The sequence below is a fragment of the Nelumbo nucifera genome, chromosome 8, assembly GCF_055504915.1.
Source record: "Nelumbo nucifera cultivar China Antique chromosome 8, China Antique-T2T, whole genome shotgun sequence".
Classification (NCBI taxonomy): Eukaryota; Viridiplantae; Streptophyta; class Magnoliopsida; order Proteales; family Nelumbonaceae; genus Nelumbo; species Nelumbo nucifera.
The window spans coordinates 18,141,605-18,385,927 of NC_142656.1; the positions used below are offsets into that span (position 1 = coordinate 18,141,605).

A 244,323-nucleotide genomic window follows, 5' to 3' on the forward strand; every position below is an offset into this window, starting at 1 on the left:
ATTATATTTTAAGGAAAAAGGTTCATCAATAAGGAGCTTTCTTACATGAATTAATTTATTTTTGTTATATCGAGGCGTCATGTGTCTGATCTAAACCATCCATCATATAGGAACCCACTAGATCGGCAACATGTTCAATCCCTCTAAACATCTGTTTTGAACGCGTAATAATCAGTTTTGGGTTGAATTTTTTTTTTCCCATGAATGGAAAGTGGTAAGAGGAACTCCTGACCTCCAAACTTCAACCAAAATAAATTCTAACACTGCAGACTAGTTTGTCACATGTAAGAAGATTCTTTGTCATTAGCTGACCAAACAACCCCACTACCAAATTGTCAAATCCAAGCCCTTCTTTACATAGAATTAATTATTTAAGAACAAATATTTAACAAGTAAAAGTAGGTAAAAGAATCCAACCAGGTTCGACCCAAACTTAGAAATTTGTCCAGTTACAGACTTACAGCTCTTCCTTTCAAAACTTTGGATGCCCATATTAGAGTGCCGACAACCATTCGGCCTACCCATTAATCAACTTAAAAGCGTAGACAGTAGAAAGTGGGGAAGTTGTAATTAGAGATTAACGGAAATAATTAGACAAAGATGAAGAACTAACGAGTAAATTGTGAGAGACATGGAGCGGTAAAAGTTGGTTGTTTTAACATTGAACAAAGACGTTCTTATAGCCAGTGTTACCGACATTTTAAAAAGATCTCAAATAACCCCACCAGCTGATTCAGACCACGCTCTCTTAGAAAAATCTAGACTTTAGCCTCTCTGTCTTTCTGCTTAAAAACTAGTTTCTATCCTCAATTTCCCTTCTCACCTCGTAAGACTGCCCAGATATTCTTAGAATCTTCTTTCTTCAAATTATTTCTGATTCCTCTCTCTCTCTCTCTCTGTAAACCTCTGGGCTCTGAGCCCCCCAGAAAGAATGTGTTTGCAGGACGCAGAACAAGTAGGGGAGACTATGGAAAATTTTGGTCTTTGTGAACAAGAGAAGTCATGGCCTGTGCATTCAGGATTCTTAAACACCCATGTTGAGAATTGGGAAGAAAAGTCACCAAAAAGTACTCCTGATCGGATTTCTTTAGAAACCGCCAATTCCACTCCTGTAAGGATTTTTGTTTCTTCTTATCTTCACCTCAGAGCAATGATTTTTTTTTTCTCTCTGATTTCGAGGTTAATCATTTCTTCTTAATTTTCTTCTAAGAGATTTTATTAAAATACCCATTTGGTTTCTGGGTTTTAGCTTATTAAGCTTTTTCATTTTAATTTCACAGTAGCTTTTTTCTGTTGATTTCCTCTATTATGAAATTCTTTCTAAAGAGGGCATCTGTTTTATTTTTTATATGAATGGAACATCAGTTTTCAATGTCAATGCAATATGCTTCTTCCTCTGTGACTTTATTTTTCTGAATGGTGCTAGTCCATGTTATCTTTATCTGTTTTATGGGCTGTTTGTTTATGTTTATTTCCACATGATCACTTTTCTTTCAGCCTCTTTTTGCGCATGCACTTTTCCTCCTGATTGGGTTTTGTTTCTTCTTTCAATTCGGCATGTCTAGTTGATGATTGAAGCTCTCTTTTGCAGAACCTAACGATGGATAATATGCTTTGAACTTCTCAGAAATTGAGTTTTATGTATTTCTTCCTGTTGATTTCATCTGCCCATGAATCCATGATTTCCTTCTTCTCATTTTCATTTTATTAAAAAAATATTTTATGAGTACTTTTGTCTTCGCAAATATGTGGATTTTCGTTTTACTTGCTCACTTCCTTCTCTCTATCTTTGCATTCTCGTCTGTCTCTCTAACACTGATAAGATGACTGGAATAGCTGATAGTTTTCTTAATTGATTTTTATGACTACATTTTGTTCCATATCTTAATTTTTCATTGGGTTATTTGTTTCAAGTTCCTATAAGTGGTTCTATCTTCTTTTTTCTCAGTGGAGTTTTCCTCCATATGGTGATTCAGTTTTTGGAATGAAATGAAACACTTTCAATGGATTTCTGTTTTTTTTTTTCATTTGTAAGAATGAGACAGTGATCTTTGATTTCCTTTTTGATTCAATCCAAATTATGTTTTGCTCAAAAAATATTTCTCTTACTCAACAATACCTTAATCCTTTCTGGGGTTTCCCCATTTCTTATCTATTGGTCATTCTTCTGTGTTTTTTATCTAATTTTAGTAGAAAAACCTTCATATCAGTCTGTCAGTCTGTTGAAGTGATGTTGTGACTCTGGGTGTAACATGCTTTACTCAACAATACCTTTTCTGGGATTTTCCCATTTCTTATCTATTGGTCATTCTTCTGTTTTTTTTTTTTTATTTTAATTTTGGTAGAACCTTCCTATCAGTCTGTCAATCTGATGAATTGATGTTGTGACATTGTGGCCCTTGTGGGTATAGCATGCTTTAATCAAAAAACATTTCTCTTACTCAAAAATACCTTAATCCTTTCTGGGGTTTCCCCATAAAGGATACCCATATATGATGAAGTGATGCTGTGACATTGTGGGTGTAGCAGCTGGAAAGCATTTGTGAGAACACAGTGGTCGTCGCAGACAGTAAACAAAACCACTTTGTCCCCACTATTCGTTCAGGAGACTGGTCTGATATCGGTGGTCGTGAGTACATGGAGGATACCCATATATGCATTTCTGACCTGGCTAAGAAGTTCGGTTACAATGTACTTGATGGAGGGGCTATTTCCTTCTTTGGTGTAAGTTTTTTTTTCCTACTCAATTGAATGAGTTGCATTCTCCAACTCTCCATGTAAGTTTCTTTTTCTGGACCCTTATTAAAACACAAGCAATGGTCCATTATTTAGATGAACTACTTCAAAGAGAAAAAAATTGTTAACAATAATTTGCACAAAGAAAATAGGAAGCGAAAAATACAGTGGAGAGCAGAAAATAGAATGCACTGTTCATCCATTGAGGTCAATAATATGAGAGTTAATAGTGCTCTGGTGAAATGCCCAGTACTCAAGATGTGTGGGCACATGTGGAGGGAGGGAGAATATGTGATTCCTAATTTGGCTACATTGCTTACCAATCCCTATTCTCATTCTATGGGTGTTTTAAGGTAACTATGTTCATGTCAGAAATGAGTTATGATTATCGATTGTTTGAACTTGCTTATAGATGGTTTTCATCTCTCTTCAAATTCTTACCAAAAGAAGATGTGGTTATCGGATAACCGGTTAATGAACTTTTTTGACTTCCTTCTATTCATCTTTTTGATAAAAATGAAATAAAAAAAAAAAAAATTCTTATGATCCTTGCATGAAATACAGGACCTGGATACACATCCATGTAGTTTTGAATCAACCTAAACATTTGCAGTTTCTTTGCTCATTCGAATAAAACAGAAATCTGAAGGAATCAAAGTGTCAAAATCAAATTTTAGTAAGCATATGACACTTACAGAAGCTCATACCAGAGTGAAATATCTAAGAACACTCATATTCTCACAGGTTTTTGATGGACATGGAGGAAAGGGTGCTGCACATTTTGTCCGTGATAATTTGCCAAGAGTCATTGTTGAAGATGCTGATTTCCCCTTGGAGCTTGAGAAAGTGGTCACAAGGTCATATATGGAGACAGATGTTGCATTTGCAAGGAAGTGCTCTGTTCAGTCTACCCTGGCTTCCGGCACAACTGCACTCACTGCTATGATATTTGGGAGGTAGGTCTCCCATAAATCACTACTAGTTGGACATTTCTTTTATGCTCTCTGTATGTATTAAATTTGATAGCATTGGTATAGAGACTAAATAATTTCAATTTACTATTCTGATATTGTCTGGACAGATCTCTGCTAGTAGCAAATGCTGGGGATTGCCGTGCTGTGCTGTCTCGGCGTGGAGTGGCAATAGAAATGTCAAAGGACCATAGACCTTGCTGTACAAAGGAAAGAATGCGCATCGAAGCCCTAGGTGGATACATAGATGATGGTTATTTGAATGGCCAACTGGGTGTAACTCGAGCTCTTGGTAACTGGCATATCGAAGGTATGAAGGAAATAGGCGAACAAGGTGGGCCTTTGAGTGCTGAACCAGAATTGAAATTGATAACACTCACTAGAGAGGATGAATTTTTGATCATTGGAAGCGATGGAATTTGGGATGTATTTTCAAATCAAAATGCTGTAGACTTCGCAAGGAGGAGACTCCAGGAGCACAATGATGTGAAGCTGTGCTGCAAGGAAATGGTTGAAGAGGCAATCACCCGCGGGGCAGATGACAATCTGACAATTGTAATGGTGTGCTTTCACTCAAATCCTCCTCCCCAAGTTGTGGTGCAAAAGGCTAAAGTTAGAAGGAGCATATCAGCAGAGGGGCTGCAAAGTATTAGATGCCACCTTTTACAGGGAGATAGCTAGGTAATGGGTAGCAGCTAATTAATTGGTTAGGGTTGGTTTGTGCATAATTCTTACAGAAGTAAGATCTTCTACTTATCATTCCTGTTCTGGGTCTGGGGGAGAATTGCAGCCTATTCACAGGTGACTTTTGATTCACAAGGAGGATTGATACTGCAATCCTTAATTTGTAAATACTGTCTGTACAAATAAGATATTATATTTTTCCCTCCACAAAGAGAAGATTTTGTTCTTCTCAAACAATTTTTGCTGTAATAATGACTGGCTTGATGTTTTCGTTAGACAAGTTTTGCATCAAGTCATAATGCAATCCTTTGTGAAAAGCCTGTTATTCTCATGGAAGAAGCAAACCAGAAAATTCTGCCTACTGGACATTGCCCATTTAGCACTAACCCATTTTCTGAAACCCCTTTTAGAAATTATGTGAAATGTGAATATCCATAGTCTTTCTGAGGATGCTGGCCCCACTGGGTCTCAGTTGATACCAACATAACGAGACAAAGCAAATGTATGTCATAGTCACTGAATTGAAGTGCAGGTTGAGACGGACAATAGATCATCTGATTGTGCTTTTGGAAACTTGAACGGATTTAGACAGTTTCAATCATGTGTTTTGCTCTTTTAGGCAAGCAATAATTATTACTTGTTGAGCTTATATAAGGTAACGTGAGAGAGAATCTTGCAGGCCAATGCCAAGCTTCAGAGCTCACAAGGGGTGATGGGGCTTTTTTTGTAAGCGACCTCAGCACCGCATGAGGTCTACAAAGTTCAAACACCACCTGGGCAATGGTGACTGAACAGCCAGATACAGTTTTGGCAGGCTATCAATGAGAAAAAAAATCAAAGAATCATGATCAAGCCCATGTGAGCTGCTGAGCTTATTATCATTCAAATCTTGTCTATAAGCCAGATCACCCCTTTTCATGATTTTACAAGGCAAAATCTTCTAATAAGATCAAAGTGTTTTTCCTTGTGGTTTTTGTATTACCAGCTTGCTTCAAGTTTTCAGCCATGAACGAACTTATGATGATGATCATAGGGTATAAATAAAGGCATGTCCTATCTGAGACTAGTCGCATGGTCTCCCCCGTTAATTCGAACCCTGGAGAGAGAGAGAGAGAGAGAGAGAGAGAGAGGTTCAGATAATGGTCTCTGCCATTGCTGTGTGTAGTCATTCGATCCTTCACTGACAAGGGGAAGTGATGCAACAAGTTTGATGCATTTCAGCAGTGAGCTCGAAATTGTCATTGACAAAATTTGCTGGAGATAACTTGCAACAAAGAAGCCTTAAAACAAAAACTAAGTATATGCCCATGTGGTTTTTGTATTTTGAAACTCAGTCTACATGGATCAAGTAGGATTTTAACAGAATTAAGCAGGGATTTTTTCTTTTCTTTTTTTTTTTAAAGGTGGTAATCATTTTCATTAGATATTGAGTAGAAAAAAGCTGTAAATGGAGAGAGATTTCCGTTACAGCCGACTACAAAGAAACATAAAGACACAATACAAAGAAAAGCATCAACCAGCAAAGGTATCATCCCACAAAAGAGAACCCTAGTGATCAGTGAATTGCTGGTAGAGGCCCACTTTACAACAGTTCTCTCGACCTAGCCACAAAACTTCTAACTGGGCAGGAAACATCTTCAAAAATTTGGCTGTTCCCTTCCCTCCAGATGCACCAACAGATTGCAAAAGGAACTATATTTCAGAGCTCTCCTTCAAATGAAAGCTTGTATTCTCCAAGTAGAAAACAGGAGCTCAACATCAGGAAGGTTGACCCACGACACCCCAAAGAAACTCAGAGCAAGAAACCACATAGCCTGTGAATTAGTGCAATTCATTAGGAGATGCAGGACATTTTCTTCATCTGTGCCACACAAACAGCATCTATTGACAAGGGGCAAGCCTTTCCTTCTTAAAGCATCAATGGTGGGTGCTTTTCTTTTGATTGCTGTCCAAATAAAAAAATATCACTTGGAGGGAATCTTTTGCTTCCAAATCTAAATCCAAGGCGGAGGCTCAGAATCTACTGTCAATAGGATATGAAGCATCGAATTGACTGAAAATTCTAGATTTAGCATGCCGCCACCAAATCTGATCTTCTACCCTCTCAAGGAAGTCAGTATAGAATTTCATCAATCCTAGAATAACGCCCAAATGATAGATGTGTATTCAGCTAATCCGAATTGAAGTAGAATGAGACTAAAAGTGGAAGATAGCTAAAAGTGAAAATTAAACACAAACAAATCATTAAGTATTCTGAACAACTCAAGTAACTAAGGTCTGTGTTTCATGCACTATCTCAGGAAATTGATCAAGTTTGCAAATACTATCAAAGTCAAGGTCTTTAGGCATAATCTGACTTAGGAAACTAACGTCCTTGGAGACAGACTGAAATCTAATCTACTGGCCACGAAGTCAAGTACCAGTGTTTTGCATTCACGCAAATATGTTTATGTTATAATTGCCAGCAGTGTGTTGGTATTCAACTTGATATCAATCCATCCATTAAACCATCCATAACCAATAACAACCCATGCCAAACACAAGGGAAATCAACCCATGATGTCAAGTGGCAAACTTATTTGTTTCATGGATCATACATGAAGATGTAAAATGTACATATGCCTGTGCTTTTACATATGAAGAGTGAATTAATCTTTCGTTCACCGAAATATCAATGCGTTGTTGTACAATTTTGAAACTGTAACCTTGCCATGTATTGGTTCTCAAATATCATGTAGCCAGAGGATATCATTTATCTAGCATTCCAAATGTCATCAGTTCATGATAAGCACTTTTATGTTTCAATTTCCGAGATTGGCTGCAAATTGAGGAAGAGACAGTAGTAGCCATGTATTAGAATGATCTTAATGCAGAACAAAATCTGAAACCATTAAATCTAAGTTACTTGCAAATTCATGCTAAGCCCCCTACATATATATACTGGTAATCTTTTTTTCTTTTTTTGGATAGGTAACTGCTAATCTTGTGTTGAGGGAGAAAAAACATCCCCAATTTTATACTAACAGCCTTTAGAATACCCAATATTAACAAGGTACGAGAGCAAACCAGAATGGAAGAACTGAAAACAAAAACAGGAAGCATACACAAATCACAGCACATCAAGGGAAAGTGAGATGAGAGGAAGAAGAAGAAGAGGAAGATCAGATGCTCTGGACTGCTCTATTTGCACAAAGACAATTCTCTGGTTCTATAACCAGTCACTATAGCTATTGGTTTAAAAGAGGGATTGGGGGAAGGAATGGTGGCTAAAAGCCCAAAGACAGCAGTAGCTGAGTAGCCTCCAAGTCTCGCTCTGGTCATGCGAAAAGAAAAGCAACATAGAGGGAGGGAGGGGAAGGAGACATACCCCCCCCCCACCCCACACACACACACACACCAAACACTTCAAGCTTCCCTGTAATCACAGCAAATAGAAAAGAAGCAAAGGTGGAGAGAGTTTCCACTTGCAGAATAAAAGCCAAAATGAGAACATTCGAACACTAAGCAATGACCCTATGGATATACCCTCAACCAAACCCACCCTAACCCATTTCATTTGACCCACATGTCAAATGGTTGGCTTTGGACGGGTTGTAGGTGGATGGGTTGGGTGGGCCAAACGGGTTGATCAGAGATTGCGACCCCAATAATTTTGCATATATGCCTTTTCTCAGTACTCCGCATAGGGTGTGATCTTTGAATGGATACATGCTGGAATTTAAGTTAGTTGGAGAAGCATAATGTGACTCATGAGCAACTGAGTCCCATTTTAGACAGCTTTATTATAAATACAACTTACCAAAACAAATGTATAAATTGAACTATGAGTAGCAAAGGATTGATTTGTTTCGAAATGGCTTCTTTTGGTTGGTTACTGATAGATGAGCCTTGACAAATGATAGTATCATAGTGCAAATGTATCCAAGATTAGTTATTTGATTTTGAGTAGTAGCTTCTTGAACAATTAAACCCTTGCAACCTACCTTCTTTCAAAAGATAAGCCCCTTCAATGCTCTTTACAATAGTTTCTGCAAAGTATATATGTAGCACATGAAGCATCACAGAGAGAATCTAAATTATCAAGATCACATTGATATTTATTATTCAATACAATGAAGAATTTTGTACCGCGGGGTGAACATATCTTTTGATTCAGAGACAATCATGGAAAAACTAACTGCCATTGCAATATTAATTTAAAGGCCAACCCAGTGCACGAGGCTCCCGCCATTGCCAAGTTAATTTGCAAAACCAATATTGAGCATGCTTGAAGACAGAAGAAAGGGTCTAAGCCTGATGATCCAGTAAGTGTTCAAAGATTGTCAAATATAGAAACAACTTTTTGAATCCACCTTCACAAAGAAGGAATCCATGGTTCAAACAAATTTAATACCTATGGCCCAGATATTCACAAACATCAGGAACAACAGAAAGTAAACAAACATTTTTTTTTTTCTGAATAAAATGAACAAAATTTTGCTCCCAATAGCATATTGCACTCACACTGATGAAGCTCTATAATACAGAAAACCATCCTCCATTCTCCATTCCTTCTTCAACCATATCTTTCTTAGTAAACAACCTTATGAATGGATTCAATCAATTACTTACTGATGGAGTGAGATCTAAAACAAACAGAAAATGCCAAAAATGTTGAAAGCGCCAACATGAATGAATGAGCAAAACAGGCATTGATCATTTTAGAAGATTGAAATGCAAAAGAAGACAAATAAATAAACATTACTTCCAGAAGATGATGTTAGAAACACGCACAGAGTAACCATCTTCATCTCAGATTTTTCATAAACAAGGATCTTCCACCAAGAGAGACTGCACAAAGCAGAAAAGGAAGAGGAAATAATGGCTGTACCTTTGAGGGCTGAAATAATAGCTGTCATGGAAGGATTTCAAAAAGCTAAGAAGTTGCACATCCACAAATTGATAATTGAAGGGGATCCAAAGCTAGTCATAAATTGGCTGCAAAAAGGAAGAGGATGTTGGTTGGTGGAGCTACGTTAATGAAATAAGGAGAATCAAGTGGCTGTCCCAAGGAATGGAGGTTAATCTGCAATTGGTGAAAAGAGATGCTTTTGCTGATGCATTGGCTAAACAAGGGGTGGGAAGGAACCAATCATTTTGGGCTATGTTGTAAACCTTGTTTTATTGAGGGAGATCTAAGAGAGTTTATCTCTCCCTTCTTTCCTATTGTATTTCTTTGTTTAAAATTTAAAGAATCCATTTCAGCTATTTCTAAAAAAAAGGTAAAAGTCATCAAAGAATTATGAATGGTAAAAGTAAGTGTACCCAAAAAACCAAAGAACCTTATACCATTGGCATGACTATTAGAACAATATGTTAGGCAGAACTCCTATGGAGCTACCTTCATAGCATATGAGAACTTCTCAATTTCTCCAAATGCTGCACAAACTTTGCTACTGGAGATGCAAATGGAGTTGAAGAGAAGGGGAAGCTCCATCAATGACTTGGTGCTGCATCAAGAAAACTTGAATAAACTGATCCCATCTGCAGGATCTAACAGAACATTTCTGGTCTATGCCTAAGATATATTCAGGGTCATGAAAAATTAAATATTAGCATATTAATTTCTGGAATTTTGATTGTTAAAAGCATTCACAGTTGGAAAGCATCTGCCCATATCTGCTTCAACCTAGAATTCAGTTAAATATAGTCTTCATTGACTCAACTTAACTGAGTCTTCAGATCTTTTCTCATTGCTTCAACCTACACCCTTTCCACTTTTCTCCCTATCCCTTTCAGAACTCTAATACTATCAGACCATTAGAACACACACTGTTGAACAGGAAGAAGAGATGAAGGGAGAGACGAGAGGACTGAGAGCCCAAAAAGATACTGCAGGTGGCGCAGTATGTTATATTTATACTAGGGCGACAACAACTAAACATAAAGAGAAGTAAAAGTACAATAGTACCCCTGCGGTACTATACATATAAAAAATAACATCTGTTAACACTCCCCCTCAAGTTGGAGCATAGATATCAATCATGCCCAACTTGTCACATAAATCATGATGTCTTGAGTGGTGTAGTCCTTTTGTAAAGATGTCTGCAAGTTGGTCCTCAGAGCTGACATAGGGAGTACACACTTCGCCTGTGATGCCTTTCTCTCTAATAAAATGCTTGTCGACTTCGATGTGTTTTGTTCTATCATGTAGCACTGGGTTAGCAGCAATGTTTATGGCTGCTTTGTTATCACAGAATAGGGTCATAGGCCTGTCCACTGGAAAACCCAACTCACTCAACAGATTCTTTATCCACATACTTTCAGCCACTCCATGAGCCATTGCTCGATATTCAGCTTCAGCACTGGATCTAACCACCACACTTTGCTTTTTACTTCTCCAGGTAACTAGGTTTCCTCCTATAAAGGTGCAGTAGCCACTAGTAGACTTTCTATCATTTACAGATCCAACCCAATCTGCATCAGTATACACTTCAACTTTCAAATGCCTGTGTCTTTGAAACAACAAGCCAGCACTTGGAAACGTTTTAAGATATCGAAGGATTCTTTCTGCTGCTTCAAGATGAGTGGACATAGGTGCATGCATAAACTGGCTAAGGACACCAACAACATAAGCAATGTCTGGGCGGGTCATAGAAAGATATAACAATCTCCCTACAAGTCTCTAAAACTGTTTCACATCCTTGACAGGTTCACCTTGGCTGTCACCTAATTTATGGTTAGGATCAATGGGAGAGTCAATTGGCTTCATTCCCATTTTTCCAGTATCCTGGAGTAAATCTAGGATATACTTCCTTTGAGAAATGAAGATACCCCTTTTTGAGCGGGCAACTTCAATTCCAAGGAAGTATCTTGGAGGCTTACTTCAAACTGTGTGGCAAGAAAACTCTTCAACCTCTGGATTTCATCCTTCCAGTCACCAATGACAATTATATCATCAACATATACTATCAAAGCAACAATTTTACCTTCTCCTCTTTTCACAAACAGTGTGTGATCAGATTGGCATTGCTTGTATCATTTCTGCTAAACCGCAACATGGAATCTACTGAACCAAGCTCTTGGTGATTGTTTCAACCCGTATAAAGACTTCTTCAACTTGCACACCTTCTGTTCATTGCCTTGAGCCTGAAAACCAGGGGGTTGTATCATGTAAACTTCCTCTTCAAGGTCACCATTCAATAATGCATTCTTGATATCAAGCTGATGTAGATCCCAGTCAAGGTTAGCAGCAAGAGAGAATAGAACTCTAATGGAGTTCATCTTGGCAACAGGAGCAAAAGTCTTTGCATAATCAACTCCGTACACTTGTGTAAACCCCTTTGCCACTAAACGAGCTTTATACCTCTCCACCGTGCCATCAGCCCTATGTTTGACGGTGAACACCCATTTACATCCAACTAGATCCTTTCCCTTAGAAAGATCTACAAGTTCCCATGTGCCATTTTTATGAAGGGCATTAATTTCTTCCTTCATGGCATCTGTCCATTCAGGTACTGAAAGAGCTTCTGCCGCATTCTTAGGGATAAGGACACTATCAATGGAAGAAAGAAATGCACGAAAAGAGGGTGAAATGTTTTCATAGGAAACAAAGTTGGAAATGGGGTGTTTAGTGGTGCACGATCTAACACCTTTCCTGTGAGCAATAGGAAGGTCAAGGTCATTAGCAATAGAGGTATCAATTGCAATGGGGTCAGGGACATCATTGGGAACCAAGGTACCTGAGTGAGTATGATCCGCCCCTGAGGAGTTTGATGGCATTGGAGGTACAGCTTCTAGATTCTCCACAGCTCTTGAATTTGGTTGGCCTTTGTGACGACGGAAGAAGACACGAAAAGGCAGAGGATCAAGAAGAGGAGGGAGCTGAACCAGTTTCTCCTCATTCCTACACTCCCCCTGAGGAGAAACAGGGAAAAAAGGCTCATTCTCAAAGAAAGAGACATCCATGGAAACATAGAATTTCTGAGAAACAGGATCAAAACAACGGTATCCCTTCTGAGTGAAGGAGTACCCCAGGAATATGCAAGGAATAGCACGAGAATCCAATTTCCCACGAGTGGAAGACAGATTTTGGACAAAGCACTGACAACCAAATACGCGAGGAGGAATGGGAAGAAGGGGGGCCTTAGGGAAGAGAAGCTGATGTAGGGCTTTGCACTCTAACCAACGAGAAGGCATACGGTTATGAGGTAGGTAGAACAAAGGACAGCCTCAAGCCAAATACGTTTGGGGACATTCATATGGAGTAGTAAACCCCGGGCCACTTCAAGGAGATGTCGGTTCTTTCGTTCAACAACACCATTTTGTTGTGGTGTTCGGGCACAAGAGTTACGGTGAAGTGAACCACGCGAAGCAAAGAATTCCGTGAAATCACTATGAAAATACTCTTTCGCATTATCTGATTGAAAATTTTGGATTTCAGTTTGAAATTGAGTGAAGACCAACCGCTGAAAATCTTGGATAATTTTTGGTACTTCCTCCCTGGTTCACATGGGATATACCCAAGTATATCTAGAATAATCATCAATGATGGTAATAAAATACTTGTAACCACTCTCAGATGGTAAAGTAACAGGGCCCCACACATCAGAATAAACAATGTGAAAAGGAAATTCAGATTTACTATTTTTTGGAAGAAAATGAGTTCTACAATGTTTACTCAATTGACACGTTTGACAAGAGAAATCCGAAACGGACACTGACTTAAACAGATCTACAAACACCACTTTCAAAGACTCAAAAGATAAATGACCAAGGCGACAATGCCATAAATAAACTTGACTCTTACAGGACTGACTCTTAGACTCTGTAACATGAAGACCAGCCTTATTCTCCAACATGTAAAGTCCATCAACCATACGTCCTCTATCAGTCGTCCTCCCCGAGGCCAGATCCTGGATCACACAATAAGAAGGGAAAAAGGTCACTGAGCAGTTTAAGGAATTAGTAACACTACTAACAGAGAACAAATTAATGGGAAATTTTGGAACATGTAAAACATCAGAGAGGGTAAGACCGAGGGGAAGAGAGACGGTTCCTTGACCAGCTATGGAAGCATATGATCCATCAGCTAGTCTCACCTTGTCTCTTCCAAAAAGAATGTGATAGGTTTGAAAGTAAGAGGACGTACCAGTCATGTGTTTTGACGCTCCAGAATCAATGATCCATGGAGAGTCAAGGGTGTGAGAAGCAACATGGAAAGTTGTGGCAGAGTTACCTGATGTAGACGCGAATGAGGTTGAGGGAGGAGCATCCATCTGACGAATTGCTCTACCATAGAGCTCTAAATGATCACGGAAGGAATTCATAATATCCTCCCTTGGGTCAGATCCAGATGAATGTGTCTGAGTCACAGTATGGATGGGGGGTTGATTCTCTCGAGTAGCCATGTTGGCCATAGTGTGTTTTTTTGTACCTTGATGTTCTGACTTTTTATTCATATCTGAACTTTGCTTCTTATTCAGATCTTGAGCCCATTTCGGCTTTCCATGAAGATCCCAACATGAATCTCGGGTGTGTCGGGGCTTCTAGCAATGAGTACACCACAATTTATCTTTGTCATCCATTTTTTTCTGAATATCTCCTTTCCTGGAAGAATTTCCCCCACTAGTAGTAACACTCCCTTTTGCTGCCAACACAACTGCATCTCCACCAGAATTGTTCATCAAATTCTTTCTGCTTTCTTCAGATTGTACAAGAGCATAAACTTCCTGAACTGATGGAAGATCCTTAGAACCGAGGATCTAGACTCTGATAGATTCATATGTAGGGTTCAAACCATGTAAAAAAGCAAACACTCTCTGCTGGGAGACGAGTTTTTTGTACAGTTTTGCATCTTCATCACACTTCCATTCCACACTCTGATAATGATCAAACTCCTTCCAAACAAAAGTCAAGTCAGAGTAATATATAGATAGACACCTCTTCCCGTGTTTACAAGTAGACGATTCTGCCTATAGTTGGTAGATTTTTGCATAGTGTTGCAGTTCCGAATATGTTGATTTTGCTTGTTCCCAGATCTCATTTGCCGTTTCAGCCCACATGAAATTCCTCCTTATTTGAGGTTGCATAGAGACTAAAAGCCAAGACATAACCATGATGTTTTCCTGATTCCATCTATCATATTCAGCATTCCCAGAATGTGGTTCTTTTATTCTTCCATTAATATAACATATCTTCCCCCTTGCAGTGATGTACAACTTGATCCCTCTTGACCACTCTAAATAATTTAAACCATCAAGAGGGACAACAGCCATGGAAAAGGATATGTCCACACCCCCACTCATTCCATTCAGCGTTGAAGAAACACCGGATGTAGCAGAATCTTCACCACTCATGATTTCAGATTTGTTAGAATGCTCGAGTCAGGGGTATTTTGGTCATTCTGGTGTATCTTCTTGAATGTGAAAGGTCTATTATATCTGAGTTTAAGTTATGTGTCCCATCTTCTATGAGGGACAAGATTGTCTTTCTTGTAACTCTAAGTTTTATGAATAAAATTCAAGTGGGTCGGCTAGGAGAGTGATTTTTCACATTCTCTCTAGTCTGGCCGAACACACTTCTTCTTCTCTCCTTCTTCTTCTTCTTTCTCTTTTCTTTCTTCTTTCTTCTTCTCTACTTTGACCTAGAATCAACTAGAGTTTATTCACATGGTATCAGAGCTGTAAGGTCGTATCCTCACTTCTTTCTTGCTGTTGTTCTCTTTCTGGGTTCGCCGCCAACCTTCACAGTCATCTTCTTCTTTTCCAACTGACCTGAGTGAAGGTTCGATAAGGGGCTGAAAAGGAGTTGTCATTTTGTGGGCCTGGAGGTGAGAATGCCTCCGGTCATTGCTGTGGTGGTCGTTGGAGTGGTATATTAAACCCTCTATTCAGTATCGAAGAGGGCTGAATGTGGACAGGTATGAACACTACTGTTGCTGGACCAAGTAAGGGACTGTGAATGTTTTCTTTTTGCTTCAAAAGTTGGTTGTGGTGATGCTCGGTGTGACTGATATGCATTTCAGTCGTGCTCCTCTGCATTTCCCTTCATATGTATGCTGAAAGAAGAGTTGTCGACTGCTGAAGTTCACAACAGCAGTAGATTGGTGGTGGTTGTGTCGTGGTGATTGGTGTATCTATGTTTCTAAATATTTAAAAGTCGATCTCCTGGACCTTGTGTGTAATCAGTTCTGCAGTGTGCAGCCCAAGTGTTTGATGTGAAGACTGAGTGATTTCAGCCTTAGTGTGTTGATGGTGAATGGTTCTGCAGTATGCAGCCCAGGTGTTTGATGTGAAGACTGAGTGATTTCAGCCTTAGTGTGTGGTGTGTAATGTGTATTTAAAGAAGCTGGAGTTAGTGGTGTTATAAGTGAGATAAGCCTTGTGAAAGAGTGTGAGGTTGTGTTGTGTATTTGAAGGTGAAATAATTAAGATGGCTTCATTTGAAAATGGGAATGATAACAAAACAGGTGTCATGCTTTCTCTAGACTATCTGTGTTCAAATGACATCCATCAAGTTGAATGGTGAGAATTATGTACCATGGGCAAAATCTGTGGAGGTGTTCTTGAAGGCCAAGAGGAAGGTAGAACATGTAAGAGAGGAGAAACCTTCCTCTGATTCCCCTGGGTTCAGTGACTGGGAACAAGAAGATGCACAAATAATGACATGGCTCTGGAACAGCATGGAACCAAAGATTAGTGTGAACTTCATGTTCCTAGATACAGCTAAGGAAATCTGGGATCATGCTAAGAAGTTGTACTCTGGACAAGACAATACAACTAGGGTGTATCAATTATACCAAGAGTACTTCAATTTGAAGCAAGGGAGTCAAAGCTTGGAAGAGTACTATGCAAGTTTGAGGAACATTCGTAATGAGCTCAATGTGTATCACCCTCTAACATCAGATGTCCAGATCCAACAACAACAATGTGAACAACTTGATGTGACTAGGTTTCTTGTGGGCTTGAAGGCCGAGTATGAGTCTGTCAGAGCACAGATATTGAGGGGATCAGCTCTCCCCTCACTTGAAGAAGTTTTTGCCCGTCTTAAGAGGACATCCATTGAGTCGGTGGAACATTCTTCCTTCTCTGATAGATCTGGTTTGGTAGTGACTAAAGGGAGTGGCCATGGAAGTAGAAGTGGTGGTGGCAGCAGTGGCCCTCCAAGCAACTGTGGTGGACACATGTTTAACCGGGCTAGTGGCCGGACTGGAGGCCGAGAGTCAGGGGGAGGCCGTGGAAAAGGAAGGAGTAATGCTCAGAGAAAATGTACACATTGTGGCTTAGAGAGGCACACAGTTAATTTTTGTTATGATTTGCGTGGTCCACCCAACACATGGGCTAACCATGCTACATCTAAGAGTAGTAGCACAATTACTGAAAGCCAGCAAACTGCCCCAACCCCCTCCACACCCGCTTGTGCTTCCGGCAGGAAATGGTGAGTGTACCACGGGCAGTATATGAGCAGTTCCTTCAAACATCTCAGTAGAACACAACTACACTTGCCCATTCAGGTATGACTTGCTTAGCTTCCAAAGCCTCACCCTGGATCATTGATTCTGGAGCCTCAGACCATATGTCTGGGACTCTTGATGTATTTTCTTCCCTTTCTCGCTCCTCCACATCTCAGACACTTGCTAATGGTTCTACATCTCCTATTTGTGGTGTTGGTGATGTTGATCTCTCCTCCTTGTCTTTAGCATCTGTTTTATATGTTCCTAAGTTCCCTTTTAACCTTATGTCTATTAGCAGATTAACCAAGTCCCTTAATTGTTTTGTAACATTCTATCCTTCTTCTTGTGTGTTTCAGGATCTCAAGATGGGGAGGAAGATTGGTGGAGGGCATGAAGCAGGTGGTTTGTATTACCTTGATGGTGGTGGCCCCCCAGTGGCTTTTCAGTCGTCTCTTACTCCTCTCCAATGGCACTGCAGACTTGGTCATCCCTCTCTCAAGGCTTTGAAGCTACTAGTTCCTTCCTTGAGTCATCTTTATCATTAGATTGTGAGTCATGTCAGTTGGGAAAACATCATCGAGTCTCATTTAGTCCAAGAATTGATAGTCGTGTCTCAATTCCTTTTGCTTTAGTTCATTCTGATGTATGGGGTCCAGTTAAAGTGGTGTCATACAATGGGTTTAAGTATTTTGTAATCTTTGTTGATGACTTTTCAAGGATGACATGGATCTATCTTATGAAAGACTGTAGAATTGTTCTCTATTTTTCAGAAATTTCATGCTGAAATACGCACTCAATTTGGTATTCATATGAAAATACTTCGCTCCGATAATGCCAAAGAATACATCTCCTCACCATTTCAGCAATACCTAGAACATCATGGAATAATTCATCAAACTTCTTGTGCCTACACCCCGCAACAAAACGGTGTAGCTGAATGGAAAAATAGACATCTTCTTGAAATTGCTCGGTCCTTGATGATCAATATGCATGTCCCAAAGCATTTTTGGAGTGATGTTGTTCTTACATCTTGTTTTTTGATAAATCGGATGCCCATGTCAATCCTTGGAAGTCAATCCCCTTTCTCCGTGTTGTTTCCCACTTTGTCTCCATTTCCTCTCACCCCAAGAGTCTTTGGTTGTGTTTGTTTTGTTCAACACTTGGGGCCTGGAGTAAACAAGCTAGATGCTCGAGCTACGAAGTGTATTTTTCTTGGCTACTTGAGGACTCAGAAAGGGTATAAGTGTTATAACCCAAAATTTCATAAATCGTTTGTGTGCTCTGATGTCACCTTCTTTGAATCAGTTCCATTTTTCTCAGATGTCGGGGTCTCTTCTTCTCCCTCTATGGTTCCTCTTCCTGTACCGGTTGTGGACCCTCTTCCCGTAGCTCTCATTCCTACTGCAGATGCACATCCTATGCTTGTTACTACAGAGAGGCCGCCAATTACTCAAGTGTATACCCGCAGAAGTGCTTTGGCTCCTCCTCCACTTCAGCATCTGTCGACAGATCCTGCTATTGCTCCTTCTCCCTCAGATCTTGATCTCCCTATTGCTTTGCGGAAAGGTAAACGTACTTGTACTTCTCATCCCATTTCGGACTATGTTTCCACTGCTCACCTTTCTGCTTCTCATTGCAAGTTTATATCATTACTCTCATCGGTTCCCATTCCCAAGACTGTACAGGAAGCCCTTACCTCCCCAGGGTGGCGGCAAGCCATGGAAGAAGAACTCTCTGCTCTACAACATAATCACACGTGGTAACTCACCACCCTTCCTCCTAGTAAGCACACTATTGGGTGTAAATGGGTCTATACAGTGAAGCATCTTCCTGATGGCAGTGTGGAACGATTGAAGGCACGGTTAGTGGCCAAGGGCTATTCTCAGTTATATGGTGTGGACTATATGGAGACATTCTCTCCTGTGGCTAAAATTGGTTCAATTCGGGTGTTGATCTCATTAGCTGCTATGTACGATTGGCCTCTCGTACAACTTGACATAAAAAATGCCTTCCTACATGGTGATCTTGTTGAGGAGGTGTATATGGAGTAACCACCAGGGTTTGTTGCTCAGGGGGAGGCTGGTAAGGTGTGCAGGCTCAAAAAGGCAATCTATGGACTGAAACAATCTCCACGTGCATGGTTTGGCAGGTTCAGTGAAGTTGTGAAGGCCTTTGGGATGAAACAGTGTCAGGTTGATCATTCTGTGTTCAGCTATAACTCAAAGGATGGGAAAATCTTGCTAGTCGTGTATGTGGATGATATTGTCATAACTGGAAGTGACAGCAATGGAATTGACAAGCTGAAAAAAATCTTACAGGACCACTTCAATACGAAAGATCTAGAGAAGCTAAAGTATTTCCTAGGAATAGAGGTTGCAAGGTCAAAACAGGGGATCAACCTATGTCAGAGAAAATATGTTCTTGATCTACTTGAAGAAACGAGGTTGTTAGGTGCTAAACCAGCAGAGACTCCTATGGAACTCAATGCCAAGTTAAGTGTGGATGCAGGTGAAGAGTTTGATGATCCTAAAAGATACAGAAGGTTGGTGGGAAAGTTGAACTACCTGACCATTACCCGACCAGATATATCATTTGTTGTGAGTGTGGTGAGTCAGTTTATGCAACATCCCCGGGTTCCTCACTGGGAAGCTGTTCTGAGAATTGTTAGGTACCTAAAGGGTGCTCCAGGTCATGGTTTGTTATACCAAAAGGGAGGAACTCTTGAGATGGTAGGGTACACAGATGCTGACTGGGCTGGCTCTATATCAGACAGGAGGTCAACCACAGGGTATTGTACCTTCCTAGGTGGAAATCTTGTAATTTGGAAGAGCAAGAAGCAAACAATGGTGGCAAGAAGTAGTGCAGAAACAGAGTACAGGGCTATGGCCCACACCACATGTGAACTAGTATGGCTGAAGAACTTACTACAGGAGATGGGTTTCTCAATTGACAAACCCATGAAACTATACTGTGATAACCAAGCTGCTGTTCACATCTCATCCAATCCCGTCTTCCATGAAAGAACTAAACATATTGAGGTGGATTGTCACTTTGTGAGAGAGAAAGTGATAAGTGGGGTAATAACTACATCTCATGTGAGCTCAGGAAATCAGTGGGCAGATCTCTTCACAAAAGGATTGTCTCGGGGAAGAATAGATTACATTTGTAACAAGCTGGGACTATATGATATATACTCTCCAGCTTGAGGGGGAGTGTTAGAATGCTCGAGTCAGGGGTATTTTGGTCATTCTGGTGTATCTTCTTGAATGTGAAAGGTCTATTGTATCTGAGTTTAAGTTATGTGCCCCATCTTCTATGAGGGACAAGATTGTCTTTCTTGTAACTCTAAGTTTTATGAATAAAATTCAAGTGGGTCGGCTAGGAGAGTGATTTTTCACATTCTCTCTAGTCTGGCCGAACACTCTTCTTCTCTCCTTCATTCTCTTTTCTTTCTTCTTTCTTCTTCTCTACTTTGACCTAGAATCAACTAGGGTTTATTCACAAGATTCAAAAAAACAACACACGAAAGAGGAACACAGCCTTAAAAAGTTGTTACAGAAGGTACCGACCACTTCTAGACCTTCAGTCCACCATAAAAGCTGTTGTTGCAGCACATAAACAAGGTCCTTACAACCTACAGTTTCACAGGAATCAAACGACCCCACAAAAAAAGGAAAGAAAGAGGTGCATCTCACCTCACATCCAATCGACAGACCTAGTATAGGTCCAACGCAGGCACACGACCAGAAAAGAGAAGAGAGAAAAAAAGTTACTTCAGTCGAACATCAGGACAGCCGAACACTAGATGATAACAAAGTAAGTCACCCTCGAAACAAAGTCTTCTACATGCTGGGAATCTGGTGCGAAGAAGAGGAAAAGACAGATTGCTCGACTTCTCCCTTCAGACCTAGTTGTCCTGCTCTGATACCATGTTGAACAGGAAGAAGAGAGGAAGGGAGAGAGGAGAGGAGAGAGGAGAGGACTAAGAGCCCAAAAAGATACTGCAGGCGGTGAAGTATGTTATATTTATACTTGAGCGACAACAACTAAACATAAAGAGGAGTAAAAGTACAATAGTACCCCTGTGGTACTATACATATAAAAAATAACATCTATTAACACTGATGTGGACGCGTTTATTGGGAAGAAGTATAGCCGTTGGCAACAGCAGTAATTGGGTGTTCTCAACTCTCATCTTATCTAATTCCAGCTAGATACAATTCTATCTTATCTATTCAGCATTCTTATGTTATCTTATCAGTTCAATCTTATCTTATCTTATCAGTTCAGTAGGATAGATTAAGGGAGTCTTATCTTATCTTATCAGTTCAGTAGGATAGATTAAGAGAGTCTTATCTTATCTTATCAGTTCAGTAGGATAGATTAAGGGGGTTTTATCTTATCTTATCAGTTCAGTAGGATAGATTAGTAGGGAGTCTTCCTAAAAGTAAGACTCTTATCTCTTGTAATCTCCTATTTAAGGAGCTGATATTATTCAATAAAGGCATCGAAAATTTCAGTCAAGAAAGAGAGCAAAGGAGAGTTGGTGACCTCTTGAACAAATCACCTTTTAGGGCGGCAAGATAGGTTCTTCAAGAAAAGGGAGGAACAAGGGAAAACAGGAGGTTTTTCCCGTGGACCAACCCGTGACGAGATCCTATTCTCAGGTCCATAACAATTTGGTATCAGAGCAAGGCGTCTTGAGTGACCTTGAGCAGTTGACGACTAGGGTTCATGAACTGGAGCTCAAGATCGTGGAAAACAACACGGAGGTGCGCGAGATCAAGGACGACGTCCGAGAATTAAGGCACTTGATGGAGTTGTACTTTTCCAGCAAGGAAAGGAACCCAAAAGGGGCTGCAACCACAATCGGCCGCCGACCAGACATGGCAGAATCGTCTGGTGAGCAGTAGGTCGTTGCCCTAGCGCAGGGCAAATGTTCTCTTGAATGGGCCTGATACGGATGCCGATCAACACTGTCAAGGGGCTCCAGCATCCCGTGAGGAAAAAGTTAGCAGCCTTAAAACTGGTTTGGTTCATGTTGCAAGGAAGATGCCCATGCACATTTTATACTTGGCCTAATGCACCAGAGGTTGGGTCAGCCATAGAAGGCAGTGCCAGCATATGAAAAGGCAGCAAAAATATTACTTCGAAGTGAGGAAGAGATTGACAGGCCTGAGTTACTTTCTTTAGTTCAAATTCATCATGCACAGTGCCTCCTGCTAGGAAGTACAATTGATCATTGTGTCGATAAAGAACTCACGCATGAAGAACTTGGAGAAATTATTTCTAAGTTGAAGGAGTCAGTGCAGTCAGATATTAGACAAGCATCTGTCTGGAATACACTTGGTTTATTACTTATTAGAACCGGCCGTCTACAGAGTGCTATATCGGTTTTATCCTCTTTGTTGTCTATTGCTCCTGACCACTTGGACTCCCTTGCAAATCTTGGGATTGCTTATCTTCAAAGTGGTAGCTTGGAGTTGTCAATGAAATGTTTCCAAGATTTGATTCTAAAAGATCAAAACCATCCTGCGGCCCTAATCAATTACGCATCTCTTCTTTTGTGTAAATATGGTTCAGTTGTTGCAGGTGCGGGGGCAAGTGCTGGTGAAGGAGCTTGTATGCCTCATGTTGCGGCTGCAAATGTTGCAAAAGAGTGTTTGTTAGCTGCAGTCAGATCAGATCCTAGGGCTGCACATATCTGGGTGAATCTTGCTAATGCATACTATTTGGCTGGTGATCATAAAAGTGCTAGAAAGTGCCTGGAGAAGGCAGCAAACCTGGAGCCTAATTGCATGTCAACTCGATATGTTGTTGCGCTTCATCGTATCAAGGATGCAGAAAGGTCTCAAGATCCCACTAAACAACTTTCATGGGCTGCGAATGAAATGGCTTCAATACTCAGAGAAGGGGACTCTGCAACAATTGAGCTTCGGATAGCATGGGCAGGACTTGCCATGGTTCACAAGGCTCAGCATGAAATTGCAGCAACGTTTGAAACTGGACATAATGATTTGACGGAAGTGGAAGAGCAACCTCTGTACACACTAAAGCAGACAATAGAAGAGGATCCAGATGATGCGGTTCAGTGGCACCAGCTTGGCCTTCACAATCTTTATACTCTACGGTTCAAGACATCTCAGAAGTACCTTAAGGCTGCAGTTGCCCGCGACAAAGAATGCAGCTACGCATGGTCAAATCTTGGTATCTCACTGCAGCTGTCTGAGGATGAACCCTCTTCATTGGAACCCGATCCAGGGGGGAGCAAAATCATTCCACCTATCCTGGATTCCTTTGATTGAGTTTTAAGACACATATCCTAATTTCGAGCTTGAGGACAAGCTCTTAGTCCAGGAGGGGAGTAATGATGTGGACACGTTTATTGGGAAGAAGTATAGCCGCCGGCAGCAGCAGTAATTGGGTGTTTTCAGTTCTCATCTTATCTAATTCCAGCTAGATACAGTTCTATCTTATCTATTCAGCATTCTTATCTTATCTTATCAGTTCAGTATGATAGATTAAGGGAGTCTTATCTTATCTTATCAGTTCAGTCGGATAGATTAAGGGAGTCTTATCTTATCTTATCAGTTCAGTAGGATAGATTAGTAGGGAGTCTTCCTAATTAGCAAGGAGTCTTCCTAAAAGTAGGACTCGTACCTCTTGTAATCTCCTATTTAAGGAGCTGATATTATTCAATAAAGGCATCGAAAATTTCAGTCAAGAAAGAGAGCAAAGGAGAATTGGTGATCTCTTGAACAAATCACCTTTTAGGGTGACAAGATAGGTTCTTCAAGAAAAGGGAGGAACAAGGGAAAACCTGTTTTTCCCGTGGACCGACCCGTGACGAGATCCTATTCTCAGGCCCATAACAAACACACACAAATAGGTGGTTCATGTACAGCAATTGTTTTCTTCCTCTTGAAGAACTCAAACATCCGTTAACTGAAGGCTGAACCAGGTAATAACATAATCAAAGGTATGATCACCTTTAGTGCATTAAGCTGATGCAAAAACATTCAATATTCTACGAAGTAAGCATATTATCAAGGCTGCTTCTTCAACAAAAAAGGTTAAGGCTATAAGAGTATGGAAACCCCTGGAGAAGGGATTTTGGAAGCTGAATGTATAATTGGTGAAGAAGGGATTTTGGAAGTGTAAGAGCAATATATTTGGGGTCAATTAGTGAAGGAATGTATAATTTCTGTTTATATTGTTGTTGATTAAAGAAACATAAACACATTATTGAGAGAGAAGAAACAAGTTTTTCCAATTGAACAGAGGATAATTTGATATTGTATTCCTGGCCAGATAGTAGACATGGAAGTATTGCATTGTTAGAAGAAACCCAAAAAACAATATGATGTCAATATCCCAGATCTCTTCTAATAAAATGGAGAAAAGGGAGAATTTCATTCGTGTGTGGTTCTATTTTACATGCATTTACTAAAGACCAAAAATGAACAAGTATAAAGAATGACTAAATGAGCAGCACAGAACAAAAAATAGAATAATAAAATGGCTGAGCAATAGAGGTTTCTGTCACTACACTCTCTTCTTGTAACAAAGCTATCTTCCTTCACTCATCTTGCTTCTAATCTCTGTGTGCGCAAGGTGAATCAAGAACAGAGCCGCAAAAAGAATAGCAAGAATAAGCATCACAAAAACACTATTCCATCCTCTGGTCGAAATATATCCTGTCAGCAGTGGGCCCAAAGCTGCACCAACAGAACCAGTACCATCTATGATAGCTGTGACAGTAGCTAAAGCTCGGGAATTCCCATTGATCGAGCTCTGTGTACCCAGATCAGCTGCAACAGCTGTGGTAATAAGTGCATACGGGCCATTCACAAGCAATCCAGAAAGGCACATCAACACAATGTTGGTGGACATAGAGAAGCTTCCATAAATACGATAAAGAATAAGAGAAGGAATTGAGAAAATCAAGAATAGAATTGATGTAAGAGCACGGGCCTCAGTCATATCAGAAATGTATCCCGCCATAATGCCACCAAATACTCCTCCTATATCGAATATCGTTGACAGCATTCCCGCAGTTTTGTTTGATAAATGCTTCCCAGCAACAGCTTCAGTGCAAATATGAATTTAAAGTAAATACTAACCCAATCCAGAATTTCATTACTGAAGTAGAGCTTGGAGCTAAAATTTTAGCAATCACATACATACCTGTGTGCCTTATATAGAAAGGCAACCAGTACAGGAAGGTGTAAGCCACGAGTTTTGAGAAGAAAAGGCAAAAAGCATATGGTGCTACACCCGGTAACCTCCAAGCCTCTAAGAATCCAATTGCAGCTGTTGAATCTGGATGTTCGGAGTGAAGGAGACCCTCTTCTTCCCCGTTGATCTCTTCCAAATTCTTCATGGATTCAACTTCAGAACTCATCTCTATCTCTTTCCCAGGAGAAACAAACCCTGCATCTTCAGGATTCACGACAAGGAACAGGAAAACCAAAATGCCAACCAAAATAATGAAAATGCCCGGCAACACAAACGACCAGCCCCAACCAAAATCTAACACAGACGAAGAAACAACCGAACCAACGATATTGCCAACCGAAGTATGAGAATTCCAGATCCCCATTATCAGTCCCCTCTTCGCTTTCCCGAACCAATTCCCAACAACCGCAACAACACAAGGCCATCCGGTCGACTGAAACAACCCGCTCACAATCTGAACCACCAAGAAAAACCCTAAAGAATGTATCTTCCACCAATATCCCAACCCAAAAACAATTGTAGAAACCCCACTCGCAACCATCCCAAATGTCAGAAAGAGCCGAAGATCAATTCGATCACCAATATGCCCAGCAAAATACATCCCTAAAGAATACGCAGACAGGAAAGCCAGATCGAGTTCTCCCAGCCTATGAGGTCCACGTTCTCCATCAAACGGAGCCCAACCGGTATCAGTTGAGCTCGAATTGCGCCCAGTTTCGGAAATTGCAGCTTCATTAGATTGTACTTCGGGGCCTAGGACGCTCTTTACAATGCTTGGGGGCTTTCGAGAAGCGTGGAACGAAGCGTAAGCTAAAAAAGTAATCAGGAAGACGCAGATCTGGAAGAAAACAATGTTCTTTTGAGCGATTTTGGTTGCAGAGAAGAGACTGTAACCGGGAGATAGTTTTAGGGTTCTGGTTTCCATCTTTTTATCCGTGGAAATAAAGAGAAAGAATGCTAGTCAAAGAAATGGAAAAGACGATTAGACGAAGGAGAAGAACAGAGCTGGGATTCTTCGGACAAGAGATCTTCGCCCATTCCGGTAATAACTGTGTAGGCTTCATCTGTTGGAAACATTTCTAAGCTCTGTCCACGGTAGTCGTAAGTTGACCAAATTTCCCTGGTGCTCAGTTGAACCGCCCGGTTTTTCTGTTTTTTGGTCGGATCGAGTTGATCCTAGTAAGCTACTGCAAACTAGTAAGGGTTCGCCCAAGGTTCAGCAAACCACTAAAATATGGGATGCTGTGCGCAGAGGTTTTGCACTTTTGCTTGAAGGAGATCCGGCTCCTGCACCCGTCAGGCCGCCACCCAGCGTTCAACAATCAAAGAAATAAAACTTATAGTTCCGGTTGAACCAGTTGCGTATCCGGTTGAGTTCTCCGGTTCTTGCCCGGCGGGAAACTATAAATAATTCAATGGATTGAATTCGAAACCATCGAAAGTTCGAAACTATTCATTTGTTACTATTCATTATTCAAGATTCAACCATGTCAACCACCTCTACCAGCGACAGCGCTGCCACCGGCTCGACGCCTGAAGATGTACTCCGTCCATCAACCGCAGTTGATCCCGGCGATATGAGCGAGCCTTCTGGCTCTGACGTCACTCAGTCGCTGGCCTTCTCGTCCGGAAACCCTGGAATCCTAGAAACCAGGGGGGTTATGATTCTTTATCGTGATGATATATTTTCCTCAACTTCTCAACTTCCGGTAAGTGTGGACTTGTCCTTCTTTTCCGTCTAAGTTCACCTTTCTTGCCTTCATTCTTCCGGTTCCAGTTCGTCTTGGACTTAGAGTTCTTTAGAAATTGGAAATAGGCGAGAAAGAAGATCAAATAAGAAATCAAGAATTAGTATTATGTCCTTTTTGCTTGAAAATCTTCAAGCATTCTTTATATGATAAAATTTCCGTGCCTGGTGTGGTCCTTCTTGGCTTTTATCAGGTCGACAGGAAACCATATCTTTGCGTGCTAGCAGTACCGAATCACTTGAAACCACAGAACTTCTGCCAGTTCTGCGATTCGTTCATTCAGCACATATTGGAGATGCGACTCGTCAGGTTTTATTTAAATGAAACTTGCAAACCATTTAGATCATTGCCCCATTCCATTTTCCTTTTCTTTTAATTCTTTTCATGATTGATTGTTATTCCGATGGGAATTCAGGAATGATGGAATGGGGGACCAGTATAGTGTTCTTATAAGGCTTGATAATCAGAATTCTGCTGATGATTTTTACAAGCATTTCAACGGAAGGCGTTTCTCGTCTCAGGAGGTCTGTCTTGATTAATTATCTCTTGTGTATTTTGAGCATTCTGTTACACTGTCATACCTTTCGTTACAGAACTTACTGATTTATTCTTTTGTGGATTGGATGCAGGAAGAAGTTTGTCGTGTCCTTTTTATAGTAGATGTACAGTACGCTGCATTGATCGAACATGCACAGTTCTCGTCTGCAAGCTCAATGGAGGAGCCCTATTGTCCCGTATGCCTTGGTAAGATTTTCCATACAGTCTGTCAGAAAAACTGATGAAATTCCGTAAAATGGCATGTCCTGGATCAAAATAATTAACCAATGCCTGTCAGAAATGAAAATGACAAGGTTTCCCTGGTTGATTCATATACTCCTCTCTCCTTGTTGAAATACAATAAACTGTCTTTGTCTCTTTATGAGCATGTCCCATAAAGGCATTTTGTTTTACTTGAACAGAAGACCAGAAAGTATGATCCATTTATCAAATTTTGACAATTGCTTTGCTTGCTAACTACCTTGAGTTCTGCCTTATTGATTTAATTGATTTATTTTTGTAGTTTGTTTTGCAGAAGAGGCCTGTAAATTGGCTTTTCAGGGGTTTTCTATTCACTCTCTCCTTGTTTATTTTGTTCTCTTGGCAGGCTCCTTTTGCTTTTGTCTTACTATCTGCCCATTGTATACTTTTTATCTTAATTGATAGTGCTCTTGTTGTATACAAGTCTCAATTTCATAGACTTGGAAATTAATAGTGTTTTCTTCCAAGTCATTAGAGTGTACATATTAATCCTTGTTTATATACCCTGTGTCTCTCATTCTACCCTATTAATTTATGTCGGATCAAAATTCTTTTGCCATTATCTGGTAAATTTCAATTATTTGGATGAGTTGCTTGATTTGTTCCTTTCATTAGACAATAATATTTGAAGCTGCTAATTTTTTCTCAAATTTTTAATTATTTACCTTCACATATTTCCCTCCATTCTTGGAGTAAATTTGCATATTTTCATTTTCTTTATAACCTTTTAATGCAAATTTCACCGTCATTCTACTGATCACTGAGTCACTTGGGACTGCAAGTATATTGTCTTGTTCTTGCTTATATTGCGATGTAGCCCTTCCAGATTAGTTCTGGTACTCCCCCCTGGTCATTTCTTTGTCCTTATTTTGTCTTCCTTCTCACTGTCTAATAAACTGGTTTCCTTACTGTTGTTAATTTCTCAATTTTTACAGAGAGGTTAGACCAAGACATGAGTGGAATCCTCACAACTATCTGCAATCATTCTTTCCATTGTTCTTGTATTTCAAAATGGACAGACTCTTCTTGTCCGGTGAGCAATTAAGGAAATAGTTTGGTATTTTATGTCAAAATTTTTAACTGCCCCTGTTTCCCTGTTTTCTCCAATTTCTGTAATTGCTTTATTTGTTCTTATGTGCTAGTAGTTTCTTTCCCAAAAATTTCCTTGTTTTTTCCTTAGTTTCTCTCTTTTTTCTCACGAGTCTTGACCCAAAGTAGTTTGGAACTGAGATAAGATTCAGAAGTTGAACTACTTCTTAGGCACTAAAGCTTATACCCAAAGTTTTTTGGTGTAAGACATCTCGTAGTTCTACAGAGATTTCTTTTACCAAGTTTGGCATGAGTAACTTGTGGCCTAGACCATATTTGTTCTTTCAAAAGAAACAATTGCCTATACCATTTAAAGCTTTAGCATTTCAAAGTGACAATACAAGGAGTGATGTTCATGTGAACAGTAGTTTGGACAATCTGGATGAAAAGTTTCAGGGGCAAACCTTATAGTTCTTATTTTGATTCAAGATCTCTTTTTGTATCTATGAATATAAGATAGAAATGCACAGAAAGGATATAGGCCCTTCACAGTTTCTTTCTGTGTAGGATGTTGTAATCTTTTTGCTATATTTTAATACAATACTTTACCTTCTCTCAAAAAAGTGATGTTCATGTGAACAAGATGTCTATTTGTTTAAGGCACATGACTATTAATATACAATGTATTTAGTTTTCTAGTAGACAGTGTCCCCTCATGCAAAACTTCTTGCAATAAACACATTGGACCGTTTATTTTGGCAGTTGTTTTCCTATTCTTGTTGAAATTCTGTGGGAAAGTAGAGATATTGATGGTTTGTAATGATTCAATTCAGGTTTGATGGCTAGCTGTTGGGAAACTCAACATGACCATTACATTTCATCTCAGGTCTGCCGATATTGCCAGCAACAGCCTGAGAAGTCAAATTGTTCTGTTTGTGGAACTTCTGAGAACCTTTGGATTTGTGTTATCTGTGGTTTTGTTGGGTGTGGGAGGTAGTTAACTTTACAAAATAAGAATTATTTCCTTTATGATTAAAATAGTCCTTATAGTTATAACCAAAAATTTGCTTGTTGCTTTTTCTGTTAGCTTTCTTATCTGAAAATTTTGGTTCAGGTATAAAGAAGGTCATGCCATTCGGCATTGGAAAGAAACACAACACCGCTATTCTGTTGGATTGGAAACCCAGTATTTTTGGGACAATGATGGAGACAATTAAGGACCAAAAAACGGTAAGTAGTTGTCCCATTTCCAGCCAAAATGTCTGGAAGGACCTTATTTCATCCTATGTTATTGTGAGCATAATGTTCAATTTGACATAGAAAACTTCATACCATGAAGATTGAAATTAATACTACCTAGAATGAATCATTCTTTTCTCTTTTTTTTTTTTAATACCAGACTACCAGAAAAGAGATTATTGAATATGAAAAAGAGAACAAGCAAAAGAAAAACACACCTGAACAAGACTTAGATGAGGGGACCATTGTGCACTGCACCGTAAATCCATAAACAATATAATTTGATATATACTCAATGCCCAAGTGTCCCCAATACAAACTTTCCCTTCCCACTCCTCTAGCTATCAGCCAGCTGTTGACAGACCTTGGAAGTTGGAACACTAAAGCAGTTCATTCATTCTACATGCCACTTGACTTGCATAATATGATGTCAATGTATATATGATCTTTTGTTAATGGAAGTCTTTTTTTCCTACTGCCACCTGAGTCACCTTCAACTATTAGCTGATCCAGGTCCAGGAAGAAGGTCAATTTTTAGTCTCATGCAATAAATCTAAGGCCTTAGCAAAGTTCCCCTCTTCAATCAGGCGTCAATATCTATATAACTTCCTGTTACCCCTCTTTAAGATCCCTGTACACCCCATGATTTTTTGGTTGCATAGAGATGTGATTCAGACCAATAAAAAAATAGTAAAATATTTCAGATTATAGCAGAAGAGGAAGAGAAGAAGAAGAAGAAGAAGAAGACAGCAAGATGAAGAAGGAAGAATGGCAAAGAAGGGAGAAAGAAGGAGGAATTCGATAATTACCCCTTTCTCCACTCTAATCTTTTATTAATATTACTAAGATTACATAAATTATAAGTCTGCCCTTAAGTGGGCGTCCACCTCATTAGCATACTTAGAAAACATAAAAAGAATTGAAGGCCCATTAAGAACAAAATAACATGAAAGAACTAATCAATAAGATAATGGGCTAGGGCCCATTCGGCCCAATCTCTCTACACTCCACCTCAAGATGAGCATAGATACCAATCATGCCTAGCTTTCTTATATAGTGAACCAACTTTCCTTTAGGAACACCTTTTGTCAAAACACCAACCAAGTGTTCTTCAGAAGCAATAAATGGTAGACAGACTTCTCCTGGTGGTTGTCACAATATAACATCATTGGCTTTTCACAGTCTATACCCAATTCTTCTAAAAGTAATCTCAACCACAAAAGTTCTGAAACTCCATGTGCCATTGCCCTGTACTCTGCTTCAACTGAGGATCCAGCCACTACAGACTGCTTCTTACTCCTTCATGACACAATGTGCCCTACCACCATAGCACAGTAACCTGAAGTGGACCTCCTATCATCGATGCATCTAGCCTAGTCAACATCAGTGTATGCTTCCAACTTCATGTGTTCATGCTTAGAAAACAAGGTACCTTTCCCTAAAATCCCTTTTAGATAGCACAGAACCCTCTCACCAGCTGCTAAATGTGTATCTCTGGGAGAATGCATGAACTAATTAGTTACACTAACTACATAGGAAATATCTGGTCGAATCATGCAAAGATATAATAACTTCCCAACCAGTCTCTGGAACACTTCCCTATCAGTCAACAGTTCACCATCAATAGCTGACAGCTTATGATTTAGGTCTATAGGAGTGGAATCTGGTCGAGCACCCAGTTTGCCAATCTCTGCAAGATGCCATGTTGAGTATCATTACCATCTCTGCAATATGTCGTTGAGAAATGAAAATGCCATCCTTAGACCTGGAAACTTCAATTCCCAAGAAATATCTGAGTTCACCCAAGTCTTTAATCTCAAACTCAATGTTAAGAAATCTTTTAAGATGAGTAACTTCCTAAGTATCATTACCAATAACCACAATATCATCAACATAGACAATCAAAAGGGTCACTAAGGAATCTCTCCTCTTAACAAATAGGGTATGATCTGAATGAGTCTGTGTGTACCCAAAAGTAACAAGGGCATCCTGAAATCTGTCAAATCAGGCTCTAGGAGATTGCTAAAGGCCATAAAGGGACTTCTTCAGTTTATAGACCTTCCCTTGCATCTCCTTCCCATACATCCCTGGAGGTAAAGACATATAGACCTCTTCATGTAGGTCCACATTCAAGAAAGCATTTTTAATGTCGAATTGATGAAGTGGCCAATCAAAAATAGTAGCTAAAGATAACAAAACTTGAACTGAAGTCATTTTGGCCACTAGGGCAAAAGCCTCCAGGTAATCAATTCTATACATCTGAGTGTATCCTTTAGCAACCAAACGGGCCTTAAATCAATCAATAGTACCATTTGAATGATACTTGATAGTGAACGCCCACTTACAGCCAACCGGTTCCTTTCCCTCTGAAAGTCCACAATTTCCCAGGTATTGTTCTTATGCAAAAATCTAATTCAGTCGTCATAGCATCCCTCCATTCTAGTTTGGACAAGGCATCTAGGATAGGCCAAGGATTTACATGTGTGGAAACAAAGGCAATGAAGGAATAGTAGGAAGGGGAAAGGAGGCTATAGGACAAGTGTTTGGAAATGCAATGAGTTTTACATTTCCATTTGCTTTTGCGAAGAGCAATAGGGAGATCAAGGTCAAGGAAGGTATCAAAAGTGGTAGAAGAGGGCTGACCTATTACCTCAATAGTGATGGGAGGTGCAAGAGGCTCATCTAAAGGTGTGGAAACAACTTGCACATCCCTGAGTCTTTGTCTCCAGTACTACCTTCGGACAATAGGATGGGAAGAAAATGTGGGAGGATGAGCAGGAGGAGGAGGGGGAGCAGGAACATGAGAAGAAGACCCACTAGAAGACTCGATGAAAGGAGACTCAATGGGGATTGGAAGTGAGACAAATGGTGACACCACAAACAACTCCTCTGAATGCTCCCCCTCAGGAGAAGTACCAAAGAAAGGAACAGACTCAACAAATGTGACATTTCTGGAAACAAAGCGAGTGCCACGAACCGGATCAAAACAACAATACCCCTTTTGTGTGGAGGCATATCTCAAGAAGACACACTTGTGTGCTTTAGGCTCAAACTTATGTCTCCAATGACTGTGAACATGAAAACAAGTGCACTCTAACACTCGGAGAGGAAGAGAGAAGTGATCATCATTTAGAAATAGGAGGCTAAAGGGGGTTTTAAAACCCAAAACTCGGGAAGGCATCCGGTTTATCAAGTATGTAGCTGTCAGGACAGCATCCCCCCAAAACTTAATAGGAACATAAGAAGAAAAAAGGAGGCTCCTTGCAACGTCAACCACATACTTAAAGCTTCTAATACACAAATAAACATCAAGGGAGATAGGGGGTCACCTTGTCTTAGGCCCCAAACTCTGAAATCTGACTGCTGAAACACCGCTTACCAAGATAGAGAAGCTAGCTGTTGTTATGCACACCTTTATCCAATTCCTCCACCTCCTCCCAAAGTTGAACCTTTTAAGCATGTAATCCAAAAACTCTCAATTTACATGGTCGTACGCCTTTTCCAAGTCCACTTTGAGCAATACCCCCTCCTCCCCACTTCTTCTTTTGGAGTCAATGAATTCATTTGCCACTAGAATGCCATCGATAATTTGCCTCCCATCTACGAAAGCTCCCTGAGACTCTGATATTAGTTTTCCCATTACCCCTCTCATTCTTTTAGCTAACACCTTTGCCACCACCTTATAGATGCCGTTAACAAGGCTTATTGGTCTAAAAAATATAATCGATATTTGACCAATGTTGTTAATGTTTTGGCTCAGTTATTTAATAAAGTTCCATGTAGATTGAAACTTGGGTGACAAAATTCCAAATATCAACTATTCTTTGTGGAGGCTGCTTCCTAATCTATTATGAGTTTCCCCTTTTGTTATTCCAATAAAATTACTTGTCCAAAAAATGCAGGAGAGTAAACCTGATATAGAAAATAAACCCCAGTTGAATTTTAGAGATTCAAAAAGAGACTCAAGAAAATAGACAGGATGAAACAGCTATTTTAGGTTGGTTGTCAAATTGGAGATCTCAGACTCGAGCCAGATAGAGTACCAAGGGCAGCAAATTAAGTATCTGATCTGTAGTGTGACCATTGTCTGTCTTTATATATTATTGTTTGCAGCTCATGGTTATGTTTGTTAAGTTTGGTTATTACAGGGAGCAAACGGCTGTAAATTCGGTGAGTGAAAAAATGAGGAACCTGGAGGAACAGGTAAACCACATTGATCCATCTGTCAAACTTTACATTTCATATTGGCAAAAAATCATCATGAACTTAAATTACATATGGCTCTCTGGTCATTGCCGTTTTCTGATTTCCCTGACAGATTAGAAGTGCGAACTTGATTATTGAAGAAATGAAGACAAGGGAGAAAAGTCTAGGACAGTCTTGTTTAGTACCGCCAATGGAATCAATCGTCAAGAAATAGTGGGAAGCATGCAAACAAGGATTAGTAACAGAAGAAGAATCTATTAGTGCATGGTTGATTCATCATAGAAGCCATCTGCTGATTGTGGAGTAAATATGTTTCTGTGTAAGTAGCTTGTTTTCTGAAAGTCTAACCTCATTACATGATTGATAAAGAGTCAATCAAATAGTGTGATTTGGACCACGCCCCGAGATTGAACTGATAAAATAAGTTCTGTTCATCCAATCAAATAGTGTGTAATCGAACAATAAGTTCTGTTTTTTTTTATTTTTTTTGCAAGTAGTAAGTAGACTAGAATTATGAGACTGGATATCCTATTTGAGTCTTAAAATGTTTAAATTGGTGGTAGCCCATGGTTTCACGGTTGAACAGTAAACTTACTAAAGAAGCATTTCTTGTTTGGATCTCCCAACTTGTGCGGTCATCCATTACTACGATCCTCTTTTACTTGGAGGAGAACTTAACCCAATTAGGTTTGCTGCTATTTTAATTGCCTTTTGGATTTAATAGAAATCCTAAATGGGCTCTGAAAGTTGACTAATTTTATTCACATTAGAAAATTGTCTACGGGAATTTCAACGCAAACTCTTACTGGAAACATATCCGATGATTCTGATCTCTTTCTCCCATTAAATAATGGAAGAATGACGGTTCAGCCTATGGTTAGAATTTGAATTTGTTGGTTCAAAGTATATTTGGGGTAAGTGTCAGTCGGAATTGATGTCAATTCATAAGTGGATATAGATGCATGGAGTGAATTTTTGACCTTTTGAATGTTTATAACTCTACAATAGAAATTAGTAATCTGCATTGGACCTGTTCTTACTTCTCCGTTAAATAATTCTGAAGTTCGTTTAATCCTCTCACAAGTCACAATATTATATTGTAATCCTCAACCCAATTGATTGTGTCGTTTGTGTCCATTGAATATTTAATAAATTCTCAACCAACCCAACCCAAGTTTCATCTTTCGATCCAAAGTCCAAACTTTCTTGGGTCATATTCCCCTAGTTACTTGTTACCCGCTCATTGTCTCTAGCTATACACATTACACACCCAATTGCTGTGTTGCTATTTGGAATTTCGATGCATGAAGTTTATACACATCAAACTCATTAACCAAAGAAAATAGTCTCATGTAGTTCTAAAACTTAGGGATCCTAAGTTTATATTTGGATCAACCAGTCATGGAGGACGAAAGCATATGCATCTTATGGGCCAAGATCGTCTAGAGATGAATACTGATTCTCCCTATCCATCCTTTACTGAGGGTCATTAACTAAATTGCTTTTCAAGGTCAAGTAATTCAATCCTTTTTTTTTTCCAAATAAACACTCCATCTAACACCTTACCTAATTCTTAAATCACCAAGCAAATTTCTCTTTTCTTGCTTCATGAGATTACACAACGGGGCAGCCCATACTCATACCCATAAGGCCATGACCCCAACCCTGACAGCAGAATTTGATCCCAAGTCTCCCCTACAACCCGAGGGAATTTACCAATTGAAACATCATCATTTTGCAGTTGGTTCCAAGCAAATTCCTGGAGTTTTCTCTTTCTCTCTCTTATTGCTGACTATCTGAAAATTAATAATATTAAAGCATTTCTGAGAAGCGCCAGCCGAAGTCCCTTGTAAAACTAACACAATTCAACTCCGTATCTGCTACAAATAAGGCGTGACAGATAATCCATGAAACAGAACGAAAATATGAAATACGAAGGAACACATGACCGGTTGGAATAAAAATGATCTTTTAAATCTATTTCAGTTCTTGTTTCATTTGGGTTCCTGCCACCGGAAGAAAGAGTCAAGTATCGTATCCGTGTTGATACACCTGGATACACATGGATTTACACATGCTTGGGGTTTTTATACACATGAATATACTGATGTATACATGATTGAGAGGCTTTAAAACTTTAGGATGATAAAATACATTTGATGCTTAGGCTCAGTTTGAAAGGAATACAAATACGAAGTGTAAAACCTTGTATTTTGTATTATTTTATATATATTTGTATTTATATTCTTTTCAAACTGTCTTATAGAAAAAGAATATATATCGGTTATATCGATTATGCATCAATACAGCATTGCGTGTATCAATATTTTGACCATTGACCTAGAGATATAAATTTCATATTCAAAGTCTTCCCACCAGGGAACTTCCTGTTCATGACATATTATAAGGGTGTGGGGTAAACGATTATTTGCAATTATAAATATGTTCAGTTGAAAATCTTGTATATGCATGATCCATATCTGTATTTCTGACCTAACAGAGTAACAGAGTGGGATAATATGTCATACTATTATCTGTATTTCTGACCTAACAGAGTAACAAACAGCCAAAGTTTTTCCCAGTCCGACTACCTTAGTATTACAAAAGGCCAAAGAGGATGATATTAAAAGAAAATATATTTAATCATATAAAAACAAATATTTTCAGGAATTGTTGGGTTATCAAAGTGTAAGTGAAAGGATAAAATTATTCAAAAAAAAACAAAAGGGCAGTTTTAAAATTTAAAGAATCTTTAAACAGTCAAATGAAAATCTTTTATGAAATTTGCTGATGAAGGGGAGTGTTTGTCACAATATAAAAGTTAAGGGGGGTATTTGTTACAAATGAAAGTAGAGAGGGGTATTTGTCAATGGTGTTTATAACTTATAAATAAGCTTCCTCTGAAATTCCCCTCCAGCCGCAACACAAGAAATATAAACAATCTCTAAATTTGTCAAATGTTAACACAAATTTGACTAGAACCAAAGTACAGATAATCGCTAATTTTTTTTTCTTTTCGTAAGTGATAATCTCTAAATCTGTCAACTATAAATTCGTCCCTCCTCTTCTAACAAATTGTATGTAAGTCCCACCACCACCACCCTTTTCTCTCTCTCTCTCTCTTACTACACAGACACATACAGCCATGTATAGGGTGGCAAGTGCGTCGCAGTACCTAGCGATCACCGGCGTCGGCATAGACGACATAAAGCTAGAAAAGAAGGCATGGATCCTTCCCGGCCAGTCCTACACCGTCTTCGACATCTCCCCTGTAAACTATACCTTCGAAGTCCAGGCCATGAGTGCCGAGAAGCTCCCCTTCATCCTCCCTGCCGTTTTCACCATTGGTCCCCGAGCCGACGACGAGACCAGCCTCCTCAAATACGCCAAGCTCATGTCCGCCCACGACAAGCTCTCTGCCCACGTTAAAGAGCTCGTTAAAGGAGTAATCGAGGGTGAAACTCGTGTACTCGCAGCATCAATGACCATGGAAGAGATCTTCAAAGGCACCAAAGAATTCAAACAAGAAGTCTTCGAGAAGGTCCAGCTTGAGCTTAACCAGTTCGGCCTTTTGATCTATAATGCTAATGTGAAGCAGCTGGTGGACGTGCCTGGCCATGAGTACTTCTCCTACCTCGGCCAGAAGATCCAGATGGAGGCCGCCAATCAGGCCAAAGTTGACGTGGCGGAAGCAAAGATGAAAGGTGAGATTGGATCCAAGGCTCGTGAAGGGAAGACACTGCAGAACGAAGCTAGGATCGATGCAGAGACAAAGATTATAGCAACGCAGAGGCAGGGAGATGGGAAGAAAGAAGAGATTAGAGTGAAAACCGAGGTGAAGATATTCGAGAACCAGAGAGAGGCTGACGTTGCCGAGGCGAACGCGGAGCTGGCGATGAAGAAAGCTGGGTGGGCTCGGCAGTCTCAGCTGGCGGAGGTGGAAGCAGCCAAGGCGGTGGCCATTCGGGAAGCGGAGTTGCAGAAGGAGGTGGAGAGGATGAACGCGTTGACACGAACAGAGAAACTCAGGGCCGAACTACTGAGCAAGGCCAGTGTCGAGTACGAGACCAGGGTATGCACCATCTACTGAACAATTTGAACATAATAGTTAATACAGGCTTAGGGTAGATTCGGATTTTTGGGCCCAAGCCCAACCCAACTTCCTACAAGTAAAACTAGTCAAGCCAAGCCTGGTTATTATGATTGAACAAGCCCAAGCCCAATAATTTTTTTTTTTTTCATAAAAGAAGAGGTTATCAATACTTATCATAGACTCCCCTTCATTTTTATCCATTTGTCTTAGGCCCTGTTCGTTGACCAATATATCTACATTCATTTAGGCTGTGTTTGGTTTGAAGGAAAAAGTGGGGAAAGGTAGGAAAACCTATACAAGATTTATAAATGTTTTCCTACCTTTCCTTTCCTTTCTTTACTTTTTCCTTCAAATCAAACATAGCCTTAACGTTAATAACGGGTCCTATGGAAAATGAAGATTGATGCCCAAGTAACTAATACCCTCCCTCGACTTGGGTAAGTATGTTATCCTGCATGCTTAACCACGTGTTATTTAGGAAACATTTATCCGAGTAAGCACATTAATGAGGCCTTAAACTTACTTTAACTTTTCAAAATCTCCAAAGACCCGTCTGTATTAGAGATTTTTTGTTATATAAATTAAACTTACCTTCTACCAGGTCACCATTAGTGACCTAGCAGAAGTTGTCCATGCATGGCAGGGCTGCTTAAGGACTTATCTCTTTTTTTCTGTTAAAAAATCACTGTTCATAGGGCATTTTAACTGCATAAAGGAAATAAGTCCTTAAAATAAGGAATGCTAAATGCAGCCTAATTATTTTAGTGACCAAGCCCATTTGGATGAAGCAATGTTTTAATAATCGCCTAGAAATGAAACCGCTTTGGCCACTGATTTTCAGGTTGAGTAGTTTGACAGTGCAGTCTGAACGGCCAACCTGTGATGTTTTTAAAATTTAAAAGAAATAAAAAATGGACCAAGTCGAACGATTTACCAATTTAACTGTCCAAGTCAACAGTTCGCTGACCAATTCAACGTTTTTTAGGAAAACCCAAGTAAATAAAAAAGCAAAGCCAGACATGTGATTGGTTCCCGGGCAAGTTTTAGATTTAACCCTAAAAAATCTAAAATTCAAGCAACTAAGAGTCCAATATATTACATGCTTAATTTCACAAGGTACAAGAAGCAAACTGGGAGCTATATAAGAAACAAAAGGCAGCAGAAGCAGTGCTATATGAGAAGGAAAAGGAAGCTGAGGCACAGAAAGCAATTGCAGAGGCAGCTTTCTTTGCTCGTCAACAAGTTGCAGATGGAGAGCTCTATGCAAAGAAGAAAGAGGCCGAAGGAATAATGGTGCTCGCCCAAGCTCAAGGTGTTTACCTACGCACCCTCCTAGAAGCCCTAGGAGGCAATTACAATGCATTAAGAGACTACATGATGATCAACAATGGCATGTTTCAAGAGATTGCTAAGATCAATGCTGAGGCTGTGAAAGGATTGCAGCCAAAGATCAGCATTTGGAGCAATGGAAGCGGCCGGGAGGCGGCCGATGGATCAGGGAGCAGCAACGCCATGGCAGAAGTTGCCGGAGTGTACCGGATGTTGCCACCATTGTTTAAGACAGTCCATGAGCAAACAGGAATGCTACCTCCAGCATGGATGGGATCATTAACTGATGGAAGTGCCAATTGAGGATTTAGATTCAGCTACATATGTGATTGTTTGTGCCTATATGGAATAAATATGAATGTGTTATATGTAAATGCATAAGAAGTTACTGTTACTTCAAAGCTGTTGATTTCTTGATTTCTTGTAATAAGTTTGTAATGTATGTAAAAACAAAAATGTAATTTTATTTGTATTAGTACAAATGCATGAGAACGCAAATAAAAAGAATACAAATTCTGGTTTAATTTTATTTTAGGTTTTACTTTGTTCTGCTCCAGATCTTATTTTATTTTATTTGTATACAACCAAACAAAATAAGTATAAAATTTCCAACAAAACATTAATCAGAATTTGCACCCAATTCATATTTACTATCATAGTTTTGTATCAATGCAAATAAATTTTCACCGCAACCAAACTCAGCCTGTATTTTCCTTTCTGACTAAAATATAAATGGAAGATAGTTTGTGAGAAGATATAAATGGAAGGAACACAGTCAGAGAATGATCCACAAAAAAAAGAAAAACCAAAACTCTTTTAAGAGTTAATATCTAGCCAATAAAAACCCATTCAGGAACCTCATTTAATAAATAGCTAATTTTTTAGATTGAACCGTTTCTTGAGATGATATCAGAAGAGTCTATTTAACCAAATGGTCTAGTTTTCAATTCCTGTCGCCTCATTATAATTAATTAAATTTTAGTACAAGGTATGAATGGGCCAGTGTTTATTCACACTTCAAACCAATCTGACCCTTTTATACAGGGTTTGGGTAATTGGGTCTTCATTTAACTCCTGGTATTAATGAATCAAGTATAGGTGTGCATTTTAAGTCCAAATTATAATAGGATCAGGACCGGTTTTACCTATTATAACCCAATCAAACCTGAATCAATCATGCAAATATATATTAGCACTTGACAAGGTTACCTTTCAATATTTATCATATGTCTTGCATTTGTTATCTCTGTATGGGTGGATTCGAGTTGAACCAAGTTGAATACCTGGTTATTTAAGCCCGTCTCACCAAAACAATATTAGGTTTGAGCTCAAATTTCGCTCGGCTCAAAAGCTCCCAAGTTCATGCTTGATTCAACTTGAGTTCGATTATAAGCCAAGCTTCCTATAAAAAATAAAAGTTATTTTTTGTTTTGCATAAAAAATTAATAATTATAAAAATTATTTATTATGTATGTATGTATGTATGTATGTATATAATAAAAATTGTATATATAGATAGATAGATAGATAGATAGGCGAAAGATATAGATAATAGCTCCATTAGGCTTGCGAGCTTCACTCAAGCTTGGCTTGATTAATAAATGAGCCTATATATCGAATTCAAACTCAGCTTGAAGCTCGGTTATAAGTATAACTGAACTTAATTGAACTTTTCATAAACTGATCTCAAATAACTCATAAAAAGCTTGATTCATTTCTACCCCTAATTACCTAATGATTTTACATGAAATATAACAATTTTATTGGAAATGTTGAAAAGGGAGCAAGAGAAAATAGCAATAAAAAAACCTTATTATTTATAATCGGCTCTATTGGGTCAGATCTAATAAGCTCAATTAGCCTCAATCATTGACAGCTCTATGCCGAATTCCAAGGGCAAAAAGTCTATGCTGAATTGCTGATATTAATGCCAACTAATGGTGGCTCAGTTGGTATGTTCTCTGACTCGTCCGAATAGAGACCTATGATCAAATCTCGCTGCCACCAGGGGTGGGGGGGTTAAGGGAAAGGGGATGGGCTACCCCTGTTGTGTTCCCATGAAGCGAAAAAAAAAAAAATTTGCTGATATTAATGAAGTCTTTATCAGTTGTTACAACTATCAACCTTCCCCTCTCTCTCTCTCAACTTTTAATTCCGCATTAAAGTAATTAACTGAAGAGACTTCCTAAACCAACTCATATTCAAAATATATTAAACCAAGATTTTTAAAACCGACCCAGAGAACAAATCAATCAGGGGTCCGGTTTCCAGGTTGAACGGTCGGCCCATACTGATAAAAAAATATAAAAAATTAAAAAAAACTAAAAAATAAAAAAGGTCAAAACCGTTAAATGGTTCAACCACCCAAATCAGTGATTTACTGACTAAAGCAACATTTTTTGCAAATATCCAGTTTTGGAGAAAAACAGAACCGATTACTTGAATGCTTCCCAATTTTTCCGGTCCGGTCATCCATTCCGGTCCAATTTTGAAAATCGTGTGTTAAACCAACCAAAGATATAAACTTTATAAAGGGAAAGGTTTTAGAAAATCTAATTTTAGAGACCAAAACAAGGACTTCGTTCTCAAAAACTGCAAATAAAATCTTCGGGCTTGTCTGTTAGTATGTAGTACTTGCTGAGACGATTGTTTTCACATATTATATATCGAATACAAACGGCTAGATCAAAAGTTACAGTTGCGATTCAGATATGCAACAAAGAGAAGACCAGAAGAACTAGGATTCTGGCAACCTACGATCATAGAAAATATTAAAGTTCCTAGAGTTCTCCCCTGGGTGGAGTCTCCGATACGCAGATTAGATAAAAGGGCATAAAGAGAATGAGAGGCTGAGCTCACAACAAAAAGCAAATACAATATTACGTGATGTAATATGATGTGTTCTCATCTGTCGTGCCGGACTAAAGGAGGGGCCTTGGCGAGGGTGTAAGGGTGTTGGTCAGTTCAGATCTCCTAATATATATGTATGTATGTATGTATGTATGTATGTATGTATGTATGTATATATATATAAATATATATGTTATGGTATCACGATTCAATCTTTAATTTGACCTTGATTGATTCTTTGAACTATGAACATCTTCCATCTCCGATTTTTTGCCCAATTCAATTCTCTGAACATTATTTCTCACTTCCTGCTCTTCATAAATTTGGATTTACTCCTCACATCAATCTCAAAACACTTGGAGTTGCGCATGCATATCCACTTTCATACATACAACGGTTTTCGCCATTGGATCATATGACTTAGAATGGCCCAACAATACTATTACTATTGGACCCGCTTAAATAAAAGTACCGAAAATAACGTTTAATAAATTGCTGCCACTGTTGATTTGATTCTCCCCTTACCGATGGCATTGCCACCAAAACATCCACATGCATAAACCTACGCTGAAAGCTTGATAGCAACAAGGGTTTGCATATTAATGCAACAAGTTTTAATGATTTTTTTTTTTTATAATGCTGTAGAACCGTTTTCAGCATTGGTCTATATTATCTAACATCCAAGATGATATCATATTGATGCTATATCATTGCATCGCTGGCAGTAAAGGAATGTTTTTTGAGAAAATATAGTGTTTATTCAAATCACACTTTACCAATTTTCAAGATATGGTCTGGAATAATTTTTTTCTAGAAAAACGGTATCAAATAAATTGTTTTCTGAAATACCATTTTCTTTGATGTAGCATCTACGTGACACCGTTTTCTCAACGGCATCGGTGCCAAAAATCAAGCTTGATTATAGAGTAAAGATGAAGCATAGATTTTGCTCACTATCTATGTTGAAAAATCAAAAGTTGAAAAAACAATATCAGATAGGAACCTACAAAAATCAACAAAATATATAGCACTGTTGAATAGAGAAAATGAAATATGGCATTGTTGAGTAGAGAGAGAAAGGGAGGGCGGGGAAGGCAGAGTGATCTTGAGAACACCCACCAAGGGCGGGGAAGGCAAGGAAGGCAGAGTGATCTTAAGGCCCCATTGCTTTTTGGTAAGTTATTTACTTGGGTAAGTTTTATTACCGGGGTAAGTTTTTCTTGGGAAACATTTACCCAAGCAAGTGCATGTACCCATGTTCCTTTATTTCTTAGGTAAATAAGGTAATGACCATTTTAGCCATAAAAGTCTATTATTAAAAAAGGCATTTTTGTCCCATTCAAGTGTTAACAACTTTCCCCCTAGGTGGGAAAGTTATTTACCCACCTAGGAGATGGGTATCACTTATTCGGGTAAGTGATACCCAGGAAAATAAGCTTTCCCTAATCTCCACATAAATCTAAAAAATGAACATGGGATTCTTGGTCAATGGGAACCAAAATCCCATTGACCAACTTTCCCCCCTCTCAAAATCCAAAATCAAAATGCCCCTTAGAAGAATTCAACAAATTTAACAAAAAAATATATATATGAAGTCGGTAGAAGTCAACACTGTGTAAAAAGATAAGAGAGAGAGAGAGAGAGAATAGAGGAGGGAAGCATCTCGAGGTTTAAAATTTCGATACTATATTGTATCTTTGAAAAACATATACGGGATACGCATGGAAATCAGATGTCTTGTCTTTTTTTCATGCATACCGGACCCGTATCGGGGTGTATTGTATCGGTAGCGTATCGATGAAAAAGATATGGCCAAAAATTGGAAAAAAAATAAAGAGGAAAAGCAAGCTTTTTTCCTTGAAATAAGCCTTCTTTCACCCCCCAAATGACTCTAAAACTCCAAACCTCATTCTTAGAGTGCCAGATTTGAAAAAAAAAAATTGCAAGAAACAAGTGTGAATTGTTAATTTTTTTTGAAAATTTTTCAAATTTTGAAAAAATATAGCAAAATAGGTAAATTTTTTTAAATTTTTATAATATCTTGTTATTTCTTTTTTATCGAATGTTTAAATTTATGTTGATCTACATTTCTTACATTCAAAATCATAATTTTTTTGTGTTATTAATAAATTTATGGAAATTTTATGAAGATATTTGGGGAAATATAAATTAATAAAAAATTTGAAAAATGTAATTTTTCTCTGCCTATAAAGACTAAATTTGTTTTAGATCTATGGATTTATCTATCATATCCAAAGAACAATTGAAATTTCTTCTTTAGTATTTGTTTGATTTTTTATATTTTTAGAATTAAAAATAAATAAATAATAATTAATTATATTTTATCATGTGATCACAACAATTGAATATATTATAATTCTATGGATGATCTTTCATATCCACGGACCAATAGAAGTTTCTTATTTAATAATATTTTTTTTATATTTTTAGAATTATAAAATAATTAATTAATTAATTATATTTTATCATTTGATCACAATGATTGAATATATTATAATTCTATGGATGATCTATCATATCCACAAAGCAATTGAAATTTCTTCTTTAATAACTATTTTTTGAATATATTATATAATATTTATTTATTTTTTATAATTTTTGAAAATAAAAATAAATAATTATTGATTATATTTTCACTTAGAAGTTGTGCCAATGCATGTATGGTTGGATAGGAGAATTGAGTTTTTCCCATCCCATAAAGCATTAAAACTTAAGAATTATAATTTATAAATTATAGTTAAGCATATGATTTTTAATAAAATTATAATTACCTACAATATATTTCTTCATAAAACCATTAAAATATATTAATTTAATGTATATACACCTCATTGAGGTCTTATATTTAGTGTTATTGATATATTTTTATGATTTATTAAAGTATTTATAGTGTTTTCAAATGTATCTATGCGTATCTTAGTTTTTCTCCAATACGCGTGCGTATCCAAGGCATATCCCGATACGTCTCTTAAAATTGCCTTTCCGATACACTTGGTGTTACCAATACCTTGAACCTTGAAGCATCTATAATCGTTCACTGTATGAACGACTTTCGGGGTTTTTTTTTCTTTTTTTGGGCATCGACGGTAGACCTGTTCATGGGCCGGCTCGGGCCGAGCTTTTACTCATCATTAATGGAAATACGCTAGGCCCAAGCCCGAGCCTGGCCCTGATAAAAAGCCCGAAGCCCGAGCCCGAGCCTGAAGCCCAACCTAATAAAAAAATTACAATTTTCCCTATTCAAATTAGAATTAAAAATTCAGATTGTTTTTTTTTCCTATTTAAATGGACATATAATCACATAACTCATTTTAAGTCTAATTTTAGGTCAAACCGAACCGGGCTATTTTGGCAAAACCCGAGCCTAGCTCAAATTTATTACGAACTAGACTTTTTATCCCGAATTTAAGCCCGAAGGCGTATAAACATGTTCAAGCCCGTCCGGGGGCCGGATCGGGGGCCACCCGACCCATGAACAGGTCTAATCGACGGCCTTCATTAATCAATGACTTGAAATATAAAAAAGCAATGTAAGAAGTGGGCCCCGCATTATAATGTGTGTTAGACTGTAGAGAAAGAAGACAGGGGAAAGACACGGGGGAGAGGAGATATTTCGGTGCTTGAGTGGTGGACTTTTTTGGATCGTAATACTAATAATCATCGGTGGCATCATGCGCCCAAACCCCCTGTAAGCGGTGCCATCTGTGTCGCTGGTGGAACCGGCCCAGCCAAACCAGTTGGCAGGCAGTCATCGGCAAAGGTAAACAGATGGATTGAGATGAAGCAGAGACAGTGCTGTTGCAATTTCCGGCTGAAACCAGTCATCGAAAAACGGTAGTAAGCTCCGAGAGAGGAGAAATTGGAAACGGTAGCCAATGGTTTCATGCAGCAAAATTTCCAAACGTCTTTCACAGTGCTGCTGCAACTTCCGGCAGAAACCAGTCATCGGAAACGGTAGCAAGCTTTGCCGAGAGGGGAAATCGCAAACGGTAGCCAATGGTTTCATTTCCAACCAGCAAAGGGAGCAGCAAAAATTCCAAACGTCTCTCATGATGTTGCTGCAACTTCCGGCTGAAACCAGTCATCGGAAACAGTAGCAAGCTTTGCCGAGAGAGGGGAAATCGAAAACAGTAGCCAACGGTTTCATTTCCAACCGGCGAAGAGAGCAGCAAAAATTCCAAATGTCTCTCACGGTGCTGCTGCAACTTCCGGCTGAAACCAGTCATCAGAAACGGTAGCAAGCTTTGCCGAGAGAGGGGAAATCGGAAACGGTAGCCAATGGTTTCATTTCCAACCGGCGGAGAGAGCAGCAAAAATTCCAAACATCTCTCACGGTGCTGCTGCAACTTCCAGCTGAAACCAATCATTGAAAGCGGTAGCAAGCTTTGCCGAGAGAGGGAAAATTGGAAACGGTAGCCAATGGTTTCGTTTCCAACCGGTAAAAAGAGCAGCAAAATTTCCAAACGTCTTTCACAGTGCTGCTGCAACTTCCGGCAGAAACCAGTCATCGGAAACGGTAGCAAGCTTTGCCGAGAGGGGAAATCGCAAACGGTAGCCAATGGTTTCATTTCCAACCGGCAAAGAGAGCAGCAAAAATTCCAAACGTCTCTCATGATGTTGCTGCAACTTCCGGCTGAAACCAGTCATCGGAAACGGTAGCAAGCTTTGCCGAGAGAGGGGAAATCGAAAACAGTAGCCAATGGTTTCATTTCCAACCGGCGAAGAGAGCAGCAAAAATTCCAAATGTCTCTCACGGTGCTGCTGCAACTTCCGGCTGAAACCAGTCATCAGAAACGGTAGCAAGCTTTGCCGAGAGAGGGGAAATCGGAAACGGTAGCCAATGGTTTCATTTCCAACCGGCGAAGAGAGCAGCAAAAATTCCAAACGTCACCTGAGAGATCCGAACTCTCACAGGGAAACCCCAGGTACTTAGTAGGCACACGCCTTAACCAGTCGGCCAAAGCGACGATCGATTTCAAAGCTAGTATCAATCCAACAAGAATAAAAAACAAAACAAAATAGTATCGCCTTTTCTGGCTATCTTTCTGACCATTTCAGTTTCCGCCGAACAGAGGATTCACTTTCAACAATTATTTTTCAGTGCCCCCAATTTATTTACCAATAAAAATTTCTTACAATTTATATGTTCAGGAAGCAAATACTGTTTCTGTTCTAACGTTCAAACTAAATGAGAAAGATAAGTGAAAAAACCACTATTCGTTTTACACAATTGTGCTCCCTGACTTGTGATTGCTGTCCCCATTCCCTCTTAAGCTAAAACAATAGGTAATAGGTTTTAAAAAGGGCAAAAAAAAACAAAATAGAAAAAGTTTAGTGGGGTATTTTTGTAATTTAATGTATTCTGTTATCTGACTTAACGGTCAAGGGGGGTATTTGTCTCATGGTCATAGTAACGGGGGGTTTTGTAATTTACCCTATTTTTTTTAATGTGGGAAAGTGGAAAAATTCTCATATTTCTTAGTCTAAAATATTTTAATCATAAATTTATTTTTAATAATACCATTATAATTAAATTTAAATCTTTTGAACAAACAAACTAAATGAAAAATAGACCCAGACTAATACAACTCGAGTTGGTGGATTTTCAGTAATGGTCAATCGATTTTGGGTGATAAACTCTCGACTTAACCAGGTCGATTTGGTTGGAAAAACAGCCTACAACATAACTAAACCAATCCTTGAACACTCCTCGTTTCAGCTAAATTAATAGTCTAATCTATAATAAATAATAATAATTTAATTTTCAATAATATTAAAAATTTATAGTAAAATACACAATTATTGAAAATAAATTTATAATGAAAATACAATAAATACCGGAAATATATTAAATTAGTCAAGAAATAGTGTAGTCTCAAATAACAGTTTAATCCCTAATAAACATTAATCAATCAAATATAAAAATACATAATTATTAAAAATAAATTTATAAAAAATACAATTAATATGATAAATTAAATTACAAATTTTAAATAATAGTTGTTTAATCTCCAATAAATATTGACAATTTTCTGTTAAATAAAAAAAAACAAAAATAGATCTATAAATAATTATTGAAAACATATTTATCAAAATATACAATTACTAAATGTAAAATAAATACTAATTTTAGTGTGTATATATATATAATGAGTGCACTATTATTGTAAGATTATTACTAAAACATATTCTTTTTGAAAATTTATTTTTTATAGTTATTAATTGATATAAGTGAAATTAGTTATTTACAATATTATTTAGTTATTTAAAATTTTAAAATAATTATTTATTAAATTTAATTATCTATAAAATTATAATTAGTACTATTATTACACAATTCGTTATTAATTTTGTAAAATATTAATTTTATTATTAATACGAATATAATGAAATTTGTTATAATTATTTTTCTGATTTTAAGATTTTTTTTAAATTTATTACATAATTTCGTTGTTTTAACTATTTAAAATTTAGTCATGTTAAATATTTTGTTATTTAAATATTTAAACAATATGTAAAATATTATAAATGTTCATTATTTGAATTTTATTTATTTTAATGTTATTATGTAATATTAAATATTCTGTTATATAATTATTTAGGTATTTTTAATCTTTTTTTATTTGAAATACTTAGTTATTTAAATAATATTTTATTTTTAATTTTAAATTTTTATTATTTGAATAACATTTTAAATTAAATAACTCGTAAAATTATAATTTATATTGTTACTACATAATTTCATGATGAATTTTGTAAAAATATAGAATTATTAATGATATGAATATTATTAAATCTATTATAATTTATTTTTGTGTTTTGAATAAAAATTTTAAAAGTCAATATATAATTTTGTTATAATATTTAAATAATTCTGAAATTTTTTAATTGAAACTTTCTTTATATAGATGTAGAAAAAAAGTGGCGGAGAGGATAAAATGGATTTAGAGATAGTTTAAGAGGAAATCTCTCTATTAATTTAGAGATAACTTAAGAGAAATAGGAGTTAGGGATAATTTAGGAGATAAATAGGAATTAGAGACAATTCCACAGAAAGTGGGGAAAAATGGTGCCACTTGGCTAGATATTATAAAAGCAAATCCCTTCTTCTTTATGTTTTAAAAATAATTAAGCCCGTGTTATTTCCTTATTGCTTTAATGGGCAATAATGTGGAATTAAAAAAAATTCAAAAAAAAGAGAAAAATAAATAGAGGGTTTAGAGCGCGTGTGTGTATGTGGATTGCTTATAATCTCTCTCAATCCACACAAATCATGATATGGAAGGAAAACTTGCCTAAAACCCAAGTACATGAATGTGGACGAAAAGGAAACTCTCCCTATAATCTCTCTTTCTAGATATCTAAATTCTATTAAATATTAATAATTTAGATATATAAACTATTAGTTAATCTTTGATTTACTTAAATTACAAAGGCCAAGTTTTACTAATTGTAATTAGTAAATTTCTTAATTACTCAGGTTGAGCCATTAAAGTTAACGTACTGGACATAAATTTGTTCAACTTAAGTGAACGAATAAAGTTTAAATTAGAACATTACTTAAATTACTGAATCAAAAATTAGTGAGCTTCTTAAAATTATAGAACATTAATAAATCAACAAAGTTATTATTAAATTAGAAAATTAGTAAACTAATAATGTTATCATAAATTACTTAAATTAATTACTAGAATAGAAATAGAAAGTCGGTCAAATTATTTAATAATTTACTAATAAAATTACTATCTTAAGTAAATAAGTAAAATCAGTAAATTAGAAAAATTAGAAAATTGGTTATTCCAATTCAAATAAACCTCACTATCGCTTAGGCTCACTATCGCTTAGGCTGTGATTGGTTTGAAGGAAACAGTAGGGAAAGGAAGGAAAATGTAGGTTTGTAAAGATTTTCCTACATTTTCCTTTCTTTCCCTATTTTTTCCTTCAAATCAAATACAGCGTTAACAAAAACCCGTTCCGTACACGGGTCCCTACTCCCCACTGGTTACAAATATACAAATTTGGCCCCTTTTGCATCCAATCTCTCTCTCTCTCTCTCTCTCTCTCTCTCTTGCGTCTCTTACATTACTCGCCCACAGCCATGTATAAAGTGGCAAGCCCGTCGGAGTACTTAGTGATCACCGGCGTCGGGATACAAGACATCAAGCTCGCCAAGAAGGCATGGATCCTTCCGGGGCAATCCTGCACTGTCTTCGACATCTCTCCGGTAAACTACACGTTCGAAGTACAGGCTATGAGCGCAGAAAAGCTCCCCTTCGTTCTCCCGGCGGTGTTCACTATCGGCGCCCGAGCCGACGATGAAGCCAGCCTCCTCAAATATGCCAAGCTCATCACCCCACATGACAAGCTCTCTAGCCACGTTAAGGAGCTTGTTCAAGGGATCATCGAGGGTGAGACACGAGTTCTGGCAGCGTCGATGACCATGGAGGAAATCTTCAGAGGAACCAAGGAGTTCAAGCAAAAAGTGTTCGAGAAGGTTCAACTGGAACTCAACCAGTTCGGCCTTCTGATCTACAACGCCAACGTTAAGCAGCTGGTCGACGTGCCTGGTCATGAGTACTTCTCGTACCTTGGCCAGAAGACCCAGATGGAGGCTGCCAACCAGGCTAAGATCGATGTGGCTGAGGCCAAGATGAAAGGTGAGATCGGAGCAAAACTTCGTGAAGGGCAGACGCTGCAGAATGCGGCAAAGATCGACGCGGAGACGAGGATCATATCAACCCAAAGGCAAGGAGAAGGAAAGAAGGAAGAGATTAAGGTGAAGACAGATTTGAGGATATATGAGAACCAGAAGGAGGCCGATGTTGCAGAGGCCAACGCGGAGTTGGCGGCAAAGAAAGCGGGGTGGACTCAGCAGGCTCAGATGGCGGAAGTGGAGTCAGCAAAGGCGGTGGCCGTCCGAGAGGCTGAGTTGCAGAGAGAAGTTGAGAGGATGAACGCATTGACCCGCACAGAGAAGCTCAGGGCCGAACTACTGAGTAAGGCCAGTGTGGAGTATGAAACCCGGGTAAGGAGCACTGCCGATCGATCCGGTCATGCTCTTTTTTTCTTTTTTTTTCTAAATAAATCCAACTGTTCTTGATGAAATTTCTACGATTTCTGAGGAATTAACGTCCAAAGTGCATATCTGTTTGTAACACAAGGTTCAAGAAGCGAACTGGGAGCTTTATAAGAAACAGAAGGCAGCAGAAGCAGTACTGTATGAGAAGGAGAAAGAGGCCGAGGCACAGAAAGCAATTGCAGAGGCATCTTTATACGCTCGCCAACAAGTTGCAGACGCAGAATTGTATGCAAAGAAGAAAGAGGCCGAGGGAATAATGGTGCTTGCACAGGCGCAGGCCGTTTATCTGCGGACTCTGCTGGAAGCATTGGGAGGCAATTACAGTGCACTGAGAGACTATATGATGATCAATGGCGGAATGTTCCAACAGCTTGCTAAGATCAATGCAGAGGGCTTGCAGGGACTACAACCGAAAATCAGTGTTTGGACTGGAGGAAGCGTCGGGGAGGCTGATGGAGACGGAAATGGCTGTTCCGCCATGAAGGAGGTGGCCGGGGTGTACCGAATGCTGCCTCCATTGCTTGCAACAGTGCATGAACAAACAGGGATGCTTCCTCCGCCGTGGATGGGCACATTAATTAGCAAACCGGAAAAGTGATTAAGAACAGAGATTTTTTTTATAGCAATTAAGAACAGAGATTTGTGTGTGGGAGTGTGGTATCTTTTGCTTTAATCTATTCAATTAGGTTATGTGGAATCAAAGTTGTATAACGATATGCTCTTAATTAGTTCCTATTATTTTCTGTGTGCCTGTTAAAACCACAACTATCATAGTAGATTTAAGACAATCACAGGGCTAATGTTTGAGATTCTATGGGATCTGAGAAATTGTCAAACTGATTAAACTCGAGTTCTCTGGTTAGGAGCTAGATATCACCAAAAAAACAAGAGAAACACAGGCAGCCCAGCTGCCTCTTTTAATTAACTATTGAGTGGAATTGGAAAAGAAAGAAGTTCTTCATAATATTGAAAAACTGAAACCCACTTGATTTTATCACAGACAGCCTTGTTATTTCAGACCCTACATAACAATAACAATTCTGTGTCTGAAAAATCTTGGTGGCATCGACTGTTGTTGATTTGGTAAAAATTAAGAGAGAAACAGAAGGTTGAGAATTCGTTAAGAACATCTCCCATAACTTTTTTCCGTTTCTCTAATTTTTCTAACCAAAGGATTTCAGTTGGTTTAATTGATCTATGCCCAATCACGGGGCTATTCTAGGAGGGATCAATTGGAAGATATTTCAAGAATCCAGTCTTCCTCAATTTTATCACTTCAAGCAACTGAATCTTATGTATGGCAGACGGCTATTAGCATGGCGAATGGCAAGGGTGCTGCTTGATCAAATATTCTAGATTTCTAGTGGAAGCAGATAATTATTCCCTCCAACTAGAGGAAAAAGAAGCGATAATTATTCGGTTTGGAGTAGGCATATACCCATTATCAGAAAACCATGGTTCTCCACTTCTGACTGGCATCATCTTTGCCTTGGTACTTCCACCATCATTCCTTGTCTTTTTTAAGAAGAAGATATTTATTTGTTTGCATCACCAGATCTGATTTCATATCAACTGCAAAGTGGGCTCTTGAGGTTGTTTTGGGCCAACAGGGCTGTCTTGAGATTAACCTAACCCTCTTATGGCGAGACCATTATGCTGATAATGGTGAATTGGTGATCCGCTCTTTCTTCTATAACAATCTTGATTTTTTTATTTCGAAAATTAACAATCTTGATGGGGCACTGACGCACTGCTATATTTTGAAGCAACTACACGCAGGTCCCACCTATCAGACTGACATGGCTTCATGATTGGCTATAATCAACCAATAAGAAATTGTGATTGTGCAGTAGTAGCCCATAAGAAATTTTATTGTCTTCAGATGTTGATTTCTGTTCCAAGGGTTCCATGATCAATGAGTGAATCTTATACTATTTCATGGGTTGATTCATATTTAGATTTAAGAGCCATGTGCTGATACAAGTATTTACTTAAAACAAGTATGTAAGTTGAAACAGGGGAGTGCTGAGTGCATCCTTCCAACCAGGCGCAGATTTGCGTGATCTTCTGATGTGGTTTAGCACCTGGCCGGTTAGCTTCACCACCATGGCTTCCACTTAGAAGGTATTCATGTTCGCATCTTGTTGCCTACATTAAATCATTTGCTGATGAAGGTCAGCTGCCTGTTGAGCAAGCTCTTGCATCATGGCTTCATCGAAGAATTTGTTGATGCTCACGTCCTCACTCATGCCCTGTGAAGAATATGTCATTTAATGAAGATCACTTGGGGAGTTTGGGGTGATCACTATCCACTACTAGATTCAAGAGACAGCAGAGAAAAGGAACCATATTGTTTTACTATAAAACACTTTACCTTCCGACGCCTTGTCTTCACCATGAACTCACGAGCAAGGTGCTGAATAGGTGCAGGTTCAAGAGGCCGCAACACTATGCTCTTGTCAAGGGGGTCTCCAGGAACTATGGCCCAATGATCAAATACGGAAAGGCAGAACGCTTGCCCTTGAGTATGGTACCTCAAGTCTGTCTCGAAGCCAAATGATTCTATAACTGGTAGAAATGCCTGGAATACAGATATACAGAAACACCATACTGTAACTGTACCAAACTTACTGATCAAAAAAAAAAATTGTACCAAACTTGCAAAAAGAAAGAAAATGGGAAAAAAATCAATCATGGCAGTTGAGTGCACTAGCCCTACACTATATCAACATTTTTGTAGACAAATAACTCCTATTGTTTAATAACATGTGGAAAACCAACACGGTTTCATGGTTCAGAACTAAGCACAACAAAACCAAGCATTACACATTCAAAAAGAGATCAAAAGCTTCCATGTGGCTTAAGTTGGCAGAATCACATATATAAACTACATTAGGAGTGTACCATCTTATTTGGGTACTTTAAATTGTAATTTATGTAGTTTAATAGGCCAACATACTTTCCAAAATCCATCCTTCTTTAGAATAGTATTTTGTTTCATTACCAAACTTTTATTAGTTAGTAGTTAAGAGTATAAAAATGTTAAATATAGTAAAAGCATATATGCTTAATAGGGCTAGCAATGCTATCTACTCAACATGGTATTTGTACATGCTGATACTAGTTGATTGCCCCCCAATAGGGATTTTCCCTACTAACACCTAGTCTGCCTAGTGAATCAGCCAAAGCATTTGCAAATCTACAAATCCATTTCCATTCCACTACCAAATTCCTAAAGGATTTTGGACTTGGTGCTGCCATTTACCAAGGCTGTCATTATTTAACCATCCCACAACTGTCTTTGAGTAATCCCTAGAGTTTTGAAATCAAGCATCATACTAAAAATACTTCAAACTAGCATTTACTAATAAATAACAATCTTAAGATAATGGAAGTACATTTATATAACCATACCTTCACAATATAAGCTGGGGTGCCTGGCTGAGGAACATCAGCTGTAACATGCCCACGCCGACGAGACAGCACAGTGTAGATTGCAGAGACACAGTCTATTGGAGTTTGTATCTGATAGAAAATGCATATAATCTCACGTAAGTCATCAATGACAAAGGATAACTCAATTAATTTTACATTTGGTAATTTTCTAGTGAATGTTGATGGGATGACATGGCTGTTTGCCCATAAGCATAAAATAAGCAAATAATCTGACCACACAGGAGAGAGAAACCAAAGAACTTGGACTGCATGCTTCTCATAAAAAGCTTCTTCATCAACACTTGCTTCCTTGATGTTTCGTAGACCTTGATTTCAGGTCAGCATTGTAGCAGCTTCCACAAGACCTTGATTTCAGGCAGTATGAAGAACTGCCTAAGGTAACCATTACGTATTGTTTCGTTGGTTTTCAAATCAAAATGCAATTTTTCATGCATATGCTCATAAGCTGAAACCAACATTCTACATAAGCCAACAATTTGGAAGACATGACATTTGAGTGAAGCAACACAATTTTCATGACTTAAACTTGATTTTAGTGCCAGATCATGATGGGCTGGTTATGTGCAGGATCATCAACAGCACCAGAGAGAAGTGATCTTTACAAGTTGAAGGGTATAGAAGTGCTTTAGGCAGACCAAAAAAAGCATGAACTGTTGTAAGAATATGTTGAAGGTCCATAAATTAACAAGGAATTTGGCACTGAACAGAGCAGAATAAAAGAACAGGGTTCATGTAGCCAACCTCATATAGTTGGGACTTGGGACAAGGCTAGTTCAGTTGAGCTGAGCTGAGCTTGACTATAGAGGCTCAAGGTGTTTGAAGCACTAAATGCCAGCATGGAAGATTGAATAAGATGTTTTCTTCACATATTGGCAACCAATCCCTAAGGAAATTAGATATAGGAAGCTGATATAATCATATCTTAACCCAGATCAGAGCACGTCATATTGGGGGAAACTAATATAATCCACTCCTCCTGCATATTTTAGGGGATTTGGGAAGAGGAATGGAAAGATCATTAATAGCAAGGAAAGATACCACCCCAAAGAAGCAAAATGTACTTCAAAGGTCATGTGGCACCCAATCCTAGAGAGGAGGAATGCGAAGTTAGCTACTTGGAAAACAAGGTACCTCTCCAAAGGAGGAAAAGTCGCACTCATCAGGAGTGTGTTGGCAAGCCTCCCAGCCTACTACATGTCCAAGTATCCAATTCCTTCGGAGGTAGCAGAAAAAAATGGAAAAGAAGATGAGAGATTTTCTGTGGTCTGGTTGGAAAGATTCTTCCAAATAGCATCTGGTGAACTGGGACCAGATCCAGATCTGCGAGCCAATCGCCTACGAGGGAATGAGAATTAGGAAGGTAAAAAAACTTCAAGACAGCACTACTGAGCAGATAGTTTTGAAGGTTCTCTAAAGAGCCCAATGAACTATGAAGGAAAACAATAGCTGGGAATTGAGAAATATGGGATCAGAAGCAATAGATGGAAAGCAGAGAACCAATGCCTTATGGATGTGGTGTGTTGAAGAGAATATCCAAAGATTTTCTACGTTTCAGCAAAGGTCTAACGGTTCAAGATTGGAGATGATAGGAGATTGAGATTCTGGTTTGACCCTGAGTGCAGGAACAGAGCACTAAAGGACGCATTCCCATCCCTATTCAATATAGCAGAAAACAAAATGGCCTTGGTTTCGGAAACATATATACAAGAGATGGCAAAAGAAATGTTTGGACCCCCTCTTTCAGAAGGAGTTTTAATAACTGGGAGCTTGAAAGGGTGGTTGGTCTCCTGCCCACACTTCAGAACCAGCAGCTAAACTTGCAATCTCAAGATCAAAGATGATGGAAGTGGACTCACTTTGGTGACCTTACTGTCAAATCCTTTTAAAAGAGCTTAGTTTGTGCCCAGGGAGCAATTCCAAGTAAGGCTATAAGGGGATCCGCAGTTCCCATCAAAAGTAAAGTTCTTTGCTTGGGTGATAACATGGGAGAAGTGCCTTACCAAAGAAATGTTACTGAAGAAGGGATTCAATGTATCAGATTTAATATGCCCCCCCCCCTTTTTTGAGAAAGGTTACGGCCCCTTTGCAATCTGGATGTCAAGACTTCAAGTCATTTGTTTTTACAGTGCAACTTCAGCGCAGCTGTTTGGAACCAGTTATCAGGGCATTAAACTTAAGTCAGTGCTTCCCGAATACTTTGAAAGCACTTTTTGAAGAATGACAGATTCTAGGAACATCCAAGAAAGGGGAAGTGTGCCAGTCAACCATCCTTGTGGCAATTCTGTGGGCTATATGGTTTGAGAGAAATAGCAAAATCTTTGCGCACAAAACATCTTCTAAAGCAGAGGTGGTCAATTTGGTAGTTAAGGAACTTGGAAATCAGTTGTCTATATTAATGTTGGCACTTTTTCTGCTTTTTTGAGAGTGAACCTTTTTTTTATCAATAACAGAATGTTTTATTAGATTATTAAAATTGTGAAACTTTGAGTACAAGAGAGGGGAGGTAAAATATCTTAACTCCCCCACAACAGAGAACAAGAATGAAAGCTAAAAAGTGGCCCAAAACAAAGAATCCTTAAGCACCCCTTGCTTAGCTAACCCATCAGCCATGGAATTAGCACTTCTCCTCACCCAACTGTACTTCACCTCAATATCACTACTCAGCCATTTAAATTTTTTCTTTTCATTTCTGTAGCTCGACAAACCATTGCTGTCTTCCTTCAACCACCTAATTACCACCTCCGAGTCCCCTTCAATGATCAAGCACTGAATGTTTATGCATGTATAGCATAAACTATTTTTATTTCTTTTGAGAGTGAACCTTTTCTGAGGTCCTAAAAGGGTTTATGCGTGTACAGCATCTCATTGTACAGAGGACCATACACTATTTTTATTTTTAATACAACATACTTTAACTTTCTTCAAAAAAAAATAATAGCAAGGAAAGGAAGTTTTGGAGGCAAGAGCAGATATGGGTTTTTGTTTCCCTGATTCTGAAATTCAAGGACAGAAATGTTGTTGGAAAGGATTCTTTGAATTCCATGGAATTTAACAAAAGATGTTATATAGAACCTTTCTATATGTTATCTGTTCTTTTGGGTATTTGCTCCATGCCATGTTCTCCAACTTCAATCTTTTTATTCTCTGTTTTTCTTTTAAAAAAGTTATCTATTTGTAAAAAGAGCAAAAGATGGGGAAATAGAGCAAATGGAGATTGGAGAAACTCATTCCAAATGAAAGAGCAAGGGGGGAAGGGGGGATAACTTAAAGAGTTTAGTTAGCACCCTTCTCCGACACCAATGACCACCTCTTTTTCTGAAAAAGTGAAGGCAAATTTTATTGCCGAGTCAACTAATGGACATAGTACAACAGCGCCCCATTACAGCCAAGCACTGCACAGAGATGGAGGACAGCATTCTTAAAACCAAATTATAGATACAACTTACAAGCATACCATACTTTAGGTACAGTGCCAAACTGCCAATGACCTGTCAGCATGTCCATTTTTCAATACAGTGATAGACAAAGCCCTAAAGGTTTTCATGATGGATAATTAACAAAATAGAAGTTTCTTTTTCGCAATGCAATTTTCTTTTTGGATTGGACTAACTTATTAAGCCAGTAGTTAATACATCTTTTTTTAGATGAGTAACCATCAATTTTATTAATTAAAAATAGCATAAATACACATATTATACATCCATTTGTACCAATTGTAGTTAATACATCCATTTCCTACAAGGCATGTTGTCATTCCTTGGTAAGACAGTACTATCACCCCATCATTTTCCATTTTATATATATGGTTTCTCTTTGTTGTTGCACCACTGAACAATATTTACCTCTACATAGTATACAGGTTCCATAAGCCGTGGTGTTGCCATGAGAAAAGCTGAGTAGGCCACCCGTCGGGCTGTAGGAATGATCTGACCAGTGCCACGATGCAAAGGCTCTGGAGCAACCCTTGCATCAACAATTTTGAATTTTACATTTCTGATTGGCTCATCACAGAGGGGTCCTTCTCGGGCACCCCATTGGAACCTGTTCAGGATTAAGTGATTAACATGAATGCATATGAGAAACTAAACATCATACCATGATAGAGGAAAGAAGGACCAGTATATTTTACCCCTGAACAATAGAATCCTTTACAGCATTCAGCAAATTCTTGTCAACTTCACTAGGGAGGGTATCATCTAATAGGATGTTAGGTCCCTGCATACACATTATTATCAATCAAATAAGTATTATGTATACAACATTGACCAAATGAGAGAGAGAGAGAGAGAAATTTGAGTTTTGATCAGTAAAAAAGGCTGATCTTATTCATACAAAATTGCACATATGATTTAATCAAATGTATGAAATCTGCAGATCTAACAGAGGCTTAGTTATGTATCGCCCTGGCATTATTAGCTGTAATAGCCTTTCCTGTTATACAAGGAACCTCAAAACTAACATCCAACAATGTTAACAATTGGCAGTCCTAGATAAGGTGCCATGAAAAATAGCACATCCATTAAGATACTAAATGCCAAGTTGCCAACAATTTGCTTCTTCCAAGTATCTTGGGAATTTTCTCATATAGCATGCTAATGATGCTCCGAAAAAATTAGAAATTGCCACTCTTAGGCTCCATTTGGTTGCAGTGCAAATGGGCTGACTGGAAATTCCAGCCTATTTTTGTGTCAGGTTTTACTCTGTTTTGCTTATTTGCAAGGAGTAAAACTAGAGTAAAAGATGTGATTCCCCCAATTTATATCAGAAGGTAGGAGGAAGGATGTGTAAATTTTGCATTGATTTTGGGGACGGAAAATTTGCACTGCCAATGAAGCAAATCATAGTTATAATCAAATGCATGCAAATCTAAAACTGGTATGTATTTGTACTGCAAACAGAGACTTAGATAAGGTGTCATGAGAACAGAATATCCTTATTTTACAAATTTTTTATTCATTTTCTTACTTTTATGACATCCCTAAAAATTAAATTAGTTATGAGATTTAGTATTCATGCATAACCATGATGTCCCCATGCTATGATTTTTATACTCAACCCTTGGCATCCTTCCATGTACCAAAGTATAAGTAGAACTGGTTTTTTTTCTGTACAATTTAGGTGGACAGGAGAACCCATGCCTCTTTTATTTTAAAATACCATAAAACCATCCCAACAAAAAAAAAGCAATAAGTATATGCCTTCCTTCATAACTAGATAGTTGTCAGCTACCATAAATAGGATTTATATTACCTGTTTATCAGGCCCAAATGCCCAGATAGACCGTGCTGCAAGCAAATCCCAATCATATTTTGTCTGGAAGAAATCACCAAGTCTCTTTCGAGGCCAATCAATGCTTACAACACCATTCTCAATATCTTCTGCAAGTCCTTTCTCCAAAGGTTCTGCAATCTAAAACACAAAAGCAACAAGTTAACCAAATAATGCCCAATAACCGTGTGCAACTACCACTCGCCACTGGGTCAAAAAAGAAAGCAATAGGCACTTCATTACCATGGTTATTTTATTCTTCTTGTTGGGTGTTTCAGCAAAACATTTCATTGATGACGACTCCACGACTGTTTCGCAAAATGAAACAACAGGATCTGCCACCTACATCAACAGATATATGTCAAGCATCTTGAAACGTACAGCAGAAGACAAGCATAAGCTTAATAAAATATGATAGAAGAATTATAATTATTAAAATAGAAAAGGGAAGGAAATGTGAGCAAGCAGACCTTGACTTCCACTTCAGAATAGAGCTCCCTAAGGTCCTTCATTATAGAATCCAAGTATAACTCCCCAGTACCTAAAATAGTATGTTCACCTGACTCCTCAACTTTGGTAATTGCTAGAGGGTAGCTCTTACTGATCTTTCGGAGACCTTCCACCATCTTGGGTAACTCACTTGGATTCAAAGGCTCAGTTGCTGTCTTGACAACAGGGAGGGTATTGAAACGAAGAGGTCGAAAAATATACACATCTTCATCATAATCCACATTGCAAAGTGTAGCAGTCTTCATAATCGAAGCATCAACACCCTCTATTAGTACCCAAGACCCAGGAGGAGCTTTGCTTATGGGTATGCGATAACGAGATTGATAAACCCACAACTTTGTCACTTCTTTTATGGTCATATCCTCCTCATCATCAGGTGAATAACCTTCTCCCAGTACACGTATGGTCTGGCCGGTCTGAATCTCACCGCTGTAAACTCTACCAAAAGCATCAAATACACTACAATCCGACTTTGGGTAAAGTTTTGTCACATTAATCATCAGTGGACCTGAAGGGTCACAATCTTCCATAGCCTGGTATATTGAAGAATCTCGAGGACCTGTATATATGTGCTCTACCTTCCTCGCTGCAGCACCCTTGGCTGAAGGAATGTGGTTAACCAGCATGTCAGTGAAGCCTGTGGCAGACCCAAAAACTGAACTACAAGCCAACCATAGCAAAGGCCTAACATTTAATCGGTATGCTGCATTGCTAAGAGTTACACCAAGTTCTGAAAGAGTTGCCTCCACACTCTTCCTGTGTTCTCCTATCACCTGACTATAGATTTTGTAGAGAGGCTCAAGGATAAACTGCACAAATGATCTTTCTCCTCCATTTACAGGGGGTTTCCTCTTGAAGACCCTTTCATCAGGATGATAGTACATATCACCCCAAAGACGGGTTGCAAACTTATTAGCATCAAATGGAATTCCATGGAGCTTAACATAAAGCTTGGCAAATGATTGCAAAGTGAAGGACCAACCAGCACTTGAACTTGCAAAACAAACATTTCCAGCAGCAGGATCAACGGTTTGAACACCTCCTGCAGTTGATGAGGCAGCAGATATGTGGTTATTGATTACTTCTATTGTATGCCTTAATTTATGGTATGCATCCTTTGGTGGTAATTTAAGTTCTGTTATCAGCCGGTCAACCTGTAAATAGGCAAACCAGAATACCAGATAACTACATAAGTACATATGGAAGAATACTGCTTTGAGGAAAATGTCAAAGCTGTATAAAGTTGAAAGATTTGCATGTAAAAAGATTGAAAAGAAAAAAAAAATACCTTATTGATTACAACAACTATAGGAAGCCGTTCTTGGATTGCATGACGTATTGCCCTTTCTGTGTTTACCTGCATCAAATAAGCAAAATATATCATACAGATTATCATATTCATGGAATCATGCAAGCAACCGAACTTGATTACAATACAGGAATTATGCAAGGTAAATAAATCAATTGGCAAGAGATCTAACTTCTAAATTTTGCTGGGTAAAATCAGCCAATTGTACTGATGATTTGTTAGCTGAATAAGGTGTCAGGTGGGAGAGAATGCATTGGGCACAGCTTTAGTATATTGAAGTACAAGGACTAGGTGGCCTGTCACCCATGACCCAACTCTGGTTTGACTAATAGTATTGTACACTTAATTTTTTCGTATTTAATCAATAAAGTTACTGTTATCCATCAAAATAATAAGAAAACTATATCATATTGCTTATAATATGCATAGACAGTCTGTAGTAAAAGACCATTACCAAATGATGATCCCAGCTACCTGTGGTCATGGGAGGGGTAGTCTGGTTATATTCTCAAAATCGTAATAATCATATCATAAATTGTAAACATGTTAAATGACTTAAATCAAATTAAATTACGATTATTATCATAAATCATAAGATTATTTCCATTTCTCTAAGTTTGCCAAAAATTGAAAATAGATGTGCTAAAAACTTAAATATATAGAGAGGTGATTTTACCCCATTTTAAATCTCTATAAAACATATATGTACTTAATACAATAGAGTTTACCATTCGCTAAAAGCATAAGATGACACAATCAATTTTTACTTGAAAAGTCAACTAAACTACTGGGGATGAAAGCTGGGTACTGAATTTGAAGAATTTATGCTGCATCGGGCCCACGTTTCTGGGTCAAACCCATTCAAATTTTAACAAACCTCACCCTAAACCCACTCCAACTGCACCCCTTTAATTTACATAAAATGGCTATTTAAGATACAGATGATGGAATTGCTGATAAAAAGAAAAAAGAAAAAAGAAAACATACAGATGGTCAAAAACAAACTCAATAAGGTTTCTAAATAGATCATAAAAACCTAAATAAATCATATTCTAGTAGTACTTTTTAAACAAAGGCCCCTTGAAGAAAATAAAAGAAGCAAAATAAAATGCATAACTAGGTCTCAATTAAATTAATTTGATTTCCATGAATCACATAAAATGTAAGATTCACAAATTGAATCATATGATTCAAAGAGTAATCATAGATATAAGCAGAAAATGATTCAAACGTAAGATTTGAATTGAAACCCTAGGGACTCGCAATTTGAATCGTGAACCATATTATAAACCTACGATTTTGACAACTCCTTAAGCAGTTAATCATGTGAAAACCAGCCATTCTTTTACAAATAAAAGTGGTCCAATTCTCCTATTAACTAACATTTTTTCTGCTTCATGTTTTGATTGTTGAGTCAGTTATTGTGCTGATGTACTTAGCCAACATATGACGGGCAGTAAAACCTGCAATGCATACTTTCTCATGACAACAAACTCAATGTAATATATATGGAATTAGCATGTTATATGAAGGTCAGTAAATCTGCATCTCGATTTTGACTTTTTCCCCATCTTTTTCTATCATTTCAAGATCAAAATGCATTAATTGGAAAAAAGTTGAGCAAGGTGCCAACCAGCTGGTTGGTAAGGTCTCCTGCTGGTGGTAGCGGAGACTAGGGATCAAGTCCCACCTGCACCTGGGTTGGGGGATAGGCTACCCCCCCCCCCGGCGGTTGTGTAGCCCTTCAAAAGATATCAAAAATTGGCAAAAGTTGATGAAAGATAGAAATACCTCCTCCCATGAGCTTATGGTAAGGAAATTCAACATCTACAGTAGCAGGTTACATTCCTCAATATATGAGGAATACCACTAGGAATTAAAGTATAGAGGCATGCAAAGGCATCAATTCCATTTTCCCTGCATGTGACATCCCTACATAGATATTAATGATATTAATGAAAATAATAAAGTTTATAATGGTAAATAAATAAGATGTTATCAAAAGCTTTAAGTTCCAACCCTCCAAATACCACTTTACTCATTTGCCCATCTTAAGAGTTTATTGGAATTTAATTGTGCTTAACGAAAAAGAAAATTCACTCAAACATATTTCAAATAAAGATCCTTCAGGAAGGTCCCACTTCTAATTAGACCTTCTTTATTTACTCTCAGTCTCTCCCCTCTCATGAGATTCCTATTCACATTATTTTTCATCATCCATGTCTTACCCCTACCATATGGGGATTCACATTACTTTTCATTACAAACACATTTTTTCTTTTCAATATAAAGAGAACTCTTTATGTTACTAGTTAACATGGGTATTAATTATATTTTTTTAATAAGTATTTTTGTCACAGTCAATGAATCTCCTATTTAAGGTTTCCAAATAATATCCTACTTACTTATTTTAGAAAAGCCATCTCTTTTCCAAAATGTGTAGGATTCTTAGGCCAAGTACTTCAGTATGTAGAAATTTTTTTCCTACTTCAAGACATTACAATCTAGAAGAATTCTTCCTCCTTTATCCATCACACCCCCCAATCTTGAACCAAAAAACATGAAGGGTCTTCATACTATTCCCAATGCCTAGAGATGTAACATATTAATCTTTTCTTGTTACAGTATTAGCTGCAACATGTGTTTACATTGTAGCCTGTCCGTGCCATTGGAGGACACCACTAGTAACTAGCCTTGGAAAGTATTGCTTATTACATATTTGTAAGTGTCCTAAAAGTTGTGAAAGCTCAATCAGACGGAATGGCACAATTGTTAAAATTACAAGGGCTTACAAGAAATAAGATCTTAGATTCTGGTGATGGTTGTAACAGTCATAACAAGGATCAAGTTGTATATAATAGTGTTTTGATTCCTAAGAAAGATGATCATAGCATAGAAAGTACAAAACCCATCCATCTGTAGAGATAAAGGCATCAGTAGTCAGAAGTTGAAGCACTAGGAGAAGTTTTTATTGTAAACAAGACCGACCCTGCCTTCATGAAGGCCCCAACCTCCTAGGATTAAGAGCATATAACATCTTAAAATCATACTGGCTACTTAAAGTAAAGAAACTAAGAGACTGACAAACACATTGAGAGTTTGACATGCTTAAATTGTTGAGTGCTTGAAGCACTTTGGTACAACCCACATCCATTTTCTTTCACTTTCACTTTGAATTTGTTTTAGATGCCATGCTTACATATTTGATTTGAGCTAACAAGCTTTTTAAAACATTTAACTTTTTATTTTTGGAAACCCATGCTTTCATATTTTTTATGTATTGACTAAAACTTGGATCTAAGTAAACTGCAATTGGGCTCAGTAGTATACTGCATTCTTCAAATTCTTATGCTGCATTCTTGTAGGTGGTTAAGGATGTTTTGAATCTGGTTGGAGTGGAGTGGTGAGAACGAGGATGTGGGAAAAGGGAAGAGTAGAAAGAAGATGGGGGTGGAAGCACGGTATAACCTAGCTCGTGTAGGCGGAGGAGTTAGGAGTAGGAAGAAGATGGGGGGTGGAAGCATGGCCAAGTTTTGGGGAAACTTCCTTAAAAAGTTCGGGAGCTAGATCATTCCTGGAAACAGCAATTGAAGGTGTACAGGCGAGAAAGCTCTTCTTGCAAAGGTGCCTGGTGGAATGTTTGGACTGGAATATCCCAGTAGAAGAGTTTGAAGTGTGGGCGACAGGAAGTTGGAGAGCGGTGGGATGGTTGAGAGTCAAGAAATTAATCGAGGACTGCTACCTTTTCATCTTCCCTTCGGAGGACGAGGCAGAGTGGGTCCTCTTGAATGGACCTTAGTATATCAGCCGGAACATACTGGCCCTGGATTAGTAGATGGAAACGGCGGCGAGTCTGCTACCGGAAAAGCTAAACAGCTCAAACAACCCAAAGGAGATCTGGTCAAGAGTCTTTGGGCTCCCACTCCCTCTATGGTGCCCGAGCATGATTTAAGGGATTGGCAATTTGTGTGGGGGTTTTCTGGGAACAGGCGATTCTGTGGAAGAGCTGAAGACGTGTAACGGGTGAGAATGAAAGTCAAGGCTGGAGGGGTGATTACGGAGAGGTTAGAAAGAGTTGCAGGTGATTTTTCTTGCTAGGTGTGGCTTTGACAGGAGAAGAGACAGAAGGTGAGCCTAAAAGAAAAGAGGGAGAGGGAGGAAAGAGAAAGGTTTTTAGGGGGCAATTCAGTTATGGGAGAGACAGTGGTTTTGATCCAAGATGAGATGGACAGCTCTGGGGGAAGACCGATGCTAGAGATTGGAGAGGAAGGTGCTTTTATTGGTGAGGCTGGAGCTGGAAGACAACCCGTGTTCAGGGCTTGTGACAGGGAAGTTGCCTCGTTTGTCATGTGGGGTGAGATGAAGAATACTCTGGAGAACCGTCCGATCTTGGAGTGTGACAGAGTGGGTTCTTTGAAGGTGTCCCCTCTTTCAAATTTCAAATTGGGGAAAGAAGATCCCTCTAAAGAATGGTTAAAGAAAACTTTATTAGAATGCCTTAAGGACCTTCAGCTGCTACCAGTTGGAGCTATAAGTGGGGGGTGGGGTGGAATAAGAGAAAAATTAAACAATGAAGGGGTGAGACTAAAAGAAGTTGGAGATTTTGGGGAAAGGATAGCCTTGGAAAAGGATGGTTCGAACACACTTAACTCGGTCCCAGAGAACCGAGACCATCCGAATCGGAACCGGTTGTAGGGTAACCCGAATCCGACCTATCTTAACCAAAGAGAAGACCGACCCTGTCTGACGGAAGGCCCAAACTAGCTCTTGGCTCCTCCCCAACCAATCAACAATGATAAGAGAACCCATGGTCAGGCCTCGAAAAAAAGAGATAGCCAGAACAGATTGTGACCGAAACCTATCCAGACTCCGCCAAGAGCACAGCAATCGAAATTTTCCTCCCCGATGTCGACAGGCTCAGGTAACTCATCAACTGTTGTTCCTACCCCTCATGATGTGGGAGAAAACAGGATCCTAACCCTCTCTCTGTTCCAAAATCCTGAGGTAGAGGTGACAAAGGCTACCCCTTGGCTATTCTAGAATAGACCTGTTCATGGGTCGGGTAGCCCGATGGCCCGGCCCGGCCCAGCCTACACCCCAGTCGGGCTTGGTCATGTAATTAGGCCTACGGGCCTGGCCTCGGGCCTAACACAGTAAGCCCGACTGTGTTTCGGGCCGGGCTCGGGATTTGTCAAAAAAGCCTGGCCCGACTCAGCATTATATATTTTATAAAATATATAGTATGTATTTTATATATTATATAAATAATATAATATTTATTGAAATATATATTCATAATTTAATATACATTTTTTATTCTTTTCTTTATAATCTCTCTCTCTATTCAGTCGCTTCAGCAGTAGTAACAGTATGGGCTAAATTTCGGGCTCGGGCCCAGGCCCGAGCTTCGGGCTTTTAATGAGGGTCGGGGTCGGAACCAAGTTGTAGGCCCGATGGTCGAGCCGAGCTCGGGCTCGGGCCTTAGAAAAATCTGTTAATATAGAGTGAAAGCCCAACCCGGCCCATGAACAGGTCTATTCTAGAAGTTGGGGTCCCTCTAACCCAAGGGCTGGAAGATGTTGAGGCTCACGCAATTTCTCGGGCGTATGGGTAACGAAGGGAAGAGGGAAGGAACTGTGATCAAGATGCTCTTTCAAAAGCAAAGGAAAAAGGGGAAGGGGATGGGAGAAGAGAAGATAAAGGTAACAAGGTGGCGGAAACCTCAAACTAGGTTATGTCAAAACTGTTGGGAACTTGGGATTGGGAAAATTCCTGGGGGTTTCAATAGAGGGTTTGGAGGAAGAGACAATAAGATACCTGGAAAGCATTGAAAAAAGATGTCTGGAAGAGAGGAAAATTACTTGCAAAAAATGGGAATTCGGGGGTAAGGAAAAACAGGGAAATGATGAGGCTGTCTTGGGGTCTAAATGACAATGTGGGAAAAGGGGAGGGTGTGTCAAAAGGGGGAGGGGGAAGAAGAAGGTCTAGGGGGTTTTGGAGAGCTCTCTGTCTTATGGATCTGAAAATTATTTCTTGGAATGTGAGGGGGTTGGGTTCAGGAAGGAGGAGGATGGTGGTGTGTGGCTTCCTGAGTAGGTTGAAGTCAGATGTAATCTTCTTCCAAGAGACAAAGCTGGAATATGTGGAGGCAGGGGTGGTAAGAAGCATATGGGGGCAAGGTCAAGTAAGATGAGTGAGCAAGCTGACCAGAGGTTCAGCTGGTGGTTTACTAATTTTATGGGACAGGCAAAAATGTAAGTTAATTTCTTCTCAAGTAGGGGAATATTCAATATCTATAATTTTGGAGTTTGAAGAAGGCACTCAAAGGCAATTCACCAAAGTGTATGGTCTGATAGTCAGCTCAGATAGGGAGAGACTTTGGGAGGATTTAACAAATGCTAGAAGGGGGCTCAGCATTTCATTGTGTCTTGGCTTGGGAGGTGACTTTAATGTTGTCAGGTTCATGGGGGACAGAAAGGGAGAAACTCGGACAACTAGGGATATGAGAAGGTTTGCGGACTTTATTAACCAGTTTGACTTAATTGATCTGCCTCTCTTAGGAGGGCAATACACCTGGACAAACAATCAAGAGAACCCAGCTCTGGTTAAACTTGACAGATTTTTAATCTTGCCGGATTGGGAGGATACCTATCAGCAAGTGAAGCAAGTGGCCCTTCCGAGGCTTGTTTCTGATCATACTCCAATTCAGCTGAGTTGTGGAGGTCAGGGTTCCAAAAAATGTCCTTTCAAGATGGAGAATGCTTGGTTCGAAGAAGAGAACTTAGTGCCTCTACTTTCTTCAAAGCGGACAGAATTAAACTATGAGGGTTCTAGCTCTTATATCTTGGCAAAGAAGTTAAGTTCAATTAAAGATTTTCTTAAATCTTGGAAGCAGGAATTTAAGAGATCAGTCTGAATCTGAAAAGAAAAAGTGCCTTGACCTAATCAAAGAAATAGACTTGGCCGAGGAGAATGATCCATTACTTGAAGAAGATAGGAAGAAAAGGTCTAAAGCAAAGCTGGTACTTGATAAGGAAAAGAATCAATCATATTGAAAAATTGGAGTTTGAAGGCCATGTGGGTGAATCTTGGACTGAATTAAAAAACATAGCAACCCGCTACTTCTCAAATCTGTTCAAGGAGAGATGGAAAAGGAGACCTCTCCCACTAGATCTGCCTTTTAATAAATTATCAGCAGCACAACAAAGAGAGTTAGAAGCTCCATTTTTAGAGGAAGAAGTGTGGCAAGTGATTAAAAAAACTGGAAGTGGATAAGTCACCAGGGACGGATGGTCTCACAAACATTTTTTATAAGAAGTGTTGGGAGGTAATTAAAGTGGACCTTCTTAAAGTGTTTCACGAGTTCCATTCTAATGTTGCCCTTGAGAGAAGTTTGAATGCTACTTTCATATCTCTGATTCCAAAGGTGGAAGGAGCTACAAATATGAGGTATTTCAGACCTATAAGCTTATTGAACAGCTTCTATAAAATCCTGGCCAAAGTTCTGGCTGAAAGAATGAAGAAGGTCCTAAACTCGGCGATAACCAAGAATCAATTTGCTTTTGTGCCAGAAAGACAAATGCTGGACAGTGTTCTAGTGGCAAATGAACTAATTGATTCAAGGAAAAGAAAAGGAAAACCTGGGCTGCTATGCAACTTAGACTTGAAAAAGGCCTATGATCACTTGAATTGGAGATGCTTGGATTTTGTACTGTAAAGAATGAATTTTGGGTAAAAGTGGAGTACTTGGATTGAAGCATGCACCCCTTCTCCAAAACTTTCAGTCTTGGTTGATGGTTAGTTGGCTGGCTTCTTCAAGAGTTCTAGAGGTCTTCAGCAAGGAGACCCTCTCTCTCCTCTTCTATTCATTTGTGTGACGGAGGTTCTTTCTGCCTTTGTGAGTAGGGTGGGAGAGGAGGACCTTTGGCAAGGTTTTGAAGCGACTCCGAGTGGATAAAAGGTGTAGTTGCTTCAATTTGCTGATGATACCCTATGCTTCATTGATGCTAACTTGGAGCAATTGGGTGTGCTTCTTGGGGTGTTGTGCTGGTTTGAAGTAGTCTCAAGCTTGAAAGTCAACTGGGTCAAGAACAGGTTAATTCCAGTGGGATTGGTGGAAAATATAGAAAACTTGGCAGAGGCGCTTGCCTGCCAAGTTGGTTTCCTTCCAACTACTTATCTTGGTCTCCCTCTAGGAGAGTATTTTAAAAGTCGCACCTCAGGCGCACCTAGGCGCAGAGGCAAGGTGCATTCCAGGCCTTGCGCCTCGCCCAGGCTAAGGCGCATGCACCTCACGCAAGCGCTCACCATAGTGCCTAGGCGTGCGCCTTAGGTCAGGCGCCAGGCGGCCCAGGCGAGCGCCTTGTCACAGTTTTCAAATGTTTGTATAGTTTTGTTTAATAGATTATCATTAGCATCTATAAAAAGTGTTGTTCTTTTATTTTTTTAAACCTATTGTATATCATATAGTAAAAATAATAAAAAATAGAGGGGAAAGTATCAAAAAAACTTCCTAAAACAAGAAAAAAAGGAGGGATACGAACCGTTTTCTTCAAAAGGCTGGAAGAGGAAGGAACTCAGGAAGAACAGCAATTGCATGGTCGAACTCCAGGAGGAACAGCAGCATACTATTGCCATATTCAATCGAAAATAGATATTCTCCTCCTCCTCCTCCTCCTCTTCTTCTTCTTCCAGAACTGTTTTGGATTGTGAAACAGGGGCTCCGCCCTAGCCTTCTTCTTCTTCCAGTTCGTTTGTGTTTTTCCAGTTCGTTTTCTTCATTGTGTATTTACTTTTTTTTTCTTTTTTGCTCTCTGGTTTGCGCCAAAAACAGGGGCTCCGCCCCTCCTCCTCTTTCTTCCATAATCATCATTGATTCATTTCATTGTTTTTTTTTCATTGCTGTTCTAAACCGAAAACAGTGGCTCCGCCCTTTCGTCTTCTTCGTTGCTTATTTACTTTTTTTTTTGTTTTTTGCTCTCTGGTTTGCGCCAAAAAACAGGGGCTCCACCCCTCCTCCTCTTTCTTCCTTATTCTTTGTTTTATTTTTTTTTTTCATTGCTGTTTTAAACCGAAAAACAGGGAAGGAGCCCCTTCTTTTTCACTGTGTTTGCACCAAAAACAGGGGCTCCGCCCCTCTATCTCTTTCTTCCTTATTCATTTTTTTATTTTTTTTCCATTGCTGTTTTAAACCGAGAACAGGGGCTCCGCCCCTTCTTCTTCTTCACTGTGTTTGTACCAAAAAACAGGGGTGGAGTCCCTTCTTCTTTTTCACTGTGTTTGCACCAAAAACAGGGGCTACGCCCCTTCATCTTCTTCACTGTAACATTGAATTTTTCTAAAAAAGAATAAACAGCATACAGCCTTTTCATATAACTTTTTATCAGTATTATTCATCAAAAGCAGCACAGTTGGAGTATTTGATTTCCTATTTCACAAAGAACTGTGGGCTTCACAAGAACTTGATTCTGTGTTTTTTTTCTTTCACAATTCCACACTTCCACTTTATTTTTATTTCTTCCACAGTTGCTGTTTGCACTGAAAATAGCCTCCTTCTTCTTCTTCTTCCTCCCTGCTGTATTTCTTTCTTTCTTTTTTTTTTTTTTAATTTCCACTGGTTTCCTATTTCCATTAATTTCATCATTTTACACATTATTTATTTATTTCTTCTACTGATTTATTTTAATTTTATCATCAGTGTTTTGTAGTTCCGTGCAAGAATATTTCATAAGAAATGGCTGATGTGAGTGCCAGTCAGGAGGAAAGCCAAGGAACTCAAGGAAGTAGAAGGGATCCAGCTTGGAAATATTGTCACTTGCAAGATCCCAAGAATACCAATGCAGTGACATGTAATTTTTGTGGAAAAATTACTAATGGGGGAATTTATAGAGCCAAGGAACACATCATTGGTGGCAGGAAGAATACAAAAGCTTGCACTAAATGTCCTAAAGATGTTAGAGAAGAGATCTTGGCTTATATGAACAAAAAAAAAATATCTGTGAAAGAAAGTATGAGTGGGGAAAAAGAGGGCACTCGCATTTTAGATTTTGATGACTTTGAGAATATGATTGGAGATGAAGATGATTTGGGAGATGATGTTCACATACTTGGAGCTAGTGGCCAAGGGAGATCTGGTAGTGGTGTAAATGCAACTTCAAAGACTAGGCCTTTGGGGTCTATGACTGAGGAATCAACTTCTAAACCCAATAGGCCACCACCTATAAAACGACAAAGGGGCCCCATGGATAGATTTATTTCTACACCTAGCCCAGAACAAGTTGTGGAAATGAGAAAAGAGCAGAAGAGATTAAAGCAAACAACCATTAGTGATGCATATAACAAAGAGGCAAGAGAACAAGTTTCTATACGCGTTGCTAGATGGTTCTATCAAGCAGGTATTCCCTTAAATACCATTCGTTTAAAATGTTTTGAGGCAATGTTGGAGGCAGTTGAACAATATGGGCTGGGATACAAACCCCCAAGTTATTATGAGATGCAAGTTCCTCTTTTGAAAAAAGAAGTGAAACACACAAAGACATTATTGCAACACCACAAGGAGATGTGGGAAAAGTGGGGCTGTTCTTTAATGTCTGATGGGTGGACGAACAGAAAAGATAGGACCCTCATAAACTTTTTGGTCCATAGTCGTGCTGGGACCATGTTTAAAGATTGATGCTTCAAATGAGGTGAAAACAACTGACAAGTTGTTTTTATTATTTGACAAGATGGTGGAGAAAATAGGGGCAAAAAATGTTCTTCAAGTGATCACAGACAATGCTTCAAACTATGTTTTAGCTGGTAAGTTTTTTTACTTTTATAATTTCTTTATTGTTATTTGTTATTATTTTTTGTAGTCTTTAACTTTTCAATTTACACGTGTTTGATTATTTTATTGTGTTATTGCCTTTAGGGAAATATTTGATGGCAAAACACCCTCATTTAACTTGGACCCCGTGTGTACTCACTGTCTGGATTTGATTTTGGAAGATATTGAAAGTTGCCAGTTATAAGTAAAACAATTGAAAGGGCTATTGCACTTGCAGGATATATTTATAATCATCCGGGGTTGTTAAATTTAATGAGGAAGTACACAAACCAGAGAGAGTGAATCCGGCCAGCAAAGACCCACTTTGCCACTTCCTTTCTCACTCTGCAGAGCATTTATAAACAACAGAAGAACTTGAGAGATCTTTTTAATTCAAAGGATTGGAATGAAAGCAAGTGGGTGAAGGAAATAAAGGGGAAAAGGGTAGCGGAGACGGTGATGATGCCCACTTTTTGGAACAACGTCGTCTTCACACTTAAGGTGTGTAGTCCACTTGTGCGGGTCTTGAGATTGGTGGACCGTGGGAACAAGCCTTCAATGGGTTACATTTATGAAGCCATGGATAGGGCAAAGGAAGCCATTACAAGTGCATTTGGTGGACATGAGGAAAAATATAAAACACATTTTTGAAATCATTGAAAAGAGGTGAGAGGGTCAACTCCACTAACCATTGCATGCAGCAGGCTTTTATTTAAATCCAAAGTTTTACTATGATGATGCTGAAGGGATTGATTCAGATGAAGAAATCATCACCGGGCTTTATAAAGTAATTGAATTGTTTGAAAAGGACAGAAACAAGATCAATGCAATCATTGATGAGATAAACAAATATAAAAATGCAGAGGGTGTTTTTGGTCTTGATATGGCTATTTGGCAAAGAAAGGTGAAAGCACCGGGTAAGTAACATTGACTTAATAGTTTGTTTATTTAATTATTTAGTATTTTTTATGTATTTAAATAAAAATTTAATTAATATTTTGTTATTATTTAATTTTTTACAGCTGATTGGTGGGTTTCATATGGTGTTTTGGCTACAAAAGATTACAATCAAAGTTCTTAGTTTGACATGCAGTGCATCTGGATGTGAGAGAAATTGGAGTGTATTTGAGCATGTAATTAAAACTTCACTTATGTTGATACTTTTAGTTTTTAAACTTATCTTTATTAATCAATCTTATGTTTTATGAATTTATGCAGATCCATACCAAAAAAAGGAATCAGTTGGATCAAAAGCGCTTGAATGACTTAGTCTTCATTAAGTTCAATCAATTGCTTAAAGAGAACTTTGATTCACGTAGTGTCACTGACCCTATATCTTTGAAAGATATAGATGAAAGTAACGAATGGTTATTAGGGGAGATGGCACGTGAAGATGGTGGAGCTGAAAATGATTTGGTATTTGACGATGATTCTTTAACATGGGGAGATGTGGCTCTTGCTTCGAGAGTCGAAGAGCCAATAAGGACCACAAGAAATAGAGGTTCAAGTGTAGCTTCAACCTCTCATGCAAGAGCAACAACATCAGCCAATGCAAGAAGGTCTATAGGGGGTTCAAGTTCTCAACTTCGTTTGGAAGATGAAGAATTTGAGGAAGAAGAATCGGAAGAGGAGTTGGGAGACTATAATTCTAATGAAGAGGATGATGAAGTTGAACTTCCAAATGAAGAAGATGATGAGGAAGAAGATTATGGAAATGAAGAGTGAATAGGTGACTTGTGTTTTTTTTTAAAGGCTTGAAGAATGAAGATCTACTCTTTTTTTGTTTGTTTTGTTTAAGGTTGAGTCTGACGTGTTTTTTTATCCATATTCCATACTTGTTTTTTGTTAATATTGACTATTGATCTTGAATCTTGATCAACCATCAAGAGACGTGAATGTGAATTTGTCTCATGTGTGAATTTACTGATTTTACTTACTAGATATTAGATTAGATGTAGTGATTTCAGATTTAGTGACTGTGATAAGTAGCTAAGTCATAAGTGGTATTGAGTATTGACTATTGACTACTGAGATTTGAGGCTTAATTGTTTAACTTTAACACCATGGAGAGTGGGGACTTGGACTTGGACACTTAGAGAGGTAAGTGTCTTTTTAACTTCTTTTATATTTGTATTTTTGTATCTTATCTTATCCATGAATCATGATATTTAAATTATTTGTATTATAAAAGCACATTGGTGACAGTGACATTGCTTTAACATCTTTTAATATTTGAATAATATGATTATTTTTATTTCATTATTTGAACCATTGATAGTTTGATTGTTTGAATTTGATAATTGATACTATGTTAGACACTTAGACTAACTCTTAGTTATTAGTAACTAACTTAGTATGTTATTGTAAGTATTTAATTGTTTAGAACTTTATAGTTTTTTTATCAGTATTTAGAACTTTATAGTTTATACTTTAGAGCTTAGACTTTAGACTTTAGAATAGAAATTAGAACTTTAGATTGCATTGTCATACTCATATCTTAACTCTCAACTCGTGGAAATTTAGATTGTATTGTTTTTGTATTTTTTCTGATTTTTTTTAATTTTTATGTATTTTTTCATTTTTTTTTTTTACATTTCCTGAAAATTCTATGCGGCTTTTTCACGCCTCGCCTTGCGCCTTACGCCTCGGGCACAAATTGGCCCCTGTGCCTTTTTTGCGCCTTGCGCTTTTAAAACACTTTAATGTACCTCATCTCTGATTTGGGAGCCGGTGGTGGATAGGTTAGAAAGGAAACCGGCATGTTGGAAGGCCAAATATCTTACTTTGGGGGGAAGAATTACTCTACTCAAGAGTGCATTATCAAATCTTCCTTCCTATCTTCTGTCTCTTTTCCCAATGCCAAGAAAAGTAGCCCAAGGAGTGGAAAGATTGCAGAGGGATTTTTTATGGAAATGGTGGGAAGAAGACAAGAAAATTCACTTGGTTAGCTAGGATCGAGTTTGTGCTCCAAAAGACAAAGGTGGACTAGGGATTAGAAAAATAAAGGTCTTCAATAAGGCTCTTTTGGGGAAATGGATTTGGAGATTTGGCAGAGAAAGAGGAAGCTGGTGGAGGAGATTAATTGCAGCCAAGTACAATCCAGACAATGGGGACTGGATTACTACCAATTCCTTGATCTCTCTTGGGTGCTCGAGTTGGAAGAAAATCATGGAAGTCTTCCCTTTATTGACTAATGGTCTTTTGGTAAAGTTGGGGAATGACCGGAGGATTAGGTTCTAGAAGGATGTGTGGTGCACTAATAGACCCCTTGTCGGGGTGTTCCCTCAGCTGTTCCAAATGGCAGAAAACCAATAAGCCATGGTTGCTGACTGCTAAGAGATTAGAGACAACACTTGTCTTTGGGGCCCCTCTCTCAGAAGGCATTTCCAAGACTGGGAACTAGATCAAGTCTCAGGGCTGTCAGAGATGTTATCTACTCAGTCTCTGGATTTATCACAAGAAGATTCTTGGATTTGATCTTGGAGCAAAGATGACCTGTTTTTTGTTACTTCATTTGCCAGGATCCTTTCAACTGATCAAGGTGCTGATTTCCCTGCTGATAAAGTCTGGAACCAGACTGTCCCTTCAAAGCTTAATGCTTTGATCTGGGCTGTGGCTCGGGATAAGTGCCTTATCGAGAAGAATCTGGAGAGGAGAGGTATGCAGCTGCAGGATTATTCTTGTCTGCCAGTAACCAAGGGGAGGAAGACAGCAACCACCTATTTCTGCATTGTCCCATCTCCAGTAAAATCTGGAACCACTTCTCCTCTAGGCAGCTATCTTGAACCATGCCTGCAACTGTTCTCAATTCCTGCGACTGTAATTAGCACCATTTGGGCTGGAAGAAACAAAAGAATTTTCCAGGATAAACACAACACTGTGGATCAACTGTTGTCCTGTACTGTTGGAAAACTAATCTCTTGGAATGCTGTTGCTTTAGGGGTTTCAACGGTTCAACCAAGGGTTTTGGGAGCCCAGCTGATTGCAGGCAGTTTCTAACTGTATTATTTTCTGGCTTCTTGGTCCCCGGTTTTATGGTTTTAGGGCCTCTTGTATTCTGTAATCTGGTTCTGTTCTAATAAAATTTGCTTTGCCTTCTTCAAAAAAAATATATTTTATATGTATTGACGTTTAAAAAAGTGTTTGTAATACCTCTCCTTGCACCTTGCACCTTAGGCACTAGAAGCCCCTTGTGTTTTATTACACCTCTCTGCTCTCGCTTTTGAAACATTGCATAGGTCAACTACTTGAGCTTAAAGCTGAAAGTTGACAAAACAGTCTTGTTTTATCACGTGGACAAAAGTTAGGGTGTCAAATCTTGACCTCCTTTCTTGTTCAATATAAAGATGCTCTATTGGCTTGACAATGGTGTCGTTGAACAAGTTATTTGACAACCTATCCAACAGACCCAAGATCGCCCAATTCAGACATGAACTTAGAAAGTTATTACCAATTTACAGAAAACCAAACCAATGAGTATGTAACAAGATTATTCTATTTTTTTGGTTATTTGAATTTTGAATTGTAGCTTTATTAGTTTTGGGTAATGGTAGGTACTATTTTAGAAGATGATTTCTTACTAGAAATTCATATCAAGCTTGTAATGAGCCTATTTTGGGAAGTTTCTTAATATCCCATTCTAGTGGATACTTAGGTCTACCAGTGCTATAGTTGATAACTTAGAGTCGGTCAAAACAGGGTTGCTACTTCTAATTGTAAGATGGTTGTGTGTGTTGTTGCAGACCCTTCAAAATGGGTTCCGTGCCCATGTCAAACACTTCAGTTTTTAGTATAAATTCCATGACAGACGCCTTGCCCAAGCATTGGAAAGGGAGATTCTTGTTTTTTTTACCTCATTGCGTTTGATGCATTTGTTCTTGTTTTTACTTGCCAAACATAATTTAGACGTAAATAATATTGCTCTCCAGTGAACAAATCATCAAATTCAAAGCTAGAGAGCAAACAAAACCAGGGTTTGGGGCCCAGTAAAGATAATACGAAGCAACCAGAAAAAGAAAAAAAGTTATAAGTCGAAAAAAAAGGCATTTTCACGCACCTTGAAGATTGAAAACGGTCTAAAAGTAGAAAATGATAAGGAACTTACCATTACTCCCTCAGCAGCATCAACAATCAACACAGCACCATCAGCAAGTCTGAGTGCGGCAGTCATCTCATCAGAGAAATTGACATGGCCAGGGGTATCCATAATATTACATAGATAGGATTTAGAATTACTATCTTCAAGAACAAGCGACATAGGCACCGCCTTGATGGAAATCTTCCTCTCTTGCTCATCAATTCTTGTGTCCGTGTACCTCATGTGCTTCTCACTGTTCGGATCAAAAGTAGAAATGTGATGAGTCTGCTCAATCAACATGTCCATGAAAAGAGTCTTCCCATGCTGCAAATGCCCCACGAGTGCAACATTCCTAACCAGCGCCGGATTCGACATGAGACCCAAAAGGAACTGCGTCGACACATAAGTCGACGAATCCTTCACACCCAACTCAAACTTAATATTCCTAACAGGCTTAATTATAGACTGTTCCAATGGCTGTTCATCTTCATCCATAACCAGAGTCTCGACATCCTCACCGTACACCTCCTCGGCAGTAGGGTAATACTTCTTGTCCTCGGCAAGTACAATTTGGTTATCCATGTCGACATCATTAGACGCAGTTATCCACCCGGAGATACCAGCTGCGGTGGCGTCATCCTCATCGGAGGCGTCCCTTTCTTCCCCGGGTTTGTCCGGGAGGTCTTCGTCTTCATCCTCCCCTTCGCTCTCTTGGTCGGACACGATGTCGGGTCCTATGTAGTTGCCAAACTCGTCATACAAGCTATCGTCCATGGCGAATCTGAAACTGCAAAGGATGAATATTAAGAAATGCGAAGTTAGGGTTCTGATTTAGTTGTTTCAGAATTCTCTGTTCATTTGTGTTTGGAGCTGGAGATGAAAAAAAAAATGGAAATTGCAGAAAAAGGAAAGGAAGAGAAGCGGAGCGCACCTGGATAGTGGAGACGGGAGATTGGGAGCTGGGAGAGCGAAGATGTCAAAGAGGACAAGAGCGGGAGTGGAGCTGCGTCTGGGTTTAGAGAGGGCTTTTTGGTTAACTTTCAGACCGACCTAAAATTCGGCTCATGAAGTCATGATGTATAAACCGGAATACATCGAATCGACCTGCATTGATATCGACCGTTTGATCAGTATCACTTTTGCCACCTTGAGATGGGCATCACAGAGCGCAGCGAAAAAACTTGGTGGCGATTGATATAGACCGTTAGATCAGTATCTCTTTTGCCCTCCTTCGGACTCCAAGGTCGCGATTGAAGGATGCATGGGAATTTTTTTTATTTTTATTAGGATATCAGATTGACGCCCCACAGGCACATTGAGAATATCTCGTATATTTTAGTCAAAGAAATGTCCCCAATACACGGATGGGATGGACTGTTGGGCGTGCGGAGAGTTCGGCTTCAGTACCGTTGGAATAATCTTTTATATCGGAAATATCTTTCCATTACACAAGTACTAGATATTCTCAATATAGGTTGTTCGAATGAACTTTGCACTGACTGATCCGACTATTTATGTTTGATCCAAAGATCTGATAGGGGTGATCCCAATTCAATCAAATATAATCGGATCTCAGATCCATTTGCACCCGTAATGCGACTTGTTATATTGGCTATTACACACTATCTTGAATCTTCTGAGTATTGAAAAAAAAAAATCTTCTGGGTGTATTGGGAGGTTTAACTATGATACTAGAAAGACATATATCGAAAGAGTAAAAATTAGATAAGCTAAGATGGCTGTCCACGGTTTTGTCTAAAAAAGTAAAATACTTTAGCCTTTAGGCCTTTTTTAGGGTCCACTCCATCTCAGAAGTGGAAAATTATTTTCCCAATGTATTTATTCCTAGTTCTCATATAAACAGCATCCCTCTTGAATTTGGAATATTTCCCCTCACCCATTAACATTGATCCGAACTATATGATCGAATTATCAATTTCGAGGTGGAGTAGACGGTAAAATCATAATCTTTTATTGATGATATAATTTAGTAGTCGATTGCACCTCTTTGGTTGTACACTTGTACTAGTTTATTTGTAATATCTTTTGCACTACCTTAAAAAAAAAAAATCTAGGGTGTGTTTGGATTGTTTGAATGGGAAGTCTTTCTCATCAATTTGATTCGATGAGGAATTAGGATATTCAAATTTTTTTATTTGATTTCACGTGGAACTATATCAACATATTTGATTTCGTTTTTTTTTTTTTTTTTTTTGATAAAACGAGATAATAACAGAATGGCCACACAACTCTAGGGGTGGCACGTCTCCAAAAATCTACGCAAAAAAATAACGTTAAAGGTATAGGAATCAGTCCAATCAAAACATAAACTCTATGAGCTTTGTTAGCTACCCAATCTGCAGCTATATTTGACATTCCTTGTTGACATATTTGATTTCGTTTGGATGAGATAATCGAACATTCAAATTAAATCCAATTCAAATCAATAATTTATTTTTTTGTTGGGAATTTATGGTTTGCTCCCCCTTAGAACATCATATGGGCAACTATAGTACAAATGCAAATATGTACAATGCAAATGCATACAAAATAATACAAAAAATAAGGTTTTGTACTCTACATATTTGCATCTGTACTCCTTCCAAATTGAGTCTTAGGATCAACGGCAAAACAAGATGGTGACCAATCAAAGCTATATTGATTTGTCAAAACAATGAGATAATCGTTGTACCTTTGCAATCTAAGGTGAGTCCAACATTGCGGCACTATATTGACTTGTTGAAGGTTCGACAATGACATTAAAGAGCATCAACACTTTCGCTTCGATATCATCTTGCTCGATCCTATCCTTCTTACTTGTGATATTGATTTCTATCTCGTCCTTCTAACTTACTAACCCTAGCGTCTTTTGTTCCTATAGAGCATCACAAAGTTCCTTTTTGTGTGAATTCGCATTCATTTCGTCAGGTATTATGAAATAGGGTTTGGTATTCGGATCCCCAAGTTTTGCACCAAACTTGCACCTGTACCTAATAACTCTACATTTTGATGCCTTAAGGGCATCATTTTCAAGGGTATTTTCAGTCTTAGAATAGTCAAAATATGTCATTTTCCTAGTTAAACTCAATGTTGTGACCTCTGAGGGTCTCTGTACAAATTCTGTGCAAAATTTGGAAGGTTTCATGACTGAATTGTAGGTTTTGGGAAGCTCGCGTGAAGTCCAGCTGAGAGAGGGGGTGTTTTTGTAAAACCCTAAGAACAGGAGGGTGCCTCATATCTGCTAAACCCATAATGGCGCCCCGCTTACTGTATTAGCATGCTCCCCTCTCCTTAGCAAACCATAGGGCGTCTTCTAGCTCATTCTTTTCATCCTAAGCAAACCCTATCCACCCCTAGCTGCTTAATCTCCACCTTTCATCTCTTATAATCACCACCATTCATTTTAGGGCACTCTCTTTTTTAGTTTTTTTTAACCCTAGGGCGCCACCTAACTTATAATCCTCACCATTCAACCCCTAGTCATTAGATCTTAGCTCTCCATTCCATTTTCTATCTCAGCCATCCACTCTAGGGCGCCACCCACTCCTTTTAATCTCCACCTTTCAACCCTAGGCGCCTTAATCTCCACCCTCAATTTTCTGGGTGCCCAAATTTCAGCCCTACATAATATTGGGTGCCCTCTTATTTTCCTCTCATCCATAGGATCATCCTATAACCATCCTAACCCTTCATTAGAAACCCTAGGGCGCCCATAACTTTGCTAAAACCTAATTGTCGCCTCCTTCTTTCTCTCTAATCCCAATTGTGTCCACCCTTCTCTATAAAAATGACCCATGGGCTCCTGAGAAGGGGTTGGATTCTGCCCCCAGGTAAGACGGAAGGTTGATCTTAAGAAGTTTAAGGGTAGAGGAAGAGGATGACGCCTAGGCAAGAGGAGGGGTTCCTACTTGCAGTTCGCCAATACCACTACTACCACCTCTCGAATCGGATCCCAACCACTTTTACTTTGTTTTAGCTTTAATTTTTGTTATTTCAATTCTAATTTCGTTATTTAATTTATGCAATCTATTTTCATTCTATTTGGTCATCGTTTTCTTTTTTGCAAATTTACAATTTGGCCAGGTAGGACAGAAGGCCTAGCTCGATAGGTTCAAGGGTCAAAAGAGATATCTGGAGACTGCTACCTCTGATCGGATTACATATTTTTATTTTGTTTCTTTCGTTTATTTATTTCTATATTTATTTATGTTTCTGCACATTTAACTTTCGGTACTATTTGAATTCTATATTTTCCTCAATTTAATTAATTAATTTTTATATTTTTGCACTTTCCTCTTGTGTTCTCTTGTCAAAAATTGAATATGTATTAATTTTTCCCTCACTTCCTTGTGGATACGACCTGTTGTCATCATTTCACTGCATTAGTAGTTGCTTGAGAATCAGAAAAATTTTATAAATACAAAACTAGTGTTCCAAAATACTTAACGACACGCTTCCGGACACACCAATACCCACATCATCTTCTTTTTTCTTCTACTTGCATTGTTATTTTCCTCGAGCCACCCAATTGCGTGAAAATGGATGAGTAGTCTCCTTTTCTTTCCTCAATTTGAACACCACTACCCATTAGACATCCTTCAAAGAGGTAAGAATTCAGAGACCCTTGTACCTTATTTTCCCACTTATGAAATTATATGCAAGAAAGGTAAAATATTCATGCATCATTCTAATACCCTATGGGGACCGCTGGTTACTGGTGATTGTTGCCAACAAAAAAAAAAGGTTAAAATACAAAAACTTCCCTACAGTTTCTAATAATCATAAAACCCTCCCCTATAGTTTCACATTAGCAAAAAACTCCCCTATATTTTTCAAAAAGTCGAGAAATACCTCCCTTCCATCAATGAATATGTTTATGGTTACATTTTTACCCTTAGACGTCATCTGATCAATATAAAGCCAACTTAGGAATGGCAACGGGGCAAGGCAAGGCCGGGTTTTGCCTACCTCGTACCCAACCCTGAATTGAAATTCTCCACCCCATCCCCGCCCCAAACCCTAGCAAGGCAAAAAATCTTAACCCCATCCCCGTCCCCGCGAGAAACGGGGATCCCCAACTTTGCCCCGCCCCACCCCAGTCATTCTTACTTATATATATATATATATCCAATAATATAATATACATTAGCATATATTAACAATATTATATGTATTATGTTATATAACATAGTCGGGGCAGGGGAGGGGTCGGGGTCAGGGCAAAGAGGACAAATATCGTCCCCGACCCCTAGAATTTCGGGTTTTCCTCAAACATCGACCAGTGGTCAAAAAACCAGCCCTGACCGGGGCCCCATAGGGACAGGTCAAATTGCCATCTCTAAGCTAACAATGTATGTTTATAACAATTTATAGAAGGTATACAAAGTGATACTCCAATTCACTACAGGAATTTACCACTAATATTTACACACTAGTTTTCATTGTTTCCATTGAACTTATGGTTCACTTCAATATGAGAACATTAACTCATTAGAACTTCATGCGAACATGAAGTTTTTTGTTAATTTAGTAAGGTAACCTACTAACCATTGATTTCCATCTTTGTACCAGTCACAGAAGGATGAGCTTCCCTTTCCTTAAAGATCATGTTCGGGTTTAACTATGTTTTCCCACATAGACAATCTAGTTTATGTTTCTAACATTCATGAAATGATCTGAAACCGAAACCGTTGTGGCCATCAATTTTTGGGTCAATGGTTAGACCGTCTGGTTCGAATAGACGACCTGTTCTAACAAAAAAAGTTAAAAAATAATAATTAAAATAAAAAATGACAAAAAATTGTTGAATGGGTCAACGGTTCGACCGCTTGGTTTTTGGACAGGGACTAGTTTTGGGGTAAAATGAAACCATTTGTTTAGACAATTCCTGGGCTAAAAGGTCCGGCTGTCCGGGTCAATAATGGTTCGAAAACCATGAGAGTAACAGTACCTAGTGAAGAGGTATTGGTAGTGGTGAACGATGGAGGTTAAAATGGGAGGTGAGACACATAAGAGGTAAGAGAAACAATATATATCTATGACTTATGTCATGTTGGTGGCTGTAACGCCAGTGGTGGTCGATAAAAGTTATGGGAGTGCGAGCTAAGATGGGTGGGGTGAAAGAGATAATAAAGAAATAAAAAATAGAGGGGACGTGAATGGTGAAAACAAAAAGATAAAAAATATGTTTTTATTGTAAAATGCATTCAAATTTTTTTTAACAAATTTGTTAATGATAGTTGAAATAAATATCTGTCACTCCTAAGAGTGCAACGACAGTGATGATCGATTAGACTTATGGGAGTGCAACTAAGAAGGGTTGGGTGAAAGAGATAATAGAGAAAGAAAAATAGAGGGGATACGCATGGTGAAAACAAAATACAAAAATTAAGTTTTTATTGTAAAATGAATTCAATTTTTGTTAACAATTTTGTTAATGTTAGCAAAAACAAATAAATTCAAGTAAATGAATATTAATGGTTATATATAGTCACCCTTCAACATGAAACATGGTGTGGCACTATTCATTATAGGCAGAAAATTTGTGGCGATATTGAATGGTAAAACTTTCATCGTTCATAGAAATTTGTTTTATTTTTACCATTTTATATATTTTCTCTTTCTTATGTTAAATAAAAATATAAGAAGATAAAAAAAGCATAATAATAATAAATTTCATATCCATACCAAGTTACCAACTAGAAACGGATTAATAAAAGTTAAAAAATAAAACAACTAAGCCTATAAACAACAATGCATCAGTATATGAATAAAATATCAATAGTCAATCATATCACATCTAAGAAATAACTTTATCAACAAGCAACCGAAAACTCCCCACCACGGTCCATATTTAAAAATTAATACTTCCTTTATATTAAAATCCTTAAGAGAATGTCGGCCTTTAGGCATCAACCGTCAACCATGTCCTCCCTTCATACAATGCCAATGTTCTAATCAAAACATATTATTTCGAAACACGAAACATAAAAATATTGATTAAAATATATAAAACCCAATTGTTTATTAAATATTTGACCTACATTTGATATCAACAACTATTTCATGAGTTGCATTTGTCATTATTTTCTAGACTAAATAATACTCATTTTCAACCTTCTTAGAAAATTGTTCATTTCTCATGTGAACATTTTCTTTTTTTTCATTTTTTTTTAAATTTCATTTTTTTTGCAACACATCTATCATATATAGATGAAGGAAGTGAATATTTTTATATTTTACTAGTAAGTATGTATATTCCTTACATGTGGTCATTTTTTATGATGATGATTATGATAGTAAACAATATGTTTTCAAAATGTTTTACACTTTTTTTATATTTATAAAAATCATTCTTATTTAGCACACTTGTTTTTGTTTAATAAGATTATATATGAATATACAATTTTAGAGATGTACTAAAATGGTTTTTGTAAATTTTTTTATAATTTATAATTTTGCCTATTTTTATATTCTATATACTTTTAAAATTCGAAAAAGTATCTATCTTATGTTTAATATGAATAGAGCATTAATTTTCAATGTGAATGGAATATTGTTTCTTCTTGCAGTAGCGTTACCAATACATTTCATTAGACATTACAACACAAGCAATGGATACACAATGCTAGAAAACAAATACATAGGGAAGCGAAGTGATGTTGATAAGTTGAAAAGAGGGATGGGAGATTGCTGTCAATACCCGATTTTTTGCTTGGTCCACTGCTTGATCCCCCAAATTGCCCCTAAGCATCTGATCAAGCCCGTTCGGTCCCTTCAAAACGAAGAAGAAGAAGTTGAATCGTGCTCTGTGAACCCTCAAATCCACCATTAAACCTGCCTGATACTAATCCGATGGCCCTGATCAACCCCCATCTACACTTTGAGCCTCAAGTCAAACACCACCATCAGATTCAAGACCTCCTGAAATACTTGCCCAACAAATGTCAACTCAAAATTCCTCAATTTACCCTCTCATTAAGTGAATATCTCATTTTGAACCTTTGGCCTACACACCCACAACACAGATCCCCTTGATCCAAACACATCTAAGCCATCTAGACCACACAATTGAGCCCTAGACACACCAAAACACCTACCCATAAAGTTTTAACCAAAGTTTCCCTCACCAAACTAAGATTTTGTTCTAAATCCTCTGGTTGATCCAAATTCCTACGAATTTGACCCTTCAAAACCAATCAGATATCACCACTAGATTCTAGATACTCTAAAATATCCATATGTAAAATTTCAACCCTATATACCTTTTTTCTGCCCCTTTGTCGCACCAAATTCAATTTCAAAGGCGTACCCTTCTAGATCAGCCTGATCTAGGATCGGGTTAAGTGTTTAGCCCTAATCACCAACCGATCGAAATTAGAGATTTATACAATTCATCGTCTTCCTTATTCGACGAGAACATAGAAGCGGCAAATCTTGCTCCGACATCCTCTTCCTCAATCGACCTCCCTATTTATCTTTCTCTTCCTCCCTTGATCTTTATTATCTCATTCTCTCTCTCTCCCTCTATCTCCTAATGCTCTCAGCCTAGTCAACAACCTCCCTGTTCGTTGTCCTTGAAAAATCAATGCCATTAGAATTCCACTCCCTTCTATTTTTATTTACCAACTCCCAACCACTCATCGTCTCCCCACTGTACCTCTATTCCCATTGTCTTATTTGACCTTTCCAGCTTCCAACCTCCACCTACCCATCTCTTACTTCACCATCACTAAATTTATTGTCCATCATCTTCTTAGTTTGTTGCAAGAACAAAGCGTCACATTTTCTTCTTCAGGAAATCGTTACAATGACGACATTCTCTACACCCCAACATCCATATTCACAATCGAACACGATGACCACTACCTGAAAACCACATTTTCTTGCATTATTTTCAATGGGAGCTCACATCTGCAAAGGTCATCTTCCTCTGTAGATCTCTCGTTCACACTGTTGACACTCATTGCCATTTGAGAATTAATTGAAGTTCCCTTTGTTTCATCAATCTAGTATGGACCAAAATCCTATAAGGAAAGTGCTATTTATACTGTATTCCTCATATGAGTTATTTTTCTCCTTCTTTTTCCCTTTTCATTTTCTCCAGCTATTTTGACGTTGGGACAGTTAACGAAGCTGGTAAGGAGGTTTCCCTTGAACTAGTTCCGATAAGCTCTCGAGACAAACTCGGCCCAATGAGAATAATCTTTCCATGCTAGGCTAGACTTGTGTTTGTTAATTATATGTTTAACCATTTTGAGAGAAAATCAATGGGTTATTTGTAATTTCGGGTGTTGGCATTATTTTCCAATTATTATTGTTGATAACGCTACCATTATCTCCATCTTATTCTCATTTTCCTTTCGCTCTCAAGACCTGATTTAGTTGTGATGAAAATTTGACATTTCAAATCTAAATGCATTAGTTATTTTCTCTTAAATTGTTTTATCAATTTGTTGCTTGCTCAGCTTCCCATAATGAGGTATGATGTCAATTATATTAATTTTACTGGGATAATTCTCTAGTTTTGCATCTCTAAACGGAGACAAGAGGCATAAATTTTCTTTGATTATTTGGCAACATTGACGCCATAACCAAAGAAAAGATTTCAATCTAACTAATCCATCTGTTCCATATGAAAATAAGGAGATAATTTAGGTAAATGAACAAGGATGATACCGGTTAAAAGGCAAACAAATGAATGAAATAGGAAGTAACAATTAATTCATTCAAAAGAATATAAAAATAAAAAACAAAATACATAAAAACATGAAAAATATAAAAAAAAGAAGAATAAGTAATACAATAAAAAAAATTGGGCAAAGGTGAAATTAGAAGGCTAATTCAAGAGACATTGACATACTTAGGTGAGGGGGGGGGGGAATAAGCTAATAAAAAGGGGGAAACAATAATAGAAAATGAAGTAAAAAAACATAAAATATAAAAATAATTCATAAAATAACTATACAAATGGAGTTCCAAAAGAAAATAACACAAATAATTGATAAAATAAAATAAATAAATAAAAATTAGGGAAATACTCTTGTGATGTTTGGTTGTTTATTTATTTTTTGCGTGGTTGTAATTATGCTTGTTTGGACTTCCATGTGGGCCTCACCTATTGGAGCCGAGAGATGTGCGCCTAACCCCTTCCCACTCCCATTCGAGTATTACCCGAATCGGTTAAACCACTGTCTAGGGCTTTAGAGTCACTACAAATGTAAAATGGTTTTTGATGTACTTCTCGGAGGTCCCATCACCTCAATTTCATTAATTGATGTGAAATGATTCCAATTTAGCCTAAGTGAGTCGTTTCCCAACACTCACAATAGGGTAAGGAGGAACGTAGTTTTAGATGAATCATGTACATTAACAAGTTATATATATTTTTTTCAATTGATGACATATGAGAACCATAAAGATAAAGAATATTGGAAAATAGCACAAGGTTGTAAAACAAAATACAAAACAATCGAACACTACAAAAAAACAACAGAATAAAAATAGTAGAAAAAAAAAGCACCTAAGCACATTATGATCCATATAGTTTCATAAACAACAACCAAACTCCTCACCCCAGTTCATTCTTATCAAATAGGCAACAAACTCATCGAGATAATAGCAACATTTTGTACTTATTCTTTCAATTGTTTCCAAATTACAATTTTCATAATTCCAACAATGACATATACGACTGAATTATAATGATACTCACGTTCTATCATTTGAAAAATCGACAACAACTCACATTCAAGTTTATTAGAATTTTTTTCAATTATTACCAGATATTATTGTGATAAATTATTCTTAATTTTGATCACATTTTGAATTTGTTGAACACAAAAATTACAAAAAGAAAATGTTAATGAAACATGCTTATCATTTATAGATGAGGAAAGTGAATATTTTTATATTTTACTAGTAAATGTGTACATTCATTTTTTATAATGATTATGATAGTAACTAATATATTTTCTAAATGTTTTATATTTTATATTTTTTATATTTATTAAAATCATTATTATTTGTCACACTTATTTTTGTTTAATACGATGATTGGTGAATATATAATATTAGAAACGTGCTCAAATTGTTACCGTAAATTTTTTTATATATTTTATACATTCATGTATTCTTAACATTTTTTTTTACATTTTATACTTAGTAGATTCTTAAATGTATCTATTTTGTTTTTTATTTAAATACAACATTAGTTTTAATTTGAATGTAATATTTCTCCTTTTTATACCATTGTTATCGAAACATTTCCTTAAGTAGTATAACTGTTTCCAAATTTGGCACTTCAATCCATATTTTTCAATTATACACCAAACTCGTTAAGATAATGGAGACTTTTGGTGCATCTGCCTTCAACTGCTTCTAAATTACAATTTTTGTGGATTTAATCAGGACATATACGATTGAAATGAAAGATAAAATAATTATAAAAAAATTAAAACTTTATTGAATATTTAATAATAATTTTTTTTTCACATCAATAACTAATTTGTGATGTATTATTCCCATGTTTTGAAACATCGGCAAGTAATTCTATTGGATTACTATGATAAATTATTCTCTGATTTTGACTACATTTTTGTCTTCACTGATGTTGAAAGCAAGACATGTTAAAGAAGAAACAAAAATAACAATTAGCAAAAGAAAGGTTAAGACAACACACTTATCATTTAAATATGAGGAAGGGGCATTTTTTGTCAATATGACTACATTCTGTATCGATTTTAGCACAAGTAGGATACTCTACCGATCTCAGGGGTATTGTGCCAATTTCAACCACATGGATACTCTACCAATCTCAATCAGAGTATCGGATCTCAATGTCCTTGACCCTCTTGTATAACAAAAAAGTAAATTGTTATACTGGTGAGCCTTGAGTGAGACGTTTAAGGGTATTGTGTCAATTGTCTGTCGTGGCCTTCATTTCCACTTGCCAACGTTTAAGGGTATTGGCCACGTATTTAGTATTTGACCTCTTGGTTTGCTTTTGAATAAACAATCTTTAAATACTCAATTAGACCAAATTATGTATTGAATGGGAATAGCATACATGGCCCTTAACGACGTGGACGGGACAATATGATTTAATTCAATGGTTGTGGGCATTTTTTAATGGGACCTAGTTACATTACATAATTGTTATTTTATTAATTAAATGGAAATTTTGTTGAAAAAAACAAAAAAAAAATGAATGATCACTTAAATGAGAAAAATTTAATGGTTATACATGATGTTACAGATAATTATTGTAGTTGTGGGAACTCAATCCCTGGTTACATAATTTAATTAATAAAAATTGGTGATTTTCTATTAGCTATCATGTAGATGTAGGTCAATATTAACTAAAGTTGTGGAAAGCTTTTAAAAAAAACAACACTGGAATTTTCATCTTTATCACCAAGTCTTTTAATTTAAAAAATATCTTTGACTTTTTTGTGAAAAACTCACTAGCATACAATGTGTATTGATCATGCTGAATCAACATGACAAATAGATGTTATTACATTTATCTTGGGAATAATCATATTTTTTAATAGTCAAAGAAAAAAAAATTGTTAAATACTCAATAAGCCAAGTAGTAAACTATTATACCATTGCAGATTTGTTGTTATAACCTTTAAGCTATTATAGTTTTGATCATTATTTTATGAATTTGGTTTTTTTATTGTTGTATAATTGTATTAAGGCAATATGTTACCGTCAACTTGACATTTCATGTTTATATAAATCACGACGAAATTGATGTTTAATTTATTTTCATATTGTTGTTAATACTTTTGAATTATTGGAGATCTTTATTTTATAATTTTGGATTTGTAGTATTATTCTAATTTTCATGCTTTGGTGTAATGGTATTTTTTTTATTTTGTTTGAGATCATGTTAGCAAATAATTGTTTAATGTTTGATTTAGTTTGGATGGGTTAACATTATAACTAAGCCATTTGGTGTTATATGTGTCAATACACTTCATATCAAGTTAGTTATGGCATCTCGAAAGATTGTTAAGAATAATAATTTTATATTATCATAATCACTCATTAATAAGATAAATAACCTAGTTACTTATAATAATTATTACATAACTTATATTTGTTATTTTAAGTTTGTTTTATATTTCGAGTATTACATTCACCAATATATAAATGAATAATATATATATATATATATAGTAGCAACAACAACAACAACGTGTACGTACAGTACCTCCGTTCATCAAATGGAATAATCTTTGCTTTCAACAAAAGCAATCTACATAAGCAACTTAAAGAGTGAGCATGCGAAGTATTAAACATGCAAGGGCCAACTGCTAGAAGTTGAACTATCCTATGTTTAGGGTAGCTGCGTTATTAGCCAATGGATGTTCGAGGTAATTAGGATTAGCTCCTTACAAAATGTGCCTCACACCGACCTCAAAGCCACATTCCACCCTGTATTAGGAACATATCACCATGAATAACAAATTCAAGTACGAGAAATGTTCTACATGTGCGCTAGTACATGTTAGTACATGTTGTGATGTTGGTGTGAGACACGCTTTGTGAGGAGCGTGCTATTAGGAGCAAATACAGGCTTCGCTAGAGGACAAGTTTTAAACATGCGATGGGCAGCTGGGAGAAGCCACTACGAAAAGCCAACTCGAGCTTTGAAGGACCTTATGTTTATGGTAGCTGAGTTGTCAGCCACCGGACGCTTGAAGGACTAACATTTGTGATGATGCTCTGGTCAGATAGGAGTAATGTCAGTCACCTCTCCTGTTTCCTCTCTAGAACTTTGCTTCCTTTTTGTGATATCTCTATATTCTATGAAACTCTCTCTCGTCTCTTCAACCTTTACTTCTTCTCTCTTTCTCCTGACTTCCTTTATCTTTTATGTTCTTTCCCTCCCACCTGCTTATCTTTGGAAGTGCTTGGGTTTCGAGTCCATTACTAGGGCATTGAGGGTGGAAAGGATTGTATGGTTCACTTCGCACTATCTCGATTGGATGCATCTGTGAGGGGTTTCAGTTTGAAGGAGAAGTTTACTCATCTACGTAACATGGTACTAAAGCGAAGGAGTTGGAAGCTGCTGATAACAACTAATTGAGCCACCATGATTCACATTTGTTTTTGTTTTATTTGGGTATAACCGTTTAATCTTGAGGATTTTGCTTAATTAGGATTTTTTGTGTTTACTTACCCCTACTTATGTATTTGCCATGTTTTTATTTTACTAATTTTTCCATTTTCTTGGCTTTTTATATGGGTACTTTCCTCATTCAAAAAACAGAATATACTTGTGCGAGTTGATTAAGGGTCTCACGTGCAAGCATTTTATATGTGTAAAATAGAGTAGAGCATCAATTTCACTTTTGCCCTCCAATGACCTTCTTCCTCGATTTCACTTTTGAGCATCACCAGACTCTCTTTCAGGGCAAAGGTTGCTAGAGAACGACAACCTTCGAGTTTCCTTGTCGTTTCTGGCAACCTTTGAGGATTTTCCCTCTCTATTTTGCCCTCCAATGATCCTTGCATGGGAGAATGAACGACGAAGGAAAGCTAACTTGCATGCTTTGGAGAATGAACGAATGACGAACGACAACCCTGGCCATTTTTGGCGACCTAGGATTTGCCCCCCAACGATCCTGGCATTGTTTTTCATTTGACGGTCCTTGCATGGGAGAACGAACAACGAAGGAAAGCTACCTTGCATGTTCTAGAGAACGAACGAATGATGAACGACGACCCTGGCCAATGTAATACATGCCGACTCTTTAATCTGATAACCTACCGTCACCGCTCGACTGGAATTTATTTGTCACTTGCATGCTTGAGGATTAATCTGTCTCTTCATCAGTGTTTGATTAATCTAATAGTACTCGACTGTGATTAATTTGATAGCCCATCACTTGTAGGATTAATTTGATAGGTCGTCACTTGCATGCTCAGTGTTTGATTGCCTGGGTAAATAGATATAATAATAATTTTTAGCCATAATCATTTCTTCTCCTTGGCAGATGTATTTGCATGTTGATCTCTATATATACTCTTCTTAAATGAACTTCTCCTTCTATTTTCTTTTGGTTTTCATTATTGTCTCTTAGGGGTTCTTCTCGTATTGTCGTTTGGGTTCTTGCCTAGTGTTCTTCTGGTGTTTGTATGTTTCTACTTTATTTACTTCAAACCAAGTTTTTTCTGTATTGATATTGAACTATGTGTTGACTTTTTTTTGTGCTAGGTTCTTCTGGTTGTTGCCTCGGTTTTTCTACTACTGCCATTTGCATTCTTGCCTCGGTTCTCCTAGTGTTTGTATGTCTATAAATTCGTTATTTTTTCCCATCTCATTTTTTATCTCAAGCATGTCTTTGCATTTCTGACTTATATTATATGGATAGGATGTGTTTCTGTGTTGGGTTTTTGGAATTAGGTTTTAGTAATGCTGGATACAGAACGCTTGTGATGAGGGCGGATTTGGCCCTCTAGTAAAATTATGACACCTGGCACCTCATGCCAACTAAGTGCAGCCTCTTGACAATTAGACAGCTCGAGCTAGCTACAGGCAGCTCACCACTTACAGGCAGCCTGGCACCTTACGAACAACTCGCCTCCTAGTAGGCCACCTCGAAGACTTGCCTTGGGTAGAAGCACCTCGGCACATTACCAGCAGCTCGGTGAAAAGCAGCTCGGTGCAAGGTAGCTCGTTGCAAAGCAGCTTGGCGTTTCATAGGAAGATTTCCTACCTGACAACATTTCCTGCCAAATCTGGAGACCTGCGCCCACGTCTCTCGCCAGGCGGCGTCGTGCCTGCCAGCCCTGAGAGGTGTCCCTTGTTTATCAGGGTCGTACTTTGCAACGGTTACCTGCGCCCACCAGCTTAGCCCTGGCAAGTAACGGCTGCGGCAGAGAATCAGAGGCGGTTACACCAGATTTGTCAGGACACCACTATATAAGAGCTCTGACCCCCCAGAGGGGAGGGGGGATGAAAAGGGAGGTAACCCCTGTTCTCTAGCTCTCTCATTTCTCTAATATCCTCTTCAAGCTCTCTACTATCAGAGTGCTAACTTAACCATCGGAGTGGCCCCACCGGGTAAACACCCCTGGGTCTTCTGATTCAGTTCTCGCAGGTTCCTCGGCTCCCGTCGTCTACAAAGAAGAGTAGATCACCTCATGCAAAGGGCAGTCGGGTTGCACTTCACTAGGGAGCTCGCCTCCAAGGCAGCACACCCAGAAGCTCATTAAGGTAGCTTACCACCAAGTAGCTCACCACCAGGGAGCTCGCCACCAAGTAGCTCACCACCAGGCAGTTCGCCACCAAGGAGCTCCATCATCTCTGAGTCACAAGCCACTTGGGAGCAGGTCAAATTATGAGGTACTTAGCCAAAAAATTGATACATCACGAAAAAATTGGTATGTGACCAGAACCGGTTACATCAGCCTACATATGAATGCTTTTGGAATTAATGATCAATTAAATTGGTTGGACGACTATAACTGGAATTGGATTACTGATTAATCAACTAACTTGAAGAGTGGAAGCACATGTGTGTAATTGGAGTGGTCTGATTATAACCCATTAGACACCTGGAACTGCTAGGTGATGTCTCTCTGTGTTATTAGTAGATTTCCCTGAGAAAAGTATTGGGTTTCTGAATAACTTTTTGTGCTCTTTCTTTCTTTTCTTTTTTTTTTCTTTTTTTTTACCTTTGGTGTAGCTAATAATACAATTAATGGTTTTATTAGAGCTCTAATTTCTTATGCCTTGTTGAAGGAAAGCAATTGTGAAGAAATAAAAGGTCTATTGATGTATGAACAATACCATACGAGAAAAAAAGTATAACAAGAAGAGAACAAGATTTAGTTCTTTTGTTAGAAATCAACCAAAACTTAACATAAGGACTAATAGTTGGTAAAGAGAACCATACAAAAGAAAAAAAAAAGCACAAACATATACTAATTCTATAATGTGGACCATCATACCCAAAAGCATTATTACATAGCAAGACAAGTAAGAGAAGGATAAAGAGGGAGAGGTTGGGCAATGCTGCATGCTTAGTGCTTCTTCCTGTGAAGTAATTCTTTGGATCAGTAGGCAGACATCTTTGGGTACCTCTTAAGGGTTTTTGAAGTCGATATAGACTATGCCAAACCTTGCTGTGTACCCTGATCTCCATTCAAAAGAGTCTATAAGTGACCATGCAAAGTAGCCAACCACACTGACCCCATCATCTATTGCCTTTTTTGAATTGAGTCAAAATAACCTGTATACAAATTAATTCTCCTAGTGTCATGCAACCCCTTGGGTAATGTCACATTAGCTGGTTCATCCATGCCTGCCATCCAATGTGCTTAAAATAAAATTCCGGGCAAGTCTTAAAGTTTCAAAACATTAGTCCATTAGATAATTATTTTAACGGAGAAAACATGTGCAGTGGCACCAATGGACAGAATTAGAGTGTCTTCTAAGATCCAAATTGTACTTTGTTCCATAAGTAATCCATATTTGCTAAACAATTTAAAAGAAACTATGGATCACAGTTGTCCTTCAAGTGATATTATGTTTTACAAACTGTCCATCTTTATTTGGTATAAGAAACTATTGAGTTATCGGGACCAAGTGAGCAGATTAATTTATTTCTAATTGGAAAGCTATAATGTGAAGATTTAAAATTCAAGTCTTGTACACCATACCGTTTTCTATTATTATCACAGTTGGATTCCCATAGTACTCCTTAATGTAGGTCAGGACCTTGTATAAACTCCATGGAACATCATAAAACCAAGCAGAATTTGCCTAAAAATATTCAAATTATCAAGTTAGTAAAGATGTTTCCTTTAAGTAAGCCATAGCTCAATTAATTAGAATTAAAGATCCTAATTAGATTATAACTACAATTTATAAAATTAATAGATCTAGAGACCAACATAAAAGATAAGGTGTAGTTATTTTAATTACCCTTGGTCCAATTGGCACTCCACTTTTGGCAACTGCAATGTTCACAAACAACCTTGGATCAGTAACAGAAGTAATTCTCACAGGACATAAGTTTTAACAAGAGAGGGTTGTGAGGGAAGAAGATAATACAAGCAAAGCCAACATTCAAGTCCTTCTCATAGCCTAGGGCATGTTTCTTAGTTTGATGCTGAGCATATGCATAGTGTGGAGTGTATTAGTTGAAACCCAAAAAATCTATTGAACCCTTCACCATTTTAATATCTTCTTCTGTGAATTTGGGAGGCCTCTTTCCAATAGTGTTCTTTATTGTCTTTAGATACTCACCATATACTATGGGATGGAGAAACTTGCAAAACCAATAATAACAAACAGTCAATGAAAAGTTCATAAACAGTACTATTCAACAGATGATCATTGAGTTAAGGCTATTTTATTTCAATGGAGTTATGTTGTCACCATCCAAGATAGAAGTTTGTTGCTCTTTGGTCTACATATACTCTTCTAGTAAGCGGTTCATACCAAATAAAATCCAAGACAATACCAATCATTCATTTTTGGTGTGCCTAGAAATTATGCAATTAGATACAGAAGCTCGCAAATCGTGGTTTTGAATGATTTCACCTAGAAAAACCAAATTAACACATTCTTGAGTTCTGGCTTGAAACTGCATGGCATAAAATCATATTATGGGCTGCAATGTAAGGCTCTGTTGCAGAATTACCAGCTATACAGTTTCCATATCCTTTGGAACACCTTCCAGAAGCACTGCCCCCATTACCATAGCCAAAGGTAGAGACCACTGTTGGTTCATTCAGTGTCATCCAATTCTTCACCCTATCACCAAATGTCTTAAAACAAGATTCCACGAACCTGGCATAGTCCTTCCTGTATTGTTTTGTATTAGTTGTTGAGATTTCTTATCAACTAAAAATTTCAAGGCCAAGGGCATGTTCATTTCTTCTTAACTCTTATCTCTTAAAAGGAATCTTTTAACTTTAAGAGAAAAATGATTGTCATTTTCCTCTTATCTCTTAAAGTGCAATCATACAACTTTTTGTTTTCCAATGATACCCCCAAAAAGACAAACAAAAATTCTAACATATGGGGTCAAAATAGATATTTGATAATTTTTAGAATTCAGAATTCGGAGTCCATAACAACATTCTTTGCATTTAGAGTTCAGAGGAAATAAAAGTTCACCAAAACCATTATACTTCTTATGATATTATTGCACTTTCAGATGTCAGACTTTAGAGCAAATGAACATGCCCTAAGTATAAAGGATTTTGTTCAAGTATTTTAACAAGCAGTTAAGCTGCTTTAAATAAACTAAAAGATTATGTTTAAGTTCCGGTGACTGATATACAACTTTTCGGCTTAATAATCCTTTGTACTTCTACTCAATAGCTAAGGGAAGATCATAGTGATATATAGTTGCATATGGGGTGATACCTACAAGTCAAACAAATTATTACTTAGATTTATGTTCGTTTTCCCCTTGCTCAGTTGATCAGAGGTATCAAAGTTAGAAATGGTGGAATGCCACCAGTTACCATTGCTTATAGGTCTAATATTTAAAACCAATTCAGCTAGTACAAATGCAAAATGTTATTAGACTAGTACTAAGGAGGATCAGAGTCGGCGTTTCAAGTACTAGATTGAACCAGGGAATTAAATGGTTGAACAATGAAGTTGGATCATTTGAATTCATAACTGAATAACTAGTCAGAAGAAACATGGCTCAATATGGTTTCGGTGTTCTAAATTAGTAACCAAAATATTGTCCGTCTCCTTTTGAATTTCTTAAAGATAACTAAACTTATTCAATGGATATTGTATCCAAATATATTACAATAGGGGATTTTGGGTTGATCATATGGCTATATTTGAAATGATACATTTTGAAATGGATTGATGTGTTGTGCTTAAACTAGGTTTTATATTTGTTTTTAGTAAAAAAAACAAAAAAAATAACAATAGTAGTGGTTGTGAACCTGTGATGTCTTGATTATAAGAGGTTATCAATTTGCCTAGGCCTTAGCAAGATAATAGCTTGGAGAGTTGTCCTTTTGGCTTTAATTTTAGTCGTTTTGTTTGTAAAGCATTATGGACTATTTGTAAAAGTATTGTTTTCCTGACGTTTTTATGTCTATGATTTATTTTTTATCATCTCTCCTATAAATGCTTTGTTTTTCCCATTTCATTTATTATGTTTGTACATATGTGATTTATTTACTTCAAACATTTTTTTTGTGCACATTGAATATCACATTGCATCAAGTAAGTTTAGTATCCCAATTTGTATAATTTGTTATTGATATGCTTTAATAAAATTTCTTCTTTACTTACCAAAAGAATAAGTCGACTAAGGCTACAAGTTACTAATGTATGAACAATGCCATATGAGAAAAAAAAAGTATAACAGAAAGAGAACATGATTTAGTTATTTTGTTATAAATCAACTAAAACCTTCACATGAGGACCAATAGTTGATAAAGAAAACCATACAAAAGAAAAAAAAAGAACATAGACATGTACTAATTCTATAATGCAGACCATCATATCCTAAAAGCATTATTACACAGCAAGACAGGTGAGAAAAGGATAAAGAGTGAAAGGTTGGCCAGTGTTATATGCTTAGCGCTTCTTTTTGTGAAGTAGTTCTCTGAACCAGTAGGCAGCCATCTTTGGGTACCTTTTAAGGGTTCTGAAGTTGATATAGACTATGCCAAACCTTGTTGTGTACCATAATCTCCATTCAAAAGAGTATATGAGTGACAATGTAAAGTAGCCAACCACATTGACCCCATCATCTATTGCCTTTTTTCTAGTAAGTGGTTCATACCAAATAAAATCCAAGACAATACCAATCATTCATTTTTGGCGTGCCTATAAATCATGCAATCAGATACAGAAGCTCGACAATCATGGCTTTGAATGATTTCACATAGAAAAAACAAATTAACACATGATTGAGTTTTGACTTGATACTTTTCACTATATATCTGAATTGCAGCTGCATGATACAAAATCATATTACGGGCCACAATGGAAGGCTCTGTTGCAAAATTACTAGCTATACAGTTCCCATATGCTTTTAAACACCTTCTGGAAGCACTACCCCCATTACCATAGCCATAAGTAGAGACCGCTGCTGGTTCATTCAGTGTTATCCAATTCATCACCCTGTCACCAAATGTCTTAAAACAAAATTTTGTGAACTTGGCATAGTCCTTCTTGTATTGTTTTGCATTAGTTGTTGAGATTTCTTATCAACTAAAAATTTAAAGGCTAAGTATAAAGGATTTGGTTCAAGTATTTTAATAAATAGTTTAAGTTCTAGTGTGAAATATGAACACAAACTAATTGAATAAGATTGTTACATAATAGTGCAAGATCTTCTCTTTTAGCATTCCTCCTATGCTTTACAGGTGTGGTGACACTTTTTTCATTGGTTGAAAGAGAATTGGTAATACTTCTTGAAGTAGCTGATTTGTTCAAAACAAATATCATGGATTTTGTGGGATAGTATACACAACAATTTTGTGGAGTTTAGGGTCTGATACAAATGCGGGAAATTTTCTAGCATATTTTTTAATGAAGATAAATACATGTTGAATAGTTAATTAAACTCATAACTTGAAGAGCTCTACATTGGACCATCATCTATAAAGAATTTTGTCTTATCTCTTAATGATTAATTGAGATGATGGGATACCTTTTTGGAAGGCTCTATTATGATTTTGTATCACTCTTTATAATGCATATGTGGTTGACAATATGACTTCACAAAACCAATTAATTCGATATATGTACCCTTGCAAATATATATAGACGCCCAACACTAAAGTGAAAATAACTTTACTATTTTATAATTTTATTGAAACTATTATTTTTTCCCACCCTCATTTACACATGTTTTTTTAGAAACTTTTTTTTTACCTCCCACTTGCCTTGCAACGCCGGGGCCTCTCCATTAGTTTAAATGATTGTGGGAAAACAAATTGAATTATGTAGGTTGAATGGTTTCTCCTATGTGTTCAATAGGGTTCAATTGACTTGATGATGAGCGTATACAAGAAAGAGTTCAATAACCTAGGGGGCTATCTTGTTGATATGAGCAGAGTAATTCTTTAGTTGTTACTTTATGGGAGATGTTCCCAATGCACGGTGGAATGTGCCTATGAGATTGTTGTAAGGCGCCTTGTGTGAGGAGCATATCCCACTTCACTTATTTCCGTGCTAACCTATCTTGGCTCACTACATCATTTTGAAAATACCTATACTACCCTTATTTAAAATTTGTGAGTTTCACCAAAGGCTCACAATTGCTTATTAGAATAAGCACTTCCTTTTTAATAGCCTATTTTCGATGCTTTAGGGCATGTTTGGGAGGGCTATAGTTTCAATTTAGGGGTGGATTTGAGCCAAGTCAAGCCGAATACTATCAGGCTCGAGCTCGGCTTGAGATTGTTCTACAAGGCTAAAGCTCGAGCTCAAGCTCGACTTGAGTAAAAAATTCATAAGCTTGAGCTCGATTTTGGAACAAATATTTTATAAAAATAAAAAATTATATATAAAAATATTTTTTATTTGATATTTAAAAGATTAAGAATTATAATAATTAGTGATTATAATAATTTTATTATATATATTATTTTCTATAATTTTATTATATATATATATTCGAGCCAACTCACGAGTCGAGCTCGGCTCGTTTAATAATCAAGCCAATGATTGGGCTCGAGCTCGAATATCTCGTGAAAAAGCTTGGCTCGTTGCCACCCATAAGTTTCATTGTGCTTCAACCCTTCAGCTGCTTTGAAAAAGCTTCACTAGAAAGCTTTTTTTTTTGGTTGAACGACAACATAGTTGGGCTTTCTGAAATAGGTTGTTCATATGGGACCATGTTGAAAGGGCATGTCTATGTGAAAGCCCAAATGGGCACTTAATGTGGCTGAAACCTGTTCACGGGCCCGGCTTCGAGCATGACTTACACTGTGTCGTGCTCAGGCTTTGGACTGGGCCCCATTCAAATTTTGGCAAAAGCCAAGCCCGAGCCCGGCCCATGAAAAGGTAGCGGTCAATAGATCAATAGTGATGCATGATAAAAAAAAGCAAAACAGTACAAAAAGCAACAACCCATCAAATGGGTTAACCATTCAACCATCCGGGTTGATGGATTATTCGATGGGTCACCCAGGTTGACCTGAACCAAAATTGTGATCAGGTGGTGGGCCAACCAGGTCCGACTGGTCCAAAACAGTACCCATTTCAACATTCATCAAATCCCACATAAATAAATCGGGTTGGGGTGGGGGGATCGGAGAAGAGAATTGTCTGATACTCATGTGAGCATTCCACAATCAATCTACTTGGTACCTTACTACTACCTCATGAGTCATGACATGGACTGATGTTTCTGAGAAAGTCATTCATTCAACCAGACAAAACAAAAAGACACTAGAAAAAGCAAATCCATCCCAGAACCAGATGTGTGGCTGGGATTGAACCAAACCCCATCTGGACCATCTCCATGATAGAGCATCCTTTTAGTGACAAAGCACTTGTGACAACAATACACTGAGCAAAGCTCCCACCTCTACTGTCAAAGAAGCCAAAAAGCTGACCGGTTCCATTCATTCAGGCCAATCCATTCTCTGTGGGTCTTCCACATGGATAAGCCCAACTGCCAAAGCCCAAAAAAGTGGCCGAGGATGTGGACGTTAGTAGACCACTATTCCAGTCAGCAGTCCGTAGACGCACGCCCTGTCTGGAGTCCTTCGGTCCTTTCCTTCCCCCTTTTGCCTCCCATCAGTGTCTCTTGTGAAGCCACAGTAAGAGGGAAACCAGCTGCGATCACAATCGACGGCCAGGATGGCTTGACCAATCGCCCCCTTCGATCACGCATCGAACGGTCGCAATCTCTTCAACCTGATACACGTGGCCGTCGTTCAGTACCTGCTCAGCTCAGGCTCAGCCCGCCTCGAAGAACTACAACTATGCACTTTCATCATTCATTTCTCTCCCCGCCTCTCTCTGCTTCTCCAACGCATGTATTTTCTCTGCTGCAGACGATACCGCAGCAGAGGAGAGAGCATCTAGGCGGAGGTACCCGGATTCCATTCGGTGCAATTCATACTCTATTCGGTGTTCTGTGCTGTTTCCCTCCGGTCTCGATATCTGTCAATCTCTATAGTGATTTCTGCAGAGCATTTCCGCTTAGCGGCTGAGAAATCGCCGGAGTTTGTCGCTGGTTGCGGGTGCTGACATGGAGGAAGGGTAGGGCTTCCGGGGTTTTTGGAGATGGATAACTCGTGGCAGAGCAAATGCAGTTCGAGTTGGCAGCAGTCGGCGGCGCCGGCGCTGCCTTCGCCGTCACAGTTATTACCGCAAGGATCTCGGAACCAGGTATAGAGCAATAATCTGGGGTTTTGATAATCTATTTTTTTTTTGATTTTTGTAGTATTTGCATGCATGATTGATGGCTTTGGTGGTAGTTCTAAGCGGTTTTAAGTACAGTAGAATAAGGAATGGTGTTGCTGATGTTGGGCGAAATGGTGGATGGGTGTTAGTGTGATTGGATAAATGGTGCCTTTTGTAATGTAGTATGATTTGCTCGATCAGTGATTGATTGGGTAGCACCTGTAGACTGGGTGGTCTCGGTGAACACAGTCTTGATGCTTGTAGCGAATGGGTTGCGGGGGAAGTCTACTTAGGTGTGTACTACCATCTCCTAGCGCTACTGGGCATCGATATTTCTTGAGCATTTTCACTGGGATAGTTACTGTGATACTTGCAATGATATTGTGCTATCTTGAAGTACTGAAGAATGAAAGGGACCTCTCTCTCTCTCTCTCTCTCTCTCTCTCTCTCTCGCTCTCTCCCTCTCTCGCTCTCGGTCAGATAAGTTGTGGTGGTGCGAGCTTCAGCATATAGGTGGATTTTTTTTTATTATAATATTGTCAATGGCAATCATACCGGTTACCTTTTCTAATATTAATGATTTTGTCTCTAGATGGAGATAAACGCAGGTCACCCTTTTCAATCCTATTCTGTGCAAGAGTTGAACTTCACAAACCGTGAAGTCATGCAAGAACCTTTGGTATTCAGCACACTGAATTTAGGTTCGTCCACTTCTAGCAAGCCTGAGCTGGCAAATTCTTTCCTAGCTCTCCTATCTGGTTCATCATCGCAGTTGCAATCCGAATTCCAGCAGCTGTCAAATTCAAAATCAACCATGATTGCTAGTAAGCTTCCAATTCATGATATCAGTGTTATGGTCAACCGTGCTGGCTGTGGAGGTCCAATTACTCCCAGTGTGCAGTTCTCTCAGCCTCAGGGAAATGAAAACATGAGAAACGATGCAGATGTTTGTCCAATTGCTCCATCCAAGATCATTTCAACTGCTAGCTGTGGTCGTGTTTCTGTTTTGCATGATAACCTTCAAATGGCAAGTCTAAATTGTCAGAATGTAGGTTCTCCCAAGACATCCATCCATCACACCGTTCAAGGCAATGAGAGGGGAGTCAATCCTAGGTGGGGTTGGTTTTCAAGTACAAACCCCAGTGCTCAGCTACATACAAAAAATATTCAGGCTTCAATTAATATTCCATCAGAGACAAAAGCTGCTGGACTTGATCATTCTTCTACTACAAGACGACATCCACGTGTATTTTGCTTGGGTACAAGTGAGTGCCTTTGACACATTATTTCTCATTTCTCATTTGTTTTTTTTTTTTTTTTGTGAGAACATTTCTTCTCATTTAACTTGAAATATTGTTAACATTTCTAAAAATTTTTCTATATGAATTTTGGAAGGTGGAGATCTATTACTCAGCAACACAGGGCTAATTGGAGTTGTATGTTTATGTCATAATTTGCATATGTCTATCTCGAAATTTTGTGAGGTAAATGATAGAGATTAAGCTTATTACATAATAGATGAATGTCTACTACCGGCACTGAGTTGTGTGCATTCATGAATCACGATATAAGAAAAATACTCTTACAACAGTTATTTTACAGCATTCAGGATTGTGTGCTGTTAACCCTGGAGATGCTGTTCGTCTGGAGAGTGGGGAGACCATTTCTCAGTGGCGTAGGCTTTACTTCCACAAGTTTGGGGTAAGATAGGCATGTGCTGTCTGGTATTTTACATCTTATGAACATTGAGCTCCCTTCTCTGGTATACCTGGTCATAAGATAGGTGTGCCTATTGTAAGATAGTGGATTTATACAAGTACATTAACCCGGTTGACTTGGCATAAAATCCAGGTTAGACCAGATTGGATCAAACCGATTGTCCACCAACTATTTACAAGCAACTCAAGAGCTAGAATCTTCTACCCATATGGGGACCCATTAACATCATATTGATTAAAACAATTAAGGGGAGGATAGGCCTGTGTTCTCTCTCTCTCTCTCTCTCTTCCTTGAACCACCGACCTCTGCAACCACCCCCATCTTCCTTGGGGTTTTTGGAGTTGGACTATCCTCATCCCCTGATCAGGTTTACACCTATTTGAAAATTTTAAGATTCCATGAGTGTCAATTAACCTTTTTGAATATTATATTATTTAATATCAAGATTCAAAATATGGCAATGATTGGGGCATATTTGTATGGTTCCAGCAGTGCCCTGGTATGCTAAATAATATGCATTTTACTGTGTGACCACATTCAGGGGGTAGCCAGGCCAAAGACCGACCCCCTGTACAATTTTGGAAAAAAAGAGGAGTGTGCATTTGAAACACCAGATACACAAGTTCGTGCTTATCGGGTATCGACCCCCTGTACAATTTTGGAAAAAAAGAGGAGTGTGCATTTGAAACACCGGATACACAAGTTCGTGCGTATTGGGTATCTCAATATTTTGAACCTTGTTTAATATGCCATAAATTGAACATTGGATATCTCTATCTCATTATCGCATTGAACATTTTTTTATCATCTTTTAATGAATAAGAATGCCTTCTCCCTGCCTATCTGTCAACAGCAATAGGGTTAGTCTCCACTTTGTCCAGCTAACCTGTAAGCCATGAGAAAAATGGACCCCCTCAATCATTTAGGTTAACCATAAATGATATGGGATTCTGTAGCTGCTGCCATGGTTTCTTTCTTTATACCACTGTTCATAACTTCATATTTGTTTCCCCCCTATGGCAATGGTGCAATGCTTATATTGTGGGATGCAAGGAACTTCTGTTCTTCCTCTGCAGCCTGGGCAGGCCTGATATTTGTACTTAGCATCTTCTGTATATAATTGAATGCATTGCAGGTGCAGTTACCTTTCACATTTATGCATATTTTTTTAGATAAATTATTTGTTAGGTGAATAGTACTTTTTTCATGTGCTTCTATTTACTTGAGACTTTCCAGGGATTTGCGGTATTTAGCTACGAACTGTATTTTGCTTAAAATATTTACCTCCTGATTCTCACAATTATTGCCACTTAACTGAGTCTGAATTTATTATTTGTACGACCGTGGCTTATACGCGGATTATCTATCTTCTGAAAATTAAAGTTCTACTTGTTAGTGGTATATTTTATTTGTAGCACATAAAAATCAGGTGGTGATGTTTTTCTGATGCTTTAGATTAGGGTTCCTGATGACCATAGTGGATGGGACTGGCCTGAAGAATTTTTAGCAACCAGTGGTCTGGTGAAATACCAGACAACTGTGCCAGACATGCACAAGAACTCCGAAATGTTTCAACCAGTTGATTCACTTGGAGAACTAGCAAGACCTGGAAAATATTGGAATAATATTTTGTCTTCTAGGAACCAGCATACACAACAAAGTGCTGTACAAAAGCCAGCCAACAACATCATGCACTATGCCCAACAGAGGAATAGTCAGGAGGAAAATAATCTTCTTGTCAAGAATTCGATTGGAACTTCGCATAACGTCTTGCCTGCCATGGTGGATAAGCAGATAATTGAGGAAAATCCCATATCCAGGGGTTTGACAATGCCAACTTCAGCTCACAACAAAAGGCGGCAAGACAATGGATACCAGTCCATTTCTGATTATATTGACTTCATTACAAAAGGTGGCAATCTATTTGTTTCAAACCCAAGTTTGGGGTGTTTAAAATCTCCTGGGACTAATTCTGATACCAACAGATGCAACAGTTCAAGGGAGGCATTTATTATGGATAGAGATGGAATGCCTTCAAATATTGAATTGAGGCTTGGTCAACCGTCCCAGCAGAGTTGTACAATGTGCACTTCAGTTCTGCCAGCTGCAGGGCCTCAACCACTTGACACACTTGGTAACTCCCAGAAGTCTCAATTCCAAGGACATTTGATCCATAGTAGTGAGTTTGAAGATGCTATTTTCTTAGTTTGTTTTCTGTAATCTATTTTTGTTGTCCTCTATCTTTGTTTATTGCTAGCTGTACTCCATTGTTCAGGTGAATAGTTGTGGGTTATGTGATGCAGTGTTTAATCCCAGGGTAACAGAGGAATCCCGGCAAAATGTTCGTTGCAATCCTTCAGATGCAACAATGTCCTATGGAAGAGAGACAGAATGCCAAGTGAACCCCATGCACCATGCTCTTGGAAGTAGCAACACTATATATCCTGCTAAAGTTGAACAGTTTAAGACTGACGCTACTAAGAACTCACTTATTTCAATGTTTCTTTCACACTTAAATGCTGCTTCTGGAGGGGACATCCAGCCCCAAGCTGCTTGTAATATTGTTAGTAGCAATGAGCAGTTTATGCCTGGGGTACCGTGCAATGAATCTCATATATCCAAATGTGATCCAGCTGCTCTCCAATGGAACAGAAGCGAAGGAACAGAAAGGCAGTCCGGCAAACAAGGGCCGGGCCTTCACAATCAGATGGATAAAGGGAAAGGGGTTAGAGTTTCTGATAATTGCTATTTTGTTCCACCTAGAATAAGCTCTGTGTTTCACAGTAAGCAGGTGCCAAATTCAGGCCCCTCTACTGGAGTTATTGGTGGGTATTGCCTTCCCGGTAGTTCAACAGTGTATGAACGACAATCATCTGTTGTAGGCCAACCATCTGCCATGTTATTAGATGCCAACAGGCAATCCAATCAATTTGGAAAGGTGTCTTGCACTGGAAGCAGTGGTCACCTAGATCATGCTTTTCTCAGATCAATCCATTCTTCTCTTGCAACTGCTGGATCAGATATGCCTGTGTCAGTCATTTCAGTAGGCTCCTCTTCCGCAACTTCAATGTCTAGACCCAATCTGATGCCAGCCTTTTCAAACAAGGAGGGTATGAATGTAAATCCACATTTACTGGATGAGAATTTGAGATTGCTTGTATTGAAGCATATAGCTGAGTTGTCTAAGCGAGAGAATGCTATTGCTTCCCATGATATGAACCCAGAACAAGTGAGATTACATAGCTTTTCTAGTACTGAATTGCAGAGGAAGGGAATTATGGAAGATCCATTTGCAGCTGAAGAATCAAGGGAAGGACCTTATCCCAAGAGTAAACAGGATACTTCCAAAGTTTCGAAACCACTACAATCTTGCTCTAATTGCTACACAAGTGGTGGTGTGGGGAAGTTGGCTGATGTTGGAGGTTACTTCTCTTAACACAAACTGCTTTTTTTTTTCACATTTGTTGATTTTATAGGATGTCTGCACTGCAGTTCAGGAGTTTCTGCTTTGATGAATTAGTGAACGGCATCTTATCCTTTTATATATTGGTCTATTATAATTATTACCATGTCACGTTGATGCAGATCTAAATAACTGGTGCAATTCTTCAGCAATATCTGCACAGGGAGTTGCAACACATTGTAAAGAACCTGACATTCAGTTCCTATCTTCTCATGATGCTCTTACATATGAGCAACCTTTGCTTAGGTGATTTCCATTTCTGCAATTCATTATTTTCTAATAATGCCAGTTCAATACAAAAAACTTAATTTGAGAAATCTTAATGGAATTACACTGACAAAATTTATTATCTGCTAGATTATATTAAGGAAATATTCCAAAGTTTTCTTTCATGCAACCTCATATTTTCAATAAAGGGGAATGCTTATGCTAGATTACATTAGGAGAGGTATCTTCTATCCCTTACCAACAAAATTAGAGTAAATCCAACATCCCGATGGAGTATTTCACTTCAAGGAATACTGCTTTGGGCCACTAAAAGGATTAGGACCTATAAAGATAACTGACAAGAAAGAAGCTTCCTTTTAATATTATTTGACTCTGTGTATTGAGAACCATGTTGAAGCTAGGCATTAAAATAGATTTTAGGGCAGGCAGCATATTTGAGTCATTTCAAAGATGGATTCATATGCAAGAAACCAATAAGAGATTTGTTTCTTTTGTAAATTGTCTTTTTAAGTAAAAGCCAGGCATCTCTTAATCACATATTTATCCATGCTGTGTGGAATCTGTTTGCATTTTATCTAGGTTAATGTTTAATTTGCAAGAAAGATCCTTGTTAGCATTTACTTTTCCGTGTTTACTTACCATGTTACTTCATTTGCATTTGTTGTGTCTGTCATGTTAATTATCAAAAAAAAGTATATGTCATGATCTTTTCATTTTTATTTCAGACTTGGGAGGATGGGAAACACTGCCACTGCATCTGTTGAGCATGGGAAACATTGTCATAAAGAACCAAATTCATCCTTTCCAGGTAAATGCAGCTGTGCAGTTCACTCGGTGTGTTTAGCAGGAAATTGTATCCTCAGATGTGAAGGTTCTCATGATACATATAAAGAACATGTTGGGACTGTTGGTGGAAAATCTTCAATGTTGGTTCCTTCCCTATTTGATAATGGTCATGCAATCCCTGAGGAAAAAGCAAATGCAGTAGGCCAAAATGAAAACTTGAAAAGTCAACTTGAACTCCCCATGAATGACTATCATGCTACTCAGTGGAGAGATGTCCCAGGCAAGGTGATGGGGGTTTGTAATTCTGCTCATGTCAAAAAGGTCACTGAGGATGTGGTACTTGATGACAGAGGAAATGTTGAGGATCAATTTGCAGATACTGCTGCTATAGGCTTAAAAAGAAGCCTTCAAGAGGCTGAGTCTTTGAAAGAGCAACAGATGTCTAATGTCTGTTCAGGATGTTCTGCACCTGCTGTCACTGAGGTATCAGTTGAGGTTAACAATATGGACTCTTATACTGTAGTGGCTGGGGATGCTAGATATATGAATGATCTTGTAGTTGATGAAGGGTCAGGAATTGAAAAGTGCTGGTCTTCAGATGATTCACTTGACAGTGAAAGTGGTGAAACCCTTCGTGTTACCGGTAAGATTGAGAAAATAAAAGGACTATCCTCAGCTTTACCAAATCAATCATTACGAGGTCTTAATGAGGTTAAGGTTAAAAGCTTGTATAATTCAAAAAAGGTTCGGAATCGACTTCATGCTGGGTTTACTTTTAATGACAACATCAATCATGCACAACAATTACAGAGGGAGCTGAAGCATGGAAAGAAAAAGAAGGCAATGAAATGGAAGAGGCTGGATGCAACATGTCCTGACTCTGGTCTTTCTTCAGTACATTATGATTATCCAAAACTTACTGGGTATACTGAGCTAAACTTATGTTCATCCAAGGAGATGCAAATGCCTTATCGATCTGATCATGGAATGCCTAAAACACGTATTTATTCTAATGGGCCTTCAAGTCTAAAACGAAAACGCTCTGCTCTATCTTCTGCCAAAACACTGTCTCAGAAGAGAGATCTGTATGGACTTGATGGCCACCAAAGAGAGTGGGAAAATGATCATCAAACACAGGCAAATGATGATTTGAGCTTTCTTAGGGAACCGAGGCTTTCGGGTGGAAAGAATTTGAAACAGGATTGGACAATGGATATGAATAAGAAGTTAAAAAAGCTGGATATGAATTGTGTAATCACCGAAAAAGCTTCCAAGTACAATTCATTAACCTGTATAAAAAACACAGCCAATAGTCAGGTGGACACTTGTGATAAGACAGCAAGGCCTGTGGTATGTGGAAATTCTGGAATTATTTCCAATGGAAAACTGGCTGAAGGAATAGCAAAGCCACCCAAAATTCTCTCTCTCAGCACAATTCTTAAGAAGACTAGAAAATGTAGCATCACTGAAGATGAACCTAGTCTGGCTACCATGTTAGATATAAAGAAGACAAACTCAAAAAGAAGAAAAGTTTGCCATGATGACCAATCCATGTTGAAGAAAGAAGGAGAAAATAAAGCTTCCAAAACTGCAGTACAAAATGGATTGGAACCTGGGACTTCTATAAAAGAAGCAAAGGATGGATGCTATGGTAGAACCGAGGTACATGCTTCTGAAATATCCATATTGAGGAAGGAGCACAATGATGGCAGTAACAAAAAACATGGTGCATTGCACAATTTATCTAGTGTTCGGTTGAAGCCAAAGTTTAAGGAAATGCGCAAGCGTAGCCTCTATGAGCTAACAACAAAAGGTATATTATGAAAAAATAGTTTGCTTACTTCTTATCTATCAAATGATGTATGTTCTAATCATTGGAAGCAGGGTGGCACCTGATATTTCTTCTCTCTGTGTTCTAGTTGATGCTGTAGCTTGTGATTTGTGCTACAAAGTTTACTGCTTCATCAAAAAGCTTCAATTTTGAATGATATACAAAGATTCACACCATAGTTGTAACTTGTGCTTGGATCTGTTATTCTGTTTTTACATGCCTTTACTACTGGCTTTTCTGTTGCATCATTGACCATTCAGCCTGTTATGCATACAGGAAAAATTCCTAGTTCTGTAAAACTTTCTCTTACAAATATATCAAAATGCAAGCTGGAAAGCAAATGTATATCTAGTGGCTTGTCTTCTTTAAAGGATGCTGAAGATAGTCAAGATCAAACAGATGAAATGTATCAAGAATATTCCAAGTAAGCATTTCAATTGATACTTACATATAACTTAGAATATTCCAAGCAGTAAGTGTTTCAATTGATACTTGCATATTATTAACTTAGAATATTTCAGGAATAATCCAAGAAGTAAGCATTTCAATTTAAAATCAATTGAGCTTAAGTGAAATTTGAATTAGCTGACCTTTATATTTTATGGTTCAGATCCATTAAGGAGCGCACCTACCAGGCTTTTATTTTGGATTCAGATGCATTCTGCTGTGTGTGTGGGAGCTCAAACAAAGATGAAACTAATTGCTTATTAGAGTGCAGCCACTGCTTAATCAAAGTATGCTGTTATGAAACTTTATGTTTAATTTTAGTGCCTTAACAGTCAGATATGCGATAATAATGGCGTTAATTGAATTGGTATCCTTGTATGCAGGTGCACCAGGCTTGCTATGGTGTTTCAAAAGTACCTAAAGGTCGTTGGTGCTGCAGGCCGTGCAAGACAAATTCAAAAAATATTGTAAGATACTTTAACATTTTTTGATACTTTATGCTGCACCTGTTGCCTGTTGGGGCAGGCCAGGTCTCTTTTATGATCATGAATACAAATTACTATGAATTTGATTGGAAAAATTATGTATGTTAAGTATTAAATCCCACCTTGATTAATAATAGTTTACTTCCATTAAGTTCTTTCTATTTCTTTATGTTATTAATTTTGGGATGATTGAGTCATATTGTTGAGGGACAAATCAAGGGGATTGCTGAAGCATGCAAATTTATAATGATTTGGAAACTGAACTCTTGATTAATGTTGGCCTTAGTTTGGGAAAAGAAAATTTAAATAATCAGAAAATTAAGGAAGAACCATTAGGATAGTGCTTGGAAGAATTTCTGGACCTACAAATACCTAGGTAATATAATATTATTCGAATTAATGTAGGTCTTGATTATGAACCATTAGGATAGTTCTCGGAAAATTAAGGAAGAACCATTAGGATAGTGCTTGGAAGAATTCTTTTTTTTTTTTTTTGAAAGGTAAAGTATGGTTTTATTAAATCAGATAGTACAAGTTACAACAAAAAAGCTAGCCACTAAAGGACTAGACAGAGCACTAAGCCAAGTTACAGACTCCAAATGGACTTGGATCTAGACAAATCAGGTACATTCAGGTTCTTAAAGTCAGGAGTAACAGATACCCAAGAAATCAGCTTGCTGATCGCCTGCTGCACTACCTCATCAGTGCTCTTAGTCTTGTTACAAAAGAATCTCTTGTTTCTCTCTGACTAGATTACCAAAAGAACAGCCTCAGGAATTATCTTCCATATTAATTTTCCTTGTTTCTCCAGGCCTGTAATCTCCAAGCTAAACAGAAGGTCGTTGGCTGAACTTGGCATGGCCCAGCAAAGTCCAACAGCCCTGAGGAAGTGATCCCACACTCTAGAGGAGATAGGACAGTGGATGCACAGATGGTCTGTGGATTCAGGCAATAGACCACAGAGACCACATAGCAGAGAAGAGAGATGAAGACCCCTCCTATCCAAATTGATTTTAGAGAGGCATTTGTTCAGCACCATTGTCCACACAAGGAAGTTAGATTTAGAGGGAGAACTAGGATTCCAAACTTGCTTACAGGGAAAGTTAATACTACCAGTGCTACTGAGTTTAGAGGTCAGGGATTTTACTGAGAAGCAGCCATCCCTACTCCAGATCCAGGTCCATTCATCCTCACTGTTGATATCTATAATCTGACCCTGTAACAGGTCCAACAGCTCCAAGACCCCATTTACTTCCCAATCAAACACGCTTCTTCTGAACTGAGGGTTCCAGACCACTGTGTTATTGGAGAGAGAATAAGCCATTGATACTTCTTGATTTGCTGCACATTGAAAAAGAAGGGGAAATGCCTCAGCTAAAGGTCTATCCAAACACCAAGGATCTTTCCAAAACTTCAGCTTGTTCCCTCTATCCACATTAATTCATACATCAAAGGTAGACTTTTGAGAATACCTTTCCAAGAGCAACCCCAATTTGGGAATGGATCTTGTGAATTCCGGTTTCCCCAATCCACCCCATACTTAGAGGCAATTAAATTCCTCCACCAGGAATTTCTTTCAGAAGCAAACCTCCAGCACCACTTACTCAGAAGAGCAGAATTTACCACCTTCAACTTTCTTAGGCCTAGACTCCCTTCCTCCCTAGGCAAACAAGCTTGATCCCATTTCACAAGATGAATTTTTCTCTCTTCTTCCCATCCCCTCCAGAGGAAATTCCTCTGTAGATTTTCAAGCTTCTTAGCTACTTTGGCTGGAATGGGAAAGAGGGACAGGAAGTAGGTGGGAAGATTGCCCAGGGTACTTTTGATAAGAGTCACTCTACCTCCAATGGACAGGTACTTAGCCTTCCAAGAGGCTTGTTTTTTCTCCACTCTCAATAACTGGATCCCAAATAGCAGAGGAGAAATACTTAGCCCCAAGGGGAAGGCCTAGGTACTTCACAGGAAGGAAGTCCACTTGGCAGGCCATCAAGCTAGCACAATCTTCCAAGTTTGGAATAGGACCCACCGGAATGATTTTGCTTTTGTGGAGGTTAACTTTAAGACCTGAAACCACTTCAAACCAGCACAGTACTCCAAATAAGAGCTCCAACTGATCAGTTGAGGCATCTAGGAAACATAGGGTATCGTCTGCAAACTGCAAAATATTGACCTTTTCTTTTTTTGATCAATAAACATGTATTTTATTAAAATTCAGATTGTAAGCAGTTTATACAACTTGGTGATGGGACTGTTGATCCCCTTTAATCACTCTATTCTATCCCTCATTACAATGCAGCCCAAAATAATTGCTGTCTCAATGCCCCCTGTTTTGCTAAGCCATCAGCTAGCCCATTTACACTTCTTCGGACCCGTTTAAATTCAGCCTCAACCTCCTTTGCAATCTTCTCTATTTCCCTAATCACATGTTTAAACGTCCATGGGGTATGGATTCTGTTTGCTACCCATGAAATTTCTACTTTTGAGTTCCCTTCCACTTTAACATGTCTGTATCCTAGCTGTTTGGCTAGCTTTAACAAATATTGACCTTTTCTGCTTCCGGGGTAGTAGCAAAACCTTCCCAAAGCCCGTTAGCCGCAGCCTTGAGGGAGAATTGGGACAGAATTTCCATTAGGCAAGTGAAGAACAAGGGTGATATAGGGTCACCTTGTCTAAAGCCCCTAGAACTTTCAAAAAACCCTGCAGACTGGCCATTTATCAAGACAGATAATTAGGGAGAGGAAACACAAATTTGATCCAATTCCTCCACTTCTGACCAAATTTCATTTTCTCTAACACACGATCCAGACAGCTCCAATTAACATGATCTTGGGCTTTTTCTTTGTCCAGCTTAACTCTAAGGCCCGAAGTTCCCTCCATTAATAATCTTGAGTCAATGATTTGCTATAAGGACAGAGTCAAGCATTTGCCTCCTGAACAAAATCAAACTGGTTATTTGAAATTATACTGCTCAACCCTTGTTTCATTCTTTCTTCCAACACTTTTGCTAGAATTTTATAGAAGCTGTTCAATAGGCTAATGGGTCTGAAATCCCTGAGGTAAAGCCCCTTCCAGTTTTGGGATCAAAGTTATAAAATACTTCTTTGCAGAGAAGCCCTATCATGAAAATCCTGAAAAACCTTAAGTAAATCAACTTGACAAAATCCCAACATTTGATGAAAAATAAGTTAGATAATCCATCTGGCCCAGGGGATTTGTCACCATCCAAACTAAAAATTGCTGCCTTGATTTCTTCTTTCAGAAAAGGGCCTCTCCAGAAGCTGTTTCTGTTCTGCACTTAGCTGTTCAAAAGCTAAATCCAAAGGGAAAGGCTTTCTGTCCCAAGTTTCCTTGTAAAGATTCTTATAGAAAGAAGTGGCTACCATTTTGATTTCAGTAGCTGAATCCCCAGCTCTTCAGTCTTCCTTCCCATTCCAATTTACTGATTGAAGAGGCTCTGACTCGAGCAATGAGAAGAAAAAATTTAATTGGCCGTGTAAGGACTTAGAGGTGCAATACAGCTGGGTGAAGAGAAGTGCTAACTCAATGGCTGATGGGTTAGCTAAGCAAGGGGTGGCTAAGGATTCTTTGTTTTGGGCACATTTTTAGTATTTTGTTATCATTTTGATGTTGGGGAGTTAAGATAGTTTACCTCCCCTTTTTCTGTAATTATTTTTCACAAGTATTATTCATTAATAAAGATTTCTGTTATGATAAAAAAAAAGAGAGGCTCCGGCTCGAGCATTGGCCATTTTGTGAAAGAAATGCGGAAGTGCATAAGAGCAGCTTTGTTGTGGATAGTTTGGGAAGAAAGGAACACCAGAATCTCTTGTGAAAAAGAAAGGAGCTTCTCGGAAGTTAAAGAATGTATTCTGGCAAGGGCAATTCAGTGGCTGAAAACACTAAAGCTCTTTGATGCATACTCCTTTGATGACCTATGGAGAAGCTGGTTAGCAGTGGCAAATACTTCTACCAGGAAGGACAGACATGGGGTTGAATGGATGCCACCAGGGGAGGAGTTTAACAAGCTGAACTTTGATGGAAGTAGCCGAGCAAATCTAGGACCTTCAGGCATAGGAAGAGTGATGAGAAACAAAAATAGTAGCATTATATCTTTGTACTCAGGTCCTGCGGGTGTGGGAGACTTTTTTTTTTGATGAATGAAGAAATTTATTAAATCAGAAGAAACACTACTGAAGAGGCACGAGCTGTTACCTCTTCAGAAAAGTATTACATCAAAATAAAACAGAATTAACCATAAATAAAATTACAAAGCAGCCCAAAATAGCTGCTCCCTTGTAGCCCCTTGCTTAGCTAACCCATCCGCTAAGGTGTTTGCTGATCTTCCCACCCATAGAGAGGTAACAGTCATATTTCTTGTAAGCCAGTTTACTCTCCTTAATAAATCTCTGTGTTGCCACATGGCTGAAGCTGGGTCTTTCAACCATCCCACCACAATTTGAGAGTCTCCTTCAACTACCAAGTGCTGAACTCCTAATTGTTCTGCAATCTGAATACCTTGTACTGCCGCTGAAATCTCAGCTCTATTAGAGTCTCCTATTCCCACGGGGCCTGAGAACAAGGCTAATATGTTGCTCTCCATGTCTCTCAGCATCCCTCCTATCCCCGATGGGCCTGGGTTTCCTTGGCTGCTGCCATCAAAGTTCAACTTTACCCATCCTTTAGGTGGAGGGGTCCACACTACAGATTCCCTGTCCTTCCTTGTATGGCTGTTAGCCACCACTACCCAGTTTCTCCAAATATCATCAAAGGAAAAGGTATGAAAGAAGTCCAAAGTTCTCAACCAGTGAATGACCCTAGTCAATATACAATCCTCAACGGCCTGAATGCTTCTTTCTTTTTCTTTGAAAATCCTTGCGTTCCTTTCTTCCCAAATTGTCCACAATGCAGCTGCTCTAATACATCTCCACATCAATTTTCCTTTTTTTGTAGGCCACACAAAAAAGGAGGGATCGAACAGTTGACTTAAGTCTGTGGACAGATTCCACCTACACCCAAATAAAGAGAAAATCCAACTCCAAATAGCTCTAGAAAAGGAACAAGATACAAGTAGGTGGAAGCAATCCTCACCACTAGCCCTGCAAAGTACACACCAGTTAGGGGATAAATACATGAAAGGCCTTTTCCTCTGCAAGAAATCCAAGGTATTAATCTTTCTATAAAACACCTCCCAGCAGAAAATAACAACTTTAGGTGGAACAGGTCTAGATCAAATCTCCTTAGTTGGAAAACCCCATTGACTCAAGGAAGAGCAAAGAGCCTTGAAAAAGGAAGCACAAGAAAAGTAACCTTTTGGATGAGGGGACCATAATCTCACATCCACACTAAGAGGGTCCAAAAAGACATTGCCAAGCAGAGACAACAGGTCTGAAACATTGTTAAGTTCATCGTCTCTCAACCCTCTCCGAAAGCCAAGGTCCCAACTTAAGGAAGAGGGTGAAAAAGGAGAAGGGAGAAAATGAGAGACAACTTTTTCCTTGTAAAGGGAAATACATTGCCAAGCAGAGACAACAGGTCTGAAACATTGTTAAGTTCATCGTCCCTCAACCCTCTCCGAAAGCCAAGGTCCCAACTTAAGGACGAGGGTGAAAAAGGAGAAGGGAGAAAATGAGAGACAACTTTTTCCTTGTAAAGGGAAATAGAATAAAGGGACGGGAATTGGTCCTTTAAAGCAACAGAACCCACCCAAAGTGTCTTCCCAGAATAAAACAAGTTACCAGAGTTGACATCATACCTGACAAGGTTGAGAAATTGAGGGAGGATACTCTGGATTGCTTTCCAAGGAGATGCTAACGTTGCTTGCCGTGATACACCCGCATCCCATCCATTTTCCAGTCTGCCATGTATACTCGCTATCACTTCATGCCACAACCTCTCCCTTTCTCTAGGCCATCTCCACAACCATTTTCCTAAGAGGGCTTTATTCTTGAGAGTTAACCTTCCTAACCCCAGTCCACCTTCCTCTTTGCTCCTACATACTATTTCCCAACTAATTAAATGATATTTTTTTTCCTCCCCTGCCTCCCAAAGAAAATTTCTCATTAATCTCTCCAACTTCTTAGCCTCCCTATTAGGAATCCTAAAAACAGATAAGAAATATATCGGTAGGTTCGCTAGGGTGGCTCTCAATAAAGTCACTCTCCCCCCTATAGGGATATAATTCCTTTTCCAAGCAACTAATCTTTTCTCAAACTTTTCCAAAACTGGGTTCCAAAAACTACTCTCTTTTGGGTTAGCCCCTAGAGGGAGACCTAGGTACTGCAAGGGCCACGAAGAGACAGGACAACCTAGACAATCTGGCACAGACAGAATACTCTCCTCATCCATATTGACTCCTGCCACACAACTCTTATCCATGTTTATCTTCAAATTGGAAGCCTTCTCAAACTGTTGTAACAATGCTCTAAGGTTCCTCACTTTTTGCCTGTCACCCCCTTCACAAAATATTATGATATCAGCAAACTGTAGATGGGTTACCCGGACATTGTTCCTTCCTATCCTCCAACCACTCACCTCCTCTTTCCTATCTGCCTTAGAGATTAATCTACTGAAAGCATCTGCCACTAAGGTGAAAAGAAACAGGGATAGTGGGCCACCTTGTCTAAGGCCTCTACAGGCTGGGAAAAAATCTCTGACCATCCCATTGACCAAGACTGAATAATGGCAGGAACTAATACATCCCTTTACCCAGTTGCACCATCTATCTCCAAAGCCACAACAGCCAAGCATCTGCCACTAATACATCCCTTTACCCAGTGTGGGAGACTCTTTAAGGGCCGAATTACTTGCTGCTGTACAAGGAATCCAGCTTGCAAATCAGATAGGCATAGAGCATCTGATTATTGAAGGGGATTCCCAGGTGGTAGTGGGTTGGCTGAAGGATCCAGACACTGTGATTTGGGGTTTTAGAGATCTTTTCAAAAAGGTTAAATGGTTAACAAGGAATGTGACAATCAGAGTTCAGTGGATATGCAGATCAGCAAACTCAATGGCTGATTCACTTGCAAAACAAGGGGTTCTTCGGGATACTTTGTTTTGGGCTTCTGTGTAATTTCTTTTGTACTTATAATTCTGTAACTAGTTTTAAAGGAAAGGTCGCATTTTGTGCCTTTCCATGGGTTGCATGTAACTCTTATTTGCTGGTTAATAAAATCTTATTCATTTATAAAAAAAAAAAAATTCCAATATGATCCTGTCCACTATGAGTCCATTACATATGGACGTGGTGCAATCCAATCTGGTGAATACTTTGGACCATTCTGCACTGGTCCAATTCATTGTATGGACTGTCCAAACTGTTCAGATTGGTTTTAATTTAGATTGGGTCCAACCCAAACCTAGTCCATTGACACCCATACTCTTATCTTTTGTCAATGGACCAGATATTGGTTAAATCCGACCTGGTCCAGTATAAATCCATTACAAATGGAGCAGGTCTGATCGAATCCAATAAATACTTTGGACCATTAACTTTGAACTTGTCCATTTCAATGTCTTATTGGTCTGTCCAATCCGTTCAAATTGATTTTGATTTGGATAGGGTCCAACCCAAACCCAGTCCATTGACATCCCTAAGCACAAAGAAGTATAAGTGTTCTATAGATGTTTTACGTGTTTTTGTTATGGTCTTATGTGGTTGGGTTCATATATGGTGCGATATGATTAGTTTTTGGGGTCTGGGGTTCATATATGCTGTGATAGTTTTATGTGCCCCCCAGCGGGGTGTGGGGGCTTCAATTCTTTCAATGACATTCTGATAATACTATAATAAACAAATTTGGAGCCGCCCTCTGGATTATGTTAATATAATGGTCACCCCACTTTTATCTATAGCATTTTATTATAAAAAGTGGCTAAATACAAAAGCATAAGAGGCGTAAGACTCTTGTATGAAGTGTAATGGAAGCATATGCCTCATACACCTCTAGGCCAGAAGTTTATGCCTGCTTCAAGTGTCTGTACGCTTCTAGGTTGCACATCTAGGCATTTTCTCAGCACCTCGCTTGGAGGCATGCCTCCGGGCGAACATCTCCAGTGCTTTTTAAAACACTGATTGGTTCTTTATGATTTATGATATGGACAGAATATTATTTCCAGCTTGACTTCAGAGTGGTTTCTGATCAAAGGAAGAGAAAGAAAACATGATCAATTACTTGTTAGTAATGCTATCATGGCATCCAGATGATGTCACATCTATATAGTTGTCAACCCTAGGCGTGGGGGTTAGTGAGGTTGAAATTTGGGTGGTTAGGTGGTTTGTCGAGTGATCTCAGGGTGAAAGTTTAGATTCTGGTGTTCTGAACTGTTGGTTTTCTAGGCCTGGTAGGTGTGCTAAGTCTTTCTCTTGGTTTGGTGATTTTGTGTTTTGAAGGGTTTTATTTGGGTTGAGATGTGGAGTGATGGAGTTGGTTTTGCTTGGGTGAAGAGTCATTTTTTTCTTCTCTTGGGTTACCTCTTGTCATCTTTCTCGTAATCTTCTTTTTTCTTTTAATAACAATATTTGTTTTGCTACAAAAAGGATCTTTTTAGGGTTTCAAGTAATAATTTTTTTTTTCTGATTTGCTTATCAAAAAATGTTTTTTCTTGAAAAATTGATTAAAAATCAGTTAATTGACATTTGTAGTTAGTTGTTTAGTATGCAGAAGGGCATTATGGTAATTTCCCAGCTAGTCTGCATTTTTCCTTCGATCCTTTTTCTTTTCTCTTGTGGTTGATTAAGGCTCTTAATCTTCTGGGCTTGGTTCCAAGCAGGTTTGTGTTCTCTGTGGATATGAAGGAGGGGCCATGACTCGAGCACTTAGAAGCTGCAATATTGTGAAAAGTCTTCTGAAAGCTTGGAACATCATAAGGGACTCCAAGACTAAGGGATCTATGCCCCTGTCCAGAATGTTGCCAGATGAGTCTAATGCATCAGGTGCTTCAGATTCTGGACGTGAAACTGATTCAATTCCTGTTACGAGGCCTGTAGAGAACAAACAACTTCCAGCAGCTGTTTTGAAAAGGGATCTAAAGAATCATGCAAATGTTGGGGTTTCAAGTGGTTCCCCAAATAATTTCCAAGTACAAAACACCATAACTGCAGGAGTATATGATCTGAGTGTTACACAGTGGGTACATATGGTTTGCGGACTCTGGACCCCAGGAACACGATGCCCAAATGTTGACACCATGAGTGCCTTTGATGTATCTGGTGCCTCACGCCCTGGGAAAAATGTGGTAAATGCCAAAAACTTCCTATTTGCAATTAGAAAGCAAAAGTAAAAAAAGAAAAAGGAAAAAGGAAGGCTTGCATGGTAAAATATATTGAGCAGACATTTATTTTCTGGTAGTTATCTTGTTTGGTAATTCAGATCCTTGTGTTACTTAACAGAATAACTTAACATAGTTTTCTCTTTTTCTCTACATGAAGTTAGCTATGCTGCATTTTCTGCATGGTATGTAGCTGGTTAAAATCAGAGTTTCATGATTTAACCAGCTAATGCTCTGTCTTAGCTATGGTATCAGTTTTGGTAGGACCTTAGCTATGGTATATTATAGTCAATGAAAAGTCTTCTTTTGTACTCTGCCTTAGCATTGGTATTGTAATCATGATATACCTAATGCTCTTGAACTGTTCTTAATTCTTTCCCAGGTTTGTTCAATGTGTAAGCGGCCAGGAGGTTCATGTATTAATTGCAGGGTTGTGAATTGTTCTGTCCAATTTCATCCCTGGTGTGCACATCAGAAGGTTTTACTACTTCCTAATCTCATGTTTTGTGTCCTATAATAAAGTCACTTGAGATGCACAGATAAAAGCCATTTTTTGTTAAGCTTAGTGGTAGTCTAGTTTAATTCAATATAGTGCTTATTTTGTAATCCTGCTGGAAATTAAACATGAGATGGGGGAAAAACTGTCCACTGTACTCACTTTGTAGATATACAATTAATCTTAATGAAACTTTGAACAGTCATAGGAGCTTTATTTGGTTAGTTTTCTTTTTGATTTCTTTTGTACATTACAAGTTGTTTCTATTGGGTAGGATGGCCCTCCCAATGTTTTTATATGGATTTGCAACAATTGTTTTTTATATGCATTTTTTGTTTTTTAATATGCACTCTTTAGAATATTGGATTTTATTTAGGAGCATGGGCAATATAAGAATTAGATAAGGTGAATATCCAAAAGGAAGTTTTTGCTTGATCAAGGCCAAACTGAATTGGTTCACCATCATGGAATTACATATAGATGAATGTGAGTTCAATAAAATCCACTATCAGAAGCAAAGGCATAAGAGAATCTTTATTCACAAAGATCATTCCAAAACACTGTTTTCATATTTGATTCGGATGACCATAAAAGGAGTAAGACTATAAGAGTCCAATGATGGTTGTTTTGTTCTGATGAAATAGACATCTCTATAAAATTTTGGGGTGGGGTAGGGGGAGTCTTGTATAGAGTTCACAAGCTCATTCTTCCAACAAGTAGGTATCATTCCCACCCCCTACTGAGATGAATTCAGCTACGAGTGTTTGCTCATATTACCAATGAGATGATCCCACATCAAAGGGTGGTCCATGTCATATTAGAAGGAAACTTAACTGTGAACAAGAAACAGAGACCTTTGTCAAGGTTACTCAGTTTTTTGTTCATAGTTAAGTTTCCCTCTTGATCTGATGTGGACTACCTTTTAATGTGGGGATTATCTTATTGTCCAGTATGGAGAAACACTTGGACAGACGTATGAGTGAAAGTCATACAAGACACACACATGCAAAATTCCTGTACTTGAACAATATGGAAACTTCCATTTTTCAACTGTTTGGTTAAAGAGCTAAGGACTTACCCCAATAATATCAAGCTGCATTCAGTATGAGGACTACATTTTACTTAATCATTTGGCAAAGAGCATTATTTTTGAAGTGTGTAGAACTGATTAGTCTGGCTAGCAGAAGTGCTGCCTAACCCCTCTTCTGTTTGGAAATAGACCAATAATTACATTTTTGTCCCCTAATACAAGTTGTCCCTATTCACTCTCTGCCTTGCAAGTGAATCAGCCATAGTGTGTGGTTCTCTATGTTTCCACGGCCTTGGCACCCTCAATTCTGTGGCCAGTTGTTTAGCTTGTCTTAGAGTGTGCCTGTGCTGCCATGTTCCCTTGGAGTTTGTTTTTTGTCATCCTATAACAGTCTTGGCTTCTCCTTCCACGTTTATATTGACAGTCTGCATTTCAGCTCTAGTGGGATCTCCCTCTCCAAATAGGCCTGACTTTAGTGCTAAGCAGGAACCTAAGTGTCTTTGATGGCTCCCTCAACACCCAAGGGTCCCAGGGTTCCAAAGCTGCACCCATCAAAATCAAGTTTGATTGGGTTTATAGGTGGTGGCTTCCAATCCGTTAATTCTTGTGGCCTGGAAAATGAGGAGCGTGCCACACATTTCCATCCTCTCAAGATAGTCTTTGGAGAACGGTTAAAAAATCTCCAATGTCTTAACTCAATTTACTTCCTGACTCAAGATAGTCTCAATGATCTCCTTTTTTCATTGAAAGTTCTATTACCTTTTTCCTTCCATAAGTGACCAAAGTGTGGCTGTAGTACATCTTCAAAGAAAATTTCCCGCCTTTTCCTTGGATTGAAAAACATTGTTTTGAATGTCACCAGGAAGAGGTAATCCCAAATACTGGAAGGAAATGCGTAGGAGATTAGTAGATACAATGTTGTTTTTACCAAGGTGGGTTTTTTCCCACCTTAGTAGAAAATGTGTAACAAGGGGTGAATAGGGTTTCTTTTTTCTGGGCTCAATTGTAATTGTGATTGTTTTTTCTCACCTGTTGGGTGGACTTATTGGATGGGAGAGTTAAGAAAGTCTATCTCCCCTTTCATGTATTAAATCCTTAATTCTGTTAACGAAAAGCCTTTTGTTATTGATCCAGTGATTGGCTGATTGGCTTACTAAATCACTATAATTTTTTTTTTCAACTTTATATATATCATTCAAGTGTACAAAGGGCATTCAGTGATTGGATGATTGGCTTACTATTTTGATATAATTCATTTACTAAATCACTATAATTCAAAAGGAAAAGAAAGAAGTACAACTGCAAAGGAAAGATATCTATTCAAGTCTCTTAATCTTCTATTATTTGATTTATATAGTTGTTTGCTATGGTTTTTTGAGCCTTAAATTTGCAACTATAACAATTCATTGAAAGTTTATTAACTAGTTCCACGTTTTTAGAAAATTATCCTGATTTCCCAAATATCCTGATTCCTTGCAAACTGCAAATGGGTGATCACCACATTTTCTCTGCCCACTCTCCACTCCTTACCCAGTCTAGCTGTTAGTCCCAGTAAGGGGTGTACTAGAAACCTCAGCCACTAGAGTGGAAACAAAAGGAATTAAGAGATTTCTTTCTTTAATACCCCTTTTTGATGGGAAGAGATCCTTCACAACTCAATTGGCTAAGAATAATGACCGTTTCTTTTTTTGATGAATGAATAAGTAGTTTTGTTAAAGAGAACAAAATTGAATACAAAGAAGTCCGATGACCAAATTAAATACATTCAAGAATCCATTGTTTCCATCCAATCCCAAAAGAACACCTATCCATTGTTTCTTCACTAGAAAGGACCAGTCCACAAAATTATAGGTTTCTTCTAGGTCTAGATTTTAAATCCATCCTAACTTCCCTACCCTTTTTAATTCATAAGCTTTTCTGGCTGGATTTTAGCATGTTTTTTTTTTAAACAGAAAAACTTACCATTGATCTTCATTTTCTTTCCTTTTTAAAGATAATTAGTATTTTGGTAAATGAGTAAAAAAGATGATCACTGTGCTATAGAAATAAATAACATAATGCTTTCTATCCTCAACAGAAAGAGAAAAAACAGAGAGAAAAAAGGCATAGATCTATTGCTACACAAAAATACCCATCCCACACTTGATCTGTCATAGTCAACTGAAACTGAGTTCTGCATGGGAATCTAATGAATTGGCAAGTAAATTACAAAGTGGTCTTTGATCTTATTGGGATAGTTTACAGTGCTCCATGGCCCACTACCGATTCTTCTACTCCGTCTGAAGATATTTGCTGAGTCTCCCAAAATGACCAAGGAAGGGGGATGTGGCTGTTTCCAATGAAGTCCTACTTTTGAGAAGAATCACTACTTTGAGCCCAGGTCTCCCGAAAGCAAGAATTATGCTAACACCCTAAGAGCACAGCATCTGGCTGCACATTGGATCTTCCGTATTTTTATGTGTAACTCATTGGAATATGTCCCTGATGTGTCTGGATGCCGTGCTCTTGGCGTATTCACACGATTTTTTCTTTCAGGAGATCTTGTCTCTTCCAAATGATCACCTCTAGTATCGAGACAGCATGCTTCTCTGAAGAAGTTCTTACTTGAACAGCAGCCATTGAGTTCAGGTCGGCGACTACATGGAGAAGAAGGCTGGAGGTTGAAGCTAAAAAGTACATGTTTGAAGCTTGCAGAAACAAGGGACAGGAGTGCTTGAAGATCAGAGAAGAGAAGAAGACCATCATTTTTCTTTGCAGGGATGCAGTGTTTTGGCTGAAAGGTTTCGTGGATGCAGTTACGTATAGCATGAAACAAGTCGGATGGAAAGGGCTGATGAATAGGGGAAGAAAAAACTATGTAGCGGAGCTGAGAAACAATAAAAAGGGGTGGTTCGTAGAGTTTTGGGAAAAGTAACATGAAGTACATGTGTATTCCGGAAGGAAATAGGAAGACAGGGTGGAAGGGTTTTGCAGATAAGTTGCAGGAATATCTGGTAGTGATGGAGAGGGATGAGAAGGTTCAACAAAAATCCTTAACTAAGAAAGCAGAGGTGGGGGTGGGAGAGAGAGTTCAGATTGAAAAGGGAGAGCAGAAAACTCAGAAGGTAGTGGAGGAATACTTTGCGTGCTCTGTTAAATCGAGCAAAATGGAGTTCGAAGTGGACAGGCAGGATTGGAGGAAAAAATTCGTGTTGATAGCTGGGAGGAAGGTCGCGGATTGGCAGCTAGTTGCAGAGGAGATAAGGAATAAATTTAGCATCAGAGATCCCGTTCTTGTGATACCTTTTTTGTGAAAACAGAGCCATTCTCGACACAGGGGGGGCGAAGATAGAACTCTCTGCTGTTGAAACGAAGGAAGGTCTGATAGTTGTTGAAGAATGGTGTATGTCTTGTAATGAGCGAGACATTACTGTTGCTTGTTTTGGTATCAAGCTCCTTGGTGTGCCATTCAACCTCTGGAACAAATCTTTCGTTGGAAAATTAGTCCACACGATGGGTGGTGCAATGGTGGACTATACTCTCAGGGACCTGATGGAGATCAAGGTGAAAATCCGAGGGCTGAAGCCGGAGGAGGTTCCACAGGTGGTCACTTGCTTCTCGGAGGGTCTCTAGAGGAAGATCTGGGTCTTGACAGAAGCGCTGTGGAGAGAATGTTTGAAGGAGGAAGAAGAAGGTGACATGGATGAAGGTTGCTTACATGGCAAAGCCTTAGTGGGAGGGGACAAGAAAGAACAAGGGGAACACTTTAGGGAAGGGGAAGAGTCGGATCTGGAAGGGGTTTTGGGAGATAGGCCTTCGTCCCAAAAGAAGGCCGAGCTGTTTAAGGAAAATAATTCAAAAATTTTGAACTAAATAAGTTTATTTAGTGGGTGTGAATATGGAGGAGGGAGAGATTAGGGAGAATGCAGATGTGCTTGGGTGTGAAGTTTCAGGTTGGCCTTTGAGTTATTTAGGTTTGCCCCTAGGTGGTAATCCCGAGAGAGGGAGTTTTTGGAACCTAGTGGTGGAGAGATTTGAAAAAAGACTTGTTCCTTGGAAAAAGAATTACCTCTCCCTTGGTGGAAGGACTACACTGATTAAGGCCACGCTAGCAAACTTACCCATTATTTCCTTTCAGTGTTCAAAATTCCAGTGAAGGTTTCTAGTAGGTTGGAGAGATTAATGACAGATTTCCTTTGGGAGGTTGGACCCAAGGTTTCCAGTAGCTGAATCCCTCAAATCCCTTCTTAGACCCAGGGTTTCTAGGGGGCTCATTAGAGGCTGGAGGGTTGGGAGGATGGAAACCCCCCTCACACATTTACAGTTTGCTGATGACACGATTCTGTTTTGTGAAGGTGGTAATGTGAGGTGTATCAGGAATTTAAAGTCGGTGATACAACTGTTTGAGCAACTGTCCAATTTGAAGGTTAACCTTGGGAAAAGCTGTGTAGTGGGGGTGAATTTGGAGGAGGGAGAGATCAGGGAGAGTGCTGAAGTTCTGGGGTGTGAAGTCACGGGGTGGCCTCTGAACTATTTAGGATTACCATTAGGTGATAATCCCAAGAGAGAGAGCTTCTGGAATCCGGTGATGGAAAGGTTTGAAAAAAGATTGGTATCCTGGAAAAAGAATTACCTCTCTCTTGGCGGGATAATTACATTAATTAAGGCCACGCTTGCTAACTTACCCATCTTCTTCATGTCGGTGTTTAAAATCCCAGTGAAGATTGCTAACAGATTAGAGAAGTTAATGAGAGATTTCCTGTGGGAGCCGGGAGAAGAGAAGAGGGATCATAGAGTTAGCTGGGAAATAGTGTGCAGGAGTAAGTCGTGTGGTGGTTTGGGGCTGGGGAGTATTAGGAGAAGGAATATGACTCTGCTGGGGAAGTGGTTGTGGAGGTTTCCTATGGAGAAGGAGAAGCTATGGGCTAGAATAGTGGCAAGTATTCATGGGCTGGAGCACAACGGATGGGACGCTGGAATCAGAGCTAGGATCACAAGCAATTCTCCTTGGAAAGCCATTCATGACCTGCTACCAGTTTTCATTCCTAATATCAGGTATGACTTGAATTCCGGTAACTCCATAAAATTTTGGGAACAAACCTGGGTGGGGAGCGCTCCTCTAAAGGATCGGTTTCCGTCTTTGTACGCTCTTTCTGATTTGAAAAATTAGCTGATCTCGTCTTTCACCACCCCGTCCTCTTCCACTTTTGGGATTGGGTGGAACTTGGGTCTAAGAAGGGATTTGAGGGATTCAGACTTCGACTGTATTTCGAGCCTTCTTGCACTTCTTGATAATGTTGTCTTAGACCCCACTAGGGCGGATTCTAGAATTTGGACACCTAACCCCAATGGCATTTTCTCTTGTGCTTCGTTCTTCAAAGTCTTAAGTCAGTCCACCAGTCCTACCCAGTTCCCTTTTCCTATTGGTGAGGTTTGGTGCAGAGCTATACCTCCTAGGGTTGGTAGTTTTTGTTGGGAAGCCTATCTGGAAAGAATCAACACTGGTGATCTACTCCAAAAGAAGAGACCCAATACTTGCTTGTCACCTCAGTGGTGTGTTCTGTGTAAAGTAGATGGGGAGACTGGTTTTCACCTAATGGTGTCGTGCCACTTCGCGAGGTCATTGTGGGATTGGGCTTTCTCCTTATTTGAATGCAGCTGGAATCCCCCATCAGACATGCAGGGCCTTTTCGCCCCCTCCTTTAGGTGGCGGTTAAAAAGGGGAAGGACAATGTGGAGAGGACTAAGGGCTGCAGTATGTTGGACACTGTGGGAAGAAAGGAACTTCAAGATATTCTCAGAAACGCAGAGAGGGACAACATATTTGAGGGCTATCATACAGTTTAGGGCGGTACAGTGGTTGAAATCTCTGGAAATATTCACAGATTACACTGTGGATGACATGTTGAGGAAGTGGGGTGAAATTGCAAGTTGCACGCAGACCAAGTCAGTAATGAGTGTGGCTTGGACCCCCCCGCCCCCCCACCTAGTGGATTCTTGAAATTAAACTTTGATGGATGCAGTAGGGGAAACCCGGGACAATCAGGGATCGGGGGTGTTTTTAGAGATGAAAATGGAGTCATCTCTGCTATGTTCTCAGGCCCAATTGGAGTGGGTGACTCCCTTAAAGCTGAGATATGTGCAGTTATGGAAGGAGCCCGGAAAGCGAAGGAATTGAACATCAAGAAACTTATAATTGAAGGGGATTCAGAGGTGGTGATAGGGTGGCTGACCAAAGAACAAAATGATCTTTGGAAGTATAACAATGAGAAGCGGAAATTCAAATGGCTGGTGCGGGAAATGGAAGTTAAGACATGTTGGATTAAGAGATCAGCTAATTCCCTAGCTGACGGTTTAGCAAAACAAGGGGCAGAAAGGGATTCCTTGTTTTGGGCTAAGTTGTAATGTTAGTGTCCTTGTATCTTTGTATTTTCTTCTTTCCTTTCTTGAAGTTCTTTGTGACTCTTGGAAGATAAGTGTGTTTGTCTTCCACTTGTAAATTTTCTTGATGAATTAATGAAAGTGTTATTGATCAAAAAAAAAAAAAAGGAGTAAAGCTTGTGGAGGTTTGGGGCTTGGGAACGTTGGGAAAAGGAACTCGACCCTTTTGGGAAAGTGGTTGTGGAGGTTTCCTTTGGAGCAGGAGAAGCTATGGGCTAGAATAGTGGTAAGCATACATGGGATGGAGCAGAATGGATGGGATGCTAGAATCAGAGCAAGGTCCACAAGCAATTCACCTTGGAAAGCCATTCATGATTTGCTTCCAGTCTTCTCCCCACTTGTCAGGTATGATTTGAATTCTAGCAATTGCATAAAATTTTGGGAACAAACTTGGGTGGGGAATGTTCCACTTAAGGACCAGTTTCCTTCTTTGTATGCTCACTTTGACTTTAAAAATAAGCCAATTTCTTTTTCATCACCCCTTCCTCCTCTAGTCTTGGGTTTGGGTGGAACCTGGGTTTGAGGAGGGCTGTGAGGGACTCTGACTTCCACAGTGTTTTGAGCCTCTTTGACCCCTCTAAGGTGGACTCTAGAACTTGGACCTCGACCCCCACGGGCTCTTTTTCCTATGCTTCCTTCTTCAAAGTCTTATATCAATCCACCAGTCCTGCAACCTCCCCTTTCCTGGTTAATGAGGTTTGGTGCAGACCAATTCCTCCTAGGGTTGGCAGTTTTGTTGGGAAGCCTATCTGGAAAGATTCAATACTGGTGATTTGCTTAAAAAGAAGAGACCCAATACATGCTTGTCACCTCATTGGTGTGTTCTCTGCAAAGTGGATGGGGAGACTGGTCTTCACTTATTGGTGTCGTGCCAATTTGCAAAGTCAATTTGAGAATGGGCTTTTTCTCTTTTTGGGCGCAGGTGGAACCCTCCATCAGATTTGCAGAACCTATTTTCCCCTTCTTTTTTCAGGTGGTGCATGAAAAAGGGAAGGACTATGTGGAGAGGACTGAGGGCTGCAGTATGCTGGCCTTTATGGGAAGAATGAAATCTTAGAATCTTCTCGGAAGAAGAGAGAGGGGCTGAAGAATTGAGGGCTGTGATCCATGTCAGGGCTGTACAGTGGCTGAAATCTTTAGAGCTATTCACAAACTACACGGTGGATGACATGTTGAGGAAGTGGGGTGAGATTGCAAACTGCATGAAGTCCAAATCAGTTGTGAAGATGTCTTGGACACCCCCCCCCCCCCCCCCCCCCCCCACCACCACACACACACCCTCACACACCCACACCCACCTGCTGGATTCCTAAAATTGAACTTTGATGGGAACTGTAGGGGGAATCCTGGACAATCAGGGATTGGGGGTGTTTTAAGAGATGAGAACGGGGTCATTTCTGCCATGTTCTCAGGTCCAATTGGAGTGGGGGATTCTCTTAAGAGCTGAGATCTTGGCAGTTATTGGAAGGAGTTCAGAAAGCTAAGGAGATGGATGCCAGAAAACTCATAATTGAAGGGGATTCGGAGGTGGTGGTAGGGTGGCTGAGGAAAGACAACTGTGGATTGTGGAAATACAGCAATGAGAGGAGAAAATTCAAGTGACTGGTGTGGGAAATGGAAATCAGGATGAGTTGGGTTAAAAGAACCGCTAACTCTATAGCTGATGGGCTAGCTAAACAGGGGATAAAAAGGGATGTAATGTTTTGGGCTAAGTTGTAACTAAATTGCTTCTTCTTTTCCTTTTCTTTCTTTGAGGACTAAAGTTGTTTTTGGAAGATAAGAGTGTTTGTCTTCCTTGCTGTAACTATTCTTGTGATATTTTAATAAAATTGCTGAAGTTGTTATTGATAAAAAAAAAAGATCTTGTCTGTTCCACTTCTATGTTGATTTCTGTATTCCCAATGGGTCCAATGAAAGCCCATATGGTGCTTTTGCCCTGATTGATAAAAATACCACTAGTGCCAGTAAGACCAGGATTGCTAAGGTTGAATGCCATATCGCCATCAAATTATAGTTTACTCTCCCTGGTTGCACTTCGATGCACCAAGCTCAATGAAATTAACCATTGACCATTATTGCTGAAAGTTGATGCATATCCAAACCATTTTATTTTCCCAAGTTGGGGTCCTGATGGGGAGGATAATTGAAGGGATCAAGTTTAGCATGGAAAGGCAAAATATCTCTTTTCTTCATTGTGTAGAGGTGTATTCTGATTTGCTTTGGAGCTACATTGTGTTCGAAGATTAATCTAGACAAAAGTGAGCTGCTGAACTTAGGTGACTTGGAAACAATCCTTGAGTTCTCTTTCTTCAAAGTTCTTGGGCTTCCTTGGTAAAAAGTACAGGTCTTAGGTGATATGAGGTTCAGTTGTGGAGCAGTCTGAGTGAAAAATTGGTATGTTGGAAGATAGTATACTTGCCAAAAGGTGGTAAGTTAACAGTTGTCAAAAGTACCTTGTCTGACTTTCTTTTTTACTGCCTGTCCTTTTTCTCAATTCTGACATCAGTGGTATACATTCTAGAGAACATAATGTGGGGCATTTTACATGATGGTCGAAAGAATTAGAGTATCACATAGCAGCATGGTGCCATGGACCCTAAATGTGCATGGAAAAAATTATGGTGCAGTGGGCCTTATGAACTTAATTATAATGATAAATGAAGCATTACTTTGGTAATTTGTCATGGTACAGGCAAAAAGAGGAAAATCATGGAGAACATAACTGGCTGATAATATGGAAGTAAAGTAATTTGCAATAAATGTGGAATAGCGGTTCTTGATTGGTATGCAGCTAGTTTGGATTTGGAGTCCCTAGTGTTGACGTGTGTGGAAGGACATCATGAAGATATGTAATGATTTCAGCAAGTTCATAGCCTATAAATCAGGTATAGGTATACATTCTGTTTTGCACTGATTGTGCAGGGACATGCCACTGTGGGATGATTTCTCTATCCTTTATGGGTCAAATAGTGTTGCACATTGAGTTTTGTGAGCTGGTCTAAGTATAGGTGGTATGGAACCTTTGTTGTCTTCAGCCATAAATTTGGGAGGCTGACTTACTGGTTCATTTTTTATTTAGCTTGGCTTTACAGTACCCCTACAAAAGGTAGGTCATATGTTTGGTGAGGACACAAAGATATGGAAATTAGATTCTTGTAGTATCTTGTGGATGTCATCTTTCTGTGACTTCGTTAGAAGCTTTGAGTTTACTTTCCTTTGGAAATAGATTTAGAAGGCTCATGCCCATCCAAAAATTTTTCTTCTTCCTTCATATCTTCAATAATATCTTGGTGATAAGCTACCTGATATATGGAGCAAAGGAGTAATTATGTGCTGTGGAGAGTCTTGGAGGAATATGTCCCCTTTTTATTGCTGTTTATGACTTTATCAATTACCTTATCAAGTTTTTTCTCAAGCAGTTCTCTTACCATGTTTGGTCTGACTTCCTACTTTACTCATCCAGATTGAGTACTCCCTAAGTGTCCAGTGATGCCGATGTACTCGTGGCCAAGGCCAATCAGGGTTTAGTCACCATGGTATCATTCTGTGGAACTTTCTCCCATTTTCATTTATGGTTTAAAATGTAGTGAAATTTCGGAAATGTTGCTTGACATATATCGGTGTTGAGACCCATCGACACAAACTTTCACTTGAATTAGAAAATATAATATATTGGTCAATATTTCGCCATTTCAGTAAATGTCAATCATATTGTTTCAAAAAAAAAAAAAGATCTCTTTAAATATGTTCCAATGGAAGTTTTCCTAAGTAACTGGAAGGAAATTGCTTCCTCAGCTCCGACTAAAGAGGCCTTAATTCAGGATTGGTGCCCCCCAACTAATGTGTTTATAAAATTGAATTTTGATGGGAGTAGTGTTGGAAACCCAGGGCAGTCAGGAATTGGTGGAGTTTTTAGGGATGGGGAAGGAAATATAATCGCTCTGTTCTCAGGTCCAATTGGGGTGGGCAATTCATTGAGAACCGAGATTTTGGCGGCTGTGGAAGGGGCTAAGAGGGCAAAGGAACTGAACATTAGAAAATTGATTATTGAGGGAGACTCAAAGCTGGTGGTGGACTGGATAAATATGAATAGCAATGGCTTCTGGAATTACAGCAACGAAAGGAAGCAGTTCAAATGACTAACAGAAGACATTGAAGTCAAGGCATCTTGGGTCAGAAGAAGTGCCAAACTTCTTCGCTGATGGGCTAGCAAAGCAAGGGGTGAATAGAGCCTGTTTTTTCTGGACTCAATTGTATTCTTTTATTTTCGTTTTTCTGGCTTTGGTTAGTTCCCTGAGGGTGGGATAAGAAAGTTTGTCCCCCCTCTGCATTGTACTTGTCTCTTCTAATAAAGTTAACTCGTTATTGATAAAAAAATAATATTTCAAAATATTTCCAAACATATGTCAACAACTTGGCATATATTCAAAGTACAGACATTTAATGTCAAACAAAAAGAGAACAAGAGAGATGTTAAAGGAGAAAAAGAAGAGGTTTTTAGCTTGTGTACCTGGAGCTGGAGGCACTACAACTTCAGGATCTAACCAAGCACAAGAGTGGTCTCTACCCTTGGTCATGCGCTGAAATACCTTTTTCTTGGAAGCAGGATGTTGGACTTCTGAAACTTTGAATAAATTGCTAGAATTTTAATCTAATCTCGACTCAGGTATGCAATACTGACCCTATTTCCCTCTCACGGTGAATAACCATGAAAATACAAGGGGAATGCACTTCGTCTTTGTCTTCTTCTAATTTTTTCTTGAAGGACTTCATTGAGTGCTGGCTTGCTGATCACTTCTTGGACAGGCGCACTCTGTGTCTCTTTGAGATTGTGGGAGGCTAGAGGGTTCAATGCTTCGAATGAATATTGAATCCTTAAGCCTTAGCTCTTAAGTTTGTTTAAACTTTAAAGACTTGCTGCAGTCCATGATAGTCTATGGAAGTCTTTCCATCACCATACTGAGCTCTGAAATGTAATCTTTAAAACACCTTTATAAACATGTTACAATGCAAGAGGGTCTATTGTAATATTATAGACCTCATAATTGAAAGCTTATAAATAGAATCTTTGTTTCACTCTTATTACATTACATGAAGGTCTATGGTAATATTGTAGACCCTAATTATAAAAGCCAGTAAAAATGAATAAATAATAAGAAAGTTATATCTGAAATAAAATATAAAATATTCATTAGAAAACAAAAATAAAAACAAATGATTAAATTAATTACCTATTAGAATAAAATAAAATGCATAAATAAAGTATTTTTATAATAATAAAAACACTAAATGGTTTGTATGGTAATATTGTAGATTCTCATTATAAAAGCCAATAAAAATGGATAAATAATCAGAAAGTTTATATTAGAGATAAAATATTCACAAAAAATGATTAAACTAATTAATTATTAGAAGAAAAATAAAATGCATAAATGAAAACGTATTATAATAATACAATATTAAACGGTTTATATTATTCTATTCTAATTATTTATTAGAACCAAAAGAGATGCATACATGTAATATTATTTCCTACTAATAAAATGTTAACATATTAAATGGTTGAAGTCTATAGGACAACTTCGTTGTTTATCATTTTGTTCTTAATCTTAGTTTCTTGGCTTTGTGTGATGGCTCGTCTACAAAGGTGTATGTATTTATGTTTCTTTTGTCATTTCACAAAATAGTAATGCCTATTTCCTTTATTTGGGTAACTGCATACTCAGAAAGAAACTTTTCCTTTGGAGTCAGTAATTGGGAAGATAAGTGACTGATGTGGTGCTCCTGGACTTTGGTGGGTTGAAATATGATCATTTTAAATGCTATTGTGAACATATTACCTTTGATTCTTCTTATAATGATAAGCCAGCATAAACATGTGTTAGGTTACATGGTTTTCCCCTTTTGCTCAGTAATCATGCAAATTTTTTTGCCTCTCATAACTCTGTTTATCAAATAAATAATACCAACAAACCTCTTGGTGCTAGTGTTGAGACCCTTAGCAATAGTATGGAGGAGAAGGTAGAGGTTCACCATCATGAACCAATGAGATGCTGGAGCTGATAAGTGACAAGATGAGGAAAATTGTCTTAGATAATGTGTGCTGGAGTATGTGGAATATGTTTAAACCTTTTTCTGGACCAGTGGGTGTTGGTGATTCTACAAGGACTGAGTTACTAGCAGCAGTACAAGGCACACAACTGGCCAGTCAACTTTGAGTGGAAAACTTGATAGTTGAGGGGGACTCCAAGGTAGTAGTGGGCTGGCGGACAAATCCAGAAACAGTTTTTTGGGATTACAGGGATCTGTTAAAGAAGGTTAACTGGCTGACAAGAAATATGAGAGTTAGGGTTCAGTGGGTTAGTAGATTGGCAAATGCAATGGCTGATTCTTTGGCTAAACAAAGGGTATCAAGGGGAGACCTGTTTTGGGCTACCTTGTAATTGTAATTCAGGCTTGTGTGTGTTTATTTGCATATGGTTCAGTCCTAGGGGGAAGTAACACTTCGTGCCTCCTCCTAGGCTGACTGTACACTCTTTCTTTGATTAATAAAATTGCATTCATTTATCCAAAAAAAAAGGAAAAGAAAAGAATTGGAGGTTGCTGATTAATGGAGCGGGATTGACAGTATCACAGAGCCCAGGTTGTTGGGATAAAGCATAATTTGGTTGAGCTGAGAATTGGAGACACGAACCCTTGCATATGGTGATTGGATAAGACTTGTGTGGCTAGTGAACATAATTGTTCGACATTGAATTTCTTTGATCACTAATTTTGTTATCAGTTTTATAATTTCTTGTTACCATAGATGCTATCAAGAAAGGAAAAAGATCGTTTTCTATGGTGTTGCAAATAGAATGATGGGGACTATTCTGCATGCTACATGCATAACATTAGTTGGTTTTGTTGCAGGGTTTATTGCAAAGCGAGGTTGAAGGTGCTGATAATGAAAAAGTTGGCTTTTATGGCAGATGTATGATTCATGCAGCACAGCATCTCTGTGATTCTGACATTCATCTTGCTGACACTAAAACTGATAGTGCAGAAAAGAATGAAGCAACCTGTGCACGCACAGAGGTACTTTTTTTCCTTGATGTTGATGTGGTCTTTCTTAGTACCTCCGCATACTAGCTAATTAGATATTCTCTTCTTCTGTTATCTGATTATGTAACTTTTCAACTAGGGTTACAAGGGTCGCAAAAGGGATGGCTTCAGACATAATCTTCCTGGGCAATCCAATAAAAATGGTGGATGCCTTGTTCCCCAAGAACAGATAAATGCATGGCTTCACATCAATGGGCAGAAGTCATGTACACGAGGATTTCTAAAGCCACTGCCTTCTGATGTTGAATATGATTGTCGGGTATTGTGAAATTGCTCAGTAGTTATTATTTTTAATTGAGTTATTTGTGAAAAGTTTCTTGCATAGATATTCAAAGTTAGCAGTTGGTATTTATGTTTGAACACTGATATGATGATCATTTGAATTGAGTCCATAGTGAATATTATGGTCATATATGTCAATTTAGATAACAAATATGCAACAAAGGAGTGACACAGGACATTTGGCTTCAGTCTTTGTCTGTAATATAAAAAGGAAGCTTGGATATGCTAGGATAGGGAATTACTACCTCTGTTTTTCAAATAAAGAGTGCATCTTTGGCTATTTGGTGTACCCTTTTTTGTGCAGCTCCACATCTGTACACCATTGATTGAGAAAAAAAATCTTTTAAAGAAATCCTCCACTGTCTTATTTTATTTCTATTTTGTTTTCCGTTACCCAATCATGTGCCATCACGAATGCTTAAAGCAAGTAATGTACATATAACAAAATAAAAGAACTGATGATATTATTATTAAAAAATCAGACATAAGAAGCAAAGAAGTAAAGCTTCAAAATAACTTTGTGGTTGACTGGGTCTACTAGTTGTTAGTTGGCTAGTCTACCTGGTTGATGCTTAGTTATTCCTAGTGACTTCATCATGAGTATCAGCTAACTAAGTAGGTGTTTGGCATCGGTGCTGGGAACATCGCACCGTTTTCTGAGAAAAACGGTGCTGGGCATGTGGAGTTGTAAGCACTGTTTTCTTTTGGAACCAGTGCTGCCGCATAGGCATTTTTTGAGAAAACAGCACTGGCTTTGTTTGGTACCAGTGCTGCCAGCAACGTTTTCAACATTGATCTATATTATCCAACGTCCAAGATGATGCCACATTGATGCCATGTCATTGCATCATTGGCAGCAATGCACCGTTTTCCCAAAAAACATTGAATTTGGTTTGCTCCATACTACACCTTCCCGATTTCCAAGGCATGGTCTGGAGCAACATTTTTTTTTGGAAAAACGGTACCAAACAACAAAAGGGTGTTGTTTGAAGCACCGTTTTCTCTGATGTGGTGCCTATGTGGCGCTATTTTCTCAGAAAACGACATTGATGCCAAACATTGCCTAAGTAGTCATGCAGTTGTCTGGTCCTCAACTGGCTAGATGGTTAAGTAAACTAAAATGTTGTCTTGAGTCTAGGCCGCTATGACCTGCAAGAGGGATATCTGCATGTATATCATGTATAGAGGTTTTGGAGCCACATGAATGGGTCCCACCCTATGGGATTCCCTAGGCCAAAATGAACATAGGCTGATGATTTTTATCCATCTGAGATGCATTTCACTTTTGTGTTTCATAGAATATTTTTTCAATGCCCAAATGGCTATGTTTGGCTACATGAACCTTCTATTATTACCAGATGGTCATATTTATAACTGGTGTAGTGATTGATGTCTTGGATAGAGCTATCAGATGTTGGGCCCTATCTCTTTATGCCAACACATTATATGATAAAGCAAGGATTAGAAGAAAATCCATTCATTCATAAGAACCGTTCCTATTACATAAAACATAGTGGTTGGTTTGCTTTTTTGTTGATCAATAACTGTCAATTCATAAGAACTGTTCCTATGCATCTTCATTTTTCTTAATACAAAAGATTTTTATTAAAAATAAAGAAAATTGAGATTTTTCTTCCTCTTCTTCCTCCTCACCCCCCCTCCTCTTAAGGAGGCTTACACATCTTACGTTTTGAACTACGCCTCACACCTCTAGGTAGTGGAATGCCTTGCGTCATGCCTTTGCGTTTTAAAACATTACTTCTTACTTCTACACCCACCTCCCACCCACCCTATGATCCCTATTCTCATCCCTTGGATCCCAAAGAAAGTCTCTCATTAGTTTTTCCAATTTGCAAGCCACCTCTGTTAGGATCTTGAAAACCGACAAGTAATAAATATGCAAGTTAGCTAAAGTAGACCTAATTTGGGTTATTCTTCCTCCAAGAGATAAGTAGGTTTTCTTCCATGAAGCAAGTTTCTTTTCAAATCTCTCCACAATTGGAATCCAAAAACTACCTCTCTGTGGATTGTCTCCTAGTGGCAGACCTAAGTAGTTTAGCAGCCAATTAGATACTGAACATTCCAAAATATCTACAACTTCTAATATTTCCCCTTCCTCCATATTGGCTCCCACAATACAACTTTTCTCAAAAATCTCTTTTAGGTTTGGCATTAGTTCAAAAAGTTGTATTGCAAGTTTCAAATTCTTGATCCAGTTCAAATCCTCTCTTTCATAGGAAAGGATCGTATCTTCTGCAAACTGCAAGTGAGTGAGTGGAATGTTCTCCTCCCTACCTATTCTCTAACCCCTTACTAAGCTTCTAGAATATGCTCTAGAGATCAAATTCCCCTGAACTTTTGCAACTAGGGTAAACAAGAAAGGAGATGGGGGTCACCTTGTCTTATTTCCCTTAATGCCAGGAAGAAATCCACCATTGTCCCATTTACCAAGATAGAGTAATGGCAAGTCCTAACACACCCCAACACTCAATTGCATCATCTATCTCCAAAACAAGGAGGACAAATCTACCATATCATAAGCTTTTTCTAGATCCAATTTGCACACCACTCTCTTTTTCCTTGATGTCTTCAAATCCTCCACATTCTCATTTGCTATTAGGATTTGATCTGCTATCTACCTTCCCCTCACGAAAGCTCCTTGGTTATGAGCTATAAGGTTGGGGCAATAACTTATATAACTAGGCAGGGTAAAAATATTGTGAAATGTGAAGTCTACCAATTAATAGTTGTGATGATAGTAGGTGCAATAACTTATTTATCAAAAAAAAAAGGTCATAAATTGCTTAACAACCTGTTGAAGCCTTTGAATATTTTGTTGACCTAATGAAGGTTCTAAATATTGATACAGACTGATACGCTGGATGAGGTGTTGGTCTGTATTGTTGAGCGCTATATTTTTTATTTTTTCGTTTTTGATCCTTGGACCTAATTGTGTAAAGGGAAAAAAAAAAAGAAACAATGCCAAGCCATTGGTACATAATGCAACATGCCTTCTTAAGCCTGCTAGGATACCTTGACTTCTAACGGCAATGCCTCTGTAGTCTTTTTAGCAAGCAAAAATATATAGAGGATCTCTAGGAGAGTCCCTTGTACTAGATTCTCAGTTGTCATTATCTACACATCTCCTTTTACTCTAAATATCATGGTGCATGCCCAACATTTGTTTTCATGATAATCAGATCAATTGTATTTGTTAAAAATGAAATAGAAAGATGATAATGACTACATATTTCCAAGCTGATTCAGTATCCTTGATAGAGTGGCTGGATTGATAAACTGTCTAGGAGCAATTTTTTTTCTGAAGGATGAAAACAAATTTCATTAAACTGAAAAAAGGGAGTACATCTCAAAACCAATGGTTGTCAAGTTGACAAACAGATACACACTAGAAATCAAACTTAAAATGAATCATTATTACAGGGCTGTAAATCAAGGGTGCTCCAAAATCTCTCCAACAAATTGGCTTTGGATACTTGATCAAAGTCTTGAAATCTAAGAACCCAGTCTGAAATCAGGTTGCTCACTGCTGCTACCAAATGTTCAATACTTTTTGACTTATTCTCAAAAACCCTTCTGTTACTCTTTCCATATAGACCAGCATACTGCAAATGGAACACAGCTCCAAATAATTCTAGCTTTCTTGCTTCCTCTGAGTTTTGGCCATTTGGAGAAGATTTCTGCAGGAAACATTGGTTGGAAGACACTCTCTCCAAACAAAAAGGAGAAGAACATCCAATTGAAGTTTGCTACACTGCATGAGATGAGAAGAACAAGTGAAGTACTGTTTCTTCCTCCTGTTTACACCGTCTAGGAGCATACCCATTTTAGCTTTTACCAAAATTTCCATTTAGTGTGGTGATAAAATCTATCAGCCTAAAGAAAGAAAGCATGGCAATCTTATATCCATAAACCCAGTTGTTACCATATAAGAGTTCTCTTTTATTGCATGAAATTCTGTTTATTGAGTGACAGTCAAAATATAACCAGTAATCTGGGTAAAAGATACTCATGAGCACTGCTATTCTATTATTTTTGAACTTTCTGATTTTGGTTACCAAGTTAGACTGCATTTCAAAATTTTATCGTTGCTATTTGGTAGCCAGTTGGTGTTGTCATTGTAAGTTTGTAACAATATTATTTTCATATTTTACTTTATTAAGCAGAAAGAATATGCTCGCTACAAACAGGCAAAGGGATGGAAGCATTTGGTAGTATACAAATCTGGGATACATGCTCTTGGTCTTTACACATCTAGGTTCATTGCCCGTGGTGCAATGGTAATTACTCTCCACAGTATATATATATATATTTTTGATAAATACCACAGTATATATTTTTCATGAACACTTCCCTCTGTCTTTAAAGAAATTGTAACTTATTGTTGTTAGGATTTGGAACATGTAATTTATTTATGTTCTTTTTAGGTTGTTGAGTATGTTGGTGAGATTGTTGGGCTTCGTGTGGCTGATAAAAGAGAAGTTGAGTATCAGTCAGGGAGGAGACTTCAGTACAAGAGTGCTTGCTATTTCTTTAGGATTGATAAAGAGCATATTATTGATGCCACCCGGAAAGGAGGGATTGCTCGATTTGTCAACCACTCATGCCTTGTAATCCTCTTTACTCTGGTGCACTTGTTTCTGTTTGTAAATCTCTAAGAATATATTAATTTACCAGATTATTGACTTGTTTGAGCACCAAAGGATCTCTTGAACAATCCTCTTGACACATGTTTATTGAAGCTTAATTTTGAAGTAAAAAAAAGAACCCCCTCAAAGTGTTTAGAATACTTTTTACATGGGTTCTTCGAAACCCTGAATAAATTGCAGACAGGCATGTGCAAATATGGATCCTTGCATTGTACTTTGTTTTTTGTTTTTTGAAGAGGTAAGGTACTTTATTGTTATATAAAATAAAATGGTTACATGAACACCCGTGTACATGTTAGTGACAAATAAATTTCAGAATAGAAAAAATGAAAAGTGATCATAGGAAACTGCCGTGATGTATTAGTTGTAAAGGTGCTAAGTCAAGGCCCGCCTAGGCAATGGTTTTTGATACTAAAAATCTGTTTCATTTTAGCTTGGTTCCCTTATTTTAATAAATTATCTTGTATGTTACAAGGTAAAATTCATTGAAATTGATCTAACATGAAAGAATCAAACGTTACAAATAGAATTGAAAAAACATTACATAGCCTATAAAAAACTAGGGGATAGATCTCTATTTTATTAATGCAGGTGGAAATACAAAAAGAATGTGCTTGTGTCCTAAATCAAAGGATAGAAGAAGGCGGCAAAGTGCCAACCAACTGGTTGGTAAGGTCTCCTGCTGGTCGTAGTGGAGACTTGGGATGGAATCTCACCTGCACCTGGGTTGGTGGGGGTTGTGGGTTGGGGGGATGGGCTACCCCCCATTGTGTATCTCTTCATAAGATATCAAAAAGGATAGAAGAAAACAAACACATGAAAGGACAGGAATTGTGTGGACCGTTTGGGATGTTGAACAGAAAATATGTGGACCATTTGGGATGGGCTACCCCCCTTGTTATTTTTGAATGCAACCGAGATGTTGAACAGAAAATATGAGAAAGAAAGAAGAGTGGCCACAGAGGATTTAAAAAAAGAACAAAAGAAGTTCAGCAATTGTGTGGACCGTTTGGGAGGAAAGGAACTATCTTTGAGGATAAAGAAAGAAACAAGGAAGCATTCTTGAAAACTGTTACAGTTAGAGTTGCTCATTGGGTGAAGACTTTGAAGCTATTCTCAGATTTCTCAGTGGAAGACTTTTTTTGAAGCTGGGGTTTGGTTGTCCTTTCTTCATCTAGGAATCAAAAGGTCCTATTGGTTTGGTCTCCCCCAAGTGGGGGATGGGTGAAACATTACTTCAATGGAAGTAGTTTTGGCAATCCAGGTCCCTATAAAATTGGAGGAGTGATTAGAGATGGGAATGGGAGCATTTGTGGCTTGTTTTCAGGGCCTATTGAGTAGGGTGATTCTGTGAGATCTGAATCCATGGCGTCTATTGTTGGGCTGCAAAAAGCCAAGGAAATGGGAATCACAAGGCTGATAGTAGAAGGGGACTCAAAAGTAGTCATTGTCTGGCTGAAAAAAGAAGGGGTATTATGGCACTTCAGAAATGAATTCAGGTGGTTCAAGATGCGATCAAGACTTATGCAAATAAAGTTAAGATGGTGGAATTAGCCTAACAAGGTTTGGCGGATGAATTAGCCTAACAAGGACTGAAAAGATATCATTTGTTTTGGGCTCAATGTTAATTAGGTGGTGGAACTCTTTGTTGTAATGGGTGTTATTTCTAACAACTTGTTGTACTCGTCTCATTTTAAGTTCTAATAAGATTCTTTGAGTTACTGATAAAAGAACAAAAGAAGAGGCCAGACCATCTTATGGCTCTCTAGGCTGAATTTGAGGATTATGATGGTCTTCTGCACCCCTTTATTTTATATAATATGATGCAGTTTAGTTGCACTGCACCTACAATTATTACACCTCTCATATGGAAACACCAAGGCAAAGCACTATCCACTTGGCAATCTCAAAAAACGCCCTATCGCCTAGGTACCTACCTAGGCATTGCTTTGAAAATGCATGATATGTGACTGTAAAATCTTGAGAATGGATAATAGATTTATAACACCTGATGAATTTAGTATAATTATTTTTGATTGGCAACCATAAAGGGTATGTGAAAATAGACAAAAAAAAATATGGGGAAAAGAATGAAGAAAAACAACATAAATAAGATGAGAGGGAACCGGCCTGGGAAAACACACATAATTGATGATACTTCTGATTGCTTGTAGAAAGATAGGAAACCATCCATGGAAATTCTACAGCCACAAAAAGTATCCTCATTAAAACACAAATGACCAAGAAAAAATGTGACACACAATGCACCCACAACCAATAAGAAAAGGGAACTGATTCTCACTATAAAGCCTTGACAACGCCTATCTAGAAAAAAAAAAGAAGAAATTCTATCCCTTGGGAGCAACAAACTATATGGTGCAATCAAGGAGTTGCTTTAACACCCACTCTGCTACCCATTCCTGGGATATTTTCCACTTTTCCCTCCCTTCTCCCTATTGAGCTATGCGTTTTCTCTTTTCTTTCTAGATCTCTCTCTCTCTCTCATTCTAATGCCCGCAGAATATCCCATCCAATTGTATTTATTTAATTTAATATAATGGATTTGATCTATATCATTACATTTATTTTGTTCTCCATTCTGTGAATTATTGCATTGTTTAAATACAATGATGTGATGTTAAGAAGTAACTATTTATTAATGCACTAGTAATTTCATTGAATCTTTTTTTTTTTTTTTCTTTTGGTTGCCAATTCTGACAACTGATACCCCCATCCAGTTAATTTTTTTTACTCCTCTATCCATGTAACATATTTACTACTACACAAATGCATGTTTTGAATGCTTGAACAGATCTTAAATTGGTTGGATGTTCCAGAGTTTCACTTTTTTATTTGACTTTTTTTTTATCAATACTTATTTATGTGACTGTTATGCACTTTATTCTAACCGTTTCCTTGCCTATTTGTTATGACCAGCCAAATTGCGTTGCCAAGGTAATTTCGGTGCGCAATGAAAAGAAGGTAACTTATTGAATTCATGCAATGTTTTTTTTTTTTTTTTTTTATTGACAAAGTTATTTTTGGCGAATTACATTATTTTATTTTGATTGTGTTGAAGATGGTAGGCTGGCAAAAGTACTGTTTCTTGTTTTCAGGGTTATATATGCTAACCTTACCAGTAAGTGGATTGGCTTTCAATGGACATTTTCTCAACCCAAACCAGTACCAGTTTGTAAGCTGCCCCCAGCATTTTCTGGCATTTGGCCAATGCCACTCCTTTCATAAATGGGCCAGGTTGCTTCTCCACTGGTTCAAAATTGACCTTAACCAACGCCTAATTTCCCTGTTATTTCTACAAGCGCTGTTTAGTAGTGACAAATTTGCTTAGATCAAAACCTGCAACCTTGGCTTTACTCGGTGTGATACCCCACCTAACCTGTCTGGTCCAAGTGTGAGATTTCCAGATGAGAGATGACGTGATGCCCTGCCTCTAGTATTTTTTAAAACCATCATTTTCTTATGTTGCCTCTGTTTCTTGCCTTGAGAGCTAAATTGTTGGAATTTGCCTTGGGGGATCTGGTGAAGACAATGAAGGTGGTTTGCAAATTGAGGTTTTTTCTGTCACAGGGTTCCAAATGTTGGAAAACCTTTGTGAGTGCATGTCCAGTCCTGTCTCTAATTAAACAATTGAATGATTTCAAGTTTTGTAAAGAACGAACCATTGAAATTGCGTCATCTTAAATAGGTTCCTTACCCGACAGAAGTCCATCATAATTGCAGTGAAGATCTTTTTATTGAAGGTTGGTCAAATAACTGCAAGCATCGCATTAGAGCATTTACACATTTTGTGGATTCCCACTTGATTTAATTGGTCCCACAGAAGAGACATAGGTTAAAATCGCTGTTATGTTTTATTCTTGAGCTCATCTGATGTACTGTCTCAGGGTACAGGGGGCTTGTGATCTAGCGTCTAAATGATGAATCTAGATATTCTTTACTGTGTGCTGGACAAGATTTTAAATTATAGTAAAAGTGGAAGCTTAGTTCTCTCTCTGTGTGATTTTGCAGGTGGTTTTCTTTGCAGAACGGGATATAAACCCAGGAGAAGAGATAACATATGATTACCATTTCAACCATGAGGATGAAGGAAAGAAAATTCCATGCTTTTGCAATTCGAAAAATTGTAGGCGTTATTTGAACTAGTGGAATTGCTGCGGGTTGAAAAAACTCTCTTCGTGTAGTTGATTCAATTTTGTAGCCCTTTTGCTGACTTTGGAACAAACATCATTATCGATCAGTCTCTGGGTTGTCAATTTTTTTTGGCATTCATGAGCATATGTTTTCATTTAAATTACCAAGCCATTACCCTTTTTGATTGTTGATGTACAAAGTGGTGGGCTTTCAAGCTAGAACCATAAGCATGGTAGTGAAATTAACGAATACTCGTTCGAGTGATTATGAATGGTCGACATCAACTCGTCATTTTTCTTCTCTTCCTGCTAAGGAGATTCCTAGAGGGACCTATAGCTTACTTTGTTTTTAGCTATTGCAGCATGATGGGGACACTATTCTTTTAGTCAAGTAAAATCAAGGTTCACAAAAATCAAAAGGTTGCAGAACAAACGCCAAAAGACATTTATGGTATCAGATGTTCAAAAGGAAAACATACAAAGAAAAACATCAAGATTAGACATAGATTTGCTTATGGTATCAGATGTTCAAAATTTTCTGACTTCCTGCTCATCACCTGGATGTGGGTGGCAGTTCAAATGCCAAAAGACATTTATATACTTTACAAAGGTATGCTTCATATCAGCATGAATGTGGTTTGCATACACTTTTGCCATCAACCAGGGCAACTCTATATCCAGTAGGTTCACAAACTTTTCTTCTTACCTATGCTCCCCAGTTAGGAATGTTTTCCGTTGCTTCATTAATCATTTTCACCAAAGTTACCTGTCACAGAATTAGTGCTGCTTAAGATTGGTGCCGATAATTTATACAGTAAACTAAAGTGACTGTTAGGTATAAGCAAAGGGGGATTGACTGGAAATATAGCAATTTGCAAACTGCAAGGGATCAGACAGCATTGACAGGGTCCAAACTAGCTGCCTATGCAAATAGTGATCCTATCAATCATAATTATCACTTCCCTGAATCTTTCTATTCCTTGACTGTTCAAAATAGTAGTGTTAAATGACTGATCAACTAGAAAGGGTAATGAAACTCTTTGGTGGGTTCTGTCCTGTCATATTTTGGGTTCCACCATCACATATATGGTAACTCAGAGCTAAATTTGTTTTATTGATCCTGGAAGTCCTGGACCAAATTTAGACAATTGAGCTGTCTATAAATGACACAAAGTGTTTGCAGCTTCACAAAGCAGGGGGCAGGGATGTCATATGCAATAAGGAAACTTTTACTATCTATATTATTTTCTTGGCCTACTCCAGATATACAGAAAAACTAAAACTAAGGTAAGTAAATAAATAAATAAATGAAGGCAAACATACCACACTCTCTGGGACACCAGCAGGAGGCAAAGGAAGGTTTCTTGGAGGCCAGGTGTGGTCATATGATCTTTTGTCAAACCTCCATTCTCCAAACTTTCCATACATGAGTTTACCCTGCAAAAAACAAAACAGAAGCATGTGGTGTCATCATGCTAATGGTTTTTTCTCTAGATCTAAATATATATCATGGGAACTTTGTGACTAGAAAGTATAAGAATTTGGTGGTAGTAAGGTACCTTCAAATCATAGTCACATCCATAAGTATAATGGATTATGAACTTCTTGCCTATTTCTGTGTCCCAGGGAGGCTTTTATACCACCCAAAAATGATAAAAAGAAAAGAGAGAAATACTGGTCAGTTATAAAGCTGGATACCAGAAAGCAGACAGAAAGATTGTACAAGTATGTTCTATGTAAAACTAACTAGGCTTCAAATCTTGATAGTGCCTTGATAGCTGCCTTTAGAATTGATGTCTAAGGGCAGCCACAAGTATATAAACTAACTAGGCTTCAAGTATCTAAACTTCCTTTCCTACGTAAAACTAACTAGGCTTCAAATATCTAAACTTACTTTTTTATGTAAAACTAACTGGGCTTCAAGTATCTAAACTTTCTTTTCTCATTGATATAGCCCCACCATCCCCACTCTTTCCCACCCCTATTGTGGCTGCCTTTAGACATAAATTGTTCCCTAGAACTTCAATCTAAAGCATAAAAGGGTTTTTATCTGGAGCAGATTCAGATCTAGATATGACATGTAGTTACCAGGTCTGGACCTAGATCCAACTTGGATCCTACGCAGAAGATCCATAGATGGCCTACTTCAAGTTGTGGAATATATCTAGAACAGCTCCTAAAGGGATTTCTGTATGTGGCTGATCCAATATCTAATCCAGATTAAATTTTGATCCATGTGAAAAATCAGATTCACCATTCAAATATGGGCAGTTTAACCGATAAAATATGGGACATTTAAAGGGGTCCAGAGGATTTGGTCTTGAGCACTCCATTAGCCCATACAGAGCAAGTCCAAGGATGGAATATGACATCAAATATGTTTAAAGAAGTAAGAATATATTAACTTCTCATATGCTGGCATGAACAACTCCCATTAAAAATCATTGTCATCATCAATCAGCAATTATACCAGAGTGAGAAAAATGAAGGAGAAATAGAAAAATCAGCAGAAAAAAAGCTCATAATACCTGAATCATGAAGTCCTTGTACAAGATGTTACCCACACCATGCAAAGCTGATGCAACAGCATAAGCATACCTGAATATTGATAATATGAAAATGTGGAGATAAATCAAGTCAAGAAGGTAAAGAACACAAAATTAGGTATGATTTCTGTGAGTTCATTACATCTCAAGCACCCAACCAAATGCTTTATCTGCTTCAGGGTCCTTCTTCATTGCCAAGGAAACATTCATCCAGGTTGGAGCAATCTTCATAAGAGATGCCTAACAGCATGGGATACAAAGATCAATTAAAGTTAAAGCAACATAACTTGTTTTGTAGATGGGAACTTTACCAAAAAAAAGTCTTGAAAATGAGACATGTAGAAGAATTACATACCTTACCAACAATGACTGGAGAATTCCCTATTGGGTCGATGTTGGTGATTGGCCCCTTGTTTACAGGGAAAAACTTGCGAAGAACTGTCTCATACTTTTTGGGCTCAATATAGAAGAAAGGAAATGCAGCTCCAAGACCATCCCTTGATAGGTTAGGTATGGGTTTGACAATAATATGGTCTGGTTCTGCCATCAGTATATAACTGCATTAACACAAGAAAAGATATCCATAATTTTTACAACTCACCATTTAACAAGAAATACAAAATGGTTAGGTACATGTCTTCCACAGTTCCACTAAGAAAAAGAGGGATCAATGTTTCATACTCTTCTTTTATGTTTGCTTGCTGAAGCCACTGTACGAATGCCCAAGGTCTATTTAGAACAATGTATCCCTGAAAGTGCCAATAATATGATGAAATACATGACTCATGAAGAGTCTTTTATATTCTTAGTATACACTAAAAAGCATACCAATATTACATAAATAGTAAAACTAACACCAATAAAAGTGATCAACAAAAAAACAAAAGGCTACCCTGAATAATAGGTTCTGCCAGTGGGGTTAATAAGATAGGAATTGCTGATTTGTTCTTTATGCACATCAACTGAAAGTTAAATCTTCTCTCCAAGTTATCTGGCTACTATATGGTTGAACTCATTTTGAAAGTACTAGAGAGTTCAATGAAAGGGTTATGATCTCATAATGGAACTATGTTTCTAATACATACGGAGAAAGTGTACCTCTTCATCATCCAAGCCTTATCCCAACTATATGGAGGTACAATGGAAGTTTACCTCTTGCTGATGATAAATAGTTGGCATAGGCAGAGGTTTTCTAAATCTTTAACTTGTTTTGTGTTTGAAAAGCCATATTGAATTCTTATTTAACTTTTAAATTTTTTATTGTTCCTGGGATCGATTCCCTGTGGTCTGCAGGAAATGTTTTACAAGTCCTTAAGACTCACATTTTGTATTCCATGTATAGACTAAAACAATACAGGCATCAATGTCCTGATTCACAATAATACAAGAACATAGTAAGTGATGGGGGGAGACAACTATGATATAACTAACTGCAACACATAGCAATTTACTAATTGCTTCCAAATAAGAAATTTGTAATTCTAAACACAGGAAGAAGACATGAACAGGAAAAGCGATTACAGAAACTTCAAACATCCTTCAGAAAAGAGAGAAGTCCAACACCGCCAAATTGCACAAGAAGGGAATGAAAAGGGGATATCAGAAGTTTAGAAATACCCATAATTCCCAATAGAAATAAAACCCAGAACCTGAAATTCTCAATAATTCCTACTTTATTCCATGAAGCCATTAGTACCAGCAGAAAAAAGAAAAACAAGTAAATCTTTAAAAGCTACACCATAATACTCAAAATTCAGTAATTAACACAAAGCTTCAAGGAATTCATATGAACCCGATGGTTACCTGATCCATTCCAGCTGGAAGGGGCTGAGCAATAAAAGTGGGAATCTCATCCATGAACTTATCAGGCTTCCCAGAATGCAAAATCCTGGTAAACCCACCCATTTCAGAATTGGGTCCGTTCTTGAACTTCTTGAACCAGTAGTACATAATCCTACACTGCCATGTGTTGTACACCGAATCCGAGGCCGTGACCGCCGTGTGAAACAGCCTCTTCTTCGAATGGGTCTGTGATCGATCCGCGGGCATCTTGATGATGGGATCCACTGAGAAGAGACGAGGAGACCCTGACGAGAATGCGCCTCCAGGGCCCGGGAAGTCCTGCTTGAGAGGAGCATTTGCAGAGATGATAACGTTGTATGTAATCAGAGCTACTGAGAAGGTTATGATGAGGGTGTAGAAGAAATTCTCACAACCCATCTCTCTCTTCCTTTTTACTTCAACCAGAGAAGAAAGGTTGTAGTAGAGAGAGAGAGATTACAGAGAAAAGAAAAATTTTATTTTTCTTCTCCTTGAGTTCTCTCTTCTCTTTATTGCTCTGGACTTTGTCAGCTTGGGGGAGTAGTTAAAATGGAAACCAGTAAAGTAAGGAGATTCTTTGCAAAAGAGGCGTATGATAGCAATAATTTAGGAAGTAGGGCTAGAATGAGCTGATATGCTGGTCAACGGTTTATTTCATTGATGAAAATCGCAGTACTTGACTGGGGGCGTCCGGGCCAGAGTCCATGAATTCAGGTTGGCCGGATGGAGCTAACGTGTGCCGGATGGGTTTATTTATGTTTTTATCTTAAAAGTCAAAGGACAACTATTGAAGCTGGCTGCTCAAAAGTTTATCCAGCATAAATAATTCAGTCGTGCTGGATCGTGATGGACTACAACTGTAGCTTTGGGCCTTGGATTGGCCTGGTCCAATTCAGGGCCCAGTAGTATTCAGGCCCAAGATTCCTGTGCCCACCAACACCAGGTACATGAAAGCAAGTTCTGTAAAGCGGACCCAACCCGTACCTGGTGTTTTTAATAGGGTCCTGGTCCGGGTACATGTGGACCTGTCCAGGTCCGACTAGTTGATGCATGATTGCACAACCATGTTAACAAAGAGGAAGACATAGCCAGCCGGTCAGTGACCCGGTGAGCTTTTCGGGTCCTGGTTGGTTGACAGTCTTACGGCCTTACGGGTTAAATGACCTAACTCTGAATCCGGTTCGAATCTGACAACCTTGAATTAGGATCCAGAGTTTGTTATCCGAGTAATTGATGCATTCTCCAGTTTGCAGGCTTCAGGAACAATCAATAAGTGCTAAGCTAGGGCCGTCAACGGGTTTCGAATTAAAAGCTCTATATCCGATTATATTATATATATTACATGTATAAATTAAAAGGAATTATTTTTTCTTGATTTTTTTTTTTAATTTTTGGTAATTTTAACTTTAATAAGATGGATATAGATGTAGCTGGATTCGATCTGAATTTGATCCGATTATAGGCCTAGTGTTAAGAATAGGCCCAGAAGACAAAAAAAAAAGAAAGACAATTCTATATATTTTAGAGATTTTTAGCCTGCACCCGCTTATGAATTGGCATCAATTCCGATCTGACACTTACCCCCAACTGTACGGTGGAGCTAGGATTTCAGAGATGGACTGAATGGTAAAAATCCCTATATTATGGCTTTAAGAAAAGATAGTCATTTGGGTTGGGAATTAGTTAAATTTTCAATAGGCCCACACTTAGTTCACATTGACACCCCACAGGCGCCCCACATGCACATCTCAGCGTGAATTGGGAACATTTCCTATACTAGTCATTGGGAGATGTTCTCAATACACAATTGGGATGCGTTATGGGGCGCCAATATGAATTTGCCAGTACCCCAATCCAAGTGCAACAAAGTTTAAATTCTTCAAATTAGGCAGCCCAACTCACAGGTCCTTACATACTACCTTATCAAATAAAAAGAGACTATTCTTTACCCTTTTCCCTTTTTACAAAATGTGCCTGGGCTTATTTCCTATTGCAGACATAGAGCTGTCAATGAGTTGGGTCTTGTAGTCCTGAGCCAATTATTAATCAGTTTTATATGATAGATCCAAAACTATCCCGATTATTAATCACGGCGATTAGTCCTGATCCAGTTAGACCCAATTATGCTAGAGATCTATAATAATTACCTATGATAATAACAGCTTAAAGCTTTATTTTTGATAATATAACGAAGTATTTCTAATCAATATTATCTTAAATTTATCCTTTTGGATTCCAAAAATATAACAAAAATTAATACAAGAACCAGGAGGCCTTTATATATTATTCACTATATGATCAATTCGGAACAGCAGGAAGCAATCCTGACCAATCGGAGCAAAATCATAAAACCAGAACCGACATAATCAGTTTGGTCGATTCAGTTATATCGGATAGAATCAACCCTCTGACAGCCCTATGCAACAATAGCTTTTGATATAGAGCTTACAGAAGACAAGGAAAGAGAAGCTCCACAGTGGTTTCCTTAGAAAGAGGTATCTTATGGATTAATGGTATGCATTGAACTAGGATTATAATCCTGTGAATTGGGAAAAATTTTTATTTCTATCAAAATGATTTAATCAATACTAAGTGATTTTGATGGGTTTGAGGAATTACTAATCATCTTCATCTAAGCCCTGTCCCAAGTCCCAACTATGTGGGTTGGCTAATGAATCTTGTTTAACCATTCCATTCTGCCCCTAATTCATCTCGCTTCTTCAATTTGTAAAAGACAGTTGCTGTAGATGGTCTTTTATCCATGTGAATAAACCATTCAACCTCTCAACCTATCTTTTTTCATTTTACCACCTATTGAATGAATTTAGATTAGCTGAATGCAATAGATGTTCAGCAGGCTGTGAAACTAATGATAATATTCCACACCAGTAATAAAATACATAGGATCCACACATTTCACAGTGGTTGGTTGTGTGATTCATTTCTGTCTCTCTCTCTCCTTTTAAGTTTTACCGTTTTACCACTCACCCGCTAATCTTTTCAAGAAAATGTGTTTGGTTGAACTAATCTTGACAGGGCATAGAAATATCAAAATTCAATTCAAAATCCCTAATTCCTGAAGCTTTCTCTATTGATTCTTACCAAATGAGAATGCTTCACATGATTTGATGAGCCAACTGTGACATTTAAAAATCTGAATCGGCATATCAATTCTCCAACCAAACATCCCTCTAATATTCCATCTGCTAGATAAAGAAGTATTTGGAGGAAAAAAAAGAGTTGATGTAGGGCTCTTAAACCTGACATATAGAGTAGTATTATTAACCCTATTTATATAGCTGGTCAAATCAATCACCTGGACAGCAGATGTAAATTGGACATCCAAATTGAAGAATTTACATTGCATCAGGCCCAAATCCTTAGGGTTTTGCCAGTAATTACTGAGATCGGATCTGCTCCTCACACATGGCACCTAACTCGCTCCTCACACGCACATCTTATCATGCATTGGGAACATCTCCCGTACTTATGAATTATTATTCACGGGAGATGATGATGCGCAATCCGGCCGGTCCTAGTTGTCAACGACCTTGCCTCTGATTGGAGCAACAGGGGGCCTGAAATGGAGAAGAAAGTGGGGAATTTCCGGGGAGGAACCCGATGAGATTGCTTCGAAGCTCAAGGTAGTATTCTCTCAAAGGCAAGATAAAACCAGATGGCGCAAAGTTCACATACCTTGTTCTTGGGGGGTAGGGGGCCTTTTATAACCACTTCGCGCACTCACTTCTAAGCTTCTGTCAGGTCGGGTATGATTATCTTTGCGCTCCTGCCAGTTTGGGTGTCATCACCTCTGCTGGGGCAGAACCGCCACTGCTCTCTTTGTTGGAGCCGTCTCTGTAACTGGAGATGGCGGTGGCAGGTGGCCGTTGAAGTGCGACTGTTAAGCGTCAGATCCCAAGTCAGTCAGGTGCGCCGCCCCTAGATACGGACTCCTTCGGTGTCAGGCACGGTACGGTTGTTCTGTTCGTCGTCCTGGAGGCGAAGTGCTGGAGTGGTGAGCGAGGTGGTCTTGAGTTCGGCTAGAGGTGTGTCCCGAACTGCCATGGGGCAGGCCAGTTCGGGTTGTTGCCCTTTGTGTTCGTAAGGCTCGGGGTCTAAGGGAGAGCTCGGGCTCCTTACGGGGAGTTCGAGCTCCTTGTAGGTAGTTCGGGCCGCTGGTTCCTCCTTTCGGAGCTCGCGCCTTGGGCGCGCTGTTGCCTTTGCCACATGTTGAGTGATTACGAGGTCGGGCCAAATCTTCCTTCATCAATTGCCCCCCACTCCTCGTGCTAAGGGACTTGCCCTGGCATGAGGAGTTCGCGAGGTGGCGGGTGGATTTGTCCCGTACTTCGAACTGGTTATGACTGGTAGCGCGAAGTGCGCGTTCGTCAGGATTTTTCCGGGTTTCTTGAGCACCAAAAAGATGGGAAACGTGCCAATCTGTCTATAAATGCTGACAGATGTGACGGCGCGCGCTTATTTCAAAATTCAAAAAGCGCGCCGCTGGAAGACGTGACAGCGGGCGTCTTTTCAAATTTGAAAAAAAAAACGTGTCGCTGCCGCCTTTAATGCGAGGAGACATGCGCTAGCGTTCTTTCAGTTTTAGAAAGATGTGTGGCCAATCACGTCTCGGTCTCAGGAGACGTGCGGTCAGCGCGACTGCGGGCCGTTGGATTGTCTTTGATCTGAGCCGTTGATTCTTGGTTACTGGTATAAATAGTGGGGGACCCCAGTCGCTGTCGTTATCCTGCGTTTTGCTTCTTGAGCTCGCGTCCAAGCCTCTAGCTCGCGTTCACGTTCCCGTAGTCCGTTTGCTTTTTTCTGGGTGAGTACTTTCCTGTAATCCTTATTCTCCTTCCAATGTCTAGATCGGATAGCTTAGACAGTTCTTCAAGGGGGTCGGATGCAGGTTCTACGAACCGAATTGCATCCCCTGACAGTCCTAGTGAACCTGAGGTAGAACTCGAGGAAGAGTTCGAACCCGTAGGCCGAGTCGCCTCGGGTAGTTTGGCGTCCTCCTCTCGTCAAGGTTGGACGTTGGACAAGTTTGGGCCTTCGACCATGACGCTTGAGGGGCTTCATTCCCTTATTATCCAGTTCAACTTGCATAGGGAGTACACCTACTTCATACCCTCGGGTAGTTTCCCTTGGGAACACGGTCCTGATGAGATCGTGATATTCCGGGAGCAGCTCGTTGCCGAGTTGCGCCTTCCTTTCCACCCCCTCATTGTCGAGGTAATGAACCACTTTAGTGTTACAGTCGACCAGCTTCACCCGAACTCTATTCGTAATTTGGTGGGGACAATCTCCCTATTTTGCGAACAGGTCTTGCCTTTAGACCTAGAGATCTTCTCCTCCATTTTAATGCTTAAGAAGCAAGCGGGTTTCCTTCCCGGGCGTAGGCGGGCGTATTACCTGTCTCCTCGCCCAGGTTTTAAGCTTTTACACGAACTTTCCAACAAGGTCCCGGCGTGGAAATGAGACTACTTCGGGGTGCAAAGTGCATTGGGGTGGCCGTTCCAAACCGGGTGGGGGATGGCTGCCCCTGACGCCGGTGTTACGCTTGATAAGGAGACGGTGAAGGGCCTCCGGCAATGGGCACGGCTTGGGCTAAAATGCCATCATTATCTGACGGAGGCCAAGCTCATTGAGGCCGGTCTGAGTTCGGGTAGGTTCCTTACTCAGAGGTTTGTCTTTTGTTTTGCTCCATTCTTTCGTTTTTTCTGATGCCGAGTTCTTTTTGCAGGTGTGATGGACTCAGAGAAGACTCGTGGTGGGCACCTGTTTCACGGCATGAAGAGGAGGAAGCAAGTCGCCAAACGAACTCGTGCTGAGCTGCCCCGAGATGCGGAGCCCGAGGTACCAGACTACCCGTTAGTGGATCCGCCCAGGGAGCTCGAGATGGCCCCTCCAGTACATGAAGCGGCAGGGGCCCCTTATGCCGAGGCTACTTACACGGGGGCTCCCGCCTACTCTGAGTCTGCTTATACGCGAGCTGGGCCCTTAGGCTCGGGAGCCCAAGGCGAGTTCAGGAGCGTGTTGTCGCCGAACCACGCTCTTCAGAAGAGTAGGGAGGCCATCTATCCTGAGGAGGTCGCGGCATGGACCGAGCTTCCTTTGAACCATGTAGCTTGTCGTGCTGCCACTCATGCCATGGTGGTAAGTCAGATTTCTTGTCGGGCTCTTTGCTTTTATCTTTCTTGCTGTCGTTCTTTTGATAATTTGTTCTTTCCTTTTGGTAGGTGAATTCTTCTATCCATGCCTTGGCGGCCCAAGTGGAAAGGAGCTCGAGGCAGGCGCGAGCTGCCGAGGCGGCTTCCCGAGCTACTGAGGCGACTGCTCGCGCTGCACAGTTCAGGCAGGCGAGGTCTCACAGAGATGCCAAGGCCATGGGAGTTGTGGTGAAGCATATGGCGCACCTGAGGCTGGATTTGCAGCATCAGGTTGAATACCTTCAAGAGGATATTAGGGAGAGGACATAGATCTTTTCTCAAGGCATTGAGGATGTCAAGAAGAAGGCCGTCGATGAATACATTGCCTCGTTGCGCTTTGATGACTTGATGGTGGACTCGTACAGAAGGGGCTTTCAACTAAGCTGGTGGATGATCCGGAATACGTACCCCGAGCTCGATATTAGTGCCATATCCACTTCGCGCATTACTCAGGAGATGGCCGATGCCGGTGACGGTGAGCTGGATTCTGAGGGCGAGGCAGGACCTTCGGGTATCGTTGAAGTGCCTTCTGATGGTGAAGAAGTACCTCTGGGCCTGTGATTTTCTTTTGATTAAGTGTACACAGTATTATATATATATATATATATATATATATATATATATATATGAAATGTACGCAAAGTATTTTGCAATGGAATGATTTTCTTTTGATTAAGTGTTGGTCGCTCTTTCCTCCGAACTGGTCGTATTGCCAAACTGACCATATGTCGATGCCCCTATTAGTTCGTTGTTGGCACTTTGCCTGAGCTTTTAGTTTGCATCTTTTGCCTTTGCTTGTCCATACCGAGGTCCCTGTTAGTTCGGCATCCTAGCCTTTTGGCTCTGGTAGTGACTTAGTCCACTTCGCTTGGTGATCTATAGGTAGTATCGTCTCAAGTTAACGACGTTCCAAGCTCGGGGTACTTGTTTGCCCTCTAAAGTTTCGAGCTCGTATGCCCCCTCGAGCGCTCTCTTTACTCGGTAGGGCCCTTCCCAATTCGGTCCAAGTTTGCCCACACTGGGCTCGGGTGCCATGATCTTACGGAGAACCAGGTCGCCAACGCGGAAGTTTCGCTTTTTTACTCTGGCGTTGTAGTACTGAGCTACCTTTTGCTGGTAAGCTGCGGTCCGGATGTACGCAAGGTCTCTTACCTCGTCCAGTAGGTCGAGGTTGGTACATAACTCATCGCTGTTTGTTTGATTGTTGTATGCTTCTAGTCGCAGTGTAGGTATTTCGATCTCTGCCGGGATTACCGCTTTAGTGCCGTAGGTGAGGTTAAAGGGGGTTTCTCCTGTGGCGGTTTTTTCCGTGGTTCGTTGAGCCCATAGAACACTTGGTAGCTCATCCGCCCACAACCCTTTAGCTTGGTCTAGTCGTGCTTTCAGTCCGTGGAGGATAGCTTTGTTCATTACTTCTGTCTGACCGTTTGCCTGCGGGTGTGCGACCGATGTGAAGTTCTGCCGAATTCCCATATCTTGGCACCATTCCTGAAACTTGATATCCTCGAACCGCTTGCCATTGTCGGAGATCAGTACCCGAGGTAACCCGAAGCGACATACTATGCTCTTCTAAAAGAAGTTATGTACGTTTCGGGCTGTAACTGTTGCCAAAGGTTCAGTTTCTATCCACTATGTGAAATAATCTACCGCCACCACTAGGAACTTCCTCCCACCTGTCGTTGGTGGGAATGGCCCCAGGAGGTCGATGCTCCATTGCGCAAAGGGCCATGGACTGGTGAGGTACTTGAGGTCGGTGGCAGGCTGATGGTGGATATTGGCATGCTTCTGACACTTGTCGCATTTTTTGACGAGCTCGACGGCCTCTGCCTTCATCGTTGGCCAGTAGTATCCTTGTCGAAGTGCCTTTTGGGCGAGGGCTCTGCCCCCCAAGTGTCCGCTGCACAGACCTTCATGAATGTCGCGGAGTACGAGCTCGGCTTCGGCAGATCGCAAGCAACGCAGGTAGGGGAGCGTGTAGGACCGTCGATACAGCCGTTCGTCTATTATGACGTATTTGGCTGCCTGGCGCTGCACCCTCCTGGCTGCATTGCGGTCCGCAGGGAGGGTTCCATCTAGCAAGAAGCTCGCGAGTGGGTCGATCCAGCTCAGCTCTGCTTCAAGGATGGGAGCGACCTCCTCTGCCCTACCAAGAATGCTAGGCCGAGGTAAGTCCTCTATGTACACGGTTCTCATGGTGTTGTGACTCGTGCTGGCTAACCGGGACAGGGCGTCAGCCTCAGTGTTCTCTGACCTCGGGATTTGCCTGATGAAGTGTGACTGGAAGTTGAGCAGAGCCTCCTTTACCTTTGCCAAGTAGGCGATCATAGTCAGCTCGCGTGCTTCGTATTCGCCCGTAACCTGGTTGACCACAAGCTGGGAATCGCTATAAATAACTATGTTTTTGCTCTTACCTTTTGCGCTAGGTTCATCCCGGCTATCAATGCCTCGTACTCCGCCTCGTTGTTGGATGCCGCAAACTCAAAGCGTAGTGCGTATTTCAATTTCGTGCCACCCGGGCCGCGTAGCACTATTCCAGCCCCGCTACCCTATTGGTTCGAGGAGCCATCTACGTGAAGGATCCAGGGCTCCTCATCCCAGTTCGCGTTTGGCCTAACTAGGAGAGATGCCACACTAGCTGCTACTTCATGGGGTTCAGACACTATTGGCTTGGGAGCTTCGGTCTCACCCGAACTGGGGATCTCGGGCTCAATCGGTCTAGGGACTTCGAGGCTGAACGTGCACTCGGCGATAAAATCTGCTAAGGCTTGGACCTTAATAGTAGTTCGTGGCTTATACTGGAGGTCGTACTCGCTGAGCTTGATGGCCCACTTCGTCAGCCGACCAGAAACCTCGGGCTTAAGTAAGACTTGCCTCAGAGGTTTGTCAGTCAAGACGATGACAGTGTGGGCGTGGAAATATGGGCGGAGTTTCCGAGCTGCAATTACCAGTGCGTATGCTAGCTTTTCTATCTGCGGGTATCTCGTCTCTGCTCCCTGCAGAATTTTACTAACATAATAGATGGGCCGATGGACCCGATCTACTTCTTTTATTAGTACCGAACTGACCACCTCGTCGCTTGCCGAGAAGTACAGTTCTAAGACCTCGCCCTCTTCGGGCCTGGCTAAGATTGGCACACTAGCGAGGTAGCTTTTTAGCTCGTCGAACGCGAGTTGGCAGTCTCGGGTCCATTCGAACCCTTTGCCTTTGATTGCCTTAAAGAAAGGCAAACAACGATCTACCGATTTGGACATGAAGCGGCTATGCGGCCGTTTAGCCTCTGAACCTCTTTTACTTTTCGGGGTGGTCTCATATCTAGGATGGCCTTTATCTTGTCCGGGTTGGTCTCATTACCGCGCCGGTTGACAATGTACCCTAGGAACTTACCCGAGGTGACACCGAAGACACATTTGTTTGGGTTCAGTTTCATGCTAAATTGGCGTAGAATTTGGAAGACAGAATCTAAGTCTTGTATTAATTCCTGTGAAAACTGTGTCTTAACGACCATGTCGTCTACATAACATTCTATTTTCGTGCCAATTAAGGGCCAAAACAGCTTATTCACAAGTCTTTGGAAGGTCGCCCCAGCATTCTTCAGTCCGAAGGGCATGACCTTGTAGCAGTACAGGCCGAACTCGGTTATGAAGCTGGTTTTTTCCTCGTCAGACTGGTCCATCCTGATTTGGTTGTAGCCCGAGTAGGCGTCCAAGAAGCTTAGCAACTCATGTCCCAAGGTCGCGTCCACTAGGCGGTCAATTATGGGGAGGGGGAAGCAGTCTTTTGGGCAAGCTCGGTTCAGGTCGGTGTAGTCGACGCACATGCGCCACTTGCCGTTTGCCTTTTTCACCAGCATTGGGTTGGCTACCCAACTCGGGTAATGAACTTCCCTTATGAAGTCTGCTGCGAGAAGCTTTTCGACCTCCTCGTCGACCGCCCTCCAGCGCTCTGGGGCTAAGTTGCGTTTCTTCTGTCTAATGGGTCTGATTACCGGGTCAGTATTAAGTTTGTGAGTTATAAGGCTAGGGTCAATACCGGGCATATCGGCCGCGGACCATGCAAAAATATCTAAATTTTGAAGTAAGAAACTCACCAGTTCGGTTCGTAGAGGCTCCTTGACGGAAGCACCGATCTGTAGCGTTCGAGTCGGGTCCGTAGCCGAAGTCGGGATTGCGACCGTTTCCTCCGTGGGCGAAGCTCGTTCCTCGCCCTGCTCCGTAGGCTGCTCTAGCTCGAGGTCGTCGGCCGCCTTGGTTTTTCCCTTCAGGGCGGCAACATAACACTTGCGGGACTTAAGCTGGTCGCCCCGCGCTACCCCCACACCGAAGTCTGTAGGGAACTTCATTGCCTAATAGTAGGTGGAGACCACTGCCCATAGGACATGCGTAATTGGCCGCCCTATTATGGCATTGTATGGGGAGGGGGTCGCGACCACCAGGAAATCGTGGTTGAGTCTCACCGCACAAGGCCATGTGCCGACTTCCACAGGTACTGTTATTTTCCCAAGGGGCCTGACTTCCTCTCCGCTGAAACCCACCAGAGGAGTGTTCGCGGGCTTCAACTCGCTTCTCTGCAACTGAAGCTGGTCAAATGCCGACTTGAAGAGGATGTCTGCCGAGCTACCTGAATCCACAAGTACGCGCCTGACTTCGAAGTCGCTAATCCTTAGTTTTATGACAAGCGTGTCATCGTGGGGGTAGTGGACACCTCGCGCATCGTCTTCCCGTGAAGAAGATTGGTTCTTCCGTCTTCGGCCTCTTTGGAGGGTTCTGTTCTTCTCGGGCCGCTTCGCGAACTGACGTCCGGGCTGCTGCCAAAGTACAACCTGCTACCACCGATCCTCCCACTATCACATGGATGGTTCCCCGAACTGGCCTCTCTTCCGGAGGCTGTCTTTGTGATGGTTCCGCTGGCCTGCTGCTGGATTCAGGGGCATCTCTTCCGTGCTCCCCTTGCCGACCTTCCTTATTATTATTATTATTATGTTGTACAAAATTTCTCAAGTACCCACGACGGATGAGTCCCTCTATCTCATCCCGGAGATTACTACATTGTTCGGTACTATGACCGTGATCTCTATGGAAACTACAGTACAAGTTTTTATTTCTCTCGTTTGGGTTCCCTTTTAGGCGAGGTGGCCATTTTACGTATGGGGCGTCTTTGATCGTCATCAAGATCTCAGTCCGCCTCGTGTTTAAGGGTGTGTAGTCTGTCCGAGTTGCTAAGGGAGCTCGGAACGGCTGGCTCGACTTCGCCTCCCGGGCCGGGTTTTTTATTCTGTCAACTGGGTTGGAGGGCTCGCCTTCCCTCTTCCTTTTCTCAATCCCGCTTTCGGTCCTTTGGTTGATCTCTTCCTCTGTTCTCATGAACTTATCCGCGAGCTTGAGGAATTCGGCCACGGTCGCGGGCTGGTTAGCTACCATGTGCCATTTGAACTCTTTGTGTGTTACCCCTCTCTTGGCCGCCGCGAGCTGCACCGCGGGGTCCAGTCGCGGTATCTGCAAGCACGCGTCATTGAACCGCTTGATGTTGCCCCGGATGGACTCTCCTTCCCTCTGGACTACTCCGAAGATGCTTTCCTCGGTTCTAGGGCATCGCTTGCTAGTAACGAAGTGTGCGGTGAAGACCTGCACGAACTTGGTCCAGCTTCTTATTGACCCGGGGGTCAGGTTCCTGTACCAAGTGCGGTCCACCCCCTTGAAGGTGGTGGTGAAGGCCACACACATGCACGATTCACTGGCCCTGGCAAGGTGCATTTGGGATTGGAAGGCGTCGACGTGGTCGTTGGGGTCGAAGGACCCATCATACTTGTCCAAAGGGGGGAGCTTGAAGTCTCTGGGCATGGGGACTGCAAGGAGTTCTGATGAGAGGGGGGAAGGAACTGAGAGAATAGGGGCAGCTTTTACCTCGTCCGAGCTTGTCTCTTCTTTACCTCTGAGCTCGGGCAGGACACGGGTGGCAGTTCAGCGACTTCGCCGACGCCTTCGTTGCTAAGTGGGCCTGGTACTGGCGCTGTTGGCCTTTGTGTTGCCGACCTCGATGGGCCCGGACTGTTGGTAGTCTGCCGCTAGGACGCTGAATCGATTCTCTGTTAGCGGGAGCTCAGACTTGGAGTGTCAAGATACTGACTTGGCGGGCGAGGTCCCCGACCCGTCGGCGAGCTGCGAGGTGGGGGTGATTTTTCTTTCCCCTCGGCCCGGGGATGAGGCCTGGCTCTTGTGGGGGTTCTGAAGCTGGGAGGCTTCTCCTCGGTGATGGCGTCCACCCTGAGGGGAGGGCTTAACCGGCTTTGGAGCAGGGTGCCGAGGTGGAAGCAGCGGTTGGTTTAGAGGCAGTTGGGGGAACTGCTGCTGATAGTGGTACTGGGAGATGTGGTGCAGTACTTGGTGCTGCTGGAGCTGATGCTGCTGGAATTGTTGCATTTGGGCTTGCATTGCCCGCATGCATTGCATCAGGTCGTCAAACTGGTTCTGGCTGGTCGCCAGGGGGACAACAGTTGGTTCAGTAAAGGTTGTTTCGATAGGGAGTGGAAAGGGGACATTCATGTCGGGAAGGTTTACGGGCGCCACTGTTCACGACGCATTTAGGCTGGGGATCCCATCCACCGGAAGGGGGATGGTGAACTGTCCGATGCACACCACGGGGACTTGAAGTTGTTCCCCGGTGGTGTTCATCTCCGTGCCATGTCCGGCGTTGCTGGAAGAAGCCATTAGTGTTGGGGTTTTTTTTTGGAAAAAAGAGGTTATGAGAGTTTTAGAGGGAGGCTTTTAGAAGCGTTCCCACAGACGGCACCAATTGATGATGCGCAATCCGGCCAGCCCTAGCTGTCAACGACCTTGCCTCTGACTGGAGCAACAGGGGGCCTGAAATGGAGAAGAAAGTGGGGAATCTCCGGGGAGGAACCCGGTGAGATTGCTCCGAAGCTCAAGTTAGTATTCTCAAAGGCAAGATAAAACTAGATGGCGCAAAGTTCACATACCTTGTTCTTGGGGGGTAGGGGGCCTTTTATAACCACTTTGCGCACTCACTCCTAAGCTTCTGTCAGGTCGGGTATGATTATCTCTGCGCTCCTGCCAGTTTAGGTGTCATCACCTCTGCTGGGGCAGAACCGCCACTGCTCTCTTTGTCGGAGCCGTCTCTGTAACTGGAGATGGCGGTGGCAGGTGGCCGTTGAAGTGCGGCTGTCAAGCGTTAGATCCCAAGTCAGTCAGGTGCGCCGCCCCTGGATACGGACTCCTTCGGTGTTAGGCACGGTACGGTTGTTCTGTTCGTCGTCCTGGAGGCGAAGTGCTAGAGTGGTGAGCGAGGTGGTCTTGGGTTCGGATAGAGGTGTGTCCCGAACTGCCATGGGGCAGGCCAGTTCGGGTTGTTGCCCTTTGTGTTCGTAAGGCTCGGGGCCTAAGGGAGAGCTCGGGCTCCTTACGGGGAGTTCGGGCTCCTTGTAGGTAGTTCGGGCCGCTGGTTCCTCCTTTCGGAGCTCGCGCCTTGGGCGTACTGTTGTGCCGAGCTGTTGCCTTTGCCACATGTTGAGTGATTACAAGGTCGGGCCAAATCTTCCTTCATCAGGAGATGTTCCCAATGCACGGTGGATGTGCATCTGAGGCGCCCCCGTGTGAGGAGCAGATCCCGTTCTGTAATTAAGTAACACAAAGAAGCCTAGATTTCAACCTTAGGGGTAATTACTTCTGTCCCAAACCAGACCCGACTATTAACAGCTCTATTGACACTGGGTTAGTCTTCGAAACATTGATGTATTCAGTGGTATAACCAAACATCAAATCTCTCCCCATGAAAGGAAAAAGGAAGTTCATTTAGTCTGTGTTTGGTGTGACAGAAACCTTATTCAACTTTCTGTTTCTCTCTTATTTTCTGTCAAACAAAACACAGTCTTACTGTTGCATGGGCCGCATAGCCATGTCTTAGCCACAAGGCAGCCCTTGCAGCAGTGAATTAACTAGAAATGGGCCGAGGATTAGCTGCACCTTTCAGGCATAACATCTCTGAAATGAGAGTAAGAATAATTGATTTACTGAAGCATGCATATACAGAGAGTATTCATCACAGAATTCATTCACGTAGTAGTCCTTAAGAGCTGGCTTTGTGAGCAAGACTAAAAGCTCAATAACACAGCCTTAGCAAAAGCACCAATTAACTAAATACCTCATCTTTATTAGTTCACTTTCACTAGTCCTTACACATTAGTAGAGCTAGTAGTACATGTAGTGGGTACACAACATAACACAGAGACTAACATGATCAATTTCTAGTAAATACTGCTGTAGTGCCTAGGACTAGGAGAGCTGGAGAGGTACTGAGGTAGTAGCAGCACAGACTATAACATGAGCGGTTCACAAAAGCTAGCAGCGGTGTGGTGGCCCGTGCGGCTCACCCGGACCAGGCGGATGTGGATGGGGACCCGGCGGACCTGGTGGCGGTGCATGGGGAGGCGGAGGGCCTCCATGAGGAGGACCAGGAGGGTGTGCATGTGGTGGCTCATGGTGAGGTGGCCCGTGAGGCGGATCTTGTGGATCTTTGGGTGGAGGGTGATGCATCTTCTTCTTCTTCTTCTTCTTCTTCTTCTTGGTGATGTTGTAAAGATTAACAGGGGTGGTTGCTTATATAGTGTTTCAAAGGAAAGAGAGATATGGTGAATCAGGCCATGCTTTTCTGTGGTAGGTTTTATCTGCAATTCATGGATAGATCCAGAATATCTTTTTAAGGATGAGTCAATTCATTGGAAATGTGTAGGTGAACATGATTTGCACGTGAGCATTACCAACCATTCAACGCTTTTCTTAGTTCTGGATATAGACCATTCATTCAGTAGTTTTCAGTTCATTTGTCATTCAAAATATCTACATGGTGCATTGGGTCTGTTCTGCTACTGCTAATCCGATTGCTTAGTGATAAGAAGCCTGTTAATTAGCCCAACCTAACCCATATGGATCTTCACAAGAGCAACTTATTTTGGGGCTAATGAAAAACAATGAGAAAACTAATGTAGTTTCTTCAGTCAAAGCAATGAGAAAGCTAGATGCCTAGATGAACAGAACAGATAGAGATCTGTGTAGAAACAGACAAGTACCACAGAGAGATCTGTCTAAGAAGGGTTCTCTCCCTTCAATCACCACTTGTCCCATATATTTAGGGGATGTTTGGTATGTGGCTGTTTCTACTTGAAAAAGTGCCACATCAGCAGCATATTAGCATTTTGATTTTAATGATTTTTTTTTAATTTGGTTGAGACTATTTTGAGTTAAAACAGTCGTAAAACATTTCCACTTGAAACCTATATCAGGGGTGTTTCAATAAACATCAATTTGATGTTTTTTTCTTTTAAGGTGTGTTTGGTTTGAAAGAGAAGGTAGGGCAAGGAAGGGAAACTTAACAAACCTTGTATAAATTTCTACCTTTCCCTACTTTTTCTTTCAAACCAAATACAGACTAAAGAGGAAAAAGTGCCATTTGGCAAACCTTTTTTGAAAGATCTTTCAGCAGATTTGATAGACAAAAGAGGATGTGAGCTTTTGCATTAAGATCTTAATAGCTTGAAGACCATTTGGTTAAGGCATGTCTACCTGTGCGAAGATGCGATGAAAAAAGTTGAAAAACTCCATTTGAAGCTTTCTGATATTAGCCCAAAATGAACTTTGTGCATCTTTTCGGGGCATCATCTTTTGGCGGTTAGATATTTTTCCAATCAAATAAGAAAAGACTAAAACGCAGGCTGCCGGGCTTCTAAACAACCGACAGCCTGCACGAAAAGACATGCCAAACAGGGCCCTGTGCCCTGACTGATGTGACACTGAAGTGCTGATATGGATGAGAAAACGCATTTTCACCAAACACCAAACAGGATTTAAAGTACAAACAGTGGTGTTTTGTGTTTCAAGTATGAATGGTGTTCGAACTCAATCATTTTTGGAGTTTCAAGAATACCCTAATCGCCATTAGATTGGAAGGTCTAGCTTTCTACTATACTAGAATCATTTGATTGTGTTGATTTTGGACCTAAGCATGTAATTATTGATCAGAGTGGGACCTATCCGATGGAGGCATTGCTGTTTATGATGGAGGGCCTTCATTATAGCACTGCTCTTGTCTTATAGAGTGTGAAGTTGTCTATTAATGATGGGGTTCTAATTTGAACCACTAATCATCTAAACTTTGTTATATCGTAATTAATCTCTCTCAGGGAATTACTGAACTAGAATTTCTTGTTTGGGAGTGCAAGTAGAACTTATAGCTTTAAAAATAAAAATGCCAAACGAGTAAAGATCATAGACAGAGAGGTTTAGGGCCAACCCAAAATTTACACGGGCAGGACTTAAGCCCGGTTTTTCATTTTTCAGGCGGGGCCTAAGGCTAGCCATTTGATAGCCCGTAGCCCCAATCCTGGTCCAGCCCAAACTCAACTAAGTATATTATGCATGGATAATAATCATATCCATCAATGTTTTAAAAACCGACCGGAGGCTGAATTGTTCTTGCCTCCGGGTCATGGGTCATCAGTTGACCATCTGGGTCGAATGGGTCAATGGTCCAATGATCCAAGTTGAACAGTTTTTGACTAATCACTAGGTTTTAAGAGAACCGGACCCAGATTCATCATCGATGTTTTAAAAACCGACCGGAGGCTGAATTGTTCTTGCCTCCGGGTCGTGGGTCATCAGTCGACCATCTGGGTCGAATGGGTCAATGGTCCAATTATCCAAGTTGAACAGTTTTTGACTAATCACCAGGTTTTAAGAGAACCGGACCCAGATTCATGGCCAGTGGATGGTTCAAATGGTTTGACCGGCCAGGTCAATGGCAGATTTAAAACATTGATATACATTATTCTTATTTAATGGTTTAAATTACTGATGTTAGACATAGGATTGGGGCCAGTTTTTAGGCTTGGGTTGACCTTAACTGGCTCAATTTAAGTAGAAACAATGAGCTAGGTAATTATATCCCTTTTTTCTTCTCTTCTACCAACATTTTTTTTTTCTGATTTTCAAAAGATTCATTAGGTGTCATTCATAAAAAAAAAAAAAAGAAAAAAAATCACAAAGTGTCAAAAGGTTCACAAGTGAGGCTTATCAAAAATTTCCCATTCCCTGAATGGATGTACACTTATACAAATTTCCTATGGTTTACCTGCGCTTTTTTCCTCTCTGCTTCTTACCTCCTTTCTCTGCTTTCCAGCCCGTTTTCTCTTTTTTCCTTCAGTAGTAACATCTGTATGATTGTCTCTATCTCTAGATGTAGCAGGTCGCAAAAGATGCTTCACATCCAATACACCATTTCTAAAATAGCCCTCACTTGACTTCAGCACCCTGTCCTCTGTCTTGTGCTTCTCTGCTGCTTTATTAGAACTCGCATGCTTATGTCCAAAGTGTCCAAGAATCAAGCCCTAATACAAGTACAAATTTCAGCACCATAGATTTGAATGATCATGATTTATTACTTCATTAGAGAACAAATAAAAGCCAATCCCATAAACCACATCAATTACATCTTCAAGCATTTTCTGTTCTCTTTCTTTTTGTTTCTTCATGGTCACTCTTGCTACACTTAGTGGTACTCTATGTTTCTTTTGAGGCTGTGCCATCAATGAGTAAACTTCAAATTAAGACAATGTAATTGCATCGGCAGGAAAGAATGGAAATACACAAAGTTTTCACCTTTCCACCCAACTGCTCAGCTACCCTCCGATTCTCCATGTGTTTCCTCTCTTTCCATGTCATGTCAGAGGTAACTAAACCAATAAAATGTTTTAAATGAATAATTAAAAAATAATAGAAGACATACTGCTTAAGTATTGGCAATGTATACAGTCAAAAGAAGATGCAAGCATGATGTATTGGCTGTATTGATGCCTTTTTCTATTTATTTAATTGTATACTAATCAGTGGTCATTCAAGTAAATCTATCAGGGTGATGCCTAGGTGACAAAGCTTTTTTTTTTTTTTTTTTTTGTTTTTTTTTTGGGGGGGGGATCAAATTATGCCTTGACTTGTGTTTCAATGTAAGAGGAAAATTCTAGGTTTAGTGCAGCCAAAATCATGCCATATTTGTATAAATTATGGTAAAGAAGTGTAAAAGGGAGTCCTAAAATACCAATTTTCAATCTACTAGTGTAAGAGAAATAAATCCAATCAGGGTCCTCTAAAATAGGGGTGTTAATAACCCTAATAGTATAGATTTGGTATACACATTCTCTGGCTTGGGCCAGATTTGGTTTGTAAAGTGCTGACCCATGTCAAGATTGGGGTAGGGTAGGTTATGGCTTCCCCAATTAGTCAGGTCATTTACCCATGCATCTTACTATTATTGGTTAGAAATATAAGGACCTTTTGGTAATGCTACCTAACATAATTAGTGCAAAACATTGGTAAATCATATATAATTCTTAGTTCTTTTGTTTCTCACTTTATTGTTCCCTCTTCCATCTGTGAAAGGTTGACACAGAACATCTCAATCCTCATGGTAATTTCTTAACTCAAATTTCTTATTGTATTTCTTTATTCTTGATAGTTGAGTTCCAGTTTCTCTCCATTGTGATTCTATTATTCTAAAGGGAAAGTCGCTCGTCATTCATAGATGGAAATGGAAGTTACAAATGTAGAGTTTGGCAGCTTGAAAGAATTCCCCCTATATCAATTTGTTGGATAATGCTGCTAGAGCTGAGGCCTATGCACCAAAAGGACTTAATAAGGACTTTAAATTTCTACCATTGTCTTGAAACCCAACCATACTTTTGTTATATGTTCTGTTGCATTGAAGTGATTGAACAATTATGTTATATATGACAATATAAAGTGTATACCCCACTTCTACAAGAGACTTTAACACATGAAAAAAAAACATTATGTTGACCTCCTATATTCTTTGTCCACTATAAAAAAACCATGTACAATGTTTTTGCCTTCCTGTTTATTTCTGAAATATAAAAGTGAGCATATAGATGCTAAAAATTAGCCACATGATACTCATGCCAATGGGACATCATTTAAATCAAAGAGTCATACCTTTGATGGTCCAATTTTAAGATCACTAATTACAATCAGAGGGTGGAACCATAGTAGGTGTAGGTCCATAGAAGATTCTTCAATTGCCTTCCTCAAATTCATCCATCCCACCTTTTCTCTTTCCCTCTAGAATCAAAACCCCCTATATTTTTTGGTTTATCCTCTCATCTTTTTATTTTCTTAGAGGTAACTAAGAATTAGGGGTGGATTCGAGCCGAGCCGAGCTGAATAGTGTGAGGCTCAAACTCGGCTCGAGACTGTTCTACAAGGCTCGAGCTCGGTTCGAGCCAGAACCTTGAGCTTGAGCTTGAGCCCGGCTCGGCTCAAGCTCGATTTTGAGAAAAAAAATTTTATAAAAATAAAAATATTTTTTATTTGATATTTAAAAAATTAAGAATTATAATAATTAATAATTATAATATTGTATATATATATATATATTCGAGCCAGCTCGAGAGCCTCACGAGCCGAGCTCTAGTAGGCTCGAGCTCGGCTCGTTGCCACCCCTACTAAGAATATTATATTAGTTCACAAAAAAAAATGTGGGATACACTTGAAGAATTTATAAGAATGCACAACATATGAACAGCCAGTAAGGCAGTCAATCCCTAAAAAAAAAAAAACTCAGCCCAGATTTGGCTAAACCACCTGCTTTTGAATTTCAATCCTTCAGTATCCAGCTAATCCGAACTGCTCTTCCAGTGGTTGATTCTCTTAGTTCGTTCAAGACATGTGCAACTCTCCAGGGTCTGCTACCAACTATTAAGCCCCATCTGATTACACTGTCTGAATCAGATGAAGGAGAGGTAACTAGAAGAAAGAAGGTTAAGAGTTCTATCCCTTAGGTATTTCCCTTTCAGCAAGCTGCAAGAGACTATGTATCCACAAAAGGGCCTCCCATAAGAAGGAGATACTCAATGGAACAGTGGGGAGTCAAAGCCTTTTCTCTACAAAAGCACAATCATTTTGGTTCTCTGTAATGGTAAGAAAGAAGGATTCAACATGAAAAATCCAGAAGAGAACTCATCTTATCGTCAACAATCTTAAAAGATAACCTTTAAGACTACATCTCCACTCTGCTAAAACTCCCCTGTTTTTTTCCCTTGAACAAGTGCAGGATTTCATCACAGCCTATACCTGGATGCCTGAACATGGGTTCCATATGCTTGAGATTATAGTGCAAGTTTCATCCAAGATTTTAAAGTATCAACATGATACACCCTGTATTGGGCGTATTGTATCATACTAGCAAGCCACTAATATCTAAATACAGAGAATTTGGGATTTTGGGCATTTTCAGGGCATAGCAGGCCTAAAATCAACTCCCTGACCAATTTTGGGTAAAAAGAACTCAAAAAAAAATAATAATTTGTGGTATCGAAACATCGGGAGTATTGAAACTTTAAACCATGACTCCATCCAACATTTTGGCATCTGTGTCCTTGTTGTACTTGGGTAACTTGCATTTCCACTGCCTCCGTGGACATTATCCAGCATTTTGATAATTCATGCTTCCACCAAAATGGAATCTAAGATCTTCTCATTCCATCATGCAAATAGCAACCATTGTAGCATACCCCCCATGTGATCGATCTTAAAAAAAAAAAAATCACCATATTTTTTCACTATCAAGAGACCAAATCCCTTGAACCACTAGCTTTGAGCCCATCCACGCAGTTCTTTTTTACCTTTTATTCTATTACTTGCTTTAATCCAGGTTATTGTCCTTTTAATAACTCCATGATTAACTTCATAATCTGCCAATTCAAACTAGAATAATAGGAAATCATTTACTAATTTCACATCCTTACTCCAACAATTCACTCAGTCCATTTTCTATATCCATAAGAACTTTGGCTTCCATAATTTCTATTCAAAATTTAAACGGAGAACAACATTTCATGAGCAAGAAGATAAATCCCCTAATTTAAAATTATTTAAAGGAGTAGAAGTATAAGAACGTGCAGCTTATTCATAGAAGTTACCAATTTTACTGAGAAGGGAAAAAACAATTTGGTAATAGTTGCTCCTCTCCAAGTCCAAATACGCACACACACACAGACAATGGGTTGATTCAGTTATCTAAATCTGGAAACTATAAACATTTAGTGTACAATTGAATATGCAAAAATCACAATAAAGCAATAGGGAATTAAAGAGGGAGGTAGTTCAGTACCTAAGTACTCAACGTCCTTCATTATCTGCCTAAAGTCCGGTCTTCTGTCCGCTGAATCCGTACCAACTGAGGAGGATGATACTCCTTTAAATATTGATTTCTTTCTCTTATTCATCTCCACCAGGTTCGACTTAACTGCCAAATAAACACGATAATATATACAACAGCAATTCAGGAAGGCACTAATCAATTCATAACGTGATGCTGCCGATATTGAACTTCAAGAGAGAGCATAACAGGGGAAAAATTTTCGAGAGAGAACGGTGCTTGCAGCTACCTCGACTTCTGGAGTCCACCGAAAACGAACAAAGGGCAGAGATGCAGAAAGCAAGAAACCGAGGGCAGGAGGATTAACAGATCAAATCTGTTTCGACCCGGTGATTATATGCCAAATCCAACCCGATCTGGCGATCTCTGTCCCGCAATGAAAGGCGGGGCAAGAGTCAAGAAAAAAAAAAAAAAAAGAGCAAGCGCGCCAGCGAGAGAATATATGCTAATTTGGAAAGATCACAAGGACAAATTCATTATAAATACATATTTTCATGCACCAATCGAGGGTTAGGCTCGTTGGTGTGTTGCTGGTTTGTTACAGGCAATTCAAAGTATCGATACGTACCGGCTGATACGTATCGTGCCGTGGCTTTCGGATACATCTCTACAGGTTTTGACTAGTTCAGAGGGTGGAGGAGTCTTAAATTGGCCCCCATGAATCGGTTTTGAAAAAAAATAAAAAAAGCAAAGGAAAAAAACTATCGATATTGCCTGATACGCCCTTATTGGCATATCAGGTGTATCAATATTTTGAACCTTGGTTATAATGTTGATGCCGAATCGAATTTCGTAATGTGCACCTTGAGGAAAAAGGGGTCACCAAATATCAACAAAAATCGAATCCCGTATTTGCATTTATAGAGTGCAAAACCTTGTATTTGTATTGTATTCTTTTCGAATTGAGCTTGGGGTGTTCAACAAAAACCAAAAAATCTAACCAAATAAAAAAATCTGGTTTTATATGCATTTTATATTAATATAAATATATTTTAGTAGCAAAAATAAATAAATACATATTATATTTTATGTTTATTTATATTAGGTATTTGTATATTTATTTATAATATATTGTAAGTATAAAAACCTGAGAAATTGAAAAATAAAATCACAAAAAATTGAATTGATCAACCAATTGGTTTTTGTTTGGTTTCAGTAAAAACTGATGGTACCTATTTGGTTTCAAAAATAGCCCACAATTGGGTAAGGCTGCAACTTGGGCCGAGTTGGCCCGAATCCAACCCTAACTCAACTGAAAAAGTCGGGTTGGGTCAACCCGAACCCAATTATATAGTACATATCATATATAAATATATGTTATATATGGTATCATACATTGATTTGCTTATATGTATGATAGTTGTATGGCCCCTACTACATACTATCATTTATTTCTTTTAAAATAATCACTTCACTTAATCCTAATTGGAAATACCAAAACCTTAAAAATATTTTTATGTTTTTTGAATATTTTATTTGTTATCTCCTCTTTGTTGTTTGGAACCCATAGCTTACTACCCATAAAAGATCTATTATAAGTTATGACTCATAATAAACTATAATCATTTCAAACTTTTTTTTTTGAATTTTGTATTTAAAGAACTAATAAAAACAAAAACAAACAAATACTAATAAAACGAGACCGAATCATCCCCCCACAACGTTTCACGGCACATCCCCACCGTGTATTAAGAACATCTCCCAATGATGACACCATCATTCCTGATATTATCATCAGGAGATGTTCCTAATGCACGCCAAGAATGTGCTATGGGACGTTGTGGGGAGTAGTTTTGTGGGGGCTGATTTGAACTCTAATAAAACATAGGATTAATATATGTAGTGAAAATTGAGTTAAAATCTGAGATTAAGAAGTTCTACGAGATCAACCAAATATGGCTTGATTCTATTGACTAAAATTTTGGAAATAATTTTATAGATCACATTGCATAAGTTGATTGGACGAAAGCTATTCACAGTTTCAGGATTGTCAATTTGTGTATCAAAGTGATGAAAGTTCTATTTACAACTCTATTTATCTTCCTTGAGTGGAAGAAAGCCTTAATAGCATCACAAATTGAGTCCCCAATCACATTCCAAAAATTTTTTGAAAAATAAAGCATTAAGACCATGTGGCCCAGGGGCTTTCATGTCATTAATAAAAATAAGGGTTTTATAAATTTCTTCATTAGTGATTTCTCTAGTAATTTCAAGATTTATCTCCTCCGCCACACAATGTTGAATATCACTAACGAAACTTTCAACCCTGCAAGTTCCTCCGGATTTAAACTAATTAGGCAATTACATAAAGCCTATTTAAGAAAAATTGAAACCATAAAGATTTCAATTGTGCACCTCACATCTGTGAAGCTTGGGACCTTTGCTAAGCTCACCACCCCGAATTGATAACTGCATGTCAACTTCTCTCACAAGTTGGTTGTGCTTCTAGACAGTCTTACCAACCTTCTCCTCCACATAGCTCGTGATGGTATCCTTATGATTCTTGAAACTTTTCATCGGTTGGTTTTATTTTGAAAATTCAAAGAACAATGGAGGGCAAATTGAACATTTCGTTATTTCATTAGTGCTTAACAGCAACCACAACTGTTAGAAACCTTGAGAGTACTAGATAGAGCTAGTCAATTTCCTAAACCATAGGGGGGACTATAAGAAATTTGCCCTTACCTAAATTACCATAATTAATTCTCCAAATATCCAAAATTACAATAATTAGACTACCAAACATTACCAAAAATTAATATTTTTAGGTAAATTAATATACGAAATCACCAAAATTAATATAACAAAATGTATCACAAATTTAATTTTCCATATAACAAAATTAATCACCAAAATTACCAAAAATAAAGTAAAAATTTTCCAAAATTATCTAAATTACTTCACTATCATAAATTAATAACTTACCAAAATTAACAAAATCAATAAATTAATAATTTCACAAAAATACCAAAATTATTCATTCATAAATTAGAAAAATAATAATTTTATTAATCTTTAATTTACCAAAATAAATCAAAATCGATTTCATGAAATTAATTTTTGGGAATATAACAAGATTGATAAATTAATTTATTAAAATTCATTATGAAATTTACCAAAAGTAATTTTCACAAATTAATTATCTCCAAATGAATTTACCTAAGTTATTAAATTAATAAAATTATTATTTGATTGTTTGGCCCTAAAGCCATCTAGGCAACTCTTTCTATTTCATCCATGAATCGTTCCTATCCCAAAAACTGTTAACTTAATCAGCAACCCATTGATCCAATCGGTTGAAGTCTAGGTGTAAGCCCCAGCCCAAGTCTACACGGGCCTGGGCCAAGCCAGGCCTGATTCTGGGTCAATGTCTTTCATATATAAAACATTAAGGATCTATAATATTTTATATTAAATGACATAACATGCATATAAACTTTTATTTTATATATTATATAATATAAAATATTACACATAATATAAATTATACATATCATGTTATAATATTTATGTATAAAACATAATATATTGTAAAATAATATGTATACATTATACACAAAATGTGTAAAGGTCGGGCTTGAAGTATTAAGCCCAAACTCGGCCCTAAAATTTGTGGGCCTGGGCCCATGCCGAGTCTGAACACAAAACCTAGGCCCAAGCCCAAAATTTCCAAATCAGGCTTGTGCGGGCCAGACTGAAATGATCATCCCTACGTTGAACCATCAACTTATTTGATCTAGACAACGGTTTTTTATCATTTTTTTTTATTTTTAAATTTTCACATTACAACATAATATTTAATCAAACCAGACAGTAATTGAACGGCTTACCCAAAAACCAGTGGCCAAAGCGGTTACAAGTTCCAACTTTTCCAAGCAACTAAAATAAAAATATCAAAAATAATGGTATGTGGACATTTTAGTAATTAAGCAAAAGAAGTCTCTAATTCCTGTTCGAACTTTTCGAAAGGAAGAGATGTGACGCTTCTCGATGCTATTAATACTGAAAAGTATCAAAGAAAATATCTTTGTTGCCTCGTTGGAATGTCGAATGGGCTTTCTGGTTTTATCCGTTTCAGGTAGACTTCGTACATCCTTCATGTATATGTGCATCTGCTGTTATAATCTCTATTCGATTGATCCGATTCATGATCTTAGTTGGTAATGGTATACTGTTCTTTCCTCCCGCAACCGCTATTTTTTTCAGTTTTCTTTTCTTGGAAAAGTTGCAATTTCTCACTTATACGCCATAAAAGATATTTGAACGATTTTGGGATTTTCTGGAGTTTTCATCCCTACCCTTTTGAATTAAAAGGCATTGATTTCTTCTTCTGTTTGGCTGACTGAATTCTTCTGACGGTGGATCCAGAAAGCCGTCTATCTCTTTTTAATAATTTCCGACTCTGAAATAATTAAAATTCGGTGATTAGAACTATAAATGAATTTGAATATGGGTTTATGATTTGGGTTGCGTTAAATTCTGGTTTTGGTATCGATATCATCCATTCGCGGATGGGAAAAAAAGAAAAAAGTGGTTTTCTTTCTAAATTAGGATGGTTATTTTTATGAGGAATTTATGGAGATTAGATTCAAAAAGCACGATATGGCCCTTTGTCGAGTTCTACTGTTTCTCTTCCGAATAAAAAGGGAATGAATTTTGATTTTGTCTGAGGAAGTTTTTGTGTGGATAAAAGCAACATTTTAATTGTTGACACTGTCAAATTTCTAGTATTAAAAGAAACGTTATCATCCATCCATAATTGGGTACGATTTGTAAGGGATTATGCAAGGGTTCTTATCCTGTATTAATATTAAAATATGGGTTTTTCCATGATTCCAGGTTGAAGCAATTTTCTTTCGGTTTTGGGAAGGAAGAAGAATCTTGTTTCAATGGAGGATTTACCAGAGCACTTAGCCTGGGACATTTTGGGTAGGCTTAAGAAAACTGCAGACCGGAATTCCACTTCTTTAGCATGTAAACACCTCCACAAATTGGAGAGAGAACAGAGGGATTTTCTTAGGGTTGGTTGTGGATTGGATCCTGCAAATGAAGCCTTAACTTCTCTGTGCAATCGGTTCCCCAACTTGAAGAAAGTTGAAATTATTTACTCTGGTTGGATGTCCAAATTAGGAAAGCAATTGGATGACAGGGGCCTTCTCATACTTTCTCTGCATTGTCCTTCTCTAGTTGACCTGACCCTGAGTTACTGTACCTTCATTACTGATTGTGGACTCGGCCATTTAGCTTCTTGCACAAAGCTTACAACTTTGAAGTTGAATTTTACCCCAGGGATCACTGGTTGTGGCATATTGTCTCTGGTTGTGGGTTGCAAGAACCTGACCACACTCCACCTAGTCCGTTGCATAAACGTCAGCAGTGTTGAGTGGTTAGAGTACCTTGGAAAGCTTGAGACTCTGGAGGACCTATCAATCAAGAACTGTAGAGCAATTGGGGAGGGAGACCTTGCCAAGCTTGGACCTGGTTGGAGGAAACTGAAAAGGTTGCAGTTTGAGGTTGATGCCAATTATAGATACATGAAGGTGCGTGATCGATTGGCTGTAGATCGGTGGCAGAAGCAGTGGGTTCCCTGTGAGAATATGCAGGAGCTTAGCTTGGTTAATTGCCTCATCAATCCGGGAAGAGGGCTTTCTTGCATATTAGGGAAGTGCAAGGCCTTGGAGAAGCTCCATTTGGATATGTGTGTAGGAGTCAGGGACAGTGACATTGAGAGCTTAGCCCAGAATTCGACAAACCTCCAATCTATCTCTCTTCATCTCCCATCAGATTTCTCATTGCCTTTGTTAAACAATCCATTGAGGTTGACAGATGAGAGTCTGAAAGCAGTGGCTCAGAACTGTCCTGTGCTTGAATCAGTCAAGATATCATTCTCGGATGGTGACTTCCCTTCCTTCTCTTCATTTAGCTTAAATGGCATTCTTACTCTGATCCAAATGTGTCCAGTCCGAGTGTTGATCCTTGACCATGTCTACTCCTTCAATGACAATGGGATGGAAGCTCTCTGTTCTGCCAACTTTCTTGAGACTCTGGAGCTTGTGAGATGCCAAGAGATCAGCGACGAGGGTCTGCAACTCGTGGGACAGTTTCCACAATTGACTGTTCTTACACTTTCGAAGTGTTTAGGTGTAACGGATGATGGAATAAAGCCGCTTGTGGGATCACACAAGTTGGAAGTGTTGACAGTGGAGGACTGCCCTCAGATTTCTGAGAGGGGTATCCAAGGGGCTGCAAGGTTTGTTTCATACAAGCAAGACTTGTCATGGATTTACTGAAGTGAAACCTTCCCTGCTTCAATTTCGCATAATTTGTTGGTCTAGTTTCCATTTTATCCAAAATGAATTATTGTCTCCTGGGAAGCTTCTTTCTTCATTTATTACGTGTTGTATCTGTGTTATCATGAATGTAATATATGTATTTTTTTTGGGTAAAAGAATGTAATATATGTCTAAATGCAAATAAAGGTACTCCTGTTCCACCCTGAACCAGAGTCATCAGATTTTCGGCTGCAACTTGGGTGGTTTAACATGTCTTTCCTGGGTTAGAAATGTCAGTAGGGGTTGCTAACATAAAAATCTGGACTCTGGGTCAAAAATGGTTGTCCACTGAGAAAATGGGATTTGCTCCTCACAGAGTGCACCTAACAGCACATTGTAGCCCTTCATTGTAAACATCTCATCTTTGTGAGGAGCAAAATCCGGATTCCAAATCATGATTGGAATTTTAGGTGGCCCCATGTACACGGAGTTGACGTGCCATATCATGATTGGGACTATTGGCCCAATATTGTAGAATTTTAGATTTGAGCTCCCAACGGACTCTATAAGCAAGTTAATAAGTTAACAACAAACATCACTTAATGACATCTCCTTTTGTTCCTGCTACCCCCTAAATAATCCGCATAAGACTTGATAATACAATCCTATCTAAGATATGATCCACAATAAGTTCTAAATTAATCCTTCTTTTTTTGTTACCAAATTATAATCATTTTTATGACCAGAATTACACCAACTGGAAGTGAGCATGCCTCCAAAATAATTCAGTACTTGCAGAAACAGTTGACACATTTGGAATTGAATATGCTTTCTTAGGCAAGAGACATACAAAAAGAAGCTAGGAGACAAACCAAACAGTGCCCCATCTAGGCTTCTTTTTCTAGTGTTATAGTAATACAGTCCACAGTGGGCACACACTACCAGCCAACCGTCTGATACTTAGCTAGGCATGCATGACCCACTCCTGTGATTTATGATTTATTTCAGTTTTGCGAGACCCCTCATTCACCTACATTAGCCCATGACCGATGAAATCACGAACAGAACTGTCCACCGGTGTTCTTTAACCGTGGTTGACACAGATGGTCAGACCATTCAGTACGGAAATTATCTAGGCAATCGATTCCATTTCACCCTTAACCCAGTTTTTGACCAAAAAACATTGATGTGGTCAACAATCCACTGTCCCGGGTGGTCAATTATCAACCCGTTCAATAGTTTTTGACTATTTTTTATTTTTTAAGTTAAAATGAGCCCTCTTCTCAAACTAGATGGTCGAACCATTGACCCAAAAACAGTGGCCAGAATGGCTCCGGTTCTGGGTCGTTTTTTAAAACCTTGCCGTGCATGGCCCACTTCTGACTTCTGAGCTCTAATTCATGTTCTCCATGGTCCAACCGCACAGTTCAAGTGGACAGCCCATTCTGATTAAAAATAAATAAATAATTTAAAATACATCAACAGTTCAACCACTCAAGTCAGCAGATCGCTAACCAAATCAACAATTTTTTACCCAAACGCGGTTTTAGGGTAAAACAGAACTGATTACCTGACCAGTTCCAGGTCAACCAGTCCAACCATCCAATCCGGTCTGGTTTTCAAAACCATGCCTTTCCGAATGAGGCTAGGGCTAAGCTAGTTTCATCATGCCTGGGCTATTTTTCAGGTATGCGCTTCACAAACTGCTGAAGTGGATGAAAACCTCGAGTGTCGGATATTTATTGCAGTTTTTTTTTCCGCTATAACAGTTAATAAGCTCCACGGATTAAAATATCAATACTTCCAATATAGTCAATGTTGGGTATCTATGCATATCAATATGACCGATACTTCTTTTTTTTTTTTTACTTTTTTATTATATAACATTAGAAAATCCTCACAAGTCATGAATTGTTTTAAAACTTTTAAAAAATGTATCCAAACATAAACATCATATCAATACTTTAATCCTTGGCTCCAAATAAATGCCATAAATTTACAATTTGCGAGGAAAGAATGTCAGAGGCAACTTGATAAACATAAATGCAACAATGGTGGTAGCATGAGAACAATGCTCAAAATGACCTGTTCACGAGGATTGAATTCAAACAGTTATAGATTAATCCACAGAAATGAGTGGTCTAACATGCATCATCCCTCGCTTGTGCCCCCTGCCCATCTGTAATACTTCATAGAAGAAAACATTAGAAGATGTTTAGACCAAAATATGTACATGATTTGCAGAAAACATTAATCCCCTCTGTCCATGCATTTCTTGAGATATAAAAACATGGGAGAATAAGCAGCAAATCCAGATATAGATGTGGATGTGGTGTCAATATTTTTGCCATATACTATCAGAACTTCCCATTAGCCCACCTAAAATAGATAGAAACAGAAGTTTCAATCATCGAAGCACATTATCTCTCAACAGCTTGCTTGATATGTGGGAACCGTGGAGCCCAACGAGCATATCCTGCACATGGGTGAAATGCATAGACGGGTTATTTGAATCAAATCCATCCATAGCGGACTTCTCCAACACTTGGATTCAACAAGGACCAAAAATCAAATTGAATTACACACCTGCAGTAACAATCTCGTGGAGATCAATTTCTGCTTTAGCATCAGCAGACATCTCCTGCATTGAATTTGGAAGAGGTAGAACCTGTCAGGAAAATGGAAATTTTTCCACCAGAGAATGGACTATGGTACCTAATTTACAGACTATGGCACATAATGGGCTAAACTTAAAAGTCACTCAGAAGTGCTTTCTCCAGAAATTCCATATTTCCATCAAAGAATATAATGATGTTACACATCAGCCACCCAAATCAATTACTCAAAAAACACCAAGAATTGGACCACCTCCGCAAGCATGCTAATACATGCTAATACTCAAAAAACACAAGTCAATTCTGAGTGCAAACTCAGATTTATCCATCCATTTTAACCAGCAAGAAGGGCTATGAGAGCATGGGCAAGTTTACCTGTCCACATGTAGCCAAACTTCTCGCTATGAGCCGTGACAAACCACTAAGAGTGTGGTTTTCAAAGCCAGGCTGCTTTAGAATCACCTCCTCTGATGTTGAATCAAAGATAAGAGAACAAATGCTTGAAGCCATCATTATAATAGATGGATCGTCAGTGTCATCTGGAAACCATGTTCAGGAAGTTAAATCAAAGGTAGAACTTATAAGTAACTCTTCTGCAAAAGGATAATAATGATAGTAATGATAATAGTGAAGTAAAAAACTGTAGAATTACTAGCTAAAAAAGCACAGTATCATTTTATTCCTACATGAAAGCAAAGCCACCTGCTATTTACAAGGAGAATTCACGAGAGAGGGAGGAGGGGGAGGGAGGGAAAGAGGGAAGTTACTTGCCCTGATGCCTACATCTAGAAATATATACCAAGAGTTGTGATATACCACAAGTCCACACTTGAATGCTGTTAGAGCCTCTGATGCCCAGATACAGATATTAACATGGATATAGATGGGATCAAGGATATGACTCTCATTTCCTAAAATCCTGGACAGGGATATAGATACAGGTACCCCATATAATATGCTTGTATCATTCTTTCACATCTAGCTTTTGATTTTAAGTACCATTTCATGTCTTGCCAAATTTAATTAAATTTCGAAGATACAGAGATTCTTTTATAGCATGATTTTGTTAAAACATTCCGTTTTATTTGACACATTTTAAAAGTATTTATAGTGTATCTGGAATCTTCCACACAGCATCCAATGTCATATCAGGTATGTTTCATAGCAGTTGGCTGCTATGAAGAGATGCACCGAGTTGGAGGTGGAAGGGGATTGTCAGACCATAATTTCTTGGATGAAGACTGGCATTGAGATGCCTTGGGAATTGAGGCCATTGGTGAGACAGGCTTTAGACTAGGCAGCAATTTGAACAGCGCATTCAAATGGGTGCCTAAATGTGCTAACAGCTTGGCTGATGCCTTGGCCAAATCTGTGCTGTCAAGGAAAGTCTGGAATGGGGTGAACCAGGGCCAGGAATTACTGTTGTAAATCAACTGTTATAAAGCCGAGTCAGACTGGCTTGTACTCTATTGGCCTGCTACTCTTTTTTGGATAGTATGGAGATCTTTAATGAAATATTCATGGTTATTTTTCCAAAAATGTGTTCCATGTTAGTGTCCTGTACAGGTATGCAGGTGTCATATTTATAGGTTAAAGCATCTCTCCATTCACTGGGCAACCAGCTAAGCAGGCAATATAGACAAACATTTTATGGGGACAAAAAGTAATTATGCTCCTTATGTTATTGTTCCAAGTGTGCATACCCTGTTTTGGGTTGATATAAGCGTATGCAGACTAAAAATTAGGCATCTTTTTTTTTTTCTGATAGGTAACTGAAATGCTTTGTTACATTTTGTAGAGTCAAGTTGTTACAAAGTTAGGCATCTTATTCCCTCAGTGTTTGTGTGCACGTGTGCATGTTACTTTTTTTATTAGTAACAGATCAAGAAATTTTGTTAATTCTGTAAAATGATTAGTATTTACAAACGCCAAGCACTCTCAGCTTGGTCTGGCCATAACCACCCACACACCCACCATAAGGACTTCTCCTTTTTCTCTTCCTTTCTGTCTACCCCTTGTTATGTCATTGCATCTGCAAACTCATCGGAAGATCCATGAACCCAATTTACATTGATGACCATCTCTCTTTTCAACCCATTTCTGTAATCCCAAGGCAAGTATGGCATTACAATAGTAAAGATGTTTCAGTTTAGAACAAATAATTTTTCTAAGAGATGATATTCTCAACTTCATGCATGAACTAGATGAAAGTTCCCAAAACAAATCCTACAACCATTTAGCTGCAACTAAGGATTAAATTTTTTGATATTACAATGAATCTTAGCAGCTTCAACAAGATAAGATGTGGAAACACATTGAAATGCAAACCCACCTGAAAATGACAAAAAAAGATACACAAGGAAAAGGTGAAGATGCACAAGAAAATACAAAGGGAAAAAATCTTTTCTTAATGCATAGATGAGCTAAATATATATGGTGGATGTAAAAGAAAACAGTTATAATTTATCTCTGCTATACGCAACCATATGTCCTGCTGAAAGTTTATGTTAAGTTGAAACACATTAAAGGTTGTTGATTCAATTCTTAAAATTTTAAAAATCCATGTAAAAATTAGCTGTTTTATAGACTTAAAGCAGATGCCATTGCTTGGGGTAATCGTAAAATCTCAGGCTGACATGCATGAGGACATGGGTTCAAGTTTGAAAGTGTAGCTACTGTGTAAAAAGATTAGGTCCATATCCATTGATCCAAAAAAAGGTCCAGTCCACCCCACCCAAGACCCCAGATAGCTAGGGCTAACATGGAGTTACATAAATCTGTAAATTCCATTCTAAAACATATAGTTTTATATAATTATCTATAAGATAATATTACATGTTGAAAGAACCAACAAAAATGTTTTGCAATGTTTGCAGGTCATCCCCATTATATCTAGCACCTTCTATAATTGTCCTTTGGGAATTTTTTGAATCTGTAATGGTGTATTTGAGCCTTCCCCAAAGAATGGATTTTGGGGGTTTTCCTCTTGTACTATAGTTTTATATAATTATTTATAAGATAATATTACATGTTGAAAGAACCAACAAAAATGTTTTGCAATGTTTGCAGGTCATCCCCATTATATCTAGCACCTTCTATAATTGTCCTTTGGGAATTTTTTGAATCTGTAATGGTGTATTTGAGCCTTCCCCAAAGAATGGATTTTGGGGGTTTTTCTCTTGTACTATTATCTCAAATTTAATAAATTACCTTACCTTTTTCAAAAAGTAATTATCATTTCTTATTTATTAGATTTTTATTTTAACTCTTATACTCCCCAAAATATAAAAGAATCTATGAAATTGTAATTATAAATAATACAATACCAAAAAGAACAATGTTACCCTCTAACAATAAATTGCAGTCCTTTCAGAAATTACTTTAAAAATTTTCAAATTCTTGTAGTTGATTATCCTAGTTCTTAAAAATACAAATTATGTAAAAAATATAATTTAATTTTCAGAAGTACCAGTCTATGAAAGCTTTAGATTCTCATTAATTTGACAGGTTTTTCGGTTTTCATGAACAACAAACCATTTTCTAGGCAGATCCCTTACATAACTAGTATACTTCAAGAAATTAAAGATACTCAACATAAGTATGTAGTGCCACTCACACTCATATATGCTTACAGTGTATCTCATAAATAAAATTGCCTTCCTTTTTTCTTAGAAAAACAAAAAAAAAAAAATGCCACTCATAACCCTTTATTATTTATTGTCTTTAAATATTCCATGTGAGTAAAACCCATAAAGTTGTATTGCATTGGTTCTATCTTATCTAGCATAATGGTGAAAAATAATTCTTTGCCGCAATGTGCTGATACATTTATTGGAAAATCAAACTTGTCATTGCATCGTGCAGTTGGACCAATAGGAAGCTGGACTAAAAGATACCTGCCCAAGATGCCAATGCTCTTAAAAGATGAGCAGAACTAGATGCATCCAATTGAACTCCAATTTCCTCTCTCTGAAAACAGAAAGAGGGGAAGAGAAGGCCATTAGGAGACCATACAAAATATAAAGACATGCAACTTAGTGCAAGCCTAATGCTAAAGTGTACAAATCACGATAGAAGTACCTTCAATAAAAAATTCATGATGGTATCACAAGCCAAGAATATGGTAGCATCATCATCCATCATTGGACTATTAGCATCAATCAATTTCACAAGGCACTCGACAACCTGTTAAATAAAATAATTCAATATTTCTATATTTACCAAAATATTTATGCAAAGAATAAGTTCGGTTTACATGCAAGGCAATTGCTTATTCAGTTTCATCAAATTGTAATTTGCCCTAAACATCATTAAAAATGAGGAAAGCGAATATGATGTAGCACTAAAAGAAAACCAAGAAACTCCAATGGAACCCCTTAATAAACCTCATCCTATTAAAATGAAATGATAACTAAAGGTAAGAAACAGTGACAATAAATCATTGTATAAGTGATTTTTTTGTTAACTTACGGCTTTATGTCCTCCAACTGAAGCCAAGACCTTACATCCTTGACTTTTCATTGTTATTTGGCACAGCATTGGAAGCAAAAAGCGTACAGAGTAAAATGGCCTATCATTAAAACAACAAAATCAAACCAAATGGTCCAAACACTGTGTATGTATATACATGTTAAACACACACTGTGAATCATTTAAACAGAACATAAAAAAGATGATCAAGAAAACCTTTGTTCCTCTTCACCTTCAATCGAGAGAATATATGGTAGAAGTTCCCGAACTTTTTCCTTGCAGGCAGAGGGTGCTTCTGCCAGATAGCTGAAACGAAAATTCGTTATTAAAACTCATTCAAGAATCTATTCTAAAATAAGTTAAAATTAATGTTGAGTTGATGATTGTGGTGGAACAAAGTTTTATAAATGGGAATGAGAAAAAAAATAAAAGAGTAACTCTTTCACCTATGACAATAGGTGGATTGTTGTACAGATGAATGAAAAATTTTTGTTCTTCACAAAGAAATACAACTAAGGGCCAATGCACAGTAAAGCCATTAATGAGAAAGGTTCCTACTCTGGATCTAGATGTCATACACAGTAAAAGCTTGCACTATCTTGTAAAGAACTTCTACTTAAAATATGCATTATTCTTCCTCTGAGAATCCAGAAAGCTATGTAAATGCAATGCACTTCCCTCCAGTTCTCCAGGGCTCTTTTAACATAAGATGTTTTATTTTACCTATATGGGTGTCATCATTCAAAACACATTACTTTAACTATCGATGATACATAATTAGTTTTATCTCCTACACTGGATATCAACTGCCAAGTGAAATCTATGAATCAGAACTGTAATTTATACTTAAGGTAAGGACTATTGCAGTATATTTATTCAAATATAGCAATTATATGGATGTCATTCTTTGCAAAAAGGAAATACTGCCATGAATTGTTGAAATATCTAAATGTATTTTATTGCCAAAAACAAGAGAAGATGCACCTATCTTTTCTTTTTTGTGCTCATGGAGAATAAGGATGTATTTTTCTATGTTCTTTACATATATCCCATTACTTATTGAAAGACACAAGAACATTCCCAGAGATGTGTTAAAAGGAAAAATGAAGAAAATCTTGGCGGTGGAATTATAAAGGTCAATACACCATCAATAGCAAAAGGTCCTATTCCAAGGTTTGGCAGGGGTCTAGAGAAATAAGCCAGTGACCTAGAGGGTGTATGTTCAAATTGGACTCAAAAAAGGCTTATGGTAAGGTGGATAGAAATTTATTGCTCCATATCCTGAGACATGGAGACCTTGGTGAGAAGCAGTGCAAATTTTCAACAGGAATTGAAATAAGGATATCTCTTCTCCCTCTCCTATCACCTTTGTGGATGACATTTTTAGCTATCTTATATTTCAGGTTAAACCAGTTGGAATTTTGACAGGTTTTGAAACAGACAAGGGTTTCACATTTCCAGTTTGCAGACAACATGCTTTTTTGTTTAAAAAGTGTTGGAGAGGAAATTTGAGTTGGAAGAAATAAAAGAGGCAGTATTTTCAATGGATAGATCAAAGGCACCGAGCCCAGATGGTTTTACGATGGCTTTCTACCAGGATTGTTGGGAGATTCTAAAGGAGGATATATTGTTGGTATTTGATGAATTCCATACCAAATGAGTGATTAACCCTAGGTTAAATTCCACATTCATTGCTTTAGTTCCCAAGAAAAGTGATGCAAGCCATCCAAAGGACTACAGGCCGATCAGTCTAGTTAGCAGCCTCTATAAGATCATCACTAAGGTGCTGTCAATTAGAATCAGAAGGGTGCTACCAACTATCATCTCGAACAATCAAGGAGCTTTTGTTAGAGGGAGACAAATAACAGATCGAATTCTTGTAGCAAGTGAGAGTTTAGAGGACTACAAGAGATCTAGGAGAAGAGGTGTGGTCTGCAAACTAGATCTGGAAAAGGCTTATGATATGGTTGATTGGTCCTTCTTAGTGGAGGTGATGATGAAATTTGGGTTTGGAGACATCTGGTGCAAATGGGTGATGGGATGCATTAGGGATTGTCATTATTCTATCTTGGTGAACGGGACAGTGGTGGACTATTTCCCAGCTTTGAGGGGGATTAGACAAGGAGACCCCCTATCCCCCTTCTTGTTTACATTGGTAGCTAAAGTGCTGGGGGGATTGACATCCAAAGCAGATTCCAAGGAGCTCATAAAAGGGTGGAGAGTTGGAAGGGATAAGGTACCACTTACACATCTACAATTTGCAGATGATACAATTCTGTTTTGTGAAGGAGGGGATATCAATCGGATTAAAAATCTGAAACTCTCTATACAGCTCTTTGAACAGATGTCAAATCTTAGGGTGAACTTTGAAAAAAGTTGTATAGTTGGAGTCGATATGGGGGAAAGGAAGATTGGGGAGTATGCAGATATGTTGGGATGTGTAGTGTCTAACTGGCCATTAACCTACCTAGGCTTACCTTTGGGGAATAATCCTCAGGGAGATGATTTCTAGGCCCCTGTTGTGGAGAGATTTGAAAAGAGACTTGCCAATTGGAAAAGAAATTATTTGTCTCTTGGAGGGAGAATCACCTTAATTAGATCTACGTTGGCTAACCTTCCTGTATATTTTATGTTAGTTTTTAGGATACCGATGAAGGTGGCTAATAGATTGGAAAAGCTAATGAGGGATTTTCTATGGGAGCCGGGGGAGGAGAAAAGGGACCATAGGGTAAAGTGGGAGTAGTCTGTAGAGGTAAAAAGGAAGGAGGGTTGGGTATTGGTAATATTAGGATTAGGAATCTTGCATTACTAGGGAAATGGTTGTGGAGATTCTCATTGGAGAAAGAAAGGTTGTGGGTTAAGGTGGTGGGAAGTATACATGGACTGGCAAATAATGGATGGGACTCAAGAATTCTAGCACGGGCTACAAGAGCTTCCCCTTGGAGAGATATTCAAGCCATCTTGCCTTTATTTTCTCCATGGATCAGGTACAACTTGCATTCTGGTAACCTTATCAAATTTTGGGAACATGTTTGGGTTGGGGATTCCCCTTTGAAAGATCAATTTCCAGGCCTTTTTTCTATGTCTTCCCTTAAGAATGAACCAATTTCATCCTTTCTTGTTCCTTCCAATTCACCTTCTAGGTTTGGTTGGAATTTAAGTTTGAGAAGAGGTGTTAGGGACACAGAGTTTGCCTGTACTATAGCCTTACTATCTATCCTTGAAGGAGTATTCATTGAGCCGTCTAAAGCAGAATCTGGAAACTCACTCCCTCGGGTTCCTACACTTGTGCCTCCTTTTTCAAAGCATTGTTACCCTCTCATCCTGTTGGTTCCTCTTTTCCTATTAAAGAAGTGTGGTGTCGACCTATACCTCCTAAGGTTGGGAGTTTTTGTTGGGAAGCCTTACAAAAACTCCCAACCTTAGGAGGTATAGGTCGACACCACACTTCTTTAATAGGAAAAGACCCAACAGTTGCTTGTCTCCTCATTGGTGTGTTCTCTGTAAGTCTGATGGTGAGTATGGATATCATTTACTAATATATTGTCAGTTTGTTAAAGCTATTTGGGTATGGTTTACTTCTCTGTTTGGATGCAGGTAGACTCCCCCTTTGAATGCTCCAAGCTTGTTTTCTTCCATGCCTAATTGGCCAACTAAAAGGGCTAAAATCATGTGGAGGTGTGGTAGAGCTGTAGTCTATTGGACAGTGTGGGAGGAGAGGAACTCAAGGATCTTCTCAAATAAAGAGAGAAGTGCGGAAGAAATCATGGAGATCATCCACATTAGGATGGTACAATGGTTGAGAACATTGGAGCTGTTCAAAGTGTTCTCAGTTGATGAGCTGTTAAGGAATTGGAAGGAGATTGCAGATTCAGGTTTATGTAGAAAGATATTAAAAGTGTGCTGGACTCCTCCACCCCTTGGGTTCACTAAACTGAACTTTGATGGCAGCAGCATAGGCAACCCTAGGCCTTCCGGAATTGGGGGTGTGATAAGGGATGAAACAAGGAACTTGTTAGCCTTGTACTCTGGGCCGATTGGGGTGGGTGACTCTTTGAGGGCTGAGATTATAGGAGCTATTGAAGGAATGCAAAAGGTCAAGGAAATGAATATCAAAAAGGTGGTTATAGAATGTGATTCTGAAACAGTGGTGGAATGGCTAAAAGAGGGCAGTGCTATGATGTGGAAATACAGCAATGAAAAGAGGAAGTATAAGTGGTTAACCAAGGACATGGAAATTCAATGTACATGGATAAAGAGAAGTGCAAATGCATTGGCTGATGGTCTAGCTAGGCAAGGGGTAAATAGAGATACATTATTTTGGGCTGTTTTGTAATCACTGCATGGTCAGAAAGTTTCTTGGGTAGCTGGAGTTTAAGACTTTTTAGCTCCATCCCTTTGTAAACCTGATTTTTATTATTAATAAAATTTCACTGTTACTGATCAAAAAAAAAAAAACTTATTAGCTGAACTGATTAGAACATTGTATCATTTTTTTATGGATGATTATAACACTGTATCATTAACATCAAAGGTTGTAGACTTTTAGGGATGACAATTTTCCCCATCCCTGACGGGGACCCGACTTCCCCGACCCAATGGGGTCGGGATTGGGGTCGGGGTCGGGGTCGGGGATGGGGATTGAGGTCCCCGACCCCAATTATGTATGTATATATATTGAATATATATTATTATATTATTTATAATATATATATATCAAAATATATATATATATATACATATTAAATATATATTATTATATTATATTATATATATATATATCAAAATATATTTAAAACATTATTTATAATTTAAATTTTTTATTTATTTTAAGTAAATTTACTTTTCAAAAAAAAATACTGTTATCTAAAAAAATTTGGGGATTCGGGTCCCAACGGGGAACCCATCCCCGTCGGGGATTGGGAATGGAGAACAAATTTTATCCCTGGCAGGGATCAAGGATGGGGTGGGGGTTAATTTCAGAATCGGAGTCGGGGATGGGGAATATGATCCCCGCCCCATTGTCATTCCTATAGAATTCACATTCAAATCCTAGATAGGCTAAATTGTTTAAACTCTAAACATCACATGTACAAACATAAAGTACAGTCAATTACCTATTCCCTTTGTTGGTTATTCAATCTAAACCCAGTGTTTTAAATCATGATATGACCCAGAAATTTGACACGTAGTTCACAGACTTACAGCAGCGTTCACACACTCGAACATCAACAAAAGAATCTAGTATTCATTCAGCAGAAAACATTAACAGTTGGTCGGTTCTTCGAGAGACCGCCGGCTCTCCCAAACACTCACAATATTCTTTACTCAAAGAAAACATACCACCCCCATCCCCCAAAGCCCCTTCTTATACTCTATTGGTAGCATAACTGACTCCCTCTATAAATGCCCAGCTGGCCTAGTTATAAATGCCCAAAAACTCTTCTTATTCATAACTGACATAGCTATAAATGCCCCAAGACTCTCCTTATTCCCTCCAGCTATAATTGCCCTCATGTGATTAATTGTTCAATTATTTCCCCCCCTCAGCCCAAAACACTTGCTCTTATTTGGACTGATTACCCAATCATCAGGGCAAAGTGACTTATTTGAGCTGATCTCCCAACTAGTATGGCAAAGTGCTGCTGATTGATAAGCCCAAAGGGCCTGATTCTTATCCTCAATCTTCTGGGCCGCAACCATTTTCCTGATCAACCCAACGGGTTCCATCTGTCGAAGTTCGGCCTGCATATCTGGGCGCAACCCATTCACAAAGGCTGCTTCAGGGACTGATTCTGGCAGGTCACGTAAGGGGGCAGAAAGCACCTCGAAATGGCGACGATATTCCTTGACAGTAGTGGATTGACGTAATGATAGAAGCTGCTCCTGCAAGTTTCCCTCCTGAGTTGATCGAAAACGTTCAAGGAGGAGTTCCTTGAATTCTGCCCAACTTCGAAAAGGTCGCCGACCATCCTCCCAATAACACCATGCCAATGCATCACCCTCTAAGCAGACCACTGCTGCCCGCAGACGTTCCGCCGGAAGCAAGCCATTAATCTCAAAATAGCGCTCTGCGCGAAACAGCCAGCCGTCTGGATTTTCCCTATAAAAAATAGGCAACTCCAACTTCCGAGGAAGTGAATCAGAAATACGTTCCGGGACTGTCATTGAAGGGGACGTCGGAACAGCTGCACTCTTCCCTTTGTCAGCCGCACGACTTGATGCGGATGCAGGAGGAGCATTGTCAGTTGTAGTCAAAGGAGCTGACAAGGTCTGTTGCTGAAGAAGCAACAGATCAAATCGTCTTACCAAGTCTTGAACGGCTCCTTCCAGAGATGAGATCTTCGAAAGTCCAGCTGCTATCTCATCACGTAAGCCATCCATCTCCCCACGAAATTCAGAATGCAGAGAAGTCAAGCGTTCTTCGAAACCCTCCACCTGCGATGCCACTTCCTTGCTGTCACTATGGCCGAGGAAAGACGCGCTCTGATACCACTGATATGACCCAGAAATTTGACACGTAGTTCACTGACTTACAGCAGCGTTCACACACTCGAACATCAACAAAAGAATCTAGTATTCATTCAGCAGAAAACATTAACAGTTGGTCGGTTCTTCGAGAGACCGCCGGCTCTCCCAAACACTCACAATATTCTTTACTCAAAGAAAACATACCACTCCCAAAGCCCCTTCTTATACTCTACTGATAGCATAACTGACTCCCTCTATAAATGCCCAGCTGGCCTAGTTATAAATGCCCAAAAACTCTTCTTATTCATAACTGACATAGCTATAAATGCCCCAAGACTCTCCTTATTCCCTCCAGCTATAATTGCCCTCATGTGATTAATTGTTCAATTATTTCCCCCCCTTAGCTGATTGTTGACCTTTCCTCTTCCTGGCATTAATTGGGGCCTATCAGCCAGGTGAGGCACACCCCACAATGTTCAAAGCATATAGTCATTCCCTTTGTTGGTTATTCAATCTGAACCCAGTGTTTTAAATCATGCGACACAAGGCCTCCTCATGCCTGAATGAAGGGAGGTGCCAATTCTGGAAAAATAAAGAAAAGAAACTCATTATATAAAATATGCAAATCTAAATTCTAAAAAAGATATGAAATGTTTCCATATATCTATTAGCTCATTGGGTTGAATGTAGTTTTAGCAAGATGAAAGCTCTAATCTAGTGTTTTAAAAGGCGTGACAGGTGTATGCCTCGAGGCACACCTCCATGCGAGGCGCCCCCAAAACGCCCTGAGGCATATGCCAGAGGCGCCGACACCTCTGAGGCATTTGCCTCAGGTGCAAGAGGCGTGCACCTCATATGCTTTTTTCATGAGGCATGCTAGAGGCATACACATCATGCGCCTCATGCACACCTCATATAAAAAGATAGAAAAGAAAGAAAGAAAGGAAAGGAAAGGAAAGGAAAGGAAAAGAAAGGGAAGAGAAGGGGAAGAAAAAGAAAGAAAGAGAAGGAAAAAAAACAAGAAAAGGAGGTGTATGCCTCCTCGTCCCCCTCCTCTTAAGGAGGCATTGTGTTCAGGAGGCTTACGTTCTGAACTATGCCTCACGCTCCTACATAGTGGAACACCACACATCACGCCTCCCTGTTTCAGAACATTGCTCTAGTCTTGATGGTCAAATTCTAAACATCATAGATTCATAGATCCAACCTGTGTAATAAATTATAAACATCATAAACTATTCTAAACATCAACCATACTAGTGCTATGCATCTTCATTCTTCTTAATATAAAAGATTCTTATTAAAAATAAAGAAAAATGAGCTCCTTCCTTTTCTTCCTCCTCATCCCCCTCCTCTTAAGGAGGCGTAAGCCTCCTTGTATTCAGGAGGCTTACATTCTGAACTACGCCTCACACCTCTAAGTAGTGGAACACCTCATGTCACGCCTCCGCGTTTCTAAACATTGCTCTAGTCTTGAAGTTCAAATTCTAAACATCATAGATTCATAGATCCAACCTGTGTAAATTATAAACATCATAAACTATTTAAATTCTAAACCTCAATGATCAACCATAATATAGTAGATTACCTAGTCAAACATCAAATTCAAGGTTAATCCATCATAACAAAACAACAAGCAAGGTGAGACACGCGTAAGGTGAGATGCAACCCACAAAATGATCCCTGCCTGTGAGGCACACCTTTTAAAACATTCTCTGCACCACATCTATGGTCTTAGGTTGCATGTAATCATGCCCATGTCATCATTCCCTGTCATACCAATGTTCCATTGTTGAACACAAGATTTTCCAACATTTCTGAACTTTGCAAAGCTTCATTGTATCCATTAGAAATATAACATATTGCCATCTCCTTAAGAATCCAAGGTCCCGAGCATACACAAAAACAACATTTAAACCTTGGGGCATGACTATAAATGCTAAATTATACACCACGAAGTGAATAACCACAAAAGCAGTAATATACAGACATGACAAGGTTCAGGCAATTAGAAATTCATAAATGTTACAGGACTTGATGAAGATCTAGCACATAAAGCATACCTTCCAATTATTCGTACTGAAGCTAGAAGATCATCTCCTTTCCTTTTCCCATGCTCCTGTAGCATATTGATTTTAAATCAAGAAGCCATAGAATTGCCTATTTCTAATACCAAGACCTTCAAAATCATTACCTTTGCATCTTGCAAAAATTCCAGAACTACATCAGTTGTCTCATTAAGCTGAGTAATCACCTTTGTTAAAGTACTTTCACTAATAGGGCCCCCTGCATGTATGTTCACAAAAAGAAGTAAAATTTGCTGGGAGAACGCACAACAAACATAGACCTTACATACTGGTTTGTCTTGTTCAGCAGAGTTAAGTGTCAAAATGTCAATATTTTCACTATGAGAGAGAGTTTGTAGAAACTTCTATAAGAGAAAAAAAATGTTGTTTAGAGAGAAAGTTGTTAGTGTAGGGGTATTTCTGTCTTTATACTTGTGTTGAGGTTGCTGATCTGTAATATTATATTAGAACTAGTGTCCCTCACTTAAGTAAGGGCGCATGTGTCTTTTCCATTATGTTAGTAATATAAAACATGTTGAGGTTGCTGATCTGTAATATTATATTAGAACTAGTGTCCCTCACTTAAGGCACATGTTTCTTTTCCATTATGTTAGTAATATAAAACATGTCTGGCCGAATGGGAGAGGCGATTTTTTCCCTGATTCGAACCAGACTTTTCTTCTCTCCTTTTCTCCTCCTTTCTCTCTCTCTCTTTCCTTCTTCTTTCTTCTTCTCTCTTCTTGGCTATTATCGGACTAACAGAACTCAAAGGCAGAATCATAATATGGATCAGAGCTCAACTAAGCAACTCGGATCTGCCCAGATTTCTGTTTTCTGCGCACTCAATCTAGAGTTTTCTCTTGATTTCTCTGCCATCGATTGGAGATAAGGGAAAGGGCTGAAAAGGAGTGATCGCCCTCTTCCCTTGGAGGTTTCTATGCCTCCAGTTGTGCTGTTCATGGTTGGTTGTTGTGGTTTCTAAGAAGCCCTCCCCTAATCGATGAAGAGAAGAGGGCTGATTCGTGTGGTGCAATGGGTGTCATGTGTGGTCTGATTTTCTTCTTGTGTGGTTTGTTTTTCGGGTGATGAGGTAAGAGATTTCTATGCATATTTTGTTATGAATCAAATAGGAAGTATGTTTCAGATCGTATGATGGGATTTCAGACTGTAGTGTGCTAGGGTTTATGCTGTTTTTTGTGTGATTCAAAGGGGGAGTGGTTCTCATATAGTGGTGAGATTTCAGGTAGTCGTAGGGTAGGGTGTTTTGTGGTTCAGCAATAACAAGTGCTGAAACCAGTGTGATCAATGTGATCAAGTAGTGTGCAGTGTGCTGAATTTAGAAATAACAGAATTCAGCAATGGGAGATAACAGTAATAGCAAATCTAATGTGATATACCTACTAACTACCTGAATGTTCAAATGACCTCCATTAAACTGAATGGAGAGAATTATGTACCTTGGGCTAAATCAGTAGAAGTTTTTCTGAAAGCAAAGAAGAAGGTGAAACACACAAGGGAGGAGAAACCCTCCACTGATTCTCATGAGTATGAAGACTGGAAACAAGAGGATGCATAGATTATCACGTGGTTATGGAACAGTATGGAACCCAAGATTAGTGTAAATTTCATGTTTCTTGACACTGCCAAAGATGTGTGGGACCATGCTAAGAAGTTGTATTCTGGTCAAAACAGTACAACCAGAGTATATCAGCTGTATCAGGAATACTTTAATCTGCAACAGTGTTACGGTTCAAAACAGGCTTAGCCTTGCCTACGCTTGGCAGGCTTACGTTAGGGACATGCCCGTCATTTTTGCTTGTAAGATTTTTGGGAGAACTGATGTCATCTTCAGGCAGACCACCAAAAGCTTAACGTACTCTTTGAGGAGGGGTGGTCGACCTCCTTGGGTGCCTAACCTTGGCACTCCTAGACCTTCATCCCCTTGCGGGGCGGCCCTGGTTAACGACTAGCATGGCTACCAGGGTTCCTCATGGGCGCACACTTGCTCATGGGGACAGTGTTGGACCGGCACTGCGCTACCGATACTCAAGGGAGGCTTGGCATGCGGGCCTGGCTCAAGCATGTCCCTTCACCTCGCCAGCCCCTTGCCCAAGCTGATTGAGCTATCCCGTTGCCCCTAGCGCACGGGTGTGTTTCGGCCCAAGCGGTTGCCTATCATCATGGCACACAGGTGCCTATCATCATCGGCAAGCAAGAGACCCGTCACATCGGTGCCAAGTCACCTCATCGGCGCATGGTCGCCTTCCACTATGGTTGTCCCCCTTTAGCACGTAAGCGGCGCCTCCCATGGACCGGTCTGAGCCAGGAGAGTGCCCTGGCCATTGGACTTGAGGTCATGATCCAGTGCTACTGACTTTGGTAGAGCCATCCCATCAGGCAACTCCTTCCGCTGTAGAACTACCCCCGTGACAGTTGGTATCAGAGCAAGTTGGCCAATTGCAGTCGCAGTTGGTTTTCAGCAGATTAGCCCAGAGCCAGTTGAAGCGGTCATTTCGACAAGCAGCATTTTGTGGGGTGCGGTTCCTAGGCACTTCCACCCAGGATCGAGAAGAACTCGGATCAGGCCTGGCAAGAGGCCATTTCATAGTTTGTGTCCCCATTCCAATGACACTAAAACAGCTTCCCTTGCGGTTGCAGACGCGATGGTCATTGTCCTCATGCAGGGGCAGACGCGTGAGCCTTGATAGGAATGTGGGTACACTGCTCGAGCAGATTGTTTATCAGGCCTAGCAAGAGGCCATTCAATGTTCGCGTTCCCATTCCAATGACCCTAAAACAGCTTCCCTTGCGGTTGCAGACGCATTGGTTGTTGTCCTCATGCGGGGGCAGACGCGTGGGCCTTGTTAGGAATGTGGTTACGCTTGCCGTTGGAGCATGGCAGCCCTACACTGGCAAAGTATCAGGTGGACATGCTCAGTTTTCAGGTTGATCACTTGCAAGCAGCAGAAGCTCATCACAAGGCGAGTGCATGTTCGGCAACTCATGGGTAAAAGTTGCCACACCCGCACAGATTGCGGTCAGGTCTCCTTGAGGCAGCAGTAGTGGGGCCCCCTCGGAGTGAAGATGTAGCCCGAGTCGGCGAGGCGAAGCGTAGTTTCGAGGGCCCAGAGAGCATAAGCCATGGCTAGGTTTGAGTAACCCGAATCGGCGAGGTGAAGTCTGCAGGCCAGCATGGTGAAAGGGTACCCAGGTCATCGCCAACATGAGTAGACCTATCAGCGTGTTCGGTAGCATCACTGAAAAGCTACCAAGAAGACAATTGAGCCTTGAGGTAAGATGATACATGGGGCGGACCTCCGCGAAGCACCACACATATTTCTTCGAGGGCCCTTCTTTCACAGTTCAACGGCATAGCCATTGCGCGGTTTGAGTAACCTCGACACTGGGGGTGAAGTCCAGGCAGGCCGGCATGGTGAAATGGTTCCGTCCCCATAAATGGACACCAACATAGGCAAGACCCGGGTTGACCAGGTGAGCCCTGGAACTGGTGAAGAAGTGGATGGCGCGGGACACAGACGCCCATTCACAAGAAGACCATTGTCGAGGACGACAATGGATTGAGTGGGGGAGCCTGTTACGGTTCAAAACAGGCTTAGCCTTGCCTACGCTTGGCAGGCTTGCGTTAGGGACATGCCCGTCATTTTCGCCTGTAAGATTTTTGGGAGAATTGATGTCATCTTCAGGCAGACCACCAAAAGCTTAACGTACTCTTTGAGGAGGGGTGGTCGACCTCCTTGGGTGCCTAACCTTGGCACTCCTAGACCTTCATCCCCTTGCGGGGCGGCCCTGGTTAACGGCTAGCATGGCTACCAGGGTTCCTCATGGGCGCACACTTGCTCATGGGGACAATGTTGGACCGACACTGCGCTACCGATACTCAAGGGAGGCTTGGCATGCGGGCCTGGCTCAAGCATGTCCCTTCACCTCGCCAGCCCCTTGCCCAAGCTGATTGAGCTATCCCGTTGCCCCTAGCGCACGGGTGTGTTTCGGCCCAAGCGGTTGCCTATCATCATGGCACACAGGTGCTTGTCATCATCGGCAAGCAGGAGACCCGTCACATCGGCGCATGGTCGCCTTCCACTATGGTTGTCCCCCTTTAGCACGTAAGCGGCGCCTCCCATGGACCGGTCTGAGCCAGGAGAGTGCCCCTGCCATTGGACTTGAGGTCATGATCCAGTGCTACTGACTTTGGTGGAGCCATCCCATCGGGCAACTCCTAGCCTCTAAGCGCATAAAGGCTTGTCCTGGCCTGCCTTGGCCAGGACGCCGCACGGGTTCCTTTCGCTGTAGAACTACCCCTGTGACAACAGGGCAATCAGAGTCTTGAGGAGTACTATGCTAGTATGAGAAACATTCGTAATGAGTTGAATGTTTATCACCCCCTCACTTCTGATGTCAAAATTCAGCAACAACAGAGAGAACAGTTTGATGTGACTCGATTTTTGGTGGGGCTGAAATCTGAGTATGAACCAGTGCGGGCTCAGATACTAGGAGGGTCAGCTCTCCCTTCCTTAGAAGAGGTGTTTGCTCGACTTCGGAGGACTTCCATTGGATCTACTGAGAACTCTAATGTTTCTGATAGATCAGCCTTTGCAGTGTTAAGGGGCTGTGGTGTTAGAGGTGGAGCTTGAGGAGCTCAGTCTGGCCGTGGTGGTAGCAGTGGTCCGGTATATGGCCGGAGTGGTGGTGGTGGACCTACATATAACTGTGGTGGTGGTCATACTGGAGGTAGAGATTCAAGGGGAGCCCTTGGCAGAGGACGTGGCTCGGGTCCGAGGAGATGTACTCATTGTGGAATGGATGGACATACCATTAATTATTACTATTGACTTGCATGGTCCACCCTCAACTTGGGCCAATCATGCCCTGACTAGTGACGCCGGTTTCAGACAGGAGAATCATTCAGCTGATCAGATGCCCCCTACATCCACAGATGTTCCCGGGAAGGAGATGGTGAGTGTTCCCCGTGATGAGTATGAGAGGTTTGTCCAATCCACATCTCAGCAGAATACGGCTACTTTCGCACACTCAGGTATGGCTTGTTTGGCATTCACACCCAATCCCTGGATTATTGACTCTGGAGCCTCCAATCACATGACTAGAACTCCAGGTGTGTTTTCTTCCCTCTCTCATTGCTCAACATCACAATCTGTTACCCTTGCTAATGGTTCCACATCCTCGATTTGCGGTGTTGGCAATGTTAACTTGACCCCCTTATCTTTATCCTCAGTTTTGTATGTCCCTAAATTTTCGTTTAACCTTATGTCTATTAGTAAGCTAACCAAGTCACTCAATTGCTCTATTACTTTTTACCCTTCTATGTGTGTTTTTCAGGATCTCAAGATGAGGATGAAGATTGGTGGAGGGCATGAAGCTGGTGGATTGTATTATCTTGACGGTGGTGGAAGAACATCAACAGCTCTCCAGTCATCTCTCTCTCCTCTCCAGTGACACTGTCAATTTGGTCATCCTTCGTTGAAAGTTTTGAAATCTTTGGTTCCTTCATTGAGTCAACTTTCTGTTTTAGATTGTGAGTCGTGTCAGCTGAGGAAACATCATCGTGTTCCCTTTAGTCCTAGGGTTGATAACCGTGTGTCGAGTCCTTTTTCTTTGGTTTATTCAGATGTTTAGGGTCCTTATAAAGTGATGTCATACAATGGATATAGATATTTTGTCATTTTTGTTGATGATTTTTCAAGGATGACGTGGCTCTATTTAATGAAAGAAATGAGTGAATTGTTTACCGTCTTCAAAAAATTTTATGCTGAGATTCGCAACCAATTTGGTGTTCATATTAAAATTTTTCATTCTAATAATGGCCGTGAATATTTATCTTCATCATTTCAAGAATACTTGGGCCAACATGGCATTATACATCAGACCTCATGTACCTACACCCCACAACAAAATGGGGTGGCCGAGAGAAAGAATCGTCATTTTTTGGAAACAGCTCGATCCCTCATGCATCACATGAATGTTCCCAAACCCTTTTGGAGTGATGCGATGCTTACTTCTTGCTTCTTGATTAATCGGATGCCCACGTCTATCCTTGATGGTCATTCCCCATTCACTACCTTGTTTCCCACCTTGTCTCCGTTTCCTCTTTCTCCTCGGGTTTTTTGGTGCGTCTGCTTCATCCATAATCTGGGCCCCGAGAAGGACAAGTTAGATGCACGATCCATTAAGTGCATCTTCCTTGGCTATTCCCGGACCCAGAAAGGGTATAAGTGTTATCATCCTAGTTCTCGACGTTCCTTTGTGTGTGTTGATGTTACCTTCTTTGAGTCTACTCCGTTTTTCTTGGGGTCCGGTGATGCTTCTTCCTCCTCATCACCTCCTCCTCTTCCACTTCCAGTTGCCGATTCTGTTCCCCTTGTTCCAGCCATGACCAAGTCCTTGCCTCCAGGGCCACCACCTGTTGAACGGCCACCTATCCGTCAAGTGTACACACATCGCCCACATGTACTGGTTGCTACTCCTCCGGCTCCATCACCGTCGACAGATCCGGTAGTTGTCTCTGCACCAGCCCCAAACCCAGTATCTAATCTTGATCTTCACATTGCCTTGCGGAAAGGTAAACACACTTGTACCCTTCATCCTATTTCTAATTATGTTTCACTCACTCACCTTTCTGCTTCCCATCGCCAGTTTATCTCTTTGTTATCCTCAGTTGTTGTCCCTAAGGATGTCCAGGAAGCCCTTTCCTCTCCAGGGTGGTGTCGTGCAATGGAAGAACTCTCAGCTCTAATTCAAAATCATACTTGGGACCTCACCACTCTTCCTCCTGGAAAGCAGGTTGTCGGTTGTAAGTGGGTTTATACTGTTAAGTATTTACCTGATGGTAGTGTTGAGCGCCTGAAAGCTCGATTGGTTGCAAAAGGGTACTCCCAAACCTTATGGTATTGACTACACAGAGACCTCCCCAGTTGGTAAGATAGGTTTGATTCGTGTTGTGATCTCTCTTGCTACTATGTATGATTGGCCCCTCTATCAGCTTGATATCAAGAATGCTTTTTTGCATTGTGATTTGCTCGATGAGGTCTATATGGAGCAACCACCGGGGTTTGTTGCTCAGGGGAGGATGGTAAGATATGCAGACTAAAGAAGGATATATATGGGCTTAAACAGTCTCCTCAAGCATGGTTTGGTAGGTTCAGTGAGGTGGTAAAGAAGTTTGGTATGAAATAGTGCCAAGTTGATCATTTCGTCTTCAGTCATGACTCTCAGGCAAGAAAAATCCTATTGGTGGTGTATGTAGATGATATTGTTATTACCGGGGATGATAAAATGGGCATTGACAGGTTGAAGACTTTTCTACAGGAACATTTTCAAACAAAGGACCTTGGTAAATTGGAATATTTCTTGGGGATAGAAGTAGCAAGATCTAAGCATGGTATTAATTTGTGTCAGAGGAAATATGTGCTTGATTTGCTGGAGGAAACAAGTTTGTTAGGTGTTAAACCAACTAAAACACCTATGGAAACAAATACTAAGCTGAGCAGTGATATGGATGTAAAGTGTTTGAAGACCCTGGCAGATACCGGCGACTTGTAGGTAAACTGAACTACCTAACCATCACTCGGCTAGACATTTCATTTGCAGTTAGTGTGGTAAGTCAGTTCATGCAGAAACCTCTGGTTCCTCATTGGGATGCAGTTCTAAGAATTGTGAGGTATTTAAAAGGGGCCCCTGGTCGTGGTTTGATATACAAAAGTGGTGGAAAACTTGAAATAGAAGGATATACTGATGCTGACTGGGTCGGTTCTATGTCTGATAGGAGGTCTACCACAGGCTATTGCACTTTTCTTGGGGGTAATCTAGTGACATGGAAAAGTAAGAAGCAGACAGTCGTGGCGAGAAGCAATGCAGAAGCAGAATATAGAGCTATGGCGCATACTGCTTGTGAATTAGTGTGGCTAAGGAACCTTCTACAGGAGATAGGATAAAATATTAACACTCCAATGAAGCTCTATTGTGACAATCAGGTTGTATTTCATATTTCTTCTAATCCGGTGTTTCATGAAAGAACCAAGCACATAGAGGTTGACTGTCACTTTGTGAGAGAGAAAGTGCTGAATGGAGTGATAGACACTGCATATGTTAACATAGGGAACCAGTGGGCAGACTTATTTACAAAAGGGTTGAGTCGGGGAAGAGTGGACTACATATGTAACAAGCTAGGATTATATGATATATACTCACCAGCTTGAGAGGGAGTGTTAGTGTAGGGGTATTTCTGTCTTTATACTTATGTTGAGGTTGTTAATCTGTAATATTATATTAGAACTAGTGTCCCTCACTTAAGTAAGGGCACATGTGTCTTTTCCATTATGTTAGTAATATAGAACATGTCTGGCCGAATGGGAGAGGTGATTTTTTCCCTTATTCGAACCAGACTTTTCTTCTCTCCTTTTCTCCTCCTTTCTCTCTCTCTTTCCTTCTTCTTTCTTCTCTCTTCTTGGCTGTTATTGGACTAACAGAACTCAAAGGCAGGCCGAATCATAATAAAAGTAGTGATGTAATGTATAAGACTGACATTTTAAACAGGAAGAAGTCATTTCTCTCAATAAATAACTGTATACAGGGTTACAAAGATCAGATTTTTCTCTTGTGAATTGTGGTTCAATCTTGTGAAATGCAATCCCAAAGTAATTTCAATCTGGCTTAGTTGAACTGTAGATCACACAACAAATCTGCCCTGCCTTCAAGGTTCTAGGAACTAAGCAATAGAGTATGCACAAATTTCACTGACAAGAGCTGTGTCTGAGATGCTATACCCTTGCCATAAGCTTTCACTTCATGGGAACGAAACAGATAACTATTGACATCAATGTCACAAATATATTAGAAGCTGCCAGCATCAACAATGATTCGATTTCAGAGGAAGAGCTTACAATTAGTTGTGTAGTAACTTTCCATTTTCCAATAAAAAGTTGTTATAAAGAGTTAGGGATTGGAAATGAATTGGTTACAGAAACAAGAGGTCTTCTTTTGCAATCCAGACAATGGCGCATGGAAAGAGAGTGATGGGGATCATGAAGTGGTTCAGTGGGCAGAAGGGTTTTGGATTCATTACTCCTGAAGAGGGAGATCTCTTCGTTCACCAGTTGTCGATCAGATGTGATGGTTACCAGACCCTCTTGGAGAGTGAGCAGGTTGAGTTCATGATCAAGCAGGGTGAGGATGGATGGTCAAAAGCAGTAGACATGTCGGCACTGGGTGGAGGAAATGTCTTGGGAGGCGGTAGTAGAAGAGGGTTTTTTTTTGGTAGAAGGGCACGGTGGTCATGGTAGCTTTGACGGTGGTGGGTATGAAAGAAGGGAAAGGAGTGGCATCAGAGGAGGTAGGAGTGGAGGGTTTGGAGGTGATGCTGATGCTTTTTATAATTGTGGTCAACCTGGTCATCTTTCCAGGGATTGTAATCAGGGAAGCGGTGATGCGGGCTATGGTAGGGGTGGTTCTGCTGTTAACTGTGGTCAAATTGGACATCTTGCCAGGGATTGTGATCAGGGAAATGGTGGTAGTGTCAGCAGTTGGAGGTCAGGCAAAGGCAGAGCCGCAGAGGTTATCCAGGTGGTGGCGGGAGTTGCTTCAACTGTGGGGAGAAAGGGCATTTTGCAAGAGAGTGCCCCAACAATGATCAGAAAATGACCATCTGGTGATGGGTTTTGGGTTTGATAGCATTTTATAGTTTTACTTTGTTTTGCATTTTTTCTAAGCTTATGGGAACTGATGGATTTAGGGTAAATGCAAAGAGGAGGGATAATGTCATACCATGCAGTTCTGTCAAATTTTACTTCTTTTTGGATGACTATCTTTCCTGTTTTCTGGTAAAGTTTCAGAATTTGATATAGTGGGTAATTGTTTAAACGAAGATATATATATATGTATATATTCCTTCAAAAATAGCCACATATACAACTTCAAATTAATTGGAACAAGGGCTTTTCAGAGAACTATAAAGAAGAGGCAGATCAAGTCACATGAGGATCAACAAACAAGCTCAAATAAAATAGAAAATTATACCTCCTTCTCCACAGCCATTAGAAATCACTTTAATTATTTTCTCTATTAAAGAAAATGCTATGGCCAGGTCCCGTTGCCTTAAGAGTATGGTTTCAGCAGTGGTTGATGAACTCTTAGAAGCTTCATATTTCAAGTAGGCAATGTCATTGAGAAGAACAGCAACTTCAACCCTTGAAGACTCCAAGACAAGCAATAGGCACCTACAAATGAATGAGTCAAAAATTTCAAGTTACTTAGTATGGCAAAAGAAAACAATTGCGAAAAACTCCCATCCCTCACCTGTCAACTGGAAGAGGATTTTGCACATCAGGTACATTCTTCTGATCAATCAGCCAACCTTCTCCCAGCAAAGACATCATAGATTCCGCCAAAATAAGAGCCTGAAGCTTGTCAGAAGGAGCTGCACATTAAATTACAGATTTCAATAATATACCACATGCGACGCATATACTCTTTTCTCCTTCAAAGAATCATATAAATAGGATTGGTATTGTATGAGACAAAAAAGCAAACGAGGCACATCACTTCAAAATTGTGATGTCAACTAATCAATAACTTTTTCAATGCATTCTAACATTAAAGTCAAATCATATATCAGCAGCTCCTCCATTACAATGGTTAATGGCCTTTTTTTATTTCCAATACATGTTAACAAGCAATTACTTTTTGGATCAGCAAAAGATTTGTTTTATTAAATTAGTTATATGTGAAAACAGAACAATTTGATGACAAGAATGTCATCCCAAATATCATAAGCTAGATTACAAAGAAGCCCAATACAAATGCTGCCTTGCAGCCCCTTGTTTTTTTTTTTCCTTGTTTTTTTTATCAATAACAGAATTTCGTTTATTTAGAAGAAAATTACACAACAGAGTAGAGGTAACCCTTCTTAACTCAACTCGCCCAATTATACAAATTACAAATTACAATTGTGCCCAAAATGGTTGATTTCTTCCCATCCCTTGTTTTGCTAGGACATCAGCAAAAGCATTAGCAGTTCTTTAAACCCAACTGAACTTCACCTCCATATCTTGAACCAGCCACTTGAATTTCTTCTTCTCATCACTGAAGATCCAGAAACCACTTCCCTCCTTTGCAGACAATCCACTACCAGCTTTGAATCACCTTCTATAATCAGTTTTCTCACATTCATATCCTTTGCCTTTTGCACTCCTTCCATAACAGCCAAGATCTCAGATCTTAATGAGTCTCCCACACCAATGGACCTGAGAATAAACCAATAACTCTGCTTTCCTTATTCCTAAACACACCACCAGTACCAGAAGGACCTGGGTTACCTGAACTACTTCCATCAAAATTTAATTTGATATAATCATTAGCTGGTGGAGACCATAAAGGCCTCACATTGGCCTGATGGCAGTCTGAAGAAGCCACTTCCTTCCAGTTATTCATAATATCAACTGAAGAGAAGTCAGCAAATAGGCCCAAGTTTTCACCCAATAAACCACTCTAATGAGGATGGTCTCAATGGTTGCCTCTTTGCTTCTTTCCTTATCTGAAAAAATTCTGGAATTCTGTTCTTCCCAAATGGTCCAGCTCACCGAGGTCTTAAACATCTCAACAAGATTCTTCCTCTTTTCTTAGGCCACCTAAAGAAAGTATAGGTAAACATGGCTTTGCTAACGTGGCTCTAATTAAGGTGATTCTTCCTCCTAAAGAAATATAATTCCTTTTCCAGAGCACTAGTTTCTTTGCAAACCTTTCCACCACCAGTTTCCATAACCCATTAGACCTTGGGTCCCCCCCCCCAAGGTAAACCTAGGTAAGTGACAGACCGTTTTTTTTTTTTTATCAGTAAAGTGACAGACCAATTCCTTAACAAGAAAGTATTGCATAAAGACATTTGCATCTATTATCTAAGCCAAAACAAGAAAAGAACTCCGTCAATAATTCAATGGATGCCAATCTACACTCAATCAGTTAGCATCCACTATACTCCTCAAAAGTCAAAGATCATCCCCATTGATCCACATGGATCTCTAGTGCACAGCCACCCCAAACTTGCTTTATAGAGGAAACATGTCCCCATGAACCACATCATCTTCAACCTCCCCACAATCTAAGGATTGACTAGGATCCAAGGGAGCTAACCATCTCAAGTCTCCACACAAATATCGATTGCAGCACCCTTCAATCACAACATTCTGTTGGAATGAGTCCCATTGTCTGGGACTTTGATCCAGTCATTCAAGAGATATACCTTTCCTTTGGTGGCTTCTGCAACTCCAGCCTAACCCCCACAGAGGTCCCTTATCATTCTAAAAATGTTAAGGACACTTAATCCACTTAGGAGAGTTCATGCAATACTGGGAAAGACAAAAATTACAGAATTTCCACTACCACATCATCATCATCATCATCTAAGCCTTGTCCTAACTATGTGAGGTCAGCTACATGAATCCAGTTTCGCCATTCTGTTCTGTTCAGTGCCATATCCATCGTCAAATTATGGGCACTTAAATCATTTCTTACTACTTCCACCGAAGTCTTTTTCAGACTGCCCCAGCTCTTCTAGCCCCTTCAAATTGCAACTATCATATGAAAACTAAATTCCTAAACCAAAATATCTGATCACTTGGCTCCTGCATTAAGAAGGCCTTCATGAAGTTGAAGGGGAACATACTCGGTGGGATTAGAAATAATAAATTCCATATGTATGGCCCCTTCGTACCAAGCCCTGAATGAATGTTTCAAGGATATTAATTTCATATGTATGGCCCCTTCATGCCACAATATCATTCATCCATAAGCTCAAAAGTACCAGCATAAGGTGTTCTCACCCTACAGGTATAAGACCAGCTAGAGGTACTGTCCTCTTTTTTTTTTTTTTTTTTGAGAGAAAGTATAATTTCATTGAAAACCAAAACAAGTATAACAAGCTGCTATACAAAAACGGGGGATACACAACCAACATCCAAACATTCCTAAATCCCCGCCCCCTTCTTTACAAAAAGATTGTCATATACAAAATAGGAATTGAAATTTCTTTCCCTACAAAGCTTGTTCATAGCCAGCCAGAAAAACAATTTCCCCAAGATTTTCTGAAATACTGAATCTACCGAGCTGCTTTTGTTTTTAAACATCCTTGCATTTCTATCCTGCCATATGCACCAAAAGACTACTGCAGGAGTAATATTCCATGCTGCCTTCCCCCTCTTGGTTAGACCAACAACTCTCCAACTTAGCAAGAAGTCTGCCACTGATTCTGGGCAGCAGGTTTGTACCTCAAACAAATCCCAGATCTTTGACCAATCTCATGGGCAAAAACACAGTCACATCAGATGGTTAACTGATTCGACATGCCCATCGCAAAGCAGACAATTATTAGACTCCAGCAGCATACCCCCCTGGTCAAGTTATCCCTGGTTAGGATTCTGTTAAGGTAGGGGATCCACACAAGAAAGCTACCTTTGAAGGCACATTTTTACACCATAAGATGCTTGTTGGAATGTCCTGCTCCTCTGAACTGGAAATGTGATTATAAAAAGATTTGACTGTAAAAGTTCCAGATTTATCCCACTTTCACATCCTTCTATCAGTGCTTCCTATCTCCATTTGAGTGGTACATAATTTGTGAAGCATTTCCACCTCCCAGTCATTTAGATATCTTCTGAATTGTGGAGTCCATACTACATTTCCATTCTGCACCTGTAGATGGTCTGTCACCCAAGCTTATTTGTCTATTGCTAACTCAAACAGGGAAGGGAAAGACTCTTTCAGAGGAAGGAATAACAGAATATTCTTAGAAAAGACTAGAACCACGGAGGAGGTGATTGACACAATCAAAGTTAAAGTAGCCCATTGGGTAAGTTCTTTGCATATATTCCAAGAGTTCTCAGTCACAGACATTATAAGATCCTGGACAGAAGTAGCACAATCTTCAAGAGTGAGAGAGAGTAAGGATGGAATGGAAACCGCCAGATGGTAACAGAATTAAACTTAATGGAAGTTCATTTGGGAATTCGGGATTGTCAGGTATCGGGGGAGTGTAGAGAAACTGATGTGGGCCCCACAGCTGCGGGGCCACTCTGTCCATAGGGTAGAATATACCTAGTCTATCTGTTATGTTATTCTGTTATTCTAGTTCTGTTATTTACGTTTCAGTTTTTTATATTGTTAAGTGTTATGATGTAAACACCAAGGGCAGATATGTCCTTTCATGTAACTAGCATAACATATAAATATTAAATTGAAGTGGCGGCGGCAGATCATTCAGAATCTGTCCTTCCTTTCAAACCTGTGTTCTACTGCTCTCTCACTAATCTTTCTCCTCTTTCTTCTTCACTTTCTCTTCTGTTCAAACCTGAAATTCCTTAGTGCCCAAGACTGATAGCAGTCTTGATCATCTTCATGGTATCAAAGCCAGGTTAGGGTTTCTTATGTGAGTCTAATACCAGACGACCACATGAGAATCTCCTAGGACTAGAAGCTGAAAAGGTGGAGTTCGCAGACTGATTCTAGGAGATCGCCAGAAGTGCTAGCAGCTGTTGGAAGTTTTGTTATGGTTGCAGAGTATTGGTGGTCAGGAAGGATCAGAGAAGACTAGGGTTCAGGTAACCCTAGAAGGCAGAGAACAATTCTTTTCTTGTAAGTCATCTACTTTTCTAAGAAAAGATAGGTTGGACCTATCTGGAGAGGAAGGCTGAATCGTTCTAGGTTTTCATCTCTTCGATTCAATAGGGTTTTACAGCAAACCCTACCATTCTGCTGTGATTAAAACCCTACTGTTTTACACCGAACTGTCTCAGCCTTGTTTCTTTCTGCACTAGAGTTTGAAAGTGATCTTGCGGCAAGCCCTAGTGCTGGACTGATCTTGTGATCTATCTAGAGCTGTCCTCAAGTTTATTGTTAGCATTGATCAGATTCTAGGGTTTCATATTAACCCTACTGCAAGTGTATCTATACAGTACTGATTAGATTGTGCAACTGAATTGATCACTTTAAGGACTGATTAAAACCCTAATTCTGCAAAGGCAAATCAGACCTCCTTCTAAGCTGTTGTTCAGAGTTTTTTGGGGTTTTCGAACTCTCTTAAAGGGGTTAGAGCTCTACGGACAGCCACTGTTGTGTTTGTTAGTTGATTTCAGATCAGAGTTATCCCAGTTTTGTGCACATACACTGTGAATACAGATCAGGCCTATACTGTTTTTTATTGTGATTGGTATTCCAAGTGCTGTTTTAAGACTTGACCGAGATGGAGTTTAAAAATCAGGCAGAAGGCAGCTTTGGGAGCATCAGTTATGGCAGTGCTTCTGAGATGGGTGGTCAGATTACAACCGTAAATTCAGGTACTCTAGCTTCAGCCTACCATGCCTCAACTCCAGGTACTACTGAACCTTGTTGGGTAATAGATTCAGGTGCATCCGACCACATGACTAGCTTGCCTTCACTGTTTACCTCTTACCATTTGTCATCTTGTAGGGATAAAGTATCTATTGCTGATGGCTCCCTGGTTCCTATTTCTGGGAAGGGGGACATTAAGTTATCAGATACGATCTCCTTGTCTTCTGTCTTACATGTTCCTAAGCTTGATACTAACCTCCTTTCAGTCAGTAGTATTACCAAACACATGAACTGCTCAGTAACTTTCTTCCCTGACCGGTGTGTTTTTCAGGACCTGGAGACGAAGAAGGTGATTGGGATTGGCCGTGAGACGAATGGGATCTATCTGCTCGGGGAGAGTTCTCGTCGGGAAGAATCAGTGGGTAAGAGGTCACTTGTTTCCCAGAGTGTGAGTTCGGTTATGCTTTGGCATAACCGATTGAATCATTTGTCTTTTCGGTCCTTAAAGAGTCTGTTTCCTACTTTGTTTGAGTCGGTTGAGTTGTCCCAATTGCAATGTGAAAGCTGTGAGTTTGCTAAACATTGTAGAAACTCTTATTCATTGAGTAATAAAAGGAGTAATCGTCCTTTTGATCTTGTGCATACGGATGTTTGGGGGCCATATCACATTCCTTCTATGGTTGGGTACAAATATTTTTTGTTATTTGTTGATGACCATACCCGGTTTTCTTGGGTTTATCTTATGCGTTCACGAGATGAGGTTCCCGCCCTGACCCAAAACTTTCACCAAATGATCCTAACCCAGTTTGATGTCAAGATTAAAGTTCTTAGATCTGATAATGCAAAGGAATACTTTGCTAAGTCATTGGCATCTTACCTTCTTACTCATGGGGTTATCCATCAGAGCTCTTGCCCTCATACATCTCAGCAGAATGGGGTTGCAGAAAGGAAGAATAGGCACATCTTGGAGGTGGCTAGAAGTCTTATGTTTACCTCCAATGTCCTTATTCGCTTCTGGGGTGATGCTATCCTCACGGCGGTATATCTTATTAATCGGATTCCTTCCCGGGTTCTTGATTTGCGATCTCCTTTTTCCCTTCTATACCCACATGAGGAGTTGTTTTCTATTCCCCTTAAAACATTCGGTTGTACCTGTTTTGTTCAGCTTCTCGGACCCCATCACTCCAAGTTTGAACCCAAGGCCTCCAAATGCATTTTCCTTGGTTATGCACAAACTCAAAAGGGGTATTGCTGCTATGATCCTGTCACAGGGAGGAAGTTCGTCTCCATGGATGTCACTTTCTTTGAGGAGACACCCTATTATCCTCGGGTTTCTCCTCAGGGGGAGAGCAGTGAGAGTAAGGGTTTAAGTCCTTGTCTTCAGGGGGAGAGCAGTGAGAGTGGGGTAGTTCCTTTACCTATTCCATTGGGTGATGGGAGCTACAATGGTGAGGGTGGCCAGAGGGATCAGGAGTTGAGGGGGAGCTGCAATGGTGAGGGTGGTCAAAGGGATCAGGAGTTGAGGGTCTATCACAGGTGGTGCAGGCAGGTTGATCCCGATCATCAGCAGTCCAGGCCAGCTCCAATCTCATCTACGGCCCCAGGTCCAGACATTACAGTCCCAAGACCCACAGAGACTTCTTCTATTGTTGCCATTTCACCTCCTACAGATGACCTTGATCTTCCGATTGCAGTCCGTAAAGGAAAACGACATTGTACCACATCTACAGCCCACTGTATTTCCCATTTTTTATCCTATGATCGCCTATCTCCTACCTACAGGTCCTACCTTGGTTCCATTTCCAATGTCCCTATTCCAAGAACAGTACAAGAGGCCCTATCAGTCCCGGAGTGGAGAGGTGCAATGCAAGTTGAAATGGATGCTCTGTTGAAAAATAATACCTGGGAGCTAGTTGACTTGCCCAAAGGAAAGAAACCAGTTGAATGCAGATGGGTATTTACTGTGAAGCACAATGCGGATGGATCCATTGAGAGGTACAAAGCTCGGCTAGTTGCAAAAGGGTTCACTCAGACTTATGGTATAGATTACTTGGAGACATTTTCCCCGGTAGCCAAGATGACCACCATTCGGGTTCTATTATCTCTTGCAGCAAGCCACACTTGCAGGAAGAGGTTTACATGTAGTTGCCTCCTGGATACTATGATACAGAGACAGGTAAGAAGGTCTGCCGGCTCAATAAGGCATTGTATGGTTTGAAGCAGTCACCTAGAGCTTGGTTCGACAAATTCAGACTAGCTCTTGGAAAGTTCGGTTATGTACAGGCCCAGTCAGATCATACACTGTTCATCAAGAGGGTGGAGTCTTCACTGACACTACTTGCAGTATATGTTGATGATATTGTGGTGACAGGAAATGACAGCCATGAGATTGAGTCCCTCAAACAGCTCCTTCATCAAGAGTTTGAGGTGAAAGATCTGGGTACACTACGGAATTTTTTGGGCATTGAGGTTGCTAGATCTAAACAGGGGATCTTTGTCTCTCAGAGGAAATATGTTTTATATCTGTTGGCTGAAACTGGAAAGCTGGGTGTCAAACCTGCAGATACACCCATTGAACAGAACCACAGGATTAGTGCAGAAAGTGGGAAGCTACTTGAAGACAAAGTTATGTTCCAGCGGTTGGTAGGAAAGCTCCTATATCTCTGCCTCACTCGGCTGGATATTACTTATGTTGTTAGTGTTGTCAGCCAGTACATGCATTCTCCTAAAACCACACATCATCTTGCGGCAGAAAGAATTCTAGCCTACTTGAAGAGATGCCCGGGTAGAGGTATACTGTTCAAGAACAATAACCACATGAAGGTGGAGGTCTATACAGATGTCGATTGGGCTGGGAGTGTTGATGACAGACGGTCTACCTCAGGATATTGTGCCCTTGTGGGAGGAAGCATTGTCTCCTGGAGAAGTAAGAAACAAAGTGTTGTCTCCCGGTCTAGTGCTGAAGCAAAATACAGGTCCATGGCCAACGGAGTGGCTGAAATCCTATGGCTAAGATCTCTACTTGAGGAGTTGGGTATTGAGTATGAAAAGCCTCTGATGTTGTATTGTGATAATCAAGCAGCCATTAATATAGCACATAATCCAATGCAGCATGACAGAACCAAACACATTGAAGTTGACCGACATTTTGTACGAGAGAGGGTCTCATCTCAAGAAATATGCCTCCCTTACATCACATCCAGTATGCAACTAGCAGATATCCTCACTAAAGTTGTATCAAGAAAGAAGCTAGAAGCGGATCTATCCAAGTTGGGAATGATAAACATTTACTCCCAACTTGAGGGGGAGTGTAGAGAAACTGATGTTGTGGGGCCACTCTGTCCGTAGGGTAGAATATACCTAGTCTATCTGTTATGTTATTCTGTTATTCTAGTTCTGTTATTTACGTTTCAGTTTTTTATATTGTTAAGTGTTATGATGTAAACACCAAGGGCAGATATGTCCTTTCATGTAACTAGCATAACATATAAATATTAAATTGAAGTGGCGGCGGCAGATCATTCAGAATCTGTCCTTCCTTTCAAACCTGTGTTCTACTGCTCTCTCACTAATCTTTCTCCTCTTTCTTCTTCACTTTCTCTTCTGTTCGAACCTGAAATTCCTTAGTGCCCAAGACTGATAGCAGTCTTGATCATCTTCAGGGAGTAATCAGAAATTCTGAAGGGAGGACATTAGCATTATTCTCTAGGCCTATTGGCATGGGCAACTCTCTAAAAGCTGAGGTAATGGCATTGCTACAAGGATTGAAGATAGCAAGCAATTAGGAATGAGGCAAATTGAGGTTGAAGGGGATTCCGAGGTGATCATCTCTTGGGCTAAAATAGAACTACTCCGTAGACCTTCAAACAAGTGATAAGGGAAGTGGAAAAGGTTGCAAGGGAGATAGAAGCAGAATTCAAATGGGTTAGAAGGAGTGCAAATGGTCTAGCTGATTATCTTGCTAAACAAGGGGCTTTGAGGCAACAACTGTTTTGGGCTGCATTGTAAAAGGGACAGAAATATGTATTCGTGTGGGACTTCTTGTTCCATACACATCATTGTAAAACTTCTTAAATCTAATTTCAAATATATATTCCGATAATTTGTTAACTTTATCTGTTAAAGGTTTGCAAAATCTAAATCCAACTTGAATCTATTAGCAATCATAACCCCTAGCAGAACCAGAGAGTAAAATGTCAATATATCCAGATATTCTTACACTTCAATCACCAAGCATTTACAAGTGAAAAACTCCAAGTGTCAACACCTAAATGGAGGACAGTAAATGGCTTCTTGGAGAAACTGTTGTTCACAATGATATAAGAGAAAATACCACAACATACCAACACGATCCTGTAAAACTGCCACAATACCAATGCGCATGTAGGTTGCCCATGAATCATTTGACACTGACCGAAGAGCATCATGCAATGGTGCCTAGAAAACATCAAGAACACAATCAAAATAATTGACCAAATTATCATCACAAGCTTTTTAACTATGCTACTGGCCCAGGCACAGAGATTTACACAGCATTTGTGATTTTCAAAAAACACAAATCCAAGGAAAAATAAAAAAGAAATCTTTGAAACAACATTCCCATTTGTTCCAAGATCTAAAATATTTTTATTTTTTCACTAAGAAATTATTACAAATTATTTGTTGCTGATCAAAAAAATAATCGATTATAAATTATTTACCAAAGAGAGAAGTACAGCAGATTTATTCCAAATACAATACATCTAGATGAATGGTAGTTGATACATTAAACTTGTCAGAAAAAAAAAAGGTAGTTGATACATTAACCAAAACTCCTTTTCATTCTAAAAAACAGCTTCATACCCCCTTTGTTTCCCCAGGAAATGTCTGCATGGTTGGTTTCAGATTTAAACCTATTCTTGCTGCTCAGAAATACTGATTCCATTTCACGTAATCTTTTTAATTTCCTGGAATTAGTAAAAATCTCCAAAAGTTTAAGCATGTTTCATTACCATCATGCCATCATTACAACATTTGTTATTTTTTCTGAAATCTCAAGGTGGAGCTAAGATGTAAAATTATCTGACCTTAGTTGTTTCCCTTTTTTATAATTTTAGACCAGAACCTTTTGTTTTCCTGTTTGGATTAACATTGATATTACCAAAAATGAAACCTCAGGTTGTTTCTAATATTCTATTAAAAGTAAACGCTTGTCTGTCATCACCATCACCATCACTACTTACATCTCTGAAACTGTTAATATCATGGTAATAGTATGACGAAAACAAGAAGGAAATAAATAAATAAATAAAGCCCACTTACAAAAGAATGGTTAATCGTGTTAAATTCATAATAGAAACTGAAAGCATGGACTAGAACCCATCTTAAACCAAATAATCTATTAAATCTCTATGTTCTTCACATAATTACCCCTACCCTCACTTTAGCATCACCAGCGAGTTCAAAATTCTGAAAGGAGGAAATGTTTACATGATATCAAGCCATCAAACTCCTTATGTAGTTTATGTCAGAACAAAAAATGGAAAAGAAAACAAAAAATAAAAAAGAACCTAGCTTGAATCAATTGCTACTGAATTTTATATGGTTTTTATATAACAGATTTTATTCAAACAAATTAACTAAAGATTTGATAGGTAACTCCAAGAAATATGACAACATGAAAGCTGAATGTACTTGTTAAATATTTTTTCCTGGGGAACAAGGTTATAAGAAAACTCCCATACCGCATATTTTGAGGACAGAATGGCAGATAGTAAGCGCAGGGCTTCAAATTTAAGGGCAGTGTGCAACACAGCAAACTGCCTAGCCATTGCAGCCACCTGAAATAGCATTAACATATTTTATAGTTTTTCAAAGTAGTGCCAAAATACAAAAAGGTGTAGAAGTTGCTAATGGTTTAATACAGATAGAACCAACAAATAAAACAGTTAATCCAAAAATGAACAAAGGCAAGTGATATGGCAAAAATAACAACTAGGGCCCACCATTTTTGACAACTCCAATGGATATTCTGTATTTATGATGTCCAGAGGTAGTTTGCTCAATATTAACTGCATAAGTCTCATGGAAAGCTCCAAGGAGTGAGAACCTTCAAAGCAATTACATGTTGTAAGTTCTAAGAATAAAATAAATAAAAATAAAAATCCTAATGGTCTTATATATAGCTAACTAATAATAAAAAAGAAAAGCCGTTTGTATGGCTAACAAAGGAAATGCAAATAGAATGATGAAAATCAAATAAGCACCTGAGGACCTGAATTGCTACTAGACAGTCAAAATTAAAGCCCAGAGGTCCATTTTCCACATGACCCTAACTTTCAATAAACAAACTGGCAAAAATGCTACGAAGACACCATTGTTTCAGAAACAAAACAATAATAGATGATAGACCCAATTCAACAACTTGATCTTTAACGGTTAGTTTGGATATTGAACCAATTTCTGTAAAGAACATAACTGTTGAACTGGATGGTCCAGCTGAAATGGGGGAAAAAGCATAAACTGCCATATTAATGACAGTCCCAATTCTAAATAATTCTCTCCTCTTCTTGTACTTGGCTATTTTTCTTAGGCCAGATCAACAGCTTGGGCACAATCATGGTTCAAAGTATCAATACACCCAACATGCATGAACATGCATGTTGGTTGTTTCAGGTGAGTCATAAACTAATATTTTTTTAGTTTCATTTAAGCGGCTTTATAATACCATTTTTTAACATTTGATGAATGACAACAGCTAAAAGAAATGCTAAAACAGATTATTAATGTGAGTTACTCTTTTATAAAGTTAAGAAAGTACCATCAGGCAAATTAGAAACATGAGAAGTAAGCACATTCATGACCCCAGAGTCATATAATGTTGTAAGTCCATCTTCAGAAGCCACAGACACCAGAAATAAAAATTCATAGCATTCTTCATAAACAGACGAATCCACTCTGTATGCACGACATATATAATTAGGATAACCTTAAAGCTTTAAGTTGAAAAAGTTTTTTCCAAGTAATCCAAAAGTCTATCGTGCAAAAGAAAATTCACTAAACAGCAGTATAAAACAGGATTGCATTTCCAATCAAATAAACTCTAAGGGAAATCATCGCTACAATATACCTATAAAAAATCATGATTACAAGTAATAGTAATACCGATAAACAGCAGTATAAAACAGGATTGCATTTCCAATCAAATAAACTCTAAGGGAAATCATCGCTACAATATACCTATAAAAAATCATGATTACAAGTAATAGTAATACCGATAACAAGCTATTTTGGTTCATTCTCACATATGAGTTAGAATGAGCAAACTTACAAGTGAAAAAGAAAAAAAAAAAAAGCATAGCTAATTATTTGAACTAGAAAATGATGATAACATGTAGAAATTAGGGGAAAAAACAAGAAAAGCCAAGGTTCCTATTGGAATGTTTTTCTTTATATTTATGATTGTATTCTGCTTAGTTAGGACCCGTTTGGTCTGGTTAAAATAGCCTTTTTTTCCTTGGTTTATGTACTTTGACTACAGCAGGGGCATAAGGGTCTTTTCCCTTTTATTTATGGTCGCCCTATATATAATAACATAAGCTGGCACTGCCAGACCGATTAGAACTCTCCAAACCTTTCTCTTCTCTTCTCCTTACTCTCTTCTCTCTCTCTCTCTTCTCTTCTTCTTCCTTATTTCTTCTCTTTTCTTCTGCTAATATGGTATCAGAGTGGTTCTACCGGGTCTGAGAACAGATCGAACTAGTTCTTTCTTCTTTACCTTGCTGTCTTCTTCAACTGAGATCAGAGAAGTTGACCTATGACTGGTACAAGTTTGCTTTACCTTTTTTCCCTTTTCTCTTGGTTGTGTACCAAGAAAAACCCTATGAAACAAGACTGCTGAATACAGTCAGAGGAATTGTGAGGCTCAGACCTCTTTTCTGTGGATCGTGTGATCCTGTACCTGAGAATGGGTTATTTGTAGGTCACAAATGACCTGTTTTTACCAAGTTTTGGTGTGACTTCACTGCTTTGAGATCTCTCCTAGTAGTTGGGTGTGTTTAGGTGATTTGGAAAATTGGTGGATTGGGACTGTTAAACGTGGTGCAGTGCTGAAACCAACCTGAAATTTTTTTAAGAGAATTGGAGCTTGTCTGTGTTCAGATTGTATCCAGACCAGAGTGTGTGCATGTGGACTGCATCTCTAGTGTGTTTTTTGGACCTTTTTGGGTATTAGGAGAGATCTTAATGTGTGTTGAAACTGAAAAGTGTTCTTGAATCATGTCCTCCGAGAATTCTGCAACTTCTGGGATTTCAGGAGGTCAAAACAGAATGAGTGGGGGGGATGGATATGAGTTTCCCCATGGCTGTAATTCCCTTTGATGGACTAAACTACCTTGAATGGTCTAGGGGAATTAAATTTTACATTACTGATAGGGGGAAAATAGGGTATATCAATGGTAAAGTGAAGGAACCAAAGTCTGAAAGTGCTGAACATGACAGGAGGGACCAAGAAAATAGTATGGTGATGTCATGGTTCTTAGTTCCCATGCTGCCACAAGTAAGGAAGACATTTATGTGGGTTGAAACAGTTTGTGAAATATGGGAACAAGTGAAATCTGCCTATTTAGAGCAGAGGCACTATGCAAAGATATACCAGTTACAAGCTAAATCCTCCACCTACAAGCAAGAGGAAAGGAGTCTCTCGGTGTACTACTCAAATCTGACATCAATCTAGAAGGAACTAGATCATTATCAAAATGTGAATTGAAAGTGTAATGAAGATGCAAAGGCCTACAAGTCACTTGTCTCCCAACAACGAGTATTTGCTTTTCTCTTGGGGTTGAATCCCACATATGAGTCCATGAGGGTACAAATCTTAGGAAGTAAGAACTTACCTTCAATTCAGGAAGTTTATGCCTTCGTTCAGTCTGAAAAGAGTAGAAGAAGTGTGATGAATTGTACAGAGGGGGAGCCAGTTGCACTAGCAATCTGAGGAGATACAAATTCAAATGCCAAAGGCCCTTTTAAGAAATCCTACATATGAGTCCATGAGGGTACAAATCTTAGGAAGTAAGAACTTACCTTCAGTTCAGGAAGTTTATGCCTTCATTCAGTCTGAAGAGAGTAAAAGAAGTGTGATGAATTGTACAGAGGGAGAGCCAGTTGCACTAGCAATCCGAGGAGATACAAATTCAAATGTCAATGGCCCTTTTAAGAATGGTGATTCATAGAAGAGAGTGGACAACAAAGACAAAGCTTTGGTGCACCCACTATCAGAAGTCCAGGCACACTAGAGACACATGTTGGGAACTCCATGGCAAGCCTAAATGGGCTTAGGAATTGAATAAGAAATCAGCATCTAATCAGAGTAAGAAGCCAACCTAGCAGACTCAGAAAAAATATAACTCAGCAAATGTGGCATCTCAAGAGACTAGTCCCATGGTGCCCCAGGAGCGACACTTGATTCTGACCCCAAGGAAGAAATTATCAAATCCTTTCTTGACCACTTAGAATTATATGGCAGGGCACTTCTCCAAATGGATTCTTGCCCTACTCCTACCTCCTTTGCATCTACATTAAGTAACATTGCCACTGTTTTCCATGTGTCATCTTAGACATATGATTCCCCTTGGATAATTGACTCTGAAGCCTCAAATCACATGACTAGTAAGTCAACTTTATTTCAGGCATATAACCTCCTCTCTAGGAGAGATAAGGTGAGACTAGCTGATGGATCATTCTCCACCATAGCCGGTCAAGGAACCATCTCCCTTCCTTTCGGTCTTACCCTCTCTAATGTGTTGTATGTTCCTAAATTACCTATCAATTTATTTTCCAAGCAGTTTTACTCACTCCTTTAATTGTTCAGTGACCTTTCCTTCTTCATGTGTGTTTCAGGATTTGGCCTCGGGGAAGACAATTGGTAGAGGAAGCATGACGGATGGTCTCTACGTTTTGGAGAATAAAATTGGTATTGTGGCTACACAGTCCTTAAGTTCACCTAGTGAGAATAATGCCTACTTATAGCATAGTCGTCTTGGTCATCTTTCGTTTGAGTCTTTAAAACTTATGTAAGTCTTTGTCGGTTAGTGAAATAGTGAGTTACAATGTCAGACATATCAATTGAGCAAACATTGTAAAATTTGTTTCCTTTAAGAAATAAAAGATCCAAATTTCCATTTTGTATTGTTTATTCTGATGTTTGGGGCCCTGTTACTCTACCTTCTGAGACTGGATATAAGTATTTCATTACTTTGATTGATGACTACTCTAGATATACATGGGTTATCCTATGCGATCCAGAGATGAAGTGCCAAAGATTGTGAAAGATTTTCAAAGCATGATTTTTACTCAATTCCAAACTGAGATTCATATTTTCTAATCAGACAACAAGGAGTACTTCCATAGTGATCTCACGGAGTTCTTTACTTCGTGTGGATCTCTTAATCGAAGCTCTTATGCTAGGACACCCCAGCAAAACGGTGTCACTGAAAGGAAAAATCATCATCTTCTCGAAATAGCATTCCTTGTGTTTTTCTTGGTTATCCTTTATCTCAAAAGGGTTATGGTTGCTATGACCATGCCTCACACAAGTACTATGTCTTCATGGATGTATCCTTCTTTCAGAGTCAACCTTTTTTCTCAGTTTCTCCTTAGGGGAGAATAGGGTTGAGGAGGAGAAACACACCCAGACTCATACTCAAATACCTCCTCTTCTTGATCCTCCTCCATTTCGTGTCTTCCCTTGCCGCCATAAGAGCCAGCAGAGTTCAAGAGCCATGGAACTTGAAACTGTGCAACCAACAACATCAGACTCTCCAGAGGCAGATCCTCCTCATTAGCCAGGTACACTTGTTCCCATTGATATGCTTGAACCTCTTGATATTGATTCTCCTATTATTAATGATCTTGATGTTTCTATTGCTAAGAGAAAGGGTGCCAGATCTTGTACTACTAATCATCTTATCTCTCACTTTATGTCCTATGACCATATTTCACCTTCATATCATGTGGTCCTTTCCTCCAATGGCAGTGTTTATGTTCATAAGAATGTGGCAAAAGCTTTATCCAAATCTAAATGGACAGATGCAATGAAGGAAGAAATTAATGCCTTACACAAAAATGGCTCCTAGGAGTTGGTAGATCTTCCTGAAGGAAATGAACCAGTGGGATGCAAGTGGGTGTTCACAATGAAGCATAGGGCTGATGGTACAGTAGAAAGGTACAAAGCCAGATTGGTGGCCAAAGGGTTTACATAAGTATATGGAGTAGACTATGCAAAGACCTTTGCTCCAGTGGCCAAGATGAATTCTATCAAAATCCCCCTTTCACTGGCAACCAATCTTGACTGATAACTTCACCAATTGGATATTAAAAATGCATTCTTGAATGGTGACCCAAAGGAGGAGGTGTACATGACTTGACCTCCAGGTTTTTGTGCCAAAGGTAGTGAGTAGAAGGTGTGCAGGTTAAAAAGATCATTATATGGGTTGAAACAATCACCTTGGGCCTGGTTTAGTAAGTTTCACTTAGTTGTAACCATATAGGGTTCAAACAATGCCAACAGATCATACTCTATTTGTGAAGAAAGGTGACGGGAAAATTGCAGCTTTAATTATGCGTATTGATGACATAGTGGTTACAGGAGACTAGAAGATTGAAATACAGAAGCTGAAGAAATTCTTAGCCACTCAATTAGAGGTGAAAGATCTAGGCCCCTTATGTTATTTCCTTAGGATTGAAGTCGCCCACTCTCAAAAGGGCATCTTTATTTCCCAAAGGAAATATGGACTAGATCTATTAGAGGATGCAAGCAAGTTGGGGGTGAAGCCAATTGATTCACCCATTAAGCCTAACCATCAGCTGAGAGACAATCAAGGGGAATTTTTGAAAGATGTGAAGAAGTTTCAGATACTTATAGGGAAACTCTTATACTTGTCTATGACCAGGCCTGATATGGCCTATGCAGTGTGGGTGTCATTAATCAGTTCATGCACAATCCTAGGATAACTCACTTTGAAACTGTAGAAAGGATCCTTAGATACCTCAAGGAGTTCCTAGGGTGTGTTTGCAATTCTAAAAACATGAGCATTTGAAGGTTAAAGTGTATACAGATGTTGATTGACAAGGGTATACAATTGATCAATTCAATTCTGTTCAGTTCAAACCGAGAACCTAACCATCTATTCGGTTTTATCATTTTCTCTAACGAACCGAACCGAATTATATTTTCAAACAGAACTGAACCAACCCTAATCGAATTCGGTTTAGTTTGGTTCAGTTTTCAATTCAGTTGGACCGTGGTCCTGGTTCCACATAAATGACAAGCATTTAACAAGTGTTATTAATGAAAAGTTAAAATGGCCCCAAAACCCAATAGTTTTAATTAATTAACTATTAACTATTATTAATTAAAAGTTAAAATGACCTCAAAGCCCAATGGTTTTCATTAATTAGCTATTATTAATTAAAAGCTAAAATAGGCCCAAAGCCCTATGCCAATGGGGAATTGGTGAATTGGCCATTTTCAAAAATAATTAATGAACAATTAATAATGAGTCTAGGTTTTAATTAACTATTATTAATTGTTCATTGGGAAATATAATAATTAATTAGCATAAAGTATTAAATAAAACATAATTTTTTAATATACTTAACTAAATAACAGCATTAATTCGATTTACAATTTGGTTCGGTTGAAAATTTCAATCAAACCGAACCGAAAATCGATTTTTAAAAAAATAAAAACCGAACCGAACTGAATTACTTATTCGATTCGGTTTTCAATTTATCAACCGAATTTGAACACCCCTACTGATTGGGCATGAGCAATCGATGACAGAAAGTCTACCAGTGGGTATTGTACCTTTATGGGAGGAAACTTAGTCACCTGGAGAAGTAAGAAGCAAAGTGTGGTGACTAGGTCCAATGCTGAAGTGGAATACAGAGCTATGTCTCATGGAGTTGCTGAAATCATGTGGATAAAAAACTTGTTAGGTGAACTGAGTTTTGCAATTAGCAAACATATGTCGCTCTATTGTGGCAACAAAGCTGCTATCAACATTGCTACTAACCAATTCCTCCATGATAGAACAAAACATATTGAAGTGGACAGGCATCTTATTAGAGAAAAAGTTGTGAGTGGAAAAGTGTGCCCTCCATATGTCAGTTCAGAAGAACAACTTGTAGACATCTTCACCAAGGGCCTTCATCATGTGTGGCATAGTAATTTGTGTGACAAGTTGGGCATGATTGACATCTATGTCCCAACTTGAGGGGAAGTGTTGGAATGTTTTTCTTTATATTTATGATTGTATTCTACTTAGTTAGGGCCGGTTTGGTCTAGTTAAAATAGCATTTTTTCCTTTGTTTATCTACTTTGACTACAACAGGGGCATAAGGGTCTTTTCCCTTTTATTTATGGTCGCCCTATATATAATAACATAAGCTGGTGCCACCAGACTGATTAGAACTCTCCAAACCTTTCTCTTCTCTTCTCCTTTCTCTCTTCTCCTTTCTCTCTTCTCTTTCTCTTCTTTTCTTCTTCCTTATTTCTTCTCTTTTCTTCTGCTAATAGTTCCTGCACACAAAATCCCTAAACCATGTAAAAGGGAGATACTCATACCATGGCATAGGAAACACTCTCCTTCTTTTCCACTTAAGTTACAAGGAAATAAACCAGGCATCCCAAATTCCCAATAAATAACAGATGTGATAATGTTTTCTTGGAAAACCTCTTCAAATCTTTCCACAACAAGATCCCTTATAGAGTTAAAGGTGCCTGAGGCTCATGGTTGTGTGGCAGACAAGTATCCAAGATGCTACTCCATAAGACAACTCTAAAGGTGATTAGGGCTCAAGACCAAGAAAGAATCCCAGCATATTCAAGATCAAAAAATAATAATAATAAACAAAGAGTTCATTCCAACCAAATGGTCTCATCTGCTTATGGTGATCGGTGCACAAAGATTTTATACACAAGTTGTATGCTCTTCTTTCTTCTACAGAAGTAGTAAAAGTGTTTTTTCTACTGCTACTGTTGGAGTGATTCTAACAATTGAAGGTGCTGACTGCTTCACACTTTGGTGCTGATGCCAAAGCCTTACTGGTGATGCTTCCAGTAAGAACTATCCTCTCCTTTCTATTAACCCTAATTCTCATTTCTCACTCATATGCCTTCTTTCTTTGTTACTGTTTGCATCTATGATTATTAAAACACATTTTCCATATCTACTGCTTTCTATGGTAATAAAAACCTTTTCAGTAACAAATAAAAAAAAAATTCATTAATTGATAAAAAAGTACATCCAGAGAGTGACAAGAAATCACCAATGAACGAAACACAAGATAAAACAGTGGATCAAAGACATAAAAATATAACAGATCAGCCCAATAACTCCAACTCTAATAATGACCAAAATCCCTTCCCAAACGATTCCTTTGACACCCTCAAATTCAGGGAAGATTAAGATCCACTCCAAGTTCTTTTCCAAATGGTTGAAATAATTTGATCCATGTGTTTTGAATGGCCTTCAAAGATTCTTCTGCTTCTCTCCTTCCAGATCTCCCAACAAATAGCAAAAGGAACAGCTCTATCCAATTTTTTACTTTTTTTTTCTCTTTCAAAATAGGTAGCAGGCAAAGTTTTCTTTTGGAGATTTAGCTCCCAAACATCAAGATTAAAAAGGCTGACAAAGTATCCCGAAATGTACTTTGAAAAACAGCATTCAAAACATAAATGCATCACATTCTCCTCTTCATCCAAGCATAAGTAGCATCTTCCCCCCAACTGAATTCCTCCGCTTTTTATGTGATTTTGGGTAAGAATACTACCAAATGCAGCTAGCTACACAAAAGCCTCCGCCCTAGGGGGAATGGGATTCCCCAAACCCCTTTCACATCCAACTTCTCCACCTAATTCATTGTCAAGGCTCTACAAAAAGACTTCATTGAAAATACACCATTCCTACTTTCTTTCCACCATCTCACATCATTTCTCCCTACTTGCAATCCCACTAGCTGTAGTTTTGCTAATAGCCCCACACACTCCTCGACCTCCCAATCAAGTAACGACCTTCTAACTTTTGGGCACCAGACCACTTTTCCTTGGTTAAACTCATAATAATCAACAATAGATGTATTTTTCCTGCTCAATCTATAAAGGCAAAACCTGCCAATGCCCAACCAATCATCTTCCAAAAACTTAATGTCACCCAAAGCATGGTTTGACAGGTTTGAGGGAACACTGCTTCGCTTTCGATACCATAAACTCTTTGTGAAGAGGAGAGGATCACTTGTGTCAGTGGTGATTGTTTATGTTGACAATATTGTAGTTACAAGAAATGATATGGGTGAGATTGATGCCCTAAAGAAGTCATTACAACAAGAATTTTACACCAAGGATCTTTTGAATTTTAAATCAAGGATCTGAGTGAGTTAAAGTATTTTCTAAGTATTGAGATTACAAGAACCAAACATGGGATTTTCATCTCTCAAAGGAAGTATGTTTTGGATTTGTTACAGGAGATTGGAGAAGCTTGGAGTCAAACCAATTGATACTCCTATTGGTCAAAACCACATGATTATGGTGAGATGTTGGGAGGTATCAAATGTTCGTAGGTTGTCTGCTATATTTGTGTAAGACCCTTCCACATATCTCTTATACTGTCAATGTTTTTTTTATCAGCTCTTATACTGTCAATGTTGTAAGCCAGTACATGCATGCTCCTCAAACTCAACATTTGGCAGCCATTGGTAGGATTCTTGCATACCTAAAAAAGCATCTTGATAGAGGAATATTGTTTGTTGATCATCGGCACTTGAAATTAGAAGCCTATATAGATGCAGATTGGGTAGGCTAGTTGGATGATAGGAAGTCTATATTAGGGGTTTGCACTTTTTTAGGGGGCAACATGGTCTCATGGAAGAGCAAAAAATAGTCAGTTATGGCTAGATCAAGTGCACAAGCAGGATACAAGGCTATGGCTCACAGTGTCTCAGAAATTCTTTGGATCAAGTCCTTGTTGGGTGAACTTGAAATTGTTGTTGATGAACCTATGATGTTGTATTGTGACAATCAAGCCACAACCAATATTGCTCATAATCCAGTTCAGCATAATAGGACGAAGCATATTGAGGTTGATAGGCACTTCATAAGAGAGAGGGTAGCATCAAGGGAAATTCGTCTATCATATGTTTCTTCTGATTCACATTCGGTTGATGTCTTTACCAAGGGAATCATAATGGACAAGCTTGAACATGACCTACGCAAGTTGGGAAGGTGTGACATTTACTCCCAACTTGAGGGGGAGTGTTGAGGATTTACCATTATTTGTTTATATTATTTAGTTAACATTGTTGGGCCTAAGGCCCACTAGTTTACTTTTTATGTTGTTGTTTTAAGTTGTTGACAATAGCCACCCTATTAAGGGCATATTGGATATTGTATATCTTTTTTAGCTTCTCTTCTCATTCCCTCATCTTTCTCGTCTTTTCTCACAGTCCCCTTTCTTCTTTCTATTCTTTCTTTATTGTTTTTTTTTTTTATTTTGCTGTTTTCTACATGATCAAATACATGACCGAAAACTAAGAAAGACAACAACTTGTAAGTTGCAAACAAGGTGAACTAACAAACATATATGGAGAAAAAAACAAAATTCAATACATAGTACTCCCTTACTTTCAATAATATTTAAAATTCATATAGCTGTATGTTTGCTGGGAATATAATAATCGACCTTTATATCCTAGTCCTAGAGATGCATAAGAGTATGGACCACCAAATCAGGTTATCTATCAGACACTTAAAGTTGAATTTCTTTTTTTTTGATAAATACACTTAAAGTTGAATTTAGATCCTAACGATTCAGTTAGGTATTCCATTAATGAAACATTCATTGAGTGATAACAGCTAATAAGCACCAAGATATTTGTAATGATGAAGTTGGAGCACCAGTACAAATGATCATAAGGCTCCATGTTAGGGAGTAAAATATCAGCCAACAACCGGGGCTATTGTCCCGTCAACAAGAAAATTGCAGAAAACTCTAATGTTTGGACAGGCATAAAAACAACCAGAACTTGATGCATGTAACTCAGCTGGTATTTCCTCAGAAATATAGCATAGCGTAATGCATGGAAAAGCATCTGGCATCAGAAAGTTACCCCTTCGACAAAATTTCCAGTAGAAGAGGAACTTTGGAAACCATTTCTTTCGATGAAGCGATCTCCGGAACACGACAGAAAGCAGCAAGAACTGTGACCGCAAGCTGTAAATAGGCGTCAAGATCATCACTTTCCCTACCCCTGATCACTCCTTTACCCATGCCTGACAGGATTTACAGTATTTCATCAAAAAAAAAAAACAGCAGAAAAAAAGAACATTTTTTGTTGCATTTTGACCGGGAATGCAGATACGAAAATAGGTTACCAGTCCTGAGAAGACGATCGAGAAAACGATCTCCTACTGCATCATAAATCCTGCATATAGAAGCATGGTCGTCGCCCTTGCAGAATTTAGTCGCCAGAAGCAGGCCTGCTAGTCGTTGCTCGTCTCTCTCTCCTTTCAATAGCTTCAAGCAATCTTCCAGGCCTGGACCTTGTTCCTGTCAATATGAAGATAAAATTAAAACAGAAACAAGATTTACTAAGACTGCGTTAAATGCAGCAAAACCTAGAGCTGCAATGAATATGAACAAAGCAGAACACAGCCTGTGAGACGTGTAAGAAGAAATAAAACAGAGATAGAACACACGCTCACCATTGAACCGATAGAAGAGAAACAGATTCCTGCAACTTTGAAGAAGATTTGAGGTTCAAATAACGAAATTAGGATTTCTGCATACGCTTGTGAGCACTGAGCAAAGGTTCTAGCAGGGTTTTACTATAATGTTGCAGAGTTTTCTCCAAGTTTCTAATGTTCTATACCGTTATCGAGACATCGATTCCGCTTTCTTTGCTTCTTTTCCCTTTCCCTCCGAGTCTCCGACGTGTGATGGGCTTATACTGAGAGTGTGGGCCGTCTGGCAAACTGGCAATGGGTAAACCCTATGCCCGGCCCGCTAATACCCAATCACCAAAACCGGTTAGCAGTTATTCGGGTATTTAGACCCGATGTACTGTAAAGGATACAAGGAAAGAAACCAATCCACTTCAAAACAACAAATGCACTCAATCTGTACTACAACTGAAGGGGTGCTATGAATCAAAAAAAAAAGAAAAGGGGTGCTCACGGTTCGGTAACCGAACCGAGCGGCTCATCTTGTGACCGAACCAGTAGTATCGGTTTTTGGAAAACTGATAACTGATATCGAACTAAAACCTATCGGTTAACCGGTTGACCAGTTCGGTTAACCATCGGTTCGGTTCGTCGGTTTTTCAGTTTTTAATTTAATAATAAAAATATATAATAATAAATATTTATAAATATATAGAATATTATATTTTAAATAATAAACAATATATTGTAAATAATATTATATATAAAATATTATATTTTAAATAATAACCGACTAGTTCGGTTAACCAATTTTTTCGATTCAGTTTTTTTTGAAAATTTGGTTTTTCGTTTTTATTTTTTTTTTTTTTTTTTGCTCACCCCTAGTTCAACTATTAAAGGCAAGAAAAAGACCAACTAGAAAAAAATGGAGAAAACATCTCATAAGTGGAAACGCCCAATAAGAAACCCACAACCAAAACAAATATAGAATATGGATATTTAAGGGATATTTGGTACACAAATTTATACTGATGAACCCAAACGTCATTGTACCAAACACCCCCTTAGAAGCCTTCACCATCTCGAAATAAGATAAAAACTCATCCTCATACTAAAATCCTTCCTAGGATAGAAAGTGCTTCATGCTCAGTTGAAACTGAAAAAAACAACAATATAGGGTCCTCATGAGGGGTAATTTGGCATGACCTAGTAAGTAAGGTCACGTGGACGCGATCTGCCAGTAAGATGGCAACTCAGCAAGAGGAGCCTAGTCAGCAGTTCAGAGATTGGGTGTTCGGTCACCTCGGTACAAAGCCACCTCGATATAGAGTCACATCGGCACCAAAGCCAGTTCGGGGCCCAGGAACCAAAGTGACACGTAATCAACTCCATAAGCTTCTTAGCGGACTCCGAACCTCTTGGGTTCACGCCGCATAACAGCAGGCCTTATCCTCTCCCCGCCCGGATCAGGCAGTAACGATAGACTTCATTGACTAATACGTTACTCCCCATCTAAAGCGTAAACAAATCTCATCTACTCAAACCGAAGATTCCATAATCGTTTCATGAGACCCACGGCAGCTCAACTATATAAGGGCATCAATCCCTCCAGGGCCCAGGTACGCGCGATTATTAACATACAAGCTCTCTAGCATTCAGGCTTTTAGCTCGCAACCACAGCAAGAATACTAACTTAAGCATCATAGCAACCTCATCGGGTCATCCACCCCGGTCTCTCTGATCTCTGTTTTGCAGTTTGATCCAACTCGCCACATGAGCAACGTCCAGGCAACCTTCTAGTTAGGAGTTTTCAAATCGAGCATCATCGATTGGCACCGTCTATGGGAACAATCGAAAAGGTCATCCCCATCCTAGTTTTAATCTTACTCCAATCTCAACCTCAATGGCATCTTCCAGCCACACTGGAAAGAGTGACATGAACATTATTGGAGGGCAAGAGCAGCAAACAGTCACTCCGCAGGGTTCCTCGGTGACCATTGGCAAGTTCACCATCCCCTTGACAGTCTCTGGGATTTCGTCACTGTCCATGCCGCACACTACCCCACAGGTGAGTGTCCTGCTCCCCCAAGTGAACACCACGTTCTCGGAGCCTTCTATGATTCCCCGTGGGGTCGGGCACTCCCAGTTCAACGATCTTGTCCAGAGCGTCTGGACAATGCAGATTCAGATGCAACATGTTCACCAGTTTCAACAGTTCCAACAGTATTACTTCTATCAGTAGTGCCAGCAGCAGTTCCCACCACTGTAGCTGAACCAACCAACAAATCAATGTCAAGGACAAATTCAAAACTAGGACCAGCATCGGGCCCATCAAGGTATTCACCAGTCTCCTCCCCGCGGTGAGAGAACTTCACAGGTGTCACTCCCTCCCTCGAGACGAACCTCGCCATGGGGTAGAATAGATGATCGACGTACTCCCCCAATTTCCCAAAGAGAGAACTCGAAGATAGGCCCGAACCCAGCCAGCCCAAGAGGCATAGCTAGCAGCTTCCCGCGCCAAGACAACGTAGATCGTCAGCTCGGGGCCCGAGCCATGGGCTTAAGAGGAGACCCCTTGGTACCCCGCGACAACCAGTGCCGAACACGCGGGGAGAAGAACCCCCAAACCACCTCGCCCCATCATTCGGAGCAAGATTGAGATACTTGACAACATTGAGGCTGGCAGTACAAACGCCACACCACCAAAGAAGCAACAACGGCGACGTCACAAGACTCGTTCTTCCTCAGCAAGGAACAACCCACCAGCAAAGCCCAGCCATCTAGTAGATCAAAGTCGAGAAAGAGAGGAGGTAAGCTCGGTGGCCACGAGAACGACGCTTGCTCTGTTGAGCTAGCCATCCCCCTGTAACTCGAGCTCATGGCGGCCCCAGTGTCGAAAGATTTCAAAGTACCACCACTAGACAAGTATGATGGGTCTTTTGACCCCAACGATCATGTAGACGCATTCCAGTCCCAGATGCATCTCGCTGGGGCCGATGAGGCTTGCATGTGTGTGGCTTTCTCCACCACATTCAAAGGAATAGTTCAGACTTGGTATAGAAACCTCGCATCGGGTTCCATCAGAAGCTGGGCACAGTTTGCAAACATGTTTACGGCCCAATTCATCACCAATAAGAAGTGTCTGAAATTGCAGAGAGAGACTTCTGAACGTGGTGTAGAGGGAGGAGAATCAATTCGAAACTACATCAAGCACTTCAACGAGACATGCTTGCAGATACCAAACCTTGATCCAACGGTACGCCTCACCGCAGCATGCAAAGGAATTACTCATAAGGAGTTCAAGTGGCATGTCGTGGCAAACAAGCCGAAGAACATCACCGAGTTCCTTAGGCTGGTCGATCATTTCATCAGTACAGAAGAGGAAATTAACCAAAAGACTGACAACCAGCAAGGTGAAAAAAGAAAAAAGAATAATGGACGAACAACAATAAGCAAAAAAAGGAAAAAGAGCAAATTCCCAAGGCGAAGAAGCAAGTCCCCGAGCTCAAGGAGTAAGTCCCCTCACGAAGTTACAGGTCGAGTCGGCATTCCAGGACCCCGCTAGTGGAGAGAACCAACTATACTCCCCTTAACGCGAAGCGAGGAGAGATCTTAATGGCCACTAAAGACTCCTCCATCGTCAGATGACCACCCAGGCTATGGGGAGACCCAATGACTAGGAACCCGAATGTTTATTGTCACTTTCATCAGGACCATGGTCGCAACACAGAGACTACAGAAACCTCCACGACGAGATCGAGTAACTCATCCGCCGCGGGTATTTGAAAAACTACATTTTGCGCGAGGAGAAAGGACAGGGGGACCGACAGGGAGATCGAAAGAAAGACACCCCGGAAAACCAGCAAGCAAAACGAGCAGAAGAAAGACCAGTCCACGGGGAGATCAATATGATCACTATGAGATCCATTGTAGTGGGGTGCATAGTAGTAGCAGGGAAGAATTCAGTTCGAGAACTAGAGCACGAGGCAGAGAACCCACCCAAGCGACCTCGAATCGAAGAACCCATTTATTCTACCGAGGACGATGCTCATGGGATTCAGTATCTTCATGACGATGCCCTTTGTCGTAAAGTTGATCATCAATGACTTCGAGGCGAAGCGGATCTTGGTGTGAATCAGGTTGTTCAGCTAATATCCTCTTCAAAGGAACTTTTAACAAGTTACAATTGCAGCAGAGCAATCTGAAACCAGCGGATACCCCACTAGTACGGTTCAACGGAGAAGAAGTTAGGCCTATAGGTCGGGTCACAATACCAGTGGAGGCGGGCACGTGGCCGAACATTGTACGGTTTCAGCACACATTCTTGGTGGTCGCAACTCCGTCCCCCTAAAATGCAATTATAGGTTGGCCCATTACACATGCTTTACGCGTGATAGTATTGACTTACTATCTCGCAATGAAATTTCCGAAAGATTACGGAGTAGGGGTCATACGAGGCGATCAACTCAAATCCCGTAAGTGCTACGTGGCTGCCTTCAAGGGAAAGGCAAAATTGGCGGAAGTCATCGAACTGGAGCAACCAGCAAACTACACCGAGGAGTGAGACGCCCCGATGGAAGAGATAGTCCACATACCGGTTTATGAGACCGAGCCGACTAAGACTCTCCAAATCGGTGCACTGATAAGCAAACCGCTCCAAACATAGCTAGTAAGTTTCTTACTTAATAATTTAGATGTTTTCGCCTGGTCCACGGCAAAAATGCCCAGAATTGACCCTAGTGCGATAACTAAAAAACTTAATATGGACCCTTTAGTCAAGACAATTAGACAATGAAAACGCAACCTCGCCCCAGAGCGGTGGAGGGTAGTCGATGAGGAGGTCGGGAAGCTCCTCGCCGCAAACTTCGTCAGGGAGGTCCATTACCCAATCTGTGTCGCCAATGCCGTGCTTGTAAAGAAAGCCAATGGCAAGTGGCGCATGTGCATCGACTACACCGACCTGAATAGAGCGTGCCCAAATGATTGCTTACCCTACCCAAAATTGACCGCCTAGTAGACGTGACATCAGGGCATGAGTTGTTGAGTTTCATGGATGCTTACTCCGACTACAACCAAATTAGGATGAACATAGCCGACCAAGATAAAACTGCTTTTGTAACCAAACTCGGGTTGTACTCTTATAAATTTATGCCTTTGGTTTGAAAAACACTGGAGCGACTTTCTAGCGACTTATAAACAAAATTTGTGAACCTTTGATTGGTAATAAAGTGGAATGTTATGTTGACGACATGGTCGTGAAGACCCAATTTTCTAGATCTTTAATCAACGATTTAGACATTGTTTTTCAAATTTTAAGGAAATACAATAACAAGTTAAACCCAAACAAGTGTGTCTTCAGGGTCACGTTGGGTAAATTCCTCAGTTGCATAGTGAACCAATGTGGCATCGAAGCTAACCCGAATTAAATTAAGGCTTTCTTAGAAATGCGACCACCCCAGAAAATCAAGGAGATACAACGACTGACTGGCCGGGTAGCTGCCCTAAACCAGTTTATGTCTAAATCAACAGGTCGTGCCTCCCCTTTTTTAAGGCAATTAAGAAGAATGAAACTTTCAAATGGACTGAAGAGTGCTAGTTCGCGTTTGATGAGCTGGAAAGGTACCTAAGTACCGCCTTGGTTTTAACCCGACCTAAGGAAGGAGATGAGTTAAAGTTGTACCTCTCCGCGAGTGATGAGGTGGTCAGCTCGATACTAATTAGAGAAGTAGACCGGGTTCAACGACCCGTCTACTATGTAAGTAAAGTGTTGCAGGACGCAGAAACCAGATATCCCGACATCGAGAAGCTGACATACGCGCCAGTAGTAGTAGCTCGAAAATTACACCCATACTTCAAAGCCCATACTATCGTCGTTCTTACAAATAGGCATCAGAGGCATGTCCTACTTAGGCTCTAGATGTTAGGAAGATTGACGAAGTGGTCCATCAAGTTTAGTGAGTACGACATCCGGTTCGACCCACGACCAACAATCAAAGCCCAAGTCTTGGTGGACATCGTAGCGAAATGTACGTTCAGCACACCGACCCCTAAACTAACTGAGCCCGCTAACGTGTCGGAGGTGTCAACCAGCGCAACACCGGTCCTAGTCAGAGTAGTATTGACCTATGACGAGGAGCCATGGATCCTCCATGTAGATGGCTCGTCTATCTAGCGAGGAAGCGGTACAGGACTGATACTGTACGGCCCAAGCAAGGTGAAGCTGGAGTACGATCTCCAGTTCGGATTCGAGGCGTCGAATAGGGCAGAGTATGAAGCACTAATTGCAGGGCTAAACTTAGCGAAGGAAATGGGTACAAAACATCTCATCGTGTGCAGCGACTCACAGCTGTTAGTTAACCAAGTCAATGGCGACTACGAAGCATACGACTCAACTATGGTGGCCTATTTAACCAAAGTCATGGAGATCCTACCAGGCTTCAGCTCTTGTTTCATCAAGCAGATTCCGAGGTCCGAGAACAATGAGGCCGATGCCTAGTCTTGAGTAGCAAGTATCAGTGACAACACCATGCAAACTGTGTACATTGAGGACCTGCCTCATCCCAGCATTCTCGAGAGGCAGAAGAGGTCGCTCCCGTGTTGCAAGCGAAACCGAACAGGATTGACCCACTTGTTGATTATCTGCTCCACGGGATCCTACCTGTAGAATGGAATGCAGCTAGAGCTCAATCAGCCCGGTACATCCTTATAGACGGACGACTGTACAGAAGATCCTTCACGCTCCCCTACCTACGTTGCCTGTGACCCTTAAAATCTGAGTTCATACTTCGCGATATCCATGAAGGATTATGCGGAGGACACTTGGGGGGCAGAGCCCTCGCCCAAAAAGCATTAAGGCAGGGCTACTATTGGCCCACAATAAAGGCAGACGCACTCGAGCTCGTCAAGAAATGCGACAGGTGTCAAAGGCATGCCAACATCCTCCATCAACATGTTGTCGATTTGAAGTATCTCACTAGCCTGTTGCCCTTTGCACAATGGGGAATCAACATCCTCGGTGCATTTCTGTTGACAACCGGGCAGACGAAGTTCTTGGTCGTGGCAGTAGACTACTTTACGAAGTTGGTTGAACCATTGGTAAGAATTATAGCCCGGAATGTGCAAAATTTATACTAGAAAAGCATCATGTGTCGTTTTGGACGGCAGAAAGTCTTGATTTCGGATAACGGGAAGCAATTCGAGGACATCAAATTCCAAAACTACTATACCGAGATAGGGATTTAGCAAAATTTCACTTCGGTAGCGCATCCACAAGCAAACGGACAGGTCGAAGTGACAAATAGGGCTATCCTCCACGAACTGAAAGCTCACCTCCCACGAGCTAAACGGTTGTGAGTGAATGAGCTACCCAGTGTCCTTTGGGCTTATCGGACAACCATCAAGACCGCGATCGGCGAGACACCCTTCAACCTCACATACGGGACAAAAGTCATGATTCCGACAGAGATTCAAGTACTGACGTTGCGGTTCGAATCTTACAACAAAGAAACAAACGACGACGAGCTCATAACTAACTTTGACCACATCGAGGAGGTACGCGATCTGGCCCACATTCAAACTACAGTTTACTAGCAGCGAGTAGCTTAGTATTATAACGCCCGGGTCATAAAGCGACTATTCCGAGTCGATGACCTAGTCCTCCGTAAGGTACTGGTACCTGAGCCCGGCGTGGGTAAGCTCGGTACGAATTGGGAAGGTCCTTACTGGGTGAGACGGGTGTTCGGAGAACGAACCTATGAGCTCGAGACCAGGGAAGGGAAACAGGTACCTTGAGCTTCGAACATTGACAACCTAAGGAGATACTATCTGTAAATCTCAACGCAAACATAAACGACTAAGTCCATAGGATCACTGAGCTGACCATATGGACGACGAACTGGAGAGAGGACCTTAAGTCACTCCCAGAAGCCTAAGTGTTATGAAGCCCAGCTGACAAGAGACCTCAGCATGATATAAGACCTAGTCGCCTCTCCAGCATGGGCAGAGAAGTCCTAGTCGCCTCTTCGACATAGGCAGTTTAAGACCCAGACCCCTCTTTGGCACGAGCTCATTAAAACCCAGTCGCTTTGGCATGGGCAAGGTGAAGTAGCCAAGGCACAGACAGGTCGGGCATGCACCCTACAGTGTTTGTTCACCCCGATGTACAATGACTACTAGATTATCCCTATTCGAGTCGAGCTCGCCAGTTCGTGAGTAATCTACACTTAGAGAAAATTTGCTCCTATTTGGTTTAGCTCTCCAGCTCGGGAGTAATGTATAGTTAGAAATATTTTTGCACCCAAAGAGTTTTGCAAAATACTCGTATTCCATTGATAAAGAACTTCGGGTACATAGCAAAAAAAAACAACAAAAAGATTACAACTATTTAGTCGAGCTCGGAGGCTCAAGACATCAAGTATTTACAAAGGGGGTCCAAGAAAAAAGGCATCAGTCAATTCGAGGCTCCTCATCACCAGCAGAGGCATCGGTGAGCAGATCTGTCTCCATGTGGTCCTCAGTGGTATCAGCTCCCTCTCCCTCTCCCGCTGTCTCATCATCGAAAAGGTTGTCGTCGCTCTCCTCCTCAGAGTCCGGGTCCTTAGCGGCTTCGACAACCATCTTCTTGGTGATCTTGAATGTTGTGATGGCACTGAGGTCAAGGTGGGGAAATTCACGCCGGGTCAGCCATCTACTAAGCTCAAACCCCTTGCGGTAGCCCGCTGTCCCGACCTCGATCAGCTTCTAGCGATATTCCGCCGAAGACTTGTATTCCTCGACGACCTTGACCTTGGCATCCTCCATCACCTAGAGCAGATTTTTAGTCCACTTTTTCACCCGTGCCTTGAGGTTCTCATTCTCTCTCTTCAAAGTCACCTTGTGCTCCTCTAGCTCCTTCTTCTCCGCCATCAACAGAGTCAATAGCTCCTCGGCTTGCAGATCATTCTTCAACTGGTTGATCTCGTTGCGAGCTAAGTTGAGCTTGGAGTGGGTACTTCGGGAGGACTCATCGATTTCAAGAGCTCGCTTTAATTTCATCTCGGATTGGTAGGCCAGAGGCATGGATTGAGGAGATCACCTGCCAAAAGAAGAACCAAAATCTAAGTATAGAGAAAAATATATGTATAATTTAGCCCGAAGAATGAATACATACACCCTGGCCCCGAGCTAAGCAACCGGTAAGTCAGCCCAACGAGCAACCTCCTCGGCAAATACTGCATCCTTGCTTTTGAGGAGACCGAACTTCAGAGTCAAAATGCTCTGAGCAAAAGTGTCGCTACTTGACGGAGTGGTGGTCGCCTGCACGTGCTGTGACTCGAAAGATGTGGTCTCCTTGTGCATAGGGAACGGGGTAGCCTTGCCATGGTCCTCCTCAACCAAGTCGATCACAGATGGTTGTTCAGCGACTGGTGGGTGCTCGGGGACGAAGGCGCCGACTTCAGAGGCGGCGGTCTCGGTATGGAAGCAAGCCTTTTTGGGGGCCCTTTTCTTCTTCTTCCCCTTCTACATGCTCCTAAAGAGCTCGCCGACAGGGATGTCAACCATGGCAGCTGCAAAAAGATGACGAACTGAGTTAGATGCAACATCAAAGTAAAACAAAACAAAGAAAACAAGTACAACAGTTGGCGACCTACTAGGAGGACTTAGACCGGCTTGTATGAGCTTCTCCTTGGTCACGAAGTTTTCGAACTTCAGGCCGAGCTTCGCCCAAGATCGGACCTCCTCTCGTGTCTCCTCAGTGTTACGGACCACGAAGTAACATCTCTTCTAGGCCGGAACTTTGTTTGGGAGCTCGTGCAACAGCTTGTACCCAGGGTGAGGAGACATGTAATAATTTCGCCTGTGCTCGGGTAGAATACAGGTTGAGTTCTTCTTCATGGAGAGGATCGAAGAGAAGATGTCGAGGTCTAGAGGTTGGTTATAATTGTGGAAAAGGGAAATGGTACCTACGATGTTGCGGATGGAGTTCATATGTAACTAGTCTATGGCGATATCAAAAAAACTTAATGAGTTCGACTATGAAAGGGTGGAGTGGAAGACACAGCCTGACTACGAGCTGCTCCTCGAAGACCATGATCTCGTCATGACCGTGATCCCAAGGAAAGTTGCCTAAGGGAATATTGTATTCTAAGTTATTAGGGAGTCTGTACTGAGCTACTAAAGACAAGAGCTTGTCCACTATCATTGTAGACGGACCAAAGTTGTCTAGCAGGCGACCTCGGTGTGAGGTGGAGGCTAACTTGTTAGAGGCTTATCGCTCTTGCCGAGGTGAGTCTGCCTCAAACGGGCTAGAGTCCACATCCTGTACCGAAGTGCCCACCTCGGCAGGACGAGGCTTTGCGGTCTATGCCGAGGTGCCCACTTCGGCCCCAGCGGATTCAACACTCCCATCTAAAAGGCTATTTAAGCTAAGACTAGACATGCTAATAGAAATGACAATGGAATCGAAAGCAAAGGAAGATGAACTCACCAAAGAAGATTGAAGAAAGCAAGACGACCTTGGACTCAGGGATAGCTGACACTGAGCTGGGAGACGTGAACGCGACCTCAAGGACTTTAGATTCGCGGTTTGTGGCGAAGAAAATGGGCCCTTCAGCACCTATTTATAGCCTTTATATCTGGGGATCAATGACCGAGATCTGCACGATCCAATGACTCCTAGGAAAACCGGTTGCACGCTACCCGAGGTTGAAATCAGTTGAGCATGCGTTTTGACGTCCGCAGAGTTTATAATCGGCTTGACGTCCGCGCGTACCTGATACGCAATCGGGGTCACTTCCTGGTCGAGCCAAATGGTCGAACAGGTCAAACCAAAGGTCTGCCCTCCGTACCACCTAGACATTGTGCCAAATCCACCTGGGCTTGTCGTGAGCTCCCTGTGCCGGGTCACGACCCTTGGCACGAGGAGTGGGGGGCAATTGATGAGGGGTAATTTGGCACGACCTAGTAAGTAAAGGTCACGTGGATGCAATCTACCGGTAGGATGACAACTCAATAAGAGAAGCCTAGTCAGAAGTTTTCAGAGATCGAGTGTTCAATCACCTCGATACAAAGCCACCTCAGCATAGAGTCACCTCGACACCTAAGCCAGTTCGGGGCCCAGGAACCAAAGTGACACGTAATCAACTCTAGAAGCTTTTCAACGGACTCCAAACTTCTCGGGATCACACCGCGTAACAGCAGGCCTTATCCTCTCCCTGCCCGGATCGGGCGGTAATGATAGATTTCATTAACTGATATGTTATTCCTCGTTTAAAGCGGAAATGAATCTCATCTACTCAAGCCAAAGATCCCGAAATCGTTTCGTGAGACCAACGACAAGTCAACTATATAAGGGCATCAACCCCTCCAGTGCCTAAGTACGCGCGATTATTTACATACAACCTCTCTATCATTCAGGCTTTTAGCTCGCAACCACAGCAAGAATACTAACTTAAGCATCGGAGCGACCTCACTGGGTCATCCACCCCGGTCTCTTTGATCTCTGTTTTGCAGTTTGATCCAACTCGCCACGTGAGCAACGTCCAGGCAACCTTCCAGCTAAGAGCTTTCAGATCGCGCATCGTCAGGTCCGTTTGATTATTGGAATTGAAACTATAATCAAAATGGTTTATTTCCCTCAGCTTGTTTGGTTCAGACAGGACTTGGTATCAAAACCAAATTTGACTGGAATATATTCTCATTATGAGAGGAAGGGGGAGGGAATGACCATTCCTTCTAATGGGGACGCAATTCCATCATAAATGGGAATGTGATTCTGATTCCGCCCTAATCAAACGGTTGAAATCCAAATAATCCATTCTGATTTCAATTGCGGACCCTATTCCCATAAACCAAATGGACCCATAGGAATGGATGTGCAATATATAGAAGGTTGAAATCAGCTATGTTTTTTTTCTTGAGCTTGGAATGGGTTTTTTTCACACACAAACTCAAATGTTCTCCCTCAATATAAATATTTATTAAGTGGATAACTGTGATGGAGTTTATGAACATAGGATGTGGTTGCCATTGACATGCTAAACACTATTGGAAAGTGATGTTTTAAGATATTTATTGATGAAACCATTTTCTACGCTTCATTTAAATTGGAGGTCATTAGGGTTGGCTTCTTTGGTGAAACTTGAACCTCCAAAGATTAAGGTTTTTGGAGTTTATTTAAGAAAAAAAATCAAGAAGCCATTATATCTTACAATTTACACGATATCACTCTTTTGATAAGTCATATTTATTAGGGTTAATTACTTAAATATACCCTCTAATTTGACCAAAATACTTGAATACATCATATGGTTTGCAAAACTGTTTAGGGGGGCATTCTTTTTTTAGATTTTGATAGGGGGAAGTTAATGATACCCTTTAATGATGCACGATTTGGTGCTCCCTGCTAGAGGACAGCTTGGGCGTTGGGCTAGTGAGGTCACCTAGTTGAGCTGCAAGGAAACAAGTTAAAGTGTTTGGGGTGCTTTACCCAATATGGGCATTCTAATGCTTAAGCTAGTGAGGTTTCAGAGAGAGTTGAATGCAAGATTGCTAGAATATTTGAGAGCTAAACCGTGCGTACCTTGTGAGGCTGGAGGCGAGGCCTTTATATAGGTGAGCTATCGTGGGCCTCACGATGTGTGTTCGAGATCCTTGGCCCATCTGGTCCGGAGTTGGTTTCGCACCCGAGGGTGGACTTCGCGTAAGCTGGTAAGGCTTATCCAGGTCCGTCTGAATTGGGTGTGGGGAAGATGAACTCCATTAATGTGGTGTCATAATCCCGATGAGATCGGAGACAATTGGCTTGCTTCAGGATAGAGGTTATGTGGCACCTCGATAGATCGGTGCATATAGATGAGCTATTCGAGCCACAGTCTAGCTGAGTGACCTAGGTGTGCGAGGTAGCTAGGATCACAAAGGTCACCGAGGTCGTTGACAAGTCACCTCATCGCTCAATCACTCCATGTGTCATCACACCACTTGATGAACCAAATTATTACTCATTAATTGCCCCCCACTCCCAAGCCTGACATGGTCAACTCAGGGTGGGAATATTAATGAGCCGAGAAGATTTTCTCCAGACTTTGAATCAGCCTTGGGTCAACCAACAGTTCAGATCTTGTCGACTCAATTGGTTTGACCTTGGGGGCGAAGTCGCATCTTGGGTACACACGGACGCCACGCAAGAAACAAGTTCCACAGACGTAAAAAACACGCTTAATTGTTTTCACCTTAGAATACGAATAGTCACATCCCTAGGGACCATCAGATTTGTTCGATCTGGACAGCCCGTGCTTGGCTTAAGCGGTTATAAATAAGCCCCTTAGGGTCCCATTTCTTTTGTCCCATATGAGTTCTGGAGCATATTGAGGTCGTGGAGCATGGTGTTGTCGGAGTTTTCAATCAGGTCAATGAGGTTGATCACTTCGTTCCTTAGGTGAGTCGCCTTCCCTTGCTTTTTCCATTACGTCTAGTGGTGAGTTTGGTGAGGAGAGAACGCGGCCCGATTGGGCCAAGGAGGGGTCCTCTATCCTAGACCGATGAGGTTCCCATAAAAGGGCTTTGTCTTCCTGTTGGCCATCTAGGGCCAAGGTACCAGACCACTTCGGTCTTACTAAACTATCTGTCAATGAGGTTTATGGACTCATGGATCAGCACAAGATCCCTGACCAGTTCAGCTACTCCCTTCCTCTTAGGGCGTTCCCTTGGGAACATGATGAGAATGTAGTTGTCTTCAAGGAGGCTTTGAAGGCAAGTCTTTGGTTCCCCCTCCATCCACTTGTCCCCGAAGCCCTAAGGTATTACAATATTAGTCTCTATCAACTGCACCCAGACTCAATCCACACCTTGATTAGTACAATTTCCCTTTATCATCATGTAGGCCTTTCCTCAGAAGTTAGGACCATTACCAATAAAACACAACCCTACCAGCACCTTGGGAGCATGATGAGAACGAAATAGCTGCCTTCCAATAGGCTTTGAAGGTACGTCTTTGGTTCATTCTCCATCCGCTTGTCCCCGAGGTCCTAAGGTATTACAATATTAGTCTCTGTCAACTGCACCCAGACTCGATCCGCACCCTGATTAGTACAATTTCCCTTTATCGTCATGTTGGCCTTCCATTAGATGTTAGGACCTTTGCCAGCCTCTACGAAGTAAAACACAACCCTACCAACACCTCGGGTCGGGACAATTACTACTTATCTTACTGACTTGGGTACAAGCTTTTACACGACTTCCCTTCCAAAGTGCCAGCCTGGAAGAGGAAGTATTTCTTCCTTTAGTAGTTGAGCTGCTTGGTGGGTGGCCGTTTTCGACGTCCTGGAGAGAGGGGGTGAGAGACTCTAGGGATGAGACCTTGAGCGAGTAGGTGCAAGATAGAGTGTGAAACCTTGTAGACCGCTAGTTGATGCTAAGTGAGTTATTGACTGAAGAGAAGCTAATTCAGGCCAAGCTGAGTCCTCCGGGTAGGTCGTCATCTTAGGCTCAAGCATTCCCTTTCTTTATTTTATTTTAGTTTGACTAACTCGTAGGCTTCTCGTGTAGGAGATTCCAACTACCAAGCTGCTTCAAAGCATGAGGAGGAAGAAGAAGAGAAAGGTAACCAACGAGGAAGTAGCTCGGATATTGGCTCCCGAGCCCACAACGCCAAGTGCTGCTAAGGCGGTTCCGGTGGTGACCTGGTTAGAGAAGATCAGTAGGAGAGGACCTCACTAGAGGCTGAGGCAGCCCTGACATCTGAGGTGTGCCATCTACCACTTGGGGCCGCGGCGACCGGTAGTTCAGATGCAGAGGACGTTCCCGAGGAGACGCATACCATCATGGATTTTGGACCACCCTAATTAAGAGCAAGAAGGTCGTCTTTCCTAAAGAGGTAGTTGAACTTCGAGAGGCGCATCCAATGAGTTCGACGGCAAAATCATGCGCTACCTCATGATGGTAAGTTCCAAATCTCATCGTTGTTCTATTCTCGGTCTATCTTCCATATCTAGCTTTTGTTTTCTTTTGTAGGCGAACACCCTGATTCACTCCCTGGTCGAGCAATCTGAAAGGCATCTAGTGAGGGCTGAATCTGCCAAAATGGCGGTGAGCGAGTACTAAACCCGGTTTGAATGGGCCGTTTTCATTCATCGGTGACCTAGAGAATGAGTTGGTCGCAGAATGGAACAATTGATAATTTTGAGTTCAATTTGCACTATTTCATAAAAAATAAATTATCAAATTCAAAAAGTAATATTAAAATATGAATAAGTTATAAAAATAAAAATAATTTATTAAAATAAAAATAAAAATGAAAAAATACATATAAACTTACAAATTAAAAATAAATAATTAAAAGTTCAAATAATAATGAAAATAGTAATAAAGTCCATGAAGAAATGAAAAAGTATTTAATAATTAGCAAATTAATATCTTAAAACTATTGAAGTATTTAATATTTAATAATTAATACAAAAATTATAAAAAGTAAAAAAATACTTATTAAAATAAGAATAAAATTAGAAAGTTTGTATAAACTTATAAATTAAAAATAAATTACTAAGAATTAAAATAATAATAAAGTCTATGAAACAATTAAAAATATTTAATAATTAGAAAATTAATATCTTGAAAACTATTAAAATATTTAATAATTAATTATAATTAAAATAATTAATTTTACATATTCTGTTTTACATTAGTTACAGAGGAAGCGAATGGGGTGGAGACGACAATGGTCGGGAGTGGAGAAGAGATGGAGAGGGAGAGAGAGATAGAGAGAGAGAGAGAGGGGGGAGGGAGGGTGTTAACTGCTATTGTTGAGAGTTGTAGTGGCAGTGGCGGGAAGACCGGGGGAGAGAGACCATGGCTTGCTACTTTAGGAGAGAGACAACTCCGTCATGTGAACTCGAAGCCAAATTGGACGATATGGAGTCCACAGCGAGGCCATCGGAGTCGAATTTCTACTAGAGATCGACGACGGAGAACATGCCAACAGAGGTGAAGATTGACGATTCTTTCTTTACATCAAAGAAACTTGAACATAAACGATTTGCGGACATCGTTGTCGACGTTGAAGCTACCAGAAGGGTTTCTTCGAGTTCTTAGAGAGATAGAGATAGAGATAGAGATAGATAGATAGATAGATAGATAGATAGATAGATAGATAGATAGATAGAGAGAGAGAGAGAGAGAGAGAGAGAGAGAGAGAGAGAGAGAGAGAGAGAGAGAGAGAGAGAGAGAGAGAGAGATAACAAGTTAAGTGTCTGTTCTCAAGGATACTTTAGACGTTTGGGTACACCTGAAATGCATATGACCATGTTAAGTGTCTGGTCTGGGTCTTAAAGTTTAAGATCTGAAAATTCAGGTAAACTTTTAAGACATGACCCCAAACGTCTCTTACATTTGAAAAGCAAGTTTTTTCAGAGATTACAGGTAGATTCAGCGTTATCAAACACCCTCTAAAATTCTTAGGTGGAAGATTGAGTGGCAAAAATGTTACACGATGGTATGCTTTAAAATCTTGAAGAGTAATTAAGGGCAAAAGAGTCCTTATAATCAACATTTACAACAAGACTTAGGATATGTTTGGTGAATAAGTGGTTGCTAAAATAAGTACTTGTTTCACAAGTGCTTATTGTAAGTGCTTATTTCAACAATTACTTAAGGCTGTTTGGTGACCTATTTGCCAAATCACTTATTGTATTTTTAAGCACTTGTTGGGGTGAGTATGTTTGGTGAGCTACTTTCCCCACAAGTGCTTATGTTGGCATAAATGGCAAATTTAGCCCTCACTTCATTCATACATATAAACAACATTTTTTACATATTATACTATACATTTCAATGAAAAATCACTACATCACCACATCATGACACGTGAGAGCCCGCATGGGCCCACATGTGGGGTGCCACATGGACCCAAATAATAATAATAATAATAATAATAATAATAATACACATCACAAAAAATGCAAAGAGAAATTTACCAAATAGGATAATAATTCTAATTCATATTACTAATAAGGAATTAACTGAAATTTTGGGTTAATAAAAAATGTAAAACATATCATAAAATTAAAGGAGAAAAGTAGGATAACGTCATCGTTAGTTGCCTATTCCGTCATAGCCGCTACTGCCTTGTTCGAATTAGGCGAATGGAGAAGACAAGGGTTTTCTCCATTCACTAAAATCTAAAAGAAAAAAGGTAAAAAAAACTATGAAACGATCAGAGTAGTAGGATTACGAGGCCTTACATGTGGTCGCCGACGAGTTTCTGGTGGGTTTTCCAACCAAAATTTCAGATATGGGAAAAATAACACAAAGAAGAAAATTGGCATTAGAATACTTCAAAAAACATAGAGACGTTATTTTAGATTGTAGATGAACGTTTGAAACTTTAAGTGACACACTCACTATTCGATTTCAGGTTGTTAAAGTGCTGCTAGCTGCTCTCCAACCTCTTGCCACCACCGCTTTGTTCAAAATGTGCAAATGGAGAAGATAATGGTTTTTCCATTCACAAGGGTAGTTTGGGTATTATGAAAAACTTTTAGGGACTGGACCGCCCAAAACTTTCGAATAAGCATTTATTAAACAAGTGCTTAAAAAAGCAACATTGAACATGCTTATTTTTTAAGTGTTTTTTTTTTTTGAAAATAAACATTTATACCTGACTTATTTGCCAAACATGTATAAGTGCTTATTTTCCACTTAATGTGTGGTCCCATCACTTCTTTTAAGGACTTATAGAAATAAGTACTTAAAAGCAATAAAATCAAACAGGGCATTAATGAAATTAGAATTTTGGGGTACTTTTAAGTAACTTTTTGAATTTTAGAGGTCTTTAAGAATTGATCAAATAGTTTAAGGATATTTCAAATAATTAATTTAAAACTTTTATAAGATGAAATCAGGCGCCCCACAAACACCCCACAGCACCTCCTAACGGGAAAATGTTTCCAATGCCTGCAGAGATGTGCATATGAGGCGCTTGTGGGACACCAATGTTATTACAGACTTTATTAGCAAGGTAGTTTTATTGGAGATTGGCTTCCATAAAGGCAAGCCCATGCCTACACCGTTCCAACAAACTTTTTGAATCGGACATTGAAAATGTCTCCCCATAAAATAAAACAATACTATTATAAGGGCTGTTCGATCAGGCTTTGCCCCGACAGAAACCAAATTCGTTTTATTAGTGATAATTTCAAACATCACCCTAATAGCTACTACTATTTCCATCGAGTTTGGCTTCTATTAGGGCAAGTCCCATTTGGGCAGCTTTTTCTGCCTTGCATTGAGAATATATCTGTACTTGAATGCTTTATTGTATATTCTCAATACAAGGTTAAAAAAGGTTGTTAAAATGGTGTGGGCACAGATTTGCCCGATCTCATTTCCATCGAATTTTTTATCTTTCATGAAATGTACAGCTTGGCGCTAAAAGTAAACTCAAGGTAGCATATCTTAATTACATCAATTGATTGATTTCGAGGCACCGACGGTAGCAGTATAACAAACTCACTTAATACATAAGAAAAGACAACATCCTCCAATTAAGCAAGGATTAGGGCAATTTCACAGGAAATATTTTCAAAATGATTCTAAAATAAATATATAATTATAAAAATACTGAAACTCCTTCACGTGAGTCGAGCGAGTGCTTTATAACCGCTTCTTCCTTGAACTATGCTATTGACCTTTTTAAGCACTTGCGCAGAAGACGCTCCCCAACAAAGAATCACGTATGACGCAACATGCTTTTAAACTTTTCATGTATGGTACCAAAGAGCAGATTTGAGATTTCATGCATTTTAAAGAGATAAAAAAGGACAAAATTAATAAATTACAATTGAGTCAACTGCGGAGAATCCCCGGTTACTGACGTGGCTTGTAATAGCCACGTGGAGGAATATAACCGCTTGTATTAAAACTTGTTCTCTTACGTGCCACCTGTAAAGTTTGCATCAATAGGAGGACGGCA

The 244,323-nt window shown here is 39.6% G+C and overlaps 11 protein-coding genes and 3 pseudogenes across 29 annotated transcripts; 8 read left to right on the forward strand and 6 right to left on the reverse strand.

Moving 5' to 3' along the window:
- Positions 1-668: 668 nt before the first annotated feature.
- On the forward strand, positions 669-4,708 carry LOC104588499 (putative protein phosphatase 2C 27). Of its 2 annotated transcripts, none has more exons than XM_010246445.3 (4): positions 669-1,111; positions 2,527-2,724; positions 3,481-3,692; positions 3,818-4,708. In XM_010246445.3, the coding sequence occupies exons 1-4, from the start codon at positions 932-934 to the stop codon at positions 4,386-4,388; spliced, it is 1,161 nt and encodes a 386-aa protein (XP_010244747.1). In that variant the 5' UTR covers positions 669-931; the 3' UTR covers positions 4,389-4,708. The 2 variants fall into 2 exon arrangements, with proteins under 2 accessions (XP_010244747.1, XP_010244748.1); XM_010246446.2 differs by having other exon boundaries at positions 2,530-2,724.
- A 2,158-nt stretch (positions 4,709-6,866) lies between these two features.
- Positions 6,867-26,141, reverse strand: G3PP5 (Major facilitator superfamily protein). Of its 6 annotated transcripts, none has more exons than XR_733806.3 (4): positions 25,012-26,141; positions 24,374-24,911; positions 8,895-8,973; positions 6,867-7,209 (listed from the first exon to the last, which is right to left on the reverse strand). XR_733806.3 is itself a non-coding variant. In XM_010246448.3 (3 exons), the coding sequence occupies exons 1-2, from the start codon at positions 25,985-25,987 to the stop codon at positions 24,394-24,396; spliced, it is 1,494 nt and encodes a 497-aa protein (XP_010244750.1). In that variant the 5' UTR covers positions 25,988-26,141; the 3' UTR covers positions 6,867-7,209; positions 24,374-24,393. The 6 variants fall into 6 exon arrangements, 4 of the variants coding, with proteins under 4 accessions (XP_010244750.1, XP_088749466.1, XP_088749467.1 ...); XR_016079558.1 differs by lacking the exon at positions 8,895-8,973 and adding an exon at positions 9,262-9,368; XM_010246448.3 differs by lacking the exon at positions 8,895-8,973.
- Positions 9,252-24,335, forward strand: LOC148789669 (uncharacterized; annotated as a pseudogene).
- Positions 26,142-26,440: 299 nt separating the features above from the next.
- Positions 26,441-34,702, forward strand: LOC104588501 (BRAP2 RING ZnF UBP domain-containing protein 2-like). 3 transcript variants are annotated; one of them, XM_010246450.2, is made up of 9 exons: positions 26,441-26,771; positions 27,004-27,119; positions 27,226-27,334; positions 27,440-27,554; positions 28,544-28,641; positions 29,524-29,630; positions 29,752-29,867; positions 34,025-34,079; positions 34,195-34,702. In XM_010246450.2, the coding sequence occupies exons 1-7, from the start codon at positions 26,550-26,552 to the stop codon at positions 29,852-29,854; spliced, it is 870 nt and encodes a 289-aa protein (XP_010244752.1). In that variant the 5' UTR covers positions 26,441-26,549; the 3' UTR covers positions 29,855-29,867; positions 34,025-34,079; positions 34,195-34,702. The 3 variants fall into 3 exon arrangements, with proteins under 3 accessions (XP_010244752.1, XP_019051704.1, XP_088748837.1); XM_088892711.1 differs by lacking the exon at positions 28,544-28,641 and having other exon boundaries at positions 26,444-26,771; positions 29,471-29,630; XM_019196159.2 differs by lacking the exons at positions 29,752-29,867; positions 34,025-34,079; positions 34,195-34,702 and having other exon boundaries at positions 29,471-29,600.
- A 2,336-nt stretch (positions 34,703-37,038) lies between these two features.
- On the forward strand, positions 37,039-39,993 carry LOC104588502 (flotillin-like protein 4). Its single transcript, XM_010246452.3, has 2 exons — positions 37,039-38,154; positions 39,292-39,993. The coding sequence occupies exons 1-2, from the start codon at positions 37,228-37,230 to the stop codon at positions 39,805-39,807; spliced, it is 1,443 nt and encodes a 480-aa protein (XP_010244754.1). The 5' UTR covers positions 37,039-37,227; the 3' UTR covers positions 39,808-39,993.
- Positions 39,994-50,417: 10,424 nt separating this feature from the next.
- Positions 50,418-52,195, forward strand: LOC104588503 (flotillin-like protein 4). Its single transcript, XM_010246453.2, has 2 exons — positions 50,418-51,400; positions 51,537-52,195. Exons 1-2 carry the CDS (start codon positions 50,474-50,476, stop codon positions 52,050-52,052), a joined length of 1,443 nt encoding a protein of 480 aa, XP_010244755.1. The 5' UTR covers positions 50,418-50,473; the 3' UTR covers positions 52,053-52,195.
- Positions 52,196-53,296: 1,101 nt separating this feature from the next.
- Positions 53,297-78,947, reverse strand: MEE5 (Ribosomal protein S5/Elongation factor G/III/V family protein). 2 transcript variants are annotated; one of them, XM_010246454.3, is made up of 11 exons: positions 78,810-78,947; positions 77,906-78,665; positions 61,977-62,045; positions 60,649-61,842; positions 60,422-60,520; positions 60,161-60,319; positions 59,040-59,125; positions 58,753-58,951; positions 54,869-54,979; positions 53,829-54,035; positions 53,297-53,706 (listed from the first exon to the last, which is right to left on the reverse strand). In XM_010246454.3, exons 2-11 carry the CDS (start codon positions 78,650-78,652, stop codon positions 53,608-53,610), a joined length of 2,970 nt encoding a protein of 989 aa, XP_010244756.1. In that variant the 5' UTR covers positions 78,653-78,665; positions 78,810-78,947; the 3' UTR covers positions 53,297-53,607. The 2 variants fall into 2 exon arrangements, with proteins under 2 accessions (XP_010244756.1, XP_010244757.1); XM_010246455.3 differs by having other exon boundaries at positions 77,906-78,659; positions 78,810-78,924.
- Positions 78,948-94,954: 16,007 nt separating this feature from the next.
- Positions 94,955-97,381, reverse strand: LOC104588532 (beta-glucosidase 44-like; annotated as a pseudogene).
- A 4,436-nt stretch (positions 97,382-101,817) lies between these two features.
- Positions 101,818-144,788, forward strand: LOC104588505 (uncharacterized). Of its 6 annotated transcripts, XM_088893164.1 has the most exons (20): positions 101,876-102,236; positions 102,844-103,516; positions 103,647-103,735; positions 103,854-103,952; positions 105,426-105,882; positions 105,956-106,104; positions 106,274-107,392; positions 107,556-107,679; positions 108,387-110,260; positions 110,555-110,702; positions 110,889-111,012; positions 111,109-111,192; positions 119,980-120,444; positions 120,860-120,955; positions 135,336-135,500; positions 135,607-135,786; positions 139,994-140,107; positions 140,255-140,437; positions 143,414-143,458; positions 144,506-144,788. In XM_088893164.1, exons 6-20 carry the CDS (start codon positions 105,984-105,986, stop codon positions 144,638-144,640), a joined length of 4,977 nt encoding a protein of 1,658 aa, XP_088749290.1. In that variant the 5' UTR covers positions 101,876-102,236; positions 102,844-103,516; positions 103,647-103,735; positions 103,854-103,952; positions 105,426-105,882; positions 105,956-105,983; the 3' UTR covers positions 144,641-144,788. The 6 variants fall into 6 exon arrangements, with proteins under 6 accessions (XP_010244759.1, XP_010244758.1, XP_088749288.1 ...); XM_010246457.3 differs by having other exon boundaries at positions 101,818-102,236; positions 105,426-106,104; XM_010246456.3 differs by having other exon boundaries at positions 101,822-102,236; positions 105,426-106,149.
- Positions 144,789-145,048: 260 nt separating this feature from the next.
- On the reverse strand, positions 145,049-149,526 carry LOC104588506 (hydroxyproline O-arabinosyltransferase 1-like). Its single transcript, XM_010246459.3, has 8 exons — positions 148,977-149,526; positions 147,855-147,922; positions 147,529-147,730; positions 147,316-147,413; positions 147,156-147,225; positions 146,187-146,258; positions 145,951-146,064; positions 145,049-145,393 (listed from the first exon to the last, which is right to left on the reverse strand). The coding sequence occupies exons 1-8, from the start codon at positions 149,391-149,393 to the stop codon at positions 145,334-145,336; spliced, it is 1,101 nt and encodes a 366-aa protein (XP_010244761.1). The 5' UTR covers positions 149,394-149,526; the 3' UTR covers positions 145,049-145,333.
- Positions 149,527-166,142: 16,616 nt separating this feature from the next.
- Positions 166,143-170,942, reverse strand: LOC104588507 (uncharacterized). 2 transcript variants are annotated; one of them, XM_010246460.3, is made up of 5 exons: positions 170,670-170,942; positions 170,393-170,527; positions 166,870-166,943; positions 166,701-166,787; positions 166,143-166,598 (listed from the first exon to the last, which is right to left on the reverse strand). In XM_010246460.3, the coding sequence occupies exons 2-5, from the start codon at positions 170,505-170,507 to the stop codon at positions 166,332-166,334; spliced, it is 543 nt and encodes a 180-aa protein (XP_010244762.1). In that variant the 5' UTR covers positions 170,508-170,527; positions 170,670-170,942; the 3' UTR covers positions 166,143-166,331. The 2 variants fall into 2 exon arrangements, with proteins under 2 accessions (XP_010244762.1, XP_010244763.1); XM_010246461.3 differs by lacking the exon at positions 166,701-166,787 and having other exon boundaries at positions 170,670-170,939.
- A 3,425-nt stretch (positions 170,943-174,367) lies between these two features.
- Positions 174,368-176,936, forward strand: LOC104588508 (F-box/LRR-repeat protein 14). The gene is made up of 2 exons (XM_010246462.2): positions 174,368-174,518; positions 175,280-176,936. Exon 2 carries the CDS (start codon positions 175,330-175,332, stop codon positions 176,728-176,730), a length of 1,401 nt encoding a protein of 466 aa, XP_010244764.1. The 5' UTR covers positions 174,368-174,518; positions 175,280-175,329; the 3' UTR covers positions 176,731-176,936.
- Positions 176,937-178,541: 1,605 nt separating this feature from the next.
- Positions 178,542-225,640, reverse strand: LOC104588510 (neurochondrin family protein). 4 transcript variants are annotated; one of them, XM_010246466.3, is made up of 19 exons: positions 225,423-225,640; positions 225,093-225,267; positions 224,828-224,990; positions 214,485-214,621; positions 213,670-213,773; positions 213,409-213,504; positions 212,029-212,122; positions 202,661-202,781; positions 202,382-202,581; positions 192,463-192,554; positions 192,332-192,387; positions 184,014-184,103; positions 183,798-183,897; positions 183,408-183,512; positions 183,224-183,296; positions 179,703-179,866; positions 179,299-179,353; positions 179,092-179,188; positions 178,811-178,891 (listed from the first exon to the last, which is right to left on the reverse strand). In XM_010246466.3, exons 1-18 carry the CDS (start codon positions 225,423-225,425, stop codon positions 179,133-179,135), a joined length of 1,884 nt encoding a protein of 627 aa, XP_010244768.1. In that variant the 5' UTR covers positions 225,426-225,640; the 3' UTR covers positions 178,811-178,891; positions 179,092-179,132. The 4 variants fall into 4 exon arrangements, with proteins under 4 accessions (XP_088749735.1, XP_088749736.1, XP_010244768.1 ...); XM_010246467.3 differs by having other exon boundaries at positions 178,811-178,899; XM_088893609.1 differs by having other exon boundaries at positions 178,542-179,188.
- LOC148789670 (cold shock protein 2-like) lies at positions 201,223-202,159 on the forward strand (annotated as a pseudogene).
- Positions 225,641-244,323: the final 18,683 nt, after the last annotated feature.

What these genes read in the sequence shown, in the direction of transcription:
- LOC104588499 (XM_010246445.3), top strand. Translation starts at nt 932, where the DNA reads ATGTGTTTGCAGGACGCAGAACAAGTAGGGGAGACTATGGAAAATTTT. An exon ending in AAACCGCCAATTCCACTCCT is followed by an intron (nt 1,112 to 2,526) that starts GTAAGGATTTTT and finishes TTGTGGGTGTAG; the next exon opens with CAGCTGGAAAGCATTTGTGA. An exon ending in ACTGCTATGATATTTGGGAG is followed by an intron (nt 3,693 to 3,817) that starts GTAGGTCTCCCA and finishes TTGTCTGGACAG; the next exon opens with ATCTCTGCTAGTAGCAAATG.
- G3PP5 (XM_010246448.3), bottom strand. Translation starts at nt 25,987, where the DNA reads ATGGAAACCAGAACCCTAAAACTATCTCCCGGTTACAGTCTCTTCTCT. An exon ending in TTTCTATATAAGGCACACAG is followed by an intron (nt 24,912 to 25,011) that starts GTATGTATGTGA and finishes TTTGCACTGAAG; the next exon opens with CTGTTGCTGGGAAGCATTTA.
- LOC104588501 (XM_010246450.2), top strand. Translation starts at nt 26,550, where the DNA reads ATGTCAACCACCTCTACCAGCGACAGCGCTGCCACCGGCTCGACGCCT. An exon ending in CCTCAACTTCTCAACTTCCG is followed by an intron (nt 26,772 to 27,003) that starts GTAAGTGTGGAC and finishes GGCTTTTATCAG; the next exon opens with GTCGACAGGAAACCATATCT. An exon ending in GGACAGACTCTTCTTGTCCG is followed by an intron (nt 28,642 to 29,523) that starts GTGAGCAATTAA and finishes ATTTCATCTCAG; the next exon opens with GTCTGCCGATATTGCCAGCA.
- LOC104588502 (XM_010246452.3), top strand. Translation starts at nt 37,228, where the DNA reads ATGTATAGGGTGGCAAGTGCGTCGCAGTACCTAGCGATCACCGGCGTC. An exon ending in GTGTCGAGTACGAGACCAGG is followed by an intron (nt 38,155 to 39,291) that starts GTATGCACCATC and finishes TAATTTCACAAG; the next exon opens with GTACAAGAAGCAAACTGGGA.
- LOC104588503 (XM_010246453.2), top strand. Translation starts at nt 50,474, where the DNA reads ATGTATAAAGTGGCAAGCCCGTCGGAGTACTTAGTGATCACCGGCGTC. An exon ending in GTGTGGAGTATGAAACCCGG is followed by an intron (nt 51,401 to 51,536) that starts GTAAGGAGCACT and finishes TTGTAACACAAG; the next exon opens with GTTCAAGAAGCGAACTGGGA.
- MEE5 (XM_010246454.3), bottom strand. Translation starts at nt 78,652, where the DNA reads ATGGACGATAGCTTGTATGACGAGTTTGGCAACTACATAGGACCCGAC. An exon ending in AAGGATTCTATTGTTCAGGG is followed by an intron (nt 58,952 to 59,039) that starts GTAAAATATACT and finishes AATCCTGAACAG; the next exon opens with GTTCCAATGGGGTGCCCGAG. An exon ending in TGAAGACAAGGCGTCGGAAG is followed by an intron (nt 53,707 to 53,828) that starts GTAAAGTGTTTT and finishes TATTCTTCACAG; the next exon opens with GGCATGAGTGAGGACGTGAG.
- LOC104588505 (XM_010246456.3), top strand. Translation starts at nt 102,132, where the DNA reads ATGGATAACTCGTGGCAGAGCAAATGCAGTTCGAGTTGGCAGCAGTCG. An exon ending in CTATCTCGAAATTTTGTGAG is followed by an intron (nt 103,736 to 103,853) that starts GTAAATGATAGA and finishes GTTATTTTACAG; the next exon opens with CATTCAGGATTGTGTGCTGT. An exon ending in TATGAGCAACCTTTGCTTAG is followed by an intron (nt 107,680 to 108,386) that starts GTGATTTCCATT and finishes TTTTTATTTCAG; the next exon opens with ACTTGGGAGGATGGGAAACA.
- LOC104588506 (XM_010246459.3), bottom strand. Translation starts at nt 149,393, where the DNA reads ATGGGTTGTGAGAATTTCTTCTACACCCTCATCATAACCTTCTCAGTA. An exon ending in TTCCAGCTGGAATGGATCAG is followed by an intron (nt 147,923 to 148,976) that starts GTAACCATCGGG and finishes TGGCACTTTCAG; the next exon opens with GGATACATTGTTCTAAATAG. An exon ending in GATGTGACTATGATTTGAAG is followed by an intron (nt 146,065 to 146,186) that starts GTACCTTACTAC and finishes TGTTTTTTGCAG; the next exon opens with GGTAAACTCATGTATGGAAA.
- LOC104588507 (XM_010246460.3), bottom strand. Translation starts at nt 170,507, where the DNA reads ATGAATAAGAGAAAGAAATCAATATTTAAAGGAGTATCATCCTCCTCA. An exon ending in GAAGGACGTTGAGTACTTAG is followed by an intron (nt 166,944 to 170,392) that starts GTACTGAACTAC and finishes TTATTGGTTTAG; the next exon opens with TTACCTCTGACATGACATGG. An exon ending in AACAGAAAATGCTTGAAGAT is followed by an intron (nt 166,599 to 166,700) that starts GTAATTGATGTG and finishes TACTTGTATTAG; the next exon opens with GGCTTGATTCTTGGACACTT.
- LOC104588508 (XM_010246462.2), top strand. Translation starts at nt 175,330, where the DNA reads ATGGAGGATTTACCAGAGCACTTAGCCTGGGACATTTTGGGTAGGCTT.
- LOC104588510 (XM_088893609.1), bottom strand. An exon ending in CAGTTGGAGGACATAAAGCC is followed by an intron (nt 183,513 to 183,797) that starts GTAAGTTAACAA and finishes TTTATTTAACAG; the next exon opens with GTTGTCGAGTGCCTTGTGAA. An exon ending in GTTTGGCTACATGTGGACAG is followed by an intron (nt 179,354 to 179,702) that starts GTAAACTTGCCC and finishes AATTCAATGCAG; the next exon opens with GAGATGTCTGCTGATGCTAA.